At 46.1% G+C, this 217,956-nt stretch overlaps 10 protein-coding genes, 1 non-coding gene and 2 pseudogenes across 26 annotated transcripts; 5 read left to right on the top strand and 8 right to left on the bottom strand.

Moving 5' to 3' along the window:
• Positions 1-10,391: 10,391 nt before the first annotated feature.
• Positions 10,392-23,887, bottom strand: SEMA6C (semaphorin 6C). Its single transcript, XM_027533988.1, is given in 22 exon segments — positions 10,392-11,297; positions 11,299-11,945; positions 11,948-12,247; positions 12,682-12,777; positions 13,130-13,174; positions 13,344-13,399; positions 13,526-13,603; positions 13,877-14,023; positions 14,293-14,466; positions 14,697-14,849; positions 15,114-15,245; positions 15,515-15,732; positions 16,025-16,113; positions 16,293-16,412; positions 16,611-16,701; positions 16,926-17,027; positions 17,385-17,441; positions 17,598-17,661; positions 17,961-18,075; positions 19,689-19,857; positions 21,599-21,648; positions 23,625-23,887. Coding segments are annotated over 20 exon segments (2,889 nt in total). The 5' UTR covers positions 19,804-19,857; positions 21,599-21,648; positions 23,625-23,887; the 3' UTR covers positions 10,392-11,207.
• Positions 23,888-40,612: 16,725 nt separating this feature from the next.
• On the top strand, positions 40,613-43,477 carry TNFAIP8L2 (TNF alpha induced protein 8 like 2). Its single transcript, XM_027533976.1, has 2 exons — positions 40,613-40,719; positions 42,402-43,477. Exon 2 carries the CDS (start codon positions 42,407-42,409, stop codon positions 42,959-42,961), a length of 555 nt encoding a protein of 184 aa, XP_027389777.1. The 5' UTR covers positions 40,613-40,719; positions 42,402-42,406; the 3' UTR covers positions 42,962-43,477.
• LYSMD1 (LysM domain containing 1) lies at positions 43,476-52,293 on the bottom strand. Its single transcript, XM_027533963.1, has 3 exons — positions 51,431-52,293; positions 45,130-45,488; positions 43,476-44,724 (listed from the first exon to the last, which is right to left on the bottom strand). The coding sequence occupies exons 1-3, from the start codon at positions 51,608-51,610 to the stop codon at positions 44,586-44,588; spliced, it is 678 nt and encodes a 225-aa protein (XP_027389764.1). The 5' UTR covers positions 51,611-52,293; the 3' UTR covers positions 43,476-44,585.
• Positions 52,294-52,312: 19 nt separating this feature from the next.
• LOC113887083 (sodium channel modifier 1) lies at positions 52,313-55,016 on the top strand. 4 transcript variants are annotated; one of them, XM_027533934.1, is made up of 7 exons: positions 52,313-52,566; positions 52,827-52,897; positions 53,134-53,222; positions 53,323-53,420; positions 53,532-53,620; positions 54,022-54,216; positions 54,851-55,016. In XM_027533934.1, the coding sequence occupies exons 1-7, from the start codon at positions 52,516-52,518 to the stop codon at positions 54,948-54,950; spliced, it is 693 nt and encodes a 230-aa protein (XP_027389735.1). In that variant the 5' UTR covers positions 52,313-52,515; the 3' UTR covers positions 54,951-55,016. The 4 variants fall into 4 exon arrangements, with proteins under 4 accessions (XP_027389735.1, XP_027389726.1, XP_027389743.1 ...); XM_027533925.1 differs by having other exon boundaries at positions 52,384-52,617; XM_027533942.1 differs by having other exon boundaries at positions 52,386-52,566; positions 52,790-52,897.
• A 507-nt stretch (positions 55,017-55,523) lies between these two features.
• TMOD4 (tropomodulin 4) lies at positions 55,524-60,716 on the bottom strand. Of its 2 annotated transcripts, none has more exons than XM_027533905.1 (10): positions 59,962-60,716; positions 58,822-58,986; positions 58,461-58,617; positions 58,033-58,149; positions 57,482-57,571; positions 57,168-57,298; positions 56,963-57,070; positions 56,435-56,578; positions 56,039-56,183; positions 55,524-55,641 (listed from the first exon to the last, which is right to left on the bottom strand). In XM_027533905.1, exons 2-10 carry the CDS (start codon positions 58,942-58,944, stop codon positions 55,619-55,621), a joined length of 1,038 nt encoding a protein of 345 aa, XP_027389706.1. In that variant the 5' UTR covers positions 58,945-58,986; positions 59,962-60,716; the 3' UTR covers positions 55,524-55,618. The 2 variants fall into 2 exon arrangements, with proteins under 2 accessions (XP_027389706.1, XP_027389715.1); XM_027533914.1 differs by having other exon boundaries at positions 59,990-60,083.
• An 8-nt stretch (positions 60,717-60,724) lies between these two features.
• VPS72 (vacuolar protein sorting 72 homolog) lies at positions 60,725-72,585 on the bottom strand. Its single transcript, XM_027533899.1, has 6 exons — positions 72,391-72,585; positions 68,597-68,749; positions 68,307-68,421; positions 67,741-67,917; positions 61,644-61,788; positions 60,725-61,307 (listed from the first exon to the last, which is right to left on the bottom strand). The coding sequence occupies exons 1-6, from the start codon at positions 72,505-72,507 to the stop codon at positions 60,920-60,922; spliced, it is 1,095 nt and encodes a 364-aa protein (XP_027389700.1). The 5' UTR covers positions 72,508-72,585; the 3' UTR covers positions 60,725-60,919.
• A 3,948-nt stretch (positions 72,586-76,533) lies between these two features.
• LOC113890460 lies at positions 76,534-77,010 on the bottom strand (annotated as a pseudogene).
• A 9,116-nt stretch (positions 77,011-86,126) lies between these two features.
• On the top strand, positions 86,127-125,405 carry PIP5K1A (phosphatidylinositol-4-phosphate 5-kinase type 1 alpha). Of its 4 annotated transcripts, XM_027533842.1 has the most exons (17): positions 86,127-86,195; positions 86,289-86,687; positions 95,605-95,643; positions 103,382-103,413; positions 108,347-108,427; positions 110,918-111,048; positions 111,466-111,583; positions 111,765-111,917; positions 113,976-114,275; positions 116,543-116,748; positions 117,840-117,923; positions 118,740-118,788; positions 118,992-119,076; positions 120,218-120,364; positions 120,565-120,694; positions 123,405-123,453; positions 123,774-125,405. In XM_027533842.1, exons 2-17 carry the CDS (start codon positions 86,606-86,608, stop codon positions 123,774-123,776), a joined length of 1,689 nt encoding a protein of 562 aa, XP_027389643.1. In that variant the 5' UTR covers positions 86,127-86,195; positions 86,289-86,605; the 3' UTR covers positions 123,777-125,405. The 4 variants fall into 4 exon arrangements, with proteins under 4 accessions (XP_027389643.1, XP_027389652.1, XP_027389666.1 ...); XM_027533851.1 differs by lacking the exon at positions 95,605-95,643 and having other exon boundaries at positions 86,163-86,687; XM_027533858.1 differs by lacking the exons at positions 86,127-86,195; positions 86,289-86,687; positions 95,605-95,643 and adding an exon at positions 87,289-87,364.
• A 6,440-nt stretch (positions 125,406-131,845) lies between these two features.
• PSMD4 (proteasome 26S subunit, non-ATPase 4) lies at positions 131,846-140,985 on the top strand. Of its 2 annotated transcripts, none has more exons than XM_027533887.1 (10): positions 131,846-131,949; positions 136,210-136,350; positions 137,564-137,678; positions 138,052-138,138; positions 138,381-138,449; positions 138,663-138,878; positions 139,262-139,370; positions 139,517-139,648; positions 139,733-139,800; positions 140,673-140,985. In XM_027533887.1, the coding sequence occupies exons 1-10, from the start codon at positions 131,924-131,926 to the stop codon at positions 140,856-140,858; spliced, it is 1,149 nt and encodes a 382-aa protein (XP_027389688.1). In that variant the 5' UTR covers positions 131,846-131,923; the 3' UTR covers positions 140,859-140,985. The 2 variants fall into 2 exon arrangements, with proteins under 2 accessions (XP_027389688.1, XP_027389678.1); XM_027533877.1 differs by having other exon boundaries at positions 139,262-139,379.
• Positions 140,986-153,931: 12,946 nt separating this feature from the next.
• On the bottom strand, positions 153,932-154,432 carry LOC113890459 (annotated as a pseudogene).
• A 5,546-nt stretch (positions 154,433-159,978) lies between these two features.
• LOC113890569 lies at positions 159,979-160,083 on the bottom strand. Its single transcript, XR_003510533.1, has one exon. It is a non-coding gene; the product is annotated as a U6 spliceosomal RNA (small nuclear RNA).
• Positions 160,084-178,757: 18,674 nt separating this feature from the next.
• Positions 178,758-187,451, top strand: ZNF687 (zinc finger protein 687). Of its 5 annotated transcripts, none has more exons than XM_027533785.1 (9): positions 178,758-178,941; positions 181,932-184,054; positions 184,186-184,364; positions 184,755-184,931; positions 185,031-185,193; positions 185,351-185,683; positions 185,804-185,916; positions 186,110-186,251; positions 186,366-187,451. In XM_027533785.1, the coding sequence occupies exons 2-9, from the start codon at positions 181,949-181,951 to the stop codon at positions 186,861-186,863; spliced, it is 3,711 nt and encodes a 1,236-aa protein (XP_027389586.1). In that variant the 5' UTR covers positions 178,758-178,941; positions 181,932-181,948; the 3' UTR covers positions 186,864-187,451. The 5 variants fall into 5 exon arrangements, with proteins under 5 accessions (XP_027389586.1, XP_027389571.1, XP_027389596.1 ...); XM_027533770.1 differs by lacking the exon at positions 178,758-178,941 and adding an exon at positions 179,038-179,140; XM_027533764.1 differs by lacking the exon at positions 178,758-178,941 and adding an exon at positions 179,414-179,629.
• A 220-nt stretch (positions 187,452-187,671) lies between these two features.
• PI4KB (phosphatidylinositol 4-kinase beta) lies at positions 187,672-216,362 on the bottom strand. 4 transcript variants are annotated; one of them, XM_027533806.1, is made up of 13 exons: positions 215,943-216,360; positions 207,101-208,037; positions 202,457-202,501; positions 199,802-200,029; positions 198,706-198,933; positions 195,714-195,823; positions 195,015-195,119; positions 194,392-194,515; positions 193,405-193,670; positions 189,994-190,126; positions 189,646-189,766; positions 188,932-188,994; positions 187,672-188,556 (listed from the first exon to the last, which is right to left on the bottom strand). In XM_027533806.1, exons 2-13 carry the CDS (start codon positions 208,007-208,009, stop codon positions 188,375-188,377), a joined length of 2,514 nt encoding a protein of 837 aa, XP_027389607.1. In that variant the 5' UTR covers positions 208,010-208,037; positions 215,943-216,360; the 3' UTR covers positions 187,672-188,374. The 4 variants fall into 4 exon arrangements, with proteins under 4 accessions (XP_027389607.1, XP_027389622.1, XP_027389614.1 ...); XM_027533821.1 differs by lacking the exon at positions 188,932-188,994 and having other exon boundaries at positions 215,943-216,358; XM_027533813.1 differs by lacking the exon at positions 202,457-202,501 and having other exon boundaries at positions 215,943-216,358.
• Between the last annotated feature and the right edge of the window lie 1,594 nt (positions 216,363-217,956).

The following is a 217,956-nucleotide window of genomic DNA, read 5'->3' as shown; positions in this document are numbered from 1 at the left end:
TGGAATATGGGTGGAGAGAGAGAGGTTGTGGAGAGGTCATCATCCTGGACTTGCTTTGTTATAAATTAGAAGCAACCAGAGGGAGATGTGAAGGACAGGGAAGCCTGGCACGCTGCAGTCCACAGGGTTGCAAAGAGTTGGACACGACTGAGCAGACTGAACAAGAGGGAGATGTGCCAAGTAAACAGTTGAATGACTGTTTAGAATAAGGTTTTCTTAATTAGCGATCATGGGGAAAACATATATTTTTAGTTTGGAATAAAATGTGACAGTTAACAGGGTTCTGTTTACCTTGATTAGTGAAGTAATTTGCTGCAGTTTTCCAGAGTAGCAGAATCATTTAGGGCTCAAAATAGACTGTAAACATAACTCCCCAAACCAAATTTAACAAAAGTGAAAAGAAAAGTGAAAGTGAAGCCGCTCCATCGTGTCCAACTCTTTGCAACCCCTTGGACTGTAGCATACCAGGCTCCTCCATCCATCGGATTCTCCAGGCAAGAATACTGGAGTGGGTTGCCATTTCCTTCTCCAGGGGATCTTCCCGACCCAGGGATTGAACTCAGGTCTCCCGCATTGCAGGCAGACGCTTTACCCTCTGAGCCACCAAGGAAGCCCCGAAAGAATTGGCTATTAGAGGCTTATAGACAAAAATATCAGTTTTGAAATGAATCTTGGCTATGGGCCACCTTAGCTAGGTTTTCTCCCTGGACCAAGTACTGAGCACTTTCCAGATGATCAGAGATTAGTCTGCACCATTGGGGATGGTGGAGAAATGCAGTGGAGCAGCCTAGGTAAGGGTGAGTGTAAAATGGTGGTTTCTGCTGTCAAATCGTCCTGTTTCTATTTGCAATGTTTTTCCTTTTTCTGAGTCCCTTTGTGAATCAGGTGCTAACAGTAAGCTGCTATTGTGTTCCATTTCAGAGCTTTAGCTTAACTATAGAGGGACCAAGTGTTATTTTAGATGTGTTTTGTGTGTGTTCTTGGTGTATATACTGACTTCAGTTCCTTATTTTTTTTTTTTTTTTCTTTCCTGTTAAGGGGGTGGAGGTTGACCTTGCAGAAAATATCTAGGTCCAACCAGCTTACTCTCTAAGGTAGCTTCTGATGGAGGTTGATTCCATCCAGCACACCCTTCTGAGTATACAGAGCCCCTACTGTTTGAAGGAACTGTTTAGAGGTTCTTATTCTTTTTCTGTAAAAGCCTATCATTCCCACCCAGAAAAAATATCTAATATAGCCCAAGTCATTTTTGATGATGGGGTCTCTGAGACGGGGGTTTAAGGAGGGGTTGGGTTAGGGAGAGAGAGAAGGGTGATGTTTGGAAAGGAGTGGGTACTAAAAGGGCATTTGTTTTTATTTACCTGGAATAGACCATTTAGCATTCCAGAGAAGGGAAATAGGATTTGATCTCTAGTTGTATTGCCATAGAGAGAATGGTAGGTCAGGATCCCTTGTAGTAGTTAATATTAATGACATTATTGGGAGTACCATTATATAATTGTGCATATTTTTCTGGATCAACCTTGGAAGTTGGGAAAATGTGGCTAGGTCTTCTGGGTTTGGGAAATCCAACTGGCCTATTGGCAAGGTTGGATTACAGAGACTCAAACAGACAGGTGGTTCAGAGATGGTACTTGAACAGGAAAATCTGAAACCTGGATGACTGCTTATTTTAAAATAAAGCTGCTTTAATAGTATCAGTATTAATATAGAAATTTTAGACCCTACATTTACATTATGGTTTTAAACTTCCCCCTAAATAAGAGAAAGAAATAAATCTTAATATTTCTGTTCTTGTTCCTGGCTTCAGGGAAATTACTTACAAATGTATAGATGGACATTCCCTTCCTATCACTACCTCTGTGGGATCTCTTAATTATAATGCCACAGTTGAGGTCTCTTACTTGAAATATGAGAGAACTTGGCTTTAGGTTTTCTGTATTTTGAACTCAGCACCTTAAAAGAGTTCCTTTTTTCTCTGTCATATCTGTTTCATTATTTTTGGCTTTGCCTCGTCCTCTTTTTCAGCCTCTGCATTGCTTCATTAAGATTTTTGTGTCTGCTCAGTAATACTAGAAATCTGTGGCATACAAAATGGCTTTCCTTTCTTTCTTTATATTGCTGTAAAAGAAATGAATTTACCAGAAGGCTCTCCAGTTGAAGTTAGGTATTTTGTGACCAGTGAATTTTTTTAACACCCCTTTGCTGCATATATATTATTGTGTATGTTTATAAATACATATGAATTTTCCCACTTTTCTCTTTGTTTTGAGGTCCAATTCTAAAAAGTACCTGGTAAAAGCTGGAAATATTTTTTATCTCATTGAACACTTTAGAGAGGGTTTCTTTCAATTCATTAAAGGGACTGAGGAAGAAAAAGTATTACTTTGGCCCTTTTCTGAGAGGCACACTCAACAGGCAGTAATGAGAAACCTGAGGAGTAAGGCCCTAGGGAGAGCCAGTACCTGGCTTTGCAGAGATTTCTTCAGCATGTAGTGTGATGACATCATGTAAACTGAAAGCTTCAGAGCAGAGTCGGGGGTGGAACTGGAGCAGCCTTTCCACAGAGCAAGCCTCCTTTCCACTCCTGTGGCAGCTGTTTTGACTGACATTTGCATAATTTCTTACACTTCTGAATAGGAAAGAAACTCTAGATAAATGTCCGTGGCAGAAGGTGCAGACATTCTATACATCTGCTTTTCTGGTTTAGACACCTCATCCCTTTAAGAAAAGATCATTTTGAGAAATTTCTGTGGCTCTCTCCTAACAAACAACATCATGGATCCCCAGAACTCAAAGACCTGAGGCATATAGAGAACTATTTCCAGAAGTTTAATCCTGAATGGCAATTAGTCCTTGTCCAGATTTATTGGAGAATGGCCTCTTGTTCTCTGCTCCTTGTGTAGACATCTCTGTATGGCCAGAAAAGGAGCTTTAGAATGGAATACAAGCCAAGCACACCTATGTGCTGCTCTAAGCTCTTATCTATTTCCATTTTATATTTTCCCCTTCTGAGTTAGTATTCTATTTCCTGTGCCAACATATTTACCAAGAGACAAGAGCAAGAAGGATGTGAATTCAGTTTAAGTAGCTTTGAACCTCTGGTACTGCCTTTTTTTTTTTTTTTTTTTCTAAGCCTCTCTAAGATTAGGAGGTGGGGTGATACCCCAAGATTGTACTACAGAGCAGTTTGGCTTGTTAATGGCAGGAAATTGTGATTCCCTGTCTCTCTCCTCCCCTTCCCCTCTAACTACTTCCGCTTCTGTGACCCCATTGTTCTTATCTCATTGAGTCTTTCCCAGGCACTGGGACTTAATTAGCAGGTCATTTCTAATCTATGGGACTTGTCTTTCCTCTTTCTATTCCCTGCCTTCCCCACCACATATTTTCTGTTTATTAAGTGGTTTATTCTTAATTCTGAGAATTAATCTAGGTCACGCTCTATATCCTGTGCTTCCTCATTGGTTTCAGGCATCTGGTTCTGTCAGCAGTAATGATAACAGCTCCCTTCTCTGGCTTTGCCCTGTGTTCTGTTCTTCTGCCAAGGCCACTTGTGTTAGGCCAGAGAAAGGGTAGGTGGGGTGCTTAGCTTCTCAAAACAGCTTCAGTTTTACAAGTTGTCTGACAGCTTTATGTACAATATATTTTAGGAAAACAAATCTACTTCTCTTTTATTTAGGATTTTAATAAAATAGGGTTTGAATCTGATGAGCAAGTTCATGTGTGTGTGTAAGCATTTATGTGTATGTACACCTATACAAATATATATATACAATTTTTGTACTATCATTTAAAATAAAAAGATATTTCTTAATAAAATGTCGAAGTCTTACCATTTCAAGTGTCACTGAAATTTTTTCCATCTCCTGAGCAAAAATTATATCTATTCCCTGGTCCCAGATAAACCTTAAGAGCAAGTTTCCCTGTCCAACTGAACTAATGAGAATGGAACAGTTGGAGGGTGTTGTGTTGGTTTTTTTTTTGAGGCGGAGGGCGGTGTCTTCTTTCCCCTGTTGAGGTCTCTTCTACCCATTCACACTCTCTACCTTTTCCTTACCTAGCTACTATTTGACAGTCTTAACAGGCAGAGCAAGTTGAGGCAAGAACAGAAGTGAGAATGAAGAGAGATTTTGACTGGGTTATTAATTTATATCTTCTTCCCTTCTTGATCACTCCCATCCCTAAAAGCAAACAACCAAGAGAGGAGAAGAGTAGCTGAAGGAAGTGATTCTGTGTCTTGTGTGGGAGTAAAGTCAATGCCAAGATATTCAGGGACGGGGTGGGTGGACATAAGGCCCAGGGAGGCTGGGACAGTTGATTTGCTCTGCTAACTTCTAAGCTACTCTTGGTTAATAAGGTGCTTGGTGTTATCTCAGTCCAATTCAGCACACATTTACTAAGTAAATATGAGTAGCAGTCTGGTTGTGGTACAATGCCCATTGATAGCCAGGCTTGAAGGCATCTGTCTGGCTGGCTACTAAGGTGTCCCCATCAAGTATATGTGAAAGTCGCTCAGTTGTGTCCAATTCTTTGCGACCCTATGGACTATACAGTCCATGGAATTCTCCAGGCCAGAATACTGGAGTGGGTAGCCTTTCCCTTCTCCAGGGGGTCTGCCCAACCCAGGGATCGAACTCAGGTCTCTCACATTGCAGGCAGATTCTTTACCAGCTGAGTCACCAGGGAAAGCCAAGAATACTGGAGTGGTTAACCTATCCATTCTCCAGGGGATCTTCCCCACCCAGGAATTGAACCGGGGTCTCCTACATTGCAGATGGATTCTTTACGAGCTGAGCTACTAATATATGGTGTTCTCAAAAGCTGCTCCATTGGCAGTAAAGATGCCTTTCTTAAATAAAGGAGGGTAATACCAAAATCAAGGACATTTAAGTATCAGTATTCAACATTAGAATCTCCAGGTAACCTCTCAAAGTCAGTATTTAGGAAACTGAACACTCACCATGTATTAGGCTGCATGTGGATAATTGCTTTTTGGTAAATAATACTGTGTACATATTAACTATAAGGTACATCTGGCAGGTACCTCATAAATGGATATATGATCTTTGTGGTGCCGAAAGAAAAACAGAAATTTAAAAAGCTTTGAAAAGCAAAGAACTGAAAGTGATGAATCTCTCTGTAAAAGTGAGCCCTCTACTCCAAGATCAGTAGGTAGAAAATACAAGAGAAGGCTGAAGTGTGAGCAGCCTCGTGATAATTACACCTACTCAGGGTTTACACAAGATGTCTGATAGCTAACAGTAAGTTAGTTAAGACTATAGAGGGGGACTATCCTAATGGTCCAGTGGTTAAGAATCCGCCTGCGAATGCAGGGGACACGGGTGTGATCCCTGGTTCGGGAAGATCCCACATGCCTCAGAGCAACTAAGCCTGTGCACACAACTTTGAGCCCGAAAGCTGTAACTACTGAGCCTGTGTGCTGCACCTACTGCAGCTTGGGTGCCTAGTGCCGATGCTCCGTAACAAGAGAAGCCACTGCAATGAGAAGCCTGCACACCGCAACAAAGAGGAAGCCCCACTCACCACAACCAGAGAAAGCCCGGTCCCAGGAAAGAAGACCCAGTACAGCCAAAATAAATAGAAGCCAGGTATGGGGCTGTACTCTGCTCCCATAATCAGTCCCAAAATTTAAGAAAGTTCTTATTGTAAAGTAAAATGGTATTTGAGAGAGAAGCCAATATCATAAATAGGCCCCCCACTCCAGTGTTCTTGCCTGGAGAATCCCAGGGACAGGGGAATCTGGTGGGCTTCCGTCAATGGGGTCGCACAGAGTCGGACACGACTGAAGTGACTTAGCAGCAGCAGCAACATGCTTTTAGCTTTTGCTATATATCCATCAATGAGCTAGGTACTTTGTATATACACAAGCATACCTATCTTGCAAGGTATGTATTATCTTCAGTATATAGATACTAAAAAACAGGCTGTGACTTTGCCCCAAGTCTCTCAGCTTAAAATATTTTTTTTTCTTTCTAAAGCTCCTGTTTCTACACAGTTATTAGTGTTTTTTTCTCTATAGTTTGTCCTTTAGTCACAATACCATCTCACTTAACTTTGGGCAACTTAACTCATCCCAAATTGTAGTTAAGAAATGGGAGAAGTGGATTTCCCCGGTGGTACAGTGGATAAGAGTCTGCCTGCCAATGCATGGAACACGGGTTGAATCCGTGTTCTGGGGAGATTACACTTGCCTCGGAACAGTTAAGCACAGGTACGGCAGCCCCTGAGCCCGTGCGCTGCAACTACTGAAGCCCGTGTGCCTAGAGCCTGTTCTCTGCAACAGAAGCCACCGCAGTGACAAGCCTGCATGCTGAAACAGAGTAGCCCACACTCACTGAAACTAGAGAAAGCCCGCACGAAGCAACGAAGACTCAGTGCAACCAGAAATAAAATAATTTTTTAAAAAAGGAAAAGAAACTGAGGAGAAGTAACTTCTCCAAGCAGCCTTTCCTGCAAAATCCCCAAAGTAAAATTTGCTTCTGAACTAACTTAGGAGGCATCTTCATAAAGTTGCTGGTCAGCAACACTTAAACAGGGAGAGTTAAAGATAACCCTTCTTGTGGGAAATGGATGGGTCTTCATATCTAGGTATGCTGGATATTTTTATATTTCTTTCAGATCACTCTCCTTCTTCCTGTATCTTGTTCTGTATTCTGGGAGGCTGTGTGTGTGAAGCCGTTTCAGTTGTGTTGGACTCTTTGTGACCACATGGACTGTAGCCCACCAGGTTCTTCTGTCCATGGGATTTTCCCGTCAAGAATACTGGTGTGAAAAAAAAAAAAAAAATACTGGAGTGGATTGCCATGCCCTCCTCCAGGGGATCTTCCCAGCCCAGTGAACGAATCCTGCATTGGCAGGTAGGTTCTTTACCACTAGCGCCACCTGGGATGCCCCCTGGGAGGCTAACCTGCATGAATTTCATCAATGGGTTTCCTGCACTTTGGCTTCCAGTTGCTGCTGCTGCTGCTAAGTCACTTCAGTTGTGTCCGACTCTGTGTGACCCCATAGACAGCAGCCCACCAGGCTCCCCCGTCCCTGGGATTCTCCAGGCAAGAACACTGGAGTAGGTTGCTGTTTCCTTCTCCAATGCATGAAAGTGAAAAGTGAAAGTGAAGTCGCTCAGTTGTATCCGACTCATAGCGACCCCATGGACTGCAGCCCACCAGGCTCCTCTGTCCATGGGACTTTACAGGCAGGAGTACTGGAGTGGGGTGCCATTGCCTTCTCCAGGCTTCCAGTTGGAGTCAGTCAATAGGAAGTTCTGGGCAGAAGACAGAATGGAGAAAAATGACTGAAATCAGTGTATTGATTTCCCAGTTTCCCTCCCTTGGGGTCGCCTGGGCCCTACTCCTTTGATTAAAGGCCACTGCTCCTCTCAATGCTATCTTGCGAAGGCTCAGTAACCACTACCTCCCTTTGTCCTTTCAGGTGTAAGGCTGTTACTAGCCTCCAGTTCCTAACCTATTCCTTGCCAACAATTTTTAAAAGTAGTTCTTCAAAAAAAAAAAAGTAGCCCGTGATTATTTTGAGCATGTCAATTATTTTCTGTTGGGACCTTAATACACCTGGTAAAACCAGGTGATATTTTGGATTCATAAATTTCATATTTTATCCATATACTTCAATCTTACTCTCATACATGTAACCTTAAATTCTTATGAGTCAACAGTTCTAAAGGGTCAACTGCTGGCTTAAGTAACAGAGAGTGACTCATACCTGTGAGGTTCCCAAGGGTAGGGTAGTGGTATCAAGGAGACATAAATCTGAGAGATAATAATAGCTCAGGCCCCTGTGACTTAGCTACAAAAGATGCTGAACAGCTTTTCAAGCTTTGTGACTGTGGAACCTTCTGTGTTTCAGGTCCCCAAAGCTTTATACAAGCTGATGGACTCTGCCTACTGGGGCCCTGGTTTCTCCATAACCTCCCAGGATGCCTCTGAGAAATCAGCTTAGAAATCCCTCAGGATGATAACTTTATCCTCCTGTTAGCACATTTTGTTTTTTTTCTGAAGACAAAGTTTGAGCTAATATCCTAAAAAAAAAAAAAAACTATCAGCAGATTTCTCATTTAGGATTATGTTTATCCCTGTGTTGTCAGTGATAATTTCTTTCAATTCAACCCTTAATTATTATTCACTACTCTGTCAGGATGAGGTTTTTCATATGTGCTAATGAATTACATTCTTGGTAGTAGTCTATTTGGGATAAGTTCTGGAGTGGTTTGCCATTTCCTTTCAGTAACCTTGAAAATACAGAATCATTTGGAAAGGAGTATGTCACTAATAGTCAGACCTGACACGACTGAGCGACGTCACTTTCACTTTTCACTTTCATGCATTGGAGAAGGAAATAGCAACCCACTCCAGTATTCTTGCCTGGAGAATCCCAGGGACGGAGGAGCCTGTTGGGTGCCGTCTATGGGGTCACACAGAGTCAGACATGACTGACGCGACTTAGCAGCAGTAGCAGCAGCAGCAGCAACTATTTCCCACAAGGCAGTTAATTTAAACCTATATATTTATATAATGTTTTATAAACCCCTGTTGGCATATTTCTTTCCATACTTTACAAAAGAAGTTGAGGTACAGAGAGGTTAGTTGAATTGCCAAGGTCACCCACAAGACTATTCAGTGGCCGAGTCCAAGGACTGTTTGCTCTCACTGCAACATAGTTGCTTTCCCAAGCCCTGAGAAAGTTCTCAAGAGTCCAGCTTGGGTACTCTTGACTAAAGAAGTTGCCATCCTTTAGAAATACTAATAAATGAACACCCTTCACAATTAAACTGAAACCAGGACTTTGTAAATTGCAGCTGTAAATTGCAGCTGCCTGCAGAATCACAAGGTTAAAATTCTATTGTACTTCTCTTTGGGGTCTACATTGAAACCTGAGGGTATTTTACCCCTTTCTTTGTGACCACCTTCAGGGCTGAACTGAAGAATTTATGTGAATTTGCCCTCAGAGGGCTATGAAAGTTTGCAGTCTTAGAATTTTTCTTTGTCCTGGCTTGGTTTGAAAGGGATAATGAAGTCAGGGGACTGAAAAGTTTCTTTACTTCTTCCTTGCTCTCCTCTACTATCTAGAAACTAGCAATGATTTTAAAGAATCTTGGTTTAAGTAAGGCATCCGGTGAGGAAAAAAAACAACGAAAACCTGAGATCTAAAGGACCTCTCCAAGCTGGTGTAAACAAGCTTCAAGGAGAAAGAAGGTAGATTCTCGAGGGCAGCCGAATTTGGTGGAACTAGCTAACCAAGGTGTGAGAAGTATTCAGAGAGCATTTAAAAACCTTGAGGGGAAAATCTTTAAGTGAAGTTTGTAGGGATACAAAGGGAAACAGATTGCTGAGTAGAAGAAGATGGCAAAGATAGGAATAATATTCTAATTTTGAGTTTGGAGGGCTCAGACGGTAAAGCGTCTGCCTACAATGCGGGAGACCCGGGTTCAATCCCTAGGTCAGGAAGATCCCTTGGAGAAGGAAATGGCAACCCACTCCAGTGTTCTTGCCTGGAAAATCCCATGGATGGAGCAGCCTGGTAGGCTTACAGTTCATGGGATCGCAGAGTCGGACACGACTGAGCAACTTGACTTTTTCACAAATCATCACAAGATACCAATGTTTTCTCCTTTAGAGTTTTCTCATACATTATCGTACTTGAGCCTCTCAACCCCAGTTTTCGGGCTAAGGTTAAGGGGTGGATCTTTGACTCTGCAGGATAACAAGGAGTAAAGGGCGGAACTAGAAACCATATCACGGTTCTTCAACAAACTGTTTCAAGCGGATTCCTGCCCAAGCCTTTTCGGCAAAGAACCGGGAGAGAGCCCGGCGAGATTTCCTTAGCTGCAAGGCGTGGACTGGCCTCTAGGCGGCGCCCGCGATAGGGAAGCCTAGGGCTCCAACCCTGTGGGATACTCCAGCCACGCGCCGGTAAAAAGCCAGACTTGTAAATCCGCAAAATCGGCCACCGCCAGCTCAGGACCTTAAGTGTCCTTAGCTCGAGGTAGTGGGCGGGCCAGATCCTGTTCGTCCCTCTCATTGGCCCCCGGGAGTAATGGACAGGTATCTACAGCCAGCCCCGGCCAGAGGAACCGCACTTCACAAGCTAGCTGATCTTTGGCGCGCGGTGTTGGAGTGTTGCAGGGGCATTCGCTAGGGGAGGCTACGCATGCGTGCAAAAAATCATGCTTCTCGGCGCCCCTCTGGTTCTGTGAAGGGTAACTGCTCCTTAGGGAACTGTTGGGGCAAACCCCTGACTCGTCCAGGACTAAAGCCTTTGCTGGTGTTTTTCTTTTTGTAGCCTTCTTCTCTTGCGACCCACGTTCTTCCAGCGAAATTCTCTTTTGACAAGATTTCCTAATGCGAAACTTCAATCACTTACACTGCAGCTTCATTTTATTTCTCCCCAAATACCCTCCTCCCGCCCTGTCGAGCATTCTACGAAAAAGTGCATCTTACCTCGATCCAGAAACGGGCTTGGAGTACCCTCCCTAACCCCACCTAAATTCTACCCGGGGTCTCCTGGGCCCTGGTTCATCTCCACGCACCATTTCTTCGCTTGCCTCCTTCAGGAAACCTTTCCTGATTAACCCCGGTGGGACTGCAGCCATCCCAATTACTCGGGAGAGAGTCAAGGCCAAGTTGAAGGCAGAAATTCTGGAGCAAAGGTGCTCAGAGTAGCCGACCGGTTCCCGTCCCGCCCCGCCCGCTCCGTGAGTAAAGTCATGCAGCGGCTCAGGGACACAGCTGTATTGGGAAGCGGAGGCTCCTACATAGTAGGAGGAGGCACGTCCCAGGAGGCCCGAGGACTCTGTACACAACGCGAGTGGCTCAGCCCCGGCCGTCCGCCGTGTGGCCCGCCCGGGGCCCAGTCTGTGGAGGCCCGGAGGGGCGAGTTAAGGCAGCTTGGCTGAGGGAGAGGGGGAGTGGGTGTGCCAGTTACCCCCGAAAAGCTGGCTCACTGAGGGGGCGAGCTTCTCGCCTCCCACTCCTCTCGAGGACAGGGGGAAAAGACAGTCGGCAGTCAATAAATAAACCCGAGGCGGGCAGGGACCTCGGGAGACTCTGAGTCCAGGAAGGCTGGAGGTGTGGAACAGGGAGGGAGGTCATCTGTCCTTGGAGACGCGTCCACGCTCACGGCCTCTGAGGGCATGGGCCTCGAGGGTCCCACTTGAGGCCTTGAAGCAACTCCCTTCAAAAGTTAAAATGGCTGCCGTCAGGGACGGCCGCCTGCAAGGAGGGCCCGACAAAGGGAGGCTTCAGGGGCCCCTGGGGCTTCTCGACCTTCCACCCTCTTGAGGGCGCGGCCCCGGTGCCCCTCAGGCCGACCCAGGTACAGGAGGTGTCTCCCGGCACCCCCCGAGTACCTGGAGGGGCCTCCCGAGGGGACTCGGGTGAGCAGCGCAGGGGGTGCACGGTGCGAGGAGAAGGGCAACTTCCGGCTGCCGCCCACCCCGAGCCGGGGAGCTGGGGCGGAGAGCGCAGGCCGGGCGGCCGGGGCCGGGCACTTGCCCTCCGGGGGCACGTCCAGCCTCCGAGGCGGGGCACAGTCCCGGGGCAGCAGGCTGGGGCCGGCAAAGAGGGTGGGGGCGGGCTCGGGCGGCAGCGGCCGCGAGGTGAAAGGGGCGGCGACCGGGGGCTCGGCCTCCTTCCTGGGCGCCTGCGGGCCGTGCAGGTAGCGCAGTAGTTCCTCCAAGGTGGTGACTTCCACGGCCTGCCCGGGACAGCCAGGCGGCGGCGGCTTCACCAGCACGCGCGGCGCGGCGCCACCCGCCGCGTTCCCGCCCCGGGCGCGGCTCCGGCCCTCCTTGGCGTTATTCCCGTTCTGGTTCCACTCCCAGGGACCTCCAGCATGGCGGAGGTGCTTGACCGGCAGCTCTGGCGTGGACTCCGGGGTGGGCAGGCAGGCCAGCTCCGGCGGGGGTACGCCCTCGGGGGAGGCAGGAAGGTGGTGTAGAGCTGCGGCGTCTGGGCCCCCTCTCCGTCCTTGGACGGCGGCGGCGGCTCTGGGCCCGCCCCATGCAGCCGGGCCAAGCTGCGGAGGGAGAGAGGACGTGGGATCCCTGCAGACTCGATATCCTTGCTCCGCCGTCGGTGCGCTCGGCGACAGGCGCAGGAGACCAGGAGGCCAGAGACCGAGGCGCCCAGAGCGAAGGCCGCAGCCACACAGGCCAGGAGGAGTGGGATGGGGACTGAGCGAGAGGATGAGGCTGGAGGGAGGTCCCGGCGCACGCCTGCCAACCGAGAGAGAAGAGAGATGGAGGCTCAGCGAAGGTAGGCCAGCGGGAAGGCGAGTTCCGAAGTGTCCCTCTCTCCCACTGCTGCTCTGCTTTCACTCCTACACAGCCTTGACCCTCTTCAGGAGTCTCCTCCCCTGACCCCTCAACACACAGCCCACCCAACCACCCTCACACACAAGCTAGAGCCTGGGCCTGGGGAGTTCCATCCCAGCTCAGGCCTCTGTAGCCATGCCAAGAGCAACTGCCAAACTCTGCCCGTGCTGAAGGAGGCGGGTCTGGGAGGGCCAGCTCTGGGGAGGGGAAGGGAGGGGGGGCTCCAAACAGGCATTATTAGTGAACACCAAACAATGATCAGTGAGGGGCTTAGAATTCTTCAAGAATTGGCAGCTCCACACTTCACTCCTGTCCCTCCCAACCAGCCCCCTTACCCTGAGTGTGAGCTCCAAGAGTGGAAGACTGGGGCCGGGGGTGGGCATCACTGGGGGGACTGGGGGTCTCAGGGGAAGGGCCAGGACTCAGAAGCACTGATGACAGAGACCAGGTCAGAGCCAATGAGACTCCTGTTCTCCACCTCTGATAACCCCAGCGGGTCCCCCACCCCTTTTGGAACCCAGAAGTCCAGAACTGCAGCCTTCATTTTCCTCTGGGAATGGGGAAGGGCTTACATGCAAGGCATTCTTTGATTTCTTTGTTCAAAAACTATCTATTAGGCATCCTATAATGTGCCAAGCACTGAGCTATATGCTAGATACTTAGAATGTTAGCCCTTTCTGAGACTCTCTCAGAGTGTCCAGGGTGCTGATCTGCTGCTGCCATGGGGCATGGACTTGGGTGAGAATGGGCTGACCATGGTGAAGTTGGGACAACAGAACTCACCATAAGTGGAATCCCCTGTACCAGACTGACTCCCAGTAGCTCCATCTATGAAACAGGGAGAGAAAGGGTGAAGGTGGGGGGAGGCTTCATGAGGAACTGATGGGCATGACCGTGCCACAGAAGGAGAGAAGGACAAAAGCCCACACCTGGGATGGTGTCTATGGCCATCAGAGCCATGCTCAACAATGGATACAGCTGCCTTTGCCCTTTTTACCTTGGCAGTCATCATGCTCCATGGATTCCTGGTTACCAGTTGGATCCACATCAATCCTAGGAGGAAATGGAGGTGGCTCAGTGCAGGTATACCTCTTGTCCCCTCCCCCACCCTAGCCCTCAGCCTCCTCTCTTAGTAGTGGGGAGCTTTTTTCTCAGGAGATCCAGGAGCCCCTCACTTACCCACCAGGTGCCCTGATATCCACGCAGCCTCTGGAGCTGTCCCATCCACAGTATGGGTCCTGAGAAGCCAGACAGCTCCTAGGGAAAACTGAGTCATATGAGGCTGGGACCCTCCACTCTAATCACAGTCCATTCCCCTGCCTCTTTCACTCTCACCCTGGCCTGCAGGAGGCTCCTAGCCTGATACTCCCATCCTATCCACACCAATCCCTAGTCCTGTCCCTGGTGACTGCCCACCGGCAGGATGCTTGTGGACATCCCACCACACACAACCACCCCCTGCATTTCCCTGCCACCCCCAATGCCTTTGTGCCTGCAGGCCCAGGGAGCCTGGCCTCAAGTCCCTCTCACCTCCGACAGGCCCCATGCCGGGCACACCGACTAAGAGGGAGGTAGATGATGCAGCCAGAAAAAGCCACAAAGAGCCTGTGACCTTCAGTGTCCAGCTCCAGCCCTATGACCCGCCGTGCTGTTTGGGCTGCCCGCTTCCCACTGCACCTAAGGTGAGGCCAGAGGGAGTCAGAGGTGGAGCAGGTGAGGCTCCTTTTTCCCTGGGTAAGGTAAAGAAAAGAAGGTGGGGAGGCATACAAGCAACTGAATACAACTCATGGGGCTACCCTGCCGTGCTACACAATGTCATCTCTCCAAGTCCCTCTCTCGTCCCCACAACTTCCAATATCGGAGTCCCCACCCCATCCCCATATCCCCATCTCCCACCTCACATTCCATCCCTGCTCTGCAGGGGGCCTGCTGGACAAAGGGCTCACCGGGAGGGGCTGTAGGCATCGATCTCTTCCAACAGAATGGGCTCAGAGCCCCCAGATTGCCCCCCTGGGGGCAGCACCTTCAGCACTGTCCCATCATTGGAGCCAAGGAACAGGACTGTGATGTTACTGTAGGGACCAGCCATGCCATCCACAGCCACCTGGGTCAGTAGGGCCCTAGAGGAATAGGCCTCGGGTCAGGACAGCCTGACCAGTGGAAGCTTGAGTGTTTCAAGGACCTGGATACCCCTTCTCTGCCCTTCCCCCAGCCCAGGGTTTCCTTCTTAGCTCTGTCCCTCCCACTTTCATAGGTTCTTCCTCCTACTAATATGATTTACCTTGTGGGGTCAGAAAAAGAGAGTGGGTGAGGGGCAGATGGCAGTGGTCAGGATTTTTCAGCCTGATACCTGCTGGTGAGGGTGAGCAGAGGCTGATGGGTGGCAGGTGGCACGGCAGGGTCCAGGAGTGGGTGAGCCTTGATGAAGGTCAGGACATCATCAGGGAGATCTCGGGAAGAGGGAAACAATGCAGCCACACCTACTCCTGCACAGGATCCGGGCCTGGAGGACACATAGGAAGAGGCAGCCTTGGGACAGGGAGCTGGTGGTTACAGAGCCTAGCTAAGCCCCAGCAGCCTGCCCTAGGGCCAGGAGGCCTCTTGTTCCATCTGCACACAGACATTCATACTACTGCTTCCCTTCCCTGCTGCCAACCCATGACAGCCCCCTCCCCAGGCCTTGGACACCTTGCCCTCTCCTCATAACTTATTTGGGGAGCAGACACTGCTTGCTTCTGCCTCCACCAAAGCCCCCCATCCTGGGTACCTGGGGGAGGGGACCCTGTCCTCAGACACAGGGGTCCAGGCCCCATCCAGACTCCTCTGCTCCTTGAACTTGCCCTCAAACCCACGCTCGATATCATCCAGGTAGAAGGCGCAGACCGCAGAGCCAGGAATGCTGAGGGAGCCAGAGAATGACGTGGGCTAGGTTTAGAAGGGACAGCAGAGCGCCTCCCAGGTAAGACTTGGCCACCCCACTTCAAGTACCATCTTACGGGAGAGCCTGAGAGAGCGGGGCAGCCCCTGGGGGCCATGCAAAGAAAGTACAAGGAAAATGGAGCTTCCCCTCACCACCCTCATCAGTAGGCTCTGCAGGATGATCTTTGTTGCTGGGGGGCGCGGAGGGAAGGGGACAGACTGGGCTGCATTGACTAGTCTAGTACCAACCTATTGGTCTGGGTGGTGAAGACCCCAAAGAGAGCAGAGCGACCATACAAGTTCACAGGCCCTGTCAAGGCCTGTAAGACATCAAAATAGAAGGTCGAGTCTCCAGGGACAGAGCAGTTGAGCCGCAGCTTCAGGAAGGATGTCCAGTGGCGGTCCAAGGCCCTAGGTGAGCCACCCATGTCGCGCTTACACACACGGGCCACACGGGAGAACTGCACCTGCCGGGAGAGCCAGGGAGGATGGAGGTCAGCGAGAGCCCCGGCCAGCAGGGGGAGAGCGGTTTGGTGGGGTTAGAGTACCAAGAGACCAATGTCAGGGGCACAGCTAAGGGAGGATGTGGTGTGGTTGGTCAGTCCGGGTCAAGGTGAGGAACAGCAGGATGAGGGGACAGAGGCCTGAGGGCAGCTCCACGGTGGGCTCAGAGCCCAGCCAGGAGCTCTTCCCCAAATGTCCAACTCCTAGGAGCCAGCAGAAGCCTCTAGCTACCACCCCCACTGCCCACCTCCTTACCCTCCCCAGCCGGGCATCCTCCACAGAGACTTCTCGGAAGAAGAAGTAGACATGGTCTCCGTGCTCCAAAGCGTGGACAAAGTGTGGCTCTGAGTGGGAAGTGACAGGAACGGTATGGAAAAGTATCTGTACCTGTCCAGAATCTCCTGATCCCACACCGCCTTTCCCCTTAGCACACCTGCACACAATTACCACCACCTGCCTGCCACAGCCCTCCCCCTGCACCTCCTCCCCAAGAGCAGCCTCCCTCCCCCAGGCCCACCCTGACCTCTGAGCCACTTGGAGTCGTACTTGGCGGAGCGGAGCGGGGGCTGAGGCCCAAGGCTTCGGTAAACCACAGCATCACTGGCCTGGAAGTCTGCAGCTGTGGCTGAGTACAGGCTGCCCTCTGGAGGGGTGGGTAGGGTGGCATCAGGGGGGCTCAGGGATCTGTATCTTGGCTCTCCTTGGGCATCCCACACCCCTACCTTGGCCTGACCCTGGCCCCTACCTCACCCCTGATTCAGGAGCATGCAGGAAAGACCAAACTCGGAAAGGGGCTAACATGGCAGCCACATGCCTGCTTCTCACATGCCCAGGTGCACACCTGCAAACACGGCCACGTTGGACTGGGTGGCATCAAAGGGGCATCGAGCTTGCCCACTCAGCTCCTCACCCTCCTGCTGCAGCGAAGTTATCTGGAGGCAGAAGGAACAGGTTCTTGGAACCCTCGGGGTGTTGCAAGTCTGGCTCCATAGCCCACTTCCTCACGTCTCCTTGCCTCCTTGCCCCACCTCTTCCGGACCCTCCACCCAGGGCACTCCCATCCCCCACCCACTGCTTGTCCATCCCCACCAAACTGATTGCCCAGCTTGAGTTCTCCTCCTCCTCCCATCCTGATGCCCCACCCTCGCCTTTGTACCCCATAGCTGCGGCACACGGGGCTGAATGAGTTCGTTCCACAGGCAAGGAGCGTCTGGGAGTCCCAGGGCACGAGAACCCGAATGTAGTTGTAGCACTCGTCCTAGAGAATCCAGAATTCTAGGTCAGCCACAGGGCTCCCTGGGACTGGGACAGGGGTCATGGAAGTAGGGTTATCCTCCTTGAGCCAGTTAGAGCAATAGGGGGTAAAGTTTCAAAGAAGCTATTTACTACTAGTCCTGGGGTCTTGGGCAAGTTCTTTGGCCTCTCAGAGCCTCGCTCTTCTTTTGTGTGAGATGTGTAAAGGAAGCTAAAAATCATCAATTCCCTTTCCTGTATATTTTCCTCTGTGACTTGAGATAAGAGAAGTAGCAGAGATTTGGGTAGGTGGAGGGTCAGTTGGACAGAGCCTGCAGGCTGGATCATCTCCTACCCTCAAGATTTTCATCCCACTCCTCACCGTCAGCTTGCCCCGCACGGCACAGTTCTCCACGTCTTGGCTCCTCCATGTTAGATACTGGAGGGAAAAGTAGAAGAGGGAAAATCGTGGCACAGCCTGGACCCACCGCACATTGTGGTTCCCTTTTGGAGTCTTCTTCCCACCCCCTGGATCGCCGTTAGACCTTTCCAGCCTCATCTCCATGCCTCAACCTCCTCCCACACAGCCCCTCACCTTGTTGGGCACGAGCCCCTCCCCTTCTTCTTGGGCTTGAAGATCAAAGGAGAAAACGTGATCCCTGAAGGGATAAGCAAGGAGGGATCAGAGCCAACCCATGGCTCCCCACTTGAACTCCCGTGTCCCCACCTAGTCCGTGTTCAGATGCTCGGGGACAAACAGTGTAGACCTCCTGCCCCGTCTTCTCCCCCTGACTCCACACCCATAGGACCCAGCTATGTTCTGGGTCCTAACATGTCCAAACCCCAGGGCTTGTACACCTGCATGTGTCCTCTTCAAGATGTGGCAGTGGCCATGCAGGTCCCATGCCTGCCTGGAAACAGGCCTGGCAGCCCCACAGTGGTGCCACAGCCAGTTTACCTGGCAGCCACTAACAAGGTCCGGTTCAGGGTCAGGAATCTCTGAAAGTCCAGCCCAAGTTCCGCAACCACAGCATCATCCTCCAGGCCCCGGAACCAGGATAATGGAGAGATACCTAGAAGGCACAGAGAGGTGGGTGCTGACGCCCTCAGACACAACACTCCCTCAACATCCTCCCCAGCCAGAGGAAACCCAGCCCTGGGCATGTTAATAAAGGTATTAAGAAGGCTAAATACAATATCAGCTAACTCTGAGCACTTCACCTCTGCCAAGCACTGTGTGAGCACTTGAGCGGCATTGTCTCATTTCAGACAGCAACCCTATGAAGTAGGTTGGTGCTATGTTACAGATGAGGAACCTGAGGCTTAAAGCCAATAAGAAATTTGCAGAGCTCATTTAGCTTGGGAGTGGCAGGGACCCCAATTCAGATCCAGGCCTGTCTGAGTTCAGAGCTGAGCCCAACCCAGTTCTTAGATCTGCCTTAGGGCTAGCAATTCCCTTTCTTTCCACATTGTATGCTGTCCCACGTAGACCATTTCCTCACGCCATCTCTCCCAGCCCTCTTTTTTCACCCTCCCCTCAAGGCTCTTCACAGACCACCTCAATCCTCCAAGCTTTCTGCCTCCTCTAACCAACTCCAGCATCCACCTGGCCTGATCATGGAAACCACAGTCATCAGTGTTCAGAGGGAGCCCAGAGTTCAGAGAGAGATGATTTAACATTTGTACCATGATTAGAACACTGTCTGACACATGGAAGTGTTTGCTACTCTTATCTATCCCCCAACAGTTACTCTCAGTAACCTAACTGCCATTCCTTCAACCTTAAAATTACTCTAAATTCTACATATATAACAGGAAGCTGCAAATAGATCTATCTGCAAGGTCTGTCACGGTGGGACAGTGGCCCTTCCCTCTCCAACTGGCCCCAACTGGCTGGTGTGAAGCCTGCCAGTGTGACCCCAGGTAAGGACTGGATAAGCCTGCTCCCTCCCCCTAGCCTTCTCACTCAGCCTTTCCTCCTCTCTCCTGACTGGGCCTGGGACATTCAGTAAGTCCCACCATGACGGACCTAGATGTGGTGGTGATAAAGTGGTGGAGAGGGAGGTAAGAGGTGGTGGGAACCACTGAATTAGTCCCAAGCCTTCATTTTGTAGCTAATAATAATAGCAAACACATATACATCATTTACTTTGTGCCAGACAGTGTTCTTAGCACTTTACCTGTATTACCTCATTTAATCCCTAAATAACTCCATGAGGTAAAATACTATTTTTTGGCCATGCCTCATGGCCCATGGGATCTTGGTTCCCAAAGCAGGAATTGAACCTGTGGTCACTGTGGTGAAAGCACGGACCACCAGGGAATTCCTGCTAGAATACAATTATTATCTTCATTTTGCCGATGAGGAGACTGAGGCAAAGAAGGTTAAATAACTCCTTATAAAGTGAGCAGCAGGAATTTGAACCTGCCACGGTTTGGTCTGACCAAGAGTCCATGTTCTTTATCACTGAACAGTGCTGCCTGGAAGTGAAGAAAGTTGGCCCACAGATGAGAAGTGACTGGCCTCTGTGCCCCTCCACCTATCTGCTCCCCTTTCCTGTCAACTCTTAGCTTCCTTGAGACCGAGAGCCCTCCTGCAGCTTGCCACCCACACAAAAGGTCTCCGTGTCTCATTGCCAAGACTGAGTGCTGAGCTCACATAGAGGGGAGGGTGCCAAGCACTCACCGTGCAGGTCAGAGGTCAGCAGAGGGAGAGGGTCCTGGGGAAATGCAGCCTGCGTGTGTGGAATTGAGAGCAAGAGTAGTAGCAGCAAGGGCATGAAGTGGGGGGCACGGGGCATTCTGTGTGGGGCAGCTCAGGCCCCAGGGGCTGCCCCCTCACCCATATGCTGGCCCTGAAAGAGAAGACAGAAGTGGGCGAAGGGGCCAAACGTCCTCCACCTTTGAAGCAGGAGGGCTCCTTCCCAGGTCTATCCCCAGAAGACCCTGCGGAGAAGGGTAAAGAATCCTATCTCTGGCACTGCCTCAGTGCCAGCCGGCTGTCACTGTCACTCAAGGCCCTTCCCTCTCCAACTGGCCCCAACTGGCTGGTGTGAAGCCTGCCAGTGTGACCCCAGGTAAGGACAGGATACGCCCGCTCCCTCCCCCCAGCATTCTCACTCAGCCTTTCCTCCTCTCTCCTGACTGGGCCTGGGACATTCGGTAGGTGACACCTCCTGGCCCCCTCTTGCTAACCTCGTCTCAGCTATAATTAGACACTGAAGCCTTAAAATTATAAATAGTGATTCCTTGGCACTGGGGGGGAGGAAGAGGATATCATGTCTGCCTCCCCTCCCTCACAGACCCCCATGGCACCCTGGGAGCAACTTAGGCACCGCGCCTTGGTAGAGGCAGCTGTGAGGCAGCCATCATCCTGTTTAGGGCTCAGGAAGAACAGAGTTGGGGAGGCAGCCCAGGGGTCTTTGCCCTGGTCTAAGCTCCTGCTTCTAGGGCCCTTTCCATTGCTAGGGGGAAGCTGCGTAGGGAGGGGAGTGAGGGAGGGGGGCTGTCTTAGCCAAAAATGAATCTGCATCAAAGCCAGATCAGAGGCTAAATTTAGCTCTGGCTGCAGCTGTCTGCCCGACCACTGTGCCCCCTCCCAGCCTCCCTAGCCCCCTGTTCCCTCCCCAACTCCTAAGAAACCTTGCATGTGCTCAATTTGTAAAAGAGCAGACCCACCCCCTGTGAGGAGCCAGTCATAGAAGAGGCTATACTGGTGAGGAGATATGACTGAATATGTCCCTCTCTCCCTTCCTTCCCTCTTTGGGCTGCCGTGGAATGAAAATGTAAATAATTCAATGACAGGCAGGCGATTGTAGCCCAAAGTCCAGGAAAAGAAAGATATGGTGGAAGGGACTGTAAGACAGCCGTCCTTCCCACCCATCAGCCTCCATCGGCCTTCCCCAGCCAAGCTGACCCTGGCTAGAACCCACAGTGGGAGGTGGACACCAGCTTCCTGCCTTCCCCTGATATTGAAGTTAGGGGCTGAGTAAGCCCAGGAAATCAGGTCAGCAAGGGTGAGACTCCCTCCTTTCCATGAACAGACAGTTATCCTACACTAATCCTCAGTTGCCTGTCCTGCCATGTTCCCTGAAGAAGAGACCCTGGGCTTCCAGGCCTCCCCCATTCCATCTCCCCCACAACTCCACTCTTGGAGCCAGGACCCAAGTGTACCCCACCCCCAATCCAGCGTCATTGATGGGGAGGCTGACGTCAGATGGGATCCCAAGAGAGCTGGAGGAGGGGAAGGGATAGGAGCACCTAATGATGACCCCCTCCCCAGGGGCAGAGCAGTCAGCTAGCTAACGACCCTCTGGTGCTGAAAGGCCAAGCCTCCCTCTGCCACCATCCCCTCCCCGCCCCCCCACCCCACAATGGTTCCGGATGGTGCTGCTCCTAGGGGAAGAGAAAGGGACACAGCTTGTCTCCTATCCTCCCCCTCCTGCCCCCCCCCCAAGTTGCCCTGGGCAACTGGTATCTTCACCCAGGAAACAACTTCAGTCTCAGGCAAGTGGGGAGAATGATCTGACCCTCTTCTGTTCCCAGGCCATGCCTACTTCCATCCCCTGCCCTCAGGGGCTATTGCCCTTTCCTTACCTGGGGTGGTGACTCCTGTGGGGGTTTGAGGGGGGTAGGAGACCTCTGACCTGATGGAAGAAGGGACAGAAGGAGGGAAGAGACTGAATTATACCTCATTACCACATCCCTTAAAAGTAAATGTGAACATCAAGAGAAGTCTAATGAGGCTAGGGTAGGGGAGATGCTGCCCTGGAACTGGGGGACACATTGACATTGAGCTTGATTACAAAGGTCCTGGCCATTCATGCCTAGAGCTGTGAGGACAAGGGCAGGTGCTGGGGCTGGACCCTACCCAGAAAATCCTGGAACTTCAGGGCCAGTCTTGGGAAAAGGGGTGATTGGGAGAGTTTGGAGGGCATGCTGACCACTCCCATATGAAAACCTTCAGAACCCCGCAGCCGTCTTAGCAAAAGCACCCTAGCCGGGGACAATAGAGGCTAATTTGCATATCATTTGCATGTTTTTCATCCCTAAGCAATATGCTCTAATACCAAGCCCCTTCCTTCCCTCAGAGCAGGCCCTGCCTCCCTCCCACCCAATCTCTCTCCACTCTACCCCCCACTTTAGACTGGATTAGTTCAGCCTCTGAAAACACTTGGTTGGCCATTGCATTGGCCCCCCAGACTTTATGCTGTCTTTAAGAGGTCTTCCCACAGATGATTTTAGTGAGCAGCATCTGAGTTGCCCCCATGCAACGCCTGGCTTGGGGAAAGGCTTACCCTGCCAGGACCAGTCCCAGCTGCTTCACACTCCCCATTTGGAGCAAATGGGGGAGGCCTGGCCAGCTCTTTCTCCCCCTCCTAGGTTCTCCCCTTGCTGGGAAGAGGAAACAGCCCTTCTGTCTCCTCCTGGCCCTGCAGCCACCTCTGAGGAGTGGCCAGGGTCATAGCCAGAATCTAGCAGGGGGCTGGGGAAGGCAGGGAGAAGAGACCCGGCTGGGGACAATAGCAGGAAGCCTTCGGGCTGGTCGCCTGCCCCAGTCCACGTTCCTCTAAGGATGGGGTGGGGGTGGGGGGCGCACCAAGGAGCCTCAGGGAACAGGCGCCTTCCCTTCTCCAAGACAGTTCCCCTCACCCTTAGCTATCAGCCCCCGGTTTGGTCCCTACCTTCCCTCCCACCCAGCCCCGAACGAGGATAATCCAGGTGTCTAGAGGCTCGCCTGAGGTGGGCCTGGGGCCAGGGGCTCGACGTGTCTCCCCCTCACTGGATCTGGGGCTCGGAGAGGGGCGGGTAGCAGAGTCTGGGCCGGGACCGGGTCCCAGAGCCACGTTAGCGGGAGGAGGGGCTGGAGGGGCCTGCAGGCGCAGATCGAACAGGGATGGGAGCGGGGGTTGGGAACGGAGGCGGGTCTCCGAGGCCAGGGAAACAGGGCCAGAGGCTTGGAACCGAGGAGGGCGGGCCTGCGGCCAGCGCAGAGCGGGGTCCGCGGGCTGGAGATGCAATCGTCAGCCGGGCTCTCCGCCTTGGGAGACCAAGGTCTAACAAAGCCCCTGGGCAAGTGGGGTGAAGGAAGGTTATGGGCTCTAGGACTAATGTTCCTCGGGGCCCATTCCCGACTCTATGATCAAGTCAACCCCGCTGGGAGGTGCTCAGACTCCCGCTTGCACAATGACAGAGGTGCAGCCGGAGCATCAAAGTCTGGAGCGACGCGTTCTTCCCTTCCCTGCAGGGGAAACGCGAGGGTCCGGTTCCCCACGGGTCTCGAAGCCTTAATCTTTCTGCTGGGGAGGCAAGAGACCAGGTTTTCCACCGTCTGTATGATGCGCGCCTCAAATAATGCCTTTCGCGCTCCTCAATGCGAGGGACGCGACTCGGAGAAGCCAGGTCACAGGAGGCGTCCAGACCTTGCGCCCCACAGTGCCGTAGCGTGGCTCCCCTCTTCCCTCGGTTCACCCCAACTCCGCTGACCCTCTCCGTCATCCAAGCACGACAGAGCGCTGGCGCCCTCCCGGGTCCCTCTGGCACTTCGAAGCTTACCCCCAGCCTTCGGCGCCCCGATCCTCCCCGCCTCCCTGCAGCCCCAGCCCTACTCCAGGATACTTGCTCCGAGATCCGGGTCAGCGGGAGAGAGATCGCAGCGGTCGAGCAGCGGCCGCGCACCGCGCCGAGTTCTCAATCGGTTGGGGCCCCAGTCAGATGTGGTAAATGTCCGAATTGGATGGAGCTTGGATCTGGGCTCCCGGGCGCTGACAGGTCGCGCGAGTCCTGGATCCCAGTCGCAAACCCCACTCCCGCCGCGGTTCCGCGGAGGAAAACAATGCGACCGCCCGGAGCTCTGGGCCGGGCCCCAGCCGCCCCGCCCGCCTCCCGACCGGACCCGCCTCCGGCCCGCCTCGGGGTCCCCATTACTAATCGGGCTCTCGGAGGCCGGTTAGACACCGCCTTCTCGACACCTCTCCGCCAATAGTTCTCGGAGGAGGAGGGGCGTCGGGAGCACCGCCCACCGAGAGGGCCTGGCCGGGAGGCTGAGCAGGAGACCCTAGCCAGGCGCGAGATCCACGGACAGTCGCTGAGGCCCGGTCAGAGGAGGGGTCACACGCTTTAACATGGAGAGGCCCGGGGAAGAAATCTCACAAGAGAGGAAGGAACAGCAGCTTGGAGGAGAGACAGACAGGAAACCCGAGGACCTCGGCTGGGCTGGGCTGTCAGAGCCGGCGTGACCCTCCCTCTCTTTTCTCTCTCCAATGTCTTTGACTACCCTGCTCCTGGGTACACCTCTCCCTTACTCTGCCCCCAAACCTCTATTCCTCCTCTCCACTCTTTTTACATCAAATCGTTTATTCTTCTCATGTGCCTCCTCTGGTTCATCCCGACTCGGGTAAGGGAGACCTAGCATGCATTTGAGGGCTTGAGGCCTGGAAAAGGAAAGGAAGATGTCGCCAGGAATTTGCCTTATCTTCATCATCTCCCCTCCTATCCCTACTATCAAAGCAAGACGTACTTAGGCCAGTAGGCCAGAAACTAAGGAGCCAGGAAGTCAGGGTGGCCAGCAGTTAGGCTGCTGGTTGATGGAAGAGGACAGGTGAGTAGGGCTGAAGCCAAAACAGAGATGTGGAGACTGGGACAAACTGATTCAGAGTCACACAGAAAGAGGAGCAACATGGGACCTGAAAGAAAGGAAAAGTAATCAGCTGCCCCAACCCCACATATCCTTACTGCCCCACAGACAAGGATTAGTGATGTCCCATTTTTCCTCAGGGGGCCCTGGACATCCCTCCAAACAGCAAAACTGCCTTTTCTCGATTCCCACCCTCTATAAAGACCCTTTGATTCCAGGAATGTCAGTGGGGAGGAAGAATGAGGCTACTTCAGACAGCTCTGCTTAGCTCCCACCTTGGTATTGCCTGCTAAGATTCTTCCCTGCGTGGGGTCTGGGACAAAAGACGTTCTCAAAATTCCCAGGATGGTGGGTGGCATGGGAGACATTGATATTATTGGATAGTTTATCTGAGCGGGCACACACACACAAACATACACATCCTGGTCTCTGGACTTGAGGAAAGGAGAGACAGGGGTTTGCTACTCCTGGACAGTCTTTAATGGACTGAGATCAGAGTGGATAGCATCACTGACTTGTGAAATGAAGTGAAGTGAAAGTCGCTCAGTCATGTCAGACATAAACATATACACACACAATCACAAAGACAGAGATGGAAGGTGAATCAATGAGATAAACAGAATCAGAAACAATGGGACTCTCCTTACACAAGGTTAACTGCCAGGGGATTCTTGGGTCCAAAGGAAGTCAGTGGTCAGACAGGGCTGTTTTGGGAGAAAGACGCCTCAGAATATAGAGTCACGTGGAGGTCGAAAGAAATGTCCCCAGTTGCAAGTACAAGGCTTCGGTATAATGTGCTCCCCGGATCTCCCCTGGAGGTCCAGTGGTTAAGACTCTGTGCTTCCACTTCAGGGAGCGTGGGATTGATCCCAGGTTGGAAAACTAAGATCCCCAAATATTAAAATATGTTCTCATTGAATAGAATAGTGAATGGGGATTAAGGTATAACTCATTTAAAGTTTTAGGGCCCAACTAAAATCTCAATTCAATCCAGTAAATATTAAGCACTTACTTCAAATATAATCTACTGTGGAATGTGGTTGGAGGGTTTAAGAAAACACCATCTATTTGAACTAAAACAAGACTTATATGTACTGAATGATTAAAAAGCAATACGAAATCTCAAACAAAAAAAGTCTTCCCCCCCTCCCCCCACCACAAAGTTACATTGGACATAATTCCTAAATGAAAGAAAAGACAGTAAGTGCCCTTCAGGATAACTGCAAGGAAAAATGTTGGATACATTTTATCATGGAGGCCAGGGAAAACCTGGGTGGGAGTTGGCTTGAAGCAAAAGAAAGGAGAAAATGTTTCAAAGAACGTAGCTTCAGCAAAAGCTTTTACTTGGTGAGCAAGGAGCCTGAAGCCTGGGTAGCAAAAGGACCTGTGTGACTTGATATATAAGGAATATACTAGCAGAGGACAGGGGAAGAGGGAGACAAACTATGGAAGGCCGGGAATACCAAGTTGAGTAGGTTAAAATAATTTGATAGGAAAAGGACATCATTTCAAGTTCTTGAATAAAGGTATTACCAACAAAATACTTTATTTTAGCAAGATAAGGAGACCTTCTAGCAAGAAAACACGAAGGTTCAAGGACGAGGGGAGAGGCAGTCAGACAAGGATGGTAGCTTTGGGTATGTAAAGAAATGGGTGAATCTGAGAGCTATTTCAAAGGACAAACCCAGATGACTTTCTTCCTACTCCCCGGGGTCTTCTGGAAAAAATCACAGTCCCACAGACTAGAGCCTTTTATAAGTTCAGCATCTCCAAGCTTGGAAAATTACCCTCTCCCAGCCCCTACAAATAGCTGTCTCAAATGCTTCTTTCCTCAAGTTCCTTTCCTCAGAGCTTCCTTGCTCATCTTCAGATCAGATCAGATCAGTTGCTCAGTCACAGCACACCAGCCCTCCCTGTCCATCACCAACTCCCAGAGTTCACCGAGACTCACGGCCATCGAGTCAGTGATGCCATCCAGCCATCTCATCCTCTGTCGTCCGCTTCTCCTCTTGCCCCCAATCCCTCGCAGCATCAGAGTCTTTTCCAATGAGTCAACTCTTCACATCAGGTGGCCAAAATACTGGAGTTTCAGCTTTAGCATCACTCCCTCCAAAGAAATCCCAGGGCTGATCTCCTTCAGAATGGACCGGTTGGATCTCCTTGCAGTCCAAGGGACTCTCAAGAGTCTTCTCCAACACCACAGTTCAAAAGCATCAATTCTTCGGCGCTCAGCCTTCTTCACAGTCCAACTCTCACATCCATACATGACCACAGGAAAAACCACAGCCTTGACTAGACGAACCTTTGTTGGCAAAGTAATGTCTCTGCTTTTGAATATGCTATCTAGGTTGGTCATAACTTTCCTTCCAAGGAGTAACCGTCTTTTAATTTCATGGCTGCAGTCACCATCTGCAGTCATTTTGGAGCCCAGAAAAATAAAGTCTGACACTGTTTCCACTGTTTCCCCATCTATTTGCCATGAAGTGATGGGACCGGATGCCATGATCTTCGTTTTCTGAATGTTGAGCTTTAAGCAACTTTTTCACTCTCCACTTTCACTTTCATCAAGAGGCTTTTGAGTTCCTCTTCACTTTCTGCCAAAAGGGTGGTGTCATCTGCATATCTGAGGTTCTTGATATTTCTCCCGGCAATCTTGATTCCAGCTTGTGTTTCTTCCAGTCCAACGTTTCTCATGATGTACTCTGCATATAAGTTAAATAAACAGGGTGACAATATACAGCCTTGACGAACTCCTTTTCCTATTTGGAACCAGTCTGTTGTTCCATGTCCAGTTCTAACTGTTGCTTCCTGACCTACATACAAATTTCTCAAGAGGCAGATCAGGTGGTCTGGTATTCCCATCTCTTTCAGAATTTTCCACAGCTTATTGTGATGCACACAGTCAAAGGCTTTGGCATAGTCAATAAAGCAGAAATAGATGCTTTTCTGGAACTCTCCTGCCTTTTCCATGATCCAGCAGATGTTGGCAATTTGATCTCTGGTTCCTCTGCCTTTTCTAAAACCAGCTTGAACCTCAGGAAGTTCATGGTTCACATATTGCTGAAGCCTGGCTTGGAGAATTTTGAGCATCACTTTACTAGCGTGTGAGATGAGTGCAATTGTGTGGTAGTTTGAGCATTCTTTGGCATTGGCCTTTCTTTGGGATTGGAATGAAAACGGACCTTTTCCAGTCCTGTGGCCACTGCTGAGTTTTCCAAATTTGCTGGCATATTGAGTGCAGCACTTTCACAGCATCATCTTTCAAGATTTGGAATAGCTCAACTGGAATTCCATCACCTCCACTAGCTTTGTTCATAGTGATGCTTTCTAAGGCCCACTTGACTTCACATTCCAGGATGTCTGGCTCTAGGTCAGTGATCACACCATCATGATTATATGGGTCATGAAGATCTTTTTTGTACAGTTCTTCTGTGTATTTTTGCCACCTCTTCTTAATATCTTCTGCTTCTGTTAGGTCCATACCATTTCTGTCCTTTATCAAGCCCATCTTTGCTCATCTTAGCAGAATCCATATCCCTCTTCAGAGAAAAACAGAGATAATAAAGTGAGAATCTCACCAACCTTTTGCCCTCTAGACACTCACTTAGCTGCCCCCTCACATCCGTCTCATCCCAGCAGGTGGGGCATCAATACTGCTTGTCTAAGGGTCACCATTCTGCTTTACTGTAAGCTCCACACACACAGGGCCCACCTATGTCTCTCTCACCTTTGTATCCTTTGCGTTTCCAACACGGCTTGGCACATTGCAGCTATTAACTGTTAATACATGGTTGAATAAATCTGATTCTGTATATCCTCCTTAGGGGTTTTATGCCACATATTTTCAAATACTTTCTTCTTTATTTCTAATCTCTCCTTTTCTACTGACATCTTCCCCTCTGCATATATACATGCTCAAATATCTCCCATGATGAAAAGAAAAAAAAAAAAACAAACTGTAAACTTTCCCTTGGAGAAGGCAATGGCACCCCACTCCAGTACTCTTGCCTAGAAAATCCCATGGATGGAGGAGCCTGGTTGGCTGCAGTCCATGGGGTCACTAGGAGTCAGATAGGACTGAATGACTTCACTTTCACTTTTCACTTTCATGCATTGGAGAAGGAAATGGCAACCCACTCCAGTGTTCTTGCCTGGAGAATCCCAGGGACCGGGGAGCCTGGTGGGCGGCTGTCTATGGGGTCGCACAGAGTTGGACATGACTGAAGTGACTTAGCAGCAGCAGCAGCAGCAGCAAACTTTCCCTTGATCCTTCCTTCTATTTAGCCATCACTCAATTTCTCTCTTTCCTTCATAGCTTAATTTGTAGAGTCATCTATTCTTGCTGTATCCATTTCCCCATTTGCCAATTATTTTCATTTTGGCCCCCATCACGCCATTGAAATTGTTCTCATCCAGGTCACTGATGACCTCCTTGTCACATTCGATGAACAGCTTTTCAGTCTTTATCCTTTTGGCCTCTTTATGACATTTGGCCAAATTAATCTGTCCTTCCTTGAAATGCTCTCTTTTGCCTCCTGAGTTCTTTCTTTCAACAAAGACTAGGGACTTAATAGATATATTTTTTAAGCGAATGAATGGCTTCATTTCTATTGATATGGTCTCTTTCTCAGCCTTTCTGACCTCTCCTTAAATATTAGTGTTCCCAAGGGTAATATCCTTAGCTTCCTTACCTTGCTCTACACACCATCATTGGTCAAGATAATACACACCAACAATTATTATGGTAACTATTTATATTTATATATGGCTCACCATAAACTATTGCTATTCAATCTCAGTCTTTCTCCTGAACTCTAAACTCACTTTTATAATTGCTTAGTGGATACTTCCATTTGGATTTTTCAAAGGTACTTACCACTTAATCTAAAGAAGGAAGCTTGTCTTTTATCTTTGTATCCCCAGCACTTAAGTCATAATGCCTGGCACATAGTATATAGTAAATAGAGAAAGAAAGAAATGCACCAAAGATGTGAGCTACCTCCAGGTATGTCAGGCCAAAGTCTTGCTTGCCTGCTTCAAATCATGTTGAACTTTCTCTTTCCAAACTGTTATGTGAGTACTGATCCTAACCAGTGTGGTAAAAGTATGGTAAAACCTCAGCTGAGGAGAAACATAGAAATGTTCCACTTTGAGTATTTTTCCAGATAGTTACCAAATTAAGTGCAAAACATTTTCATTCTGTTTCAAATAGAGATTATTCAAAAAGATAGTGAAAAGACCATAACAAGGAGTCATTAGGGCTTCCCCCAGTGGCTCAGCATAAAGAATTTTCCTGCAGTACAGGAGCCACAGGAAACATGGGTTTGATCCCTGGGTAGGGAAGACCGCTGGAGGAGAGCATGGCAACCCACTCCAGTATTCTTGCCTGGAGAAGCCCATGGACACAGGAGCGTGTCAGGCTACCGTCCACGGCATCACAGAGTCAGACACAACTGAAGTGACTCAGCACACATACACACACAAGGGTCATTAAGACTAACCTTGTAAATAAACTATTTTATCTCTAAGGCAGAGTCTGTCACCTGTGAGTAGAAACTACCTGCCTGCTTGGTTCACAGGATAAAGTAAGATAAAGTAAAGGTGAAATGTTTTATAAATCTCAAAATGTTTCACACATTTAAGGTATCATTTAACCAGATTTTTGCTTACTCAGAGGAAGTTCTGTGAACTTAACTGTCTAGGTAAACAGTGAAGACCCCAAAGTCTAGAATATATTTAGTTAATACTGTTTGCTCCTCTTCCTTCTAGCCCAAAGTGCTGCAATTTTCAATGGCAAGCTTTTTTTTTTTCCTTCTCTTCTTTTGCTATCTGTGTCAATTCTCATTGTTATCAGTGTTTTCGCTTCTAAAAGATCCTCTTTCCCCTTTTATTTACTTTTGGCTGTGCAGGATCTTTGTTGCTGAGTGGGCTTTTCTCTAGTTGTGGTGAGTAGGGGCTACTCTTTGTTGCTGTGCGTGGGCCTATTGTGGTGGCTTCTGTTGTTGCGGAGCACAGGCTCTAGGGCATGTGGGCTCCAGTAGTTGCTGGTTCTAGGCTCTAGAGCACGTGGGCTTAGTTTCTACACAGCAAGTGGGATCTTTTTGGACCCGGGATCAAACCCATGTCCCTGGCACTGGCAAGCAGTCTTCACCACTGAGCTACCAGGGAATCTCTTTCTTTTAATTTGCCACTAATTATATGCTGTGGCCTAAATCAAATCCCTTATGATTATACAGTGGAAGTGAGAAATAGATTTAGGGGCCTAGATCTGATAGATAGAGTGCCTGATGAATTATGGACTGAGGTTCGTGACATTGTACAGGAGACAGGGATCAAGACCATCCCCATAGAAAAGAAATGCAAAAAAAGCAAAATGGCTGTCTGGGGAGGCCTTACAAATAGCTGTGAAAAGAAGAGAAGCAAAAAGCAAAGGAGAAAAGGAAAGATATAAGCATCTGAATGCAGAGTTCCAAAGAAGAGCAAGAAGAGATAAGAAAGCCTTCCTCAGAGATCAATGCAAAGAAATAGAGGAAAACAACAGAATGGGAAAGACTAGAGATCTCTTCAAGAAAATTAGAGATACCAATGGAACATTTCATGCAAAGATGGGCTTGATAAAGGACAGAAATGGTATGGACCTAACAGAAGCAGAAGATATTAAGAAGAGGTGGCAAAAATACACAGAAGAACTGTACAAAAAAAGATCTTCACGACCCATATAATCATGATGGTGTGATCACTGACCTAGAGCCAGACATCCTGGAATGTGAAGTCAAGTGGGCCTTAGAAAGCATCACTATGAACAAAGCTAGTGGAGGTGATGGAATTCCAGTTGAGCTATTCCAAATCTTGAAAGATGATGCTGTGAAAGTGCTGCACTCAATATGCCAGCAAATTTGGAAAACTCAGCAGTGGCCACAGGACTGGAAAAGGTCCGTTTTCATTCCAATCCCAAAGAAAGGCCAATGCCAAAGAATGCTCAAACTACCACACAATTGCACTCATCTCACACGCTAGTAAAGTGATGCTCAAAATTCTCCAAGCCAGGCTTCAGCAATATGTGAACCATGAACTTCCTGAGGTTCAAGCTGGTTTTAGAAAAGGCAGAGGAACCAGAGATCAAATTGCCAACATCTGCTGGATCATGGAAAAAGCAAGAGAGTTCCAGAAAAGCATCTATTTCTGCTTTATTGACTATGCCAAAGCCTTTGACTGTGTGGATCACAATAAACTGTGGAAAATTCTGAAAGAGATGGGAATACCAGACCACCTGATATGCCTCTTGAGAGATTTGTATGCAGGCCAGGAAGCAACAGTTAGAACTGGACATGGAACAACAGACTGGTTCCAAATAGGAAAAGGAGTTCGTCAAGGCTGTATATTGTCACCCTGTTTATTTAACTTATATGCAGAGTACATCATGAGAAACGCTGGACTGGAAGAAACACAAGCTGGAATCAAGATTGCCGGGAGAAATATCAAGAACCTCAGATATGCAGATGACACCACCCTTATGGCAGAAAGTGAAGAGGAACTCAAAAGCCTCTTGATGAAAGTGAAAGTGGAGAGTGAAAAAGTTGGCTTAAAGCTCAACATTCAGAAAACGAAGATCATGGGATCCGGTCCCATCACTTCATGGCAAATAGATGGGGAAACAGTGGAAACAGTGTCAGACTTTATTTTTTGGGGCTCCAAAATGACTGCAGATGGTGACTGCAGCCATGAAATTAAAAGACGGTTACTCCTTGGAAGGAAAGTTATGACCAACCTAGATAGCATATTCAAAAGCAGAGACATTACTTTGCCAACAAAGGTTCGTCTAGTCAAGGCTATGGTTTTTCCTGTGGTCATGTATGGATGTGAGAGTTGGACTGTGAAGACGGCTGAGCGCCGAAGAATTGATGCTTTTGAACTGTGGTGTTGAAGAAGACTCTTGAGAGTCCCTTGGACTGCAAGGAGATCCAACTGGTCCATTCTGAAGGAGATCAGCCCTGGGATTTCTTTGGAGGGAGTGATGCTAAAGCTGAAACTCCAGTATTTTGGCCACCTGATGCGAAGAGTTGACTCATTGGAAAAGACTCTGATGCTGGGAGGGATTGGGGGCAAGAGGAGAAGGGGACGACAGAGGATGAGATAGCTGGATGGCATCACTGACTCGATGGCTGTGAGTCTGAGTGAACTCTGGGAGTTGGTGATGGACAGGGAGGCCTGGCGTGCTGTGATTCATGGGATTGCAAAGAGTCGGACATGACTGAGCGACTGAACTGAACTGAACTGATATGCTGTGGGGTGGGGATGGGGATCTTTTTCTTGGGGTTCAAGCTATATTTAGAAAAGGCAGAGGAACCAGAGATCAAATTGCCGAAATTTTATGAGTCATAGAAAAAGCAAGAGAATTCCAGAAAAAATATCTACTTCTGTTTCATTTACTCTGCTAAAGGCTTAGAGTGTGTAGATCACAACAAACTGGGAAATTCTTAAAGAGATGGGAATACCAGATTACCTTACCTACCTCCTGAGAAACTTGTATGTATGTCAAGAAGCAATAGTTAGAACCAGATGTGGAACAATAGACTGATTCAAAATTGGGAAAGGAGTACATCAAGGCTGTATATTGTCACCCTGCTTATTCAACTTATATGCAGAGTACATTATGCGAAATGTCAGGCTGGATGAAGCACAAGCTGGAATCAAGATTGCCAGGAGAAATATCAATAACCTCAGATATGCAGATGATACTACCTTTATGGCAGAAAGAGAAGAGGAACTAAAGAGCCTCTTGATGAAGGTGAAAAAGGATAGTGAAAAAGCTAGCTTAAAACTCAATATTCAAAAGATGAAGATCATGGCATCTGGTCCCATCACTTCATGGCAAATAGATGGGGAAACAGTGGAAACAGTGACAGACTTTATTTTCTTGGGCTCCAAAATCACTGCAGATAGTGACTGCAGCCATGAAATTAAAAGACGCTTGCTCCTTGGAAGAAAAGTTATGAACAACCTAGACAGCATATTAAAAAGCAGAGACATTACTTTGCCAACAAAGGTCTGTATAGTCAAAGCTATGGTTTTCCAGTAGTCATGTATGGATGTAAGAATTGGACCATAAAGAAAGCTTAGCACCAAATAATTTATGCTTTTGAACTGTGGTGTTGGAGAAGACTCTTGAGAGTCCCTTGGACTGCAAGGAGGTCAAACCAGTCAGTCCTAAAGGAAATTAATCCTGAATATTCATTGGAAGGACTGATGCTGAAGCTCCAATACTTTGGCCGCCTGATGCAAAAAGCCAACTCATTAGAAAAGACCCTGATGCTGGGAAAGATTGAAGGCAGGAGGAGAAAGGGATGACAGAGGATGAAATGGTTGGATGGCATCACTGACTCAGTTGAGTTTGAGCAAGCTCCGGGAGATGGTGAAAGACAGGGAAGCCTGGTATGCTGCAGTCCATGGGGTCGCAAGGAGTCAGACACGACTGAGAGACAGAACAACAACAATATGCTGTGGGTTCAGAGAAGATTACTAGAAATGGATATAGATTAAGAGAAAACAAAAAGTGAATGAAAGTCACTCAGTTGTGTGTCCCACTCTTTGTGATCCCATGGACTATACAGTCCATGCAATTCTCCAGGCCAGAATACTGGAGTGGGTAGCCTTTCCCTTCTCTAGGGATCTTCCCAACCCAGGGATCAAACCCAGGTCTCTTGCATTGCAGGCAGATTCTTTACCAGCTGAGCCACAAGATAAGTCCAAGAGAAAACAAAAGACTTCCACAATAATGAAGCAAATTAACATTATTGCATGTGACTGTTATGTTGCTACCATTTCCCCCTTATCTCCTGATTATTGGATGTGTTTTGAATTTCTTATTTCAGCAAATATCTATTGAGCACAGTAGTGCCAGACACTAAAGCATAACCCCTACGCCTCATGGAGTTTACAACCTCGTTAGGGAGGCCGTTAATAAAATCACAGACTACAATGAAAAGTGACTGTCATGATAAGGAAGGTACGGAGTTTTATAGGACTAGGAACAGAGGAGTCACAAGTAGTTTAGGGAGTCATGATGGCTTCACAGACCCAATGGCTTCAGAAGCCTTTCCAGCTGAGACCTGAAGGAGGGCTAGGAATTAACCAGGCAGGGAAGAGGTATGCAGGGGAAGAGTTCCAGGTAGAGAGACAAAAAGTGGGAGAGCGCAGGAAGAGGGAGAAGGAGAGGAGAAAGAAGCCAGCCATGATGTGATTTGGGGGAGCTGGGAGGATTACAACACAGACCAGAGGTAAAGCTGGAGAGGTAAACAGGTAAGGAATCGGTAGAATTCTGGCTTCTATATTTGCATCTTCTTGTATTTTCACTCTTTTTATTTTCCAATTATATATTTCTTTTATAAAATGACTTTTACTTTTTCCTGTGATTTTGACAGTGCCACCTACTATTGGCCCCCAAGTGTGTGATTAATGAAATAATAGAGCACACAGGAATAGAATGCTGCCACATTCATTATGAGGTTGGAGTCATTACCTCCTAACCTTGTGGGGTAACTGTCAGAAAAGCATAGGCTTGGGAATCACACAAGCCCTCAGCCTGCCATTTATTAGTTCTCTAATTTGGGAACAGGTTATCTAACCTCTTCAAGCCTCAGTCTTTTTCATTGGTAAAAGGAATATAGTGACATTTAGTTCATAGAGGTATCAGAGGATGAAGTGAGATATTTATATAACATCTAGCAGAGTGCACCCAACAAATGCCAGCTCCTGTTCTCTCCTCTCCTTTCCCTTAACTCCCAGTCCATTCTTTTCCGCCTGCCCCTGTGCCTTGCTTCATAAACATTACTTCTCCTTTGCATTTTCTAAGCCTCCCTCTCCACTGCTCCTTCCTCTCAACCTACAAATGTCCTCAAACTCCAAGCCAAAAATAGTCCTCTCTCAATTCAGCTTCCCATCCCTTTAAGCTACCTTTCCATTTCTCTTCATCCCTTTACCACCACATTCATTTAAGGCGTTGTTAACATTTCCAATCCAAATTCAATCAAGCTCTGAAACCTGGGCCGAGAGAGGCGGGAGTGAGAAAGGAGCCAAGGCCCAGTCACTGTCTCCAAGGAGAGAATCAATGGTTTTGGAGTCACTGGTATGCTGATTGCCTCCACTTCTAAACTTCAACCTTTCACAACCAGACACCTTTCCCATTCTTCTTTTTCTGCCAGAACTTTTACTTTCTTAAAAAGTCCTTTAAAAAAAAAAAAAAAATATATATATATATATATATATATATATATATATATATAATCTAATCAGAAAATAAGAGGAATGAAAATACAAGAAGATGCAAATACAGTCAATACCTTCTGAATCCAGATCTCAAGTCCTCTCATCGGTTCTCATCGTGTGCTAAAGAAAATTATACTGATGGTCACTTCCTTTTAAGTGTCCCCTTTCCTCAGCTAAAACTTTGCTGAAGCCCCTAACTCAGTCCCACTGGGCTGATAAATTTCCCTCCCCTGGTCAAAAACCTTTCAGATCAGATCAGATCAGATCAGGTCAGTTGCTCAGTCGTGTCCGACTCTTTGCAATCCCATGAATAGCAGCATGCCAGGCCTCCCTGTCCATCACCAACTCCCAGAGTTCACTCAGACTCACGTCCATCAAGTCAGTGATGCCATCCAGCCATCTCATCCTCTGTCCTCCCCTTCTCCTCCTGCCCTCAATCCCTCCCAGCATCAGAGTCTTTTCCAATTAGTCAACTCTTCGCATCAGGTAGCCAAAGTACTGGAGTTTCAGCTTTACCATCATTCCTTCCAAAGAAATCCCAGGGCTGATCTCCTCCAGAATGGACCGGTTGGATCTCCTTGCAGTCCAAGGGACTCTCAAGAGTCTTCTTCAACACCACAGTTCAAAAGCATCAATTCTTCGGCGCTCAGCCTTCTTCACAGTCCAACTCTCACATCCATACATGACCACAGGAAAAACCACAGCCTTGACTAGACGAACCTTTGTTGGCAAAGTAATGTCTCTGCTTTTGAATATGCTATTTAGGTTGGTCATAACTTTCCTTCCAAGGAGTAACCGTCTTTTAATTTCATGGCTGCAGTCACCATCTGCAGTCATTTTGGAGCCCAGAAAAATAAAGTCTGACACTGTTTCCACTGTTTCCCCATCTATTTGCCATGAAGTGATGGGACCGGATCCCATGATCTTCGTTTTCTGAATGCTTTAAGCCAACTTTTTCACTCTCCACTTTCACTTTCATCGAGAGGTTTTTTAGTTCCTCTTCACTTTCTGCCAAAAGGGTGGTGTCATCTGCATATCTGAGGTTATTGATATTTCTCCTGGCAATCTTGATTCCAGCTTGTGTTTCTTCCAGTCCAGCGTTTCTCATGATGTACTCTGCATATAAGTTAAATAAACAGGGTGACAATATACAGCCTTGACGAACTCCTTTTCCTATTTGGAACCAGTCTGTTGTTCCATGTCCAGTTCTAACTGTTGCTTCCTGACCTGCATACAAATTTCTCAAGAGGCAGGTCAGGTGTTCTGGTATTCCCATCTCTTTCAGAATTTTCCACAGTTTATTGTGATGCACACAGTCAAAGGCTTTGGCATAGTCAATAAAGCAGAAATAGATGTTTTTCTGGAACTCTCTTGCTTTTTACATGATCTAGTGGATGTTGGCAATTTGATCTCTGGTTCTTCTGCCTTTTCTAAAACCAGCTTGAACATCAGGAAGTTCATGGTTCACATATTGCTGAAGCCTGGCTTGGAGAATTTTGAGCATCACTTTACTAGCGTGTGAGATGAGTGCAATTGTGTGGTAGTTTGAGCATTCTTTGGCATTGCCTTTCTTTGGGATTGGAATGAAAACGGACCTTTTCTAGTCCGGTGGCCACTGCTGAGTTTTCCAAATTTGCTGGCATATTGAGTGCAGCACTTTCACAGCATCATCTTTCAGGATTTGGAGTAGCTCAACTGGAATTCCATCACCTCCACTAGCTTTGTTCATAGTGATGCTTTCTAAGGCGCACTTGACTTCACATTCCAGGATGTCTGGCTCTAGGTCAGTGATCACACCATCGTGATTATCTGGGTTGTGAAGATCTTTTTTTGTACAGTTCTTCTGTGTATTCTTGCCATCTCTTCTTAATATCTTCTGCTTCTGTTAGGTCCATACCATTTCTGTCCTTTATCGAGCCCATCTTTGCATGAAATATTCCTTTGGTATCTCTGATTTTCTTGAAGAGATCCCTAGTCTTTCCCATTCTGTTGTTTTCCTCTATTTCTTTGCATTGATCGCTGAAGAAGCCTTTCTTATCTCTTCTTGCTATTCTTTGGTACTCTGCATTCAGATGTTTATATCTTTCCTTTTCTCCTTTGCTTTTTGCTTCTCTTCTTTTCACAGCTATTTGTAAGGCCTCCCCAGACAGCCATTTTGCTTTTTTGCATTTCTTTTCTATGGGAATGGTCTTGATCCCTGTCTCCTGTACAATGTCACGAACCTCAGTCCATAATTCATCAGGCACTCTATCTATCAGATCTAGGCCCTTAAATCTATTTCTCACTTCCACTGTATAATCATAAGGGATTTGATTTAGGTCATACCTGAATGGTCTAGTGGTTTTCCCTACTTTCTTCAATTTAAGTCTGAACTTGGCAATAAGAAGTTCATGGTCTGAGCCACAGTCAGCTCCTGGTCTTGTTTTTGCTGACTGTATAGAGCTTCTCCATCTTTGGCTGCAAAGAATATAATCAATCTGGTTTCAGTGTTGACCATCTGGTGATGTCCATGTATAGAGTCTTCTCTTGTGTTGTTGGAAGAGGGTGTTTGTTATGACCAGTGCATTTTCTTGGCAAAACTCTATCAGTCTTTGCTCTGCTTCATTCTGTATTCCAAGGCCAAATTTGCCTGTTACTCCAGGTGTTTCTTGACTTCCTACTTTTGCATTCCAGTCCCCTATAATGAAAAGGACATCTTTTTTGGGTGTTAGTTCTAAAAGGTCTTGTAGGTCTTTATAGAACCGTTCAACTTCCGCTTCTTCCGTGTTACTGGTTGGGGCATAGACTTGGATTACTGTGATATTGAATGCTTTGCCTTGGAAACGAACAGAGATCATTCTGTCGTTTTTGAGATTGCATCTAAGTACTGCATTTCGGACTCTTTTGTTGACCATGATGGCCACTCCATTTCTTCTGAGGGATTCCTGCCCGCAGTAGTAGATATAATGGTTATCTGAGTTAAATTCACCCATTCCAGTCCATTTCAGTTCGCTGATTCCTAGAATGTCGACATTCACTCTTGCCATCTCCTGTTTGACCACTTCCAATTTGCCTTGATTCATGGACCTGACATTCCAGGTTCCTTTGCAATATTGCTCTTTACAGCATCAGACCTTGCTTCTATCACCAGTCACATCCACAGCTGGGTATTGTTTTTGCTTTGGCTCTATCCCTTCATTCTTTCTGGAGTTATTTCTCCACTGATCTCCAGTAGCATATTGGGCAGCTACTGACCTGGGGAGTTTCTCTTTCAGTATCCTATCATTTTGCCTTTTCATACTGTTTCCCTACTGTCTATGGCAAAAATCTGAAGTCTTGAGCAGCTCCTTTAAACCCTTCTGTGGTCTGGTCTTTTTCCTTCTTCACTTCTTTTTCAAACAACCTATGCTCTAGTCATCAGAATAAATCATTTCCTGAATATGCCTTGAATCTCTTTGTTTGCTCTTAGGCTTATGCGTAACTCCATTATCTGGGAAGCATTTCTTCCACACTCTGCCTGCTAGGTAGTTAAATCCATCCTTCTAAGTCTACCTCTTCAGCACTCCTATTAGAAAAAAAAAATCTAAATTTCTCTTTACTCTCACACTTCCTTAATTCCTTAAATTTCTATGAAAGCTAATGACATCATTTGGCTTGTATTAGTCATATGTGCTTACATTTATCTCCCTGACTAGGCTGTAAGATGCCTTTTTTTTTTCCTTCAGGATGTAAGGTTCTTGATGGTAAATAAATTTGCCTCATTTACGGACTGTGATTTGCCTTCATTTTTTGCATCCCGTTCGCAGCTATGAAGCATAGTCGATAAGCTCGTTGCCTCTAGTGGTACAACGATGTGCTGACACCTGCTGGTTATATCTAGTTCTGCAGCCTGACCCAGCATCTTCCTCTCAAGTATTTGAGGTGAAGAGAAGTGTCAGTCGCTCAGTCGTGTCCAACTCTCTGTGACCCCATGGACTGTAGCCTGCCAGACTCCTGTGCCCATGGATTCTCCAGGCAAGAGTACTGGAGTGGGTTGCCATTCCCTTCTCCAGGGGATCTCCTCGACCCAGGGGTGGGAAACCAGGTCTCCTGCATTGTAGGCAGATTCTTTACCGTCTGAGCCACTAGGGAAGTGTAAGTATTAGGGGTGGGGAGACACCCCTGGAAAATTCAATGGCAACCCGCTCCAGGATTCTTGCCTGTGAAATCCCACAGACAGAGGCGCCTGATGAGCTACGAATGGTCGGACATGGCTGTGAGATTGAGCATGTCTGCATGCCCTTACCCTGCCAGGTACTGGAAGCCTGTGCTCCTGGTAATGTTGCCCCACAGCACCACCCATCCTTCGTGACTCTAGGGGCACACTCAGACCTGCTGATCTCTAACTTGCTTCTTGTGTCTCCAGTCTAAGTTCAATACACTCTTCAGAACTTTCTGCCCCGACCCCACCCCCCCACCCGCCAGCAATTTGTACATCACATTTCCCCCAGTACCACAGAAATACAAGGAGAACAAGATCTCAAGGAACTGGGCAGCAAGAGTAGAAAGAGGCAGACAATTTGGGAACAGGGGATGTGCAATTCTTCCTCCTCACCTCAAGGAATCAAGACTGTTTCCTACAGAGTGCTATTCCTTTTGACCTTTGTCTTATTTATAGGAGGCTACTGGGGCCATGGACTTTCTTGGTGACAGTGTGATGAACCGGAGGTTGAGCACAGAGTAGGTAGGCGGGGCTTGGGGGTGGGGCCAGGCCAAAGGGCCTCTCACTTAGGAGCTTCTCCATTCTGTCAGCTCTCCCGGAACATCCAAGGCGAGACTGGCACCCAGGGCGCAGCAGGTGAGGGACTGGGCAATGACAGAGGGTAGGCTTCAGGGGAGATGGTGGCAGAAGAGTCCCAGCTCTGTCAGCCTGAGCTTTCCATATTGTGGCTCTCATTTGATAGAATTCCTGAGTCTCAGTGGGGAGGTCCAGCTCAGTTTTTCCTGGAGTAAAGCAGCCTCAGAAAGAAAGACATGGTTTTGGATGGGTGGGTGCGGGGCTGAGGGATGGCGGTGGATAAGGGCACGTGAGAGACCACTGAGAGATGCAAGGAGATCTTAGGAGACACGGATATAGAGGTAAGGGCCAGTGAGAGAGTATGGCCAGAGGATGACAGGGCAGCACTCAGTCAAGTGAAAACAGGAGACTGAAACATGGAGGGAGGGAGAGGACAGTGGACCAAACGCGAGATGGCAACGGAGGCAGTGGAGAGCTGGGTAACAGGAAGGCCAAGGAGGAAGGAAGGCTCACATGGAGCAATCTCCTCTTCCGGCTGTCGAGTGTGGTCCAGAAAGCCCCAGCAAAGCTGGGGGCAGAGCAAGGTTCTGGGTTTCCACTGGATTGATTCGGCTGGAGGAGAACCCCCTACCCCAGTGACCCTGCCCTGCTTCTTCAGACTCCCATTTTGGTTGGGGGACAGGGCGAGGCTGCTCCTCACTGCGGTCAGAGCCACATCCTGCAGAGGAACAGGGGAGGGGGAAGTAAGAAGCAAAACAAGCAGAACCACCGTAGGCAAGACCATGGGGACAGCGCTCCGGGACCAGGCACTCATGTGCCGCCAGCTGGTCCTGAGTGCAGCCTCAGCAGAGGCCCCGAGACCTCGGGGCAGTCTTGAGGTGCTTGTTCTCATGCTTCCTCAGCGTGCTTCAACCTCATTGAGAGCATTCCATGGGAGGAGGCTTCTTCAGATTGTGTGGTTCAACGCCCATTTTTATCATTTGCCAGTGACTTCAGTCAAATTGCTTAATTGTTCTTAGTTTCATTTTCCTCATTGCAAATTGGGGATACCTACCTTACAAAGGGTTGGAAGACTGAGATAATTCACATGAAGCACTTGCCATATAGTAGGTTCTCAATAAATGTGAATGATTATTATTTTTTTTCATCAGGACTCCAGGGACCCCTATATTTCTCATGTCTCTAAAGGCAGTACAACACACTAGCTGATATGGGCTTTTGGAGTCAGAAAAACAGTTGTGTTTGACCTGGGTAAATTATTTAATGTAAGCTTAAGTTTGCTCAGCTGTAAAACAAAGATAGTAATAGCTACGCTTCACAGTGTAGGTGTACGTCTGGGTACAGATGTACAGTACCCAGTCAAGTGTCCAAAAAGGGCAGCTGTGAGAGCTGTCTGCCAGGTAAGCTTCATCATCTCCACTGCAGGAGCAACAGCCCACTTCTCTTGAGGTCTTAGCTGTGGTGCGCTAGCCTGGGGTATGCCCTCATCCCTCCAGCTAAAGCTCCTACTGCTCTGCTGGCCTGTTTTAGAGATCATGATGTCCTGCAGTCCTAAAGGGAAAAATGGGAACCAAGTGTAGTGGACTGAGGGGGCGCAGGGGGAAAGAGATGACAAGCAGAGATGATGATGAGATGGAAACCAGAGACAGAAAGGGGAAAAGCTATTTCTCTCTTGCTAAGGAAGCCTGTGGCCTCTCTTCTAGTGACTGATCACATAACCCCCCACCCCGACCCCTCCCTAGGAACCATGGAGTCCTTCAGTTCCAAGAGTCTGGTGCTACAGGCAGAGAAGAAGCTACTGAGTAAGATGGCAGGGCGGTCTGTGGCTCATCTCTTCGCAGATGAGACGAGCAGCGAGGTGCTAGATGAGCTCTACCGTGTGTCCAAAGAATACACACGCAGCAGGCCCCAGGCCCAGCGGGTTATCAAGGACCTGATCAAGGTGGCGGTCAAGGTGGCTGTGCTGCACCGCAGTGGCTGCTTCAACCCCAGCGAGCTGGCCCTGGCAACCCGCTTTCGCCAGAAGCTGCGGCAGGGCGCCATGACAGCACTCAGCTTCGGGGAGGTGGACTTCACCTTCGAGGCTGCCGTGCTGGCCAGCCTGCTGACCGAGTGCCGGGACGTGCTGCTGGAGCTGGTGGAGCGCCACCTCACGCCCAAGTCCCACGGCCGCATCCGCCACGTGTTCGATCACTTCTCTGACGCCGGCCTGCTCACGGCTCTCTACGGGCCTGATTACACCCAGCACCTGGGCAAGATCTGCGGCGGGCTCAGGAAGCTGCTGGACGAGGGCAAGCTCTGAGAGTCCCAGCCCCAGCACTCTCCTTCTTGGCAGAATGGCTGACTGAGAAAACTACACACACCAGGCTCCTAACCCTGCGCCTCTGCACTAATGCTTTTCAATCCTCAGGCTTCAGTCTTTCCCAAGAGTGCGTGTGACTCTCAGACTACCCCACCCCCAGACTCCTGGTGGAGAAGCAAAGCTGAGGGTTGAGGCCTCTCTTCCCACTCCAGCCCCAAGACCGGAAACAAAGCTGCCTGAAAAAAGACGAAGTGAAACTTGGATCTCTGTTTTCCCTGCAAAGGGCCTTTCAAACAGGGAAGCCCCCTCACCTCAGAACCAGGGTAAGAGGACATAGCCCAGCTAACTCTTCTGGGGACACTAAAGACAGCTGGGGGGAAGGGGACCCTGAGAGACATTCTAGATCTGAAGGTCTGCAGAGTCTGGAGGGATCCCAGAGGCTCTGCTCCAGAGGGCAGGAAGAAGGGGCTAGGGCAGGGGAGAGTCTCACAGAGGAAATAAAACTATTAAAACATGCACAGGGCTCAATGTTTAATCTCTCCAGCTTTTTATATCTTATGACCATCACAGAGGAAAGAGGTATATAAACACCACTCATCTCACCTCTCACCATTTCCATACAGGAGACTGAGGCATATTTCCAATATCACTGGGGTTTCTTTGCCTACTTCTGTTTAAGAAACTCAAAAAAACTGTACCACACATCAGTGCTACAAATTGCAAATAAATACGTAGTGAGGAGCAAGGCATAGATCAACAGGCTCTGGCAGGGAGAGGGTATAACAAAGAGGCTCCCATGGCAAAAAGATTCCCACAACTGTCTTCCTCTTCAAACTCAAGTCAATTCTTCTTCCATCCTTTAGTCTCACACAGGCTGAAGAAAGGAGCAGATCAGAGGGGTGAACCGGTGGCACGGAGGGTTCTGGACCCTATATTGCCTTTTTTTTTTCTCAGAGCAAGAGTTGTGAAAAAGTTACAGTGACCTGATTAATCAAGACTAAGCCCAAATTCTTTCATTTGAGACTGGGGGCAAGGCCTGGCACAGTCTGCCACTCCCTGCAGAAGGGCTAGATCACTGATGGCCCATTCTCAATAACATGGTTGGCTAAGAAGGTGGGGAAGGTGGACTAGAAATCACTGGCTCACTGTTCCTGGGTTCCCCTCATCGAAGGGCTACAGAAATCCCAATTTTCAGCTAAGAGTGGGAAACAATAAGATACAGCAAATAAATATTACTTCAATATAGCACCAAATAAATTAGGTAACAGAGTTGGAGATGGGGAGGAAGTTAGGGGCTAGGGGAGTCCCTGCCTCCCTTGGCTCTAAGGCCAAGGAATCATGGAAGGGACGGGAAGGGCAGCAGGGATCTAAAAAGACCTTTTGAGTCTAAAGACCAACTCTAGACTCAGCCCAAGAACAGAGAAGGGGTCTATTTCCCATCCCCTACTCTTGCCAATAGAACTGCTCCAGGCCAAGGAACTCTTGACGGACAAGGAGGCTGGGGAGATGGCAGGAGTACGGGGAGGTAGGCTGGGAAGCCCCGTTCTTGAGCCTCACCTCAGGCTCCTCTCTCCCTCAAGATGCTCCTTCAGCATCTGGCTTCTCTCAATCAGTTCTGGGGACCTCAGAGTTTGAAGATTTCATCTTCCTGGTCCCGAAGTGTCCGGGTCCGAGAGGTCTGGGTCAGTGGCACAGGACCTAGGACTGCTCGTTGCTGCATCCGAGGAGAGCTTAGATGAAGACTTGAATCCTCCCCAGGTATCCTGCGGGTGAGGAAAAGGGGGAAAAGCAACAGATCAAGGGAAGAGACTGAGATGGGCTGAATGAAGAAGTAAGTGGGAAGCTGTCTTCCTCTAATATACATGAGCTGGTTGCTTTACGATGGAGTCCAACACCCTCTGGATAAATCCTAACCCTAACGTTCCTTCATGGATCATCAGAGCAGTAAGAACAGCCAACTATTTCCCTCCACTGGGAACACAGAATCACTTTCCAGCGCCTCCACCCATTCCAACAGCCATGGGCTCTGCGAATCGTCTTGGGGCCACCTGAGGAAAAGGCTTCACCTTGCTTCTGCTGACACTGGGCTTACTTTGTGTCTGATCAGGTAAGATTGGGGGAACAGAGAAATTTACGGAGGGACTTAAAAGGACCCATTCAAGACTCACCCACTTTCCCCCTTTTTCAGCTTCTGGGCAGCAGCCTTCTTTGACAGGCTGATCTGTGAATCGAGCTTCTTGAGGAAATCGGAGGCAGAAAGGTCATGCCTGGCGGGCTCCTGGCCAGCTGTGGGAAGGGGTTCACCATTGGCATGTCCTAAACCTCTTTCTCGTTTCTTCCTCTCGGCTGAGTGTGGTCGAACTTCATCCTTACTTGGCTGTACTGCTTCTTCTCCATCCTTCTCTTCCTCAGAATCCAAACCATTGAACAGGTCTCTGGGCTCTGTCAGGATGGGGATGTAGAGGGTTTTCTTCAGGAAGATGGAGTCATTAGTATAAAGGCGGTTTGCACGCTTAATCTGTTCCATCTTTAAAAAAAAGTCACCACAATTAATGACAGTAATAATGATCCACCTTATATTTGTACAGCATCTCATGCCTTTTAAAGTGATTGTTCAGAGTCTTATCTGGCCCTATAATAACCAAAATTACAGAGGGCTATTATCCCTATTTTATTGATCAGTAGTTTTTCACACTTTTTGGTTTTAGGGCCCCTTTACATTTTAAAAAAATATTGAGGAAAAAAGCTTTTACTTACGTTAATCACATCTATCAATATTTAAGGTATTATAAATTAAAACTTAAAAACTTTAAAACACTTAAATGTTAACATAAATATTTCAATGAAAAATAATGTATTTTATAAAACAAAAATAGTGAACATATAGCAAGAACAGAGGCACTGTTTTACATTTCTGTAAATCACTTTCATGTCCGACTTAATTAAAGACAACAGGCTTCTCATGTCTGCCTCTACAAGCATCTGCTGCAGTATCACAGGCCACACGGCTTCTGAAAAACACAGTGTGCACCCATGAAAATAAAAAAGACGCATAAAGTCTTGCTATTATTACTATGGAAATAGTTTTGACCTTGTGGATCCCTAAAGAGTCTTAGAGAGCCCTAGATTTTGAAACTACTGTGAAGATGAAGGAACTCACTCTGAAACTAACTAGATTCTAATGACCTTTCTAGCTCTTGGCTCAAAGGCAGTGGAGCAATATCCCCATATATGATACTTTGAAAACTACCATAAAGGTGAAGGAACTGAGGCTCAGAGAGGTTAAGTGACTTGCCTAGCAAGCTACTGATAGAGCTAGAATTCTGGGCCTTTTTACTCCTCCCAGGAATGCTTTTCTTATGTATTTATTTTGGCCATGTTGCGAGACATGTGGGCTCTTAGTTCCCCGACCAAGGCTGGAACCCATGCCCCCTGTAGTGGTTAAGGCCCCCTTAACCACTGGGCCTCCAGGGAAGTCCCCAGGAATGCTTTTCTTATTATAATATTAATAATTTCACTGATCACGTATTTATTTAGTGCCTATTTATTCATCACTAAACACAGTGGCTGGCATCACCATCTATATCTACCTGCCTCCCAAAGTAGAAATATCACTGTCATCCTTAACTCATACTTTTCTTTCACCATCTATACCCAAGAGGTCAACAAAAATGCTGCAAAAATCTCATCTCTGGTCTCAGCTTCACATTGCCACTGACTTAGGACAGACTCAATATGTCTCATTTGGGTATTGTTAAGTTTTTTAACTGGTCTTCCTCCCTCCATTTTAACTTATCTTCTACCCTGCTGACATGTATCTTTTAAAAAAAAATTTAACCTGATCAATCCACTACCTTGCTTATGAACTTTCTATGGCTCCCCACTGGGTCAGAGATAAAATCCGCATTACCATTCAAGGGCATCTCGCCTTCATAGGAAGTCCAGCCACACCTCCCTTCTGCCACTTACACCTTTTGCCATCCTGAACTTTTAATTTTTCTTCCAACATTTCATGATCTTTCACACTTTTGTGACTTTATCTGCCTGGAACGCTTCTCCACTTCTCCCTTCTTGGCCGGGAAAACTTCTCATCAACTATCATTCCCTTCGTGTTATCTTCTTCAGGGCTCCCAATGCATACTGTAAATACTGCCGTAATAATACCTATCTTGTTATATTATACTGTAGGCATATTTGTCCTGTGCAAACTGTGAGTCATTTAAGGGCAAGACTGGTGACTTGCTGTCTCTGTATCCCTAAGATTCTCCTCAATATCACACAAATTTGGCACACAGCAGAGGCTCATTAATGCTTTATGAGTAAAGAAACTAGATAATAAAATATAGAAACCACAGACACCGTATATCAGTATTTTATTACCCGAGGCCAGGCAGCCAGTTTTACTAAAAATTCATCCCATAAAGGCACCAGTTTGGGAGATCATAATTCTTATAACTGTCCAATATCAAAGCTGTTTCCACTCTAGGCCAAGACTACTAAAATAAACTTGACTAATAAAATCTTATGCTATAATGAGTTTAAAAATAAAATCTGATTGATCTGAACAGTAAAAACAGTTAAAAGCGGCTTGCAGTTTTATACTTTTACTTTGTCAAGCACTTTGATGCTATTCATTTTATTTTGCCTAGATAATATCCTAGGTCCCTTCTAGTTCCAAGATGATATGAATTAATTTGTGAATTTTCTGTTGCTTTTATTACTTCCCAGAAGCACCATATATGGGGACATTGTTCCTCTGCCTTCGAGCCAAGAGCTAGAAGGTCATTAGAATCTAGTTTAATAGAGCAGTTCAAAGTGAGGATTTTATTTTTTTGGCCATGCAACACACCATGTGGGCTCTTAGTTCCGGACCAGGGATCGAACCCACGTCTCCTCAGTGGAAGCATAGAGTCTTAACCACTGGACCACCAGGGAAGTCCCATGAATGAGGATTTTAGAACAAGACAACTAGGTCTGAATCCTAGCTCTAACAATTAAACTAGTTGTATATAGTCTATAGCAAGTTATCTCTCAAAGCTTCAGTCTCCTTATCATTAAAAATTTGTTTTTATTGAAGTATAAGTACACTATTACGTTTCAGATGTACACCATAGTGATATTTCTTATCTTTAAATGGAAATGGTCACATCTACCTCATAAAGTTTCATGGAGATAATATGAGATAATAGAGCTTGGCATATACTAAGTGTTCCTTAAATGACAGGTAGGTAATAAATTACGTAATTTATTTACCTAAGTTTTTTATTTTTTATTCTTATTGTACAAATGAGGAAACTGAGGCCCCAGACAGTAAAGTGGTTGACTATCCAGTCACTCAGCTAGTAAGCAGAAGAATGAAACCAGAACCTAGAACTTTTCTTTACTAGACTACAGAGCTTTTCTGTACTCAGAAAGATACAGGGCAGTAAGAAAACCTCAAACAATAATTGTTGAATCACTAGCAGCAGTTTCCTTCATTGCACAACATCTGAGCCTCTGCTGGGATGAAAGGACTGCTCAGTACTTTCAAATCCATTTTCTTTATTTAGGTCTTCCCTCTACTTAAATGTTCACTTTACTATACTCCCAATCTCCAATGTGGAAATTTTAGCCAGACTTTCATTCATTCAAAAAACATCTATTAAGCTTCTATGTGCTGGGGATTATGTCAGACTCCAGAGACATAAAATTGAAAAGAAATAGTTCTGTCCCTTAGAGTGCAGGCTATTGGAAAGACAAAGATGTAAAGGATGTAGACCACTGGATTACACAGATTTATAGAGAGGAGCATAGAGAAAGGGATGTCCAAGTTTTTGAAGGCCCATTGTGATGGTCCCCTTAAAGTCTGCACTAATGTCCCCTTCCAAATAAAAACCAATCTTCTTTCCTGACTTCCCACTCTTTGTTAACACCTCTACAAACTCACCACGTTCTGTCACCTACAATCATTATTTGTGTCCCTGCTCACTTCTTCAGTTCAGTTCAGTCACTCAGTTGTGTCCGACTCTTTGCTACCCCATGAATCGCAGCACACCAGGCCTCCCTGTCCATCACCAACTCCTGGAGTTCACTCAAACTCATGTCCATAGAGTCGGTGATGCCATCCAGCCATCTCATCCTCTGTTGTCCCCTTCTCCTCCTGCCCCCAATCCCTCCCAGCATCAAGGTCTTTTCCAATAAGTCAACTCTTAGCATGAGGTGGCCAAAGTATTGGAGTTTCAGCTTCAGCATCCGTCCTTCCAATGAACACCCAGGACTGATCTCCTTTAGAATGGACTGGTTGGATCTCCTTGCAGTCCAAGGGTCTCAAGAGTCTTCTCCAACACCACAGTTCAAAAGCATCAATTCTTCGGCACTCAGCTTTCTTCACAGTCCAACTCTCACATCCATACATGACCACAGGAAAAACCATAGCCTTGACTAGATGGACCTTTGTTGGCAAAGTGGTGTCTCTGCTTTTGAATATGCTATCCAGGTTGGTCATAACTTTCCTTCCAAGGAGTAAGCGCCTTTTAATTTCATGGCTGCAGTCACCATCTGCAGTGATTTTGGAGCCCCCCAAAATAAAGTCTGACACTGTTTCCACTGTTTCCCCATCTATTTCCCATGAAGTGATGGGACCAGATGCCATGATCTTAGTTTTCTGAATGTTGAGCTTTAAACCAACTTTTTCACTCTCCACTTTCACTTTCATCAAGAGGTTTTTTTAGTTCCTCTTCACTCACTTCTTACTAGACTGTAAATTACATGAGAGCAGCAGCTACACACTTGATTTATGTTTCTATCTCCCAAGATGGTTACCACAATGCTTTGAACATACCAAGCAGAAAAATGTTGCCTAATTCAACAAGATATAGGGGAAGACCCTTATCAACTTTAAAGCAATGTATTTTTACTCCTACTAAATACACCCTACGCATGAACTGAAATGCTTGGCATAGAGAGTACCTGTTTTGTACCACAGAGACCACCTTCTTGAAAAGAAGAGGGCAGAGCATTGAGGAGGAGAAAAGAACAAGAGGAGACAGCACTTCAGTTCAGTTCAGTCGCTCAGTCGTGTCCGACTCTTCGCGACCCCATGAATCGAAGCACGCCAGGCCTCCCTGTCCATCACCAACTCCCGGAGTTCACTCAGACTCAGGTCCATTGAGTCAGTGATGCCATCCAGCCAGCTCATCCTGTCATCCCCTTCTCCTGCCCCCAATCCCTCCCAGCATCAGAGTCTTTTCCAATGAGTCAACTCTTCGCATGAGGTGGCCAAAGTACTGGAGTTTCAGCTTTAGCATCATTCCTTCCAAAGAAACCCCAGGGCTGATCTCCTTCAGAATGGACTGGTTGGATCTCCTTGCAGTCCAAGGGACTCTCAAGAGTCTTCTCCAACACCACAGTTCAAAAGCATCAATTCTTCAGCGCTCAGCCTTCTTCACAGTCCAACTCTCACATCCATACATGACCACAGGAAAAACCATAGCCTTGACTAGATGGACCTTTGTTGGCAAAGTGGTGTCTCTGCTTTTTTTTTTTTTTTTTCAGTACCAATAAGTTTTCATTCATTGTATATTCCCAAGGAAAACAAAGGAAAGGGAAAAGGGTCAAGTGGTGTCTCTGCTTTGGAATATGCTGTCTAGGTTGGTCATAACTTTCCTTCCAAGGAGTAAGCGTCTTTTAATTTCATGGCTGCAGTCACCATCTGCAGTGATTTTGGAGCCCCCCAAAATAAAGTCTGACACTGTTTCCACTGTTTCCCCATCTATTTCCCATAAAGTGATGGGACCGGATGCCATGATCTTTGTTTTCTGAACGTTGAGCTTTAAGCCAACTTTTTCACTCTCCACTTTCACTTTCATCAAGAGGCTCTTTAGTTCCTCTTCACTTTCTGCCATAAGGGTGGTATCATCTGCATATCTGAGGTTATTGATATTTCTCCTGGCAATCTAGGAACCTCAGACTAAAAACTAGCTCTGCATTGTTTGCTGTGAATGTTTAGTCATTCTCAATTAAAATATTTCTATGTAGTTAACAGTACAGGCTTTGGAATCAGACAGACCTGTTTGAATTTTCACACCAACACTTATAAGTTATTTGACCTTGGTCAAACTGGTTAACCAATCTAAGTCTCAGTTTCTTCATCTGTAAAAAGGGCACAATAATTATACGCTTGATAGGGATGTGAGGATCAAATGAGCTAATGGATGTAAAGTCTTTAGTACAGTGACTGGCCTAAAAAATAAATGCTGCTCCCCTCCGTTGGGATAATGGGACAGGATTTGTTCCCACCAGACAGTGCAACACTGAGATGGGATTAAGATGGGATTAAAACGATAAAGGAGGACCAAACCTTTATCACAATCAGTTAATATAAACACAATTAAGAAAATTTCAGGGGAAGTTGCCTAGATGGCCATACATTCTCATGAGGAATAAACCTCTTCTAATTGGGTGTCTACGTCCCAATCCTGGAAGACTCACCGTCACCCCGTATTTGAGTGCTAGTCCAGCCAGGGTGTCTCCGGGCGCCAACTGATGCTCCAGGCGTCTTTCCCTCACCGGGGAGCAGGCAGACTGCACCAGGCTTCCATAAGAACGAGCCCGGCTCCCATGAAGCAGTCCTGACCCCCCGAGGGGGGCCTGTCTAGAGGGAGAAGCCATCTCCTCACCCTGCGGACAACTGAGGTTACAACCCCCCGGAGGCCCGGCCAAGTGACCGATAATGACGGGCTCGCGGTCCGAGAATGGGTATCTTAGAGGATTCCTTTCTCTTTCAGTCTTCTCTCTTAAGTCTCCCCGCCTCCCCCGGCGAGACGCGACTTGTCAGCCCTAGCTTCTCCTCCCTCCAAGTCCCCTTCCCACAAATCTGTACTCTGACTATTCAGTCCCTACCTGAGTCTTCCTTAGCACCCCTCCGACTTTCGACTCCCCACAACAACTCGCGACGTTGACCCCTGACCTTTGAAATCTAGCAGTCTCCTTAACACGCAGCTCAATTTGCCCCTACGTCTGGCAGCCCGACCTCCAGGCTCCCCAGTATCCCGACTCCGCCCCGTCCCGGGGTTGGCCCTCTAGGGTCAGGAACAGATCAGGCCCACCCTATGTGGGCTGTGGCTGCAGGCGAAGGGCGTGACAATAGCCAGAGTCTGTAGCACTCTTTCTCCTTCAGAGATCCTCAAAGGTATTCTCCAAACCAAATCAGTCACACCCTCAAATTCGGGCTCCCCATCTAGGTTCTTGTCGTTCCAAACACCTCGAGTCTGCCAAGACGAAAGGGCCTGGATCCAGCCCGGCGGCAAGCTCTTTGAAAAAAAGACTTCATTTCCCAAAAGGCCCCGCGCCGGTGAGGTCACAGGGAACCATAAGAAATGCAGTCCCCCTCTGCCGGCTAGAAGCTGGCTTCCGGGATCGCGCAGTGCATTCGTGGAACCACATCCCCGGAAGTCAGGGGGCCAGCCGGAAAGAGACCGGAAGGAACGGAGACGACCCACTCCCGCTACGGTGGCCTGAAAGGAGTGGCGAAGGCGGCTGGATAGAGTTTTTGATTTCTGGGACTCACAGTCTTGATGTCTTTCAAGAGGGAAGGAGACGATTGGAGTCAACTCAATGTGCTCAAAGTAGGCGGAGAGGAGTGCGTCCGAAGCAGCTTCACCTGCCCTCTGAAGGCTGTAAAGGAGCTGTTTTGTTGCTGTGGCAACAACTGGGGGGCGGGGTGGAGAGAACCAAAAGACTAGAGGTGGTGGTGACCCCTTCTTCGCCGCAGATGTGTGTTCTCCCATGGTCTATTCCCTTTGAGTCCTCTCCTCTATCATTTCCCTTTTATCCCTCCCTCATATCCAGCTGATCCCGTCCGGACTTCTTCCCCTGTCCCCTGCAGAAACGAAGAGTCGGGGACCTGCTTGCCAGTTACATTCCAGAGGATGAGGCATTGATGCTACGGGATGGACGGTGAGAGCGAAGAGTGGATCAAGTTTAAGGGTTTTGAAGTTAGCGGCTCAAGAACTTTTGTTATTAAGGAGGAGAGCGGGAGTATCTAGAATTCTTTGGCTGGGAGTAACAGGGATTGTGGGTGGTGGAGACTGGGAGACTTGGGAGTTGGGCTTTGGAAATGAATGCTTGGACGGGGTGGGACCTATGACCAAGACTCCACTCCCCAGGGACCAATTATCTTTCCTACTCCCCAGCTTTGCTTGTGCCATCTGTCCCCACCGACCTGTCCTGGACACTCTGGCCATGTTGACTGCCCACCGTGCAGGCAAAAAACATCTGTCCAGTAAGTTTGGGAAAAGACAGACGATAGAGTGTAAACCCTTAAAATCTCTTCAGACCACCCTTGGTGCCCTGCTTTTAATCCTCTTCCCCTCTCTCCTCAGGCCTGCAGCTTTTCTATGGCAAGAAGCCGCCAGGAAAGGGCACAGAGCAGAATCCAAGACAGCATAATGAACTCAGGAGAGAAGAGACCACAGCAGAGGTAAGGGGAAGTTGTGTTCCAGGCAGGACGTGCTGCACACCTTAGGCTTGAAGGACTTTGGCTTGTTTCTGGCTCTGAAGGCTCTGACTCTGTCTTCTGTCTCCATGCCAGGCTCCTCTCTTAACCCAGACTCGACTTATCACTCAGAGTGCTCTGCACAGAGCTCCTCACTACAACAGTTGCTGCCGCCGGAAGTACAGGTCAGTGGGATGGGAAAGCCAGAGGTAGGGAGGGACAAGAGATAGCTCTAAAGTGATTATTTTCCTAATTGTAATCTGAGAAATACTAAGCGTTCTGGGGGTGTTAACTTGTATTTCAGGAAAAAGATTTTTGTAACTAAAAAAGTGCTTTGTAATCCTATTTGATTAAAAATTAGTGTATTTTAAGTGTTCTACAAAATCGTAAGATAAAAAAAAAACCCTAAAAGATTAATTTAGACTTTCCTAAATTTACTAGATTTCAAAATTTTTTTTATGCAGAACACTTACTAATATCTTGAGGAACACAGAATTGAGAAGCACTTCTATAAGGAGTTGGGAGTCACAGGAGATTAGGCCCTTTCCTTTACTGCTTTTACAGACTTCGATTCTTCTCTGTCCAGACCAGAAGCCCCTCGTCCCTCTGTCTCTCGCCCCCCTTTGCCACCCCCAGAGGTTGAACCCCAAGGTGGGAAGATCAGTAGAGAACCTGAGCCTGAGGCTGGTTCACAGACCAAGGAGTCAGCCACTGTCTCATCCCCCGCACCTATGAGCCCCACAAGAAGACGGGCCCTGGATCATTACCTCACCCTTCGAAGGTGAGTATGCAGAATTTTTCCTCAGTTTTTCCCTTTTCTCTCTGACCCTCCTTGTTTCAGAGCTTCTCAAGTGTTTTTACTTATCCCCATGGGGCTTCCCAGGTGGCGCAGTGGTAAAGAAACCACCTGCCGGTGCAGGAGATGCAGGTTCGATTTCTGGGTCAGGAAGATCCCCTGGAGGAGGGCATGGCAACCCACTCCAGTATTCTTACCTGGAGAATCCTGGCGGGCTATACTCCACAGGGTCACAGAGTCGGTTCCTCCTGAAGCAACTTAGCACACATGCATGCATGCACAAAGACTCCTTACATATGTAACTTTTTTTCAAATAGTTCATGAAATTAATTACAGTTAGATAGAAAGAACTATTGGGGCTTCCCAGGAGGCTCGGCAGTAAAGAATCCTCCTATAATGCACAAGAGGCAGGTTCGACCTGAGTTGGGAAGATTCCCCTGGAGAAGGAAACGGCAACCCATTCCAGTATTCTTGCCTGGGAAATCCCATGGACATAGGAGCCTGGCAGGCTACAGTCCATGGGGTCACAGAGTTGGACATGACAGAGCACTCACACACATGCTTTTATTAATTTAATAAACTTCTTTTCCTGACCAGTTCTGTTTTCTGGTGTTTCCAGCTCTGGATGGATCCCAGATGGACGAGGTCGATGGATAAAAGATGAAAATGTTGAGTTTGACTCTGATGAGGAGGAACCCCCTGATCTCCCCTTGGACTGACATCCTCTTTCCCCATTCATTTCACAAATAAACTACAGCAGGCGCTGGGAGCCCAGCTTTCCCTGACTCTGGTTCCTTGTTTCAGGATTTCAGATCTGTTCATTCTCAGCCCAGCCAATTCTTCTCTGCAAGGTACACAGCTCCCCACACTTCTAACCCTCCCCCACTTTCTCCCACAGTCATGCCAAGCGTCAGCTGCATGCAGCCTGGTGCCCTATTAATAAGTCTGTCAGAAGGAGGTTTTTGCCCTTCTTGTTTTCTGCTTTCTTCTCCACCTCCACTCAAAGTCCTTGCCTCCTTCCAATAACATGAGGGTTGTGGGTAGGCACTGGTCGGCAAGGAGGGGTTGGACATGTCTGGAAACAGCCACCCTGTGAAAGTAGAAGAGACTAAAGGCATTGGCAGGGTTATGGGGAACACCAAGGGAGGGAGCTCCCCCCACCTCCTCCTGGTAATTTGAACCTCCCTGCCTGCTGATCCCCAGAGTATAAATAATCCCCTGATGAATTGGCAGTAACCCTTGGGGTTTAGCGCCAAGATTTCCACTCCAAAGCCCAAGGAAGGAGGCAGGCAGAGTGGACAGTAGGGCCTTTATTTACAGGAAAGGGGGGACAGATGATTTAAGCTTTCAGGGCTCCGAGCCTTAGTTGGTAAAGGGAAAGGTAGTGTTATCTCTTCTTTTGCTGGCGACCTGTAAAGGAAGAAGAGTAAACACAAGTCATTATCCCATCTCTTGCCTCCTGCAAAGGTGTTCTTCTCCTTTCTAGTTCCTTGGCCAGACTCATAAAGAGGTAATGTCTTAGGTCACCAAGCATGCTCCTCCCCGCCATGTTAAAATAAGAGACAACAGGGCAAATAAAAACACATGGCCCCAATGGCTGTGACTACCTTCCCTTTGCCTCTCTACTGGTATACTTGGGCAGAGGAGTTTTGCTGTCTACTTTCAGGTCACCTATGGTATTTGAACTTCTGTGAATGTCACTTTGGCAGCACCCGGCTGCTAGTCACTAAGTTAGCATTCAGGGGCATCCACCAGCTTCTGCAGCTCCTTGCCTTCTCCCCCACGCACCATATCTGCAGCTACTCACGCAGTTCATTGTTCCGGGTCATGGCCTGGGCGGCCCGAGCGCGTGGCCCCTGCTGTGTAAAGTGGTAGCCAAAGCGGACAATGGAGGGACACTGTTCAAGCACGGTGGCCATCTCCATCTCCACCGCGTCACCAGGCCACTGGCGCTGGAGGAGGGCGAGATGGAAGCCGTCAGCACCCCTCGTCTGGATTGTTCACCATCTCAGACCACCAACCCTTTGGGAGGTTAAAGAGACTCATTCTCCGTAATGAGTGATAAGAGGTGCTGCCTTGGCTCCCCTCATAAGAAGAGGGAGAGTTCAAACAAGATCAGATGAGATCCTGTCTATGGCTGCCCCAGGGAAGAGGATCAGTGAGGGTTAGCTGACTGCAAAGACTAGGGTAAGGGAAGGCTGACCTGGTTGTCTACTCGGAGCTCAGTGAGTGTGGCGTTCTCCCGAACTGCCTTCAGCACAGCCATAAGCCCTGTGCTGCTAATGAAGTTGGATTCGATGTTCAGGCTCTGGAGGCTACGATTCTCACGCAACATGTCAGCCACCGCCTGGGTAGTAGGGACTTGGATTAGGGTTAGGGTACAGTTTCACAGATGACTGAGGAGAGAAAGAACAGGAGCGAGAGGGAGACAGCTCTTTGAGAAGAGTCCTTGAGCTGGGTGTGGGGCTCCAGGGAGGCAGAGGGAGGGTAGGTAGTGGGGAAAGCCGTGGGGTGACGTGTGCAGTGGAGTTGGGGGTGGTTGAGAGGGTTTGGTGCTTTAGGAAGACAATCAGGATTTCCCAGCTGTGAGTCAAAGGACTGAGGGGAGGAGTCTCCAGCAGGTCTCCCCTAAGAGAGTCGATGGGAATAGCACCCCCAGCGCAACCCTTTCTGACAGCCCTGCCAGGGAAGCATGTCCAGGGAGAGGGTGAGGGATGCCAGCTAGCCTTACATTGGCAACGGGGTCACCACTCCTTGTGGCCACCAGGCTGAAGCTCCGGACATGGGTATTTGTCTTCATGGCCTCACACAGCTCAGTTAGCATGGGTATCGGGATGTCCTATCAAAGGGGAATAGGAGAGGGTGAGCCAGGGAACTCACAAGACAGCAGAGTTAGGCCAGTGTTACTGCTTAGAGGATGGGGTCAGATATCACACCTGGATATTATTGAGGTTCACCTCCTCTACCTCCTTGTCGTTGCTTCGAACACTCTTCAGTATCTCCTCGATGTTGGTGGGATTTGGGGGCTCATCTGGCACTGGCTTGTACTTGTCAGGCTGCACCACACCTGGTGGGTGAGGGGAGGAAGGAAACCCCAACATGTCCCCCACAGTCTCCTCCCCATTCATTCTCTCATCACGTATGCATTATGTCTGCTCCCTGACTGCCTCGTTTCACCCTTTGCTACCTTTGCTCAGACTTCGGGACACCTGCCAGGAGCCCTGGGCGCCATGCTCCCAAACACACTCACTGCTAATGCCTTCGGTGTTGCAGATTTCTCCGCTGCAGATCGCATCATAGTACTGCTTGTTGCTCATCAGTGTGTACATGCCCAGAATTGCTGGAGAGAGTAGGCAGAGGAGGGCACAGGGAATGAGGAAAACGTGCTTGTTCCAGGCCCCCCACCCACCTCATTCTGGATCTATTGCATTTTTGAAGCCTGACCTCTTCCAAAGAGGTTTCCACTTTTGGTCCCAGGGGTCCCTTCCATTAAGCTGTGTAAGGCAGTGGTTTTCAAAACATTGAGACAGGGTGAAGGGAAGGTCCCTAAGGAGCCACCACAGGGTGAGGGGGTCTGTCAGACCCTGCTGTTTGCAGCCAAAATAGTTTTGTTTTATAATCCCTGTAAAATCGCCCTTGAGATGTTAACTTACTAAATTTAAAAATGAGTGTACACATATAGACAAAAATTAAAAACCACTATCTGAGGGTTTCTCAAAACATCCACATCCCACTAGTCCCATGCCATGTTCACGACCTTTGCCCCAGATCCTCCCAACTCAACTGGCCACAGCTGCCCACCTGCAATGTCACACATCTCAGCATCTGTGGCGTGGGCCAGCGCCTCCTCCAGCTCAGGCTCCAGAGTGACCTGCTCCTCCACTGGAATTTCTCTCTTGGGCTGGATGTAGGGTTTCCCTGATGGGGAGATGAGGATGGTTCAGGTCGAGGTCATTTCTCCTAAGATCCTGGCTTCCAGCTTCCTTTCCTTCTCCAGGAGGTAGAATGCTGGGTCACTAGGAGCCACTGTAAAACCTGAGTCCTCTACAAGCTCAGGACTCCTGGGTCCCCTTGATCACTTCTAAGAGCTGGAGTGTAAGTTGGCATGCAGGTGTAGGCAGCTGATTTCCTGGCAGTTAGGAGTGGGCAAGTGAGAAGAAAGCTGGAACGGGGACATGTGAGAGACCACCACTGGGTTCTAGGAGGCATGGATGTTAGAGATCCCATACCCTTCTTCTCGCCTGTGAAGGGCACCAAGTCATCACGCTCTTTGACCTCTAGTGCCTGCTGTTCCAGGTACTGCAAGAGGGCCTCTCGGTCCAGCGGCCCCGTTGGGCTCTTCTTTGTCTGGTCACGTTGTCTTAGTCCAGCTGGCAGGAGCATGTTCTTAGGGATGAGTTTTAGAGAGCGAGTCAGGGCCCCCCTCTGGCCTGGGGCACCTCCAGGTCTCTCTAAAGCATCTCCAGACACTGTTCCCCTGAGCTTCTTAGGACTCTAAGCCCTGTAGATCACCCTGGTCTCAGTCCCCCAGGGCCCCACACCTTTCCTACTGCCTCGGGATTGCCCGATCCCCTGTGTGGGAGCCCCTACCTCAGGGTCCATCTCCTGTAGTTCGCAGTCCAGCTGTTCTAGCTCCTCAGGGCTCAAGGTCTTTAGGATCTCATCTTCATCTATGTCTCTGTATTTTTCCAGTTCCTTTTGATACGATGACATGATGGCCCCCACCCCCTCCCCACTGTGTGGCACTCACGGAGCCTGGGTTATAGGGAGAGAGTGGTTGGACAATGGCAAGATGTACATGGACACAGAAGGGAAACAGACAAGCCAGTGGGGCAGAACAATAAATAAGCTGGTTGCCTTGGCGGATAGAGATCTAGCTGGCCGTGGGAAAATGGGGGAAGGTTGGGTTGTTTAGTTAGAACTGGAGCCTCCTTCCCGCTTCCACAGCTTCCAGCCACTCTGGATGGGGATCCCAGGTATGCAGAGTGAATCCCTCTCCCCATTGTATCAGAAACCCTGGCAGTACCCCTCCCTTTAACCTCGCCTGTTGGTGCCTCTTGCCCTAGCACAGCTGCCAGGAGCCCTGCCATCACAGCTGGCCCCAAGCCCAATTCCTAATGCAAGGAAGGGGGCCAGGCAGAGAGCTTCAGGGAAATTCCGCCTCTCTTCCCCCTAATCCAGTTATTCCTAACCTGGCTTAAGAAACCAAGGAGGATTTGTGGGGGGGGGATAGATAGTGCTCTTACTCCACCCTCATTTCCTTTCATTGTGAGGGATCAAGATCTCATTATGTTTGCTAAAATCCTAAATCCTGAGGGAAAGTGAGAGCTCAGAGGACCTGGGAGACATCCAGACTGGGGGAGGGGTGGCGCAGCATTAGGAGAAGGTACTGAGTTCACACAATGTGTCCCTGGCTTTGGACGGGAAGGCGACACCAGTCTAATGGGTGGGAAATGCTTTCTAAATGGGATACTTTCTCTAAAACCAGTGAGAGGATTAAACTTGCATGATCTTTTAAGCCGCACATACACACCATGCTGAATATGAAAGACTGAGAAAATGTGTGAGATACGTACATTGACAACGTAAGTTAAGGGAGAGGACAGACAGCGACAGAAACAGAGTGACAGAGAGGCAGACACACTCCACATCATTCCCAGTAGGAGCCCTTCTTCTCCTCCCATCTCCCACCAGACTCTGATCCACAAGCCCCCTGCCTTCCCCACCTACCAGTCCTGGTCGCCACCTCCCTTCTCACCTCCCCTGCTGTTGGTTGGTCTGTCTGTTCTGGAGCACCGTCTGGGCAGCAGGAGGAGCCGGTGCCGAGGGAGAGGGTGGGGGAACAGTGAGCTCAGCATTTTATTATTTTAGCTCTGGCCAGGTGGGGGGTAGTGGGAGATCACATATACACAGCCCCCATACCCTGCCCAGCCCTGAGAGCCTCTAGTGGCCGCTAACAGCCATGGCACCTCCTCCCCTTCCTCCAAGCCTGAGTCCCAGAAACTGGACTTCTACGAATCACAGTTCCTATTAATACTTACTGGATTGGCCTAAAAGTCTGTTTGGGTTTTTCCATGGTATCGTACAGAAAACCTGAACCAAATTTTTGGCCAACCCAATATTTAGTGCCTGCTATATTCAAAGCAGTGACTATAAGGAGATATAGAGGTGAGTACAAGGATTTTGTTTTGGTGTCTAATTTTAAGGTGTTTATAAACTGTTAGAGGAATTAATATTTTACAATTTAAAAAGGGAAACTCTGGAAGTTCCCTGGTGGTCCAGTGGTTAGGACTAGGCGCTTTCACTGCTGAGGGCCCAGGGCTGATCCTTGGTTGGGGAACTAAGATCCTACAAGCCATATGGTGTGGCCCCCCAAAAAAACCCTTAAAAAAATAAAGAATAAAAAGGATGACTCATAATAAAAGCTATTAAACAAATATAAAACTCATTCACAAATACTTTTTGCTCCCAACCCTAGATTGGACACCAGACAAAAGGGATCTTTCTATTTTATTAGATTAAAAAACACAAACCTGTAGGAACTAGGGGGAAAGATGTGAAAGAAATACAGAGACGAGCTGGGCAAAGATCACCGATGACAAAGGGGAGAAGCAGGGCTTCTTAAGAGCCCCAGCTTAAGAACCTTAAGTTAGGACAGGAAAGAGGTTTCTAAGGACCAGACATCCCTTCATTTGATGACAATTTTCTGGCGCAAGGCTCGGGGCCCAGAGCCAGGGAGGGGCTCAGGAGGTGGTGGGCCAGGGCCTAGGGCTGAGGCGGTGGGCGGCAGTCCGTGGGCAGTGATGTACTTCTTGTAGGCCTCACGGATGATCTTGAAGGCTCGAGCAGTGGCGTAGGGTATGTCTGTAACAGGGTCCCGATATAGGGCTGGCCGATGGGTCACCGGGCAGACCTCCCGAACGGGGATCTTTGGGGGCCGCCCTTGAGGAAACCATTCCTCAAATGTGGCATCGTCACTAAAAGTGATGAAGGTACGTGAGCAGCGAGCAGGAGGGATGACGGGTCCAGTCCCAGCACGGGCAGCCAATGCAGAAGCCATGGGAGCGGGATCAAGTCTGAGGGAAAAGACAGAGAAAAACACAAAGAGCTGAGAGGTGAAGACAACAGGTAAAGAAAGAGATCAGAGAACTGAAGAAAGAGCAGGCGGCAGTGGATGGCAACAGTCCGAGAGAATCTATTAAGTGACAGACAGGACAAACAAAGCAGGGCTGGATGGAAAAACAGGAGAGAGAGACTATAAGAAAAATCGGAGCTGATGGGAAAAGGATCTGAAAGATATGCAAGTGTTAGGAGAGCTGTGTGAGGAGAGCAAGTGAAATGGGGCTAAGGGAACACAAGCTGAATTCAGAAGGGAGACACTGCACTCTCTTCCCCGAGATTCACTCACTCACCCTTCTACATCGACATTCTCTTCTTTAGGGCCTGGCTCCCCAACCAGTGGCACGGTCACCGAATGGTAGGTGATTATGGGCCCAGGGCACTTCCGCTTCTTGTGGACCTGCTTCTTTTTGTCAGCCTCGAGCCGCTCATATGTCTCTTCAGGAAGGAATGAGCGGATGGTCAGTTCCCCACTTCCCAAACCCCAGTCCTGTCCTATAGTCTCTTAATTACCCTCCTGGCTGTCTAGTCACTGCTCACCCAAGCCAATTAGCAAAGTCCTCTAAAGCCCTCAAGCATCTCCCATTTCCTAAGCTTTCTGCTTGCCCCTCTTGACATACACCCTGCTCATCATTTCTTAGGTTCACTCGATTCCTCACTGGCTCCGAACAGTAGGACTTCAGAGCTGGAGGGGATCCTTTGGCGAGGAGCCTGCTCATTTCCTCTAACCTCTCGTTACTGTTCTGTCAACTTGCTCCTATCTATCTAAGGCAGCACACTGCCTCTTTAGGATTCCCTAGTGATTACAGTTCTTTCCTACGTTTTAAAAATTATTTATTTATTTACTGAGTTATTTGTTTTTGGCTGCACTGGATCTTCGCTGATGCATGGACTTTCCTCTAGTTGCAGCGAGTGTGGGCTACTCTCCAGTTGCGCTGTGTGGGCATCACCTTGTGGTGGCTTCTGGTGTTGTGGAGCACTGGGTCTAGGCACAAGGGCTTCAGTAGTTGTGGCTCCTGGGCTCAGCAGTGTGGTTCCTGGGCTCTGGAGCACAGGCTCAGTAGTTGTGGTGCATAGGTTTAGTTGCTCTGCAGCATTTAGGATCTTCCCGGACCAGGGATTGGACCCATGTCTCCTGCGTTGCCAGGTGGATTCTTTACCACTGAGCCACCAGGGAAGCCCCCTTCTTTCCCACTGTGAGCTGAAATATACTTCCTGTTGATACTGTTTCACCTTTTAAGGCCAAAAGGAACATAAATCTAACCTGTCTTCCACTTGACAGTCCTTTAATAGTTGAAATTAGTGCTCATCTCTCTTCAGGCTGATCACAGTACCCCTTCTACTGAACCATTCCTCATACAACATGGTTCTGAGTCACTCCCTCCTTTGCCACCTGTGCCAAAAACACCCTTCTGTTCCTGTACTTACCATGATCTATGGCAGAGGCTGCAAGATAGCAGCCCCCTTATGTGTCCTGCTTGATTTGCATAGTGTTTTAAAGAAAAATCTGAATTAGTTGCTGACATTTAAAAGTCAGGAAATTACATTCAAATACAGAGGTTTCTGGGCCCTTTTGAAAAACTAAGAAGAAAATCTGGCAACTTTGTATCTGCATTCTCACAGGCAACAGTGAGCTGAGCTGAGTAACTGTCCTTCTTTCAGGCCCTCCTCTCTAGCTCGCCAGTCGCCCTCTCTGGCCCCGGTGACACTGCTCTGTGGCGGTTCATTGTTGGTACACACGTCTCCTAAGGGCAGTGACTGTGCCTCATGTTACCTATACATCATGAGGGTCACGCAGCATTCCACACATGACAGGAATTCAATAAAGATTTGTTAATGTATACACAGATCAAATATTCCTGGTCCCTCTGTCCCCCTTAAATGTGGGTACTCTGAACACAATTCTCCAGGGCAAGGGTCTCCAACCGCTGGGCCGAGGACTGGTACCTTCTGTCAAATCAGTAGCAACATTAGATTAGAAATGAAGTGCACAATAAATGTAATGCGCTCGAATCATCCTGAAACATCCCCCTCACCCTGGTTCGTGGAAAAATTATCTTCCACAAAATTGGTCTTTGATGCCAAAAAGGTTGGGGACCACTGCTCTAGATAAAGTATGACCAGAAGAGTCCTTTGGATACCTACTCCCCTGACCCCTTCACCTTCCCCAGTGATTTAATCTCCTTTACACTTGAATTCCGGATGGTAATATTGCTTTCCCTTGAGCCAACCTTTCAACTCTTCTCTCAACACTTTCCTGTACCCTCTGTAACCTCTGCTCTATAATCAGCCAACTCATCTATTTCGTCAAGTTTCTCACTCAGCATACCTTCCAAAACTTGCCTTACAGGAAACCTGTCATCCGTAGAGGCCACTACTCCCTGCAGCCCTCTGGTGGAGGCTGCTTATTCTCCCACACCCCGGGCAGGATGTGCCTGGGTCTTGTGGAGCCCCACGCTTCAGCTCTCTTTGCTCCATTACCCTAGATACCTCTGTTCTTCTAGTTCTTCAGTACTTCAAGTACCTGAAAATCTCTGCATTCTATCACTCCTTCCAGCCTTCCTTTTCTCTTCATCAGTCATTCTCTTATCAATCTGAACTCTTTCGCCCAAACCTGGAACGAAGAGCAGTACTGGAAAAAAGTTACACAACAGGTAGAATGAAACCACCAGAAATTCATATTCCCAAACTTCAGAAGACCTGCCAACACCAGCAGATGATCCTATCTCCACAACAATTTCAGTCTTCACTCTCAAGCTTCCAACTCTATCCCCAACACCTGACAAATGACAGTCCCTAAAAAACATCAGATGAGAACCATTATACTGGCCTGCTCTGGATTTACAACCCTATAGCTATGAGCCACCCTTACTTCCTCCCTCTTAACTTAGGCCAATCTTCTACCCGTGCCCTAGCTCCCACCCTGACTCCCACTTCTCCAAAACCCTACACTATTAATGATCCTTTCTTTTCTGTCTTAAAATTCTTTGTTACATCTCACCAAAAATACATACTCTCCAATCTTTGAATAAAAGAGAACAGGGACAAACCCTGTCTTGACCCCAGACCCCCTACTGTTCCTCTCCTACCCTTCATGGCCAAATTTTAAAGGTTTGGCTTCCCAACAACTTCCCAATGGCTTGCTCCCCCAAAAATGCTCCCTAAGGTAATTTCTGACTCCCATGTCACCAAAATCAACAGACACTTCTCAGTTCTCTTCACTGGCATCTCAGCAAGACTGAGCAGCTACTGCCCCAAAACATTCTCTTTCCTTAGAGTTCTTAAGACAAACTTTCCTGGCATTTCCCACTCTCTGGCCTTCCCTCAGATCCTTTCCTAAGCTCCTCCTCTTGTAGGAGACCATTACTTTTTAGTGTCTGCAGGACCTTCTTGAGCCTCTGCCTTCCCTTCTTCCTCTATGTTTTCTCCCTGAGTGATCTCATCCACTCCAGTGTCAATTACCATCCACATTCAAAAACTTCCAAATTAGTATTTCTAGCCCAGATATCTTGTTCAAGCACAAGATTTGTGTGTTTATCTGATTTCTCAGCACTGCATGAACTGCTCACAGACATCTCAAATCCAACATGTTCAATTCTCCTGCCAAACATGCGCCACCAGGATCTCCTATGTCAGAAGCCTGGGAATCACTCTCTTTACAGTGGCCTGAAACCATCAGCAGATTATAATTATAGTGACATCAAGTCACCTCATTATTTGTGATATTTCTCAGCCATTTATATGTTTTAAGAGATAACCACTGTTTAAAAAAAAGAGATAACCACTGTTTTAAAGCACGGCATTGCCATTATACAGATAAAGAGTATATTTCCCATTTTAAAGCCAATATAATAATAATTTTTTTTTAAAGTCATGACAGCTGGACTTCCCTGTTGGTCCAGTGGTTAAGAATCTGCCTGCCAGCACTATTTACAATAACTAGGACATGGAAGTAACCTAGATGTCCAACAACAGATGAATGGATAAGGAAGCTGTGGTACATATATACAATGAAATATTACTCAGCCATAAAAAGGAACTAGTTTGAGTCAGTGCTAATAAGATGAGTGAACCTAGAGCCTATTACACAGAGTGAAGTCAGTCAGAAAGAGAAAAATAAATATCGTATATTAACGCATGCATATGGAATCTAGAAAGTAGTACTGATGAACCTATTTTCAGGGCAGCAGTAGAGATGCAGACATAGAGAACAGACTTATGGACATGGGGGTGGTAAGAAGGAGAGGGTGGGATGAATGGAGAAAGTAGCACGGAAACATATACACTACCACTGCTGCGGCTGCGAAGTCGCTTCAGTCGTGTCTGACTCTGTGCAACCCCATAGACGGCAGCCCACCAGGCTTCCCCGTCCCTGGGATTCTCCAGGCAAGAACGCTGGAGTGGGTTGCCATTTCCTTCTCCAGTACCATATGTAAAATAGATAACCAGTGGGAATTTGCTGTATGATTCAGGGAACTCAAACTGGGGCTCTATGACAACCTCGAAGGGTGGGATGGGATGGGAGGGAGGCTCAAGAGGAAGGGGACATATATATACCTACGGCTGATCCATGTTGATGTATGACAGAAACCAATACAACACTGTAATTATCATTCAATTAAAAACACATAAATAACGAATCTGTTCTGTTGAGGCAGAGAACAGTAGTTCGATCCTGGTCCAGGAAGATTCCCCATGCCATGGAGCAACTAAGCCCATGAAGCACAGATACTGAGCCCTCATGCCCTAGAGCCTGTGTTCCACACAAGAAGCCACCCTAAACAATGAAGAAGAACCTCTGCTCTCGGCAATGAGACAGAGCCTGAGGGCAGAACGAAGACCCACCACAGCCAAATAGAAATATTTTTTTAAAAGTCACGACAATACACCCTGAAAATGTTGAAAATTAATTAAATCTTTTGTGGTCTTTTGGAGTGAAAGTGAAAGTCACTCAGTCATGTCCAACTGTTTTGTGACTGCATGGACTACACAGTCCATGGAATTCTCCAGGCCAGAATACTGGAGTGGGTAGCCTTTCCCTTCTCCAGGGGATCTTCCCAACCCAGGGATCAAACCCAGGTCTCCCACATTGCAGGTGGATTCTTTACCAGGTGAGCCACCAGGGATGCCCAAGAATACTGGAGTGGGTAGCCTATCCCTTCTCCAGCAGATATTCCCAACACAGGAATTGAACCCAGGTTTCCTGCACTGCAGGCAGATTCTTTACCAACTGAGCTATCAGGGAAGCCCCAAAGATGTGCTTCACTGACTGGGAATAGAACCCAGGCAAGGCAGTGAGACCGCTGAGTCCTAACCACTAGACCACCAGCGAACTTTCTGGAGTGTAGGTATCTACATTTCAAAACTACTGATACCATTAAACTAAAATGAATTAAGTGAAAGTGAAGTCACTCAGTCGTGTCCAACTCTTTTCAACCCCATGGACTGTAGCCTACCAGGCTCCTCCGTCCAGGGGATTTTCCAGGCAAGAATACTGGAGTGGGTTGCCATTTCCTTCTCCAAGAGATCTTCCTGACCCAGGGATTGAACCCAGGTCTCCCACATTGTAGGCAGACGCATAACCGTCTGAGCCACCAAGGAAGTCCTAAGGATACCAAGGATACCATCATACTAAAATGATTTGGGTCCCAGATATTCTGGGTAAACAATTTTCCACATCACAGTAGAACTGTATTTGGGTTATGCACATTCAATTATATGTGTTTGATGAAAAAAAGATTCAGAGAGAGATAGCAAATCAAATATTGTAGAGATTTCACCTGTTATTTTACTCAATGTACATATGGTCCAGAGTGAGCACATGATGCAGAGAGTGAAATCTGCTGCTCCCTCATTCGTCTCTCATGATCTGAGAATGCTCACCGTCCCTTAAAGAAATGTATGCTTTTGTACTGTTTGTTCCCATACAGGACTGTGTGCCCAACAGCACATAAACTGAAAAGACCTTACAGAATTTTTACCTTAAAGCAATGTATCTCATGAACAGACTGATTCTACTGAATTTCTAATTCTCATGATCATTAAAGTAGTATTATCATCTCATCACATTTTGTGAACAAGGAAAGAAAGATGCAAGCAGGTTGTAAGTAATTTGCCTGCAGTCTTATAGCAATTGAACAGCGGAGTTAGAATCTGAACTCCTTTCCATACGATTCCTACTTTATACCAAAGCACTTTAATATAACTTGTTCTTCAGAGCCCTCATTACTGCCTACTTCCTTGCTCCTAATCACTTTCTCTCCCCCTATCTTTCATCTGATTTCTCTTGTCCCAAATCTCCATCTGTCCAATTCTTTGGGGCCTCTAGATCTAACTTTTTCTTGTGCTTCTCAGCCCCTCTACCCACTGTTCTCAAAACCAAAGACTGACCCAGTGAACGTAAGTTGAGCTCCTCTGTGATCTTGGCCTCCCTGAGCAGCTCCTCCTGGGTGAGTGGCCGCTCACAGTGGGGCCCCTTCCGTCGCCGTGACTGGCCCTGCCTCTCCTGTACCCGAAGGAATGTTTGTCGTGTGTGCTCAGCTGTAGATTGACGCATGGACTTCCGACCTGGGAAGGAAATCATAGAGGGATAAATCTTTGAACTCATGTCTACCTTCTCTGAATTTAATTTTAAAGCTTTTTATTTGGAAATCATTTCAAACTTACGAAAAAGTTAAGAATAGTACAAAGAACACCCATGAATCCTTTGCCAAATCCTCTGTTAACATTTTGCCCTATTTGCAATCTGTGTGTGCGTATTTTCTGAATAATCTGAGAGTTAAGTTATGCACATCAACATCATAGCTCTCTTCCCTAAATACTCGGTGTATATTTCCTAATTAGAATTATTCCTACATGCTCATAGTAAAGTTATCAACTTCAGTAAACTTAATATGAATACAGTATTTTATCATCATACTTCATCTTTCTCTATTGACCCAAACATCCTCACTCACTGTCAGTGCCATCATCCTGTAGTTCTAATGGAAGCAGTGCCTTCTCTTCTCGGGTCTTCTGAGAGCTACCAGCTGGGGTGCTGACCTTTCGAGGCCTCAAGCTCTTGAGAGGCTCCTGGGGACAGAGTGAAATCAGATACCAGGGAAGGGAAGATATTGGGAGACAATGAAGACCTTAGGAAGAGAAAACCAGCATAGCAGGAAGTGGGATTGGTGTGGGGCATAATGGGACCTGATGAAAGGGAGAATACAAATTAAGGAAGTCCAAGAAAACCAGGCCTCCCCTGCACCTTATATGCTTTGGTGACTACTCGGCGCTTCCTTCTTGGCTCTTCTGCTTCTCCATCACTGGATGGTTCATCCCCTTCGTCGATGTCAAAGTCAGAGTCCACCTCATCCTCTGTGTCTGACTGGTCCCCTTGATACTCATCATCTCCTGATTCCTGAGGACATAGGGAGATGCCGTTCTCACTGGCAGCAGTTATTAATGCCCCTCTAGGAGGAACAGAATCCCTTTGCCTATTGATAAGGGCTGCCCCACTCTCCTTCCCAGCCTAACCTTTCATTTTCCTCAGGCAAGAAGGGCTGATGGTCTTTGGCTCCAGCACCACCCTTTCCAACGTTAACTGACTGCCCTTTACCTGAAGCACACTGTGTTAAGTGCTGGGGTACAAAAGGATATGGTTTGGTCTCCACCTTCAGGGTCTCACAGTCAAGTATAGGAAAAGACATCATTATAAATGGAAGTTTTAATACAGGGCAACATATAAACTACCAAATGGCAATAAAATGTTATAAGTGATCAGAGGAAGGCACACCTGCAATGGACTGATGGCCTGGAAAAGTCTAAATGTTAGACTTTATTCCTTTAGACCAAGGGTTGGCAAACTTTTTCTGCAAAGGACCAGATTAACACAGATAGTGGGTTAGATTCAGCCAGCAGGTTGTAGTTTACTAAACTCTGCTTCAGACTTTAAAGAATGAAGAGGACTTGAGCCATGGTTTAAAATACTGCTAGTATTTAGACAGCCAAGAGGGAAGAGGGAATTCCAGGCAGAGCAAATGACAGGAACAAAGGTGCAGAAGCAAGAATGTGTACAGCATGTTTACGGAATAAGGATTTAGACCTAAGCAAAGCAGGTTTGTCTCTGGCAAGAAGTCTTCCTAGGTGACTGCCTTTCCTAGGAGACTTCCTAGGCTCCATCACAGCCTTCTTCCAGCATTAACTGAATGCCCTATAGGGCTACAAGATTTGAAAAGAAGGTTGCATTCAATCTAAGAGCTCAGTCGTGTCCAACTCTTTGTGACCCCATGGACTGAAGCTGGCCAGTTTCCTCTGCCCATGGAATTTTCCAGGCAAGAATACTGAAGTGGGTTGCCATTTCCTTCTCCAGGGATTCGATATACAGACAAATGTAAATGTCATGACTTAATGACATTTAACTTTTAAACTTATGATCTTATCTTGCAGGACAGTGATTCTCAATTCTCTCCCTCTTACTTGCTCCAGCACTGATAATCACCGCTGAAGTAAGCCAAAGTTACTGAGAAATATGTCTCATTCCTCAGGTGAGTTGGGACAGAAAAAGAGTTGGGTCCTACTACCATGCTCAGACGGTAAAGAATCCACCTGCAATGCGGGAGACCTGTGTTCGATCCCTGGGTTGGGAAGATCCCTTGGAGAAGGGAATGGCTACCCACTCTAATATTCTGGCCTGGAGAATTCCACAGACAGAGGAGCCTGGCAGGCTGTATAACGCATGTTGTTGCAAAGAGTCAGACACAACTGAGCGACTTTCACTTCACACCATGTATAATGGGAAGGCACTGAAGATTTGGGAGGAGAGGAAAGCTACATACAAGGAGTGTTTCAGAAAGTTCTGGAGGTGGTGGGATGGACTGGAGTAGAAAACATGTAGTAGAGCCTAAGCCTGAGTTTGGGCTAAAACAGCAGCCACACAGGAAAAGAGAGAGGAAAAAAAAATGCTTGGGAGGAGGGGAGTTAACTGAGCAGGGCAGCACCTCAAACATGTGCCTTTCTCTTCAATCACTGACGAGACTGACGGGTTACTCTTGGTGCACTTGGTGCCAAAGCAAGCAAATAACACAGTTGACAAGCCAAGGCAGCCAGTATTCAGTCTTGTATTGGTGACCATCATTTCCTCCCAACTAATGTTTGTGAAAGACAGCCTGAGAACACATTAATCCCCTCAGCCCTGACCTGGTATTAAATCATATCACCAGAGGGTAGCAGTTCAACTACATATTAGCTTAGTGCCCAACTGAAATGCTTTCACTAAGTTACGGATTTATTATCATTCCTTTGGCTTTTATCGAGGGTCATTAAGAGACATGACTAGTTAAAAGAATGCTTTTACATCATCTACCAAACCCCTGCTATTTTATTTACAAGGATGTAATTCTCCTTAGGACTTAATGCTGAATAAGTATATCTCTCTTAAAGAACTTAAATGCTTCTTTCTTACAAAAAAAGAAATTCAGGATTTGGCTGCCAGGAAACTCACAGCTAAATTTAATATCAACTGTTATTACCATTTTAGCAGAGGCTCCTGGTACAATTACTTCTCATCTGTCTCTATTTTTACTGTTCCTACTTTTTGTTTATATCATAAGCCTTCTTAAATCCTTTTTGGAAGCATGAAGGGTACATATTAAATAACGACTCGTAAAATGACAGGAATAGGAAAATGGCCTTTGGAGGAGAGATGAGAAGGTTCTATTTTAAACTAATTGGTTATGGCTGTGTTAAGTAATGATTCCTAATCAGTCACCAAGTCCTGTGGATTCTAATTCCTTAGTTTCTCTTGACTCCTCCTGTTCATGTTTCTCTACTCTCACTGCCTCCTCCTACCATTTTCCTCATTATAGAGTGATCTTTCTAAAACACAAATCTGACCATGAAATAATCTTCTCAGTCCTCTGAGTGAAGAATAAAACTTAACATGGCTCACAACACCCTACAAGAATGGGCCCAGGCCTACTCCCTCTATTCTTCTCCTTCCTGGTTTGGAGTATGAGAGCAGCTGTGCAGGTCCCAGAGCAGGCTTTCAGTGCCTTTACATATTCCGCCCCACCCTCTTCCAGGACTAATGGTCATTCTCTCCCTGCTTCCAGTCCTACTGCTCTCCATCCAGCCAAGGCTCACTTTTCAAACTGTCCTCAGCTTAAACATCACGTTTCCCAGGGATGCCCATCCCAAACAACTTTGTCTCCCAAGTGCTACCATAGCACCCTATGCTTAACACTTTTCTCCTTACCACACGATATTTTAACTGACTGTTAACTCAGCTAGGTCACCCACTGGAGTCTGGACAATGTAAGGATAAGGTGGTGTTTTTAATACTCTGTTTCCTCAGCGCCTATCACAGTGCTTGGCTTGCTTTAGACACTTGACACATTTAAAAAATGGACAGATTCAATCAATACAAATTTAACTAGTGTCAACTCAATCCAGTCATTGGACTAGGCACTCGGATGTACACTGTTGAACAGAACAGATCATCTCTAACCTTACAGAACTTACAGTCTATTGGAAGGTATAAACAAAATATATCTAACTACAAACTAAAATATGTTCTATGAAGGACATACATGGGGTCACTTTTCAGGACAGTCAAGAAACAGTTATCTAAGAAAACATTTACAACGATACATGAAAGCTGAAAAAAGGAGTTGGCTAAGTCCCTCTATCTTTTTTTCTGAGAGATTCTTTTCTACAGTTCAGGTGAATAACCAGGCAGTAGGCCAACGAATATACACCGCGTGACTAGGATGTGCCTGGCGTATGCTAGACGTCAGAAGCGCTGAGATGCAGTTAAGGAAATAGTAGTTTTCAGCCACAGTCTGGGGTCCTTCGGACAACTACTCCATTCCTGACCCCTCCAACACCATTCAGGGCTCCCCCTGCTAGGACTCCAGTTTATCCCCCCCATCTCGCCCACCCCATCTCCAGTACCAGCTACCAGCACTCCTCTCCCCCGCCCCCTTCTTTGTCCGAGGTTTCTCTCTCCGTCAGGACTCCTTTTAGCTTTATTCCCTCCCTCTTCCTGGGCCCGGCTCTTGCCTCAGTGAAACCCCCATAAGTCGTCTGGTAGAACTCATCTTCCTCCTCTGCTTCCAGAAGCCCAGAGAGCCGGTTCCCCGCGGTCTTCCGGGGGGCGCGGCCCCCAGCCAAACTCATAACGCCTATGGAGACTGCGCTGCCACCACCAAGCCCCTCACCCAGCGCCGTTCTCTAGGCTCGGCGCTCGATACCACTACCTGCGGGCGGACGGCGGAAGCCGGTCGTCTACAGACAGAAGTAGCAGAGCGTCGAGAAGTTCCCAGTACAGTCCCCTCAGTTCAGTTCAGTTCAGTTGCGTCCGACTCTTTGTGACCCCATGGACTGCAGCACGCCAGGCTTCCCTGTCCATCACTAACTCCCGGAGCTTACTCAAACTCAGTTCCATTGAGTCACTGATGCCATCCAACCATCTCATCTTCTGCTGTCCCCTTCTCCTCCCGCCTTTAATCATTCCCAGCATCAGGGTCTTTCAGATGAGTCAGTTCTTCTCATCAGGTGGCCAAGGTATTCGAGTTTCAGCTTCAACATCAGTCCTTCCAATGAATATTCAGGACTGATTTCCTTTAGGATAGACTGGTTGGATCTCCTTGCAGTCCAAGAGACTCTCAAGAGCCTTCTCCAACACCACAATTCAAAAGCATCAATTCTTCCGCGCTCAGCTTTCTTTATAGTTCAGTTCTCACATCCATACATGACTACGGGAAAAACCATGGCTTTGACTAGACGGAGATTTGTTGGTAAAGTAATGTCTCTGGTTTTTAATATGCGGTCTAGGTTAGTCATAACTTCTTCCAAGGAGCAAGCGTCTTTTAATTTCATGGCCTTCTCAACTCTTCAGCCCCGCCCACTCCTGCGTTGAGGCCACCCCAAGCTCCCCGCCCCAGTAAGCAAGTTTATCCGGGCTGTGGAATGATAAGACACCAGGAGCCCTTTACCCCACGGACAGAATTTGGGAATCAATAAATTTTCATTTAGAAGAGGTCAGTTTCCCTCTGCTCCCGTACGTTTTTCATTCCGTTGTCAATAGAAACCTTTCTGTTATTGTTCAATCGCTAAGTCGTGTCGGACTCTTCGACCCTATGGACTGCAGCACTCCAGGCTTCCCTGTCCTTCACTGTCTCCCGGAGTTTCCTCACATTCATGTCCACTGAGTGGGTGATGCTATCTAACCCTCTCATCCTCCCTGTGCCGCTCCCTTCTCCTTCTGCCCTCAGTCTTTCCCAGTATCAGGGTCTTTTCCAATCAGTTCACTCTTTGCATCAGGTGGCCAAAGTATTGGAGCTTCAGCTTCAGCATCAGTCCTTCCAAAGAATATTCAGGGTTAATTTCCTTTAGGACTGACTGGTTTGAGCTCCATGCAGTCAAAGGGACTCTCAAGAGTCTTCTCCAACACCACAGCTCAAAAGCATCAATTCTTCAGCACTCAGCCTTCTTTATGGTCCAACTCTCACAACCGCACATGACTACTGGAAAAACCAGTTTTTTTTTTTTTTTTTCCCAACAGCATTGACTTTTATTCATTCATGTTGTCACCTGAAATGTCATCTGTTGGATTTAAATGTTCATTAATGTAAATGGCTGAACAAATCCATTTTAATGGATATTCAATTCATTAAAAAAACCTCAATATCCCACATAGTTAAAGTCACTTCCACATAGCCTTGTGACAACTCCCACACCAAAACAGTACTTTATTTTGTAAATTTTGACCCATTATTACTCCCATGTTATGGTCTTTTCAGCTGTCAAGCGTACAAGGTGAAGAAAAAATTTAGTTGGATGGGGGTTGCATCTGGAAAACAAATTCCTTAAACTCCACATACACGTTTCAAAACTGCTGGGTCCCAAGTCCATCTATGAACTCCCAGGCTGCCAGTATCATGTGCAGCATACTAAAGCTATACTATCTGAATAGCTTATTAATTCTGCATAAATCAGGTCAATCAATGTGTCAACCTGTAACAGACAGCACACTTTTAACTGAACATGCAAAATATTCACTCTCTTGAACTTTACATCATCATTTGATGTCAAACAATGAGGCAAATCCCAACAGTATATACAAAAAACTGCTTTGCATTTACCAAAGATTGTTTCCCATACTGATTAATCTGGACAGCTAAATGCTCAAAATTCTCCAAGCCAGGCTTCAGCAATACGTGAACCATGAACTTCCAGGTGTTCAAGCTGGTTTTAGAAAAGGCAGAGGAACCAGAGATCAAATGGCTAACATCCACTGGATCATCAAAAAAGCAGGAGAGTTCCAGAAAAAACATCTATTTCTGCTTTATTGACTATGTCAAAGCCTTTGACTGTGTGGATCATAATAAACTGTGGAAAATTCTGAAAGAGATGGGAATACCAGACCACCTGACCTGCCTCTTGAGAAACCTGTATGCAGGTCAGGAAGCAACAGTTAGAACTGGACATGGAACAACAGACTGGTTCCAAACAGGAAAAGGAGTTCATCAAGGCTGTATATTGTCACCCTGCTTATTTAACTTATATGCAGAGTACATCATGAGAAACGCTGGGCTGGAAGAAGTACAAGCTGGAAATCAAGATTGCCAGGAGATATATCAATAACCTCAGATATGCAGCTGACACCACTCTTATGGCAGAATGTGAAGAACAACTAAAGAGCCTTGTGAAAGAGGAGAGTGAAAAAGTTGGCTTAAAGCTCAACATTCAGAAAACTAAGATCATAGCACCCGGTCCCATCACTTCATGGCAAATAAATGGGGAAACAGTGGAAACAGTGGCTGACCTTTTGTTTTTGGGGGCTCCAAAATCACTGCAGATGGAGACTGCAGCCATGAAATTAAAAGACGCTTATTCCTTGGAAGGAAAGTTATGACCAACCTAGACAGCATATTAAAAAGCAGAGACATTACTTTGTCAACAGAGGTCCATCTAGTCCAGGCTACGGTTTTTCCAGTAGTCATGTATGGATGTGAGAGTTGGACTATAAAGAAAGCTGAGCACCAAAGAATTGATGCTTTTGAATTGTGGTGTTGGAGAAGACTCTTGAGAGTCCCTTGGACTGCAAGGAGATCCAACCAGTCCACCCTAAAGATCAGCCCTGAGTGTTCGTTGGAAGGACTGATGTTGAAGCTGAAGCTCCAGTACTTTGGCCACCTGATGCAAAGACTGACTCATTTGAAAAGACCCTGATGCTGGGAAAGATTGAGGGCAGGAGGAGAAGGGGACGACAGAGGATGAGATGGTTGGGTGGCATCACTGACTCAATGGACATGGGTTTGGGTAGACTCCAGCTGTTGGTGATGGACAGGGAGGCCTGGTGTGCTGCAGTTCATGGGGTAGCAAAGAGTCAGACATGACTGAGTGACTGAACCGAACTACACTCATTGGTTTATGCAACTTCATTGAAAAAAATAAATCAATTACTAGCAGAGTTATTAGTTGATCACTCATCCATTGACAACTTGCACCATTTATTCAGTACTATATTAAACAGTGTATTGGAAGACAGATTAACTCCAAGTTAGAGTTCCAAGCCTCCTAACAATTTAAATGAAAATTTAAAAATCTTTGAGACCGTATTTTCGAATACAAAGTGTGTTTGACTTCCTATTTCCATTCTCTGTAGAACAAGAACAGGTCATTCCTTTATTGACATGCATAAAATACATCACATTTTCTGTTCTGCTGATGCTATAAATTCAATAAATTCTCCAGCCACATCAGTTATGAGCATAAAGTATATCATGTAACTTCAAATCTCTAACAGTGGAATGCTTAAACAAGGATGGATGCTGCTAGAATAATGCTGCTTCCTTTGATGTGACAACTCAGCATCCATCTCCCTCCCTCTCAAGATGATTCTTCAGCATGTTTGAGCAGTGAGGAAAGGTTTTAGTCTTATAACCAAGTTAGAGTGAACACATTGGCCACATATTACACATGCTACATTTTTTAAAAATATTCTGAATCTTGCACAACTATTCTCTTATAACTACTTTACAGTTTCTAAAAGCAGTTATTGTCCAAAGCTGGAAGAACTTAAGTCTTCTCACATGAGCATGTGAATGGAGGGAGGTAAACAAAAAACATGAGGTCTGATACGGGAGCAGCCCGGTAAGAAAATCAGAAAAGCAACACTAATTTAAAGTTTATCCCAGCTATAATACAGGTTATTCTGTCTTTAAGGTAGAATCACATGGCATACTTCTGAGTCCATTCCCGAGATATTCTGTTGTACTTATCTCTGTCTGTTTTATAGATCCATGCAGTCTCTGGCACTAAGGGGTCACCTGGGTTTGGATCACATAGCAGTGAACAAATGGATAAAAGAACTTTAGAAACAGTTAAAGCAGGAGACCACTGTGATCTTAGAATATTGAGACAAATGCTGCCATTACTGTTAATATTTGGATCATAAATTCTTGTTGTAAATACAACCTTAGGTGGTTTGAAGGGGTAGTCTGTAGGAAAATGAATTATCAAGAAGAATACACCATCTTGATATGGGCTGTTATTAGGTCCCATAATTGTGACTTGCCAATGAAACATATCATCCCCAACTGGACTTGCAGAACATTGTGCTGGAGGGTCACGGGCCAAATCACTAAGTTCTTTATTAGTGTGTTTCAGCACCATAGTCTGTGCTTTTTGTCTGGCTCCTCACTATCTTGATGTGTGCTGGAAGGTCCGGCCAAAACTCTTGATTATCCCAGTGACTGGGAAGGATTGTCTATTTATCTCACACCAGCTCTGCCAGACACAGGCTCTTGGTATCGAGGAGGTGGATCTCGCGAGAACCTCGAGGCTGGTTTCTTCAGCACTCAGCCTTCTTTACGGTCCAACTCTCACGTCCATACATGACTACTGAAAAAAACATAGCTTTGACTAGACAGATCTTTGTCGGCAAAGTGATGTCTCTGTTTTTTAATATTGTCTAGGTTTAGCACAATTGCACTCATCTCACATGCTAGTAAAGTAATGCTCAAAATTCTCCAAGCCAGGCTTCAGCAATATGTGAACCATGAACTTCCTGATGTTCAAGCTGGTTTTAGAAAAGGCAGAGGAACCAGAGATCAAATTGCCAACATCTGCTGGATCATGGAAAAAGCAAGAGAGTTCCAGAAAAACATCTATTTCTGCTTTACTGACTATGCCAAAGCCTGTGACTGTGTGGATCACAATAAACTGTGGAAAATTCTGAAAGAGATGGGAATACCAGACCACCTGATCTGCCTCTTGAGAAATCTGTATGCAGGTCAGAAAGCAACAGTTAGAACTGGACATGGAACAACAGACTGGTTCCAAATAGGAAAAGGAGTTCATCAAGGCTGTATATTGTCACCCTGCTTATTTAACTTATATGCAGAGTACATCATGAGAAACGCTGGACTGGAAGAAACACAAGTTTGGAATCAAGATTGCCAGGAGAAATATCAATAACCTCAGATATGTAGATGACACCACCCTTATGGCAGAAAGTGAAGAGGAACTAAAAAGCCTCTTGATGAAAGTGAAAGTGGAAAGTGAAAAAGTTGGCTTAAAGCTCAACATTCAGAAAACTAAGATCATGGCATCCGGTCCCATCACTTCATGGCAAATAGATGGGGAAACAGTGGAAACAGTGTCAGACTTTATTTTTTTGGGTTCCAAAATCACTGCAGATGGTGACTGCAGCCATGAAATTAAAAGGCGCTTACTCCTTGGAAGGAAAGTTATGACCAACCTCGATAGCATATTCAAAAGCAGACATTACTTTGCCAACAAAGGTTCGTCTAGTCAAGGCTATGGTTTTTCCTGTGGTCATGTATGGATGTGAGAGTTGGACTGTGAAGAAGGCTGAGTGCCGAAGAATTGATGCTTTTGAACTGTGGTGTTGGAGAAGACTCTTGAGAGTCCCTTGGACTGCAAGGAGATCCAACCAGTCCATTCTGAAGGAGATCAGCCCTGGGATTTCTTTGGAAGGAATGATGCTAAAGCTGAAACTCCAGTACTTTGGCCACCTGATGCAAAGAGTTGACTTATTGGAAAAGACTCTGATGCTGCGAGGGATTGAGGGCAGGAGGAGAAGAGGACGACAGAGGATGAGATGGCTGGATGGCATCACTGACTCGATGGCCGTAAGTCTGGGTGAACTCTGGGAGTTGGTGATGGACAGGGAGGCCTGGCGTGCTGCGATTCATGGGGTCGCAAAGAGTTGGACACAACTGAGCGACTGAACTGAACTGAGCATAGCTTTTCTTCCAAGGAACAAGCATCTTTTAGTTTCATGGCTACAGTCACCAGCCACAGTGATTTTGGAGCCCAATAAAATAGTCTGTTACTGCTTCTCTAACGGAGCAGGATGAGCACAGCCCTTAGCAGGTAGAATTGCTGTGCCTCATTACTCTGCACCTTGCAGGCAACAGGTCCTGTTCAGCTATTGGTCAGCGCTGCAGTGGGTCCTGCCCACTGGTAACTGTCAACAGGGGACCACTGGGGAAACGATTCAGTCAACAATCCATGGGGTGGTGGTCATGAGATGGAGAGTGAGGTAAAAGGCAGATGCAGGCCTTCTCCTGGAGGCCCCCCAGCTTACCCAGCCTTGGGCCAGCAGGTGAGCTGGAGGGCCCAGGGAGCAGACAAGGGAGCCCAGGGACTATGTCCTGCAGAGCTCCAGAGCCCTCACTAAGGCCCTCCACTAGCTGGGGCCCAGACTTGAGAAGCAGTGAACCTCTTCCCCATCCCTGCCTCTGTGACCCACTAGCAGTGGCCGTCTGTATGAGTCACAGTCTGTGAGACCTGGTCTTCCCATTTGGATGGTCTGAGGAGACTGAGGGCCACTTGGGTTGGATGCCTGGCTCCCTCAGGGATGACAGCTGGGCAGGATATGGGAACCTGGCCCTGAAGGAGCTGCCAACTGAGATCTGCCTCCTCTTAGCCAGGACTGGGACCTTGGAGGGTAAAAGTTGTGCCTTGGGACTTTGCCCTTTCTGGTCAAGACAGAGAATAATATTCATCTGGTAGAGATTTTCAGGAACATCATTATCTGACCATGACCTGACCTTGAGAACAAAGGATCTGACACCCAGAAGTCTATAACAACTAACCACGCCGATCCCTCACCTTTTCCTTTTAAAGGGACTTGCCGGGGTACTCTTTCTGCCCCCTTCTGATGCCTATGTCAGAAGCTTTCTTTAACTCCTTTATACTTTAATAAAACTTTATTACACACACACACAAAAAAAAAAGAAAATAAAGTGAAAGTCACTCAGTCATGTCCGACTGTTTGCAGTCCATGGAGTTCTCCAGGCCAGAATACTGGAGTGGGTAGCCCTTCCCTCTCTAGGGGATCTTCCTAACCCAGGGATCAAACCCAGGTCTCTGGCACTGCAGGTGGTTTATTTACCAGCTGAGCCCCAAGGGAAGCCCTTTTTGGAAATAAGGTTGTTGCTAACCCTAGGACAAGCCCTTAATCCAATGTGACTAGGGTCCTCAAGTGAAGGGGAGAAGATGGCCATGTGGTGGTGGAAGCAAAGTGACACTCCAGCAACCTGAGGGGTACCAAGGAGTGCCGGCAAACACCAGAAGCTGGAAGAGGCAAGGAAGGAGTCCTCCCTACAGGTTGGAGTGTGGACCTGCCAACACTTTCATTTTGGACAACTGGCCTCCAGAACAAGGAGACAAAACATTCCTCTTGTTTTGAGCCTCCCAGTTTGTGACACTTTGTTACGGCAACTCTAAGAAACTAATAGAGTAACTGATGAAGTTTTACATTTTTTAGATTATTTTATTTATTTTATTTTAGCTTTGGCTGTGCTGGGTCTTCAATGCTGTGTGGGCTTTTCTCTAGTTGCGGAGGGTGGAGGCTAAAAAAGAAAAAAATAAAAAAATAAAGGGACTTGCCGACAGCTTTCAGTAATTTGGGGGTTCTAGGATATGAGCCACCCATCTTCTTGTATGAATCTGTAGTAAACCTTTCTCTCTTCCAAACTCTTATGTTTAGTATTTATGGGCCTCACTGTGCATCGGGTGCATGGACTTGTGATTTCAGTAACACTTCCACTTTTCCCTCTTCTACTTACCATATAGTGATGGGACTGGATGCCATGATTTTTGTTTTTTTTAATGTTGAGTTTTAAGCCAGCTTTTTACTCTTCTCTTTCACCCTCTGCAAGAGGCTCTTTAGTTTCTCTTCAGTTTCTGTCATTTAGAGTAGTATCATCTGCATATCTAAGGTTGCTGATATTTCTCCTGGCAGTCTTGATTCCAGCTTGTGATTCATCCAGCCTGGCATTTTGCATGATGTACTCTGCATATAAGTTAAATAGGCAGGGTGACAATATACAGCCTTGATATACTCCTTTCTCAATTTTGAACCAGTCTGTTGTTCCATGTCCAGTTCTAACTGTTGCTTCTTAACCTGCATACAAGTTTCTCAGGAGACAGGTAAGGTGGTCTGGTATTTCCATCTCTTTAAGAATTTTCCACAGTTGTGATCCACACAAAGGCTTTAGTGTAGTCAGTGAAGCAGAAGTAGATGTTTTTCTGAAATTCCCTTGCTTTCTCTATGATCCAGTGAATATTAGCGATTTGATCTCTGGTTCCTCTGCCTTTTCTAAACCTAGCTTATAGCTTATACATCTGGAAGTTCTTGGTTCATACTGCTGAAGCCTAACTTTAAGGATTTTGACAATGCTTTACTAGTATGTGAAATGAATGCAATTGCACGGAAGTTTGAAAATTCTTTGGCATTGCCCTTCTTTGGGATTGGAACGAAAACTGACCTTTTCCAGTCCTGTGGCCACTGCTGAATTTTTCAAGTTTGCGGACATAGTGAGTGCAGCATTTTCACAGCATTATCTTTTAGGATTTGAAATAGCTCAGTTGGAATTCCATCAACTCCACTAGCTTTGTTCATAGTAATGCTTCCTAAGTAATACTTTTGAATTGTGGTGCTGGAGAAGACTCTTGAGAGCCCCCTTGGACAGAAAGGAGATCAAACTAGTCAATCCTAAAGGAAATCAACCCAGAATATTCATTGGAAGGACTGATGCTGAAGCTGAAGCTCCAGTACTTTGACCACCTGAAGAGCTGATTCACTGGAAAAGACCCTGATGCTGGGAAAGACTGAGGGCAGGAGGAGAAGGGGGTGACAGAGGTTGGGATGGTTGGATGGCATCACCACTCAATGGACATGAGTTTGAGCAAACTCTGGGAGATAGTAAAGGACAGGCATGCTGTAGTCCATGGATTGCAAAGAGTTGGAAACAACTTAGTGACTGAAGGAAAACAACAGTGCTTCCCAAGGCCCACTTGACTTCACACTCCAGGATGTCTGACTCTAGGTGAGTGACCACACCATTGTAGTTATCCAGGTCATTAAGACCATTTTTTTTTTAAATGTGGACATTTACTACTTAAATCAACTCGTTTGATAAAAAACATTATATTTTAAGATAATACAAATACATATTAAACTAATTATAAATTGTGATTCTTTTGAGTGCAAACGAGTGGTTACCCAAAGAAGAAATAAAACCTCCTTGTGTGCTCAGTCGCTAAGTTGTGTTAGACTCTTTGTGACCCTCCAGACTGAAGCCTGCCAGCTTCTCTGCTGGGGATTTTCCAGGCTAGAATACTGGAGTGGGTTGCCATTTCCTTCTCCAAAGACTTTTTCTGTATAGTTCTTCTGTGTATTCTTGCCACCTTTTCCTAATCTCTTCTACCTTTGTTAGGTCCTTACCATTTCTATCCTTTATTGTGCCCAACCTTACATGAAATGTTTCTCTGATATCTCCAATTTTCTTGAAGAGCTCTGTAGTCTTTGCCATTCTATTGTTTTCCTCTATTTCTTTGAATTGATCACTTAAGAAGGCCTTCTTATCTGGCCTTGCTATTCTCTGGAATTCTGCATTTAGTTGGGTATATCTTTACTCTTTTCCCTTGCTTTTTGCTTCTCTCCTTTTTTCAGCTATTTGTAAAGCCTCCTCAGACAACCACTTTGCCTGCTTGCATTTCTTTTTCTTTGGGATGGTTTTGGTCACTGCCTCCTGTACAGTGTTGGTGCAACTGTTTATCACATTTGGCCGTTAATCAAAAGGTTGGTGGTTTGAGCACACCCAGGGACGACTGTCCTTGAGGCCTTTTTAAGAAACATTTCTCAAAACCCAGATTTTGTCACTCTTCCACTCAAAACTGTTGAATGACTCCCTGTTGACTATAGGATAAAGTCCAAAATCCTTGTGGCAGAATAGTAGTGTGATTAATTTAGAGTCAGCCAGACGTGAGTTTGCATTTGAGCTTCAATTCTAGCCATATGACTTTGGACAAGTTACTTTACCTCACAGAATTTTAGTTTTCTTATCTGTGAAGTGGGAGTGATAGGTATTAACCTAAGTATTAATCTACCCTTTAAGGTGGTTGAGAAGATTAAGAAATGTAATCCTTATAAACTGCTTAGCACAGTATTTAGTAAGCACATAGATGTTTAGTAAGTAATAATTATTAACACAGTCATATCCTTCGTAATTTAGCCTCTCCCTGCTTTTCATGGCCTCAACTCCTGCCACATCAACCTATTCTAGCATCATTTCCCTGACACCAATTCTCTGTAGTGCCTCTATGCTTTTCTTCTCCTTAAAAATCTGTTTATTGTCTATCTGACAAAATTCCAATTCTATAATACAGTGACGTCTTCTCACATACCCTTCCTCTCTTCCCAAAGTTTCTAGAACCATTGAGATCATGCCTCCTAGAACCTCGGGAATAGTTCCAATCTCAAATAGTTTGTGGTGTCAACAAGAATGTATCGAAATAAACCCATTTGCATTGACATGGATGGCCCTAGAGACTGTCATACAGAGTGAACTATGTCAGAAAGAGAAAGACAAATATTGTATATTGTTTATATGTGGAATCTAGAAAAATTATACAGATGAACTTATTTGCAAAGCAGAAAATGAGTCAAAGATGTAGAAAACAAACTTACAGTTACCATAAGGATAAGGAGGATGTGTGATGAATTGGGAGATTGGGACTGACATAGATACACTATTATACACAAAATGGGGGTTCCCAGGTGGCACAAGTGGTAAAGAGCCTGCCTGCTTGATGCAGGAAGTGTGAGATTTGGGTTTGATCCTTTGGTTGGGAAGATTGCCTGGAGGAGGGCATGGCAACTCACTCCAGTATTGTTGCTTAGAGAATCCCATGGACAGAGGAGCCTGGCAAACTACAGGCCATGGAGCCGCAAAGAGTGGGACATGACTGAAGAGACTCAGCATGCATACATAAAACAGGTAACTAATGAGAACTTACTGTGTAGCACAGGGAACTCTACTCAATGCTCTTTGATGGCCTAAATGAGAAAGAAATCTAAAAAAGAGTTGATATATGTATATCATTTTGCTGTACAGCAGAACTAACACACCATTGTAAAGCAACTATACTCCAATAAAAATTAGTTAAAAAAAAGAATGCATCTTCTCTTCCCCATTTTTATTCTGAAAATATGGTTTTCAAAACACAGCATTTGTGCATACTTTATGATGGCACCTATTATGTTTTAATGATTTCTGTGTCTGTCTCTCATTAGTCTGTGATCTTTTTGCAGGCAGAGACTTTATCATCTGTGTATGCCAGAATTTCCCATAGTTGAGGACATAGCTAATTCCATGAATTAATTAATGACTAATTGAGTGAATAAGGTATCATCATCTTATTTTGCCTCTGTGTTGAACTAGCCACTCCATTTTGACCTGAGGTACTGTTCTAAGGCATGAACGTCATGTTAGTAAGGCTGTGTGTGTCTTTGTGTGTGTCTGTGCATATACTTTGTCCTTCAAGTTCATATGTGGGGCCCTATTTTGAGATCACCAGATTGCCCCCCTCTTTCCAAAGTGTATATTGGTAAACTCCCTTTTCCATTTCCTCGGGGGCACCAGGCCAATGTGTCCTGCTTTGCTCCTGTTTCCACACACTGCCACATCACTAGAGTACTGCTATGCAAGGAATGTTAATGGGGAAGAGTGGCTCTGTGACTCAGAGGCCAGCCCAGGGATTCAGCTGTAGTGGAGGGAAGACAAGGTTTGGGGGAAAATACGAAAAACACTGTTGGCTTTATGCCTTGTGGCTCAGATGGACTGTTGGCTTTATGCCTGGTGGCTCAGATGGTAAAGAATCCGCCTGCAATGCAGGAGACCTGGGTTCTATCCCTGGGTTGGGAAGATTCCCTGGAGAAGGAAATGGCAACCCACTCCAGTATTCTTGCCTGGAGAATCCCATGGGCAGAGGAGTCTGGCAGGCTACAGTCCATGAGGTCGCATAGAGCCAGACGTGACTGAGTGACTAAGCACACATGTAGAAAACACTATTAACTCCACTTTTTGATTTTTGCCTTCATCCATTCGTATATTCAGTAGACATGTATTGGGCACCTACTCTGTGCCAGGCACTATTCTAGACGTTTGAGATATAAAAATGGATAAGAGGTAATCTTTGCCCTGAAATGTTCACAGTCTTTGAGGGAGAACAAGTAAACAGACCGACATAATACAAGATGGTAGGAGTAAATAGTGGCTATTTTCTGGTACATAAAGGAGAAACAAAGACCCCCAAGAAACTACAATACAGGGGTCTCTTGTTTCAGGAAGCTTGAAATCTAATTCATAGTTCAAATTCAAGGGAGGTGATCCCTCTCTTGACCTATGCCTTGATGAGTCAGGCTAAGAGGCAATCCAAGCATTTGAAGTTTGTCTACTTTCACTACCAAAAAGATGAATAACCCAGCAGGTGGCAGCAGGGAAACAATTATTTTACATCTTGATGAGGGAGGAGTAGAAAGCAGAGGTAAATGCTTGGGATTATGTTCTGGACGGTCAGGTACTAGGTTCCCTTTCAAAGACCCAGAAGACATTCGGATAGAGAATAACTAGGCCCATGTTGGGGGCTGCAATACCCAGGATTTTAACCCCATTCATTTTCATTTATTCATTCCACAAATAATTATTGAGCCCTTACTACGTACAGAGTTACATCATGGGAGGAGCTGGAGATACAAGAATAAAACAGTCCTTATTCTCTGGCAGTTTAGTCTGTTCAGAGATAGGTCTTCATATTTCCCATCAAGGTTCATAATCTCCAGGGTATTTTATTAAAACTGAGCGGGGTTAGTACGAAGATCAGACTAGAAAGGGGAATTTCTCTGAGTCTCAGTGACCTTTGGAGAGGTAACAGAGAGGCTAAGGGCTCGGATCACAGGAAGACTGTTGTTGTTTCTGATCGTCTTCCGTGGCCTTTTAGACAGGACTTCATTCGTTTGTTTATCAAATATTTACTCAGCTCCATCACTGTGCCCAGCACTGCGCTTGAGGCAAAGTGTGGATCTGTTTCGAATGTCATTCAAAGGAAGGCAAGACACGCACGCTTGTTAAATAAAACAAGGCAGTAAAGTCGGAAGAATACTTGGTGGCATGTGATGTTTTGTGATACTTAACTGTTTAATGTCTTTGACTACACACCAGCGCTTCAGTCGGGAGGTTTTCCTGGGCTGTGAATGCCAGCCCGGCATACTCTTTTCTAGAGCTCAGACTTCTCGATTTAGTCCCGTCTGAGACTCCCTTGTATTTTGACTCACCAAGCCACCGTAGACAGAGCCGCACTGTCTTCCTTCCTTGGATTTGCCAAGGCGCGAGGGACCTGTGTCATGTGACCAGACTCAGCCTCCTGATTGGCTCGCCTCCTCTCAGGGCCCCCCTCCTCCCCCATTGGATGGGGTGGCCGCTGAGAAGAAGGTTGGGCGCATGCGCGATGCCAGGATTTCCTTGGCCACCGGGAGCGAAGCGGTGGGGTTGGGCGATAAACAGGCTGTGGCTAGGGAGAAGGGGGAGGGGAGTTCGCTCCGCAGGGACTTCTCATTCCCCACCTTTTTCTTTTAGGTGTGGTTTGATCCAGACGCAGTTTCCCGGCAGCCGCTTGAGCTTACTGTGTTGTGAAAGGGGAAAGTAACTCCTGCGGAAAGAGCTTAAAGTTGCTAAAACGGTGCGAGACAAGAATTGTCCCCCATACCATCCTAATGGTTCCGCCCTGAGTTGGTCCCGGAGCCGGTGCGGCGTATCTGAGAGGCCCCGGAGGGGGCGGGGAGGTGGCTTGCAGAACGCGGGTTCTGTGAAGATACGTGGGGAAGATTCGACTCCGAGAAGAGGAAGAGCGCGATAGAAAAAGAGACGCCGCTGAGGGGGAGGGGGCTGCCAAGATGGCGTCTGCCTCCTCTGGGCCGTCGGCGGTAGGGTTTTCATCCGCGGATTCCAGCGTCCCTCCCTGCACCTCGGCCTCAGGTAATCAGGGCGTGGCGTGGGCTGGGGGCTGATGACTGTGCGATGGCAGGAAGAGCGAGACCCAGGAAGGGCACCTGTAGCTGAGCATGTTTGAGGCGTTGCCGGTAAGGAGGACCGAGAACTAGGGTTTCATGTAGCTTTCAGAGCAAGCAGAGGGAATGTGAGGAAAGGATGGATTTGATTGAGAAAAGGGAAGCTGTCAGAAACACTGGCTGTCTTCAAGGAGACCGAGTTGAGGACTTTGAAGGAGTAGGGTCAGAAAAGGATGGAGATTGACGGTGGGAGTAGGGAGGAAAGAGAAAGGGAATCGAAGGGAGGAGAGAAAGAGTAAATAGAGGCTTAGACTCCACGTTGATTGCGGGGTTAATTGGACAAAAACGTGGAAGAGAAACCATGGGACTTAAAAGGTATGGAATCGTTATGGGATGCTTTCCAATGCTGGGGCGTTAGGGGATTGGGGATTTTGTTGGGGGTGGGAGTGAGTTATTGGAGGCTCCTGAGAGCCTCCCCCTAATGCGTCATTCCTTCTCACTTCGTGCTTCCCCTCCCCCCAAAACGCGCGCGCTCACTCGGACAGATACACCTACACGTTTTATCAAACGTCCTCCTCTGGAGACTCCCATCTCTTGACTGCCCAGCTTTGGGAAGGAATGGGAAGTTTTTGAAGAGAGCCTGAGGTATGTGGAAAAGCAGGGTTTAAAAGACACTGAAAACAGATGCAGAAGGCGGAACGATGGAGTCTCGAATTGCAGTAGAAGTTGAGGGAGGTGATGCAGGAAATTAGGCTTGAAAAGGATAGGGTGGGGATGGTTTTAAGTGCTGTGTAGGAATATTGCATAATAGGAAATGGACTGGAAGAATGCTTAGGCACGAAATTGGCACTTGGAGAAGGGAGCCAGGGAATCTAGCTCAAAGTAGTTAGAAACTGTTGAAGATTGAGGGAGGGCTAAGGAGCCGACAAGAAAGGCAACAGATTGCGTGTAGGAGGGGAAAATGTGTGGTGTTGGGATGTATGTTGGAGGAGGGAGTGGAGTTTGAGTCAGAAACTGTTCTAGAGCTTCCATCAGAAATGTCTGGGGTTCCACGGTGACTGTTACCTATACACTGGGAACAGGAGAGGCCGCCAGATGATGGATGCTCTACCCGAGACTTTGACACTTGCTTAATCCTGGGATTGCATCCTACTCCTTTTGAGTTGACTAAATAGAGGGTTCCACCTTTTCCTGTTCAGTTCAGGTGAACACATACTTGGTCATAAATATCTTCTTCACAAACTGGAGTTTTGTTTATGTACAACCTATTTTTAGTTTCTTGAGAGGTGTTTTTTTTGCCTTTCCTATAAAAGATAAGTGAGCTAGAACAACTCCTGTTACATTCTAAGTGTGAAGAAGGATAAAGTTAAAATGAAAGTTTTTAAATACAGTAGCTTCTAAATTTAAAACCTCTTTTTCCTCTCCCCCAGTGGTGAAACAAGAATAGTTGTGTACAGTCTTAAAGCAGACTTCTTAACCATCAGATCAGGTATTAGAAACAGCTTAATCTTAAAAGCCTTGTGTTTTTGTGTTTATATCCCAGAATTTGATTCAGCCTCTATCTCAAAATATTGTCCACATGGACAGATTTAGGAGTAAAAGAAAATATTTCTGTCACATAGTGATGTCTTCAGGTTTTTGCTCCTACTTCAGGTAGTCCTACTAGTTTTAGGTGTCACTATTTGATACTTTTGTATGTTTTTATATTTTTTGTCAGATCCTAAGACTAGCAGGAGGTTATTCAGATAGTGTAAATGTTTTTTGCTGTTGTGTTTTCACCAGAAAATAGAATAATAGATTGCAGTCAATTTTCCAGCTGCTTGGCTTTATTGTGTTCATATGTGAGGTCAAGATACAAAAATGGCTAAAAGTTTTTTTAAAAAAATGACTAAAAATAACTAGCTTTGGATTCCTTTTTTTTTTGACTTTTTTTTTCACCCTCTTTCTCTGTTTCTTTGGCAAATATTGAAACTGTTGGATTAAGAAATCAGAAAAATTCTCATGAATATTCCTGAAAGCATGGGATTATTGTGTGCAGATACACAGTGTTGACTTCTTTCGCATATCTGTATGTTCAGTTTTGGCTTACTGAATTTAATAGAATATTTCATATTTCATTTCAAGGATATGTTTTTGAAGAGGATAAGGTGTTTGATTCAGATGCCAAAAAGGCTGTGGAGAACGTGTTTTGTGATTGGAGGAGAGTGGTGCTCTGTCTGGATAGTACCAGGGGAATAAAGGCATTGGCAGGAATAAATTGGTTTATGGTCTCCTAAATTGTTAAATGCTAAAAGACTAGCTTTGTAGAAATTCAAGGTAGGAGTGTGTGTGTTTGTGTTTTAATCATTCTAAAATCAACTTGTTGTCCTTAGATGTTTAGCTGAACTCACTTAAATATTGGTGAAACTGAAATCCTAAAGGTAAGATTCTCTGGCAGTGTATACAAAACAAGAATGTTAGGATTCAGGGACAGATTGATGTTTTAGATAAGTCATTCATAACCTTTTAAGGTTCAAAATCTTTTGGCATTCAAATTAGAAAGGATTGGTAATTTAAAATAGTTCTTCCCTGCCAGTATTAAACCCCCATCTATATTATTTAATCATTAAGCTGGAGCTGGTCTTTTATGCTGCTGACAGGTTAAATACAGGAGTTAAAGCAAACCATACACTCTAAGAGATGTTTGAGAGATCTTTTCCCATTGGCGTAATTACCATGTTTGGATTAGAGGGAGGTGATTATAAATTAATGTCAATCTTACAGGAACCATCATCATTGCCTTGTTCTTACACTTTGTTAATAAAAGGTGATGCAGTTTGCGCTCAGCTGTTCGATGTGTAAAGGAAATTTATTCCTTTTCTTCCTTTCTGTCCTAGCCTCATTTGGTCAGTGGTACCACTTAAAAAATAAAAGCACTGATGAGATGCTGTTGACAGTGCTGCCATCTGTCACACTAGTGACAGTATAGAGAGCCTGTTCCCCTGTCTGCAGTTTGACTAGTTCATCAAGAACTTGAAAATAAGCCACCAAGTCTCCTTTTTACTACCTGAAAGGGAGTTAAGTTTCTATTTTGGCGACTTGATTTGAATTTGGTGGAGGAGTTAAAAAGTAAAGTTAAGAGTATTAAAGTGTCCCTTGTTCCCCTAAAATAAGAGCTGTAATAAAATCCTGTGTGACTCCCCTAAGAAAAAGCACTTGAAACCTTAGAAAATCATGAACCTCTAGCTCCTTTTGCTTCAGACCAGAACATTTCTGAAATTGTCACACATTATCAAATGATTCTATCATGAGTACAGATGATTTGGAGGTAACATTTATAGCTCCTTTTCTGATTTTCCCTTAAACTGCCGAGGGAGACCCCAAAAAACACAGGAAAGAAACATTTTTGCCCAGAACTTCTGTAGTAGAGCCAGTCTCATCAATCCTTGATTCTGATGGCTTTGTCCTTCCCAGTAGAGCTCCACCAGTAAATGTATGCTGTAATCTGATAACTCCAAATGGTAGGAATTTCATTGAGGGTTTTTTGTCTGTGTTCTTTGTGTACAGTGTAAGCCATTTGTAGACTGATCTCTTCTCCTTTAATTTTTCTATACTAGTGAAAAGTAAAGCAACTTAAGCCACATTATTGGGGGGAGAAACTGGAGTTTGGAAATGTAAAGACAGAACAGAATGCCATGTAATGAGAATATCAACAGGTATCCTTTTGGTTGATATTTTATAAGTAAGGAGAGATTTTTCTTTATGCTTTTTCCACAGAGGGCTTACACCCACATAGCCCTCCTTTTTAATTTTGTCACCTTGGTAGATTCTTCCAGAAAACTGACATCAGAATGTCACTGTTTTTTAATTATCCATTTATTTCTGCCATGACTGCTCAAGCCCAGGGTCAAGTATAATTATATAGACTTAATAGGTATCCAGTGTCTGTTATTATTGGTAATGTGTACTTAGAAATTAGCCTTGAATATCGAAATACATATTATGTCTTGTTAATTTCTTTGTTAATTTCTGTGTGCTGTTCTGAGTTGATACTGTAAAACTTCTGATTAATAACTGTGCTCAAATATGTGCTACCTACTAGTTATTACATGTTTTATCAGCCTATTTTTTAAATAAAAATAATGGAAACTACAACTTCTGAACAACTTAACCAGGCCAAACTCAGGTAACTGGTGAGAAGTTCTGAGTTGGGGTTGGGGAGTATTTTACCCATTAAGCTGGATGTTTACTTTCCTAGAATTTTGACATAGTCTTGCTTGACACGAAGAAAGCAAAAAGACCAACGTTGTCAGTTTGGTTTTTGTTTTTACTGAGTGTGTTCTCTTGATCAAGGATAGAAGTAGACTTCAGGAAGTATGCCAATTTCTGATAGCCAGGCAGAGGGAATCTGTTTCTTTGTGTTCTAAACCCCAGCCCATCATTCAGTCTCAAAGAGAGAGTGATTGGACTGTTGGTGTTTCCTAGAGGAAACCCCTTCCTGGCTCATTTCCCCTCTTGCACTTCACTTCTCCACCCTTTCCTATCAAAAGAGACAATTGTTTCTTTTTTACATATGTGTTGATCCTGTTTTATTCATATCTCCTATGAACTGGTGTTTTAATGTTTTCTGTTTGAAGTGAACTTTTTTCCCTCAGCTCCTCCGTCTTTTAAAACTTTGTCACTGATTATTTTTCTTTTTTCTCCTATTAAATAAGTCTGTTTATTTGTAATGACTGTATGCAGAATATATTAATTTTTAAATATCTGATTCCCCAAAAGTCCCCTTATTGTTGGAGTCTGAGGAAGACTGGCAAAAAGAGAGAGAAGGGTAGATTCCTTATAGGCAATTAAGTATATCTTACTCTTTGCTGTGTATTAAACTGAGCTTTATGGAGTTAACCCAGAATAAACACCATCTCAAAGGATCAGTAACATTGATGGGGAGTGAGCAAAGGTTGCAGGAGAGAATGGGAAGAGTTGTTGTTTTTTAAGGATATATGAATAGCTTAATACTGGCTTTCCTTTAGCATGCCTGATAAACTTCAAGTTCTCATTGACAAGAGTCTGTATAAAAGAAATGGTAGAGAAGTAACTTGGTCATATCTCTGTGATTTTCTTGCATTAGGATCTGGGGGGTGATTGAAGTGCATTGTTGGGACAATTAATACCCACTGTGATATTATTTTGGAGAAGGCAATGGCACCCCACTCCAGTACTCTTGCCTGGAAAATCCCATGGACGGAGGAGCCTGGTGGGCTGCAGTCCACGAGATCTAGAAAAGTCAGACACGACTGAGTGACTTCACTTTCACTTTTCACTTTCATGCATTGGAGAAGGAACTGGCAACCCACTCCAGTGTTCTTGCCTGGAGAATCCCAGGGATGGGGGAGCCTGGTGGGCTGCCGTCTCTGGGGTCACACAGAGTTGGACACGACTGACGCAACTTAGCAGTGATATTATTTAAGTTACTTTCTCAGCTCAGTGTATGTTCCAGGCCAGCAATACTGCCTTTTTTTTTTTTTTTTAAGATAGAACCAGGTTTGGAAATAGAATTGGGAGGTGGTGAACTGCTGGAAATCTTAACTGCTCCTTAGCTTTGGATTGGCTTATCCAAGAGACTCAGGTCTTTTAAAGAAGGACTCAGATATCCAACCTCCCACCCCCCAAATTTCAACCAGAATTTTAGTGCTAAGAGATACATATTTGTGGACTGAGAATCATAAAATGTGGCTTATAGAACTGGAAGCAAAAGTTTATTAAAAGGAAATGTAGAGATATTTTAATTTAACCCTCTTATTTTCCAAATTAGGAAACTGAGGTTCAAAGACATTGTTAATAGTGGCAAAGACTTTGCATAAAGTCTGTATGTTATCACAGTGAGTCTTAGTACATTTGTGATTCATTCCTTGCTACTTGGCTCTTACCTGAGCCAGGTTGACCCTAGGACTGGTAGATCAATGAGTTTTGAGCTTTTGTTTCTAAGAGCATCCTTGCCTTTCAGACCTTTTTCTAGAAAACTCTAAAAATTGACACCTGCTAGGAACAAAATCCAACCAGTCCATCCTAAAGGAAATCAGTCCTGAATATTCATCGGAAGGACTGATGTTGAAGCTGAAACTCCAGTACTTTGGCCACCTGATGCGAAGAACTGACTCATTTGGAAAGACCCTGATGCTGGGAAAGATTGAAGGCAGGAGAAGGGGACGACAGAGGATGAGATGGTTGGATGGCATCACCGACTCAATGGACCTGAGTTTAGAGTAAACTCTGGGAGTTGGTGATGGACAGGGAGGCCTGGTGTGCTGCGGTTCATGGGGTCGCAAAGAGTCGGACATGACTGAGCGACTGAACTGAAGAAACAAAATTTAACTTTTCTCTAAGATGTGGCTTGATTTTCATGATTAACTTGGTTTAGTTCTTACTGAGGGTATGGTAACAGTGCCTGGCCCCCACCACCCAACACTATCTCTTAGAGCTGTGTGCTCAGCAATGCTTCTCATTAGGCTGGCATTTCTGAGGATTTTCATTTGAATAACCTATTATACCTTCTACATGCAGGGGTATAATTAAAGTGGCATTCAGTATTTCAGGTTAAAGAGGACTAGAGAGATTGTTTACGATAGTCCAGCAAATAACTGTGTGATTTTGTTCAGGTTTTTGCTTTTTTTAAAAAATCTCTGGCTGTCAATATTATCAATCAAAACACCCTCTCAGAATTATCATTTTGCTTCCCAAAAGCCTGCTTGTCTCTTTCTGATTTCTATAGGAATTGACAGATTTATGTAGTAATATTGGTAGCTCATTAAGCTAAGTCTCTGGAATCTCTTCTTTATGACCTGTTCAGGCAAAACTCGTCTGAGGAATGCACATCCGGCCCAGTTCTAGCATCCTGAAATTATGTGTGTACTTCAAGCATTAAAGTCAGTTACAGGCTGCCTCTTAGTTTCTCATCTGGAAGATGATGTCATTTCATCTTTGACGGAAATGTTTCTGCTCTGAAAGCACTGGGAGAGGCTCTGGTATTAAGGCCAACTCTTGTTTTGTTCCACATGCTGAGGGGGGGTGGGGGAGGGGAACGACATCTCTTATTTTGGAGCTGTGTGCTGTCTGAAAATATCTCTGTGTTGATTATCTCCTCTTTTAAGGCCAGCTCATTTCTCCTCTAAAGTTTACCTTTTTCACACTTCGCAGAATTGTATTAATTTTCTTTTCTTCCTTTACATTTTCTCCTTGCTCTCATAGTAAGTCATAGTTGCCAGTGCTTTGGTAGCTGCAACCCAGTTTATGGAGAGTCCTAGTGATGTTTTTGCCAAGTGACTAGAAACCAGCCCCTTTGGTACCTTTTTCATTACCAACACAATTTAGTCTGGGACTAAGGACCAAAATGGAGTGCTTCCTTAAGACTATTCAGAGTTACTCAGAAAAATTTTCTGTGACATAGTGTGATGATTCAACTTTGTATTTTAGCAAGAATTGATTGGATTATTTCCTCTCTGGCACTTAACTGGCTGGTTCAGTTGTCTTGAAATTATTTTAGTAACATTAAAGATTTCTCAGCTAATTTTCATAATTTAGAAGCTAGATCTTTATTTATTTTTCTTTAGATCTTTATTTTTCAAATATCCAGGAGATACCCTGAAATTAGGGATACCTGTTTTATGGGAGAATATTGGTACTCTAAAGGATATGAAAGATAAATTCTTCAGAGAGAACCTGTTAGCATATGCGCTGATACAGGTTTGTTTCAGGTTGTATGAGAATCTCAAAGTAATAATGGAGAATGGGAGTGAGTGTATAGGAGTCATGCTTTATCTGTAGCTTGCAACTGTCAGCAGCTTTCTAGACATCATCTTTCACATTTTTCCTTCTAGTCTATCTCTGTAGCAGCATAATATGTTGTAATGAGCTCAAGTTAATGTATAGGGAGGGGATTGATGCTGATCTTTATGTGTGGAACTGCTGAGCACTAGTTTACTGGGGAAAATGGGTTATAAAACAGCAATAAAGCCATTCCTACATATCTCTATAATTGTTAAATTACCTGTTTGTTATAGAAATTTTATATAGATAAGGAAAAATAGAAATTTAAACTTAGAATATCACCTTAATCATACTATCCAATATAGTCATATTTTAACATTTTAGTCTATAATCTTGACATTTTTTATGTGTATAAATACATGTGACTTTATAGATAAGCATTTTAGAAAAATACTGTACTATATAATTATTTAGCTTTTTCCATTATACAGTTTATTGTGACAGCCTATCCATAAATGAACATAAAGATAATGGTTCTATACTATTCCCTTTTATGACTATACCACAACTTATATCACCTATATTGTATATTTAGATTCTTTCTAGTAATAGTTTTTACATACAGTGCTACAGTAAATATATTTGTATATATGTCTTTATCCACTTGACCAGTTATTTCCTTTGGATAAATTGTCACTTCTGGGACAGATGGTACATATTTGCTTTTAAGGCGTTTTGCTAGATGTTACCAAATTGCCCTCACAAGTGGAAGACCCTCAAGTAAAATGTATACACCTTCTTTTTTAAAGGGGTAGAAGCCTGTGTGCAAGGAGCTTTATACCTGAATTTTTTTTGCCAACCTGAAGTCATGCAATAGTGAAATTGTTTGGGTTACAAGTTTTGTGATCCTTCCTGGAATTTTTCTGCCAGAGCTGCTGCTTTTTTTTTTTTTTTTTGGCTTCTACCTAGAACTGCAGGAAATCTTCTCACATTTCACAGTATGGTACTGGGGATCAGGTCAGGTCCTGTTAATAATTTTAAACTTTAGAGATGTCATGTGGGTTTTTTTTTTAAATATGCTTGTTCTATTGTAAGCAAGTAGAACCCCAGAAGTAAGTGATAATTTTCTGTTTTTCCTCATTTAGGTCTCCACATTCTGTGCTGTGGGGTCAGCCGTAAGAGAGGTAGATCTGATGTGTATCTGTGCTGAAGAAGCTTGAGCTCCTTACAGTTACTAGCAGCGGACTCCTCTTCCCCATAACAATTGCAATTTTTTTTTAAGTAGTGTGCATGGCCTTTTGAGAAGGCTGTGAATGTCCTGCAAAGATTATTTGACTTTAGCTTCCATTTCCCTCTACCCTCTCCAAAAAAATGCTACCTTAACATAGCAAGTTCTTTTCTCACAGTTCCACAATATAAGATGAATCTGTTGACTGTCTTTTGTCTCCCTCGAAGTCTTCCCATAACTCCATTTCCTTTTGTTTCAGTAAATGTGTCTCTCTCTTTTCCCTTTCTGTTGTACTTGTCATTTCCCCTGACCCTTCTCATCCTGTAGATGGGGTTTTATAATTCACAATGATAATAATTGCTAGTATTTACAGAGCATTTATTACATATTAAGTGCTATATAGGATTTATTTAATTCTCATAACTATCCTATGATGTACATGTTGTTATATCTCCATTTTATGGATGAGGTAACCAAGGCCTAGAGAGTTCCAACCAACTTGTCAAGGTTATCGAGTTAGTAAATGTAGATCTAGTATTCAAACCTAGCCAACTTAGGTGTACTGATTTCAGAGCCCACATTCCTGCCCACAATACCTTACTGCTCTCTCACTAGTCTAAAAGTCTGTGTGTGAACTAACTTGACTTTAAACCAGATTAAATATTTGTTGTTCAACAAAGAATAGTGCAGAGGGGAACTTCCCCTTCTGATTTGTGCTGTCAAAATTCTGAGCTCCTCCATGTGTAATACCTGGAGTTATTGATCATTCTTTCAGAAAATATTTTAGAAGTTAATGTGGATTTTTGCCAAGGATTGGTAAGTGATTGTACAGTCAATTTCTAAGATCATTAAAACAAGAGTGCCTGTCAGATGCCCTCTTTTTGTCATTGCAGATTCAGTGGTCATAACTCTTCTGCTTTTAATCAGACAGAGTCATGGTCCCAGTGACACCAAAAAGAAAACTCTTAATCTGAGAAGAATTAAAAACTATCTCTGTTAAAGTTGTTCATGTATTTTTGTGAAGAAAAGAGGTACTTTGTACTGCTAGTGAGGACCTTAACATCTGTGAAATTGCTCTGTCAAGTATCAGTTTTGAAAGGCAGCTTCTGCTCCTCTAGAATACTGGCATTGTCCGTTTGAAAACAAGTATAATCTCACTGAAAGAAAAGAAAGGTACTTTCCTGCTGTTCTTGCCGGTGACATTGATGACCGTTGCTGGAGGAGCAGAGTAGTGGCATTGTTCATTCCATTGAGAGGAACCAAGGGAGGACTCTTTATCCTCATATCAATGAAAGTGGGAAGGGAAGGGGAAACCTCAGGGGAAGAAAATATGTGTTTATACTGTCCATTAGCAGTTGTAAGATTTATTTAGTCTGTAAAAACATTCTTGTTCCTTTGGTGCTTTCCTTTTCCCCCTTAGACTCTTGAGTGGCCAGGAAATTGAAAACAAAATATGGTTTAGAAGAAGGAGAGTTGAACTGGGGGGTTGGGAATGTGAATTCCAATTCTGTCTCTGTCACCACCATTGCTCTTTAATTTTGAGCACATCCCTTATGCTCTGTTTATTTACTTATAATAGATTAAATACATCTTACTATTAAGAATTGGGCTTCCCTTGTGGCTCAGCTGGTAAAGAATCTGCCTGCAATGCAGGAGACCTGAGTTTAATCCCGAGGCTGGGAAGATCCCCTGGAGAAGGGAAGGGCTACCCACTTCAGTATTCTGGCCTGGAGAATTCCAAAGACTGTATAGTCCTTGGGGTCCCAAAGAATCAGACACAACTGAGCAACTTTCACATTAAGAATAGGTTAAAATCTCAAAGGCCCTTGTTGAATGATTTTTTAATGTAAGTTGTTACTGATTTGTTAGCTTAAATGGGCATATAGGTTCATAAGTGGCTGAAGGGACTGAGTTCTCAACTTGTTCTATTTAAAAATCAATTTTCATTAATATCTATAGATCTCAGCCAGATTGAGCCTGCCTTGGTCAGAATTTTTTAAAAATCCCCAAAGTGAATATATCCTTGTTTCTCTAAGTCTTTTGTTTGTTTAGTTATTAGTGGACAACAAGCCAGTCTTTATTAGTAAATATGTAATTGAGTACAGTTTTACACATTGGTCCTTGTTTATGTCCCCTAGATCTTTTTACATTTTCATCTTTTCCACAGAGGAACTGGTACTTGATGAAATCACCATGATTGGCTCTGCATCATATATTGACCCACTTGGAATTAAGCTGTTTATACAGTTATTTTTCTGACACAACCTGTTTGTCATGGCTTTATTTTTTGCTGCCAGTGGAGCAACATTAGCCTTTCGTTTAGAATGCTTCTTGGTCCAGGGCCTATTAGTAAGTAGGAACTACATGATCATGAAGGAAACAAACAAACATGAAGGAAATGTTTTTCCCTGAGGAGGAGGAAGTTTACCATTGGAACTCAGTAGTAGTTATTGTTCAGTCGCTCAGTTGTCTCCGACTCTTTGCAACCTCATGGACTGCAGCGCACCAGTCTTCCGTGTCCTTCACCATCTCCTAGAGATTGCTTAAACTCAACGTCCATTGAGTCAGTGATGCCATCCAGCCATCTCATCCTCTGTTGTCCCCTTCTCCTCCTGCCTTCAATCTTTCTCAGCATCAGGGTCTTTTCCAGTGAGTTGGCTCTTTGCATCAGGTAGCCAAAGTACAGGAGCTTCAGCATCAGTCCTTCCAATGAATATTCAGGATTGATTTTCTTTAGGATTGACTGGTTTGATCTCCTTACAGTCCAAGGAACTCTGAAGAGTCTTCTCCAGCACCACAGTTCGAAAGCATCAATTTTTCAGCGCTCAGCCTTCTTTATGGCCTAACTCTCATGTCCGTACATGACTACTGGAAAAACCATAGTTTTGACTAGACAGACCTTTGTCTGCAAAGTGATGTCTCTGCTTTTTAATATGTTGCCAAGGTTTGTCATAGCTTTTCTTCCATGGAGCAAACGTCTTTTAATTTCATGGCTACAGTCACTGTCTGCAGTGATTTTGAAGCCCAAGAAAAGAAAAGTCTGTCACTGTTTTTCACTGTTTCCCCACCTATTTGCCATGAAGTGATGGGACCGGATGCCATGATTTTAGTTTTTTTAATATTAAATTTTAAGCCAGCTTTTTCACTCTCTCTCACCTTCAAGAGGCTCTTTAGTTCTTCTTTGCTTTCTGCCGTAAGGGTGGTACTCACATCTGTGGTTATTGATATTTCTCCTTGCTGTCTTGATTCCTGCTTGTGATTCATCCAGCCTGGCATTTCGCATGATGTGCTCTGCATAGAAGTTAAAGAAACAGGGTGACAATGGATACTTCTTTGACGCACTCCTTTCCCAGTTTTGAACCAGTCTCTTCCATGTTTGATTCTAATTGTTGCTTCTTGACCTGCAGTTTCTTCACCCAAAAAAAGGATGCTATATATGGATTGTGGGTATGGATTATAAGATGATAGTTTATACTTATCAGAGTATGTTTTACACAGATGCTAGAAAGAAAACTTTCTGTTGACTGATACTCTAATCTCATCCTAATTTAGGGATAAATCTCATTCTCCTCAAACATTGGCTGAATGGGTGTTGCCACTGCTGAGTTGGTATTCTTTTCTCTTCTTTTTGTTTCCAATCCCCAACCCCCTCCATCTCCGCTTTCCTCTGTTTCTGCTGCTGTTCCTTCTGAAGAGAAAGCTTGATTAAGAAGAGGTGAACAGGCACAGTGCTGGTGACTCTTCAGTCTCAGTAGGCATTTTCTCTTGGCATGAGCCAAGTGACCCAATCCATCAAGCCTTAGCAGTCGTACTTTGTTCCCTAAAATGTTACTCTGTTGTTCATTGGGTTTCTTTTCTACCAAGCTGGATGTTATAGCAACATTGATATGATTCTCTTCTTTTCCTATCCATTTTTTGGTAGTTTGGGAGTTCTGACCTGTACCCTAGGAGCAAAACTTAAGACAAGGAAGAGAATGAGTCTTGGTTCCTGATTCTCCGCCCTGTTGTTACTTGTTTTGACTATTATTTTTAAGTAATTTTTATTTTTGGCTGTGCTAGGTCTTTGTCACTGCACACTGGCTTTCTCTGGTTGCTGTGAGCAGAGGCTACTCCTACGGGCTTCTCACTGCAGTGGCTTCTCTCATTGCTGAGCACAGATTCTAGGTGCATGGGCTTAGTAGTTGTGGCTCACGGGCTTACATGCCCTTCGGGATGTGGGATCTTCCCAGACTAGGGATCAAACCAGTGTCCGCTGTACTGCATGATGGATTCTTAACCACTGGACCCCAATCCTATTATTATTCAGACCCCAGTATCCTTCCCACTGCCTCAGCTGTAGTGTTTTGAGGATTAATCCAAGTTTTGCAGTTGTAGATAGCTAAGTAATTGGCACCATGTTCCACTGAATTAAGTCCTCCCACCCTCATTCTGGGTACTTTGCAAGAGTGTAGCAGCCCTGGAGCTATGTGTTTATGAGATAAAACTAGGAAAGGTAGCAAGGTAGAACTTTTTAGGGAGTAAGAAGGCCCCAGACTAGCACTCTGCCTTGAACTCACTTACCTGCTTTTTTGGTTCATTGTTTAACTTGGTCCAGTGACTCCTTACATGAAGAGGTTGTTCTGTTCTAGGAGAAACTGTCAGTCTAGGATTGGACATTGGCTCTTGGTTCTGTCAGATCCCTCCAAACCCCTTCCTTTGGGGTAAAAGAGGAAGAATAAGCCAAGTACTGACCAAGGAATCCAAAATCAGTGTTGTTTTCTCAACTGAAAGAATGTGGATTTCTTCATTGAGAATCACTAATTCTACTGTAGTGTGTATACTTGCACAAGGGTTTGTTGGGGATGTGGGGAGGCTAAGGGTTTGGGGAGCAGCCAAGAACTTTGAGGTGCTCATTAGAATTTCATGATGGTCTAGGTAATTGAACATTAAAGCTTCCTGAGGGCTCAGCTTTGCTCTTCCATAGAACTCACATATGACAACATATTTGTGTAGCACATCACAGTCCATGAAGTACTTTGATTTAGTTTATCTCATCTAATCTTTACATAAACCTTCTAATATAGATTCTTCTTTTTTAGTTATTAATAGAGAATAATTTGCCTGATGTAACAGGGATTTGAGGACTTCCCTTGTGGCTCAGTCTGCCTGCAGTGTGGGAGATCCGGGTTTGATCCCTGGGTTGGGAATATCCCCTGGAGATGGGAATGGCAACCCACTCCAGTATTCTTGCCTGGAGAATTCCATGGACAGAGGAGCCTGGTGGGCTACAGTACATGGGGTCACAAGAGTCAGACATGACTTAGTGACTAACACACACACGCACAACCGGGATCTGAACCCAGCTCAGCATGTTGGCTCTCACCTGAAGGGTTTTAAGATTCAAAGGGTTTGACTAATTTTTTGTTAGTGAGTGCCTTAAATTTTACAGTTAAGTTAGCAGTTTTAATCTTGAATCTGAGTTGTGCTGACTTATTGTTCCTTGGAAGCTTTAGCTTACGGTTCCAGTCCTAGGTTCCAGGTCTTTCTCCTACCTGAACTTGACCTGATGAAGATGAAGCATCCTGCAAGAAACATAGATTTTTGGGCTTTGCTGTTTTTCTAATTTTCTGGGTCATTTTATGCAGCACATCTTCCTAACAGCTAGATGACATTTTTCTTACCTCCTTTTTTGGAAAGAGGAATGAAAACCATCTGTTCCCCATAATTTTGCTACTCTGACTCATTAAGGAAATTTTGCTGCTCTGCTTATTGGTACCAGAAATGCTTTTACCATTAAACCTTACATATGGACCAGAACTGAGATTTTCTTACTCAGCTACTAACTTATGTTATTGAGGATTCATCCCATTTGTATTCTTCTTTCTTTTTTAAATTTATTTAAGTTATTATTTACTTGGCTGCATCAGGTCTTAGCTGCACGACACTGGATCTTTGTTGCATCATGCGAACTCTTTGGTTGTGACACACGGACTCTCTTGTTGTGTGGATGCTCACTAGTTGGCAGTACACGGGCTTAGTTGTTCCGTGGCATGTGGGACCTTCGTTACCCATTCAGGGGTCAGACCTGCATCCTCTGCTGTGGAAGGTGGAATCTTAACCACTGGACCATCAGGGAAGTTCCTGGATTCTTTTTAATTTTCTTTAATGTGGCTAATCTTTATTCTCTTTGAATTCTTGAACTAGATCAAAGTAATATATCAGCAGTCTTTGAAGAAAAAAGACCAACAGTTTTCAATATGAAGGGGAAAAAGGGCTGTCTGCCTGAACGATTATGTGTCTCACTGCTATAGTGATCATGGGTGAAATCTTTAGGATGGCATACCCTTAGGAACTGACTTAAACTTAAGAAAAAAAAAATTTAACCTTTTGGAGTAGTTTTCTATGGGTAGTGGTCTTTTAGTCACTTTCTAAACATATTCTTGAAATCTTTTCTATATTTAAACTGATAAAAGTCATAAATAATATTTAACTACACACATGTCTTACACATTTCCACTGATTAAATATTTAGTAAGTAAACAACAAATTCCTGTTGCATTTACAGCAGGATCAAGATGAAGATGTAAGGATATAGATCAGGTTTTGCCTACACTGAATGCTTTTTCATTTTTTCATCATTGCATTTTCCTATCCATAGCTTCTTCATCTCTACAGACCAACTCTTTTTTTAATTGAAGGATAGTTGATTGACAATATTATTTTAATTTTAGGTATACAGTTAATTATTCAATATTTTTATAAACTACATTTAAAATTACTACATAGTAACGGCTATATTTCCTTATGCTGCACAATATATCCTTGCTTATTTATTTATCTGCTTATTTATTTTATATGTAATAGTTTGTGTCTCTTACCCCTACCCCAGCTTGCCCTTCTGCCCTTTTCACTTCCCACTGGTAACCACTAGTTCTCTATGAATCTGTTTTTGTTACATACATTTGTTTTATTTTTTAGATTTCACATAGCAGTGATAACACAAAGTGTGTGTTTTTCTCTGAATTATTTCACTAAGCATAATACTGTAGGGCCATCCACATTGTTGCAGATGGCAAGATTTCATTCTTTTCTATGACTGAGTGGTATTCTATTGCATACAGATACACACACACATGCACACACACGAACACCCACAGCTGCTTTATTCATTGATCTGTTCATGAACACTTAGGTGCTTCCATATCTTGGCTGTTGTAAATAAAGCTTCTGTAGATCAACTCTTTACCTTTTTTTCTGAAATAATTAGTAGAAGTGCAAAGCACCATAGATATGCTCTAAAGCTTCTTACCCTTTTAGCTCTACAGGGAACGTTATTAGTCAAGTCTAGGCTGTCCACTAACTCTGGTATCTCTTATGCCCTTTCTCTTTCAACCATGGTATCAAATGAGACACTTAGGGCTCTGATGGTTAAATGTATCAAGAACAGATGTATTTCCTAGAGAAAATATGAACACTTGGATAAGCAAAGGAACTAGAAGAAGGCTGGAATATATATAAGGGCTCTGTGAGTATGGACGAGGAAAAGGAAGGGACATTTAAAATCCCTGTCCAAAAGGATCTGGTATCACTGAGGCAGGAACCCATTGTCAGATGTAGTTTGACTCAAATCCTGTTTCAGTGAGCTTGATAAGAGATCATGCGAGTGTGTGTACATGTTTATAGTTATGTGTGTTTGTTTTTTTTTTTTTAAACAGCATCTGGAATCAAGAGACCCACGGCATCTGAGGTGAGTTTTATATACTGATACACAGTGGTTCTAAAACCTTAATTCTGGGATAGAAGGATACCTGTTTATGACATCCTTATTTCCCCCCTACTGGGGTCTTGAAATCTATTGATAGGTATGGTTCTCACATCTCTTTGGTAGGCTAGTGGTTATACAACTCTACTTGTGTCACAGTTTGTTATGAATATTAACAACAGCTCAGATTTATTGAGTATTTTTATTTTTTAAATTTATTTCTCTGCATCAGTCTTAGTTGTCTCATGTGGGATTTAGTTCTCTGACCAGAAATGGAACCTGGGCCCCCTGCATTGGGAGCAAAGAATCTTAGCCACTGAATCACCAGGGAAGTCACTATTAAGCGTTTTTAAATGTACCACATGTAGTGTTCAGTTCAGTTGCTCAGGCGTGTCCGAACTTTGCAACCCCATGAACTGCAGCATGCCAGGCCTCCCTGTCCATCACCATCACCCAGAGTTTACCCAAACTCATGTCCATTGAGTCAGTGATGCCATCCAACCATCTCATCCTCTGTCGTCCCCTTCTCCTCCCGCCTTCGATCTTTCCCAGCATCAGGGTCTTTTCAAATGAGTCAGTCTTTGCATCAGGTGGCCAAAATATTGGAGTTTCAGCTTCAACATCAGTCCTTCCAACGAACACACGGGACTGATTTCCTTTAGGATGGACTGGTTGGATCTCCTTGCAGTCTAAGGGACTCTCAAGAGTCTTCTTCAACACCACAGTTTAAAAGCATCAATTCTTCGATGCTTAGCTTTCTTTATAGTCCAACTCTCACATTCATACATGACCACTGGAAAAACCGTGGCCTTGACTAGATGGACCTCTGTTGACAAAGTAGTGTCTCTGCTTTTTAATATGCTGTCTAGGTTGGTCATAACTTTCCTTCCAAGGAGTAAGCGTCTTTTAATTTCATGGCTGCAGTCTCCATCTACAGTGATTTTGGAGCCCCCAAAAATAAAAGGTGAGCCACTGTTTCCACTGTTTCCCCATCTATTTGCCATGGAGTAATAGGACTGGATCCCATGATCTTAGTTTTCTGAATATTGAGCTTTAAGCCAACTTTTTCACTCTCCACTTTCACTTTCATCAAGAGGCTTTTGAGTTCCTCTTCACTTTCTGCCATAAGGGTGGAGTCATCTGCATATCTGAGATTATTGATATTTCTCCTGGCAATGTTGATTCCAGCTTGTGCTTCTTCCAGCCCAGCGTTTCTCGTGATGTACTCTGCATAAAAGTTAAATAAGCAGGGTGACAATATACAGCCTTGACAAACTCCTTTTCCTATTTGGAATCAGTCTGTTGTTCCATGTCCAGTTCTAACTGTTGCTTCCTGACCTGCATACAGGTTTCTCAAAAGGCAGGACAGGTGGTCTGGTATTCCCATCTCGTTCAGAATTTTCCACAGTTCATTATGATCCACACAGTCAAAGGCTTTGGCAGAATTAGATGTTTTTCTGGAACTCTCCTGCTTTTTCGATGATCCAGAGGATGTTGGCAATTTGATTTCTGGTTCCTCTGCCTTTTCTCAAACCAGCTTGAACATCAGGAAGTTCACGGTTCACGTATTGCTGAAGCCTGGCTTGGAGAATTTTGAGCATTACTTTACTAGCGTGTGAGATGAGTGCAATTGTGCGGTAATTTGAGCATTCTTTGGCATTGACTTTCTTTGAGATTGGAGTGAAAACTGGCCTTTTCCAGTCCTGTGGCCACTGCTGAGTTTTCCAGATTCGCTGACATATTGAATGTAGCACTTTCACAGCATCATCTTTTAGGATTTGAAATAGCTCAACTGGAATTCCATCACCTCCACTAGCTTTGTTCGCAGTGATACTTCCTAAGGCCCACTTGACTTTGCATTCCAGGATGTCTGGCTCTAGATCAGTGATCATACGATTGTGATTATCTGGGTCATGAAGATCTTTTTTGTACAGTTCTTCTGTGTATTCTTACCACCTCTTCTTAATATCTTCTGCTTCTGTTAGGTCCATACCATTTCTGTCCTTTATTGAGCCCATCTTTGCATGAAATGTTCCCTTGGTATTTCTAATTTTCTTGAAGAGATCTCTAGTCTTTCCCATTCTGTTGTTTTCCTCTATTTCTTTGCATTGGTCACTGAGGAAGGCTTTCTTATCTCTTCTTGCTATTCTTTGGAACTCTGCATTCAAATGGGTATATCTTTCCTTTTCTCCTTTGCTTTTTCCTCTCTTCTTTTCACAGCTATTTGTAAGGCCTCCTCATACAGCCATTTTGCATTTTTTGCATTTCTTTTTTTTGAGGATGGTCTTGATCCCTGTCTCCTGTACAATGTCATGAACCTCGATCCATAGTTTATCAGGCACTCTATCAGATCTAGTCCCTTAAATCTATTTCTCACTTCCACTGTATAATCATAAGGGATTTGATTTAGGTCATACCTGAATGGTCTAGTGGTTTTCCCCGCTTTTTTCAATTTAAGTCTGAATTTGACAATAAGGAGTTCATGATCTGAGCCACAGTCAGCTCCCTGTCTTGTTTTTGTTGACTTTATAGAGCTTCTCCATCTTTGGCTGCAAGGAATATAATCAATGTGATTTCAGTGTTGACAATCTGGTGATGTCCATGTGTAGAATCTTCTCTCGTGTTGTTGAAAGAGGGTGTTTGCTATGACTCGTGCGTTCTCTTGGCAAAACTCTATTAGCCTTTGCCCTGCTTCATTCCGTATTCCAAGGCCAAATTCGCCTGTTACTTCAGGTGTTTCATGACTTCCTACTTTTGCATTCCAGTCCCCTATAATGAAAAGGACATCTTTTTTGGGTGTTAGTTCTAAAAGGTCTTGTAGGTCTTCATAGAACCATTCAACTTCAGCTTCTTCAGCATTACTGGTTGGGGCATAGACTTGAATTATTGAGATATTGAATGGTTTGCCTTGGAAACGAACAGAGATCATTCTGTCATTTTTTATATTGCATCTAAGTACTGCATTTCGGACTCTTATGTTGACTATGATGGCTACTTCATTTCTTCTAAGGGATTCCTGCCTGCAGTAGTAGATATAATGGTCATCTGAGTTAAATTCACCCATTCCAGTCCATCTTAGTTCGTTGATTCCTAGAATGGCAACGTTCACTCTTGCTATCTCCTGTTTGACCACTTCTAATTTCCCTTGATTCATGGACCTAACATTCCAGGTTCCTATGCAGTATTGCTCTTTACAGCATCAGACCTTGCTTCTATCACCAGTCACATCCACAACTGGGTGTTGTTTTTGCTTTGGCTCTATCCCTTCATTCTTTCTGGAGTTATTTCTCCACTGATCTCCAGTAGCATATTTTGGGCACCTAGCGACCTGGAGAGTTCCTCTTTCAGTGTCCTATCTTTTTGCCTTTTCATACTGTTCATGTATGTAGTGTACCAAAATGTAAATAATGTATCTAAGTAGATATTCTTATTTAATCCTGCAAAGAACCTCTATTAGGGTAGCTATTGTTGTTATCCATGTTTTATAGATGAAGAAAGTGAGGATTAGTGGTCCTTTAGCTTGCCCTAGGTCTCATAATTAATAATGTGGCATTAAGAAGGTTAGGATTCAAAGCCAGTCTGACACTAAAATTCACTCTGTTGTTTTGTTGTTAATACCTCCTGATCGCATAGCTTCAGTGAATATGGCAAACTTATTTGAACCATACTGAAGCTGTTGATTTCCTGTATTTCTGTTTTGTGCAGAGTATGTTATATTTGTTTAATTTTCTTCTCATGATGTGTTTCCCAACTCTCTCTTTACTTCTTGCATCTCTCCTGGGGTTTGTGACGGGGCGGAATGTGGACCCTTTTGGCATAGGATTTTAGGCTTTTCTCTCAGAACATCTTCTGAGGTCTGTCAGGTTATTTATTGAGGGTTTTCTTCACTAAGGGCCTTAGTAAGAATAGTAGAACTTAAATATCAGGTCCTAAAACGGTAACTGTTATTTCCAATAGTCTTTTTGCCTTTTGGCTTTATTAACTGAATGAATATTGGCATCATGAAGAATTCTTTCATGTCTATTGTGCTGGCATCTTGGCTGTGGAGAATAGCCTTCTAGTTTCTACTCCACTGGTTTTATTTCTTCCTTTTTTCCGAGGCTGTCATGTGAGTAGAAAACAAAGCCATGTCATATTCTCAGGAATCTCTTTGAGGCAGAGAGGCCCTTTTCTTAGAGAATTTGTCTCATTACCTCAGCCTTTTAATAGCTGGACTCAAAGTTCTTGTATTTGCCAGTGGCTAGTTCATTTCTGCTAGTGAAGTCAGTTTGAGCAAATAGTATTCAGGTTGGGTTGAAAGTTAGAGGAGGAGTAATTTTGAAAGGAATCTGGGTCTGTGAAGCTCTATTTCTGTCTTGCTTTTTTGTACTGGGGGGCTCTCCTTTTTCCTGGGGGTGCTATTAATATCTCCTACTTCCCCTGTTTCTGCTTTTCTTCAATGATAATCATTTTAATTTTCGTTGTCATTTTTCTGAGGACCACAGGTGAAATATGTGTCCTTTGGAGCGCTTTTAGTCAGTTGTAATTCTTTGGGTTTCCCTGGTGGCTCAGAGGTTAAAGCGTCTGCCTGCAATGCGGGAGACCTGGGTTTGATCCCTGGGTCGGGAAGATCCCCTGGAGAAGGAAATGGTAACCCACTCCAGTATTCTTGCCTGGAAAATCCAATGGACGGAGGAGCCTGGTGGGCTACAGTCCATGGGGTCACATAGAGTTGGACACGACTGAGCAAGCGACTTAATTCTTTGGGTAGCAGCACTGTAACTTTGTGTTTGCATGGGGCAGATCTTCTGAAGATTTTATAAAATGTTCTTGATCCTGAAAAGGGTATGTTCAGTGTTTTATTTTGATGTACCATCATGGTAGCAGTTTGATGTGTTATGTGGAAATTATATACTAATGTTGACTCTTCTTTTTATAGGTGCCTTATTCCTCTGGCATGTCCATGAAGAAAATAGGTCACCGAGGTGTTGATTCCTCAGGAGAGACAACATATAAAAAGGTGCGTCTGAGTGCAACCCTTTCATCTTATTCCAGGAAGGGCTAGTTTTGTCTCTTTTATTATATTCTTCACATTCTATCCCATTTCTTGATACCCTAAACCTTTGCACAATAGCCATCATATGACTTGAATTTTAGAATTTACATCACAAAGGGTGAATTATCTAACCACCTGTATATGTGTTTAAATAAGAATGTTCTTAATGGACAAATCTGATGTTAGATGAATTTTCACTGAGCTGAAGCAATGGTGTTTCCCTGTTAAGATATAAACATGTAATGGCAACCCACTTCAGCATTCTTGCCTGGCAAATCCCTTGGACTGGCAAATCCCCAGTCTGTGGGGTCACAAAGAATCGGACACAACTTAGTAACTAAACAAACAAATAACAATAAGCCCTCAAGGCCATTTTAACCTAGCTTTGGGGAACCATGTGTTTTGAAGTTTTTCTGTCTTTACTCTGGTGCTGGGTGTACATAAAGTAAAGGCTGGATCCAGTTCAGCCTGGTGATATAGACAGCAGGTCAAATGTGTTTCTTTTCTTCTTTGTGTGTCCTTTTTTTTTTAGTATTTATTTGGTTTTGGCTGTGTGAGTCTTTGTTGCTTTGTGGACTTCTCTGTGGTTGTGGTGAGCAGGGGCTGCTGTCTAGTTGTGGTGTGTGGATTTCTCATTGGGATGGCTTCTCTTGTTACAGAGCACGTGCTCTAGAGCTCACAGGCTTCAGTCACTGCTGCATTGGCTCAGGAGTTGTGGTTCTTGGGCTCCAGAGCACAGGCTCAATAGTTTGGCGCACAGGCTCAGCCACTACATGGCATGTGGGATCCTCCTGGACCAGGGATCAAACCAGCGTCCCCTTCATTGGCAGGCAGATTATATATCACTGAGCCGCCAGGGAAGCTCCTGGGTTTTGTTTTTTTAAGATTATAGTTTCAGTTGGTGAATAGAGCCTAGAGCACCTGATTTTGAGCTAGAGATAGGAAATGGATTGAAAAGATAGTAGTAATAACCAAGAAGAGAAAGTTGAACTGGTGAAGGGAAAACAGAAGAGAAGCGTCCTGGGGTGATCCAGTTCTTCAGGTCTGGACTAATCGGAGATGCTTAGGTTTCCTAGGGTAGAGTGTTAAACCCCTGTATGGCACCTGTACTTTGTTTGGCCCATGTCAATTTTCTTGTGTCTGTTTTCTGTCTTACCGCATTTTCTGAAGTGATAGAGGTGGACTCACTCATTCTCCTTCAGGGACATGACTCTCCCCAGGAATGGGCTCTGAGGCCTGTGTCAATTCAACAGACATTTATTGAGCTCACTTTATGCGCTGAACACTGAGACAAAGAGCTGAGTTTCTAGTCTAAGAGAGGCAAGCACTTAAAAAATTAATTATAATTTTAATGCCCCATGAGGACTAAGTAGAAAGGCAAGTAATACTTGGTAAGAGTTGGGGATAAGGGAAATTGCTTAGAACAAAACTGTCCAATAGAACTTTCTACGGTGATTGAAATGTGCTATACTTGTGTTATACAGTGTGGTAGCCACTAATCATACCTGAATGTGTCTAGCAAAACTGAAGAAGTGATTTTTAAATTAAATTTAATTTTAATTAACTTAGAATTAAATAGCTGAGTGTGGCTACTAACTACTGTATTAGATAGCACAGATCTAGTTAATATGACATTTTCTCATGACATTGGAATTCTGGATTGCAAGAATGGGGCTCTTATATTTGTATTTTGACCATAGTATGATAATGGGCTTCCCTGGTGGCTCAGATGGTAAAGAGTCCACCTGCAGTGCAGGAGACCTGGGTTCAGTCCCTGGGTTGGGAAGATCCCCTGGAGGAGGGCATGGCAGCGTACTCCAGTATTCTTGCCTGGAGAATCCCTATGGACAGAGGAGCCTGGAGGGCTACAGTACATGGGGTCACAAAGAGTCGGACACAAATGAGCAAGTAAGCACACCACATGATAATTTTAAAGCTAAATACTTCTCTGAGAAATAATTTTAATCTTTCAGGCTTTTTAGTAGCTTTTTTTGGCCACTCTATTGGCCTTGGGATATCACTCAGGCCTGGTCTTAGAGGACTGAGCTTCAGTCAGTCAGAATATCATTTAATTTTAGTTACATTCTGTATCTGATTAATAAAATGTTTGGAGGACTTTGTATGCTCCGGGGCAGGAACCTTTGGAGTGAGACCTAAGATTGTTCTCTCATTTCAGTGTATCTTCCAGATGTCGGTGTGGGTTAGAGGGAACACTTTGCCTAGTGAAGGCTGGCTCCCATAGTCACACCTTTCCTATTCTGTATCTTCATGCCTCTCCAGTCTTTTCAGGCTTCACTGCTATGTGGAGCCATGAGGATGGGGAAATTGGATTGCCCCAGTTTAGAATGAACCACTGGGAGGGCATTTGCTTTCCATTGTTTCTTCTGGTTCTTCTCTCCTGAGTTTTTATTTCTGTAATCAGATTTAATACTAGAAACTTTCCTCTTGTTTCAGACAACCTCATCAGCCTTAAAAGGTGCCATCCAGTTAGGCATTACTCACACTGTGGGAAGCCTGAGTACCAAACCAGAGCGAGATGTCCTCATGCAAGACTTCTACGTGGTGGAGAGTATCTTCTTCCCAAGGTACAGTAGTTAATTAATGTTCAGAAGAATGTCCTGGGAAACGTGGCTTTTTTATATCAACATTAGGACATTTTAGAGATTCATTCCTAATTTAGGCACGCATCCAATCCTTAGCCTGATTTTAATCAGTGTGATGTGGGATATCACAATTTGGACAGCAGATGCTATCCTTTGGATGCTTCTGTGAGCCCTGAAAAGCAATTCAGGGCGTTGGATAGGGGGTAATATGATCCCCTGCTCCATGTCTTAATCCCTGTGTTGCACCTGTGTCCCATTATGTAACTGACTCATCCAGTCCCTTTGGTTCTCTCAGGAGGGATGTATTGACTTGCCTCTGGGTGACTGTCTTCCCAGGGTTGTGGACTCCCTGAATTATAGGGACTGGTAAGTTATGGCTTCTTCTATTTAACCCCACAGTGAAGGGAGCAACCTGACCCCTGCTCATCACTACAATGACTTTCGGTTCAAGACCTACGCACCTGTTGCCTTCCGATACTTTCGGGAGTTATTTGGTATCCGGCCTGATGATTACTTGGTAAGCTTCTGGAACTCAGGACTCTGGGACTCCGGTATCAGAGGAGTACTTCCAAAGGAAAACCTCTTCACATTCTTGCTCTTATTTTTTATTTTAGAATAGAATGGCATCTGTAGTTGATTTCTGACTGGGGAGGCTGATTGATCTCTGAACCTCTTGCTCTCTTTTCTTTGGGCCCTAGTACTCCCTCTGCAATGAACCACTGATTGAACTCTGCAACTCTGGGGCTAGTGGTTCCCTCTTCTACGTGTCCAGCGATGACGAATTCATCATAAAAACAGTCCAGCACAAAGAGGCGGAGTTTCTACAGAAGCTGCTTCCAGGATACTACATGGTAAGAGGACAAGGAGCATCGACTGCTCGAGCTGCCCATTCCACTCCTGGACAAGGCTGGGGAGGCTGACGTCGGGGGGAAGGCAGTGTCAGCGCTGACTGAGGGATGTAGTTCATCTTTGTGCTTTTGGTCCCATCTCTTTTGTCTCTCTGTGGCTAAAGGGGGTTTTGTTTATCTGTCCTATTTTAAGTGTTACCTAGTTTAGATCCTCCTACCCAAAGACAAAAATTCAGTGATGTTTATTCATTTAGAGTATAGTTGATTTACAATGTTGTGTGTGTTTCTGATGTACAGCAAGGTGAGTCAGTTATACATGCACGTAATATCTACTCTTTTTTTAGATTCTATTCCCATGTATGGGTCATTACAGAGTATTGAACAGAGTTCACTGTTCTGTTCAGTATGTTCTTATTAATTATCTATTCTATTTACAGTAGTATGTATATGTCAATTTGAGTCTCCCAATTTATGCCCTTCCCTTTCCCTCTGGTAACCACAAGTTTGTTTTCTACATCGATGACTCAACTTCTGTTTTGAAACATGTTCATTTTTATCATTTCTTTATATTCCACTTAAAAGTGTTACGTATTTGTCTTTCTCTGACTGACTTCACTCAGTATGACAGTCTCTAGGTCCATCCATGTCACTGCAAATGGCATTATTTCATTCTTTTTTTTTTTAAATGGCTGAGTAATTGTTCATTGTGGGGCTTCCCAGGTGGCACAGGTGGTAAAAGAATCCTCCTGCCAATGCAGGAGATGTGGGCTTGATCCCTGGGTTGGGAAGACCCCCTGGAGTAGGAAATTGCATCCCACTGCAGTACTCTTGCCTGGAAAATTCCATGGACAGAGGAGCCTAGGAGGCTATAGTCCATGGGGTTGCAAAGAGTTGGACACCACTGAGTGCACACACAGAATAGTCCATTGTACATATGTACCACATCTTTATCGGTTCCTCTGTCAGTGGACATATAAGTTGCTTCCATGTCGTCGCTATTGTAAATAGTGCTGCAATGAATATTGGGGTATGTGTATCCTTTCAAATTATGATTTTCTCTGGATATATGCACAGGATTGATATGACTGGATCATATGGTAACTCTAGTTTTTTAAGGAACCTCCATACTATACTCCATTAGTAGCTGTACCGGTTTACAGTCCCAGCAACAATGTAGGAAGGTTCCTTTTTCTCCACACCCTCTCTGTCACTGTTTGTAGATTTTTTGATGATGGCCATTTTGAACTATGTGAGGTGATACGTCACTGTAGTTTTTTTGATTTGCATTTCTCTAATTAGTGATGTTGAGCATCTTTACATGTGCCTCTTGGCCATCTGTCTTCTTTGGAGAAATGTCTATTTAGATCTTCCACCCATTTTTTGATTGGGTTGTTTTTTTGTTGTTGTTGTTATTGACCTGCTTGAGCTGTTTATATATTTTGGAGATTAACTGCTTGTTGGTTGCTTCATTTGCAAATATTTTCTCCCATTCTGGGGATTTCCTTTTATTTTGTTGATGTTTTCCTTTGCTGTGCAAAATCTTCTAAGTTTATTTGTTTTATTTTTGTTTTTATTCAATGATGATTTTGCTTTTCATTCTTAGTCCAGCTCCTAAATTAGGGAATGAGGTTGGTTACTTCTCTTGATAGTACTATATTCATTTTTACTGATACCTCTTGGAGGTGCTGGAGAAGTTAGGGAACTCTCCTTTGCCTCCCATCATACTCAACAAAAATACGCTATAAAGAAGGCTAAGGGTTACGACTTTTTCAGTGCTGTCTTCCCTTAAACCTCTCTAAAGGAATATATTCATCATATTTGTAGTATCCTGACTGTTTAGTGTATTGGAGGATCTGCTACTTGGCTTGGTGGTGATCCCATTATTGAGATAGATACATTGGGAAATTTTAAAACAATTACATTATGGGCTTCTGGGCAGGCAGATTGTATCTGAAATCCCATGAGCAGACAGAGGAAGGTGGGTGGCAGGTTTTGTCCTTGAGTTTCATTGGAAATCAGCTGACTTGCTCTTCTACTTCTTTTTTACTTTCTTGCCCTCAGAACCTCAACCAAAACCCTCGGACTTTGCTGCCTAAGTTCTATGGACTGTACTGTGTGCAGGCAGGTGGTAAGAATATTCGAATTGTCGTGATGAACAATCTCTTACCACGGTCAGTCAAGATGCATATCAAGTATGACCTCAAGGGCTCAACATACAAAAGGCGAGCTTCCCAAAAAGAGCGAGAGAAACCTCTCCCTACCCTTAAAGACCTGGACTTCTTACAAGACATCCCTGATGGTCTCTTTTTGGATGCTGATATGTACAATGCTCTATGCAAGACCCTGCAGCGTGACTGTTTGGTAAGTTTGTCATATTTCCTTCTCTCTCAGGCACCAGAAATCTCAGTGACTAAAACAGTTTGGTGGTTCTAAGGCATTTAATCTGTAAGAGATGGGACTCTATATAAAGTATGTGTCAAACTTCATTTACAGTATCTTTTACATTAGATCATTTATGCCTTTACATTTTTACTTTCTCCCTCTTGGTCTAACTCCCCTCCCTGTCTTTTTTTTTCTGTCTACCTGTCCTGGGCCTCATAATCATATATTCTCCTTATTTCCATACCAACACCATCACTGCTCGGATTTTGATTCTGCCTGACAATTCAAATTTATACCTTGGAAGCTGAGTGCTACTAGAAAAAAATCACACAGCTGTGTATACTGGCATCTCTACAGATTTTTTAATACCATTTAAAAAATTATATATTTGGCTGTACCAGGCCTTAGTTACAGCATGCTAGATCTTCAGTCTTTGTTGCATGCAAGGTCTGTAATTGTGGCATGTGGATCTCCTTCCCTGACCAGGGATCAGACCCAAGCCCCCTGCATTGGGAGCATGGAGTGGTAGCCACTGGGCCATCAGGGAAGTTCCTCTATAGATTTATGATATCCAGTTCCACTTGGGCCGTCAGTGTTACTCATTAATGCATTTCATGTTTCTCTCAGAGATGCCAAGTGATTGGTATTCTCTTCAAACAATTTTGTAACTCCCATCCCCCCAGCCTTGTTTCTCAACAAGCTACCTCAACTTATGTAGCATTCCTTTGTCCTGCCCCCATATTCAACTTAAAGTTTAGGAGAATTTTTTTCAGTGTCTTCATGTAATGATGCCTTCCTTTCTCCTTTGCCTTTCTCTTCCCTTGCCTGCCTTCTTGCCTCTATGTCCTGGCTTCTGCTCTCACACTTCCAGTTGAATTGCTCTCTCCAGTGACCACCTGGATCCCAAGTAGAGTACTTCAGTTGATTGTTTCCACTTTCTTAACATCTTTTGGGTTTTGTGATATCTTTCTCTTGTTTTTCCACATCTTTTTTATTTTTGCAAGCTGCTTTTGTAGGATTCTTATCTGCTCAGTCCATAGTGTTATCATCCTTGCTTTCCTTTGCTTACTCAGCCTCTTCTTCCAGGATAATCCCATTTTAGTTTGACTTTCTTGGTTGTGAGGACTGGAGACTTACTGGAGCAGAGAGGTTTTGTAAATTACACATTAAGAATCAGTCCTGTATTCTCTTTATCCTTTACCCACCTATCAAAACAGCCTTGGGTGAACTGTAGCACCAAAGTGAGCTACTGGAACTGGTGGAAGTATACCAGGTTGAGAACTGGAGAAACAGTCCACACTTTTTAATATGGCTCATCAGGCCTGGCATTGTCTGCCCCTCCCATCCTCTCTCATATGCCAAACACCTACACTTTGCCTCACCAGACTCAATGGATGTGAATTTGAGCAAATTCCAGGAGATAATTAAGGACAGGGAAGCCTGGCATGCTGTAGTCCATGGGGTCACAGAGTCAGACATGACTTGGTGACTAAACACCACCACCAGATTATACCCATCTGCTCGTGGCCTGCTGTTTCATGCCTCCAGGTTTTGGCATTATTGCATTATTCTTTCCTTCCTTTGTTTACATGCACTTATTTTCTTTCTAATCTGTCCCTCATAAACCTATTTATATACCTCCTGATCTCCTCTGTAGTATTCGTCAACCATGTATGCACTTCCATTATTACACATACTAGACTATGTTGTATTTATTTTTATGTTTGTTTCCCTTACTAAATTATGATATCCATGAGGACAGATGGTCTCTTAAGTGTCTATATCCATACAAGCAGGCACAGAGCCTACCTACAGATGGTGAGGCTTCAGCAAATATTAAACCGAGTTGCAGCTGGCCACATAAGGTCTTGCCACAGATCTGCACTGTCACAAAATATGCTTTTACCTGACCCTCCTGTGGATTTTTTTTTGAGCTCAGATACGTATTCTTTCATTGAGTATATAATGTTCTTTTCATGAAGAGACACAAGGAAAGAACAAACAAAGAAGGTCTTGTGGGCTAGGCTGTGGTCTAATTTGTATTTACTCTGGTGAAGGAAAGCTGAAGGAGTATCAGTGATGGGAGAGCAGAGAAGGTCAATGTACTGTTCTCCAAGGAGTAGGAGGAGCAAAGGATAATCCTGTGGTTAGCTCTGGAGGGGGACTCCAGTAGTTAGACCTGTAAGATCCTGAAAAAAGATTCTCATACCTCCCAAGGTTCAGATCATGTTTTTTCCTTCCATTAGGTTCTGCAGAGCTTCAAGATAATGGACTATAGCCTCCTGGTGTCAATCCATAACATAGATCATGCACAACGAGAGCCTTTAGGCAGTGAAGCACAATATTCAGCTGACACTCGCAGACCAGCCCCGCAAAAGGCTCTCTATTCCACAGCCATGGAATCTATCCAGGGCGAGGCTCGACGAGGTGGCACCATGGAGACCGATGACCAGTGAGTGGACTTGGGCACCAGGAAGGAATGTGTAGGCTCAAAGCATTTTTTTCTGGAGAGGGGTACACAGCTTCTGAGAAGGAGTAGGCTTTATTCAGCAGTGAAGTCAACATTAATACTTGAAGAACTATAGAGTGAGCGTTCCTAAGGATGTAAAAGGAAAGGAAGATTCTTGGGACTTCCCTGGTGGTCCAGTGGCTAAGACTGCATGCTCCCAATGCAGGGGCCCTGGGTTTGATCCCTGGTCAGGGAACTTGATCCCACATGCCACAGCTAAGACCCAGTGCAGCCAGATAATTAAATAAAAACTTTAAAAAAAAAAAAGGAAGATTCTTAAATTTGGGATTTGTAAACCTGGAAGGAGTGCCATTCAAAATTAAGAGACTCTTAAAAAATGTGGCTCAGAGTCTTAGATATTATAAAGAGTTCTAAGACTTCTTTATAAGAAGTCTTATTATAAGAAGCAAATTATAAGAACTTCATCAAAAACCATTTATTACAGACTTTTTTTATGGAAGATGTCTTTGTTACATTCATGGATCAAAGAAGTAGTTACTGAAGTATCGAATGTCTTTCAGGTGGTTTCATTTAAAAAGTATTCTTTATCATGATTCTCAAGAAGAGTGTCTTAGTGGGCATAAATTAAAGTCCTAGGGAGGAATTTGCTGGCGGTCCAGTGGTTAGGCCTCTGCTTTCACTGTTGAGGGCCTGGGTTTGATTTCTGATCAGGGAACTAAAATCCCACAAGACACATGGCAGGGCAAAAAAAGAGAGAGTACTAAGAAAGTTTAGAGTTAATTGGGAGAATATTCCTAAAATTGCTGAGTAGGGGGCGAATTTTAGATTCTTTTTGGTGAAATTGGGGTGGGAGAGGCAGGCAAGTGAAATTTGGAGAGCAAGAAATTGTATATAATATATACTCCAAAGTGGCTGGGGTTGGGTGAAGGCTCTCACTCTTCCTGTTTGTGGAAGATGGGACAGTTGTGTTTAGGTCTCAGTTACAGCTCTTGGTTGGGTTTGAATTCAAAAAGCAGAAGCTCCTGCGTGCTAGCCAGAAGATATTGTTACTCTTTCTTTCTTGTCTTCCCCAGTATGGGTGGCATCCCGGCCCGGAATAGTAAAGGGGAAAGGCTGCTGCTTTATATCGGGATCATTGACATTCTGCAGTCTTACAGGTGAGAAACATATCAATCCCAGGGTCAGAGTGGATGTAGACTTACTCACCTTGCTCTTTTAGATGGGTTTGTCACCAAATTCTTCCTGAAGCAAGAACAGTAAGTTGCAGTCTGACTGCTTGCCTCACTGGGTTTCAAATGGTGATTTATTTCCTTGGTTATGCCTGTCTCTTGACTTCCTTACCCACCATCTCTCGCAAACATAGCATACACCTTTGTGGAAAGCTGAGTCAGTCCTCAGAAGCAGCAGGGTGGAATACGCCATCCTGCTGGCTCTTTGTGGAAAACCTGTGAGATGAGTCATACTCCACATTGGGATACAATTGGAAACACATTCCTCTTTTCCATGGAAGAAAAACAAAGGGATTACTATTCTGTGAAAAGTATTAGCCTGTGGGACTAAAGCAGTGGATGGTAGTGAGGGAAGAGCTAGAAATGTTAGACCCCAGTTTTGCTCCTGTAAGATTTAAGACACTAGTGAGGACTGGACAGTATTTGACCTCCCTTCAGGCTTGCCTGTCTGTCCCTACAGTTCCCGTTTTACAATAAATATTCTTGTCCCTGACTTGCCAGGATGTATTAAGTATCCTTTTCCAGTGGGAGGATAGTTGACTTACTCTAAAAACAGCTTTAATCTCCATGCTGAATAAGCACTACCCTGTCTGTTCTTTGAAAAACTATAGCATAATAGTGGGAGTGCTTTCCTGGCTTCTGTCTTTTCAAGTTTTTCTACTGTGATTGCTCAAGTCTTTAAAATACAGTCTACAAGGTCATTCATTTAATGTGAATTCATGGTGTATACATTTTTCTTGACAGGTTTATTAAGAAGTTGGAGCATTCTTGGAAAGCTCTGGTACATGATGGGGTGAGTAGCAGTCAGCTAGAGGCGCTCCTCTTTCTGTCTCTCTCACTTCTGAGTTGCCCTCTCAGTTTCCTCTTATCTTATTTCATTTGTGGGTTTTACCTTTTTGCTAGGGTCTCAGCCTAGGGAAAAATGGCCTTTGGACTAGCGATTCTCTTGCTGGGCCTCCCCTTCTCTTAACTCCAGCCATCTTGTTTCCTCTGCAGGACACCGTATCAGTGCATCGCCCCAGCTTCTACGCTGAACGGTTCCAGCGTTTCATGTGCACTACAGTTTTTAAGAAGATCCCCTGTAAGTGGCTTCTGCCAGATGACCCTCCAATGGCTCTTTTACTTCAGGAGGTGGGGGCAGGACTCCCCTGTCAGGGAACTGCCAAAGCCAGAGACTTCTCCTCCTCTACCCACATCCCGTGAGAGCTGCTGCCCATCCTTATGTCAGTCCCTCTGCCCCAGTCATTACCAAGTTGCTGCTTTCCCCCCTGGCAATCCCTACAGGTGTCGTGGAGGTGAGGGGCATTTCTGAGAAACTGATGGGATTGTAAAAATACTTAATTGTGGGTGTAGGATCCATGGCACAGGCTGAGGTAGGCAAAGCCAGACTTCTGTGGACAGAGATAGGCAAGAATATTACTGTATCCCCAAGGCCATGGAGTTCTCAGATTAGGATCAGAAGGTTGGAGAAGCATTTATTCATGTCTGCTTAGCAGGTATTAGTCAGCTAGAGGCTCTCCTCTTTCTCTCTCTCTCACTTCTGATTTGCCCCCTCAGTTTCCTCTTACCTTATTTCATTTGTGGGTTTTACCTTTTGCTAGGGCCTCAGCCTAGGGAAGGGAGTTGGGAAGTGCCAATGTTCTTCTTTCCAAACCTTCCATGCTACTGCCACTGGCAAATTCCAGCTCCTTCCTATCTCCCTCTCCTTCCTATCTCCATCTCCTCATCATAGCCATTAGTGATCCCTCAGTGAGGCAAAGAGGACCTATGCATGCCAAAGAGTCTTAACATAGAATAATCTTTTCAGAGTCTTTTTAAAATGATACATAAATAAGTGTAAAGTATCATCATGGTGCTCTGTGTGTCAAGTTCTACAAGGATATAGAGTGTCTGATTTAACTGAAGGCTACTATTGAAAAGGAATTACGGATTAGGAGACATGTCATCTGGGAGAAGCAAAGCCATCAAGGTTGTAGGAGGGGAGAAATACACATCCCCTTTCCTCTGGGTTCTCTGCTGTCTTTTCCAAAGTGACGTGAACTGAGATGCCCCCTCCTCTGATAAGCAGTTCGTAGAGCCCATCTTTGTTGACGTTAACCATTTTTCCTGCTTTGCAGAAGAACAACCTTGGGTTTTTGTTGGGACACTAGCAAGTTGTATTTATGTCTTGGTGACTATTTCTGAGGTAGGTGCTAAGTAGGCTTTCTCTTTCCCTTTTGAAGTGAAGTCCTCTCCTTCCAAAAAGTTTCGGTCTGGCTCATCTTTCTCTCGGCGAGCAGGCCCCAGCGGCAACTCCTGCGTAACTTACCAGCCATCGGTCTCTGGGGAACACAAGGCACAAGTGACAACAAAGGCGGAAGTGGAGCCAGGTCAGCGCCAGGGTTGGAGTCCCCGTGTGACGGGTGCTCCCTCCCTTCCTTCTGAGCCCTCATCTTTTTCTGCTTAGGACCTCTGTTCCCTATTCCTGTTCACGAAAAGCCAAGTTGCTACATATTTTTTCCTATATTTCCCCCACCCCATTTTCTCTTCTTTTTGATTTATTGATTTTCTTCCTCTTTCTTTTTTCCAGGCGTCCACTTGGGTCGTCCTGATGTTTTACCTCAGACTCCACCTTTGGAGAAAATCAGTGAGGTCTCGACTATTCCTGACCCCTATTTCTCACCTGTAGTTGGAGAGACTTTGCAAACGCTAACTACAAGGTTGGTTCCTTGGCCTCTTTCTCCATGTAATCTTCTCATCTCTCTCTCCAGGTCTTTGAGAACTTCCATAATTCTGTTGGTTTGTTTTTTTTGTTCCCCAGATTTTATTGTCTTTTGCTCTTCACTATATTTTTGCATGTTCATCTTCCTAAGAGCTCATCTTTAGTGATTTGGAAAAGTGTATCAATATCTCTATTTTTAGGGGGTGGTGGGAAACCCTTATGTACAAACTTCTGATATTCAATCAGAAGATCTTAATTAATGCTTCATTTCCTGATGACTTAAGTGAGAATTCTTAGCTTAGGATTTAAGGTTGGGAGGATTCCTAGGCACTAAAGACAGTGAATAATCAGCTTTTCAAAAGGATCCATTATATGGATTGTGAGTTTGTTTTGTTTTTGGTGTGTTGATCATCTATTACATCATAATGTATTACCCCAAAACTTAGTGACTTAAAACAACAAACATATATCATGGTTTCTATGAGTCAGAAATCCAGGTGCAGTGTAACTGGGTTCTTGGCTCAAGGTTTTTCATGACATGATAGTCACACGTTGGCCAGGGCTAGGCTCATCTTAAGGCTCAGCTGAGAGGCTTCACTTCATATTTATGTGCTCTTTGACAGGATTCAGTTTCCGGTGAGTTGCTGGACTGAGGGCCTTAGTTCCTTGCTGGCTATTTTCTGGGGGCCTGCCTAAGTTCTTGGCCACATGAGCCTTTCCAGAGGACAACTCAGAATATGGCAGCCGGCTTCACTTAGCATAGGCAAGTGAGAGCTCATGTACCTAAGCATGTATCAGGAAGTACGGATCACTTTAGACCTGTGAAACTAATAAAAGAGACAGGCTGTCTTCCCACACACCAGCATACCGTGATGAGACAAACAAGAGAGAACTTCTTTACACATTCCTGCATGAAAAAGGGAGAACAGGAAGCACAGAGGAGCCTAAAATCCAGCAAATGCTGGAGTTTTATCACGTCTCAAAGCATGAGAATAATTCGTGACTTTTGGCTTTACCTTTTAGACTCTTGGTTTTGCCTTCTGAGTCTTCATGAAAACTAGAATGTGCTGAGTCATTTTCTCAGCCTACTTGGCAGAATTTTGAGGATCCACTGGTTTCTTCATTGTGTACTATTTCTGTCTTTTTTAGTCCAAGCAGGACAGTGTGTCTGTTGGTATAATGCCCTCAGAGATTTTGTGGGGTTCCTATGAATCTCATTGGAATTTACTGTTAGACCAAAGCCATACCCACAAATACCTTCTTGATAAGCTCTATGCTTCTTAGAGATCCTGTTCAACTTGAGAGGATCTGAGAGACATACCCTTAATCTTTTGAATGTCGTTTCATATAACTGAATAGTACTCTGAGTTCTTAACAGATGTTTTATAGTCATACCCGTGGCTTCATCTGTAGACCACATTTTCCTAGCAGTGCCTTAGATTTTATCCATTTCTTAATTTTAGCATTATTTGCTATCTAGAGAGGCTCAGAATTTTCAAAACCTTCCAGTCTTGGCTTCTTTTGTTTCCTAGTCCTTCCAGTCATTTATTTTTCTCCTCTCATATTTTACTGTAAGCATTAAGAAGAAACCAGGTAGCACCTTCAGCACTTAATTTAGAGATCTCCTTAGCTAGGTCACCTAGTTCATTAGGCACGTATTCTACTTCCCACATAAGTACAGATGACATTGTCCCTACACTTTGTTCCACTACATTGCAAAGATCCCCTTTCCTTCAATTTCCAATAAGATTTTTCTCACTTCCCTTTAAGCCCTTACTGGCAAACCCCTTACAGTCCAGAATTCTTCAGGACACTTTTAAAACTTTTACTGAAACTATCCTCAAAGCCCATTTTTCTCTTCTAAAGCCACTTCTACATTTTAGATTTTTATTATAGCAGCACTTCATTTCCAGGTACAAAAATCTGTATTACCTATTGTGAGATAAATTGCCCCAAATTTTAGCAGCTAAAAACAACAAATATTGTTATCTCAGATTTTATGTGGCTTAAGAATCTGGGTATGACTTAGGTGGGTGCCCTTGGCTCAGACTCTCAGAAGATTATAGTCAAGCTATTAGCCAGCAGTGTGGTCTCATCTGAAGGCTTGCCCAGGGGGGAGGATCTACTTCCAAACTTATGAGGTTGTTGGCTGGATTCAGTTTCTTGCAGGCTCTTGGTCTAAGGGTTCCTCATTGGCTATTGGCTGGTGTATTCCCTCAGTTCCTTTTCACATGGTCTTCTCCATAATGCGTCTCACAGATTTGCAACAGCTTCCTCAGAGCAAACAAGTTGGAGAGCATGTGCCCAAGAGGAAGCTACATGGCCTAATCTCGGAATTGATTTCCATCACCTGTGGTGCATTCTCTTCGCTAGAAGAGAGTCACTAAGTTCAGGCCACACTCAAGAGGAGAAAATGACACTATGGCGTGACTGTCAGGGAGCAGTGATAGTTGGGTGCCTGCCACACCTGGGGATTGAAAGCAGTAGTAGAGGAGGGTGGTAAGGAAGTATTTTATGGAAGTCAAGAAACTGTTAATTAAAAGAATATGCTTCCAGATCTAGTAACTCCTTAGTCCCTTCTTTCTGAATTCTAAGTTGATTCCCAGTGAAATACAGAGAAGCAGTCTGAGATTTGACCTGAGAGTTCTTTTTCTCATTTATTTACTAATTCTTCTTTCTGCCCCCATTTTTTTCCCCACTCCTGTTAGTTCAACCCTCTTGGAAAAACATGAAGTTCCAGAGTCAGAGTTCATCCATGTAAGTTTCTGGGATGTGGGGGAGGTGGCTGCTTTGAAAGGGTATAAACAGCATTACTGATGGAGTAGAGCCAAGGAAGTAGTTGTCAGGGTTAGGGGGACTGGGTGCCCCCCTTCCCCTAAATCTTACTTTAAAAACTTTTGGTTTTGAGTAGGGGTGGATTTTTTTTTTTTTTTTTTGGTACTGTGTACTTGGAAGCTGAGACTGGATTAGCAGGAAACTCTTTAGGTCTGCCATCTAGGTTGAAATTAACTTGAATTCCTTTGCTGTCCCCTTATCTCATACTCCTGGTCCTTAACTTTATACCCTTTACCTTTCAGTGAGCAAAAGTCCTCAGAAGACTTGGAGCGAGACTCAACCACCTCTGTGATCCCAAGATGTCAGCCCTTGACCCAGCAGTGCTGAGTTTTCTTTTTCTTGGCCATCAAAAAAGGAGTGCAGTGGAAGCTAGGAGAGCTCTCCATCTCCCCCCGAAGAAGAAGAACCTTTCTCCTTTCCGTCCCTTATGAACGGGCATTAGTGCTGGGACAGTTGAGGACAGCAGCATCCTCTCCACTCCCAAGCTGGGTGAAACCAGTTTTCAACTCACCAGCCTTGGCTTCCACAACTGAATGGTTTCAGATCCCCCTTCTTCCTGTTGAAAGTGGGATTGCTGGACTTGGCGATTTTCTTCCCCCCTCATCTACCTTTCATCAGGAGCTGGACTCTTTAATTTCCTCAGGACAGACTGGCTGGTACATTATCCCTACCTTAACTCTTTCTCTGGAAGAAGACGCCTGTAATCTTCGTAAAGATTTTCTGGGGGGTGTTTAACCTCCCAACCCTCTCCTTTTGTTTCCTTAAAAAAGGAAAAGGAAAATAGCACACAATTTCAAACCAGTTTTCAGATCAAAACTCCAGAAGTATTGGAGAGATGCCTATTCGCAGGGTTCCCTCAGAAGAGCCCTGGTATTTGAGAAACAGAAGGTGGGGACTGCTGTGCTGGGAGCAGCTCCTCTTGAACTCCTCCTCTCTTAGTGAATGTCTTAAGGCTGAAGGAATGGAGAGAGTGGGACACGGGGTCGTCTTTACCCCTCTTGTTAAACAGTGGTGCAGTCTTGGGGCTCACAGGTCAGAACCCTTCCTAGGCAGAACCCTACTCACTGCCAGGCCATAATCATTATTACTCTTCTGCAATTTGAAATGTATTCTGCTTGTTTTTCTAAATATGAAGACTTATCAAATGAATTTTAGATTTCTTCTCCAAAGGAGATGTCTTCCTTGCTCTTCCACCTTTTCCTACAGTGTTCTGCTGTTGGTGGAGCTGAGATGGAGACGGGGTACCTGTCTGTTGAACAGGTAACTGTGAGGCTAGAGAATGTTCTCTCAAGCGCATAGGGAGCCAGCAGATTCTTGCCTTAGTGCAGTCACTGCTGTGCCCCGCGCCCCCCCGCCTCTCTTCACGCAGAGAACGTGGAAATGGGGGCTGTGTAATCCCTTTTCTCCCTGAGTTCACTATCTGATCCTCCTCCTCGTTGGGGGAAAGGGGTCCTGGTGTGTCTGGCAGATTGTTGATCCCTGTACTGTCCCCTCTCCATCCCACCCTGCCTTGATAGTAGCTTAGTCCACACCCTGAGTAACTGTCTATATTAGACACCCCCAGCCAGTTTCTGGCTGCCTGTCTTTGCTGCCATGTTCTTTTTTACAAGAAGGAAAGAAACAATTCTTGCTATTTTTTTTTTCATAATTTACTATTTATGATGTATTTAAGTGTTTTATTCAGGACAGAGTTCTGTCACGGGTGGGAGGGAATATTTGAGGGAGGCTGGGTCTTAAGGATGGGGATGGGGAGTCGACATTTTTATGAAGTGTCACTATTTGCCTCTACTTTGTATTGTTCAGAAATGGCAAATACAGTATAAAAGCGATAAGTATCTGGTTTTAATGCATTAAACTTTTGTCAGTTATTTAGACTTCTTGCTTCCTCTAGATTCTTTATCATACACCATCTGCTCCACCCTTCTACCCCAGGCTGTTTGTTCATACTGCCCGGAATGAATGCATCCTTTCCAGTTTTCCTCACTCCAGCTTTGGACTAACTCAGGCTGAGAGAAATGATTTCATTCGTTACCTTCTGGCCACCTCCTCCATCTTAACAACTTAAACTTGACAAGGAAAAGCTGTGAATGACTAGAAAAGGAATTAATCTTGGTCTGTTGCCTAGGGATTTGGAGATCCAAAGCTCAAAATTTTGCTTGGCTTTAGGAGGAAAAGAGAGGGACAGTAGGAAAAGCAAGCTTAAGATTTGTTGGCCCGAGGATTCTCTCCCTTTCCTTCCCTCAACTTGGCTCCAAGTTTTCTTAAAAAAGTATACAGACTGCTTTTCTCAGCTATGTGTTTTTCTAACTTCTGTGAGGTTGAGCTTATGATGTTCCTTTCCACACCACTATTCCCTACTTTGTTAAGATCATTCTACAAATTATGCAGCAGCTAATGAGTAAGAACAGTCAGTGCTCTGGGTATTTGAAGGTTAAAAGAAGTAATTGATGTTAAAGGGTTTACAGAGTCCAGAAGAGTACAACATACATGCATACAGAAAGAATACATGAGATGTGATTTCTGAACGAGTGGTACAGAGCATGAAATAAGAAAATTAGAAGTGGACTTCCCTGGTGGTCCAGTGGTTAAGAATCCCTCTGCCAAAGCAAGGGACATGAGTTCGATCCCTGCTCCTTGAAGATTCCGCATGCCAAGGGGCAACTAAGCCTGTGCTGTAGAACCCACTCACTAGAACTAGAGAAAGCCCATGCACAGCAGGGAAAATCCAGTGCAATCAAAAATAAACACTTTTTTTTTTTTTAAAGAAGGGAAATTAGAGGTTACTGTGGGCCTGAAGTGTTGGGGAAAGTTTCACTTGAGCACAAGTGCCTTAGAAGTATGAGAATGGGCATGAGCGCTTGACAGTCGAGGACAGCAGCATTGTCTCTACTCCCAACAGAATGGCCTGTTGCAGAGAGCAAGGAAGAGACCATGGTGAAAGCAATGGTGGAGGGAGATCTGAGGGAGAATATTGGAATAAGTATGGGTGGAGCCAACACTGGAAACCCTGGCTGCTAAGCTGAGGGATTTTTATTTTAAGCTGTAGTCAGGGAAGTGTAGAATGTTTTTGTCCATAAGTGGGATGTAAAAGAATTCCAAAGCCAATCTGATGATAGTTCTATCACAGCAGATAGAAAAAGTTGACAAGTTAGACGGATAATTTAGGTGTGAAGTAATGTGCATTTAGGATGATGGCAATACCAACTGGAGAGGAGGGAAGAGAATTGAGATGGTAATAAATTTTATGATAGAACAAGTAACTGGAATGAAGGAGGAATTGAGGATTCTCAACGTTTTGAATTTTAAGTCAGAGGCTCAGTCCTCCTTTAGACTGGATAAGAAGACTTTTTCCCAAATAGGAATTAAATCTGAACGTATCTTAGGGGAAAAATGATCCTGCTGGCAGCTCTTAGCTTGTCACTCTTCAACTTACTCAGGCAACTGGGGGTGTACTGGATACCCTCTGGTGGTCAGAGGGTCCCTCTAGTGGTGAGCAGCAGCTACTACTTTACAGCTGTACCCTGCCATCTATATTCACTTGCAAGTAGGGCCTATTCCAAAAATGAGGAAAATCAAACTATAGGATATATAACCTGGAAATCCTAGTCTAATGTTTTACTCTTAAACATGTCAAATTCAGCTAGTCAAAAAAGTTATTTATCACAGATGGAGTCTCATTCATTCTTTAAACAAAGAGTTGCTAGTTAAAGTAGATTTCAGATTAAATTGTTCATTCTTTAGCTTTTCAAAGACCCAAAAACAAATCAGTATCTTTTGTAAAATTATTTCTTAAAAGTTCATCAAAGGGGCTTCCCTGGTGGTCCAGTGGCTAGGACTCCGCACTCCCAATGTAGGGGGCCCATTAAAAGTTCATTAAATGCATCACACACATACACAGAGAAGTCGCTCAGTCGTGTCCGACTCTTTGTGACCCCATGGATTGTAGCCCACCAGGCCCCTCGGTCCATGGGATTTTCCAGGCATGAGTACTGGAGTGGGTTGCTGTTTCCTTCTCCATTAACTGCATCAGCTGTTTCCAATTTTCCCTCTCTTTTGAAAAGAATTTTTTTTTAATTTTATTATGGAAAATTTCAAGCTAAAAATATAGTAAATTGACATGTATGCATCACCCAGCTTCAATACTTGTCTGTAAATAAGGCCAATCTGTTTCATCTATACCTTCTACCCAACCCTTCCCTTCTCTCTGCACCTCCAAAGGATTATGTTAAATTCCACACAGGGATTCACCTGGACTTACATGGTGGTCCAGTTGCTAAGACTCTGCTCAGTGGAGGGGGCCTGGGTTCAGTTTCTGGTTGGGGAACTAGATCCCACATGCTGCAACTAAGACCTGGCACAGCCAAATAAATACTGTTTTTAAAATCCCAGACAAAAGCAGCTACACCCCAATAAAAAAAAATCCCAAACATTGTATCATTTCATGCATAAACACTTCAACATATAGGTCAAGAGCTAAAGGTACAATACAACAATATTACCATGCCTTTAAAAATTAGTAATTCCTTAATAATATCCAGTGATCAAAGTTAGAAAACTTGTCTTAGAAATGAGTTTTTACAAATAGCTTTTTGACCCCAATCTCTCTTGAACTCTAAGGTCACTGATGACCTTCATGTTGCTAAATATATCAGTCCTCATCTTACTTGACAGGTCAGCAGCACCTGACAGTTTATTACTCACTCCTAGAAATAAATATTTTCTTCATTTAGCTTCTGGGATACCACGTGCTTCCTCCTGGTTGTCCTCACCAAGGTGCCGCTGCACTGCTCCATCTCCATCCTCTTTTCTGGTTCCTCCTTTTCTCTCTAGCCTCAAAATGTATGATTAAGTCCAGGGCTCAATCATAGGACCCCTTCTTTTAGCCTACCTTCACTCTCAAAGTCCTAAAGGCCCTGTATCATTTGTCCAACTCCCCTGTCACCTCATGATCAACTAAAAACTCCCAAATTTCTATCTCTAGCCCAGATTTTTTGTCTGAACTGCAAACTCATATCTACCCACTTACTTGACATCTCCATTTAGGTGTCTAATAAGCGTCTTAAACCTAATATATGTCCAAAACTGAATTGCTGGTTCCTGCCCCTCCTAGCCCATCTTCAGAAATAGTTGCTTAGAACCAACTCTAATAACCCCTGAACACCCCCTTTCCTTACATCCTCCATCAAATCCATTGGCAAGTTTTTAAAGTTTTGTATCATAGAATTTTGGAGGGGCGGGGGTGGGCCAAGCAGCATGTGACATCTTAGTTTCCTGACCCAGGGATTGAACCCATGACCTTTGCATTGGGAGCATGGAGTCTTAACCACTGGACTGCCAGGGAAATCCCTAAGTTTTATATCTTATGACATATGCAAAATTCATCCATATGTCACTATTTTCACATCTTGTTACCACCCTACAGTAAGCCACCATCATACCTGATTATTGAAATGGTCTCCTAACTGGTCTGTATCCTATTCTTTCCCCCACAGTCTGTTCTCAATGCAGAAGCCAGAGTGAACTGTTAAAACACAGACCCTGTGCTGAAACTTTCCAACAGCTCCTATCTCAGAGTCCTTAAAATAATCTTTACTGCTGTACGTAATCCGACCTTTCTTCTCCCTTTGCCTTTCTGGTCTCATTTCTTCTCTCCCTCTACTCTAGTCTCTACTGGCCATCATGTTCTTAAATACACTCTTGCCTTGGAGCATTTGCACTTTTTCTTTTCCCCAGGTATCCTTCAAGTCTCTTTTCAATTGTAAGTCTTCCCTAATATCCTGTTATATATAAACACACACACACACACACACACACACACATCTACCCTAGTGTCATCGTTATTCAACATTGACTTATTGGTTCATTATCTGCCTTCCCCCATAGAAAGCGAGCTCCACAAAGGCAGACTTTATTTTGTTTCCTTCCAAGTGCCTAGAATAGTGTCTGACCCACAGGTAAATGAATTGTTTTTGCTTTTTTTCATATTGGAGCTCTTGTTTTACTGAACTCTAATCCTATCAGATTACACCTCTCATGATCTCATGATCATTCTTGCAACTCACATATCTCTTCATTGAACAGCTTCTGACATAGTTCTAACAGGACATCTTCTGTATGAAGAGAGTATGAATTCTGCATTCTCCAGGTTGAATCAAATCCATCATATAGGACCTATTTACTAACTCATTTTTTTATGACCACCCTATTTTGTATTTGCAATATCTACAAGGACTTTTCAAAGTGTAATTAAAAACTGGTCACAATCTGTTAAGTATCTGACTAAGGCTGAGATGGTGACAGCAAGCTCCCTGTATAGACATGATGAATCCCAAAACAGTGATGACAGTATTAATTCACTTCCTATTCACTTCCTTTAGTTTGGGCTGAATGTTTATCTACTTATACATTTTAGAAGAACACTAATTTATAATAATTCCTGATGTTCAAATTGTCTTTAGAGTTGCATTATCCTGATTAACTCAGAACATTTTTTGTTGTTGAATCTTATCTTTTATGAAATACTTTGGATTTGACTTCACCGATTTATGTTGATTTCTATTTGTACAGTATGTATATAGCTGGACTTTTAGGTAGCTCAGCTGGTAAAGAATCCACCTGCAATTCAAGAGACTCTGGTTTCTATTTGTACAATATTTATATAGCTACACATGCTTTCTTTTATTGCTATTGCCTGATATGTTGTTTTTTCCTTTCCTTTTATTTTTTACCTTTTGTCAGTTTGGTATGTCTTACATTCATATTTTGTTTATATTTGAACTTTTCACTAATGATTTTTCTATGCTTTATTTTTCTTCCTTTTCTTGTCTATGATTATAGTAACAGATTTTTTCCCCTTAGTAATACAGAGATTTTACTCCTATACCTTTAATGGTCACCAATAACTTTTGAGCATATCCATTAAAACTTTATCAATATCTATGTAATGTCTACAACACACTTGCCATCTCCATCTACCATCTCTGTAGTCATGTCTGGGTTCCCTGCTCCTTCCCCCACGTCCTCCAAAATAGACACCTGGAATTTCCAGTTTTTCTTTGGAGTGTGTGTGTAGGTAAGCCAAGGCATTTATTTATTTATTTATAGCCAGGCCAAGGCATGCAGGATCTTAGTTCCCTGACCAAGGAACAAACTGGTGCCCTCTGCAGTGGAAGTGCAGAGTCCTAACCACTGAACTGTCAGGGAATTTCCAGCCAAGGCATTTTTAATTAAAATAATTTTATTTTTATTTTTTGGCCATACCATGATAGATGTGGGATCTTAGTCACCCGACCAGGGATTGAGCCCACAGCCCCTCCACTGAAAGTGCAGAGTCTTAATCACTGTACCGGGAGGGAAATCCCCTAAGACATTTAAAAATGTAATTATTATTTTTTTTTTTTTTGGCTGCACTGGGTCTTAGTTGTGGCATGTGGGATCTAGTTCCCTGACCAGGGATGGGGCCCCCTGCACTGGGAGCACAGTCTTAGCCACTAGATTGCCGGGGAAGTCCCTAAAATGTGATTCTTGATTAAAAAGCGAAAATGATTGACTAGGTTGTCTCCCATTCTTTGGGAGATTAGTTAAAATTATTGATTCATTAAACTTTTTTCTGCCTTCCTACCATATGTCAGGCTTTGTCGTGGACTTAGGCATAGCAGAGATTGACAGCTTTCTCGCCTTTAATTGGGACTTCCCTGGTGGCTCAGACGGTAAAGAACCTGCCTGCAGTGCAGGAGATCGGTTCGATCCCTGGATTGGGGAAGATCCCCTGCAGAAGGAAATGGCCGCCCACTCCAGAATTCTTGCCTGGAGAATTCCACGGACAGAGAAGCCTGGCGGGCTACAATCCATGGGGTTGCGAAGAGGGGGACACGACTGAGTGACTAACACTTTCACTTTCTTTTGCCCTTAATGAAATGGGAAAGACAGATACACAAACAAATGCAATTCAGAGGTATAAGTGCTTAGTAGTTTGATGAACAAAGTGCCATGGGGAACCGGGGGAGCTGAAAAGTCAGTAGTCAGTAGTCATCCCACCACTTTTTTTAAAAAGATGATGCTGGAATAGACATAGCCTCAGCACTTTCAGAAGTTCCTTCACATTTTCTCTTAGATCTTCTCGGCAAGGAACGCCACCAGAAAACGTGAATGGCAGGGCAGGTGGAGGTGTGGCCCACTTTTTTGTGTTACTTGGCCCCTCCCTCCGCCCCAAACAGCTCCCACTTTTTTTTTTTCTGGCGGCGCCTACAACTCCCAGAAAGCAACACGGGGATGAAGGCGGAACCAGCTGGCCCAACCGAGATCAGTGATTGGTGATGCGCGCTGGGCCAATTGGAGGAGTTGTTGTTTAGTGGTCTAGGAGAACCGGTCTGGGAGGGAGGAAGGAGGCACGATGGTGTTGGAAAGCACTATGGTTTGGTGAGGAGCCACCTCGGGCCCCCTTGGGGAGCGGGACTGGGTCGGGGGCGCCTGTAGCTCGGAGGCCGGGCGGGCCTGGGGTGGGGGAGGGGGGCCTGGTGGAAAAGATGAGGCCTTGGGCCGGGAGGAAAGGAGCTCCAGCGACTCCCTGAGTCATCCCGGGGCCCCAGAGGTAGTTCCAGACGGACAGGCCCGAGGTACCCCTCTTAACCCTCAGTCCGCGGACGGTCATTGACCGGCCCTGCTATTTTTCTCCATCACAGCGTCGTCTTCTCTAGACCAGCCTACATCTGTCTTTAGCTAGAGTCCTGCTTCTCGGACTCACCATGATAGTCTTCTGCCTTCCTCTCTTCTTTTCAAAATGATGGGTGTTAGTTAGGAAGAGAGTTTCAAATCCCTTCCTCTCCCCGTTCACTTGTCGCCGACTCCTTTGCTTTTCCTGGTGTTACCGTCAAAGGCACTACAAGAGTACTTTATAAGTGTTTGTGGCTTAGTCGCTAGGTCGTGTCGGACTCTTGGCCATTCCATGGACTGTAGCCCGCTAGGTTCCTCTGTCCCTGGGATTTTCCAGGCAAGAATCCTGGAGTGGTTTGCCATTTCCTTCTCCAGAGGATCTTCCCGACCCTGGGAACGAATGCGGATCTCCTGTAATGCAGGCAGATTCTTTACCGACTAAGAAGTGAAGTGAAGTGAAGTCACTCAGTCGTGTCCGACACTTTGTGACCCCATGGACTATAGCCCACCAGGCTCCTCCGTCCATGGGATTCTCCAGGCAAGAGTAATGGAGTGAGTTGCCATTTCCTTCTCCAGGGGATCTTCCAGACCCAGGGATCGAACCCAGGCAGACACTTTAACGTCTGAGCCACCAGGGAAGCCCTTACCGACTAAGCTACCTTCTAAATGTTAGGCATTTGATTTGCTTCATCTCACTTAAGCCTCACAATACTCCCTCCCTTTTACAGATGAGGATACCGCGTCTCGGCAGTTTTAAATGACTTACACAATCACACAGCCGATTAAGTGGTGGAGCCTAGGTTTAAACCCAGGATTATCTGACTCAAAGACGCTTCGGCTCTTATCCAGTGAGCTCTCTGTCTTCATCAGTCTCAGACGTGGCTGAGTAGCTATTAGGAACTGAGGACCACACTTTTGCAAGGTTTCAAGAGTTTCTTCTAAGTGTGAGCCTAGAATGAAAACAGAATAGTACACAAACGCACACAAATCTCCAGTTGCATGGGACAGACACCTAAGGGTTTTCTTTTTGCTGCGAAGATACTGTTGCCAGATAACACATAGGATGCCCAATAAAATTTGAATTTCAGATAAACAATTATTTTTAATATCAAAATGGCTATGTGTGTGTCCCACATATTGCATGGGACATACTTTCACTAGAAAGTTTCTGTTGTTTGTCTGAAATTCAGATTTAACTGGGAGTCCTGTATTTTCTCTTATTTTTGGCTGTGCCGGGTCTTCATTGCTTTTGCCTGGGCTTTCTATGGTTGCTGGGAGCCGGGGCTACTGTTTGTTGTGAGGGTTTGCAGGGTTCTGGTTGCTGTGAACACGGGCTCTAGGCGCCAGAGCTTCAGTAGTTGTGGCACACAGGCTCAGCAGTTGCCGCTCACTCGGGCTTAGTTGCTATGTAGCATGTGGGATCTTCCCAGACCAGGGATCGAACCCATGTTCTCTGCATTGGCAGGCGAACTCTTTACCACTGTGTCACCAGGGAATTTTGGGAGCCCTGTATTTTCATTTGCTAAATATGGCAGCCTCTGGGAGAAAGCAAGTTAAGAGTAGAAAGAGGACAGGATTTGGAACCCAAAAACCTGTGTTTTGGGTACTTTCCAGCTGCATGTTCTTGAGAATGTAGTAAATCTCTCACTTTAGCTCTAAAATGAGAATGTAATAGTAACATCTACTTTTCTCATAGCACAGGTAGGCAGTGTGTGTCATGGTGCTCTGTAAACTGCACAGCACTGTGCATCTGTTAGTTGCCATGATGCTTAAGAAGTCCTCAGGAAAGAATTTAAGAGGGTCCCTGAAGGGACTTAGACAGATGTTAAGGAGAGGCCATTACATGTAAGGAGAAGGGCATAAGGAAAGCTGCTGAAGTGTACATTCTCAAGGCTTGTTTAGGGAGTAGAAACTGGACTAGCATGACTTCATTATTCGGTTGTTGGTTGAAGGTGGTTCCCTTTTTTGGAGAAAGCCAAGTAGAAGAGCACAGGTGTCGGGTTGAGGAGGCTGAATTCTGCCCTTTACCCTTCAATAGAGGACTACTGAAAACGTTCTGAGGCTGGTGGAGCCAGAGCTGTATACAAAATGGGATTTAAGAATGCTGATCTGGCTTGAGGTATAGGAGGAAAGATTAGGTCCAGAGTGATGCATTGGCAGCCTGTTGTAACAGCCCAGCCATAGAATAGCAGTGAAAGCCACTGCTTTTCTCATGCTTTGCTGTCCCTCAGAATTCTCTGGAGGAGCTTATTAAAAAGTTGTGTATATTTGATTCTGCTTGGTCTGGTGGCTCAGACTCCTAGCCAGGGAAGCTTAGGCATCTGTATTTTATTTTTTTTTTTTAGATGAAAGCTTTATGGAATAGCTGGATAATTTTGTCAGCCCTTATTTTGATACAAACTTTAATTGGGAAAAATTACTTACTTTTGAGCGAAAGTAGTCACAGGAAATGCATGCATTATCCTGTCTGTATAAAGTTCAATGTTGGGAAAACCAAACTGCAGTTTTTAGGGGGCACATGTAGGTGTGCAAGCATCTGTTTTTACCACTGCCAGCACTGTCACCCTCAGAGTGGTTCTGATGCACTCATGACAGTATGAGGACTGCTGTCCTGTTCTGCACAGTAGGTTCTTCCTCCCTCTCAAGCCGCCCCCCACACCCCTCTCCTCCCGCCCCCAGGTCTTCCTCTGACATCTTTCTTCCAGCCTTCATCCATCTGCTGGTCTTGCCCACAGCCTTTGTACTTAGTAGCTATTCCAGCTGGATGATCCTCAAAGCTTCCATTGTTTCATATATTTAGCCACCACTGTATTTGAAGCTAGGAAGGCAGTTATTTCCCTCTTGGGAGAGTAATTGGAAACAGTGTATCGGGGAAAAAAGAATGGAGCATGGTCAGTAAAGTCTGCCCTTGACCTCCTTTATACAGATTGAGTTTCCTCTATAAGAACTGGTCTGTGTATCGTGCTTACTGTTAGGCATTGTGCTAAGTACTTTCTGTGAGCTTAATCCTCATAGCCAGCACTATCCAGGTAGGTATAATAAAACCCATTTTACAGATGAGGTACCTGGACGTTAGAGAAATTCAGCAGCTTCCTTATAGGACCATAGAACTATCAAGTAGTAGAGTAGGGATTTGAACCTGCCTGAACACTGCCCTTCCAACCCTTTCTGCTTGTCTTCCAGTAGCTTCTTAATTACCTCTCTTCATCATTTTTGGTTTGTATTTATTGCCTGGCAAAGGATACTAAAGAAAAAATGGCCTCCAAGCCCGTTTAGCTTGCCAGGAGAGATGAGCTGTCTCTGAGTCTGCTGCTTGCTTTCAGTGTTTTGAGGGACCTCAGTCTGTCAAGAATTCCTTCTCTTCTGGGGTGTAGATAACTTACTCACTTCTCTGCCTTCTTTTGGTCTCTGGGAACCTGGCGCTTGTATTTCATGTTACTTGGATTCTTACAGATTGTGAAAAGCTATAGGGATAGAATACGTGAGACCCCCAGATCTGTGAAACCTCGTTTTTGCAGTTCAGTCCAGCTGTCAAAGCTGTTGAACATTTAACCAGATAATTTAGATTGTACTTTCCTACATTCAGTGCTGCCAAGTGTGTGTTATTTCATAAATATTTTTCAGTTGCCCTGTTGATTTCCTGCCTTGGAATACTCCTATTTTAATAGCAGATAGCGTGTCTCTCCACGACCATGATTGATAATACTAAGGCACCTTATAAAAAGGTGGACATGGTACATTAGTAGATCACAGCCTTGCGTACTTACACAATTACTTGTGGAGATTTAAAAAGGTTTTTTGCCTTTGGTTATTTTGAGTCAGTAAGTCTAGAGGAGGGCTTGGTCATGTGTATATTAAAAAAAAAAAGTTGCAGCTGATCCTCTGTCCACAAAGACTGAGAGCCACTGCCTCATGGCACCCCTCATGGGAGAGTTGTTGGGGGTAGGGGGGTGGTCCCTGGGACTGGAGGGAATGTCTCAGGCCTCACAGTGTGGCCTGTCTCCTGCTTCTCCTCTAACCTGGCAGCGTGGACAACAGTGAGTACATGCGGAATGGGGACTTCTTACCCACCCGGCTGCAGGCCCAGCAGGATGCTGTCAATATAGTCTGTCACTCCAAGACCCGCAGCAACCCTGAGAACAACGTGGGCCTCATCACACTGGCCAAGTAGGTGGCGCAGGGCGGGCGGGATTGCGGGGGAGGCGGGGAGATTCCTGTCTGTGACCCACTAGGGCGCTAGGGCACTGCCTTTTCGTAGATTCCATGAGGCTGCTTTTGCCCATCACCTTCCTAGACTACCTTCTTCACTACTCCATATAAATATAAGCAGCAACTTGTTTTTTAAAAAATTAATATCAACCTGAATTTAATAGAAATGTGAAGCTTAATTTCTGTGATAAAATCTCAGTGTATTCTATTTTATTTATTTTTTCTATTTTTAATGTTCTGGTTGTGCTGGTTCTTTGTTGCTGCATGCAGGTTTTCTCTGGTTGGGGGGCCTGCTCTCTAGTTGTGGTGCTTGGGCTTCTCGTTAAGCCCAAGGGCTTCTCCCCTGCTGTGGAGCACAGGCTCTAGGCACACGGTCTCGGTAGTTGGGGCGCACAGGTCTAGCTGCTCTGAGGCGCGTGGAATCCTCCTGGACCAGGAATTGAACCTGTGTCCCCTGCGTTGGCAGGTGGACTGTCAGCCACTGTGCCACCGGGGCAGTCCTCACTGTATTTTAAAGATAATAAAAAGTGATTTGGGGTCAGCTTCCCAGGGCATATGTCACACATCGTGTTACCCCCAAAGTAATTTGTTTTAGGAACTGATAATCCGCAAATGAGTGACTGCCCATCCCAGCATTCATGTTATTAGCCAGAAAATGAGTCTAAAAATGAAGAGGATAGGAGAGAGAAGAAGGAGCATCCAGCTATTGTAGAGAATTCTCAGGCCCCTGAGAGGAAGATGACATGAGAGAGGTTGGGGGACATACTGGAAGAGGGCAAGCTTCTCTCAAAATGACCCCCTTCTTATCTTCTGTGTTTCATATCCACACAGTAGGGATTTTTCTCTACTTTTCTCCAGTTACTCTCCAGTTTTATGTCGTTGACGTGTAACACTGTGTAAGTTGGAGGTATACAACGTAACGATTTGATAATGTGTATATCGCAAAGTGATCACCACAGTAAGTTTAATTAATATCCATGTCTCACATAGTTAAAAGTTTTTTCCTTGTGATGAGAACTTGGAAGATCTACTCTGTAAACAGTAGATGTTTGTTTAGGAAAAATAGAGATAACAGTTATCATCAAGGTCTCTAAAGAAAACATGAGTTGAACACAGTTCGGAGGCAGTTGTCCTACCCTGAAATCACAGAAGTGCTCCTTCCCCATTCCAGTGACTGTGAAGTGCTGACCACACTCACCCCAGACACTGGCCGCATCCTGTCTAAGCTTCACACTGTCCAGCCGAAGGGCAAGATCACCTTCTGCACTGGCATCCGCGTGGCCCATGTGAGTCCTGCAGGGTCCCTCTGGTGGTTCCTCTTGCTCTGGGATTCTGCCTCCACCCTTACTCACTTCCCCCCTAGACTCTTGGAGTGAGAACCAGCACCAGGGAAGAGAGATGATGTAGAGAAAGGAGTGGAAAAGATAGAGTGGGATGATCGGTGAAGATCATGAAGGGGAAGTCCCTAGAATGGAGAATTAACCCCTCTTCCTTATCCACAGAGAGGCACAGAGAGAAGGGAAGGGAGGAGGAGGGGGTTTAGATCTGGCGTGAGTGTGATGATAGGCTCAAAGTATATGGAAGCCATAAGAGAGAGTGATAGGAAAGAGCTGGGGGATTCCTGTGGCTGACTCCAAGAACTTCCTCTTCCTTTTCAAGCTGGCCTTGAAGCACCGGCAGGGCAAGAATCACAAGATGCGAATCATTGCCTTTGTGGGAAGCCCTGTGGAGGACAATGAGAAGGATGTGAGTCCAAGTGACAGCCGGGGAGTTTGGACACCACATGTTTGGGAGGGGGCTTCTGTTGGCTCTTGGGAGAGTCAGGAAGAAGCATTGGGTCCATGAATTTGGGGAAAGGAGGTTGTACAAAATTCAGTTTTTCTGTTGGGGCCTTGGAGAGGTCCTCCCTCTCCTGTATGCTTGTGATGTATGTCACCTTCCCTCGTGGTATGGAACAGACTTCCTCATTTCTCTCCCCTTCTTCCTAGCTGGTGAAACTGGCTAAACGCCTCAAGAAGGAGAAAGTAAATGTTGACATTATCAATTTTGGGGAAGAGGTGAGTAAGGGAAAGTAAATGTTGACATTATCAATTTGGGGGAAGAGGTAAGTAAGGACCGGTTGGGGGCCAGTGACTGCTTTGATTGTAAATAGAGAACAGTCTTTGCCTAGAGGAGTGTCTGCATGGGGGTGAGGGGCTGCAGACAGGAGCTGGTGGCAGAGAATGGGGGCAGGCCGGGAAGGAGAGCCTCCTGTGTTCTTCTCTCCCCAGGAGGTAAACACAGAAAAGCTGACCGCTTTTGTAAACACATTGAATGGCAAAGATGGAACCGGTTCTCACCTGGTGACAGTGCCTCCTGGGCCCAGCTTGGCTGATGCCCTCATCAGCTCGCCCATTCTGGCTGGGGAAGGTGGTGCCATGCTGGGTCTTGGTGCCAGTGACTTTGAATTTGGAGTGGATCCCAGCGCTGATCCTGAGCTGGCCCTGGTGAGCAAACATTGACCTCCAGGAGCGCCCAGGTGTCCTTCTTGATCCTTCTCACACAGCATGTAGCTTCTCTAGGGCTAGACAATCCTAAGGACCCTTGCTTGTTTTCCCAGACCCCCTCTAGGTCCCTCTTCCCCATAATTCTGTCTGATCTCTAGGGGCACCACTGTCAGACTCTCTTCTTCGCTTCTCTCCATGAAACCCCAGGTTTCTCCCAAGCCCATCCTTTCCCCCATGTCATCTGTCATCTCTCCAGCTGCTTCCCCACGGGTATAAACCAGAAGCTGCCCCTTTCCAGTCCGTCCCCCACCCTCAGCTGCCTTCCCCAGTGCCCCAGGGGACTGAGGGCCGGAGAATGTCTGACTTTGCTCACCCGTGGCCAGGCCCTGCGTGTTTCTATGGAAGAGCAGCGGCAGCGGCAAGAGGAAGAGGCACGGCGGGCAGCTGCTGCCTCTGCCGCTGAGGCCGGGATTGCCACGGCCGGGACTGAAGGTGAAAGAGGTGGAATCTGAAGTCCCGGGACTGCGGGGTGCTCTGTGGAGGCCTGGTGTAGATGGGGCTGGAGTTCTGGCGGTGTGGAAACACGTGGGCTTGGGGGTGGGCACAGTTCCACCCTGCCGCTGTCTTCCTTTCCCTAGACTCGGACGATGCCCTGCTGAAGATGACCATCAGCCAGCAGGAGTTTGGCCGCACTGGGCTCCCTGACCTGAGCAGTATGACTGAGGAGGAGCAGATTGCTTACGCCATGCAGATGTCCCTCCAGGGTGCTGGTGAGCCAGGGCCTGGGTGGGCGTGCTGCAGCAGAGACACTGCGGGAAGAAATGGAACTGAGCAAACTGACCTTTCTTCCTCAGAGTTTGGCCAGGCAGAGTCAGCTGACATGGACGCCAGTTCAGCCATGGACACATCTGAGCCCACCAAGGTGAGGGCCAGCGATGACTCCATGCCGCCATCAGCCTTAAAATCCCCTGTGTTGAGATCCTCAGCCTGCTAGGGCTGGAACCGTTCCTCTCTCAGGGTTTCATAGATGAGCTCTTTCTAGAGCAGAAGGAAAGAAACCCATGGAGGTAATGTTTCTTGTGGGTAAACCTTGCTAAGGAGAAGGTGGCCAGAGTTGGAGAAATGTCGTAAGTATTCTGTAATTTCCCTTCCTTGCTGGTGGGAGCAGTCTGGACAGTTCTCAGTGATACCATCTTCCAGGAGCATAAAAAGAGGGTCCAGGAAAACAAAAGGGGGGAGTGGGTGTCTAATAGCAGGAAACCTAAAGGTCATGGCATCTGTTTTTATCCTTTGAGCTCAAAAAGCAATGTTCTCAGGCTTCTCCTCTAATTGGTCGGTAATTTAATGTTTGGGGGACTTCCCTGGTGGTCCAGTGATTGGGACTTAGTGCTTTTACTACTGGAGCCCCGGGGTTCAATCCCTGGTCAATGAACTAAGATCTGGAAAGCCTGTCTATGCAACAACAACAACAACAAAAATAGAATAAAACAAGTGTTTGAAGTTCGTACTCTGTACGTGCTTAGTTGCTCAGTTGTGTCTGACTCTGCGACGTCGTAGGCTGTAGCCCACCAGGCTCCTCTGCCCATGGGGTTCTCCAGGCAAGAACACTAGAGCGGGTTGCCTTCCCTGCTCCAGCATACTGTGTATAGGCACTGGGGTTTTCCTAAACCCTCCTTCCTGTCTTTGGCCAGTCAAGTGAGAAGAGGAGCTTGTGTGGCGGTACTCTCCCGTCTCCCACGCGGGCTTGCTCTGCAGCCAGCCCCCCTCACCAGGCTGACACTGACCCCGTTTCAGGAGGAGGATGATTATGACGTGATGCAGGACCCCGAATTCCTCCAGAGTGTCTTGGAGAACCTTCCGGGCGTGGATCCCAACAATGAGGCCATTCGAAATGCTATGGGCTCCCTGGCCTCCCAGGCCACCAAAGATGGCAAGAAGGACAAGAAGGAGGAGGACAAGAAGGAGGAGGACAAGAAGTGAGACTGGAGGGAGGGGACGAGCCGGCCAGGGGCCCAAGCTGGGTAGGGTGGGGGGTAGGGTCGGAGGTGTTGTCTGTAACCACTGCGCCCTAAATAAAGCTTGGCAACTTTTTTTTTGCTTTTTTGCTTCAAACACTGGTAACTTTGCCTGTGACCATTCCCCTTCCACCCATCTCCACCCAGGACAGTCTTTTCTTAGGAAGAACTTTACTGAAAGCCATTTGTGTGAGGCACTGGGGCCCCAGAGAAGAGAAGCCAGTACTGGCCATTGAGGAGTCAGCATCTAGGGAAGGGCCAGCCTGTAAATGAGCAGTTACTCGCACCTAACAAGTGCCCAAAGAGAGGCCTGAACAAGGCACTGTGGAAGTGAGGAGAGGGCCACAACCTTGTAGCCTCTGGGAAGGTTCCCGAAGGCAACATTTGAGCCCTCATTTAATGGGGCCAGAAGTTCATCAGCCAGCAAACGAGATGGTGATGTTTCCATTCAGTAGGAATAGCGTGTGCTGATGGCGTGGAGGCATCTTGTCACTTAAAGAGTATTTGGAAAAAAAAAAAAAAAGACTATTTGGGCTGGCAAACAGCAGGAGACAGGTGGAAAAGTCGGAATGCCGCATATCAGGGATCTTGGAGACCTTTCACAAGATGGAAGTCTGTGAAGGAGAAACATGGTTCATCTTGTTGGAGCACCAAATTTAGAGGCAGGTTTTTGTGGGGCATGAAATAGAATGCACAATTCATATAATCTCTCCCTTTATTACTATTATATTTGAAAAGGTAAATAATATTTTACACATAAAATACTTAACCTATATATAAAGTGAGATGTAAAGAAATTAACATATCTAAAATTGCTCAATGTAAGCTAGAATATTACCTTGTCACATACCTAGCCTTCTTGAACCCACTTCTTCACATCCTCCTCAGAACTTTTATCCTGAATCTCACATTATTTTTTTTCCCTTCATGTCTTCTCATATACATAAAGTGTCTTGACAAGAATGTTTTGTTTTAATGTGTTTGAGCTTTATAAAAAATAGTTTTAGGGCGTTCCCTGGCAGGTGGTCCAGTGGTTAGGCTTGGTTTGTTCACTGCCAGGGCCTGGGTTCAATATCCGGTCAGGGAACTAAGATGCCACAAGCTGCGTGGCGAGGCCCTCCCTCAAAAAGTCCTATGCTCTGAGACTTGCAGGACATGGGTTTTTTTGGTTTTGTTTTGTTTTTTTGCTTTTTTTTTTTAGGACATGGTTTTTAACAAACATTTTGTTTCTTAGGTTCTTCAGAGTTGCTGCACTTAGTGACTGCATTCATTTTTCATGGATGTATATGTATTCTGGGGATGTTCTACAACCTCACCATTTTCTTGTAGATGGATCTGGCATTGCCTCTATAGTTATTTTTCTAGTATCAACAGGATCTCGGTGTTTTTTGTACATATCTCCTGATGCACCCATACAGGAATTTCTTTAGGAATATTTTACAGGATAATAAATTGTTTTTCAAAGTAGTTGTTTGGATTTGCACTCCTTCCTGCAGTCTAAGAATTCCTATTGAACTCATCCCTTTCCAGCCCTTAAGACCATTACAAGTTCTTAATTTCTGCCAGTCCAGTGAGGATAAAAGATAACTCATTGTGATCTTAATTTGTGTTTCTCTAATGAGGTTAATTATCCTTTAATTTTTTAAAAAATGGATCTTTATATTTCCATTTTTGTGAAATATTTCTTCATACTTTTTGTCCATTTTTCTCTTGAGTTCATTTTTTTTGGTGGGCTGGGTCTTCGTTGCTCTGCAGGGGCTTTCTCTACTCGCGGTGTGCAGGCTGCTCCCGGCAATGGCTTCTCCTGCTGCAGCGCACAGAATCTGAGCTCGAGGGTTTCTGCAGCCGTGCGCCTAGGCTTTAGTTACCCTGCAGCACGTGGAACCTTCCCGGGCCAAGGACTAAACCCATGTCCCTTGCGTTGGCAGGCAGGTTCTTATCCACTGTACCACCAGGGAAGTCCTTGAGTTAACTTGGTATTGATGTTTTATAGAAGTTCTTTGTTCTTAGTATTAAATCATCATTGGTTCTATATTGTTATAAGTATGTCAAGTTTCTGACTTGTCTTTTCACTGTTTTTTTGGCACATAGTGCGTGCTTAAGGGATCTTAATTCCTCAAGCAGGGATTGAACCTGGGCCCTGGGAGTGGAAGCACTGAGCCCTAACCACTGGACCACCAGGGAATCCCTTTTCATTTTTTAAAAGGTACCCTTTAGTGATCAAAATTTTTTAATTTAATGTCAGATTTCTTAGTCTTTTCTTTCAAAGTTAGTGTTTCTTGTGTCCAGCAAACTCTTCCATAGGTCAGAAAGATATTCTATTTTTTTCTGAAAGTTCTGTGGTTTTGCCCTTCACATAGAAATTCCTTATTCTATCTCAGTGTACAGTGAGATAGGGATCCAATTTCAATTTTGTAATATGGAAAGCCACTTGTTACAGCATTTATTGGGGAAAAAAAAAAACAACAAAACCTTTCACTGTGGTGCTGCTTCTGCCTGGGCCAAGATTCCATGAATTTAATTTGCAGTATCCTGAAGTCAGACTTTAATGCTTGAATGTAAACAAGTTTCCACAAAATCAAACTAGAAACCCTACCCTGTACTTACATTATGTTCATATTGGGTGTGTACCATTTCTAAATAGTTTGAAAATGTGTTTGTTGAGCAGGACACTAGTATTTTTTTGAATCACATATTTACTTGAGACAAATGGCTCATCATCTACGTACGACTTGGCAGTCTTTTATAGGCGTTGGTTTTAAAGATAATGGTCACTTTGGCTTTCCTGAGTCTGGGGATAGTTTCCCAGCCAAATCATGTTTGGCAGAGTTTGCCCATCTAGTTGTGATGGGCCCTGTGTCCCATCTCTGGCCCTCTGCATGCCAGTTGAGTGACTTCAGTGTTCATGAGGATGACTCAACCAACACCTTGGCCTCTTCCAATTCAGAGATCATCATCACAGTTCGTTTTTCTGTATTTACAGCAACACGTCGACCTTAAGAAATGCTCCTGGCTGATTCAAATCCTCAGCCCATGGACCCCTCCTTTTTTCAGCTCTCCCAGTTTGATAGTCCATGTATGCTTTTCAGCAGTACTGTGAAAAATGTGTGTACTCTGGGCAATTCCATTTCAGGAATTTAATCAGAGAAATGACACAGATATATACAGGGATGTTGAAAGAATGGAAACAAACTAATATCCAACAATTATCTTACATCATTGTAGAATATTACACACTGTCAATAAATTTTATTTTGGAAAAACATTTAATGATACTGAATATATGATTATATTAGCAGATGCTTGTATAACAGTGTGCCAGAGACTATTTCAAATGCTTCACACTTTCGTATCATTCAGCTTCCACAACCCTATGAGGTAGCTGTAGCATCATTAATCCTAGTTTATAAATAAGGAAACTGAAAGCCAGAGAGGCAGGTAACTTACTTACAGTGATGGTGCTGACACTGTGGTCTGTGAACCTCTAAGAGTCCCCAAGACCATTTTAGGGAGTTTGTGAGGTCAAAACTATTATCATCATTAATACTGTGTTAGGATGTTTTTCTTCTCTTCTACGATGATGATACTTGCAGTGATGCCAAAGCAGCAGGGGTAAAACTTTTGGTGCCTTAGCACGAATCTCAGACAGTGGCAGTCCACACACCCCTGGATTGAAAAAAACACAAAAACTCCTTGATAAAGCAGTAAAATCATGAATTGTATTAAATCTCAACCTTTTTAAAATATTTATTTCTTTTGGCTGTGATGGGTCTCTGTTGCTGCTCATGGGCTTTCTCTAGTTGTGACAGATTGCATTGGAAGGCAGATTCTTAACCACTGGACCACCAGGGAAGTCCCTAAACCTCAGCCCTTGAGTTCACATCTTTAGTATGTCTGAGGTAAAGTGGGAACTACATAGAGCATGTGGCTGCATCCTGGGGTACAGTGATGGACTTGAGGAACGGTACTTGTGCAGTTGTTTGACTTGTGAGATGAACTAGCCACTTTTTTTTTTTTTTAAATAATCTAACATTGTTACTTAATAATGCCAGGGGCTTCCCTGGTGGCTCAGAGGTAAAGAATCTGCCTGCCATTACATGAGACATGGGTTTGATCCCTGGTCCGGGAAGATCCCTCATGCTGTGAAGCAGCTAAGCCCTTGTGCCTCAACTATTGAGCCTGCACTCTAGAAATCGGAAACTGCACCTTCGGAGCCCACAGGCCACCACTACTGAAGCCCTCGCGCCCATGCTCTGCAACAGAAGTCACAGCAGTGAGAAAGAAGCTTGTGCACCGCAACTACAGAACATCCCCCCTGCTTACCACAACTCAAGAAAATCTGGAGCAGCAACGAAGACCTAGTGCAGCCAAAAAACAGAATAACTGCCAGACAAACCATGGTTCTTCAGACTTGAGTATTTGGCAAACACTTTCTCAAAAGCAAATGATGTAAGCCTCACTTCAAGGAAAACAACTGACAGTTTTTGTTGTCTGTGATGAAATTTGAGTTCTCAGGTGAAATTTTGAATTTTGGAAAACTTGTATGTGCCACAGTGAACTTGACATTCTCAAAATATTTTAGATGGGTGATATTAATATGTTCCTATTATATATCAAAGTTGTGCATTGTAATGTGTCAACATTAGGAAGCTCTGCATTATACAATGATACAATATTCTCCAAATGATCCATTTCAAATGCAAAAAAGAAGAGAAAAGCAATGGATTCAGATGTAACAGATTACAAAAAGTCTACTAATGTGGTTTGGGTCCCAGGAGGTGACTGACACTTTAAAGACTACTGTGTATTAAATTTCCCTGGTGGTGTAACCAACTGCAAGGGTTAATTTTGAATCCATACTGGATTTGCTTCTGTGACTTTAATTCTTATATTGCCGCTTTGTTATGATAGGCATAGGTAAATGCCTCAGGGAGACCTGCCCAGCCCCTTCCACCTGACCTTTGGGCTAGGGTATCTTTGGTTCACTGGGAGATAGCTTGACGTGCCCACCTGTGAAGGGTCTTAAGGAAGTGAAACTAACACATCCCTCTGCCCCAGGGTTGCCATTCTAGGAGTTAAGGGATTAGATCTGATAGAGTGCTTGAAGAACTATGGACTGAGGTTCGTTACATTGTACAAGAGGCAGTGATCAAGACCATCCCCAAGAAAAAGAAATGCAAAAAGGCAAAATGGTTGTCTGAGGAGGCCTTACAAATAGCTGAGAAAAGAAGAGAAGTTAAAGGCAAAGGAGAAAAGGAAAGATATACCCATCTGAATGCAGAGTTCCAAAGAATAGCAAGGAGAGATAAGAAAACATTCCTCAGTCATCAATGCAAAGAAATAGAGGAAAACAATAGAATGGGAAAGACTGGAGATCTCTTCAAGAAAATTAGAGATACCAAGGGAACATTTCATGCAAAGATGGGCTCAATAAAGGACAGAAATGGTATGGATCTAACAGAAGCAGAAGATATTGAGGTGGCAAGAATACACAGAAGAACTGTACAAAAAAGATCTTCATGATCCAGATCCAGATGGTGTGACAACTCTCCTAGAGCCAGACATCCTGGAATGTGAAGTCAAGTGGGCCTTAGGAAGCATCACTACAAACAAAGCTAGTGGGAGTGATGGAATTCCAGTTGAGTTATTTCAAATCCTAAAAGATGATACTGTGAAAGTGCTACACTCAATATGCCAGCAAATTTGGAAAACTCAGCGATGGCCACAGGACTGGAAAATGTCAGTTTTCATTCCAATCCCAAAGAAAGGCAATGCCAAAGAATGTTCAAACTATGCACAGTTGCACTCATCTCACACCCTAGCAAAGCAATGCTCCAAATTGTCCAAGCCAGGCTTCAACAGTATGTGCACCATGAACTTCCAGATGTTCAAGCTGGATTTAGAAAAGGCAGAGGAACCAGAGATCAAATTGTCAACATCATTGAATTATCAAAAAAGCAACAGAGTTCCAGAGAAACATCTACTTCTGCTTTATTGACTATGCCAAAATCTTTGACTGAGTGGATCACAACAAACTGTGGAAAATTCTTAAAGAGATGGGAATACCAGACCTGACCTGCCTCCTGAGAAATCTGTATGCAGGTCAAGAAGCAACCGTTAAAATTGGACATGAAACAACAGACTGGTTCCAAATTGGGAAAGGAATACATCAAGTATGTATATTGTCACCCTGCTTATTTAATTTATATGCAGAGTACATCATGCGCAATGTTAGGCTGAATGAAGCACAATCTGGAATCCTGATTGCCAGGAGAAATATCGATAACCTCAGATATGCAGTTAACACCCTTATGGCAGAAAGCCGAGAACTAAAGAGCCTCTTGATGAAAGTGAAAGAGGAGAGTGAAAAAGTTGTTTTAAAACTCAACATTCAGAAAGCTAAGATCATGTCATCTGGTCCCATCACTTCATGGCAAATAGGTGGGGAAACAGTGAAAACAGTGAGACACTTTATTTTCTTGGGCTCCAAAATCACTACAGATGGTGAGTGCAGCCATGAAATTAAAAGACACTTGCTCCTTTGAAGAAAAGCTATGACCAACCTAGACAGCATATTAAAAGCAGAACATTACTTTGCCACAAAGGTCTGTCTAGTCAAAGCTATGGTTTTTCCAGCAGTCATGTATAGATGTGAGAGTTGGACTATAAAGAAAGCTGAACGCTGAAGAATTGATGCTTTTGAACTGTGGTGTTGGAGAAGACTCTTGAGAGTCCCTTGGACTGCAAGAAGATCAAACCAGTCAATCCTAAAGGAAATCAGTCCTGAATATTCACTGGAAGGACTGATGCTGAAGCTGAAGCTCCAATACTTTGGCCACCTAATGTGTAGAACTGACTCATTGGAAAAGACCCTGATGTTGGGAAAGATTGAAGGCGGGAGGAGAAGGGGAAGACAGAGGTTGAGATGGTTGGATAGCATCACTGACTCAATGAGCATGAGTTTGTATAAGCTCCAGGAGTTGGTGATGGACAAGGAAGCCTGGTGTGCTGCAGTCCATGGGATCGCAAAGAGTCGGACACGATTGAGTGAGTGAAATGAACTGAAATGGGCTTTTTACTTTGTTTCTTCACCTCCCTCCATCTCTGATCCATAAAAGAACTTGGCTTACAGGCCCTAAAAAGATGGTTATTTTGAAGCGCTAGCCTGAAATCTTCTCGGTCAGCCTCTCAGTCGATGAGCTTGGACTCGGTAACAGTGGCACAGAGGATGAGAATCCACCGTCCAATGCAGGGAACATAGGTTCAATCCTTGGTCCAGGAAAATTCCACATGCTGTAGAGCAAACTAAGCTCATGCACCACAACTGCTGAGACTGCCTGCTGCAACAACTGAAGCCCGCGTGCCTAGAGCCCTCCCCAACCTGAGACGCTGCTGCTGCTGCTGCTGAGTCAAGTCAGTCGTGTCCGACTCTGTGTGACGCCATAGACGGCAGCCCACCGGGCTCCCCCATCCCTGGGATTCTCCAGGCAAGAACACTGGAGTGGGTTGCCATTTCCTTCTCCAATGCATGAAAGTGAAAAGTAAATGTGAAGTCATTCAGTCGTGTCCGACTCTTAGCGACCCCATGGACTGCAGCCCACCAGGCTCTTCCATCCATGGGTTTCTCCAGGCAAGAGTACTGGAGTGGGGTGCCATTGCCTTCTCTGAGAGAAAACTTTTGCAAGGCAATGAAGACCCAGCACAGACAAAAATAAATAAAAATTAAAACGACTGTGTATCAAGATTTGGTGTAGTAACAAGAAAGAATATCCACGGTTATCTGAAAAAGCATTTTGAAATATTCCTCACTTTTGTAACAACACATTTGAAAGGTCATGTTTTCTTTATGTATGTCAATCAAAACAACATTTTCCGACAAATTGAATGCAGACACAGATATGAGAATCCAGCTATCATCTGTTAAAGAGACTTACAAAAACGTAAAACGGTACACCCTTCTCATTACATTTTTGTTTTGGAGAATGTAGTTATTTTTCATAGAAACTGAACTATGTTAACATGTAATGCGTTTATGGTTGCTATTTCTTACAGGATTAATATTTTTAAAATTTCTGTTTTAATTTCTAACATAGTAAATATCAATGTATATATAACTTACATAAACAAAAACTCTTGGGAATCTTCAGTTTTTAAGAGGGTAAAGACTGCCATGCTCTTGTGACCAAATTAGACATGAATCTCTCTTCTTGTGTAGAGACTTCTTCGCTGAACCAAGTTCCTCCCGGGCTATTCAAGGACTTCTTTCCTGCTAAAGTTCAAGCAGCTAATAATGAAACTGAGTTTGGTGCAAGCAAGACAGGGTTTTATGCAATGGCTGGAGAACAGGGGTTCTTAAAGCACCTTCTTCCCAAAGGGAGGGGAGTAAGGGAGTTTTAAGGCCTAGGAGGCAGATATTTATTCAGGACTCTAGGAAAGAGAAGGGGATTTTCAGGGGCAGCCAGGCCATGGGCAGTCTTCCACTCTCCTTTGTACACAGCATAAATCATGCCTGTTAGACAGCAAGCACCCACTTTGGGTGGAGATCTTAGCATGGTGTTAAGAAGCAAAAGTAACGCTCTAACACCTCCAGGTTCCATCTACCTGCTGCGGTCAAGTCAGAGCTATTTCGGGGGCGGTTGACCACTGTCTTTCTCTCAAAGTACAGCTGCAAAGCATCTCTGCCAAATACCAGGTACTTTCAAAACAAACACAGATCAATTAAAGCAGAGTACTTCAGCTCTCAGGGGTTAGTGTGGAAACACAGAGATGAAGGCAAGGGAAGCAGTGACCTTTTAGCCTACTTTGTCCACCATCTTGGATCTTGCCGGTGCAGTCTGGTTTTGGCTCTGACTTTTGTAACCTATTGATAAAACAAAAATAGCCTGTAAGGTTAAAAACAGTTTCTACTCCTAAGGCCTGCTACATAGCATGCATGTGTGCTAAGTCACTTCAGTTGTGTCTGACTCTTTGCGACCCTATGGACTGTAGCCTGCAAGGCTCCTCAGTCTATGGGATTCTCTAGGCAAGAATATTGGAGCAGGTTGCCATGCCCTCCAGGCAATATTCACGACCCAGGGATCGAACTCTCATCTCTTGTATCTCCTGCATTGGCAGGTGAGTTCTTTACTGCTAGCACCACCTGGGACACTTAAATGTTTAATTATACCTAATTGTTTCCTAGCTTAATACAAGGACTGGCAAGACAGTGGTGAAAAGGGCTTCCCAGGTGGCTCGGAAGTAAAGAATCTGCTTGCCAATGCAGGAGATGTGGGTTTGATCCCTAGGTCAGGAAGATCCCAGGGAGAAGGAAATGGCAACCCTCTACAGTGTTCTTGCCTGTGAAATCCCATGGACAGAGGAGCCTGGTGGGCAGCCTACAGTCCATGGGGTCGCAAAAGAGTTGTACACAACTTGGCACCTAAACAACAACATTTATTTCTGGACTATAGAAACGCAAATTTGGGGGGAAGGGGTTGCTTTTATGAATGTTTGAAAATGTTTCAGGATGTTATTTTTGTAGTACAGGGAAACATGTAAAATTACTTCTTTGAACTTATTTTTTACTGACAACTTCTTCCTTTCTTTGCTTCTATCTCTAATGAGCAAAGGCCTCTTAACTTATCTTTTAAACCACTATCTTTCCAATGATTTTTATCTCCCAGGCTCCTTTTTAACCCACACTTGCCCAGCTAAACTGCAAGCATGGATTGGTTCTTAACCACCTACCTTTTCAGTATTTTCATCTGGACTTGTCAGTTTCAGAAAAGTTAAGTCATTTGAGTAAAGACAGTTAATTAAGGGTCAGAGCCAAGATCAAAACCCAGTCTATCTCACTAAAATGTGAGCCTCCATGAAATGACTATTTCCCATTATCAGCAGCCCTCTCATCATTTCCTTGCAGCAACTACTTCATCACACTTTCCTCCAGTCCCCCATCACTCTCAGCAGAAGACATCACCTTTACAAAGGGAGTCAAGGCCCTTAGACAGTAAGTTCTGAAAGTTCTGAACCTCTTCTCTCTTATCTTCTTCAGCCTCTCCTGGCAGCAGTTATGCCCCCTCTCTCCTATCTCTCTTGTCTTCAGCATCTGCTCTGCCAATGCTTTTCCTTTGGCATATAAGCATCAAGTCCACACTATCAATAACCTTACCTGAGACTTTATGCTTTGCTGGTTGATGTTTTATTTGACAATGAAATCTATTTCCTTTAAAATAAAAAAATATATAGGTTATTTATGGAAATGAAATATGAAAGGGGAGAGTGGAAAAGTTGGCTTAAAACTCAACATTCAGAAAACTAAGATCATGGCATCCGGTCCTATCACTTCATGGCAAATAGATGGGGAAACAGTGGAAACAGTGGCTGACTTTATTTTTCTGGGCTCCAAAATCACTGCAGATGGTGATTGCAGCCATGAAATTAGAAGACACTTGCTCCTTGGAAGGAAAGTTATGACCAACCTAGACAGCATATTCAAAAGCAGAGACATTACTTTGCCAAAAAAGGTCCATCTAGTCAAGGCTATGATTTTTCCAGTAGTCATGTATGGATGTGAGAGTTGGACTATAAAGAAAGCTGAGCGTGGAAGAATTGATGCTTTTGAACTGTGGTGTTGGAGAAGACTCTTGAGAGTCCCTTAGACTACAAGGAGATCCAACCAGTCCATCCTAAAGGAGATCAGTCCTGGGTATTCACTGGAGGGAGTGATGTTGAAGCTGAAACTCCAATACTTTGGCCACCTGATGCGAAGAACTGACTCATTTGAAAAGATCCTGATGCTGGGAAAGATTGAGGGCAGGAGGAGAAGGGGACCACAGAGGATGAGATGGTTGGATGGCATCACTGACACAATGGACATGGGTTTGGGTGGACTTTGGGAGTTGGTGATGGACAGGGAGGCCTGGCGTGCTGCAGTTCATGGAGTCACAAAAAGTTGGACATGACTGAGTGACTGAACTGAACTGAACTGATGAAAAAGGAAAATACTCATGATGTATGAAATAAAACAAGAAACCTTCAAAGTAGATAGTTTTTATTCAAAATGTCTTCTCTGTCAACTGGGTTTATAGAAGAAGTGTCTATTCTTTTCACTTTTCTGTGCTTTCTGAGTTGAATCAAAAGACTATGTAACTACTTTTGTACTCAGAAAAGCTCACATGTTGTCTTTCAAAAGTAAAATCACGATCACAGCAAAAAGAATAAAATACCTAGTAATAAACCTACCTAAGGAGGCAAAAGACCTGTACTTGGAAAGCTATGAGACACTGATGAAAGAAATAAAAGATTCACAGATAGAGATATACCATGTTCTTAGATTGGAAGAATCAACATTGTGAAAGTGACTGTATTACTCAAAGCAATCTACACATTCAATGCAATCTCTGTCAAATTACCAATGGCATTCTTCACAGAGTTTGGACAAAAATTTTACAATTTATATGGAAACACAAAAGACCCCCAAGAGATAAAGCAATTTTGAGAACTAAATACAGAGCTGGAAGAATCAGTTTCCCTGAGCTTAGACTATACTATAAAGCTAAGGTAATCAAAACAGTATGGTACTGGCACCAAAACAGAAATATGGATCAGTGGAACAGGATAAAAAGTCCAGAGATTAAACCCATGCTCCTATGGTCACCTAATCTATGACAAAAGAGGCAAGAATATACAATGGAGAAAAGGCAGCCTCTTCAATAAGTGGTGCTAGGAAAACTGGACAATTAAATGAAAAAGAATCAAGTTAGAACACTCCCTAACACCATACACAAAAATAAACTCGGAATGGATTAAAGTCCTAAATATAAGACCGGTCACTATAAAACTCTTAGAGGAAAGCATAAGCAGAACACTCTGACATAAATCACAAGATATTTTGACCCATCTCCTAGAGTAGTAAAATAGAAGCAAAAACAAACAAATAGAATCTAATTAAACTTAAAAGCTTTTGGACAGCAAAAGTAATCATAAACAAAATGAAAAGACAACCCTCAGATTGGGAGAAAATATCTGGAAATGAAGCAACCAACAAGGGATTAATCTCCAAAATATACAAACAGTTCATGCAGCTCAATATAAAAAAAAAAAAAATCACCAAATAAAAAAATGGGCAGAAGATTGAAATAGACATTTCTCCAGAAGACGTACAGATGGCTAAGAGGCACGTGAAAAAGATATTCAGCAATCACTAGTTATCAGAGAAATGCAAATCAAAACAACATGAGGTATCACCTCATACTCCTCAGAATGTTTTTGTTGTTCAGTCGCTAATGTTCTGGTCTGTGTGCGGGTTGGAAAAAAATTTCCAGGCATGAGGCAGAATGAGAGGAAAATAAAGTTTATTAGAGTGGGAGGCCCTGTTAGAACAGTGGGCTGGCTCAAGAGAGAGCTGAATGCGTTCACAGGCTTGCAGCTGTTTTTTACAACCTCAAAACAGAAAATTCCTACTGGAAGGATGGCATTAGGTGATTGGTTAGGATGCTATAGGGTGGAGAGTAGGGTGGGTATTTTACATAATATGGAGTCAAGGAACTGGCCGGTTTAGATCTGGAGGCTGGTGGCAACAGTTGCTATGGGACTTGGTCAGTTCTAGAGATATTTATCCTGTGACTTTGGTACAGGACTCCACATCTGTGACCTTGATATAGGGCTCCAGAGCTAAGTTGTGTCTGACTCATTGCAACCCCATGTGCTGCAGCATGCCAAGCTCCTCTGTCCTCCACTCTCTCCCAGAGTTTGCTCCAATTCATGTCCACTGAGTTGGTGATGCTATTTAACCATCTCATTCCATGCCACCCCTTCTCCTTTTATTTATTTGTTGATGCTGCAAAAATCTTTATTGTTTCCATTTGGTCCAAGGCTTGAGAGGGCTCCAGAGTGTTAAGATGCTGCCTAGTGGCTGCAGAGAGAGGGCTTCAGGCAGAAGCCCTGATGTTAGGTGTGTGTGTGTGTGTGCTCAGTCATGTCTGACTCTTTGCAGCCCCATAGAGTGTAGCCTGATGTTAGGGGGGCTCCTCAAAGGCTGCTGGGCTTCAGAGGCTCCTAGTCATGGTTGAGGGTGAGCTTTTCAAAGAGATATTCACCCAACCCAGCCTGGGGACCAGCCGGCCTGCAGAGGTTGCTCACGTGGTCACCATCTTCTTGATGAGTTTCACCTCCTCATCTAGGAAGTGGTTTTCCAGGAAGTCACAGAGGTGGGGGTCTGCATGAGCAGAACCCAGGCCATGCAGATCTAATATGGTCTGGTTCAGGTTCTTCTCTACGAGAAGGGCAGCTTCCAAAGTGCCTTGGGTTTTACCCCACTCATCTTCAGATGATTTCTGCATGTCCAGAAAGAGGGGGTGGCCACTCCATTTGTTTTGCATTTTCAAGAGACTTTCCATGCCCTCACACTTCTCCTAGGCCAATTTGCAAAAAAATTGGGTCATACCCTCCAGAGCCACAGAGAGAGGTAGGAATAAGAGGCCCACAGATACATGTTGACCAGATGATAATGGCGGCCTCCACCTTGGTGGAATAATTCTGACAAATCTGGGAGCTCATGGTTGATCGGTAATAAGGAGTGAAGCGCAAAAAATGGTGGCTGGTCCTGGTGATCATAGACAGCTGAGTGGCTGATTCCAAAGGCTGCAACTGGAAAAAAAGTTGGAGGGTGTTTGCAGGCTGGAGCAAGGGGGTGTCCTTGGGTCTGTTCCTTTCAAGCACTGTTGAAGCAAGAGACAGATCCATGAGACTGCCGAGTGCACTTTGCCCCCTTCTCCTTTAAGGCCTTCAATCTTTTCCAGCATTAGAGTTTTTTTTTTTTCCAATGAGTCAGCTCTTCCCATCAGGTGGCCAAAGTATTAGAGCTTCAGCTTTAGCATCAGTCCTTCTAATGAATATTCAGGACTGATTTCCTTTAGGACTGATTGGTTTGATCTCTTTGCAGTCCAAGGGACTCTCAAGAGTCTTCTCCAACACCACAGTTTGAAAGCATCAATTCTTTGGCGCTCACCCTTCTTTATGGTCCAACTCTTAACATCCATACATGACTACTGGAAAAACCATAGCTTTGATTATATGGACTGTTGTCGGCAAAGTGATGTCTCTGCTTTTTAAACATGCTGTCTAGGTTGGTCATAGCTTTTCTTCCAAGGAGCAAGCATCTTTGAATTTCATGGCTGCAGTCACTGTCTGCAGTGATTTTGAAGCCCAAGAAAAGAAAGCTGTCACTTCTTCCACTTATTCCCCTTCTATTTGCCAGAAGAGATGGAACCAGATGCCATGATCTTAATTTTTTTCAAGTTGAGTTTCAAGCCAGCTTTTTCACTCTGCTCTTTCACTTTCATCAAGAGGCTCTTTAGTTTCTCTTCATTTTCTGCCATTAGAGTGGTATCATCTGCATATCTAAGGTTGTTGATATTTCTCACCGCTGTCTCTCAAAATGGCCCTCATCAATAAATTTACAAAGAATAAATGCTGGAGAGGGTGTGGACAAAAGGGGGCCCTCCTACTCTGTTGGTGGGAATATATATTGGTTGGTGCAGCCACTATGGAGAACAGTATGGAGGTTCCTTAAAAAACTGAAAATAGAACGTATGACCCAGGAATCCCACTCCTAGACATATACGCAGAAGAAAAACAAACATAATTTGAAAAGATATTTGCACCCCAATATTCAATGCAGCACTATTTACAATAGCCAGGATATAGAAACAACCTAAATGTTCATCACTAGAAGATTGGGTAAAGAAGATGTGGCCCATAAACACAATGGAATACTACTCAGTCATAAAAAGGAATGGCATTGTGGAGACACAGCTGGACCTAGAGTGCATCATACAGAGTGAAGTCATATAATTTAATAAAGGATATTTTTCCTCAGATTTTATTTTATAAGGTAATGTCATGTTTTGACAAATACTTGTGAGATATTCTTTTATTGATCTTCCTGAGAATAGAATGGAGATAAAATATGAATCATGCTCAAGGCCCTTATCTGATAAGTTAAGACAGAGAAATCAGAGCAATATGTCAAATGAGCTCAGACTATAATGATGAAACAACAGAATGAAGTACTGTTGAATCAACAACACTTTATGTACCTCAGAGCAACGAGGAAAATATTTTCCTATCCTAAGAGGACAAATTTGATGCAAAATAAATTATTATAATGTGAAAGCACATTGTGTGTTAGGGCTTCCCTGGTGGCTCAGACCGTAAAGAATCTGCCTGCCAGGGAAGGAGACCCAGGTTTGATCCCTGGGTCAGGAAGATCCCCTGGAGAAGGAAATGGTAACCTACTCCAGTATTCTTGCCTGGAAAATTCCATGGACAGAGGAACCTGGTGGGCTGCAGTCCATGGGGTTACAGAGTTGGACATGACTGAGTGATAACACACACAGATTATTATAACGTGAAAGCACAGTAGAGTAATCCAAAATGTATTTTTCTAGTAGATTCCTTCAGGACTCCTAACAATCACTGGGGGACTCAATCAAATGTCACTTCTAGTTCTCAGAGACATACTCATTCAGTACATCTTGGGCATAATTAATCTGTACGTTTAATCACCATGTCAGGTAAAACTGACTTAAGTTGTTAACACTGTTTTCATATTGTGTGAGAGAGGAATGGATAATTTATACAATTCTTCCTCTTTGTTTTTGGCTGCACAGCTTTCAGGATTTGAGTTCCCCAGCTAGAGATTGAACGGGGGCCGTTGGCAGTGAAAGGGCAGAGTCCTAACCACTGGATTGCCAAGGAATTCTCTATACACTTATTTTTTCACACTTCTAATAGATGCTTTTAGGGCTTCCCAAGTGGCTCTAGTGGTAAAGAATCTGCCTGCCAATGCAGGAGACATAAGAGGTGCAGGTTTGATCCCTGGGTTGGGAAGATTCCCTGGAGGAGGGCATAGCAACCCACATCAGTATTCTTGCCTGGAGAATCCCATGGACAGAGAAGCCTGCTGGGCTACAGTCCATAGGGTTGTAAAGACTGCAGCTTTTAAATGTTTTTAATGTACATAGAGAGAGACCTCCATGAAATGCTATAACAGATGTAGAAATTTGCTGCATCTTTTGAGAGAGAGAGAGAGAAAAACCAAACCCATAGCTCATCAGAAACAAAATAAACCTCTCCAACCTACTGCTTTTAGGAAATATCACTTTAAACTTTGTATTATAAATTTTGGTAATAAAATAAAAACAGTTCACTTAGAATACTTTTTAAAATAAATGATTAGGGTTTAGCCCTTTACTCAATACATAACACTCATCTCCTCTTCCAATAGTAGACAGTAATTTTTGGATAAATTGGTATTCATTGTTTATATAATTATGATTTTGTAAGGTTTGTTTTCGTTGTTGATTAGTCGTTGAGTTGTCCAATTCTTTTGCAACCCCACCAGCCTTCTCTGTTCATGGTATTTCCCAGGCAAGAATACTGGAGTGGGTTGCCATTTCCTTTTGCTGGGAATCTTCCCAACCCAGGGATCAAACCTGTGTTTCCTGCATTAGTAGGCAGATTCTTTGCCACTGAGCCATCAGAGAAATTTGTTTACTATTAATGCCAAAGCCTTGACTGTGTGGATCACAATAAACTGTGGAAAATTCTGAAAGAGATGGGAATACCAGACCACCTGACCTGCCTCTTGAGAAACCTATATGCAGGTCAGGAAGCAACAGTTAGAACTGGACATGGAACAACAGACTGGTTCCAAATAGGAAAAGGAGTACGTCAAGTCTGTGTATTGTCACCCAGCTTATTTAACTTATATGCAGAGTACATCATGAAAAACGCTGGGCTGGAAGAAGCACAAGCTGGAATCAAGATTGCTGGGAGATGTATCAGTAACCTCAGATATGCAGATGACACCACCCTTATGGCAGAAAGTGAAGAGGAACTAAAAAGCCTCTTGATGAAAGTGAAAGTGGAGAGTGAAAAAGTTGGCTTAAAGCTCAACATTCAGAAAACGAAGATCATGGCATCTGGTCCCATCACTTCATGGGAAATAGATGGGGAAACAGTGGAAACAGTGTCAGACTTTATTTTTGGGGGCTCCAAAATCACGGCAGATGGTGACTGCAGCCATGAGATTAAAAGACGGTTACTCCTTGGAAGGAAAGTTATGACCAACCTAGATAGCATATTCAAAAGCAGAGACATTACTTTGCCAACAAAGGTCCATCTAGTCAAGGCTATGGTTTTTCCTGTGGTCATGTATGGATGTGAGAGTTGGACTGAAGAAAGCTGAGTGCCAAAGAATTGATGCTTTTGAAGTGTGGTGTTGGAGAAGACTCTTGAGAGTCCCTTGGACTGCAAGGAGATCCAACCAGTCCATTCTGAAGGAGATCAGCCCTGGGATTTCTTTGGAAGGAATGATGCTAAAGCTGAAACTCCAGTACTTTGGCCACCTCATGTGGAGAGTTGACTCATTGGAAAAGACTCTGATGCTGGGAGGGATTGGGAGCAGGAGGAAAAGGGGACGACAGAAGATGAGATGGCTGAATGGCATCACCGACTCGATTGGACGTGAGTCTGAGTGATCTCTGGGAGTTGGTGATGGACAGGGAGGCCTGGCATGCTGCGATTCATGGGGTCGCAAAGAGTCGGACACGACTGAGCGACTGAACTGAACTGAACTGAACTGAAGCCTCTATTAAATCTGCCTCTTATGCATATTTTTTCCCCCAGAATTTATAACTGCCTTGGGCTTTTTTGTTTCTTTGTTTTGTTTTCATTCCCTCTGTTAGAAGTGTAAACCTCTCAAAGTAGGAGCTTGATGACCTTGTGTGATGGCCTTCTGTTCTGATCTGGCTGGTTGCATGAGGCCTGCAGCAAGATTGTCGTGATTCTTCCCTACGCCTTCATCCAGGGAATCCCTTTGTCTGTCTTCTCTGTGGATCCTGTTTCCTAGATACTACGTTCTGATTTTCCCTGGTCTCCTGCTCTGTTTTAGTGGAATTCTTCATCCACAAGCTTCCTGAGGAAGGGAGCCCAGAAAACAAATTTCCTGTGTTTGCATGCCTGAAAATATCTTGGCAGAGTATAGAATTTTAGATTAAAAATAATGTTTTTAGGATTTTGAAGGCATTGTCCCATTGTTTTCTAATTTTTAGGAATATTATTAAATCCAGTGTCATTCTGAGTATGCAACTGAGTATCTTTTGTATGCATCCTGATTTTTCTCTCTGGACGACTTTACAAGTTGCTCTTAATATTTACCCTGCAATTTGATGATGAAAAACCTTTGGGTATTGATTTTTAAAAATTTTTGTTTGTTTCCCTGTTTTTTTAATTTAATGTGCTGGCAATTTCATGGGTCCTTTCAAGCTATAATCTCATGTCCTTCAGTGTAGGAAATTGTTATTAAATTATTTCTTTAATGATTTTCCTACTGATTATTTTATTTCTTCTCACTTTCTAAAACCAGATACTCTGTCTCCTAGACTGAATTTCTAATTTTCTTACATTTATTTTATATTTTCTATTTCTTTGTATTTTTATTCTATCCTCCAGGATATTTCTTCAACTTTGTCTTTGTTGTTCAGTCGCTAAGTCGAGTCCGGCTCTTGAGACCCCATGAACTGTAGCCCACCAGGCTCCCCTGTCCATGGGATTTCCCAGGCAAGAATACTAGAGTGAGTTGCCATTTCCATCTGCAGGGAATCTTCCCAACCCAGGGATCAAACCCAAATATCCTGCAGTAGCAGGTGGATTCTTTACCACTGAGCCACCAGGAAAGTTTCAACTTTGGCTCAGAATTCTTTTTATTAAATTACAAACATCCATTTATATATATTTTTTTCTTTTCTTTTTGGCCATACCCCAAGGCTTGTGGGATTTTAGTTACTCAACCAGGGATCCAACTGGCGCCCCCTGCAGTGGAAGGGTGGAGTCTTCACCATTAGACCAGCAGGGAAGTCCCTCACTTCATTTTTTTTTTGGCGGGTGGGGGTTAAATATGTATTTATTTTTAACTGATCACTTCATATTTTTAATTTCCAGAAAGTCTTATTTTCTTTTTTTAAAAAACATATTAAAGTATAACTAATTTATTATATTGTGTTAGTTTCAGGTGTACAGCACAGTGAATCAGTTATACAGAAAGCATGAAATGCTTCATGAATTCGCACGTCATCCTTGTGCAGGGGCCATGCTAATCTTGTCTGTATTGTTCCAACTTTAGTATATGCCCTGTAGAAGCCAGCACAAGTCTTTATTATTTTCTGAACGTTTCTTTTAATAATAGCATCCATTCTTTTGTCATGGGTGCAATGTTTTCCATTGATTTCTGGTGATATTAATTGCAGTTTGGAGGACATTTTCTTCTGGTCCCCTCATTGTATGTCACACTCCAGGTTCCTTTTCTTTTGGCTTCTTTTATGTGTGAGGCTTGTGAACTTGGGCTGTCTGTTCCAATTCAGGCATGAGGTCCAAAATTGCTGATTAGAAGCCCAGTGCAGGGGCCAGAGGTGGTCAGCTGGGGGTGACTCACTGTGGTATGGGTGAGGGAGGGATCGGTCTTCTAGCTCCTGTTAAGGTTTTTCCCTGTGTCAGTCATCATCCCCAAAAGAAATTTTCAGTCCTCTTGCCTCTACTGCCAGAGGACTAAACACTTTCAATTTTTAAAGTCTTTACAAGTTCTAAGACTCCAATTATTTCATGCCTTTTTGGTTTTCCTCTCTCTCCCTCATGAGTAGAATGGAAAATATTCAAACTTAAGGATTTAAAACCTTACACATGAGACGTTCCTGTTTTCAAAATTACGTCTTTCATTGTCTCTAGTCTTCTTCTTGAGCTTTTATGCCTTTTGATTTCTGTACTCTCCTTTTGATGGGATTTCTGGATGGAGCAGAGATAAATGGGTGTGCGCAATCCACCATGTTTAACCAGGAGGTCCTACTTCCTTAAGTCTTAATTACTTTGTTTCTCTTAACTCATGAGGTGGTTGTAAAAATTAAAAGTTGTAATGCATGTGTAAGAGGATGTTCGAAGAGATTTTTCTTGTTGTCTTAGAGTTTGAGCTGAGTCCTCAGGGAAAGAAAAGCATGTGGGTTCCCTACATGGTAGAGAAAGACTTTACTGGACAGACAAAAGAAAATAACTCCTCTTACAATGGTGGTCCCTTATCATCATCTTCAGCCTCTACAATTGAGACTCTTGACAAGGGAATGAAGAGTTGTGGCGATAGAGTTGTCGGTCTGCTCTATAGAGCTTTGTTATCTCCCCTACTTCGTCCTTAGGAAGGTGAGCAGAGGCTACAGACTAAGTAAGGAGGGTACCACGAGACTAGGGGTGCCTGCAGGAAAATCACTCCTTGACTGGATGATTCTTGGGTAGTAGAATTGTTATCCCAGTGCTGCAACAGAGCACAAGCAAAGCACTGTGAGAGAGGGTTTTTTTTAAATTAATTAACTAGGCTGTGCTGAGTCTTAGTTGGGGCACTCGGGATCTTCAATCTCCGTTGCGGCACGCAGGATCTTTTTCAGTCGCTGCATGCTGGATCTTTAGTTGCGGCATGTAGGATCTGTTCTCCAAAGAGGGATCAAACCCGGGCCCCCTGTCAGAGAGTTTTGGAAAAATTTGACATGAGTTTACTGGCATTTGGGAGACACATATGAACACAGGGATAAGTATCTGCTGATGGTTTGGTGAACAGGGCACGTTAGGGAATGACTGGAGCCCAGACGAGGAATGGCAGTGCTCGAGAGTAGCCTGTATGTCTAGCATCTGGCATGATAAGGATGTGGACGTTTCTCATGGGCCAGGAGGACATCATGGAGAGTAGCTGGATTTTAACCGTATAGATGGGGCTCTGTCCAAGAGAGGTCCCTGCAGGGCAAGAAGACTCTAATGGCAAGGAACAGTGAAGAAGCTCAGGATGCTCTGCAGGACATCAGTTGGAGATGCACTGTGGTGCCAAGGGGTGTGCAGTGTGGAGGGCCTGTGAGTCTCCTCAAATACCACCCTCCAGGAGAAAGCTAGCACTTAGGCACCTGTCATATGGAAGGTTCTAACAGACCTGCTCATATAAAACTACCCTTTTCTTTCTCCCACTATTCCAAGCCTGGAGAAGTCAGAGGCAGGAAGCGGAGGGAGGGTGAAAGAAGACTGAAGATAAAGGTAGCCCTCTCCCCACTTTGCTGTTTCAGATCTCTGGGCTGTGAGTCCAACTTGAGTTGGGGGGTGGAGAGTGAGCTAGGAATTGAATATAAGATTGAAAATTTTAAAAACAGACTGTTCAAGACTTGTATTCCATGAAAATAACAAGAAAACCATGGGGTATACTTGAGAAATGTGTTCCAAGGATGGGGAAGTTTGCTGACAGAGCAGAGTTGAAGATAGCAGCTGATGGCCGGATGGGATGGGGGTGGGGTGGCGCGGGATTCTTTGTACCTTAACAAACCCAGACAGTTAAATAAATCAGTTAGAACTTAAAGTGGTAGGCATTCATTCAATCAGTATTTATTGCCAGATTCTATGTAAGTTTCAGGGAATAAAAACAAGAGTGAAACTAAGAGTCCCTGCTTAGATAATCGAGTGAGGAAGACATTCTAAGATAGGAACTGCATTTAGCAGCTAATAATGGAGACCAGAGATAAGATTGACATTTTACTTTTCTCTTGTGTGAAAAATGTCCACAGATAGAGGGTTCATAGTAGCTCCATTGTCAGCGGAGCCCAGGGTCCTTCTATCTTTCTGTACCACCATTCTCAGACTGTGGTTTTCATTCTTAAGACTGGTGGTCTAAGGTGACTGAATGGAGCTCCAGTTGTCATATTCTGCATTCCAGCCAGAAATCAGGAGGAAATGGCAAAGGGCAGAAAAGGATCCATATCAGCTTTTTTGCCCCCTTTTAGAAAGCCTTCTTGGGATTTCCCTGGCAGTTTAGCAGTTAAGACTCCGAGTTTGCAATGCAGGAGGCACAGCTTCAATCCCTGGTCAGGGAACTAGGATCCCACGTGCTGTGTGGTGCAGTAAAAACAAACAAAATAGCCTTCTTGGATGTCTCATCCAACAACTTTGGCTGACACCTCATTGGCCAGAATTTTGTCACATGACCACTCTTAGCTGCAAGGGAATGTGGGAAATATAAGAATTGTTTTACTGAGGAAGAAGCAGAGAATGGAGTTTAGATAGGTAACCACCAAACTGTGTAACAGTACATCCCTTTAGCTACTCAGAATCTGTTAAGTTCCTCATGTGGCTGTTTGTGGTCCAGCAAGCTGTAAACCAAAGACAAGTTTTCAGTCCCCAACACATCTGATATACAATGGTGGAAAGTCCACCACAAGCAAAACTCTCATTCAGAAAAGGAAAGCACCCAGCAGTCACTGGTCACTGGTCTACTGATGGATTGTATATGTTCTCATCCCTTAAACTGGGATGTGCTAGTGGCCTCTTGGCCAGTAGAGCATAGCAGAAGTAATGCCCTATAGCCTCTGAGGCTGGGCCCTGAAAGGCAAGGCAGCTGCTGCCTTATTTGCTGAGACACTTATGCTGGGACCCCCTAGTTAGCACTCCAACTGCCCTAGGGCCACCATCTCTACCATCTTGTGAGGAGGCCCATATTTGCCCAAACAGAGAGCCATTGAGAAGCCCCAGGAATATATGAAGAAAGTGAGATGCCCAGTTAGCCCAGAGCTGCTCCAGCTGCAGCTGTGTGACTGTAATCACGTAAGATACCTCGAGTGCCCAGCCAAGCCCTTAGGAGCCATGGGAACTCTGGGGATAACAGATAATTGTTATTCTGAGCCACTCAGTGTTTGGGTGGCAATAGATAACCAGAACAACACTGTGTATTGGATCCTGGGGGCAAGGACCACCTGCCCCAACACAGGAGTAAGTTCCTTGCTTGGTCTGTTTGGTTTCCCCAAGTTCTACCCCCTCGGGAAAATCCTCATTGTTTCCCATGATCCCTTGCTCTGTCCTCCTGGAGGTTGTTTTTTATTTTTTTTTCGTACTTGTGTGCATGCTCAATCATATCCAACTATTTGTGACCCAATGGACTGTAGCCCACCAGGCTCCTCTGTCCATGGAATTTCCCAGACAAGAATACTGGAGTGGGTTGCCATTTCCTTCTCCAGGGGATCTTCCCAGACCAGGGAATGAACCTGCATCTCCCAAGTCTCCTGCATTGGCACTCGAATTCTTTACCACGGAGCCAACCAGGGGAGCCTAAGTGGTAGTTGCTCAGTCGTGTCTGACTCTTTGTGACCCATGGGTTTTTTCGTGTTTATTTGTATTTACTTATTTCTTAGTGTCACCACGTGGGATCTCTGATCTTCGTTACAGCATGCAGGATTTTTAGTTGTGGCATGTGAACTCTTAGTTGCGACATGTGGGATCTAGTTCCCTGATTAGGGATCAAACCCAGGCCCTCAGGATTGGGAGTGCAGAGTCTTAGCCACGGGACTCCAGGGAAGTCCCAGGGAAGTTGTTTCTCATCCTCCATCTCTCATGACCCATCTGAAGTGGGCCCTGTGGGTAACACTCTCCTTAAGGGCTACACACCTTCGGCAGCTACCTCTAGAGGGAGCCTCTTCTGTGTAAGAGATTCAGTGTTTTTGCCAACAGCCATAGCTGCTGTAGGCCAGATGTGGGTTACGTTTGTTTTTGTTAGCATAGTTTCCTGAAATAAATAGTAGGCTTCCAGTCAATTCTTAAGCATGAGTTACTATGGCCAAAGATCTTAAGTGAGTGCATGCACGCGTTCTCACTTGCTTCAGTTGTATCTGACTGTTCGCAACCCTATGGAATGTCGCCTGCCAAGCTCCTCTCTCTGTGGGGTTCTCCAGGCAAGAATACTGGAGTGGATTGCAGGCCCTCCTCCAGGGGATCTTCCCAACCTAGGGATTGAACCTGAGTCTCCTGCATCTCCTCCACTGCAGGCAGATTCTTTGCCGCTGAGCCACTGGGGAAACCCAAAGATCTTACGTAGCATATTAAACCCTAAAGATCACATTTCGCATGTTGGTTTCTGTGCTCTAACTATCCTCCCTAATTATTTTTTAAGGTTTGAAGGAGAAAATAACACTGCTAATCTGGTCTTTGCTGGGTTTTGCACCTCTTCACAGTGATCAATGCAAAGAAATAGAGGAAAACAATAGAATGGGAGTAACTAGAAATCTCTTCAAGAAAATTAGTGATACCAAGGGAACTTTTCATAGTGACCAAAGGAACTGTCACAATAAAGGACAGAAATGGTATGGACCTAACAGAAGCAGAAGATATTAAAAAGAGGTGGCAAGAATACACAGAAGAACTATACAAAAAAGATCTTCATGACCCAGATAACCATGATGGTATGATCACTCACCTAGAACCAGACATCCTGGAATGTGAAGCGGGCCTTAGGAAGCATCACTATGAACAAAGCTAGTGGAGGCGATGGAATTCCAGTTGAGCTATTTCAAATCCTAAAAGATGATGCTGCGAAAGTGCTGTACTCAATATGCCAGTGAATTTGGAAAACTCAGCAATGGCCACAGGACTAGAAGAGGTCAGTTTTCATTCCAATCCCTAAGAAAGGCAATGCCAAAGAATGTTCAAACTATGCACAGTTGCACTCATCTCACACCCTAGCAAAGCAATGCTCCAAATTCTCCAAGTCAGGCTTCAATAGTGTGTGAACCATGAAATTCCAGATGTTCAAGCTGGTTTTAGAAAAGGCAGAGGAATCAGAGATCAAATTGCCAACATCCATTGGATCATCAAAAAAGCAAGAGAGTTCCAGAAAAACATCTACTTCTGCTTTATTGACTATGCCAAAGCCTTTGACTGTGTGGATCACAACAAACTGGAAAGTTCTTAAAGAGATGGGAATACCAGACCACCTGACCTGCTTCCTAAGAAATCTGTATGCAGGTCAAGAAGCAACAGTTAGAACTGGATTTGGAACAACAGACTGGTTCCAAGTTGGGAAAGGAGTACATCAAAACTGTATATTATCACCCTTCTTATTTAACTTCTATGCAGGGTACATCATGAGACATGTCGGGCTGGATGAAGCACAATCTGGAATCAAGATTTCTGGGAGTAATATCGATAACCTCAGATATACAGATGACACCACCCTTATGGCAGAAAGCAAAGAAGAACTAAAGAGCCTCTTGATGAAAGTGAAAGAGGAGAGTGAAAAAGTTGTCTTAAAACTCAACATTCAGAACACTAAGATCATGGCATCTGGTCCCATCACTTCATGGCAAATAGAAGGTGAAACAATGGAAACAGTGAGAGACTTCATTTTCTTGGGCTCCAAAATCACTATAGATGGTGAGTGCAGCCATGAAATTAAAAGACACTTGCTCCTTTGAAGAAAAGCTATGACAAACCTAGTCAGCATATTAAAAACTGAGACATTACTTTGCTGACAAAAGTCTAGTCAAAGCTATGGTTTTTCTAGTAGTCATGTATGGATGTGAGAGTTGGACCATAAAGAAAGCTGAGTGCCAAAGAACTAATGCTTTTGAACTGTGGTGTTGGAGAAGACTCCTGAGACTCCCTTGGACTGCAAGGAGATCCAATCAATCAATCCTAAAGGAAATCGGTCCTGAATATTCATTGGAGGTACTAGTGCTGAAGCTGAAGCTCCAATCCTTTGGCCACCTGATGCCAAGAGCCCACTCATTGGAAAAGTCCCTGATGCTGGGAAAGATTGAAGGCAGGAGGAGAAGGAGACGACAGAGGCTGAGATGGTTAGACGTCATCATCGACTTGATGGACCTGATTTGACCAAACTCCGGGAGTTGGTGATGGACAGGGAAGCCTGGTGTGCTGCAGTCCATGGGGTTGCAAAGAGTCGGACATGACTGAGCAACTGAACTGAACTGAGCAGAGGGTGCTTGAGAAAGGGTTGGAATCTGTGTTAGATCTTGGTATGGTGACTATTTAGCAGCTACCATTCTGAGCTGCTTCCATTTGGAGGGTAGAGAAACAGTTGACTCTTTCAATCCAGCAGGCTCCATTTAATAAGACTCTCAGTCAACTTTTATATTCGTGATTTTGTGTGTGCCTGAAGCAAAGAGCACTTTTCCTAAGCAGAATATTATTTCCTTTTTAATGGAGGCATGTGCATATGTGTGTGCCTGCTAAGTCATTTCAGTTGTGTCCAACTCTTTGCAACCTTATGGACTGTACCCTGCCAGACTCCTCCATCTGAGAGCTTCTCCAGGCAGAAATACTGGAGTAGCGGGTTGTCATGCCCTCCTCCAGGGGATCTACCTGACCCAGGGGTTGAATCCATGTCTCATGTTTTCTGTGTTGGTAGGTGGATTCTTTACACTAGCACCACCTGGTTTCAACGTACACATTTTTTTAATTAAAAAATTTATTTTTATTTATGTACTTAACTCCAGTACTTTGGCCACCTCATGCGAAGAGTTGACTCATTGGAAAAGACTGTTGCTGGGAGGGATTGGGGGCAGGAGGAGAAGGGGATGACAGAAGATGAGATGGCTGGATGGCATCACCGACTCGATGGACGTGAGTCTGAGTGAACTCTGGGAGTTGGTGCTGGACAGGGAGGCCTGGCGAGCTGCGATTCATGGCATCACCGACTCGATGGACGTGAGTCTGAGTGAACTCCGGGAGTTGGTGCTGGACAGGGAGGCCTGGCGAGCTGCGATTCATGGGGGAGTCAGACAAGACTGAGCGACTGAACTGAACTGAACTGATTTATATACTTGAATGTGCCAGGTCTTAGTTGTGGCGTGTGGGATCTAGTTCCCCAACCAGGAATTGAACCCAGGCCCACTGCATTGGGAGCTCAGAGTCTTAGCCACTGGACCACCAGGAAAGTTCCCCTATATTGTACATTTTAAATATGTGCAGCTTACTGTATGTCAGTTATACCTCAACAAATCTTTTAAAGATATTGTATGTGTATGTGAAAAGAATATGTACCCTCAATTATTGGCTGCAGGGTTTTAGATAATAGGTCAAACCTTCAATTATGTTGTTCAGATCTCCTATATTCTTACTGAAACATATTTTTTCTTTTTATTGAAAACTTTATTTTTGGCTGTGCTGGATCTTTATTGCTGCATGTGGGCTTTCTCTAGTTGCACTGAGCGGAGGCTTCTCTCTAGTTGTTCTTGGGCTTCTCATTGTTGTAGCTTCTCTTACAGAGCGCAGGCTCAGCAGTTGCTGGTCTCTGGCTCTAGAGCGCAAGCTTCAGTAGTTTTGGTGCGTGGGCTCAGTTGCCCCGAAGCATGTGGAATCCTCCCAGAGCAGGGATCCAACCCATGTCCCCTGCACTGGCAAATGAACTCCTAATCACTGGACTCCAGGAAGTCCAAAACACATTTTTCTTGATCCATTAATCAACTGAGGGAAATATGTTAACATTTCCCACAATTGTAATTATTAATTTTTCCTGGGAGTTCTGACAGTTTATAAATTTGAAGCTGTGTTATTAAGAAACATAGGTTTATAATTATGTCTTCTTGGTGCATTAAAACATATCAATGTGGCAGCTCTCTTTATCTCTAGTTCATGTTCTTAGTCATAAATTTTATTTTATCTAGTAGTAACATACCTACACCAGCTGTTTTATTTGTTTGTTTAGTATTTGCTTGGCACATATATATTTTCTGTTTTTTTACTTTTAAGCTATTTCTTATGTTTTAGGTATGTCTCTTGTAATCAACATATGCTATTGCTAAGTCACTTCAGTCGTGTCCGACTCTGTGTGACCCCATAGACGGCAGCCCACCAGGCTCCCCCATCCCTGGGATTCTCCAGGCAAGAACATTGGAGTGGGTTGCCATTTCCTTCTCCAATGCATGAAAGTAAAAAGTCAAAGTGAAGTTGCTCAGTTGTATCCGACTCCTAGCGACCCCATGGACTGCAGCCTACCAGGCTCCTCCACCCATGGGATTTTCCAGGCAAGAGTACTGGAGTGGGGTGCCATTCTTCTCCAATCAACATATAAATGGGTATGAATTTTAATTTACTGAATCTTCGTGGGGGGTGGGTAACACATGGCTTTGGGGATCTTATTTCTGTGACCAGGGGTTGAACCCATTCCCCCTGCAGTGGAAGCGCAGTCTTAACCACTGTACTACCAGGGAATTCCTCAAGTTAAACAGTTCTAATATTCGTAAACAGGCGTAAACAAAACATTCTGGTCTACTCTCCCCCTTTCCCTCTACCTAGAAGCAACCACTTTCAAATCTTGTATCTGGTATTTTATTAATTATCTCTTTTCATATATCTAAGTAACATACAGTGACTACTTGATTTTTTACTTAATAGCATTATGCACTGATATTTTTTTTAAGCCACACTGTGAGGCATGTGAGATCTTAGTTCCCTGACCAGGGATCAGCCCCGGCCCCCTCCACTGGGAGCTCGGACTCTTAAACCGCTGGACCAGCAGGGAAGCCCCTAGGCACTGATTTCTAAAATAGACAAAAGGGCTCGGCTGTTTTACATCTGCCTTCTCCTTCCCCCATTTCCTCCATATAGTTACATATAACAATTTTGGTTAAAGGACTATTCAGAATTTACATTATTTTGACTATGCAAATAATATTCATAGATGAATCACTATGACCCTTACTAATTGACCCCAAGCTCTTCTCCAGCTGTCTGGATCTCATCTGAATGCATCCACCAATCTCACTTTCTCACAGACATCTTCCTCTGAGCCTCCTGCTGGTGCCTGTCTGGCCTCCTTGCCCTTTCCTCTATGCTCTCCCTTCATGCTCATCCTGGGAATTCGAACTCCTGACTTCTTCTCTACGTTGAATCCTACTGAACTTTTTTGGATCCTTTTTTGAAATTTTTCATTTATTTCTTTAATTTATGGATTATTTTTGGCTGCGCTGGGTCTTCTTTGCCGTGCAAGGGGCTTTCTCTAGTTGCGGTTGCATGGACTTCTCATTGCAGTGGCTTCTGTTGTTGTAGAATAGAGGCTCTAGGGCATGTGGGCTCAGCAGTTGTGGCTCGTGGGGTCTAGAGTGTGGTCTCAGTAGTTGTGGTGCACGGGTCCAGTTGCCTTGCAGCATGTGGGATCTTCCCAGCCCAAGGATTGAACCCATGCCCCTTGTATTGGCAGGCGGATTCTTAACCAGTAGACCACTAGGGAAGTCTGGATCCTATTTCCCATATTCCACTGGACTTCCTTCTTGGTCTCATCTTTGCTTTGGTGGACCAAAGGCCCCAGTTTTCTTTGAGAGAGTTATTCTAGCCCAACCAGCCAACCACCAGCATGACCTTATTGGCCTGTGGCAGTGAAGGAGATCACAGACCGAAGAAAATGTGAGGCATTTCATGAAATAAAGGGCAAGATATGTGTGCTCAAGGATTGGGGGCAAGGGTGAACCTTTAGGTGACATTTAAATGAAGCAGTGTTCTTGGAGGTTCAAAGGAAATAGGGTCCTGTCTACAGAGGTTAGTACCCGTCTGGAGTCTGAAGTCAACACTGATGTAGAATGATATGTCCAGAAACCCCTATCTAAAGCTCTGCACCTGGCTGTAACAATCGGTGCTGCTCCTCCGTCTCAGGGTGACTTGGATCCTCCAGGCAAAAGGAGAATGACTCATTCTTACTGATATGCTTTCCAACAGCAATGTTTCTTATAGTTTATGATTTTAGAGAACAGGGTTTCTCAGTGCATAAGAAAGCAATAGTCACAGAAAGGGGTTGTTATGAATGTCTCTGCTACATAGCTTGGGGGAAACAGTGTTTCTTGTTAACTTTGCTGGCTTTCTGTGTCTCTTATCCCAGCTTGATGAACGGCAGGGTGGACTGACTCTCTCAGTCACAGCTACGTTTTAGTTTCTCAGTGTGTGTGGGAGACAATATTTTTGAGACTTTCTGGGGAGCTGTTAACTGTAAAGTTCTCTGTAGGATGATCTAGCCAGGTCTTTTCTTGAGGGAACCCCAAATGTCAGTATCTTTAGATCAGATTCTCCAAAGCAAACCTATTCCAGTCTCCTACTTGGAGACTATAGTCCTGATTGCCAGTGTTCTGGGTACTGAGCTGGGGGGAAAGGCTGGGGTTCTCAGAATATAGGATGTAAATGTTCTCTCGGTCCTCTCTGGAGCATGAACCTCCAGGTTTCTACTGTGGTTGAGGAGAGGCAGTCAAATTGCTGTGTGGACCTGGGACACACCCCTCCTCAAACAGAGTTTCAAATAGTTCTCCTGTTTCTCATCCCGCATTTATCAACCGCTTCAGACGTATCTGGTGTTGCTGACTCCTGATAATCAGGGGGTTCTTCATCTGCAGTGTTATCAGTTTGTTTTTTCAGCTTTACCCACTGACTTAGAATTCAGTTTTCTTTGATCTGTCTAGTCAGTCACATATATTTATCGGCTTTTTAAGCATCCAATGGTGTTGTCTTTTCCAGTCTCCTTGTCTTTGGGAGCTTCAGTCTTTAAAAAAAAAACAAACTCTTTACTGTCATTTCAGTAGATTTCAGGAAGGAAAAAAAAAAAAAAAAAGAGCATATTCAATGTGCCCTCTATACCCAAATGTCTATCTTGTTTTAAAACCACATAAATTGGATATTATCATTATTTTCATATATAAGCAGTGTTGATTTAACTTTATTCATGAGTTTACTAATTTTTTTCCACACTAATTCTTGCTTTACAGATCTTCTTTCTGGGATAATTTTTATTCTTCCAGGAGTAAATCTGGTAAAAAGTTCTTTCTGTTGACGTAAAATGTCTTTGTTTCACCCTCACACATTCCAAGAAGTTTGGACTTTATCATGCAGGCAATTGAAGAGAGTGAAGAATTTTAGGCATTCGAGTATGATTAGTTTCATTTGGGGCGGGGCAAGGATGAGGAATCTCTCGAAAACACCCAGGCTAGATATAATGGTGGCTGGAACAAGGATTGTGATGGTGGGCTTGAGGGGGGACTCTGAGCGTTATTAAGGAGGTGGAATTGAAAAGCTTTGGTCATGACAGGGGATAAGAAAGAAGGATGAGGAGAAGACAATTCTCAGGTTTCTCTGTGGGGGTTAGTGGTGGTAACTTTCCCTGAGATGCAAATCCAGAAACAAGAGAATGTTTGGTAGAAAGCAGTGAATTTGGTTCGCATTATGGGGCCTTGGAAGTGTCTGGTATTTTTGGTGGCACTCTGGAATGCAGGTGGAAGATCTGAGTGAGAGATGCAGAGTCATTAGGCCAAGGTGATAAATGTTTGTGGACAAGGTCACCCAGGGAAAAGGTGTGGATTGGAGAGGGAGTGTTAGGGTAAGGGGTGTGAGGGCTTCCAATTTCTGAAGATTAAGTCTACCTGAATGAGAGTGTTGTTGGGTTGGGGAGGATGAGGCTGAGGCGACTTTTTTTTCCGTTGTTTATTTATTTATTCCTGGCTGTGTTTGGTCTTTGGTGCTGCGCAGGCTGTCTCTAGTTGTGGAGAGTGAGGGCTACTCCGTAGTTGCGGCTCGAGGGCTTCTCATTGGGGTGGCCTCTCTTGGACGGGCTCTTGAGCACAGGCTCAGTGGTTGTGGTGCACAGGCTTTGTGGCTCTGCGGCATATGGGATCTTCCCAGATCAGGGATCGGACCAGTGTCTCCTGCATTGGCAGGCAAATTCTTTACCACTGAGCTGCCAGGGAAGCCCCCGAGGGGACTTTTGGTTGGGCTCTGTATATGCACGTATATGGAGGTTTCAGTGGCTCAGTTTTCCCTTAGGTTGCAACAATTTAAAATAAACCACAGGAAAGCTTTTCCCTCTTTGTTACCACAGTCCCACCTACCCTTTAGCAAGACAGCTGCCTGGGAAATAAGATAAATTTAAGTTCCAGGTAACAATAATAAGCCACCAATAGCACTGGGATCAAACAACTGTGAGGACTGGATTGGTCAGTATTCCGTACAGTAAAGAAAATCTAGCCTAGGTATTTTGAGGAGAAAAGAATTTATTGAATTAGATTTTTACCAAGTTATTAGAAGTAAAGTAGGAGAGGGCTCTACTCTGGGCTTCCAGGAATAATTCTCAGAACATGTCAGAACCAGTCAGTTGGGGAGGCTGCTATGTATTCCATGATCAGAAAGCTGAGAGGCTATCAGAAGATTTATTGGAACTATCCAGTTCAAGAATACAATTCTAAGAGTTTCCTGGTGGTGCAGTAGTTAGGACTCTGCACTTCCACCACAGGGGCCATGGGTTTGTCCCCTGGTTGGGGAACTAAGATCCCCAGCATAGCCCCTCACCCTGAAAAAAAAAGTACCATTTATTTATTATTATTTTTTAGTACCACTTTATTAAAAACACACACACACACACACAAGACTACTCCATTGCAATTCAGTGGGGGAGAGGATGATCTTTTCAATAAATGGTGTATATCCACATGGAGGAAAAATGGAACTTTGATTCTTAACCTCATACCACATATAAACATTAATTTACACTAGGTTTGTGGCTGAGACAGTAAACAGTCTGCTGTGATGCAGGAGACTTGGGTTCGATCCCTGGGTTGGGGAGCTACCCTACAGAATAGAAGGGCAACTCACTCCAGGGCATTTCATGGGCAGAGGAGTCTGGTGGGGGGTAGTCGAAAAGAGTCAGATACCACTGAGTGACTAACACTCATGAACTTAAAAGTGAAAAGTAAAACAAGCCTGCTAAGGAAAAAATTTTTTTTCTTGACCTTAAACAGGAGGTGGAAAACACTAACCTAAAAGAAAGGTTGATAAATTGAACTTTATTAAAATTTTAAAAATTCTGGGAATTCCCTGGTGGTCCACGCTTAGGACTCTGAGCTTTCACTGCCATGGCTCAGGTAAAATCGCTGCCTGGGGAACTAAGAGCCCACAAACCATGTGGAGCAGCCCCCCAAAAAGAAACTTCTTGGATGAACTTGGAAAACATTCTGCTAAGTGACAGAAGCCAAACATGAAAGGTCATATATTGCATGGTTCCATTTGTGTGCAATATCTAGATAGTTAAATCCATAGAAACAGAACAGAGGCTGCTGGTTGCCAAGAGCTGAGAGGGTGGGGCATGGGAGCAACTGATTGATGGGTATGGAGTTTCCTTCTGGGGCGATGAAAATGTTTTAGAACTAGATAGCTGTGGTGGTTACACAACAATATGAATATGCCACTCAATTGTTCACTTTAAAATGTTAATTTTATAATATGTGAATTTTACCACAAAAAATTAAAACTTTATGTTCACCAAAAAAAAAAAATCGTTAAGAAAGTAGAAAGGCAGACGTCACTGGTGGTCCAGTGGTTAAGAACCTGCCTGCCAGTGTAGGGGATACAGGTTCAGTCTTTGGCCTGGGAAGATCCCAGATGCCTTGGGACAACTAAGCCCGTGCCCACACTACTGAGCCCATGCTCCATCTAGAGCCTGTGCTCTGCAACAAGAAAAGCCACTGCAGTGAGAGCCCCAGCGTGGCGACCAGGGGGTAGCCCCTCATCGCCGAGGCTAGAGAAAGCCTGAGCACACCAACTTGGACCCAGCGCAGCCAAAAAGAAAGAAAGAAAATAGAAAGGCAAGCTATAGCCAGGAAGAAAATATCTGGAATTAACATTCTCTCTCTCTCTTTTTTTTTGATGTTTGAACTACTTTATTCTGATTCTAAACAAAAAGGAACGAGAACGACAGTAACAAACAAGATTCCACCTCTCAACATTATGATGTGACTATAGCAGTTGTTTTTAAACTTAAAAAAACTTATTGTTTTTTGGCCACACTGGGTCTTCGTCGCTGTGAGACGGCTTCCTCTAGTTGTGGGGAGCAGGGCTACTCTTCGTTGTGGAGCACAGGCTCTAGAGCATGGGCTCAGTGTATGGGCTTAGTAATCCCAAAGCATGTGGGATCTTCCCGGACCAGGGATTGAAACTGTGTCCCCTGCACCGGCAGGTGGGTTTTTATCCATTGCGCCACCAAGGAAGTCTTATGGCAGTCTCATATTTGAAACTCAAGGAGGAAATAACTGTCCCACAGCACCTAAACATGCAGGTCCAAAAACGAAGGTGTATTTTTTACCTGCCACATTCACTCCAAAGCCCATCCAGCTCCTTCAGCATTCAAACATTAAGCACTTGTTCTGCTTAGCTATGGAATAAAGTGGCAAACTTGCTGTACCACTGACATCACAGAACAGTTGCCTATACAACTGGACTTCTGATGCTGGACCCCAACTTCACTTTCTCACAGGTCATCATCTTCATCCGGGAGAGCAGTCATCTGAGCAACCTCTAGATCATGTTCATACTGTACCTCTAGTGGGGCAAGAGCAGGCATGGCAACAAATACCAACTGAGAGTCTCCAATCAGTACCTACATACTTCTCAAATTCACCAGTCAGATGTCGGTTCATGAATGTAGCTCTCCAGTACCACCATCACCAACCAATACAAGTTTGAACTGAACCTGGGGTTCTTCTTGGGCAGCCATCATGATGTTATTTCCCAAAGAGTTTCTGCCAGTCTGACTGAAGGCTGAAAAGATGGAAGAAGTGCAATTCCAATCTGAAATTAACATTCTTGACAAGGACTTGTGTCCAGAATATATAAAAAACTACAAATCAAAAAGCAAAACAAGATAAAACAAAAACAAACAAAATAGACCTCCCTGACAGTCCAGTAGTTAAGACTCCATGCTTCTACTGCAGAGGGGCGTGGGTTCCGTCCCTGGTGGGTTCAGGGAACTAAGATCCCACAGGCCACATGGCATGGCCAAAAACAAAGAAATGAACAGACTAACAATTAAATCCTGGACAAAGCACTTTACAAAAGAGATGATACAAATGGTCAATAAGAGTAATGAAAAGGTGTTTAACATTTTTAAACAGTGTAATACAAATGAAAACCACAATGAAATACCACAATGTATCCACCAGAAAACACTTACTTCTGCTTTATTGACTAAGCCAAAGCCTTTGACTGTGTGAATCACAACAAACTGTGGAAAGTTCTTAAAGAGATGGGAATACCAAACCACTTTACCTGCTTCCTGAGAAATCTGTATGCAGGTCAAGAAGCAACCGTTAGAACTGGACATGGAACAACTGACTGATTCCAAATTGGGAAAGGAGTACATCAAGGCTGTATATTGTCACCCTCCTTATTTAACTTCTATGTAGAGTACATCATGAGAAATGCCGGGCTGGAGGAAGCACAAGCTGAAATCAAGACTGCTGATAGAAATATCAATAACCTCAGATATACAGATGACACCACCCTTATGGCAGAAAGCGAAGAACTAAAGAGCCGCTTGATGAAAGTGAAAGAGGAGAGTGAAAAGCTGGCTTAAAACTCAACATTCAAGAAATGAAGATCATGGCATCTGGGCCATCACTTCATGGCAAATAGGTGGGGAAACAATGGAAACAGTGAGAGACTTCATTTTCTTGGGCTCCAAAATCACTACAGATGGTGAGTGCAGCCATGAAATTAAAAGACATTTGCTCCTTTGAAGAAAAGCTATGACAAACCTAGTCAGCATATTAAAAGCTGAGACATTACTTTGCTGACAAAGGTCCGTCTAGTCAAAGCTATGGTTTTTTCAGTAGTCATGTATGGATGTGAGAGTTGGACCATAAAGAAGGCTAAATGCCAAAGAATTGATGCTTTTGAGCTGTGGTGTTGGAGAAGACTCTTGAGACTCCCTTGGACTGCGTGGAGATCCAACCAGTCAATCCTAAAGGAAATCAGTTGTGAATATTCATTGGAAGGACTGGTGCTGAAGTTGAAGCTCCAATCCTTTGGCCACCTGATGCCAAGAGCCCACTCACTGGAAAAGTCCCTGATGCTGGGAAAGATTGAAGGCAGGAAGAGAAGGGGATGACAGAGGCTGAGATGACTGGATGGTATCATCAACTCAATGCACATGAGTTTGAGTAAACTCTGGGAGATAGTGAAGGACAGAAAAGCCTGGTGTGCTGCAGTCCATGTGGTCACATGGAGTGGGACCTGGCTTAGTGACTGAACAACAACAATAGTACCAGTATATGAGTCGTAATTATGGTTCCATGGGCTTTCCTGGTGGCTCAAGTGGTAAAGAATCTGCCTGCAATGCAGGAGACGTGGGTTCAGTCCCTGGATTGGGAAGATCCGCTGGAGGAGGGCATGGCAACCCACTCCAGTATTTTTGCCTGGTGAATCCCTTGGACAGAGGAGCTGGCAGGCTACAGTCCATGGGGTTTGCCAAGGGTCGGACAGGACTGAGCGACTAAGCATAGCAGCACAGAAGACTCAGAGGAGAGGAGAATGGAATGCCCGTGGGCATTCCCATACATTCACAAACATCCAGTATGCGATTCTAATTTGTTCAGAGGTGGACGAGGAGCTGTGAGTTGGGACAACTGCACGCAACCTTGCGAAATTCAGAGCTGGAGAAGGGGTTCCTAATCCCATTTGCCATGGCTTTACAAAGCACTGTGACATTTTATTTTATTTATTTAATTATTTTTTTTTTCACTTTTTTTTTCACTTTGACATTTTAAACCGTTAAAATCATCACAGAAATCATGTCAGGTGGGCATTATAATTCCAATTTTATCCATGAGAAAATTTGGTTGAGGAGGTTGAGCAATTTGCCCGATGAACCATTTGACAAATGGTGGCCCGATACTCCCATCCGGAGGTTCTGATTCACACTTCAATACAATCGCTATTACCCACTCTCTCAGGGAGCGCCATAGTGTCCTGGGTCCCGGAGTCTTGGAAAGCACAATAGAAACATCTTAATAAGGTTTCCAGCGGCTGTGTGCAAGGCGGAATAGGTAGGCTTGCGGGCCGGCTGGGGTATATATGAGGTGGTATACTGGACTTGCAAACGAGTTCAGCGAGCGCTTGCTGACTTGCGGTTGTTTAGTCGCAAAGTCGTGTCTGACTCTTTGGGAACCGCCCCCCACCTCCCGCCCCGCCCCGCCCCGCCCCCCCAAGGACTGTAACCCGCCAGGCCGATTAGAGAGTAACACTTTCGGAGTATCCCTCCTCTTCCTCCGCCTTCAGGGGGCAGGGCCACAAAGCGCGGGAAAACCGGCCACGACTCCACCCCCTACCCCTGCTAGGGGCGGGGAAGACGAGAGCTCTTTAAATGGGTAACGGAGGTGGGGAGGGTTTCTCCATCCCGTTTCTCCGTGCTTAGGAAGCCTACCACATTGCCGCTTTAAGATCCCTTTTGAAATGGACCTGGCCACGCCAGCACCCTAACGTCACCTCTCCCTTACTTCCGGTCTGCAAGCCCGTCCCAGGTTTCAGGTGCCGGTTCCTTCCACACTACAAATCCCGCCCCCGCTACGAGCCCTCCTGCAGAGGGAGGAGCAGTGGTTGACGTCGTCGCCCAAGAGCTAGCCCTTGCGAGGATCCCATCCAAGTAGATTATATGACGGTTTAGATAGTGGGAAAACCGCGAGGAAATGGGCAACCAGATGACGTGATGCTTTCGGTGACGTCCCACTTTGTGACTTCTGCACGGAAAAACTGACATGGGGGTGTTGCTTGAGAAAACAGTGCAAATGAACCCACACATCCGGGTTCCACTCAGGGCAAACGAGGTTCTCCTCAAAGTGCCCAACAAATAAAAAGTGGTTCTGAAATTTGCATAAGTGATCTGTAGGCTTCTTGGATCGTGGCCAATAGGGAGTGAAGGGGCGGAGACGCACCTGGGTTAGTCACCGCCTCCAGTAGGAAAGCAGGGAATCAGATTGGTTTCTTTCTAAGCGACAGTCGCGGAGGGCAATCATTTTTGAGACGCACGGATGAGGGCAGGTGGGCCCCGGCGCAACCAATGAGGAGAAGCATCTTCAGAAGGACCAAGCTTCTTGCCCAATGATGCCGGGAAGGCTGTACGGAGCTGGTTCAGAGTGGCAGCACTTAAGGCCAATCCAGTGTGGAGCTGGGCGGGGCGAAGTACTGAACGACGGGGGCATTAACCAATGGCGAGTGCGAAAGCGGGCAGCCCAGACCGGGAACGCGAAGGGAGCTGAGGGAGGGGGAGGCTGAACCGGAGAGAAGCAGGAAGTAGCGGCGGTCTTGGAGAGGGCGGCGGCGGCGGCGGCGGTAGCGGCCGGAGCCGTGGGGAGACCGCCGGGTCTCGGCCCACACTGGGAGCGGAACAAGAAAGCGTGTCTGGGGTAAATACCCGCCTTTGGCCCCGCCCCCTGGGGGGGCGGGTAAATACCCCCGCCCCTCCCCCACTTGCTCAACTACCACCCCCCCCCCCCCTCCGCGCCGCCCCCCGGGATGGCTTCTACTCTGGCCCCGACGCCGCCCCCGTTCCTTGGGGCTGGTGGGCGAAACTCCCAGCCTGTTGAAAGCACAGCCCCTAGCAGGGTAAACGCGGAGGGAGGGTCGGGGTCCCCAACTCCTGGCGCCCCTGGCCCAAGAGGCGTCCGAAGCGCGGCCCGGGGACTGGAAGCTGCGGGATGTCGCGACCTAAAATGGTGTCCGTGTCCGGGGGTGGGGGCGGGGGAACTGGGCCAGGCCGGAGCGGAGCCTGCACCCCGCCTGGGCGCGGGTCAGCGTCCGGGCCCGGACGGGACTCAGGCTCGAGCTCCGGGCCGCGACGCGCCTTCCGATTCCTCTCCGGTCTCGAGAGAGCCTCGGGAGTCCGCGGGGGGAGGCTGCGCTGCGCAGGGAGGGAGGGAAGGAGGTCGGAGTTGGGACGGACCCCGGCTGGAGAGCTGCGAGTCAGGCAGAGACTGTCCCCTCCCAACTCTCTTTCCACGCCTCCCCTACTCCCGTTCCTGGGCCGGGAGGTGCGGCGCGGCAGCTCCCTCAGGGCCTGGCCTGGCGGAGGCCCGTCCTTCCCTTCGCACGCGGGTGAGAACTAGAGAAGGGCGGCGCGCCTCAGTTTCCCCTCTGACTTCTCCCATGTACACTCCGCCCCCTCCCCGCAACCCTGGACATGCTCCCCACGCAGGTCCTCGGCAGATGGCAGAGACTTAATTCAGCCCGTTGCCCTGCTTGGCGGCAGCCTAATCGCCCCCGGCCGCCGGCCCCTCGCCCTCCTCTGCGCAGCAGGCCCCGGGCCAGGGAAGGGGACGCGGGGCCCCCTCCTGACCCAAGCCAGTTCACCCTCTTCCTGTTCAACCCCTTCCTTTGGCTTTTGGGGAAGAACGGAGGGAAGGAGGGGGGCTGGAGCCCAAGAGACAGGGCGCAGCAGCCGCAGAAGGGCCTGGACTGTGGGGCGGGGGAAGCCTCTACGGCCTTGAGCTCCGCTGCTTGATCTACTGCCTGTTCCTGACTGTCCGATGACCTCTAAGTCACTTGGACGTCAAAGAGGGAGTTGCTTGGAGGAGGCAAGTTCGTAGGTGTATTCTCATAGCCCCCATTGATCTGTGCTCCACCAGCCCACTTTTCTGAGCGCCGAAGCGGAAGGTGGCTCTGGCCTCTCAGGGTGGGAAGGGCGCCGGGGCAGGGGAGGGCTGCAGCCATCCAGCAGGGCAGACGCAAGGGTGGAGGGCTTTGTTTAAACCCAGAGCCTGCAGAATTAAGTAGAGGGGGATGAAGGGAGGACTCCCCTTTCTTCCTCTAGTTGGTACCCTCTTCCTCCACCCCCACCTTGGTCCCAGCAATGCCAGCTGCCACCTGCTGGGACTCTCTCCAGTTACAGTCTAAAGGCTGGAAGGCGGTGAGAGAATTGGCCTGGGAAACGGCTTGCATCCTGGGCAGGGAATGTGGAAGGAAAGAGACTTCTTCAGTTGCTTCTTCCTAGATACAGAAACACTGTGGGGAGAGAGGTAGGGAACAAGCCTGGGTCCCCCACAGACTCTCAGCCAACCTTGTTGGTTTAGTACTGCTGTAGTCTCTTGGGATTTTTTTTTTTTTTCCCTTGTACTGGGACAGGTGGGGGTTGGGTGAGCCTTCCTGGGCCACTGCTGCCCAGGGAAAATGAAAAGGGTGAGGGGTGTGAGTTGGGGATAACCTGAGGTGAGGAGCTCAGAGGAAAAATGAGAGGCGTGAGGAGCCTGACTTTTCCCCATTGTGGCAGCTGTGCTGGATAAGCTCATAGCCTGGCGTTTGAGTCCTGAGAGAGCAAGCTGGGGAGGCGGGGGCGGGGCTGGCCAGGGGAAGGCCAGGCACTCCTGGGAGGTAGGTGAGGGAGCAGCAGGTGTTTGTGGCAGCAGAGGCCTAGGCTGGGGCCCTTGTGACCGGGCTGCCGTCACAGTTTTCCGCTGCTTCTTCTCTTTGTCTCTTTCTGTTCCTGTGTCTTACTCTTTCCATTTTGGTCTCTTGGGCAACTTCCCTGAACCCACTTCTCCCTGTTAACCCAGCTAGATCTCCCAAGTGCCAGTAATGACCCCAAGTGGCCCAGACTTGACCTTCCCTGACCCCTGACTCTCGTCTCTGACCCCAGCCCTAGATTTCCAGTGCTTATTCTCTCCCAGCGCCTTCTCAGCCTGGCATGTCCTTGTCCTAGCTGTAATAATCAGTTATTCTGTGGGTTCTCACTCTCAGGTTTAGGATTCATATCATGCTCAGAACAACCCTATGATAACTTGCCCGCTGTTTCAGACAGCAAGAGTAAGGCAGTTGAGTAACTTGTTTATACAGCAGGCTGTTGATAAGGCTGGAACTGGAATCAGTCCTTGCATCTTGGCTTAAGTTGCTGCCCTTTTGTGCATATGGCCTTTCAGATCTTTGTGGACCCCCAGAAGATGCACGAAGAGTATGAATGGATCCCATGCTGCTGTGAATGAGCTTTTAAACCTAGAACATCTTGTACATTCGCCTCCTTAATAGTAGTATTGATTAGTTGATTGATTCTGTGCTGGGCACAGGAGGGGTTGTGGTGGTTTCAACCAGGACGCTCACAGAGCTTCCTCCGTCTCTACTGTTGTCTCTCAGCTGTGTTTCTGAGAAGTCTCTTTTCCTTTGCTTTCTCTGGATTTTCTATGGATCTTTCTCTGGAATGTGCATGCTACCTTCCTTTCCAGTTTTAGGGTTTGGAAAAACAGGTGCCTCCACCAGCTCTCTAGGATTTGCACTGTGATGGAGGTGTGCCCAAGTCAGTGTGCACGGACTTCTGAGAGGGAATGTATGTGGGGATCCTGAGGGAGGAGGTCCAGAGTTCCTGCTTTCAGACATCTCAGTTTCTCACTTTTTTCCCTGTTCTCCTCAGGTCTGGGACCGATTGCCATGGGGGACATGAAGACCCCTGATTTTGATGACCTCCTTGCTGCCTTTGACATCCCTGACATTGATGCAAATGAAGCCATCCACTCTGGGCCAGAAGAAAATGAGGGGCCAGGAGGCTCCGGAAAGCCTGAACCCAGTGTAGGAGGTGAATCTGGAGAAGCAACAGCAGCTCCTGCCGGGGACGGCCCTGGGGGGCCCACCCAAGCCTCTGACCATAGCCTGCCACCGCCGGACGTCTCAGCAGTCAGCGTCATCGTCAAGAACACTGTGTGTCCTGAGCAGTCAGAGTCCCTGGCTGGGAGTTCAGGAGGGGAAGGGGCCCGGGCAGGGGGAGTGACGAAGGAAGGCCCTCTGGGACCTCGTCTGATGCAGAATGGTTTTGGGGGCCCTGAGCCATCCCTTCCAGGAACCCCACGCTCTCCAGCTCCTCCCAGTGGGGGTACCTGGAAAGAAAAATCCCTGGAAGGCAAAGCTCCGCTGGATCTGTTTGCTCATTTTGGGCCTGAGCCAGGGGAGCACCCTGATCCCCTTCCTCCCTCTGCGCCCTCCCCACCTCGGGAAGGGGCCCTGACCCCACCTGCTTTCCCCTCTCCCTTTGAGCTGACCCGGGAGAATGGCCCAGCCCTGCTGCCCCCCTCTTCTCCCCCACTGCTGGGGACCTTGAAGCAGGAAAGCTGCAGCCCTCTTCATCCCCAGAGCCTCGCCCAGCCAGGCTCAGGCACTAGCCCTGAGGCCACAGGAGTTCCTGCCAGTGCCTCCCCTTCCCAGGTGGCAGGCGTGTCCTTCTTCAAGAAGTCTCCGGGGCACCAGAGCCCTCTTGCCTCCCCTAAAGGGCCCAGCTGTCAGCCTCTGAAGGAAGAGGAGGATGAGGGACCGGTAGACAAGTCTTCCCCGGGAAGTCCCCAGAGTCCCTCCAGTGGAGCTGAGGCTGCAGACGAGGACAGCAATGACTCCCCTGCCTCCAGCTCCTCTCGGCCTCTCAAGGTGCGGATCAAGACCATTAAAACATCCTGCGGAAATATCACAAGGACTGTAACCCGGGTCCCCTCAGACCCTGATCCCCCTGCCCCCTTGGCTGAGGGGGGCTTCCTGGCGGAGGCTAACCTCCTGAAGTTGTCCCCGGCAACCCCAACCCCCGAGGGTCCAAAGGTGGTGAGTGTCCAACTGGGTGATGGCACGAGGCTCAAGGGTACCGTGCTGCCTGTGGCCACCATTCAGAATGCAAGTACTGCCATGTTGATGGCGGCCAGCGTGGCCCGCAAAGCGGTGGTTCTGCCTGGGGGCACTGCCACCAGCCCTAAGACGATGCCTAAGAATGTGCTGGGTCTGGTGCCCCAAGCCCTGCCCAAGGCTGAGGGGAGGACAGGGCTGGGGACAGGGGGGCAGAAGGTGAATGGCGCCTCGGTGGTAATGGTGCAGCCTTCTAAGCCGGCCACTGGGCCGGGGGCAGCAGGTGGCACAGTGATCTCACGGACCCAGTCCAGCCTGGTGGAGGCCTTCAACAAGATCCTCAACAGCAAGAACCTGCTGCCTGCCTACCGGCCAAACCTGAGTCCGCCGGCTGAGGCCGGGCTGGCCCTGCCACCCACGGGCTACCGCTGCCTCGAGTGTGGGGATGCCTTCTCATTGGAAAAGAGCCTGGCGAGACACTATGACCGCCGGAGCATGCGCATTGAGGTCACCTGCAATCACTGCGCCCGCCGCCTGGTCTTCTTCAACAAGTGCAGCCTGCTTCTGCATGCCCGCGAGCACAAGGACAAGGGGCTCGTCATGCAGTGCTCACACCTGGTCATGAGGCCGGTGGCCCTGGACCAGATGGTGGGGCAGCCGGACATCACGCCCCTGCTGGCTGTCCCACCTGCCCTTGGACCTCCAGCCTTGCCTGCCTTGGGCAAGGGTGAAGGGGCCGTCACCACGTCCGCCATTACTGCAGTTGCCGCAGAGGCCCCCGTGCTGCCGCTCTCAACGGAGCCACCCGCCACCCCTGCCACCTCTACTTACACGTGCTTCCGCTGCCTGGAGTGCAAGGAGCAGTGCCGCGACAAGGCCGGCATGGCTGCCCACTTCCAGCAGCTCGGGCCCCCCGCCCCTGGGGCCACCAGCAATGTGAGTTGCCTTTCACAGCCCCTCCCTGGGAAGGGGACAGCCAGGTGCCATGGGGACAGGGTCTAGGAAGGCGTGGGGGCTTGGTTAGAAGGAATGGGGTCAGACTCACCTTGTTTTGACCCCCTCGACAGGTGTGCCCAACCTGCCCCATGATGCTCCCCAACCGCTGCAGCTTCAGCGCCCACCAGCGCATGCATAAGAACCGACCTCCCCACGTCTGTCCTGAGTGTGGGGGCAACTTTCTGCAAGCCAATTTTCAGACCCATCTCCGGGAGGCCTGCCTACATTTCTCTCGCCGCGTAGGATACAGGTGCCTCCCACACCTCCTCCCCATATGTCGACACTTTTCCTCCTGTACTTGATGGTCTCGTGGCTCCTGGGACCAGCCTTTTAGAAGGCGAGCCCGTCTCTCCTGCTGAATCACTCAGCCATGCTGTGTTGGCGAGTGCAGCCTGAGCTCCCTGCCTTTCCATCGCTCCCCACGGAGCGGGCGAGCAGGGCCACCTCTGGAGCACCAGCTCTACCTCCGCAGGCCTCCCCTCTGGGACTGGGTCCTGTGACTCCTTCCTTCCTCCACTTGCTCGTGTTCCACTGCCGATTAACTTCTCAGGTCACCCGGTCCCCGAGAATGAGTGTCGGGTTGGGGGTGGCTGCAGGGATGCTCCCCACTCACCACCGTGCCTCCGACTTTCTCCCCAAGGTGCCCCAGCTGTGCAGTGGTGTTTGGGGGTGTGAACTCCATCAAGTCCCACATCCAGACGTCACACTGCGAGGTTTTCCACAAGTGCCCCATCTGCCCCATGGCCTTCAAGTCTGCACCGAGCGCCCACGCCCACCTCTACACCCAGCATCCCAGCTTCCACACGCAGCAGGCCAAGTGAGACCTGGGGCGGGAGCATAGGGGTGGGGTGGGAGGTGGGGTGGGATCGGGCCTTCATGGGGCAGGATGTGGGCATTGTCCTCTCCTTCCACACAGGATGATCTACAAGTGCGCCATGTGTGACACGGTCTTCACTCATAAACCCCTCCTCTCCTCACACTTCGACCAGCACTTGCTGCCCCAGCGTGTCAGTGTCTTTAAGTGCCCATCTTGTCCTCTGCTTTTTGCCCAAAAAAGGACCATGCTGGAACATCTCAAGGTAGAGGAGTCAAGAGACAGAGGCGGGGTGCTCAGCTGTATCAATCGGGGGTTAAGATCACACACCCCTCTGGAAATGGGAGCGGGGGAGAGGCCAGGACTTGGGCAAAGCCAGGCCCTCCCCCCAAACAGCCACACGCCTTGTCTCCCTCTCACAGAACACCCATCAGTCTGGGCGCCCGGGGGAGGAGACCGCTGGGAAAGGAGCTGGGGGTGCCCTTCTGACCCCCAAGACAGAGCCCGAGGAGCTGGCTGTGTCTCGGGCAGGAACCGCTGCCCCTACTGAGGAATCTTCTTCAACCTCAGAAGAGGAGGAGCCGCCCAGCTCCCCTGAGCCCCCTCGCCCAACCAAACGGCCCCGGCGAGAACTGGGGAGCAAAGGCATGAAGGGCGGGGGCGGGGGCCCTGGCGGCTGGACCTGTGGCCTGTGTCACTCCTGGTTTCCTGAGCGTGACGAATATGTGGGTCACATGAAGAAGGAGCATGGCAAGGTGAGGGGGGCGCCCCCTGGGAGCCAGAGGGGCTGGCCTGGGATTGACCTGTGTGGCAGTGGGGATGGGGTCCCAGATGGGAGCCTGGCTCTAAGACCCCCCCACCCCCTGCTCTCCTAGTCAGTGAAAAAGTTTCCCTGCCGCCTGTGTGAGCGCTCCTTCTGCTCGGCCCCCAGCCTGAGGCGCCATGTCAGGGTCAACCACGAGGGTATCAAGCGAGTTTACCCTTGCAGGTAACCTTCACCCCTGTGCCCCTGTCCTCTTCTCTGTCTAGCAGGGTGCCCCCAACCCTGGTTCCCCAAAACAACCTTCCCGCCTGCCTCTTAGGTCTGAGTGGACTGACGGTTGAGGCCTCCCTCTGCTCAAGCCGCGAGCCTTGGTCTTTGGGCTGTGCCCCGGCGCCCACCCGCCCGCTCTCCCCTTTAGGTATTGCACAGAGGGAAAGCGCACCTTCAGCAGCCGCCTGATCCTGGAGAAACACGTCCAGGTCCGGCACGGCTTGCCGCTTGGGGCCCAGTCCCCTGGCCGGGGGAGCGCCCTGGCTCGGGGCCCTGGTGCCAGAGCCCAGGTAGGCGGAGGCCCAAGCTGCCGCGCGGACGTGGACGCGGCCTCGGGGCGCTGGGTGGGGGTGCTGGGGCCGTGGGAGGCCCCGGATACCCAGTTCCTTTACTCCCTTCTCCAGGGGCCGGGACGGAAGCGCCGCCAGTCCTCAGACTCTTGCAGTGAGGAGCCTGACAGCACGACACCTCCAGCCAAGTCCCCCAGGGGTGCACCCGGGTCGGGCGGCCATGGCCCCCTGCGCTACCGGGGCGGCGGCTCAGCAGAACAGAGCCTCATGGTGGGCTTGAGGGTGGACGGTGGTGCCCAGCAGTGCCTCGACTGTGGCTTGTGCTTTGCCTCGCCTGGCTCCCTGAGCCGTCACCGTTTCATCAGCCACAAGAAGAAACGGGGTGTGGGGAGTGCCAGTGCCCTAAGCCTGGGGGATGGGGAGGAAGAGGCTCCCCCTCCTTCCAGGTCCGACCCAGATGGTGGAGAGTCACCCTTGCCTGCCTCAGGAGGCCCGCTGACCTGTAAGGTCTGTGGCAAGAGCTGCGACAGCCCTCTCAACCTCAAGACCCATTTCCGCACACACGGCATGGCGTTCATCAGGGCTCGGCAAGGGGGCAGTGGGGACAACTAGGGCCCAGGCCTGGACTGAGCCCCCGCCCGCTGCCTTGGGAGCCCTGGGTCACTGCTGCTGCCTGGTCCCTGGGCTGGGGAGTTCCATTATAATTCACGTTTTGTTCAGCTCCTCTTCCGCTAACCCCCAAGGACAACCAGCTTTTGAAGATGGTAGTTACTTGTGGTCCCCACTTGGGTCCTAGTAGAGTGGGTCCTCCATTCTTTCCTTCTGAGCCCAACACTAATTATTTTCTTGCTGCAGCCCCCCCGTGTGGGACGGGGGGTGGGGGTGGGAGGATGGGAAGGCCTGATACTGGGGTGGTCAGGGACACGCTCCTCACCTCTGGCACGGACAGCAGTCCCAGCATGCCCTTCAGACTCACTGGCACTCCAGCCCCCACCCCTGCAGTGCCTTTCACTTTTTTTTTTCCCCAGAAACCCAGGGGGGGAGGGGGGGTTGGTGGGGTTGAGTCCTGTCAAGGGGGTCCCAGGGAGAGGAGGGGACAGGCTCTCAGGAATCCTTTATTCTTGTAGTAATAATACTAACAGTGGGGGAAATGGGAGGGAGAAAACCAGACCATTAAAACTGCTCGTGGTTTAATCCCCATTCAAGCTCCTCTTTTTATGTGGTGATGTGGACGGGTCTGGGAGGGAGGTGAGTGACAAAGCTGGGAAGGCCCTTCTTGGGGGATGAGGTGGTTATCGACCAAGACAGGCAGGGAAAACGCAGTCTTCCTCCCCCTTGTTCTGTGTGGTTCCTTTTGTAACCTGAACACAGGCATGTCCACTCCCCACCCCTGAAAAAAATACATCTCAGAAATGACACAGATGGCTAACTAAGGACTTTATTTCAAACAAAAATTAAAAATAAAAAATTGAGAGCTATCTCCCTGGGTGTGGGGAAGGGATCAGGGCAAGGAATTCCCCGAGGCTAGGCCAGTACCCTCAGATTGGAGGGGCCGTGATCATTCCCTTCCTCACTTCTGGGATGGGGGACCTCAGCAAGTGCAGAACCCTATGCCAAAGCCCACCTACCCAGGGGAACTCGGGCTCGGGCTCAGTCCCTGGGAGGGGACAGGCAGCAGCATGGCCAAAGGCCAACCACAGGATCAAGTCCTCAGTACCAAGAACCTACTCTTTTCTTCCTGGGACCTAGAATACATGAAGCGGATGGCCTGTGGAAAGAAACTCTCGGACCCTGGTGAGGAGAAGTGAGGCCCCAGCGCCCCCCACACTTATCACTTCTGTTCTCTGGAGGGCAGTGAGTCCTGGAGCCCATCAGGTGGTAATACTGACACAGCTGGGGTGGCGGCAAGGAAGCCCCAGTCAGTCTGGACCCCACAGCTGGCTCTCCCCACCCGCCCCGGCAAGCTCTACGGTTACCACATGATCCTTTGTATTTCTTGCCTTCCATTCCCCTTGGTGGATGGCTGGGGGGGTGGGGCTTCCTGGCTTAGGGTTTCTCCAAGGGCCTTCCCAGGGAGGGTCCCCTGAACCCCCCCATCGTGCTGGGGCATGAGGAGGAGGGCGTCACATGATGCCGTTGGTGAGGTACTGGAAGCCGTCATAGAGTTTGGTGGTTATAGACCGCATGCTGCCATCCACCATCTGCTCCACCAGCAGCTGCAGCTGCTCCTCGGTCATGCTCATGTGGAACCTCTCCTTGAGGTTGCGGATGGTGCTGGAGCCATGGAAGCAAGGAAGCTGAGAACCTGGGGGCAGCAGCGAGGAACAGGGTCACACATGGAAAGGAGGGGCAGCGTAACGGTAGAGAGCCAGGCTGCCTGCTGCCCCTGCCCTCCCACTCAGATCCCTGACAGCATGGATGCAGGTCTGCTTGGGCAGAGAAGGGAGGACTGGTGGGAGGCCCTGTCTTGAGCCCCTTTTCATCCCACACTCCTAAGTGCCTCTGGGTAAGGGCACAAGGGCAGAGGAGGGCAGGGGGTCAGCACCGCATCTCCTCCAGGAAGGGCGGAGGGAGCAGTCTTAGGACCCAGAGGGAAGGCCGGGAAGAGTCTGGGGAGCGGGCCCTGAGCTGGGCACTTATCTGGTTGCAGGCCTCTGCCTATGCTACGTCTGACACTCACAGATGACCTGAGCCACCGTCATCACGGGGCCAGACGGGGATGCTCCTGAGCAACGGCGACAACCTGTGGGGTGGGAGCAGGGATGGGGAGGAGGAGACTGGCAGCTCAGAATGGGTGGACACCAAAGCCCTGAGGAGGAAATGGGGATGAGGGCCCAGAGGAGATGGGAGAGGAGGGGTCCTGGACAATAGACTATAGATGGCAAGGCCGTGAGGAAACAGCAGCGAGAGCAGATAAAGAGGAGAGAAGAACACAGCTCGGCTCTGAGCAGAAGGGGTGAGCATGGCCCAGGGAAGGGGTCTGAGGATAGGGCCATCAGAGGTCAGAGGCCAGTGGGGAGCAAGGTGGTGACTGAAAACACCTGAGTTGGTGAAGAGCCAAGCAATGGAAGGAGACAAACTCAGAGCTGGACAAAGGATGGGGAGACAGGAAGAGACCAGGAGGCTGGAGATGGGACTCCTTTTTTTTCCCCTTAGTGCACACAGGAGGTAGTTTCTGTTGCCTCGGCCCTCCCACCCCCAGGACTAGCTGTCAGGAATCGAGAGGAATATGTGGAAGGAGGAGCAGGGCCCTGGATCAGAGCTGGGATCCCCACCCCTAGTCTTGAGGTGGAATCAACTTTCTGGAGGCTCCATGCCCCAGGGCCCCAACATGGAATCCCAAGGCACTATGGGTCCCACCCTGTCCCCGAACATAGGCTTCTCCCCAGCCCACCTTGTTGCATGATCTCTACGATCTGCACCACCTTATCCATGTGTTTCCGAGCAGCGATCAGCCCCTGCAGCATCAACATCTTGTAATAGTTGAACATGTCGCCATCCAGGCCGCCCATCACCTGCGAGGAGAGAGTTGTGTGCGCAAGGGAGCTCACAACTTCCTCCCTTAGGTAAACGTGCCGAACTCTGTTACTTGTCCACCTCTTATCAGGCAGGAAGCCTCCCAGGACATCCAACCTCACCCTGACTTACTCCCACTTCTGATCTGTTTGTTCCCACTTGCGGGGAGACTACCAGCTCCCCCTCCCACGACACCACCGTGAGGCACCTCTCCTTCCTGACTCACGTCCACAAACTCTGTGGTCAGTTTGAAGGCTGATGTCTCAAAGCCCAGGTTTCGGGGTGAGCTGGATAGGATGAAGCCAAAGTCGATGTGGATGATGTGGCCTTCTGCGTCCAACAGGATGTTCCCATTGTGTCTGAGGAGGGGGCAGATGGAAGAGACAGTAGTAAGTCTGACTGAGGTGGGAGCTTAAGCGGCAACACACTGGCCACATGACACCAGGCAAGGGCCCTGCCACTTTTCCTGCTGCCTAGAACTCAGTCCAACCCCTAGAACCCAAAGCTGGCAGGAGGAAGAAAGAGTTAGAAAAGCAGACTGCTAACAAAGGCAATGGGGTCTGATTTGCTATCATTAGACATAAAATAGTATTATGATTATCCCCATTTCCCAATAATCGCACTTCTAAGCACCCAATCCCAATCTAGCAGAGAACTGGGAAGCTAGAAAACACAGCCTCCGCACTCTGGCCAGCTGTCCTAGAGGCCAAGCACTTGGCTTAGTGGGAGGCGGCCAGTTACAACCTAATTACCTGTGTTTTGTTTGTAATTCCTGTTGGCCCACTGCAAATCAGAAACCCCACTGGAAGGGAACAGCAATCCCAGGCTGCTGCTGCTGCTGCCGCCAAGTCGCTTCAGTCGTGTCCGACTCTGTGCGACCCCATGGACTGCAGCCTACCAGGCTTCTCTGTTCATGGGATTCTCCAGGCAAGAACACTGGAGTGGGTTGCCATTTCCTTCTCCAATGCATCAAAGTGGAAAGTGAAAGTGAAGTCACTCAGTCGTGTCTGACTCTTAGCGACCCCATAGACTGCAGCCCACCAGGCTCCTCCATCCATGGGATTTTCCGGGCAACAGTACTGGAGTGGGGTGCCATTGCCTTCTCCAATCCCAGGCTGAGTGGAGTTTAAATGTAAAATAGTGTGGGGGCTTCAAAGAGTCAGCTTTAACTGTCTGGTAAAACCACTTACGTGAAAAAAAATTTCCCAGGAGGCAATTCCTACAGGCTAGCAGCATGAAGAAGAGAGAGATAAATCCCAGGTCTTTGTGATTCCCATATGAATGGCCAGTCGGAGGGGAACAATTAACATGCTAAGCATGTGAGGCCTGGCCCATAAGGGATCTCCTCAGAGTCAAGAGAGGCTTTGTTAGGCTAAGAGCTCCCGGTCTGAGGCTCTGGGGTCGGTTTGGCCAAAAGAAGAGGGACAGGGAGAACCCAGTCCCACCTGAGTCCTTACCCGCTGGGGAAGCATAACAAATTTAGCAACACTCAACCTTGGAGCCAGAAAGCCCCAGATGTCCTAGTCCAGCCTCTCATTTTACAGTGAGGAGACAAGCCCTGAGAGAAGAAATGACTGACTTGTCCAAGGTCCCAAGCCAGTGAGCGAAGGGCAGTTACTCTTCTCTCCTTAACCGCTGGAGGGAACTCCAGCTGCACTGCTGCAGGGGCCTCATTCTGAAACACTTAGGGGGACCTTCACTGCCGACGCTTCTCTCCAGTGGATGCGTCCATTCAGGACTTAACTACATCTATTCTTTTTTGAGTTATTATGAAAGGTTTACCAGCTGCCTGTCTCTTCCTCCACTTTTAAAGGGTGGACTCTCATCTTTTAAATATATTAGTTTCCTAAAGAAAAGCCCAGAGGCCTAAGTATCACCTGCTTCCCTGCCCCCACTTACTCAACATAGGGGCTCAGGCTCTAGGCTCTCTGGGCCCTGGGTTCCAAATGCTGACTCCTGAGGGACAGTCTAAAGCTTGCAACCAAGCTTTACTCAGCCATAAAAAAGGAATGAAATAATGCCATTAGCAGCAACATGCATGGACCTAGAAATCATCACACTAACTGAAATAAGTCAGACAAAAAGATAAATATTATGGTGGAGTAATAAGTGAACTTATTTACAAAACAGGAACAGACTCAAACACACAAAATAAATGGTTACCAAAGGGAAGAGGGAGGGTAAATTAGGAGTATGGGATTAACAGATACACACTGCTATATATAAGATAAACAAGAATTTATTTTATAGCATAGGGAAGTATATTCAATATCTTGTATTAACCTACAATGGAAAAGAATCTGATAATATATGTGTGTGTCTGTGTATATATATCCCTGTGACTCAGATGGTAAAGAATCTGCCTGCAGTGTGGGAGACCTGGGTTCAATCCTTGGGTTGGGAAGATCCCCTGGGAGACCCACTCTAGTAGCCTTGCAAAGAACTGGACACGACTAAGCAACACACACACAGAGTTGTTTAGTCACCAAGTCGTGTCTGACTCTGCAACTCCATGGACTGTAGCCCACCAAGTTCCTGTGTATACACGCTCATACATACATATAGATACATAACTGAATCATTCTGCTGTATACTTGAAATTAACATGATATTGCAAATCAACTATACTTCAATTTAAAAAAATGTCAGGCATCGCAGGCACTTAACAGATGCTAGATTTCTGTTAAGCGGCTCCGCTGGCTAACCTTAATGTGCTGCCATCCCACTGGGAACCCTGGAAGCACAGGCCACTGAGCTAGTGCTTTCCAGGACAGCTGCCCTATGCCCTCTAGGAGGCACAACTCACAGGTGCATTCCAAGTACTGACCCTGAGTCACTGTCTGGAGACAGTCTTAAAAAGGGCCTCAAGGGCGTAATAACCTTTGTATGGTAAGTTGTTCACCTGTGTGCAAAGATGAGCTTCCTGAACGTCACACGATACTGGCAGAAACGGCAGCTCTGGCAGAACAGATGACTTGAGTTTCGGAAATCATATGCCGGAAGAGGAGAATGCAGAGCTGGGAGTTTCAACTGTGTGTCCACTGTCTTTCACATTCATCTGCGCCTTTCTGCTCTCAGTCTCTGCCACTGCCCTCACGCCAGGCCTCATCACCTCTTGTTTGACAGCTGAAGGTCCACTGATCCACTCTTGCCCACAGTGCCACAGGGCACACTCACTCAACACAGACTGGCTCACGGTATTTCCTCTGCCTGCAGAATAAACCTCCCGAGCCTGATGAAGGCCCTACTAATCCAGCCTCAACTTAACGTGACATCACCGCTACTACTGTGCCATGCAGTGTAGCTCATGCTTAAATGACCTTGAGTTGTTTCCTCTGCCTGGAACATCCTTCCTTTCCATCCACAGCTTTCTCTGTCCTCATTCTCCTTTGTCTTTCAAGACTCTGCATGCTCAGACCCTTCCTCCTCCCATAAATGCTTCACTTCTTTGCCCCTTGCCCTGGTACTTGTCAGTCTGCCTTCTTACCTTAATAGAACAGGAATACATCTGTCTCCGCCTAAAATATGTTGTTTGTTTCATCTTTACATCTTGGCAGTGGAAGGCGGTGATGAATAAATGAGGAGACAGAGGAAACCCTGGAGAAAAGCTAAGGATAAGGGACAGGAATTCACCTACCTGTCCTTGACCTGCAGCAGGTAGCAGACCAAGCAGTAGCCAGCACAACTCTGCACAAAATTGCGCTGGGCGCTGAGGAATGCCTCAGTGGTATAACTGCCATGCTCCTGTAGGAAGTAATCGAGCAGGGAGAGCTGTGACTGCTTCTTCACCTGGTGAATGGATACAGCGTTGACCACTGGTTCAATCATGCCACTGTCGGCCGAAATCACAAGAATCTTATATGGCTTGATCCACAGGGGTACTCGCTCCTGTTCCCAAATGGACTGTGAGGAGACACACAGTGGCATTCAGACTCTCTAAATGAGAGGGGGGGCTAACATCCCTTCTGTTCCCAGCCTCAGACAGTTCCCATCCTTGGTGGCCTTGGATTCTAGGCCATTGAGTAAGTAAAAACCCTGTTATCCCACTGAGGGCCAGGAAGTTCTGAAAGGAAATCCAGGGTCTAACACACAGGGTGGCATGCAGGAAAAGGCATCTTATAGAGAGACGTTCAAAAGAGGGAGAGAGGAGAGGAGACCTCACTGTCACATCCCAGGCAGGGCAAGTGGGAGCTGTTAATCCAAGTTCAAACAACTGGGAGAAACACCAAGAGATTTAGGTTCAGAGGAACCTTCTCCAGAAAATGAAAATATTTATATCAAGAACTGATTAAACAGGTGAATTTGCTTGTAGGCATCCACCCTGGGGGGTCAGGGATTGACATCTTAGCCCACCGCAAACCACTTGCTGCAAATCAGTTGGGAGTTTTCTGATCTGTGATCAGAACAGGTGCCAGTCACAAAAGGGCCACAAGAGAGCGCTGTGGAGCTGCTCCTGGGGCTTTACTTCTGGGGAGAAGCACCAGCTTAGTTTAATGGAAATCCAACTTCGGCCTAGGCAGGAAGTTGGTCCCCAGCAGAGTTTCTGGCAGAAGGACCTGTGTGATCACCTCAGGTGGGCTACAGATGGGCTGGGTTTCCCTTCTTTCTCCCCCACTTCTCTTACCTGCAGTTGCTTTAACACCTGAAAGGCCAACAGCTCCTGCCGAAGGTCATCCCCACACTTGACGATGACTGACAGGAGCCGCCAATTGGGGAGATGGCCATAGGGGGAACCCTCTCTAATGCGCCTGTGAAGAGAAGCAAAAAACTGTCAAGGGTGATTCCAGGCTGCCCTGGTGGTCCAGTGGTTAAGAATCTGCCTTGCAATGCAGGGGACATCAGTTTGGTCCCTGGTCCAGGAAGATCCCATGTGAAATCTTGCAACTAAGCCCTATGCCACAACTGCTGAGCCCACACACCCTAAAGCCTGTATTCCACAGCACGAGAAGGCACTGCAGTGAGAAGCCCGCGCACCGCAACTAGAGAGTGGCCCCTGCTCTCTGCAGCTAGAGAAAGCGCCCACGTGCAGCAATGAATACCCAGCACAGCCAAAAATAAAATAAAAAATATTAGAAAAAAAAAAAAAAAAAGAACAGGGGGTGATGCCAGGTGGAGGACAGAGACACAACTTCTACAAAAAACTCAAATCAAACCCCCCTCAAGGTAAGGACTCAGATTGCCTGAGGCCTGACGGATTTTTCAGAGGAGACTGACAGAACATGGAGGGTGGATCTCTACCCAACTCACCGTACTTTCTCCTGCCAGGGCTCTTTGAGAGCAACTGCAGAAGGGTCTTCCGGGTCTCGTTTGAAGGCTGTGGGGGTGTGAGCCAGCTGCTCTGAGAGGCGCCGTCTAGCAGGAAGAAACTGTATCATTTGCTTGGAGGAGCAACCCCAGAGCCTCCTGTCCCTGTCTATGCCGGCATTTCCTGCACTGTCTCCTTGACTCTGGGCACACAGAGATAGAAACCTGGGCTGAGACAGACTCATGGAAGGAAACACACCACTGATACCCTTCTGCTCACCTGGTGGTTTGTAATCATGTTAAATGCAGATTAGCAGCCCCTCCCCATTTTCCTACCAAGATTCTGCATCAGGACAGATACAGCTCCAGCATCTGCATTTCCCACACCATCTCCTCCTCCTCTGAGCAATGCGTCTGACACGCGTGTCCTCTGTCTTCCGAGACCCACTCTGGGAAATGCTCAGACCTTCCTCTGGTGCTTTCATTCCTTTGGAGTCCTTTTAAAATTTACTTTCTTTCTGTAGTAGCCCAGTAACTTCCCAACCCACACCTTCACTCCCTCTAGTTTGGTGGCCTCAGGACAAGGACAGAGTAAGGAGAGAGAAGCGGGAAGCTATAGGCTGACAGAAAGGAAAGGAACAAAGAGACAGGTGGTGCCTAAGAGAGGGATGAAAAAGGAGGGGCCGCACAGTCTGCCCATACCGGATGTCACCTGCTGCGATGAACACAGGCTCCTTGCTTTCCTGGCTGGTGATGCTGTCCACGGAGAACTGGGAGATGTTGTCACAGCTGTTGGTGTGCACTTCAGGGAGCTGGGGAGAGCAGGGCACTGCAGGTCAGAAGCGCTGAGCACAGGGGCGCCTCTTCCACCTCCTCTACAGAGCACCCTTCATGCTGCCCTCTCCACAGCATGGCCAGTCCTCCTTTTCAAACTCTGCTCCAAGAAGCCTCCCAGGTCATGCATCTCCTGGACCCTACACTATCTAGGTTCCCCACTCCGCCCCCAGACCCTCTAGCAGCGTTTCTCAGTGTGTCAGCTATAGCTGCCTCAGAATGACCTGGAATGCTGCTAAACCACAGATCCCAAGCCACCATCGATCTGCATTTAAATGACTGGGAATAGGATCCGGAAGCATGAATTCCTAACGAAGCCTCCAGAAGACTTCCAATGCATTCCAGTTTGCAAACCACTGCAAGGACCATCACAGAAAGCCGAACTTGCAGCTTTATACTGAGAGCTCCCCAAGGCCAGGAATGCAGTCTTCCTTAGGGTCCAGAACAGACCCTCTCCAAGCTAGGTTCCTCTGAGCATTTCTTTAAACGAAGCCATCCAATCTTTGATTTACTTTGGCTGTGCTGGGTCTCTGTTGCTGAGTAGGGGCTACTCTCTAGTCGTGGGGCTCGGGCTTCTTAATGCGGTAGCTTCTCTGGATGTGGCTCCTGGGCTCTAGAGAGCAGGTCCAACAGCCATGGCACACGGGCTTAGTTGCTTCGAGTCATGTGGGACCCTCCCTGACCAGGGATTGAACCTGTGTCTCCTGCACTAGCAGGCGGATTTTTTTTAGCACAGAGCCATCAGGGAAGCCCTGCGCCATTCAATCTTACCTCCTCACCTCTAACTGTAAACTACCAGCCTCCAAGGCCCGTATCAAGCCCCTTCTTTTCTTCTTCCTTTGTGCCAGTGCATTTCTCCTAACCCCATCCGCCATTTCTGCACACTGCTTTGTTGTGTATCTTATACATAGATTTTTTTTTTCTCTTAAATGTCTGCATCTGATCTCCCCAGTTGGACTGCCAGCTCAAGTACAGAGTCTGCCTTTTCACAAAGTGGAATCTGGTTGGGTCATAGCTCTAACAGAATCCTGTTCTGGATTCCTGTAACGCCAGAACAAAATCCCAGTTTCTTTCTGCACCTTACAGGATCCTTCTTATATCTGGCTCATTTTGGCCTCTCCAGCCTCATTCTTTACCACTCTTCATCTCACGACCACACATCAGAGCCACACAAAATTTCTTTCTATTCTTAAAATAGGCCAAGCTCCCTTGTGTCTTCCGGTCTCTGCACGAGGTGTCCCCTCTGCCTGGAATACTCTGTCCAGCTAATTCCTACCTACCTCCAGGCCTCAGCTGAGATATTACTTCCTCCAGGAAATCATCTGGGGTGTGTCCAACCCCAAGTCTGGAATAAGCGCCACCCCCACCTGTACTCTTGCCTGGAAGATCCCATGATCGGAGAAGCCTGGTAGGCTGCAGTCCATAGGGTCGCTAAGAGTCGGACACGACTGAGCAGCTTCACTTTCACGCATTGGAGAAGGAAATGGCAACCCACTCCAGTGTTCTTGCCTGGAGAATCTCAGGGACGGGGGAGCCTGGTGGGCTGCCGTCTATGGGGTCGCACAGAGTCCAACACGACTGAAGCGACTTAGCAGCAGCAGCAGCAGCCACCTGCAGATGCTTGCCTGGCACGGAATTCTCTCCAGCACAACCTGGATCACACCACACTACATCTACCTGCTAACTGGGCTTGTTCTCTCTCCTATTAGGTCACAAACTCCTTGCAGGCAGGGTCCAAGCCTTGTTTACTAGCACACAGCACTCAGAGTGGGCAAAAAGAAGGCCCTCCATAAATATTCCTTGAATGAACAAACATATGACTTATTCTTCTTTGCTTTATATAGCAGGTGTTCAATATACATTTTGATTAAATTTTCCACTCTCCCCTGGGCTTAGAAGTTCCTCTTTACGTTAAGCCTAAATTCTTCTTGCTGGAAAACAAGCTCCAACTGAATTTATTCCAGTTCAGTTCAGTCGCTCAGTCGTGTCCGACTCTTCGAGACCCCCGTGAATTGCAGCACGCCAGGCCTCCCTGTCCATCACCAACTCCCGGAGTTCACTCAGACTCACGTCCATCGAGTCAGTGATGTCATCCAGCCATCTCATCCTCTGTCCTCCCCTTCTCCTCCTGCCCCCAATCCCTCCCAGCATCAGAGTCTTTTCCAATGAGTCAACTCTTCGCATGAGGTGGCCAAAGTACTGGAGTTTGAGCTTTAGCACCATTTCCTCCAAAGAAATCTCAGGGCTGATCTCCTTCAGAATGGACTGGTTGGATCTTCTTGCAGTCCAAGGGACTCTCAAGAGTCTTCTCCAACACCACAGTTCAAAAGCATCAATTCTTCGGTGCTCAGCCTTCTTCACAGTCCAACTCTCACATCCATACATGACCACAGGAAAAACCATAGTCTTGGCTAGATGAACCTTTGTTGGCAAAGTAATGTCTCTGCTTTTGAATATGCTATCTAGGTTGGTCATAACTTTCCTTCCAAGGAATAAGCGTCTTTTAATTTCATGGCTGCAGTCACCATCTGCAGTGATTTTGGAGCCCAGAAAAATAAAGTCTGACACTGTTTCCACTGTTTCCCCATCTATTTCCCATGAAGTGATGGGACCGGATGCCATGATCTTAGTTTTCTGAATGTTGAGCTTTAAGCCAACTTTTTCACTCTCCACTTTCACTTTCGAATTTATTCCAGACTAGACCTAGTCAGTGCTTCCCCGCTCACCCCTGTCACTAACTACCCGACTCATTTGAGCATTTGCTCCAGCCTGCCTCAGGGAGTGTTGTGTTGTCTCAAATACATTGAAAGCGCCTGGAACAGGCCCTATGGCCAGTACTACTTCCTCGGAGCTCCCTCACCTCCACCTGCAGCTCGCCTATGTCATCCACCGACCAGGCCTCGTCATCGTTGTCATAGTTGGGCACGGTGCTGAAGCTGCCTGCCCGCTGCTCGTGGGTGATGCCGCATTCGGGCAGGTTCTCTACAGACCGGGTGCTCCGAATTCGGTTCTCGGGGATTCGGGCGGGGACACTAGTGGTGTCGAAGTTTTCACATTCGAGGACCTCCACATAGATCAGGTAGGGAGCCTGGGGGGTAGTGAGAACAGTATTTGTAATATCCCTCCACCACTGCTCTCCTCAAACTCAACCTTGGTAACACAGTCTGTCCTGCTACCCACCCCTGCACCAGCGCCTCCATCAGTCCCCAGACACCAGGAATGCCCTACTTAGGGCAGGAACTGATCCTGTGAATACATATGTAAGAGTCTGGCTGAGAGTATATAGGTCTAGCAAATGTTCAGCCGAGCTTCAAAATGTACAGAGGGTGCACCTGACCAAAACCACCCCAAACTATCAATTACCACCCATCAGAGAGGCCTGAATGCCTCTGCGGACTTGTCCTCAAAACCGAAAGACTAGGAAAAAGCTGGGCACTGTGCCCAGGATTCTAATCTTCAATACGTCTTCTGGAAAAAACAAACAAACATCTGAACCATTAGTACTCATTTCAACCAGCATACTACTTTAGCTAATTCTCTCCAACGTGAACTGGGCACCTTTCTCTCCTTCTCCCTGCCCACTGTGATCAGAAAAGGTCTTAGAAACAAACATTTCTCTACTTTTATTGTTGCTGTACCTGGAAAGCCTCAGAGTTATGGAAGGGCTGGAGAAGGGCTCCCAGAAGGACTAGAAGGTGAGGAGAGTGGCTCTTCTCTGAGACAGAGCAGGAGGCAAGCTGAACACATTAGGCCTCTTTGGTCCAGAAAAACAAAGCCCAAGAACAGGGACAGGCGGGCGCTTGGAATCACAACAGAGCGGAGGTGAAGTCAAGGCTGACAGGTGCATATGAGCTATGGAGGAGTTCAGGATGCCAGGGGGGCTTCCCTGGGCCTGTACACACAGCCACGGGAGTAGAGACAGATGAGGGGTCTGGTTGAGGCCCGAGCCCACCTACCTTGTCCTTAGAATTGAGGACGACAGCCTGGGTGTGGGGCACGCGGACCACGTGGTGGTCGAAGCCAGCAGTGGGCAGCCAGACTCGGGCAGGGAGCTTGTGGTTGAGCAGGGAGAGCTCTGAGATCAGCCGCTGTGTCTTCTGCTCCTTGGTGGGGAGTGTGGCCAGCCGCTTGCCAATCGCCATCAGGGACTTGATGAATTCTCGCTCAGGAGCCAGTCTGACGGGCTACAGGGGGGTGGCGTGAAGTAAAAGATGGTGAAGAAACCATAGAAAAAAGTGGTCCTCCCACTCAGTCACAACTAGCCCCGCAGGCCAGGGGTCCCAGTGTTTCCAGTACTCCAGGGAAGGGAGACCTGATGGCCCTCTCAGGAGATCCCACCCACGCCCATCAACCTGAATTGGGAACAGGCGGAAAAGCCAGCACTGCCCTCCTTCACAGGCTGTTTCTTGACGGGAAGGGGGTGTGTGACTCCAGGTCACTCGATGCACCCCACTTCTCTTGGACTTGAGTTCCCGAGGAACTGTCCCAAGGCTCCCAGACGGACGGGAGGATGACATCCAGAGAGGTCTGCCAGGGACCCAGACAGCAATGCTGCTCACACCTGAAGTGCTTCACCCATCTCAACAACGAGGCCATCCCTCTCCCCATAGGATCCCTAGGCTGGGTGTCCAGCAGGCCCGCAGAGCTCCAGAGGGGAGCTGTGAATCAGTACCCCTCCTTTCAAAGGAGGATTCAGTCCATTCAAGTGACTGCTGCTGCTTCCACAGCACCCCCCTGCCCACCCCACAATCTCTCACTGAGGGTCAGTGCGCATGCAGGGTATGAGGCAGGATGAGCAGACTTTGCACTAATGAGGGAACAATCAACAGGGAAAGAAAAAGCACATGGAGGCTGGGAGGTGTGCACAGGTGGGTGGAGAAGACAGCTCCTTTCAGGCCCTGGTGCCGGCCCTGAAGGCCTGTCTCAGTGATTCCTCCTTGGATCCTCTTCCCCTACCTCTCAGGGACTAGGCTACCCACATTCGCTCCCTCCTCTGGGCTTGGCTGCTCACGCTGGGCACTTCATTCTTAGAAAGGGCAAAGTCAGTGTTGGGAGTCAGGCGGGGATGGGGAAAGAGATGGGCTCAGCTAGACATGGAAAAGGGCTCCTTTCTCAGCCTAAGTCCTTCCACCTTAAGGGGCATTTTATCAAGATGGCCACCCAGCTCCCTGGCCCATCTCTCCTCAGCTAGGCAAGGACAATCTCTCTTCCTCAAATAGAAACAGTAGTATCTCACTCACCAGGCTTCTCTCCCTCTTTGTGTGTCAAGCTCAGTTTCCCGAGTGAGAATTTCTACCCTCACCCCCTCACATTGCCATAAAGAGCTTCTTTGCAAAGCTGAGCAGTACCAGGCCCAGCTCTGCATGTGCTCAGAGCCAGGGTTCAAAGGGACAGCTCAGCTCTCAGGCTCTACCCACAGGGGACTGGCCCAGGGCCCCACACAGTAATGAAGACCCAGGTGTCTGAATCAGTCAGGAATGCTTCGGGAGGCAGGGTTGAAAAAGAGATAAAGACAGGAAGACAACAGAACTAGACCTCTGGTCCCTGGAAATATCCTAGGGGCTTCAGAGAGAGTTAAAGAAAGGAAGAGGAAATCTGGAGACTCACTCCTTCATTCATCCTGATCCCCTAATCCATCCACTCAGGTGGCAAATGGTCATGGTCCCAAAGACCCTCCACCCCAACCAATTCATAGTTATTTCAGATTAGAAACAACAGAATTCCTTCCCATCCTCAATTCAGCCTTTGGGCTGGGAGCCCCTAAATTACGTCAGCATGTTGGAAATATGACCCCCGGCCTCGAGAGAGAGGCACTGCCACATGGGAGGAGATAGGAGTCATGACTGAAAGGGGATCAGCACAGAACAGAGAAAACTGATTGGGAAGACAAATCAAAAGTAAAACGTAAAAGAATCATCCAAACTCCCAGAGGGTCCAGCATTTCCTCTCACGTCTCTGCCCAGCAACAAGGTCCGAGACCCTGTGGGACCGGAGGGTCAGGGGTTAGTCCAGAGGGAACAAGAAAGGAGAATGAGGGTTACGAAACATCCTGGGCAGGGGGCTGGGAAAGGGAAGAACTCAGACCTGAAAGAAATGTGAAGTTAAAAAGGAAACTGGTGTGGGGAGGCGCAACGTTCCTTCAGGCCAAATCCTATTTGCTTCTCCAGTCAGCTCACCCAGCATGGGGCCTGGCATTTGGAAGACACTGAATAAGTATTTGATGGTCTGACGGCAGAAGCCACAGGGAAAGGGTGCTGGGTGGGAGAAACAGGATCCTGGGGGTTTCTGCCAAGCAGCTCTTGGCTTCAATCCAGGGGTAAATTCTACCTCTCTCCCAGCTGTTTGCTCTAGAGAACCAAGAGCTGGGGGCTGCGTTGCACTACAACCCAGCTGTCCTGGGAGAAGGATCAACTGAGCCCCCTCAGCACTGGCAATGAAGAGCAGGGGCTCCTCCAGGTCTCGGAGGCCTGGGAGTTAGGGGCTGAAGTCCCAGGAAGAAAAGGCAACTTTTAACTCCAGCCTTGACCTGGGGACTCAGAAGACCTGGGGACGGAGAGGAAATGCGGCCATGGGGGGAGCCTGCCACCCAGTCCCAGCCTGGCCCGACTTACGGAACTGAATGAATTATCAATACTCTCGGTGCTGGAGGAGAGCTCCTGGGAAAGGGCCGGAGGGCAAGGGGGAGAAGAAAGGGGCAGGGAGGGAAGGGAGAGAGACAAAGGCATAGAATTTAGCTCCAACCTGGATCATAACTATTTCTCTTATGCAGCTCTACCCTTCTGCTTTAATGAAAGAAAGTCAGCCCACAAATGCCACTTGCCTAGATTCTTGACATTGTGGAAGATGCTAGAAAGCTAGCGTAGACCTTGAGGTCAGAAGGGTTGAAGAGGTAGTGGCCTCTGCTTTTCATTTCCTGCCCTTCTGTTCTTGCCTGCACAAGCCTTCCTTCTAGGAAAAAATCCTACAGCTGGATCCGTCAGGGAGGCAGGTACCTTGATGCTGCAAAGCTTTCCTGCTTCCTCTTTATTCACTCACATGCTCAACCAACCCCTTCTCCATGGAGACCACCATTGAGACTGAATTTAACAAGCTGCATGGCCCCCATACCAGAAATCCCATGTTCCTCAAGCTTCTTGGAGATGTCAAGGAGAAAGCAGAGCTAACCTTTCAGTGCCAGGTACATCTCCTCTCTAATCAGCCTCATTATCACCCTGGGAAACCCAATCCCACCCCTGAATCATGTGATGAGGGCTAGCAGGGACCCAGGAGCATGAAACATCTGTGCTAGGTGCTGCTGGGAGTTAAGGACGAGTAACTCTCTTCCCTACCAAACTTCTGTGGGCTTCCGATCAGGCCGTTTCATGTGACACTCAATAAACTACAATTTTTGGATGTAAGCTGAGAAGCCAGGTCCCAACTGAATCCGTCTGAGAAAGCTGAGTGGCTGGCTGCTCCACAGCAGCTGTCCTAGTCCCAGTTCGGGGGAGTTAGCTAAAACTCACCCCATTCCTGTCTTACTAGTGTCTGCGAGCAAAACAGGGACAGGACTGGTGCTGCAAGTCACTGAGCGGCTCTGCTGCGCTCGTGCACAGGCCCACCCTGGGTTCTGTCCACCAAGGTCTCCCAGGACAGGGAGAGGGGCAATATGGGTACACGGTGCACAGGAAGGGAGGGTCCTGGACTCGAGAGACAAAGTCAAAGCCGCTCTCAGGGCAGGAGGGCAGTGGTCGCTGAGCTACTCTGCAATCAGAATTTCAAGCATCTACTTAATTCAATTCCACGGTTTACATTCTATTCCAGCTGGAGGCCCTCTTGTTGGGTCTTTCTTTAAAGAATTTGGAGAGAGTGGCACTTTGAAGAAGTCAAGCTGTACACTCTCCCAAGGCCACAGCTCTTCTGCTTGGAGGGGAGTGGTGGTGGGAGGGAGCACCAAGGCAGCCAGGATGCGCAGGCTGATGATGACTTGCTGGCTCAATCTCTACCCCGGAGTTGGGTGGGGAAGGAACAGTAGGCAGGATTTGGGTTCCACAAGCCCCGTGCCAGCTGCTTCTACAGACAGGATGGTCCTGTCTGACTCATTAACAGCCTTGGGGGCAGGGAGATATACCATGAACTGCTCCTCTCTCCTCCTCTGGAGACTTGAGTCACTCAAACTGAGTCAGCTCTAAGGAGAGAAGCTTGAGGCCAAGAAGCTGACATCACACTCTATCGGGCTGGAAGGCCTCTTGGGCTTCCAGTGTGATATACAGATTTCTCTGTACAAAGGTTATAGCCCTGAGAAGACAAGGCTGATCTACATTACAGGGGGAACGTGTTGGGTGGGGGTAGGATCTAAATCACTCCGTTCCCTGAGCCCCCACCCTAGGCCAAAATATCCACCAAGTGGTTACAACTGGAAAGGAAAACTACCTGCCCCACTTAAGAGCTCCCTGACGAGGTTGAGAAAAACTGCTCTGAAGGGCTGGGCTGGGCGGCGGGTGGGAGCAGGAGCGGGAGGAGATGGGAGAAATCAGTGCTGGAGCCCTTTACTTGTAGGGAAGAGTGTAAAGGATTCCTCATTAAAAAACAGAACCCTCTGTGAAATGTGGGGAGAGAAGAACTCTGCTGGGAGACCCTAGGCAGGAAGAGACTGCACGAGCACCTGGGATTCTTCCTGGAGTCCTCGCTTCACCCTCCAGAGGGTCCCTGCTGGTGGTGGGAGCACAGTATTAAACTCAGAGCCCACGGGGAAAGCCAGAGAGGGCGAACAGGGTGTCTCTCCTTTGAGAGTCTCTGTTCAGACCTTAGATAATCCTGAGTTTTGTTTTAGTGAGCTGTATACTTCCTTCTCACGTACAGGAATCAACATTTCAAGAGAGTCACCAGAAAATCGCTAGAACTAAGAAATTCAGTAAAGTTTCAGGATACAAAATTGAAGAGTCACAAACCAAACAACTTCCTAGATAATGGGATCTCCCTATTACTTTGTAAGTTCCTGGAGGAAAGGACAGCATTTTATCCTACATCCCTGCTGCTTCCAGCACAGGCTCTGCGTGGACAAGCTTGAGAACTACAGGCTGAGTGAATGAATGTTGCATGACAGGGGAGGTGGACAATTAGAAGAAAGAAAACCAATACTTGGAAGACAAAGGCCTTGAAAGATGTATCTTCGAAAAGTCAAAGGGGTTTGGAGAGACCTCTGGGCTGAAGACTCCAACGCTTAGACTCCTGGTGACTCTCACTCTCACATTTCCTGGGGAGCCACAGTGGATTCTGGTGTCTCTTTCTGCTAGCATCATATAACCTGGGAGTGGTGTCTCCTTTCGTCCCTGGATCTACTGACCCAGGAAAAAGGAGCCAGGTTGGGAAGAATGGCAGCTGGAGAAGCCAATCTAGAGGATTTTAGCATTCACAGAATACCTGTGTCTCAGCATCACCCCAAATCCCATCCTAGGCAGTAGTGGGCTGCAAGAGGGACTAAGGATCAACACAGAGGACAGAAAGCCCAAGGCCTCAGTTTTCCTGGCCCTAAGATGAGTACTACAAAATGCCCACGGAGAAAAGCCAAGAGGCGCCTGACACGAGGCACCAAGGGATTCACTTACAGCTGCTCACACTCATACCACTACAGGCTTGACCCCAAGAGGAGCTCCCAAACCCTGCATGACCTCAGTCCCACCAGCTCTGGATGATTCTTCTTGCTCTCCAACAGCCTCCTTTCATGACCCTGGGCTTCCTGCCAAGCTCAACTGGAAATGAAAATGGTCCATTCTGGTTCTGAGAACAGCTGGGCCCTGCCTGTTCATGGGCGTGGAAACCTTCATGGCTAAGGCCTAGGCTGTTCTTCCCCGTGTGGACTCTGATAGCTGAGGCTGGGTGTGACAGACACTGGTTGAGAAACTTGAGGCAAATCATCTAACCCCTCTGTTTCCTCAGTGGTAAAACAATACCTGTCTCTTAACGTTGTTGTGAGGATTAAATGTAAAATATCTGACATGATGCTTGGCACGTACTAAGTGCTCAGTAAATGTATCACAACACCAAATTTCCAGACAGACCAGGCTCTGTATTCTCTTTCCCTCCTGCCTTTCCCTGCCCTAGTCACTCTGACCTCTTTACTTGAAAGAAGTCCCATTGTATCAAAAATGTGGGTGGGTTGTGGGCCCCAGAGAGGCAGATGCCAGCACCATGGCTACACGCATTCTCCAGCAAGTGCAAATGCCTCAGTCTTTTCTCCCTTCTTCCCTAAGGCTAGGCTGGCAGCCAGATGGGAGCCTGGCTGGTGGGGAGTCAGGGGTGGGGTGGGGACTGGGGGACCATTTTCTGGCTGGGACATTAGGTAGGTCACTAACACTTGGTTGTTCATGGGGCAAGTTTCCCTGCTCTCTGTCCAGATGTGGAATAAATGGTGTGTATGAAGCCCGGCGTGCTGCATCCACGGGGTCGCCAAGAGTCAGACACGACTTAGAGACTGAACAATATGACCAGCTGGTGGCTTATCTCACCCCACTCTGTATCCTAAATGGGACACCCCGACTGCTGCTTTCTCTTCTTGGGTTCAGGTCCTTGACTCGACACTGGGTGTGCCCAAGATTTACTCTGTATCAGGACTGCTTCCCTCTTCCTTCTGTGCTTCTCCCAAATGATATGGGAAAGAGACAAGCAAGACAGCCCTTCCCCCAAGGAAAGGCAGGCGGGAAGGCATTCTGCAGATGCCTCAGTGACAGGGAATGAACCTTACCCTTATGTCAACAAGGAGCAGGATCTCCAGGGAGTGAGGGAGAGGGATTATGAAGAGCAGTGGCCAGGGGAATGAAGCTGAGGGTCTACTTATCATCTCCCCTCCCCCAGCATGCACAGAATTCACACACAGAACCCCTTTTCCTCCCCGCCATGGTTGCTGCTTTGAGAGGACCTGGTAGATATCCCAGGGTTCAAGTCAGGCTGGGGAGGCTCTCTGCCACAGTTCTCAGGAAGTAAAAGGATGGTAGTGCAATTTAGTAAAAACCCACTGGACAGTCAGGAGTATCAGCCTTGCTACTAAGCTATACGACCTGAGGCAAGTCACTTTATCTCCCTGGGTCTCTGAGTTCTTCCTTTGTAAGACGAGGCAGCTGGAATACATGAATCCTAAGGTCTTTTTCCATTCTAACATTCCATCTTTAATTGGTGAAATGAAACAGAGGGAAGGAGTGAAACGGACAGAGTAACCCTGAACCAGACATCCTGTCTCCATGCCACCTGGCTTGCCCCTCCGTCCCGCCCGGGAATTTTACCTCGTCCTCATTCTCCACTTTAGGGTTGCTGGCTGTTCGTTTCAAGTTGCTGCTGAGACTTATGCTGGCGGTGGCATCTGACTTAGAGCGCTGGTGGGTCCTTTTAGAGGGAGACAGCCCTGTGTCGGGGGCTGGGCTCAAGGAGGGCAGCTCCCTCTTTCGGTGAGCGGGCTTCAGCTCATCTGAGAGGATCAGCTTCCGTAGCTTGGTCCCACGGGAGTGTCGCTGAGTGGAAATGTGCATGTCTGAAGAGTAGGCCCCCAGCAACAGAGCACACTGGAGGGAAAAGTTAATGCTCTGGCGGCAGCGGTGGACTATGTAGGGCTTGATGGCATCACCCACGTCCTCGTCCATGTGGATGTACATGTTAAGCAACTGGGGCAGATAGAAGTCCACATCCTCATTACGAAAGCAGAAGAGCCGGTTGCCAATGTAGGCCTGCACTCCAGGCTCCTTGGAGTTATACAGGTATGAAATGGCCATGGAGATGTCAAACAGTTTCGACTCAAACAGCCTCAGCAGCCAAGACTGTTTGGCCGAGTTGTTCTGTCGCCGCCTTCTTGCTCCCTTGGCTGTGCCTGAGGCCACCGTGGCCCCCATCTCATCTTCCTCCTCCCTTATCTGGGCGGGTGGGTCGTCCAGGCAACGGATCTCGCTGTCCACACCATCCCCATTGACCAGCTCCAGGGGGGTGCCTCTGCTAGAGATGGCCACGCCTCCATGCAAGAGCTTGACTTTCTCCAGCACCTCCTGGCAGGCCTTCTGGGCCACCTCAGGGTCAATCACCGAGAGCTCCCCGACCCCCTCCGTGATGACACTTAGCAAGGAGCCCCCATTATTCCCTGGTGGGCCAGGAGCGGGCTCAGAAGTTGGCTTCAGGGGGGCAGGCTCCACTATCGTGTCTCCCATGGCCACAGCCAGACTTTGAGCTTCCAAGCTAGAGAAGGAAGGAGGGAGAAAGGAAGAGAAAGGGAGACACACACACACACCATTAGTGGTGCCAACCTCAGGTCTGGCCCTCACCAGGACACCTTCCCAGGCATCCCCTCTCTTTATGTCTTCCGGGACTCACTCAAACTCAGATGAAAAGTCATCCCCTCCCAGGAAGCTTACCCTGACTCCCTCCTTCCACCTCCGACCCCTACATTACTCTTCACTCCTTCTGTGCTTGGTTACTCAATTTAGCCTCTGTTCTTAACTTGTATTTGTTAAATGTTGCTTTATCTTTGTTATGTTTATATAGGTTTACAAATTCTTCAGATAGACTGGGAAGCAATTCTGGTCTTAATTCTCTTGTCCCCACTCTTCAAATGCTTTTTTCTCCCTCCATGCTCTTCCGATATCTCCCTCAAATGCCTTGCCAGTAACCTTTATGTTTTCCTCTTTAAACTGTATTTTGTTCCTCATGTAACACTCCATACACAGGTCCTGAACATCTCACCTTTATTTAGTGCTAAAATCTTGATGTGTTTTTCCAGTTATAGATACTTTTCTTACCTTCCTTTTTAGACTCAACGCACCCAAAAGATAATGGCCAGCAACCACCATACCAGGCTTTACCGAGAAGAAAATAGCTCAGAAACATCCATCGTCAGCCCTGCTGAGGTGTGCCATTTCTCTGCTCGTCTGAGGACATGACATCATGCTCCCTTCCTCCAGTGCTGTGGCAGCTGAAGGATGGTGGGAAAACTCCTGAACTGGGACTCAAACAGGCTGAGATTCAAAATCTAGGCTCTGCCAGTATGTGTGTAAACTTAGGCAAACCACCTATCTTCCGAGTTTGTTTCCTCAACTGTAAAATGGGAAGAAACATGTCTATTTCTTAATGTCACTGTGTATTAACAAAGTGAGTAACTTTATGTGTGCGAAAGAACTAACATGTCTGTCCCTGGCCCACAGTGTGTGTGTGTGTGTGTGAGTCACTGTTGTGTCCAACTCTTTGCGACCCTATGGACTATAGCCCACCAGGCTTCTCTGTGCATGGAATTCTCCAGGCAAGAAAAGTGGAGTGGACTGCCATTCTCTTCTTCAGAGGAACTTCCCAACCCAGGGATCGAACCCTGGTCTCCTGCCTCGCAGGCAGATTCTTTACTGTTTGAACTACAAGGAAGTCTAGTACAGGCACACAGTAGTACTCTACAAATGCTGCTAAGTCGCTTCAGTCGTGTCCGACTCTGTGCGACCCCATAGACGGCAGCCCACCAGGCTCCTCTGTCCCTGGGATTCTCCAGGCAAGAACACTGGAGTGGGTTGCCATTGCCTTCTCCAATGCAGGAAAGTGAAAAGTGAAAGTGAAGTCGCTCAGTCGTGTCCGACTCTTAGCGACCCCATGGACTGCAGCCCATCAGGCTCCTCCGCCCATGGGATTTTCCAGGCAAGAGTACTGGAGTGGGGTGCCATCGCCCTCTCTGCTACAAATGCTAGTTAAATCCTAATCACCTAAAAGGTTAATAAACTATGCACGTGCACATGCCTATGTTGTTTATAAGGAGAGTGACTTAGTTTTCTGTGAGCCCTCTCCTATCCCAACCCCACTTTCCCCCATCCTCATACACACACTCCAAGAACTGGAGGGGCTGTGAGAAGACAAAAAGATAGGCTGGAAGCCATGTGTCCAGAATCTCCAAAGGAGAAGAAAACACACAACCAACAATTCCTCTCTGGAGGAATCAGAAGGAAAGTCAGTGAGAGGACACCTGATAAACGCCACTGCCTGCCTAGAATGATTCTTCAGAGACTCACTAAATCCAGATCAGGAGAATCAGTGCAGAACAGGAGGAAATCTCAAAGCAAGGACTGGGAGAGGTACACTATATTAATGTCAGATTGACGCAGCTCCAGAGTCTGGCTGTAGGTAGCAAAGGACTCAAGAGGCCTCATCACAAATACATATAGCGTGCGGCTCCGTCACACTCAAGAGCATGAGCAGGAGGAAGGCAGAAGCAGTTGTGGAGCTGGAAGGCAGGTCATTTCCAACTGATAGTGACATCAACGAACCTGATAAGTGGGGACTGACCCTAGTGAACCCAAGTAAGTGGAAGGAGGCTCAAGATACAGACTCTCTAGTCACTCTGCAAAGCCCGAGTTTCCACTGCTACTCTTTCAGTGCCTCTTCTTGAACCTCTGAAATGTTAAGACTCAAGGTTACCTTCATCTGCCCAACATACATAGTCCAGCTTGCTCTCGCCCAGCAGTCAACCACTAACGTTGTGCAGGAAGATGGATGGAGAACTCTTAAGTTCTCAAGGAGTATTTAAAAAAAAAGGCTAATTCAGTTTATTTTTCGCTTAACTCTGTCAAGCAAGAAGTTCATCCCCCAATTAAATTTCTCTGATGCAGTCTGAGACTGGAATCAGCAAGAAGGTGGCGACTCTTTCACTATGCTCTTTCCCAAATGAGGCAGTGACCTCTGAGCAGCAGAACCGGCATGGCCGCCTCTGCCCATGTGGATCTGTCTCTACTCGCAGCTGTGGGTCGCACAGGAATAATAAGAGGGAAGTGTTCATCAGTACCTGCTGCAACTCTGTAGCGCCCTGCACCAAGGGTTCTCAGATTCCTCAAATTCATCTGGGGCCACTACTACCCTTTAGGTCTGCTTAGACACTCACAAAACAGACTCAGATCACTTTATATAACCAACTCTTTTTTTTTCAATCTCTCTATGCTTGGCACATGATTCTCTTTTCCTCTACTCCAGAGATTTTCAAGACACCAAAAGCTCCTAAAAGACCACTTATCAAAACTTCCAAGGGAAAAGAAGTTCAGACATCCTCCCACATACAGCATTTCAGATTTCACTAGGAAATACAGACGATCTGGAAATGGTCACAACTGGGATTACTACTGGCACCAGGAAGGAAGGCGAGGAGGCCATCATTTCTTTTATCCCAGGGTTGAGCTAGAAATCCCATATTACAGTATTTAGGGGACTTGCCCACTGAACAGAACAGGTCCCCCATTTGACAACCTTTACTCCCCAGGGAACAGATAATGTCAAGAGGAGGAGGAAAAGCAAACTCCTCTCCTGTAAAGGGCAGCTCTGCCACTAGAAACCACCAAACAGGAGTTTGGCTTCCCTCCTGGCCTTCCTGAGTCTCAGGAACTGCCTGCCTCTGAAGCAACTCATGGGGAGAAGGAGGAGCTGAAGGAAATGGTTGTTTTGGTAATTTAGGCAATAAGAAATAAGAAATGGATTTTTCAAAACCTAAATTCAGATATGGTCTTTAACATCAGTTAATTCATTCTGAAATGCAAAGAAAATATAGCTTTGATGAGTAACTGTTCTAAAGAGAGTCAAAGGACTAGAAAGCAAAAAAGGAAGAAACGGTTTCTGTTTTCACCACCTTTCCCCTTTTAAGTCAGAGAACTAGAAAAACCCCAGAGAAGAAAATCCAAACCTTTAATATCAAAAGACTCCTATGGCTCTCAAGGACACAGACAACTAAGGCTCCACACTTCACACTGGGAGCCTAAAGTGGCCTTCCGGTGAGGCTAGAAGGGAACTGAAGAGATGTACCATGGCCCAGACTAGCAGCTAGCTTCTCGGAAAGGGGTGTGTGTGGGAGGGGGACGGGGAATGTTGACAACCAACTGGCTCCACACCTGATGTCTGGGCAAAGAAGGGAATCCTCAGGTGAGCATCAGAGGGCTTGCTCAGGGCCAAGCAGAGAACAGCAGGGAAGGAGGACGGAGAGGCACACGTGCATGTCTTCTGTGACTGAGCATCCAAGTCTGCAGAAGATTCTGGGGGTAGGGAACGCTATCACTTAACTTGGCTTCTTGCTTCTCATCACCTCAAAAGATTCTAGACAAACAACCCTCCACTGGCCTCCATGAAACAACTTGGTGGATTGGTCTCTGCTAGGACAAGATGTAAAGAGCCCCAAATCAATTTCCTCACACAGTTAATCACCATCCCCTTCTTGAAATCTTTTTCCACGAATTAGATAAACATGACTGCTTCAGATCGGTCCTCATGTTTTTAATATGTTCCTGTATTTTCATAGAATGACCCTTAAGAGATCATCTTATTTATTGCTTTACCTCCAAACAGAAAGGTGAGCTCAATTTTCCATCACCTTTTAAAAGATCCCTCTGGAAAAAAAAAAAAGATCCCTTTGAGATGGAGAGATGGATCATGTGAACCGGAAAAAAGAGTAGTGGAGCCAATATCTTCATCCTACAAGGTAGTTAAGAGAGGCTATTAAAAGTTAATGGATAGGGTGGGAGGTGGGAGGGAGGGGACGTATGTGTACCTATGGCTGATTCACACTGATGTATGGCAGAAACCAACACAATATTGTAAAGCAATTATCCTCTAATTAAAAATAAATAATTTTTTAAAAAGTTAACGGAAAGGAGGTTCAAATATGTCATTTAAAAGTACTCAGGCTTCCAGTAGAAACAAAAACAACATATAAACAAGAGAAGTATGAATCTTCTGAAACACAGTCTTCTTTTGTAATGATTAATAAACCAAAAAACAGAAGAACAAAAATTTTATCTAAAGCTCTGGCAATAACTGTCAGAGAGAAACACTAAAATAACTAAGAGGTTATCTTTAGGAGTAGGGATAAAGGGAAAGGGACTATTGATTTTCATCATAAATTCTTTAAGTACCACTGGATTCATTACCAAATGCACATATGTCTTTAATAATAATTTTTAAAAAGAAGCAACCTAGATGTCCATCAGCAGATGAATGGATAAGAAAACTGTGGTACATATACACAATGGAGTATTACTCAGCCATTAAAAAGAATACATTTGAATCAGTTCTAATGAGGTGGATGAAACTGGAGCCTATTATACAGAGTGAAGTAAGCCAGAAAGAAAAACACCAATACAGTATACTAACGCATATATATGGAATTTAGAAAGATGGTAACAATAACCCTGTGTACGAGACAGCAAAAGAGACACTGATGTATAGAACAGTCTTATGGACTCTGTGGGAGATGGAGAGGGTGGGAAGATTTGGGAGAATGGCATTGAAACTTGTAAAATATCATGTATGAAACGAGTTTCCAGTCCAGGTTCGATGCATGATACTGGATGCTTGGGGCTAGTGCACTGGGACGACCCAGAGGGATGGTATGGGGAGGGAGGAGGGAGGAGGGTTCAGGATGGGGAACACATGTATACCTGTGGCGGATTCATTTTGATATTTGGCACTAACACAATTATGTAAAGTTTAAAAATAAAATAAAATTTAAAAAAAAAGAAGAAGAAGCTGCTCTTCAAAAGGGACTTCTAATCATCCTAAGCTGCCTGTTCTGCTCCTGAGGACTCCCTCTTCATGTCTCAAAGTCTAACTCAAACCTTTCTTTAAGGAGGTCTTAGCTTATCCTTCCCTCTTAACCTCAATGGTAAAAATGGAGTTTGAGTACAACCCTTCCCTTGTAGAAACACAGAACCAAGCCATCAAACAGGCTCGAGCCCTACCAGGAACCAGGTAAATGCTGACCCAAGGTCCCAAGGCAGAGTGGCATTAGGGGATAGGGTAGGGAGAACAGTGGTCTCAGGGAAGTTAAGTCAATATTGAATGAAGCGGAGAAATCTGTTCAGGGCTCTAGAGCTGGTATAAGCAGATACCAGCCAGACAGCCCAAGCCAGCTCTGGGAGCCCCTGGTGTAACTGACAGATGGCAAAGAAAGCAACCTGTACACTCACCTCTCTCTGAACTGTTCCTCCCCACCACAAGCTCCAAATGCACTTGAACTAGGCCCTCTCCGGTCTCATGCGACTTACTGAAAGGTCCCTCTCAAGCTTCTTCCCCAAATTAGACAATCTCAATTTGCTGCTTTGGATAGTGTTCAGCAAATGTGTCCTCACACAGTGTGGACCCAGCTCTGAGAAGGAAGCAGAGCAACTAGGAGGAATATGACTTATCTTTAGGGGTGCTCCCAAGGAGCAAAGCTGCTCCTAAAAAGGGGACTTATGAACTCGGACACTGGCTGGCTAACGAGGAGGCAGAAAAAGGGGGAAGTGGGACAAGGTAGCATGATTACTTTCAAACAGGCTTAGAGTAGGAAGATGAAGGGAACTTCACGTGTCCTTTTCACTACTGGAGGCCAAGAGAGAGACATGGTATACAGGTGAGCAACTAGCTTCCTAAGTCCCAACTCAATCCAAGTGTTCTTTTCCAGCCAGTTTCCTCAAAGGATTTTCCCACAAACGTACTTTATGCCTACAGAATCTGGAGTTATGGCTCAAGAACAAGAGCAACAGCAAAGCTGGTCAGCAACTTGAAGCAGTGGGGAAACAAATCAAGGCAGATGAAAGAGTCAGGCCTGGAGCTTGCCTTTCAAACTGATTTACTCCCATGGTTGGAGACTAGAAAGGTTGAACAGAGAGACCAGAATGAAGGAAAATTCTCAGAACTGAATCACTACTAATAAATACCTTGTGTCTGAGGAACCCTGTGTTTTGTAAACAAATAATGAAGTCAAAAATTTTCCCCCACATTGTGCTATATGCCTATTACTATACCTATGCCTATAGAGTGGACCATTTGCCCAAAAAAAGTCACGCTAAAGGTCAAGTGAAGAAGTCACATCCTGAACCCAGGAGTCCTGATTCTCAATATACATGCTCTTTCCATTGGCTCATGTTCCTTTTCCCAGTTACCCCCTGACCAAATCCACTCCAGGCTTAAGGTCTTACGGAATCAACCAAAACCATTCTAGTAAAGCCACTGAGAGCAAACCGATTCCTCTTAGGGGTGGGAAGACACTATATTCTGTGATCCCTCTAAGACAAGCCTAAAATTAAATTATCCAAAACAAAATTTCTCACAACCTCATTCAGTTTCCATGCAGGCCTGTTCATTCCTCCAGCAAAGTGTAATCTGATAGGAACTGCTTCAAACTTGCTCCATCCTTCTGAAACACCCTCTGTCCAGAGAAAAGCCTGAGACAGCTGAGGCTCCCCCCTCCTCCCAACACATCTTCTTAGCTCAAGGTTTAGTTGATCCTGAAATAAGTGGTATGTAAAGGTAGAGTGACAGAGAACACATAAAGACCACAGGGAAAACAGTACCACAAGGATCAGCAAAACCCTTGAAACTCGAGGGAGGTGTCAAAGTTGGAAATCCTGAATGGGAAGGAGCACTGTCAGATCTCTCTTCTACAGGAACAAACCTCCAGAGGTTGGGAGATCTGAGGAAGGGTCGAGAAAAGCTGAAGAGTTACAGGAATCATTAAGTACTTTAGAGAAGAAAGGATTAAGGTCAAAGCAGAATGTAAACAGCACTTTGGGAATGATGGTGAGGGCCTGAGATCCCTTAAGGAGAAGGAATAGACAATTCTTGGAAGCCAGGAGCTGGGTGGGTGGGTGGCAGTGAGGTAATGGAATTAGAAGCAGCAAAGGAAGAGACGGCCACAGAGGCCCGGGAAGCAGGGGTTGGGGATGCACAGAGACATCGGAGTTAAGGGGCAAAACAGGAAAAGGGATAAAGGCGGAGGCCGTGGGAAAGGGGGCTGGGGCACAGACAATGAGGAAAGACAAACAAGGATGGACCCCATAAAAGGCATCGTGATGTGGAAAGGCTTGACGACTTAAGAGAAGAGAATTCGGGACGGAGGCAACAGGGATAAGCGTGAGGGAGGGGGGAATCCCCGGCAGAGGGAGGAGCTAAACAGAAGAGGAAGCCAAAAAGCAGGGGAGGACCCCAGGTTCGGGAAGAAAGGTGGAGAAGGAACCCGGGGTGCAGGTGTCACCGGGAGGATAGTTTTGTAGTCGAACCCAGGTGTGGGGGCGGGGGAGGCTGTGCTGGACAGGGTGGGAGAGGGACCCCTTCACACACAGGGCAAGGGGCACTCACAGGGTAGGAGTCGCTTACCTCCGGGGGACCCCGGCGGAGGGGGTGCGGGCGGTCGGGGTCGGGCTGCCGACACCGCCGCCTCAGCAGCAGCGGCCGCTCACGGGTTCCATTGGCCGCCTGCGCTTCCCTGACAGCGGCCGCGGCGGCTGCACCAGGCCCCGGCTGCGGGGCTGCCCTCAGCGCCGCCTGAGGGGGCCTTCGCGCTGCCGCGCGTTCGACCGGGCCTCACAACCTTGTCTTCCTCTCTCGCACCAACAGGATTAAAAAAAAAATAAAATAAATTCCTCAGCAGATCTCGAGTTTTCTTCTGAATTCAGTCCCTTCGTGGGCTATGCTTTCTTGCTACTCCGACGCTCAGGACCCTACGGATCCCATAGTAATCTAAGGAGTTGGGTGAGCTGCCCGAAACATGCCTGTTCAGAAATAGAGAAGGGGGCGGGAAGAGAGATTTGGAAGCCGGGGAGGAGGAGAGGACCAGGGGAGGAGCTTACGGGTGGGAGGAGGGGCCAAACCTTGGGAGGCGGACCTACGAGGCAGCGTTTGCGAAGCTAAGGAAGCCGAAAGGGAAGTAAAATTTTCTGGATAAAGGGGCCGGGGCTCCCGGCTTAGAGCAGAAGGCGGCGGTGTAGCGGGCGGGCGTGGGTCCCCGGCTAGAGGAGAAGTACAAGCTTGTCGCGTACTTCAGTAAACACTGGAACGTGCAAATTATACGTAAATGAGCCCGTTCGAGTTAGCAACCGAGTTACCGTAATGGCAATCAGTGACTTTCCCCTATTCCACACGACTCCTTTAGTAAATCAGGTCGGGGGACGGACGCTGGGGGCCGAGCTGGACAGCAGAAAGAGAAAGAAAGGACAGGCGGGGAAGATAGTCACCTTCACTATCCTATTCTTACTCATGTTTAAGGACGACGCCAAGGTTACGCCCCTTATCGCTTGGGGAATGGCGCGGTCCAACCGCGTCAATCTTTCGCCGTTAGCGGCGCGACTCGAGGCCGCGGTTCTGCCTCCGAGGTCACCACCTGCCTGGGCAGCCTTTGGCCTTCAGCCTTCGGACCTCGATCCAGCCCGGGAGGGGCTGGACTGGGCCAGGTTGGGAAAGGTGAGTGAAATGTCAAAAGCTTGGAGGGCATAATCACGCCTTCCGAACAAAACCAAACCATGTAAAATCTAAACAAATAAACAAAAATCGGCCTGCAAATGGACTTCTGGTGTTGTCTTGTGTAATTCTATTTGTCAGTTAGCTTACTGACTAGGAACCCTTTCCATCAGAACCTCTGTCCCGACGTAACCTCTGCCCCTCATAGGACCTTACTTAATAGTCTACATTGAGGCTAGTTATTTGAGCCCAGATCCTGGACGCCACCCTCCCTGCCACTTGAAGGCTGTTTGATTTGGAATGACTGATTTATCCTCTGTGAACCTCCGTTTCTATGTCTGCAAAGTAGATCCAGGTATATTAACACCCTACAGGGTTTTGTGAGGACTAAAAGAGAGCACAGATTACGACTATTATCGGGACAATAATATGAGGAGGGAATGGCAACCCACCCGTTTTCTTGCCTGGAGTATCCCAGGGACAGAAGAGCCTGGCAGGCCACATACAGTCCATGGGTCGCAAAGAGTTGGACACGACTGAAATGACTTAGCACAGCTCAGTTCAGTGGCTCAATCATGTCCGACTCTGCGACCTCATGGACTGCAGCATGCGAGGCTTCCCTGTCCATCACCAACTCCCAGAGCCTACAAACTCATGTCCATCGCCTTGGTGATGCCGGCACAGGGACAATAATATAAATGAAAGGGGGTAATTGCTTCAGTGTTTGGATGGCAGAATAAAGATTAATAGCTTGAAAATACCTGTGTAAAACGTGCAGTATGTATAAAAGAACAAATAGGGTACCTGATTGCTAAAGGAACATATGGTTAATACAAAAGGCTGCTCTGTATATGATAAAGTATGAACGTTTTCTCGATATTGTGAGTAAGGTCATTGAAGAGATACTGGAAATGGTCCAGTGGAACAAGAAAGA

This window comes from Bos indicus x Bos taurus, chromosome 3, assembly GCF_003369695.1.
Source record: "Bos indicus x Bos taurus breed Angus x Brahman F1 hybrid chromosome 3, Bos_hybrid_MaternalHap_v2.0, whole genome shotgun sequence".
Classification (NCBI taxonomy): Eukaryota; Metazoa; Chordata; class Mammalia; order Artiodactyla; family Bovidae; genus Bos; species Bos indicus x Bos taurus.
The sequence above is the reverse complement of the archived record's forward strand: the minus strand, read 5'-3'. Positions and strand labels throughout refer to the sequence as shown.

Bases quoted from the DNA above. Each gene is read 5' to 3' on its own strand.
- TNFAIP8L2 (XM_027533976.1), top strand. From the start codon at position 42,407: ATGGAGTCCTTCAGTTCCAAGAGTCTGGTGCTACAGGCAGAGAAGAAG.
- LYSMD1 (XM_027533963.1), bottom strand. From the start codon at position 51,610: ATGGCTTCTCCCTCTAGACAGGCCCCCCTCGGGGGGTCAGGACTGCTT. The intron at 45,489-51,430 runs GTGAGTCTTCCA...TTTTTTTTAAAG, and splicing joins CACTCAAATACGGGGTGACG to ATGGAACAGATTAAGCGTGC. The intron at 44,725-45,129 runs GTGAGTCTTGAA...CCTCACCCGCAG, and splicing joins CTGAAAAAGGGGGAAAGTGG to GATACCTGGGGAGGATTCAA.
- LOC113887083 (XM_027533925.1), top strand. From the start codon at position 52,516: ATGTCTTTCAAGAGGGAAGGAGACGATTGGAGTCAACTCAATGTGCTC. The intron at 53,223-53,322 runs GTAAGTTTGGGA...CTCTCTCCTCAG, and splicing joins AGGCAAAAAACATCTGTCCA to GCCTGCAGCTTTTCTATGGC. The intron at 54,217-54,850 runs GTGAGTATGCAG...TGGTGTTTCCAG, and splicing joins CATTACCTCACCCTTCGAAG to CTCTGGATGGATCCCAGATG.
- TMOD4 (XM_027533905.1), bottom strand. From the start codon at position 58,944: ATGTCATCGTATCAAAAGGAACTGGAAAAATACAGAGACATAGATGAA. The intron at 57,572-58,032 runs GTGGGCAGCTGT...TACTCTCTCCAG, and splicing joins TGAGATGTGTGACATTGCAG to CAATTCTGGGCATGTACACA. The intron at 55,642-56,038 runs GTGAGTAGCTGC...CTTCCTTTACAG, and splicing joins GACCCGGAACAATGAACTGC to GTCGCCAGCAAAAGAAGAGA.
- VPS72 (XM_027533899.1), bottom strand. From the start codon at position 72,507: ATGAGTTTGGCTGGGGGCCGCGCCCCCCGGAAGACCGCGGGGAACCGG. The intron at 67,918-68,306 runs GTGAGTGAGGAT...TTTCCTTCCCAG, and splicing joins ACAGGATGATGGCACTGACA to GTCGGAAGTCCATGCGTCAA. The intron at 61,789-67,740 runs GTCAGTCTTTGG...TCCTTCCTGAAG, and splicing joins GCTCAACTTACGTTCACTGG to AGACATATGAGCGGCTCGAG.
- PIP5K1A (XM_027533842.1), top strand. From the start codon at position 86,606: ATGGCGTCTGCCTCCTCTGGGCCGTCGGCGGTAGGGTTTTCATCCGCG. The intron at 111,584-111,764 runs GTAAGCTTCTGG...TTTGGGCCCTAG, and splicing joins TCCGGCCTGATGATTACTTG to TACTCCCTCTGCAATGAACC. The intron at 114,276-116,542 runs GTAAGTTTGTCA...TCCTTCCATTAG, and splicing joins CCCTGCAGCGTGACTGTTTG to GTTCTGCAGAGCTTCAAGAT.
- PSMD4 (XM_027533877.1), top strand. From the start codon at position 131,924: ATGGTGTTGGAAAGCACTATGGTTTG. The intron at 131,950-136,209 runs GTGAGGAGCCAC...CTAACCTGGCAG, and splicing joins TTGGAAAGCACTATGGTTTG to CGTGGACAACAGTGAGTACA. The intron at 137,679-138,051 runs GTGAGTCCTGCA...TTCCTTTTCAAG, and splicing joins CTGGCATCCGCGTGGCCCAT to CTGGCCTTGAAGCACCGGCA.
- ZNF687 (XM_027533785.1), top strand. From the start codon at position 181,949: ATGGGGGACATGAAGACCCCTGATTTTGATGACCTCCTTGCTGCCTTT. The intron at 185,684-185,803 runs GTGAGGGGGGCG...CTGCTCTCCTAG, and splicing joins TGAAGAAGGAGCATGGCAAG to TCAGTGAAAAAGTTTCCCTG. The intron at 186,252-186,365 runs GTAGGCGGAGGC...TCCCTTCTCCAG, and splicing joins GCCCTGGTGCCAGAGCCCAG to GGGCCGGGACGGAAGCGCCG.
- PI4KB (XM_027533806.1), bottom strand. From the start codon at position 208,009: ATGGGAGACACGATAGTGGAGCCTGCCCCCCTGAAGCCAACTTCTGAG. The intron at 200,030-202,456 runs GTAAGTCGGGCC...ACCCCCCTGTAG, and splicing joins TTGATAATTCATTCAGTTCC to CCCGTCAGACTGGCTCCTGA. The intron at 190,127-193,404 runs GTAGGTGAATTC...CCCCCTCCTCAG, and splicing joins CTGCTGCAGGTCAAGGACAG to ACACAATGGGAACATCCTGT.